Source organism: Pinus tabuliformis, chromosome X, assembly GCF_031772625.1.
Source record: "Pinus tabuliformis cultivar Carrire ecotype Pingquan chromosome X, CPIR1, whole genome shotgun sequence".
In the NCBI taxonomy this organism is placed as follows: domain Eukaryota; kingdom Viridiplantae; phylum Streptophyta; class Pinopsida; order Pinales; family Pinaceae; genus Pinus; species Pinus tabuliformis.
The window spans coordinates 1,605,010,533-1,605,298,890 of NC_142308.1; the positions used below are offsets into that span (position 1 = coordinate 1,605,010,533).

At 39.9% G+C, this 288,358-nt stretch overlaps 2 protein-coding genes across 2 annotated transcripts; one reads left to right on the top strand and one right to left on the bottom strand.

The window, feature by feature from the left end:
* Nucleotides 1–27,504: 27,504 nt before the first annotated feature.
* On the bottom strand, nucleotides 27,505–177,900 carry NIC1 (nicotinamidase 1). Its single transcript, XM_089446939.1, has 5 exons — nucleotides 177,667–177,900; nucleotides 177,189–177,372; nucleotides 112,305–112,438; nucleotides 111,620–111,805; nucleotides 27,505–27,809 (listed from the first exon to the last, which is right to left on the bottom strand). The coding sequence occupies exons 1-5, from the start codon at nucleotides 177,814–177,816 to the stop codon at nucleotides 27,732–27,734; spliced, it is 732 nt and encodes a 243-aa protein (XP_089303065.1). The 5' UTR covers nucleotides 177,817–177,900; the 3' UTR covers nucleotides 27,505–27,731.
* A 39,050-nt stretch (nucleotides 177,901–216,950) lies between these two features.
* On the top strand, nucleotides 216,951–252,471 carry LOC149146179 (Peptidyl-tRNA hydrolase II (PTH2) family protein). Its single transcript, XM_089453131.1, has 2 exons — nucleotides 216,951–217,382; nucleotides 251,984–252,471. The coding sequence occupies exons 1-2, from the start codon at nucleotides 217,047–217,049 to the stop codon at nucleotides 252,164–252,166; spliced, it is 519 nt and encodes a 172-aa protein (XP_089309257.1). The 5' UTR covers nucleotides 216,951–217,046; the 3' UTR covers nucleotides 252,167–252,471.
* The last annotated feature ends 35,887 nt before the right edge of the window (nucleotides 252,472–288,358 follow it).

Consider the following 288,358-nt stretch of genomic DNA (forward strand, 5'->3'; position numbering starts at 1 on the left):
GAATTCCACTGAAACAAGGGCTGAGATCTCTGCTCGGGACACTCATGTGCTAAACAACACTTGTAGACTTGGCTTCAGCTCAAGCATGCAATTGTCATAGACAATTTTACAAAGGAGTGTTCCCTCCTCCTTTCGTCAAGATTCCTCCAAAATGCCCATGTGGGCCCAGCGCGAACTTCCCACACCAAATCCGCTCCAATGAGAGCACACTTCCCATGTGAGCCGAAAATCTCATGTGGTGGCCCCCACGCTCCACCAAAGTCGCAATTTTTCCCTCTAGCTCTATTGTTGGAGTGCATTCTAAACCAAAAATCAAGTGTGGGTCCTCTAAGCCCACCTTTCCTAAGTGCATCTATGCAATAAACCAAAAATGAACAAAATTGATATTTTACTTAGTAAAATACTAAGTAGGAATATCACAGTCCTTCTCGCCAAAACGTTGCTTGTCCTAAAGCAACTGCAATGAAGCATGTTGAATTATATGCTCCCCCTCCAAGGTGGAATCCTCATTTGGCAGATTCCCCCATCTGATCAAAAACTCCTTGATGACCTGGTTTCTCAAATTCCTCTCCCAGGTATCCAAAATGGCCTTTGGTTCCAACACTAAATGCCACTCATCGTCCATAGGAGGTAGTTCTATAGCTGTTGTAAACAGCTATCTCAGTGCCTTTTTCAGGCAAGACACTTGAAATATGTTGTGCACCCAGCTCCCCTAGGGTAGTTCCAGCTCATATGCTACCTCCCCCACCCTCTAAGTGACAAGATACAGTCCATAGAAGTGGGGTTTGACCTTCTCGGCCCCCTTCTGTTTGAGTGAAGATTGTCAATTTAGTTGAAGCCTCAAGAAGACCAAGTACCCTACTACGAATTGCCTCTCAAATCTACCCCTGTCCGCATAAAGCTTCTGCTGGTTTTGGGCCATCCACATGTTGTCTTTAAGAGCCCTCAAAATTTCTTGGCTCTCCTGTATCCAATCCTTGGCCCTTGGGGCCTTGCTGTCTCCAAACATAACGTCAATGAAATATAATGCATCATAATCATAAAAAGCTCGGAATGGTGACATACCTATGGAAATGTGGTATTTAGTGTTGTAGTAGTATTCACCCAAGTGCAGCCACCATATCCATGCTCTTTGCTAACCTATCAGATAGAAAGTAGCCCTCTAGCCACTTGTTAACTATCTCTGTCTGCTCGTCTGTATGAGGGTGATAACTAGTACTCAGAGTGAGCTCAGTACCCTCCAACCGAAATAGCTCCCACCAGAATCCACTCATGAACCTGTTGTCCTTGTCACTCACATTGGTCTTTGGCAAACCATGTAGCGGAAACATCTCCCTAAATAACAATTCACTCACTTGTGAGGTTAAGTATTGAGCTAAGATGGCAAAGAAATGAGAAAACTTTGTCACACGATCGGCCACTACGTAAATGCAGTCTTTGCCCTGTATTGTGTGCAGCCCAGTGATTAAGTCCATCGATATGCTCTCCCATTTCCCCTCTATAATGGGAAGCGGTTGCAATAGGCCTGCAGGGTATGACTGCTCATCTTTGTTCTGTTAGCATGTATCACACTCCCTGATATGCCTCATAACACCATCCTTGAGTCCCCTCCATGAAAAGTGCTATCTAATGGCCCTATATGCCTTCGTGAACCCCTAGTGCCCTGCTAGTGGTGAGTCATGGGCAGCTTGTAGAATATTCTCCCTCAGTTGGGAGTTGGGTACCAAATAAATCTAGTCTCAAAAGTAGATCACCTTGTTCATCACCCTGTATCGGTCCTCTGTCACCAACCCATCAAAGACCTCACACGCGAATCGATCCTTGGAGTACTCCATGAGCAGTTGTGCCCTCCAATCTGGGGAAATACTCATCAAAGAGAGAGCGCATGGCCTCCTGGACAACGCATCAGCCACCACGTTGTGCTTTCCCTTGAAATACTCAATGTCAAAGTCATATGCTTAGAGCTTGCTCCCCACTTTTTTTGCCTCTCTTGCAATTGTTTCTGCTCCCAGAAGAACCTGAGGTTGTTGTGATCTGTCTTGACTTTGAACCTGTTCTACACCAAATATTGTCTGAACTTAGCCAGTGCATGCATGATGGCTAGCATACTCCTTGTCATATATGGAGTATAATAGCTCATGGGGTAGTAGCTTTTGACTCTCAAAAGCTATGGGGTGCCCTCCCTGCATCAACATGGTCCCCGCACCCACTCCTAATGAATCGCATTCCAGCACAAAGGGTTGAGTGATGTCGGGAACTTCCAACACCATACATCTACTCATGACCTGTTTGAGGCGCTTAAAAGCCTCCTGCACTGTAGTGGTCCACTCAAATGCCCCTTTCTTCATTAAGCCAATGAGGGGGGTTGTTAACTATGAGAATCCCTTCACAAACTTCCTGTAATAAGTGCATATGCCCATGAATCCCCTCATCTCGGTCACATTTCGGGGCTCTGGACAATCCCAGATAGCTCGGATCTTCTCCTCGTGTACTCCCACACCATCCACCCCAATGATATGCCCTAGGTAGATCATCTCAGTCAGCTCAAACTCGCACTTGGACAGTTTAGCATAAATTGTTGCTCCTCTAGAATGCGCAGCACTATCTCAATGTGCTACAAGTGCTCCTCCCAAGTCCGGTTATAAATTAGTATGTCATAGAAGAACACTAGCACAAACTTCCTTAACTACCCATGAAACACATGGTTCATGCATGACTGGAAGGTATCTGTCACATTGGTGAACCTGAAGGGCATAACCAAGAACTCGAAGTGCCCATAATGGCGTCAGAGCGCTGTCTTTGGGACATCTTGTCCCCTCACATAGATCTGATGGTACCCTGACCGCAAATCAATCTTCGAAAAGAACTTATCCCCCCTCAACGCATCCATCATCTCTTCTATCTGTGGGATGGGGTAGCGATTCTTCAATGTCTTCTTGTTGAGGGCCCAGTAATCTATGCACATGCGTAAGGACCCATCCTTCTTCTTCGCCAGTACAACTGATGAAGCAAAAGGGCTAGAATTGGGCTTGATGTGCCCAAGTTCCAATATCTCATGGATGACCCTCTCAATATTATCATGATATGCCTTGGGATGTCGACAAAGAGGGGTGATGATGTCCTACACTCCCAGCTCCAGCTCAATAGTGTGCTCAAACCATTGGTCAAGAGGTTGACCTGGTGGTATGTCTCCAAACGCAATTGGGTACTTGTCCAAAATATCCTGTATCTTTGGATGGGGTGGCTTGGGCTTGCCAACAACCTTTGAGATCCTCAACTCCACAACCCACTCAATGTCCCCATGTCTCAAATCAGCCTCCATCCTGTGGGCTGAAACATTCTGTGGCGGGTATGAGTACATTCCCTGTAGCAACATTGGCTTGACATCTTGCTCTACAAACTCCATCTCCAACTTCCTCCAATCAATCGTGACTCTGCCAAGTGAATAGAGCCACTGGACCCCCAACACCATGTTGGTGTCTGATATGTCTACCACAAAGAAGTGATATGTCATGGAGTAATTCCCCATGGTCACTATCAAAACTGGAACATAGCGAGTGCACTGCATGGTCCTGCCTCTAGGCACAAGAACTAAGAATCCCTTACACTCCTCATTTGTGATGCTTATCCTCTGAACCAACTAGTCATCAATGAAATTGTGTGTAGCTCCATTGTCCACCAAAACTGATACACACTACCCCTAAATAGTGCCTCTGATCCTCAGGGTCAAAAGCTTGTGTACCCCACGCAATGATGCAAGGACCCCTCCAGAAGATGTAAAGGAAACTCCCCCTATTGGTGGTGGTGGTGGTGGTGGTCCTCCTTCCTGAGGTGTTGTGATGTCATCTCCACCCATCTCAAAATATGTCTCATCCTTTGTATCGATGTTAGAGAAGACCTCAATGTAATGGGCCTTGCCCGCTGCACATATGTGGCCTGGTGCTCACAGCTCCTGAGAGGTGAAACACAATTTTCTTTACTTGAGGTCTCTCTGAGTCTCCTCATCCCATTGCCCACGCCCTTGATTGGCCCTCGATGGTGGAGCCCTGGTGTCTTTTCCCCTCTGTTGGAAACCCTGTCTAGGGGTTTGACTTTGTGGTGCTTAAGCCCTAGGTAGGGCATTCTGTAAGTCTTGGGCTCTCCCTACTACGTCCTGTAACGTAGTGGGCCTATTGGACCTCATTAACCCGTGTAATGGCTCTGCTAGCCCATCCATACACATGTATATCCTCCTAGACTTTGACAAATCTAGCACCATCATAGACAACCTCAGAAACTCTGAAATGTATGCCTCCACACTCCCGGTCTGCTTGAGCCTTGTCATATCCCCAAAGTACTCCTCAAGATCTTTCCTCTCGAACTGCTCCAACACCCTCCTGGTGAAATCATCATAAGCAGTTACTCCTGCATGTCCCAACATGGTCAGTTCATGGAACCACCAGTCATGGGCTTCCCCCTCCAGATGCAATGTGGCAATATTGATTGCCTCTCCCTCCGTCATCTGATTAAGCTAGAAATAGACATCCATCTTTTCGACCCATGCCTTGGCCGAGCTCTTGGAGGAGCCATTGAAATTTGGGAGAAACAACCTCCCCACAGTGTGTTGTAAATTTTTCCCCTGCATGTAGCCTCCTCCACTCTGTCCCTTGGGCCTATTGTTTCCCTTGAACTGGCAGAAATCCTTGAAAGTAATGGCCTTCTGAAAATCAGGTCCATAGGACTGATACTCCAAGAAATGGTCCCCATAAGGCGCATCCTCCTGCTTTGGTTGCCCACAAGCTCCAAATGTTAGGAATGTAGGAATGGTGGACCAAGGGGGTGTGTTTGGAATTAGTGGCATGTTGGGATTAAGGGATGTGTGGTGTTGCGAAGTGCCAAACCCTTCTCCAAATTGGAAATCCCCTTGGACTCCCTTACCCTTGTTGTCATTTCCATTTCACTGGCCCATTCCTTCGATATTTCGGGACAAGTCCTGCACTGCCTTCAACAAAAGATATGCAAACTCCTTTTCCTCACTCCTTTTGTCTCCCTCATTGTCCCCCATGTTTGCTTCTTCGACCTTAGGCTCTGTTGTCACACGGTCAGGATTAATCTACAACTACCTCTCTCTGCTACTATACCTTTGCCTTCAGTATGTCACGTTTTTCCTATCCTCTGATGTCATAGATTGCGCTTCTCCCACAGGATGTGCCAATTCTAAGAGCTCTGATACCACTGTAATATCCCTAAGGAAAATTAACAGTAAATATGCAAAGAAAACATAGACAAAAACACCATAAATAGTGAACACACAATCAAACCATAAAATTGCACCAAAAACTGTGTTGTTGAGCTCTTTTTATTAATAAAGATGGGTGTACAATAAGGTGTTGGAAGGAATGCACCTAGGCTTGCTCAAGGTAAGCTAGAAAAGCCCCAAATGACAAATAAGACACCCTCCACTAATTTGTTGCTATGTTGCTCAAGCTCTGTGCTAAAGATGCCCAAAAATACGCTACTAGATGAATAGATCTATTGCTAGGGCCCTCTTCGGTGCTTAGAAAATTCTAGGAAATTAATTCTGGTCTCTCCACCAAATACCCAGAATAACCCATGAAGGATTTGGCCAATGTTTGACTTCGGAAATTCCGCCCTATTTCCCCTCAATGGCTCAACTGCTGGGTGATTCGACCCACTTGTAAATCTTGTTGCAAAAGGCCTCCAAAATGGCTACAATACTCCTCAAAATGATTCCATGGCCATCACTCTTAGTTTTAGCCCCAATCACAACTCACTCCACCTCCCAGAGTTCTCCCACAGAGAACTACATAATCCCTATGATGTTGTAGTTGTTCCTCTCCCAGGAAACCGACCCTCCTCCTAGTATGATGATATAATTGAGAGTGAGGGGCTTGCTTATATACCAAGCAGGTATCCCTTTATGAATGGCCATGTCTCCTTAGACATGCCCCTTTATTTAACTAATTATTACTTATTTACATATTATTATGTTTATTATTTATTATCTATTATTATTACTTTTTACATAATTATATTCATAACATTGTCTTCCTCATTAAAAAAAATTGTCCTTAAATATTGTTGATGAAAGGACTTCATCTCTTTTTTCTTCTACGAATGTCTTCTCGTCTCGGGTTAGTCATCTTTGTCAATACAAGTTGATATGGTCCTTGGAGTGATATAAAATTGCCACATAGAGGAAGGATCTGACCATCTTAAATTAATCTTTTGTGAAATCTTTTGATCACTGGAAACTTGTGATGAATTGTTATCACTGGACTGATTTGTGTGCACTTCAGTATTCTTTGGAACATAACTTTGTTGTTTATGTTCTGAGTGACACAGATTTTTAGATTGATTGAGATGTTTGTTCTTGTGATTCGGATGTAGATAAAGAGTTCTTTTGGTTTCCCTTCTCATGTGTGTGGCTAGATTCTGATTTACTTCAGGTTCCGATGTCTTTGAGTTAGTTACAAAATATTCACTTGGAATTTCCTTCGTCTCAACATCTGAGTGTGTTTTTAATTTAACTGACGTTTCTTCCTCTTGAATTGTGATATTCACTGGATTGGTATTCATTCCATTTTCTTCAACTTAGACTAAAACGACTGGAGACTTTGATACTACTTCTTGAAGTTGTTCTAACTTGTCATTTAGTGACTTCTTGTCACGTTTAAGCTTCTTTATTTGTGTAAGGAGGTTTTGGTTATGATTCCTTAGATGTAAAACCTCTTCACTTTCTAGATTGTTGATTTTATTCTTAGTAGCCTCATCATCTTTTAAACTTTTGATTTGTTCTAATAATGTTTGATTAAGGTTCTTTAAATGTAAATTTTCTTCTTCTTGTTCCAACAAGTGCTTCTTGAGTTCCTTCTTTATGGCCTTAACTTTCTTAACTTGTTCGAGTAATTTTTCATTGTGTTCTCTGAGGCGCGAATTTTCTGTCTTTACTGGAGATGACTTCTTCAAGCTCTTTCTGCTTCTTTGGTATAGTTTTTTTATTACCTTGAAACATTAATTCTGAAATATCCTTAAAGTCTTCTGATGAAGGCTTTATTGGTTTTGACTTCATTGTCACATCCTGGAAGGTGGTCATATTCCTCTTGTAAGGAAACATCAAGAATTTGTTTTCTGTGTTTAGAATGAACGTACCTAATTCCTTGAACCAAGGTCGACCGAGAATTATGTCAACCTCTTTGTCAAGCATAGTTACAACACGAAATTGAGATATGTACTCATAATGATCAATTGTCACTTGTAAATCATTAATTTCATATTCTTTTTTGCCAAAAATATATGTTCTTTCTCCTATGTTTGACTCTGGAATTAATAGTTGATTTTCCAAATTAACATTGATGTAATTTTCCTCGCGACTTGTGTTGATAGTGATATTAATCTCCTTCCCTTGGGTATTCCCTTTTAATGTAATTAATCTACAATCTACAATTGGAATACTTTTATAGGAAAATTTTCCTTCATTTCCTTTTGAATTAGACTCCATTTGCCTTTTTGGAGATGAAATTAGGGTTTTTGAAGATAACCCCTTCTTAATATCTATAATAAAATATTATTATTTTCCTTATATAACCTTTTATATCTCTTATAAAAATATTCTTCTTTATATATATATATATATATATATATATATATATATATATATTCCCCACTTTAAAAAAAGTTAATATAGCTCCACTATTTAAATAAAATGCTCCTTATATTTATTATAATGCTTTTAAAAAGTACCCTTCCTTTGTTATAACTTGTTATCCTTATGCCTCTTTATACTTCTAGCTTTAACCCTTTATATAATTTAATATATGGATATTTTAAGTAACTGTCTCTAATAATAGATGCTTTGTACTAGTATATTTTTCAATAACTGTATGACTTGAAATTTTCTTTAAAATACCCCTTTATAATACCTCGATCGGGGTGCGAGCCGATAGTTAAGCATTCAGCGAAGGGAGTAATGGTTTCTACAACAGCATACAGTACCACCGCCCTCCACACGCTCAAGGCGATGGGTACGGTGGCCCTTTGCATGATGGCATGCAGTGTACAAGGGAAAGGTGGCAGAGGGAGTAAAGACAGTGTTGGTTTTAGTAATAAGGAAGGGGTGAAGGTTGGTGTTGATCAGAACATCTGCGAGCATGGAGACTGGTGCAACGGGTGGGGTCTGTGGCACCACCAACTGCAACAAGCCTACCGATTGTGCATGAAGGGTAACGGTATGTACTCAAACATATTTCTGCTCTCGTAATGTTGACCTTCTCTGGTTTTAGTATGGGGGAGAGGGGAGGAAGTATGGGGGAGAATTGCAAAATTGAGAAGCGTTGGGGGCGTAGGTTGGTGGCATATGTTTGGTTTTGTGTCTATCTCTCGCACCCATTTGGCATGCTATCTATTTCACTTTGCTTTGAAGTTTTCCTTTCCCGTATGGGAATTCTGTTGGCACTGGACAGAGGGCCAAGTTTTACAGTTTGTAGGAGTCTTGTTGGTAAAGCTAGGGAGATGAGCCTTGAGGGTAGAGTTGGCTGGCCCATCTGCATGTTGGGTGGTAGCCTCTACTTTAGGTCCATGCGTAGCCGCAGAGAGGTAGGTTGTAACCCTGGCATGAGGGATAAGGTTTAGAATTACGGGTGGGAATTCTAGCAAGGGAATGGCATTGGCTATGGCAGGAAGATTAGCGATAACGACGTCATGGGGCTCAGGGATGGGTGGAAGATTGGGTCGGGTCCTCCTCTCACGTCCTGGGCAAAGGGTAAAGGGTATGCTATCCAAGGTTGGCGGAGAGTTGGTAAGAGAGGGTGTTTAGCAACCTAGAACCAAGGGGAAGAAACTCATCGAATCGAGGCTCAGAAGAGGTGTCTTAGGCGAAGTGTATTCCCTGGTGTTGGTTGTGGGTTGGCCCCCTCCGGGGAACTGGCCTGTGACCCCGAAAGGTCGAGCATTAAAACTGGCAGGGGTGGGTCTGAGAAAGGCGAGTTGGTGTGAAATCTCCCTATCATATTTTGTTGAATTGTAATTAGCTTATGGTTTGTTTCAATGAACAGGGTGGGGTCAGAAAAACCATGGCTCATCCTGCAAAAACCCGTGGTCATGGAAGGAGAGCCCAAGCGACCAGGAAGGACACAAAACCAGGCACGTCTGAGGGACACAGAGGCAGAAAATATGTTGAAAGGCTTATAAGTGAAGTGGTAGTTTCCTACCGTGAAGGCACCAATGAGGAAATTTGTAAACTGTTAGAGGATTGGGAAGAAGAAGTAAAACAAGAGAGTGAGATAGACATAGAAATGGAGGATTGGAGAACCCTTGTCCCGAACCCTGGAAACACGAGGGGTAGAATCACTCAATACAAGAAAACCCTCTACCTGTACTAGTTGATGAAAAGTCTGTTGGGTAAAGCTATGGAACAGATTTCGGTGGGCATGGTTGTCATTGTCCAAGGCATGTCGAATTACAAATAGGAATTCCAAAAGGTGCAGTTCCAACTACACAAACAAGATGTTAGACTTGGTCGAATTGAGAGGCACCTGCCTTGTATCCTGGTCCATACTAAGATGCCAGGGATGAATGTCAAAGATCCAGCGCCTATGGAATCCGCTTTTGCTGAGCAGCATGAATAGATAGTCTACTTTTATGGTTTTGTTTATATATGTGAATAGATTTTACATTTCCTTATGCAAATATATATGTATGTAGATCTCTAGAGAATGGACAAGAATCTGAGACTTATATAGCTTGGATAGAAAGACTGAATTTTTTTTTGTTTCTAGATGGCATACAATGTGGATAGGTGGCCAACAGACTTGGTTTCCCACCAGGCAAGTTGAGGCCACCTAGCCAATCTATGTGGTGTAAATTTGCTTTATAATTAATGAAAAAAGGAGGATCTACCAAGCTTACAAAAAAAAACCTTTATAATATAAAACTTCTCTTTATATATCTTTTTTTATAATCTTTTTTTTCTTTTCTTTTTGAAAAGTTACAACTATAGTGAAATGTGGTTATTCACCTCTTTGGGGTATAATATAAAATATATGTCCACTTATGTGCCTTTGGCTCGGTTAATTTTCTCTGTGTAATAGTAAAACTTACCATTCACATAAAGAGATTTTGCATTTCTTTTGTTCTTCTTTTATCTTGAAAATACCATGGGCAATTACCATGGGTTGCTAACACCACAAGCTTGTAAACCAATTAATGAAGAATCAACATAATATTATTTCCTCTTCTTACGTATGGTTTTAAAGATATTTGGAAAGACTCCTTTTGACTTTATCATGCACTTTTTATCAATAATGTAGAACCTTTTTTTTTATAAATATGAATGTTCTCTTTCAAAATTTACATGGGATTATTTTTTTTTTTTACTAGAATAATTGAAATGTCAATGGCCAAAGGCCTTTTTTATTTTTTAATTAACTAATTCTTTCTTTTTTTTTAACTCTTTTCTTTTATAATTTGTGTTTTTCCAAATCTTTTATTTAATTTTTTTTTGTATTTTTTGTTTGTGTCTATGGCCAAAGGCTTGATAACAAAATGGAGAATCGCCATAGACGATACAGCGAAACACTTCAATCACAACGACAACAAGGTTGACAAATTTCAAACATCAAAGACCTGGATCAGAGAACAAATCTCTTTGTGCAGCGGTTGAGCAGCCAAAGGACGAACGACTCCGATAGTAATAATGGTATAGGATGTTACCTTGAAGCTACATTCAGTGATGCCTGAAGACATATAAGAAATTTCAAAAGGCATTCTTCAATAAAGTAAAAAAACAATACAAATTATGCAAAAGGAAATTGACAAAATCACTGATGAAAAGAATGAAGAAGTTACTCGCCTCTGATACCAAATAGAATGAACAAAGTTCGTTCTTCATGTTAAATACTCCAAAAGACTTGGAATGTGTAGATCTCCATTGAGATACAAGAATATATATTAAAATGTATGAGTAATAATGATGATACAATTCAGAGTGAAGGGCTTGTTTATATACCAAGTAGGTATCCCTTTATGAATGGTCATGTCTCCTTTGACATGCCCCTTTGTTTAACTAATTATTACTTATTTACATATTATTATGTTTATTATTTATTACCTTTTACATAATTATATTCATAACATAGTAGTGTGAAAAAAATAAGGTGAAACTCCTTGGGCTGGCACTTGAAGTCCATCGAAGCAAGGGTTGAGATCTATGCTCGAAGACTCGTGTGTTAAACAACATTGCAGACTTGGCTTTAGCTCAAGCGTGCTCTTATCATAGACAATTTTGCAAACGATTAATGAATGAGCAAATGAGTGTTCCCTCATCCTTTTGTCAATATGCCTCCAAAATGCCCATTTGGGCCCAACTCGAACTTCCCACACCAAATCTGTTCCAATGAGAGTGTACTTCCTATGTGGCCCAAAAATCTCTTGTGGTGGCCCCCACACTCCACCAAAGCCGCAATTTTTCCCTCTAGCTCTAATGTTGGAGTGTATTCTAAACCAAAAGTCAAGTGTGGTCCCTCTAAGCCCACCTTTCCTAAGTGCATCTGTGCAATAAACCAAAAATGAACAAAATTGATATTTTACTTAGTAAAATACTAAGTAGGAATATCACAACTTCACATCGCTAGTTGACATTCATGTCGGTCAATAGTGGTTATAAGATGGATCAATTGGTTTAGTTATTGGAACTACCAATGTTTAAGTTTGCTATTGGATATGTTTGTTCTACCCTAAACTTGCAATGGAAATTGCTACCTTATGTAACAATCGACTCTATTAATTTCAATATAATATAGACTTTGGAAATGGGAGAATTAAAGTATCTTATATAGCTATTGACACCCAATAATTATGAATATAATTATGTAAAAAGTAATAAATACAAATAATAAATAATAAACATAATAATATGTAAATTAGTAATAGTTAGCTAAACAAAGAGGCATGTCTCTACAAACATGACTATTCGTGAAAGGGTACTTACATGGCTATATATAAAGGACCTTCACTTTCAATTGTATCATCATATCATTCTCATTCATACTTATTAATATATATTCTTGTATTTCAATGGAGATCTTTATATTCCAAGTCTTCTAGATTATTTAAATTTGAAGAACGAACTTTGTTCGTTCCATTTGGTATTAGTGCAACTCGATCCTCTGACCGCTCCACCGTTGCACAGAGTCACGCCCTCCGATCTAGGCCCTTGGCCATCAAGGTTCTGTCAACATTGTTGCCATCAAGATTGAAGTGTTTCCTACACTTTTGGAGTTTCTCCATTGTTGAGTTCGTCAAAGGCCTTTAGCAATTTAATAAATAAAAGAGATTGAAAAAAAATAAAAAATAAAAAACAAAAAATAAACCTAAAAAATTATAATAAAAAAATAATTAAAGAAAATATATATATGTTGCAGGCCACAGTCGTACGACGACTGCAACACATAAGCCCACATTGTTATTATGTTAAATGTCCAAAGCCACCAAAGATTTTACAATTGCCACCTAACATTGCAGCTACCAACATTGAGTCCATTGGTTAAGGCTATTTGTTCACGATGTGCATGTCATCCCGCTCCATTGTGCCATTGGCTCACATAATCATCGTCTGACCCCGACCGTTGCTTCCATCCCACAATCAGTTGTTCATCCGCCAACCAACTATCGAGGGCCACACAACCATCGTCATAACACTGCCACCACTCTGTGGTCGACTATCCAACTGCCACTGCAGCCCTCTTCTGGTCGCATCCCATACAACGTCTACAGCGCCTTCCTCTGTCACGTTGTTCGCTCCACCGATCCCCATTTCGACATACACCGAAACTCCTCGTCTGTATTTTAGTTGTCATCGTTGTTCGCTCGGTTCCAACACCACTCCAGTCCTTGTCTGTTGTTCTCGTGTTTTCCAACCCTGCCTTTCGTCTGTTGTGTGATACCCAGCGAACCGTTGACGTCGTTTTCTCTGAATCCGACCCACACACCTTCCTTGACCACCATTGTATCCCTCGTCGTGTCCTTTCAATTAGCGTTTTGATACCCAATTCGTTGGTCAACCATTACTACATATTTTATTTAATTAATTACATAAATAAATTAACTTAAAAATTTAATTATATTTATATAGTTATTTAAAATCGTATTTATTAAAGAATTGGTTTGACATAGGGTAAAAGTGAAAATATTAAAAGAAAATAATAATAAATAATAAAAAAATTAAGTGTTGATATTTAAAAAAAAAAAAATCGAAAGGTTATTTAAAAGAGAAGAGAAGTATAAAAGAAGAAAAAGAAGGAGAGTATATATATATATATATATATATATATATATATATATATATATATATAGATATATATATTGTTGACACCTAATCATCAGGATTGGGTGAATATAATGTAAATAAATAAATAAGTAATATGAACAGTCATCGGGAGATGAAGTGAACAGTCTCTCCCTCATGTATATAATAAAGGCCAACCTGAAGGAATAATACACGAATCAATTTTGCTTTGAGGAGTTACTACCTGGCTTGACATGGTATCAGAGCCAGCTCCCAAAATAGTTGTAACTCCCTTCTGCCTACTGCTCTCTGTCCACTGCCTACTGCTCTCTGTCCACTGTCTACTGCACTCTCTGTCCCCTCCACAGTCGCTGCCACTCTGTAGTCACTGCCACTGTCTAACGCAGAACCATCTGTTGAACAAAACCAGAAGGTTGAAGAACCATGCATGAATCAGGTTCCTTTGTTGGGATCTGCGTGCGTGAATCAATTGTGTATTAACGCTGCTATTAACACTGGTATCAACGTTGGTATCAACGCGTGAATCAACTGTGTATTAACGTTGGTATCAAATTTTTTTGAAGGGATGCTATGTATTAACGCTTGAATCAGTTATACGCTAGCCCGTTGGTTGAACGCTGCTCTGTTGGTTGTACACTGGTCCGCTAGTTGAACGTTGCTCCGTTGGTGGAACGTTGGTCCGTTATTGAGTTGATATATCCGTTGAAGAAAATTGGTGTTGCAGATTGGTGTTGGCATATGCGTTGATGCCTGACTGTGAGAGTTTTTAAAAATTTAGTTTTAATCATGATACCAGAAGTGTGAGGGAGTGTTGCGTGAATTCGCTCGCTGTTGGTATATACCTCTGCTATAGGCGTTTTAAAGTTTGTGTCCAATGTTGTACAGTTTTTTTTGTATATATTTAGGTTGCCATATATGTACACAGTCATTCACCACATATTTAGGCTTCCTCACCCATATATATTCTATACTTTAACGTTGTCTAGATGAATGCCAATTGACATTTGATTTTGCTGCCCCGTCATATCAGAATTATTTTTTCCCATTAAGAGTAGCAGTTTTGCAGCAGAAGTTTTTTTTACAGTATGCATTCAATCATATCCATCGTGGGAATAGTTCTCACTGGGAAAGAGAACTATCCTGAGTGGTCCCGGATGATAAAACACGTGCTTATTTTCAATGAGTTGTGGAAAGGAGTGTTTGTTGGAGACAGAGACAAAGAACCAGAACAACCTACCTCAAAAAAAGAGCTCGTCATTTGGGAAAACAAGAACAGCAAAGCTTATGCATTAATCGCAAAATCTGTAAATGAAGAGGTGAGTCGCCATATTTTGCCATTTTCAACTGTTTTTGAAGCCTTACAAAAGTTGAAAGAACTCTATGACTCACATTCTGCACTTGAATTTGTTCAACCTTATGATTAAACTTTTCACTCTTGAACTGCAAAATAATGATCATCTTGCTCTTGCATCTAAAGTAAATTCTATAATGCATGATATCAAATCCACTAAGGTTGAATTGGATATTCCTCTTATCGCTTTTCTCAATGCACTTTATCCTACTTACTCCAATTATATTGAGTCATTGCAAGCAAATGGAAATCTCAAAGATATCACCTTTGACTCTCTTGTGAAAAAGTTTGCTGAAAGAGAGAAAGCTTTTGGAAAGAAGACAGCCCCTGAATCTTCTGAAGAGGTTGTGTGCCTTGCTCATAAAGAAAAGCATCCTGCTCAAGATTCTTCAAGAGGAAGAGGTGGTCGAAGAGGAAGAGGAAGATATTTCAGAGGCAGGGGGGGCAGACACTCTCAAGGAGAAAAGGCAGATTTGCACTGCATACGCTGCAAAAGAAATGGATCACATGATGCCTCTACATGCAAGTTACCATGGGACAAAATTGAGCAACAAAGAAACCAACAGAAAGGTAAAATTGATGATACAGACAAAGGTAAAGCACCTGAATCCGCTCACTATGTTGTGGCACAATGTAATATTGGAGTAAATGAAGATTTATTTAATGCTTCACTTGCTTCTTGGAAAAATGATTGGTTGCTTGATTCAGGAGCAACCTGCCACATGACTCATAGAAAAGATTTTTTTGAAGAATTTACTGACAATGTTGATGGAGCAGTATACTTTGCAAACCAATCAAAAATCAAGCCATTAGGGCTTGGCACAATCAGGCTTAAACTGCCTGGTCTTCCAGACTTTCTTCTACATCATGTTCTATATCTCCCACAGCTCAAGAGAAACTTCTTGTCCTTGGTCCACATCTGCCAGCAAGGTCACTCCATTCATATGTTTGATGGCAAGCTTGAGGTAAGAAAAGCATCTGACCACTCACTTGTCATGAGGGAATAGAAGAAGAAATACTTCTCACGCTGCAAGGTACCTCTGCTAGTGCACAACATTTCTCAAACAATTCCCATCATGAAGAAGGTAACTTCCATCAAGTTTATTATGGCATGCTAGACTTGGACATTTGAACTATGACAGCGTCCGCTTGTTGAAGAAAAATGGTGTTGCTGGTTTGCCTACAATTCCTAAGAAATTTAAGCAATGTGATGCTTGCATTCTAGGAAAGCATATCAAACAGTGTTTTCATGATTCACATTCAAGAGCACATAGAAAACTTGAACTCATTCATTTATATTTATGTGGTCCTATGCCTGTCCCTTATGTAATAGAAATAAATATATGATGACATTTATTGATGACTACACCAGAATGTGTTGAGTTTATTTATTGAAAAACAAATCTGATGCTTTTCAAGCATTCAAGAACTTTCATAAATGGATTGAAAATGATGCACAATCTCATATTGGGTCTATTCGCACTGATAATGGAAAAGAATACACATCAAATGAATTTGAAAACTATCTTCACCAACATGGGATCAAACATCAAACAACTGTGCCTTATAATCCCCAACAGAATGGTCTAGCTGAAAGAATGAATAGGAAAATCTTAAATATGGTACGATCCATGCTCTTCTTCAAAAATGTAAAGATAATGTTTTGGATTGATGTTGTTCTATGTGCTGCATATATAAAGAATAGATTTCCATCTAATGCTATTAGAAAGAAGACTCCATATGAAATGTGGTATGGACATGTTCCTTCGGTAAAGCATCTCAGGGTCTTTGGTTCCACCTGTTATGCCTTGATACCAAAGGTACATAGAAACAAACTTGGTGCTAGAAGTCGTAAATGTATCTTCCTCGGGTATTCAAACACCTCCAAAGCATATCGCCTCTATGATGAAGTAAATAAAAAGTTTGTTGTATCTAGAGATGTAATTTTCCTTGAATCATCCAAAACTGACAATGTTGTTGAGTGGCAACTTGATCACTTGAATAGATTCGCAAAAGCAAAATCATTTCAAGAATTTGATAGTCAGATTCCACATCTTGAAGGGGGGATTCATATACTAGATCAACATGTAGAATCTTCTTCTGAAGAACACTCTCCCCTGCATGAAACTCCAACAACAGATGATGCTTTAAGTGATGTGATTGACAGAATTGGGAAACTCAACCTTGATTCAGTCCCAACTCAATCAGCAGAGCAGCCTGGACCATCTAAGAAAGGTCCCCAAAGTGGCTGATAAAGACACTTGAAAGTGTTCATCCTGATGAGGTTGGAAAGACATGAACTAGAAATTCAAACCGGAAAAATGGAGGTGATGTAGATGACTCTAATTCACCTGTTGATATGGATGTTTCTTATGATTGTGAATTGAACTTGTCTATATATTTTGAACCAACTTCCTTCAAAGAAGTTGCTTCTCATGATGAATAGAAAGAAGCGATGCAAAAGGAGTATGATACCCTCATAAAGAATGGCACTTGGAAGCTGGTTGATCCTCCATTAGGAACCAAACCAATTCGCTGCGAGTGGGTCTACAAGAACAAGTATAACACTGATGGCTCAGTTGACAAGCACAAAGCTAGGCTTGTGGCAAAAGGTTTTGCACAGAAGGAAAGGGTCGATTATGAGGAGACTTTTGCCCCCACAGCAAAATGGGCTACCATCCGGACACTCTTTGCCCTAGCAGCTCAGAACGGTTGGACGGTCCATCAAATGGATGTAAAAACTGTCTTCTTGAATGGAGATCTAAAAGAGAATGTTTTTATGTCCCAGCCTGAAGGATTTGCTATGAAAGGACATGAACATAAATTATTCAAACTTGTGAAGTCCTTGTATGGCCTCAAACAAGCACCGCGAGCCTGGTATGAAAAACTAACTAAGCATCTTCTGAAACTCAATTTCAAACATTATGATCTTGATGATGCAACTTTATTTGTCAAGAAAGTTGGCAAAACAGTTGTATATCTTGTGGTATATGTAGATGATCTTTTAATGACAGGAAACAATGAAAGCTACATTGCATTCATAAAGAAGGAATTGGGGAAAAGTTTTGAAATGACTAATTTGGGCTATGTTCATTACTATCTTGGTATTGAAGTAACCCAACATCCGAAGTCCATATCTCTTTCTCAAAAGAAATACATTGGAGATCTGTTGAACAGGTTTGGCATGACATAATGCAATCCTCTTACTACTCCAATGGAACAAAACTTAAAGCTCATATCTATTGAAGGAAAAAAATTTGAGAATGCAACAAAGTATAGACAGCTTGTAGGAAATCTAAACTACCTAACTACTACAGACCAGACATTTCATTCGCTGTTGGAATCCTCTCCAGGTTTATGCAAAAGCCTTGTGAGGGACATTGGTCTGCTGCAAAAAGAGTTCTAAGAAGGGAACTCAAAACTTTGGAATCAAGTATACACAGGTGGACGACTTCAGCTTGACTGGATACTCTGATTCAGACTTCGATGGAGACAAAGAAACTGGGGTATCTACTTCAGGATATGCTATGAGTCTTGGATCAGGAGCTGTCTCCTGGAGATCATGCAAACAATCAGTTCTAGCAGATTCCACAACGTAAGCAGAATACGTGGTAGCAGCGAAAGCAACAAAAGAAATTGTGTGGCTCAGCAAAATTCTTGAATATTTGCAGGTAAAACAAGTACAATCAACTCCACTCATGATTGACAATACCTCTGCAATAAAGTTGGCCAACAACCCAACGTTCCATGATTGAACGAAGCACATTAATACTAAATATCATCTGATTCGACATCATGTTGAGGCCAAAACAATCCATCTCCGTCATTGTTCCACTAATGAGAAAATTGCAGACATCTTCACCAAAGTGCTCAAAAGAGAAAAGCTTGAACAATTCAAAATGATGTTTGTACTCACCAACATCCCTTCAGATTAAGGTGGGGGAATGTTGACACCTATCATCAAGATTGGGTGAATATAATGTAAATAAATAAATAAATAATATGAACATTCATCAGGAGATGAAGTGAACAGTCATCGGAAGATGAAGCGAACAGTCTCTCCCTCGTGTATAATAAAGGCCAACCTGAAGGAATAATACACGAATCAATTTTGCTTTGAGAAGTTACTACCTGGCCTGCCATATTTTAAAAAATGAGTAATTAGTAATTATTTTCATAAAGGGTAAGGTGAAATATTATAAGACAAAAAAAAAATTAAGAGGTTACGTTTAAAAACCTTAAGCTCATCCCAAGAAGAAAAGATTAAGTCTAATTCAGAAACAAAGGAAGAAAGATTTTCCTATAAAAGTATTTCAATTGTATATTTTAGATTATTTACATTAAAGGAGTGTACCAAAAGGAAGGAAATTATTATCGCTATTAATACAAACGCCGAGAATAATTACATCAATATTAATTTGGCAAATCAACTATTAATTCTAGAGCCAAATACAGGTGAACGAGAATGTATTTTGTGGAAAAGAATATGAAATTAATGACAATTAATGAAATTAAGTGACAATTGATCATTATAAGTATATATCTCAATTTTGTGTCGTAACTATGTTTGACAAAAATGTTGAAATAATTCTCAGTAGACCTTGGTTCAAGGAATTAGATGCATTCATTCTAAACAAAGAAAACAAATTCTTGACGTTCCCTTACAAGAAGAAGATGGACACGTTCCAAGACATGACAACAAAATCAAAATCGATAATGCCTTCCACAAAATATCTTAAGGATATTTCGAAACTAATGTTTCAAGAGAATCCAGAAACAATGTCAAAGAAGCAAAACAAGCTTGAAGAATTCATATCCAACAAAAATAAGGAAAATTCATGTTTGAAGAAGCATAATCAGAAGCTACTTACACAAGTAAGAAAATGTAAAGCTAAGAAACACCAGTTAGAACAAGAAAATGAAATTTCTGAAAAGAAACTCAACAAAAGTCTATCAGGAAAAGAAGAGGAAAGTTTATGCTTAAATAACCTTAACCAAAGGTTATTAGAACAAATTAAGTGTTTAAAAGTTGAGAAGCTTGAATACCAAAATAAAGTTGACTCAAAAAATGAGGAACTTTTACGTCTCAGAAACCATAATCGAAGTCTACTCACTCAAATTAAGAAACTTAAGAATGATCGGAAATCATTGGAACACAAGTTAGAATAACTTATCACAAAAGAAGTGTCGAAGTCGTCAGTGCAAATTGAAGATAAAGGAATAAATATCGATCCATTTAATATCAAAACTCAAAGAGGATGAGAAACCAAAAGAAGTTAAAACATATTCAGAAGTTCCAGTTCAAATGATGAACATTCCAAATGATGATGCCAACCCAACAATAACAACACCTAAAGGAAATCAGAGAACTGACACTAACATGATAAGGGAAAGTCCAACCAAAAGAACTTTTTATTGTCATCTGAATCACAAGAATAGATATCTCAATCAATCTACGAATCCATATCACTCAGAACATAAACAACAAACTTATGTTCCAAATAACACTGAAGTGCGCACAACTCAGTCCGGTGATAACAGTTCATCACAAGTTTCCAGTAATCAAAAGATTTCACAAAAGATTAATTTAGGGTGGTCAGATCCTTCCTTCATGCGACAATTTTATGTTTCACTCCAAGGATCATATCAACTTGTATCAACAAAAATGATTGTCCTGAGACGAGAATATGTTCGTAGCATAAAAAAGAGGTCAAGTCCTTTCATCAACAAGCTTTGAGGACAAAGCTTTTTGAAGGGGAAGGCAATGTTATGAATATAATTATGTAAAAAGTAATAAATACAAATAATAAATAATAAACATAATAATATGTAAATTAGTAATAGTTAGTTAAATAAAGAAGCATGTATCTACAAACATGATTTTTCATGAAAGGGTACTTACTTGGATATATATAGCGGACCCTCGCTTTCAATTGTATCATCATATCATTCTCATTCATACTTATTAATATATATTCTTGTATCTCAATGGAGATCTTTATATTCCAAATTTTCTGGGGTATTTACACTTGAAGAACAAACTTTGTTCGTTCTAATGCCTCCAAAATGCCCATGTGGGCCCAGCTCAAATTTCCCACACTAAATCCGCTCCAATGAGAGCATACTTCCCATGTGGGCCGAAAACTTCATGTGGTGACCCCCACACTCCACCAAAGCCGCAATTTTCCCTTTAGCTCTAATGTTGGAATGTTGTTGATTTAGGGTAGCATCGGATGTGCTCTAGATACGAAATTTGGTGGAGAAGTTGGAGCACATGAGATCTTCAAAACCCAAAAAGGGTTTGGGCAAATTCTAAACAGATCGGGAGATATTAAAATAATTAATATTTTTAATGGAGTTCCTAAATCTAAACTTAGGGAAAATAAAATATTAATGTGTATTAATATGAATCTGTGTTACAGTGGTCCAAAAAACATGGATCAAGCTAAATCTAATCTTAGCCGTTGATTAGGGACTTAATCTTGGCCATTGATATGTCAACGGGAAAAGTATAAGAGGAGGTTTGAGGGTCACTTGGAGAATACACCAGATGATCAGTGATTCTATTCTCTAGAGTGGGGTTTGCTAAGAGAAATGGAATCAGTGATCAGAAGAGCAGTTGAGGGGCAATGAATACAAAGAAACAGAAAAGGCAGAGATTGTGTCGGGAGAGCAGCGCAACAGCCAAGGAGGGTGACGCAAAGCCAGCAAAGGCTCACACAGGGCCACATAGAAGTAGCGAAGTTCTGCACAAAGCACCAGAGGGGCCAGCGCAGCTGACGTAGAGGCTCCCAAGGCTGACGCAAGCCTAGAAAGGCTGAAGCAAGCCTAGAAAGGCTGACGCAGGGCCAACATGAGACGGAGAGGGGCTGACGCAGTCCAAATTGGGCAGACGCTAGGGTTGCAAGAGCAGTTTTGTGTTGAGGAGTTGCCGGAAGGGTTTTCCGGGGTTTCAGCGAGGACATTTCTCTCAAACTGTGAGGTATAGTTGCTAAGGAAATTCTCTGTTGGGTAGGCCAGTTATGGCACTCAGATTGTACTCTGATATTGCTCAGTAAAAAAACCCTCAGATAGTTGCACCGATTTTCCCGCATTGGTTTTTCCGGGGACACTGGTCCAAAAATAATGGTGGCATGTGGTGTGTTTGTTCTTGTTTCTTTTAGTTGTTGATCTGTAATATGTTGAGCATGCACTGGTGTTTATTTCCAGTGTTTACTCTGTAAATAACTTGTTAAAGAAAAATTAACAAGTAGGTCAGAATAAATCAAAAAAAGTGCATGAAGGGTTTCTAAACTAAGTAAACTTAGAAACTTCAACATGGTATCAGAGCATGATTGCAGATCACAGGAGGACTAAGTGACATCAGTCGAGCGGAGCAATAGCAGCGGAAAACAATTGTCCCGAGGTGACAGAAGTTGTTTCTAGTAGCGCAGAGGCCAAGAAGTCTGACGCAGAGCCACGCAGAAGAAGTCGGGAGCTTCGCAGAGCCTCAGAGAGGCCAGCGTTGCTGACGTAGAGGGCCAGAGGGCTAACGCAGGGCATCCCAGTGCTAACGGAGAGCCAGCGTGAGGGGTTGACGCAATTCACAGAGAGGCAGTTGTTGGAGTCTATAAGGCTGCAAAAATATTGCAGAGTGGAGCTGGTGAGAGGTACTATAGTCAGAACAGTACCTAATAGAGCAAGGCCAGAGGAGTTGTTACCAAGGGTTTCTAGCCGTGGAACCTGGATCAGCAGTACAGTTGCACAAGACGATCAGAGTAGGGGGCATCTCGACAAGCGACAGAAGGATTTCTAGGAGGGAAATCAGGACTCAGAGGGAGTCCATAAGAGAACTTCCAGACGGGAAGTAGAGACTTAAAGGAGTTGAACAGAGAACTTCCAAGAGGGAAGTAGAGGAGCGTCATGGCACTTCACGAGGTAAGAGACTAGGATAGACTAGACGGAGCATCGAACTTCGCAGTCTGGAAGGCTAGAATCTTATCAATGCTTGACTGGAATCGTGTCAAGAACTTCGCCTTGAAGGTTATAGCTATCCCATTCGACCCCAATGATAACGACAAGTACGAAGAGGCAATGGCGAGGGCCAAGTGCATTATCCTTGACAGGGTCAGGGATCATGTAGTACCACATATAGCTGAGAAGGAAAAGACAGTTGAGATGTGGAAGGCTCTCAAGAACCTGTACCAGCATACTTCTGTGCAGAGAAGAATGATGCTCGAGAACCAGAAGAGGTCGTATCAGATGAAGAAGGGTCAATCGATTGACACCTTCCTCGGAGGACTGTATGAGATCCAAGACCAATTGACTGTTATAGGAGCGACACCGAATCAGGATCTTATGGTGAGGAGAGCCCTAAATGCTGTCTCAGAAGATTGGGAAGTGTTTGTCTAGAGTATCATGGCCATAGGGACTCTCCTACCTTGGGACGAGATGTAGGCAGCTTTTCGCCAGGAAGAGATCAGACGGCAGTCGAAGACAGGTAGCAGCAGCAAAGGGATCAAGGTCAAGAAGGAAAAGGAGGATGTGGCCCTAGCATCTGAGGGAAAGCAGGAGAAGCGGAAGAAGAAAGATCTCTCCAAGATCAAGTGCTTCCAATGTGGGGAGATGGGTCATTATGCGACCCAGTGCCCAAAGAAGAAGAGTAAGGAAGAGTCTTCCGAAACTAAGGCAGCGCTAGCACAGGTAGAGAAGGAAGTTTTGACAGATGATGACTATGCCATGAGTGCACACACGCCACTTGAGCGAAAGTGGGGAGACATCGAATTGTAGTCAGATGGACTACAGGCAATGAGGGGCAGGATCCTTGAGGTACCCAGCGTCTTGCATTAGACCTTTGCTACGGGAGCCCCGACGAGGAGTAGCAGGATTGGCTATGTGGGTAGAGATGGATGCTGGTGGAGCGGCATAGACAATTACAGTGCAGGAGTCCCAAGACAACGCAGAGCTAGCAAGCTGCAGCAGTGCGAGAGGCACAGGGGTGTTGCACCAGTGCAGGACGACACAGAGATGTGCACAACGATGCGAGATGCAGGAGAGTTGTTGCAGCGGCGCAGAGGTCAGAGAGGGAGCACTTGTCAGCGGCAAAGGGAGCTTCAGCATCAATGGGTGTCTCTAGCCCAACAGGGAGGTCAGTTGGAGGATCAGTTACTTACTTCTCAGTAACTAAGTTGTAGTGCAGCAGTGGGCAGCGCGATGCAACATGATGAGAGGAGGTGCAGTGCAGATGCAATGTTGGGAGAAAGGACCAGCAGTAGCACGAATGCAGAGGGAGTTGTCGTACATATGCAGCAGTGGCAATGGAAGAACCATGGGCAGCAGTACAGGGGGCAGCAGTGCAGAGGATGGTGGGAAGAAGGCCTAGCATCAACACAGGTACCGATGCCGGATGATCAGAGTAATGCTTAGTGAGGAGTATTGCTAGAGCACAATCCTCACTAAGAGGGAGTGTTGATTTGGGGTAGCATCGGATGTGCTCTAACCACGAAATTTGATAGAGAGGTTGGGGCACATGAGATCTCCAATACCCAGAAAGGGTTTGGGAAGATTCTAAACAGATTAAGAGATATTAAAATAATTAATATTTTAATGGAGTCCCTAAGTCTAAACTTAGGGAAAATAAAATATTAATGTGTATTAATATGAATCTGTGTTAGAGTGGTCCAAAAGACATGGATCAAGCCAGATCTAATCTTAGTCGTTGATTAGAGACTTAATCTCGGTCGTTGATATGTCAACAGGAAAAGTATAAGAAGAGGCTTGAGTGTCACTTGGAGAATACACCAGATGATCAGTCATTCTATTCTCTAGAGCGGGGTTTGCCAAGAGAGATAGAATCAGTGATCAGGAGAGTAGATGAGGGGCATTGAGTACAGAGAAACAGAGAAGGCAGAGATTGTGCCAAGAGGGCAGCGCAGCAACCAAGGAGGGTGACGTAAAGGCTCCCAGAGATGACGCAGGGCTTCCTGGGGCTGACGCAGGCCTAAAAAGGCTGACCCAGGGCCAGCGTGAGACAGAGAGGGGCTCACGCTTGCTAGATTGGGCAGACGCTGGGGTTGCAAGAGCAGTTTTGTGCTAAGGAACTGCCAGAAGGATTTTCCGAGGTTTCAGCGAGGAGATTTCTCTCAAACTGTTAAGGAAAATCTACGTTGGGTAGGCCAGTTACGACACTCATATTGTACTCTGATATTGCTTAATAAGAAAACCCTCAGATAGCTGCACCAGTTTTCCCGCATTGGGTTTTTCTAAGGACATTGATCCAAAAATAATGATGTCATGTGGTGTGTTTGTTCTTGTTTCTTTTAGTTGCTGATCTGTAATATGTTGAGCATGCACTGGTGTTTATTTTCAGTATTTACTTTTTAAATAACTTGTTAAAGAAAAATTAACAAGTAGGTAGGAACAAATTAGAAAAAGTGCATGAAGGGTTTATAAACTAAGTAAACTTAGAAACTTCAACAAGTGTATTCTAAACCAAAAGTCAAGTGCGGTTCCTCTAAGCCCACCTCTCCTAAGTGCATCCATGCAATAAACCAAAAATAAACAACATTGATATTTTACTTAGCAAAATACTAAGTAGGAATATCACAACTTCACATTGCTTGTTGACATTCATGTTGGTCAATAGTGGTTATAAGATGGATCAATTGGTTTAGTTATTGGAACTACCAATGTTTAAGTCGGCTATTGGATATGTTTGTTCTACCCTAACTTGCAATGGAAATTGCTACCTTATGTAACAATCCACTCTATTAATTTCAATATAATATAGACTTTGCGAATGGGAGAATTAAAGTATCTCATATAGCTATTGACACCGAAAAAAAGAATAACCGCTACACAACTTAATAAGTAGTCATTTACCTTCATCTTTGAGATGCTAGTCATTAATATGAATGAGAGTGGCAAGTCATCATAGAGGACATCTAGTCTATCATGGAAGTAGGTTACCAAGTGCGTGATTATAGGGGTATGGGTAATGGAACACTTTTCTCTTCACTTTTCATCTATCACTTTGATGAGAAGCTACAAAGAACTTGTGAAGGACCACCCACAATTTCATTCCCCAATTTCATCCTCCATTCACATTATTGAAATTGTGGACGAACATCATGAAAGGTTCTTCCATTATCAAACCTAATCTTGCTCCTTAATCCAAGACACATCCATGTATTTCATTGCCATCTATTGATGTTAGTAGCTCGGGCAGCTACTGCATAGGGCTAAATGTCTAGGCATGTGTAAGTCACCTAATTGACCCTTAACCTTAGTAATTACTTTAATTATTAAAATAATTGACATTAATAAGATAAAGTGAGTTAATCTAATGAAATGCAAAGATTATTTGCATTAGTCAATTAGATGAATCTCAACCTCAACCTTTGATCTCAAGTAATGTTGAGATCTACTCTCAACCATCATTTTGGAGATTAGGGTTATGGTTTCAGTCAATAACTCAAACATAAAAAGGAATGTTGGGATAAGGGAGAGGACACATCTTGAGCACAAGACATAGTGGGAGTGAGATCTTCGTTATTGGGTGGAGAAGGAATTCCATTCAAGTGTGCAAGGTTTGAGAATTAGTGCAAGGGGCAGCAAGGGAAGGATCCAGATCAGCCAACGGATTGAAGGATAGATCAAGGGTTTGTTCAGCTGGATCAAATTCCAGGTTTATTGTTATATTTGTGTTTACCCTCAGAGGGTCATTCTCCCAAGAAGGGAGCCCTTGTATGCTGTAGATGATCTTTAATGAGACAGCAGAATTTTGAAGGGCAGAAATCTTTGTGTGCATGTGATTGAGATTGGCATGATTAATTTGCTTCCAATGTTATATTTGTTTTTACAAGTTAAAATCTCAGTTGTGTATTTTAGTCTGTATATCTGTATAATAATTATATGTTACTGCAAGGAATCTACTAGGTAGTAATTGGCCAGGTTGCTGGGGTTTAGGAAAATTAACACCATCATTGGTAATCAAGTTCTTGTACACATGAGCATAAAATCAGAGACAGTTTCTCCCATAAATGAAGGCTGCATGGGACTGACTTCTTGTGTTTTTGGCCCCTATTAAATGAATCGATTAGAGGGACCCTTCTTTATCCATCTATTGAACCAACCAATAGGGCAGGTTCTTGGCTCTTGCCTTATTCATTATCTTCCATGGCAGGCCCCGTCCATTCATTCCCCACCTTGCAAACACACTTTTGGTGCCCCCTTTATAATTCATTTAGGGGACTGATATCTGCAGTCTCTATAGTTTATATTCAATTAGCATTCCACCCTCCCACCAAAGGAGATTTTAGGCTCATAGACATCATCATTGCTGCCAAACCCATCATGGAGCAAGGAGAATAGAGAGAAAAACTCTTTTTCACATCAGCATGTAAGGCACACAAGCTTCCCACAAATTGATTTCACTCTTGTAATTTTCATATTCATTGTCTTCCATGGTCCCTTCTATTTGATTTTCACTTTATCAGGGTCCTTGTTTTCCTTATTGTCATATGATCTAACCTTAGATTGCATTACTTTTAGCAATGGAAGTGTCATTCATAATGCATTCTATTTATTATGTGCAGTGTTCAAGAAGCGACAGTCTCTCTTTTACAAACTCAAGAAAGATGCCCAAAACAATAATTTATGGTCAAAAGTGTGGGGAACCATCCTGTTAATTTTCTTACTACATTTTATATGTTGATGTTAATGTACATATACCATTATAAAGAGTCTCTAGAAGATTTAGTAGTTGTCTTCAGATTGTAAACATTATTTTACAAGCAAACAACGAAAAAGAAATTGACATGCATGACCAATAACTGGCATCTGTGAATGACTCATTGGAACACCAAACATCTTCAATAAAGTCCAGTATTACACATAACATTATGAAAGTCTGAAATTGCATGTATGGCTTCAACATATGTAACCTATATAAAAATATCTATTAGAGATATGTACAATGTGATTGTCTTGGCAACTTCATTTAAAAACCTTTACTCACTATGGTAAATGATGTAGTTCTGTTTTAGAGCAATCTGGCCAAGGATACCTAAATGATGACTACATTTGAAGTTCTATTTTTCAATCAAATGAGACCTTGTTCACAATTTGGGCTCCTCTAGCCCTGGCAAAATATAGGCCCATGTGGTGAGTTTCTTCCTGCAAAAGTGGCGATAAAATGTTAGAAACAGTGCATCAAAAAATAATCTCCACTTCATAAATTTACTTACATGAGTCTGTCCATATAAAAAATGCAGCAGCAGATGACTCTTCTAGGTAAAAGTTGGAGACATCATATTTCTCTTATCTTAAAAAAGTATATCTGTGGACTTCAAACTATGAGGTTCCTAACTTCCTACAACTCTCTTTCAACCAACACTGATTCAGAGCTTTAAACTTTAGCCTCCCAATCTCAAAGTAATTTTCCCCATGCTAATTTTTACGAAATATATGAAATCTGTTATATATTTTGTTAAGACTCTGTTTTCTCAGGAATAAATGTATGAAATCATTTATCTTTAGTGGATATATCTTCACAGGAAGAAAGGTTAACTTCAAATAGCATGCATGTAACAGTTCTGCTTCTATGTAAAATACGTATTCCATCAACTCCATTTTTCTTTCTCTTGACTACAGCCCAATATGAATGGAGAACTGCAGCAATTTTCCATCTAAAACTACTGCAAGCAATTATTTTTCAGCATCCAACTCAAGTAGTGAAGTTGCTATTCTCTGAGTATGTTGTCTAAACCAATCAACCTGATTTTAACTTCATTTGTTGGAGCCTTGGTAATTACCTCAAAATGACTATCAATAAGATTAGAAAAGACATTATCCTAGAGTATGAGTAAACTCAGTTGGATTTGAGTAATTCCATGTTCTTTTCACACACAGACCTGTCACTCACATGGGATAACCTTTTTGTCAATTTCACCAACTATTAAACATAAATCCAAAGAGGGTAACATAGGGTATGGAAACAAGCCTATTGTTAGCACCATAGGCTTATCCTACAGCAAGCCTCAATATATCTGACAAAAAGAGTTTTTTTATCCCCATTTTAAATGGCAAGCACATTGATATGAAATAATAATAGTTACAAGGAATAAAATGATAGAGAGAAAAAATCCACGCTAACAATTTCTGCCCTTCCGGTGAAAAACATAAGAATGACCCTGAACCATTGTTCTTTTTTTCTCCATTTTTTAATAGGCCCTTCCTTGTTATAGTGAATGTGTATACCTTCTTTGTTGACAAAGATTATGTCCTCTTCTATTTTCTTGTTCTTGTGATCTTGTATTGATGTTCATCAAGAATATGGTCTATGGTAAATTGGTCCCATTGTATCCGAGAACGATTGCAGTCTCTCTAACTCATCCCAAACACAATAGTCAGGAAAATCTGTTTAGAAGAAACTACTAAAATAGGGAGGAACGAAGTCTCTGTTAACATTAAACAATAGGAATGACCAATAGTTGGAATTGTTGCCTCAAAATCTAGCAGGCCTTGTGAGGGGACTCACAAGGCGAGGGCCAAACCCTATGGCAACAATGAGGAAGGATTGCCATTGTCACCTCAGCAATCTTCCTCCTGCTGTTTAGTGGAATTTCACCACAAGGGAGGCTTCCCTATATTCACCTATAAGGATATTCTAATTAGAGGGCTCAAGGTGATATAAATAGGCTAGGGAAAGATACCTTGACGATGGAATAGGATCAAGTCTTTCTTGTGAAGGAGCAAGTACTCTAACTCTAGACTAGACAAGGACTTCTACAAGCTAGGGCTTATTGATATGCAATGATAAAGGAGTACCTATACATATAGAAGTTAAAGAAAGGGTTTACTTAATGATAAGATCAACAAAGCAATAGGGTAAACCCTCAAATAGGCTTCAAGTTGAAGCTTGGCTAGGGATTAGGGTTTCTAAGGCACAAAATAGTTTGGGAAGGATGACATCAGCCTTATTTGGGGAGGATTCACCACAACAAATGCTAGATTTTGCATTTAAAAGGTTTATGGAGGCAAACCCTAGGATTCCATCCACAAACATCCACCCAAAATTATACTATAGCAAATTGGCGCTAGAAAAAGCCCCAACGGTGCGCCTTTAAAAGCCTAGGAGAGGTAAAAGAAAAGAAAATATTTTAGTTTTAATGATTTTTGATAAACACAACCTTGGTCAGTGCCTATTCTAACTTGCGCCTATGGAGTTTTAGGGTAGATTCTTAGAGGAAGATGAAAAGTGTTTGGAGTAAGTGGGGAAAGATAATTTTCGATTTGTAAAACCCTAACTATTTTTGTGAGGGGAGAAATTAATATAGAAGATGCACCCTAGGGGTTCTTCTATAGGTTTCATGGAAGAATAATTTTAACATGCAAAAAATTACCAAGATCTCCAATAAACAATAAGCATTTAGTCATGGAACATTTAGAAACCTTAGCAATAATTCATTCACATGCAAAATATAGAAAAATCAGCAATAAACTTACAACTTCTTCCAAGAAAATCCTTCTTTCAATCCCAAAAAGATATCTCCAAAGCAAAAATCAATCTCCAATAGTAAGATGCTCCACAAAATTCACATTTTTACCAAGTATAGTAGACAAGGCAATTCACACTCTCTAAGGAGGTTGAATTCACATGTGTGATGATGTCTAAATGAAGTGGAGGGATCCTCTATTTATATGAGGTCTATCCCTTCACTTTCAGAAAAATGAAAAATTAATTAATTAATTAAAAATTTAACAAAAAAAATTTAAAAATTAGCCTACAAGCCCTAAAATAAGTTTGACTTTGAGTGTTTGACAAGACAAGGGGTTACAAGCCAACCCCATAGCTCAAAACAATAAAATAATGCCATAAATTCCCACACGTGTGGATCAATGTCCTCCAAAAGCATGATGCCATCCACTTTTTGGGCCATAAATGCTACAAAAAGGTGTGGGATGGGCTAATGAGATGTCCCATCATCATAATCAACTCCAAGTCTTGAGGGGAGACCTCAAGAAGTGCCTCAAAGTGCCTCCATGTCCAAGAACCATGCTCTAGGTGCCTTACATCACCCTCTCAAGGGTTAGATGGGTGACATGGAACTATCTCTCTCCAACGTTGGGGCTCCAAGAGTGAGTACAAGTCCTCCCTAGTCATCTTGGGGATGACCATCATCATCTGAACTTCGGATCAAACAACACCCATCAAATAGTGTCAAGGCTATCATGGGGGCGTCCTGGGTCCACTAGATACCACATCATGTATATCCAATACAAAGCAAGATGAGCTCAACGTTTGAGCATCTAGGATTGCTCTAGGGTATCAATCATCATCTAGAATCATCAAAGTGCCCAAAGCTCTTATCTGGAGAGGCAACATTGAATTTGCAAGGTCATCACTTCTCTCTAGAAGATGCAAAATGGATTGGGCATGTTGTGTAGTGGAGTGATGTAATGTGCCCTCAAAGGCCTCTACTATTGTGTGAAGAACAACCTAGCAAAGCCCTATCAAGATCAAGTAAAGTCACCAATCATTAGGGACAATGACCACAAATGCATCATAGTGGACCATACTGAATTGTTAAGGGCATAATAACGCCTCAAACTGAGATCACCTTCAAATATCTAATTAGACAAAGTCCTGTAAAATTGTTCCCTACTTGTCTTAGGGATGGCTAAATGGTCACCCCTATTAGGTGCTTCCATCCCCTAAGGGGAATGTCCTAGGCCAACCCCTCAATCGATAGGTGTTTGTTATAATACTGGCAATTGAGGTGAAGGAATTCAAGGCAAGAGCCATGGGACTAGTTGATGGAGATCCATCATCCTGAGTGTATAGATGTAAGGAGGGGGCAACCATGGAGGCATGAGTTACCCCTTTCCTTAACCTGCTTTTCCACCCCTCTGGTGCATCTTTTAATTCCTTTTTATAATGCTTTGAATAGGAGCATAGCTTAAGAGCCCAAGCTTGCTTTTGATGATTTAGCATCTATTTACCCCTTAATGTGTCATGTCACCAATAAATAATTTTGCTAAATAAAATCCTCATTTTTGAAATTTTGGTGGTGGAGAAATATTTCGGCAAAGGAAAAAGTGGGTTGAGGAGTCACATAAATTTTGGGAAAAGGAAGGAAATAAACATTAGAGAAAAGAGAATTATTTTGTAAGTGGAATGTGGGGGCCACTCAAAAAGGAATTCAACCCCCCTTGAGAAATTCGCACTAAGAGAAAGAAAAGGGAGAGAAGGGAGTTTGAATTTGTGGAGATGGGGACCCACCAAGGAGAAAGGGACTGGTATCTATAAATAGCAATGTTGCAAAAATCACGATATTACCGCGATAACATGAAAAAATCGCAAGTTTTTCAAATTTCCGATAAACTTGCCCCATTACTATGCGGTTTTTTTTTCTAAAAAATCAGTGAAATTATCGCGCTAACTTCAAAAAAGCGCGATAATTTCGAAGTTATCGCGATTCGATGGGAAGTTATCGCGGGGGTGGCAGACAGCACGTTTTATAAGGGAAAACATGATTTTTTTTGTCATTTTGAATAGACAGCGGCGTGGATTGAGAGCTGAGGAGGAGAGGAACCCTGGAAGGCGTCTACTAGGGCAGAGGAGGAGGAAGCTTGGAGATTTTAGCATCCCAAGCAAGAGAACTTCGTCTTTGGATCAAATTTCTCCGACAAACCGTGGTTTCCAGGTATGGGCACCAAATTTGGCCATTTTGTTTTGGTTTTTTCTTGTTTTTGCTTGGGTTTCTATAATCCATTGTTTATCAAAGATTTTTTAGTGGATTTGACGATACTTTTTTTTTTTCATTTTTGTTGCATAGAGTGGTCAGAGTTCATTTTGGATTGAATTGAGGTTTTTTTGTTTGTTTGTCAAAAATTCAATGTGTTGTGTCATGTATGTAATTTTTTTTTTTTTTTATCACTTGCAATTCTTATTGTGCCATAGATTCAACTTCAAAGTTCAAACTTCATCTTACATTAAAACTCAAGAGTTCAACCAAGTTACAAACATGCCAAGGAAATTGGACCCTTTGTGGGAATATGGTGAACCTGATGGAAGGTTTGATAGATTGAATTTGTCTTGCAAGTTGTGTGGGCAGCATATGTCAGAGGGGGTTTATAGATTGAAGTATCACCTTGCACAAATCCCTGGACATGATGTAGGGCCTTGCAACAATACAAATGCGGAAATCATCCGAAGAGCCATGAGATCATTGGAAGAATTAGAGCAAGAGAGAGTGCTCAAAGCAGAACTGAAGAAGCAACTAGCAGGGAAGGTGTTAGGAGGTGAATATGGAAGTGGCACTGGTTCTACTTCAGCATCAATGTCTACAACCAACCATGTAGTTGCCTCATCATTTTTTGTTCCTAGAAACACGCCTAGTTCACAACCATTTATCACTTCAATGCTTAAAAAAAATGAGAAAGAACAAGCTGACAAGTTGTTGGACAAGTTTCTCCTTTGGAGTGATATTCCTTTCAGCGTTGCAAGGAATAATCCATTTTTCCAGCCTGTTGTTGATGCTATTGCAACTGTTGGCCCAGGGTACAAAATCCCTTCAAATGATGACTTTAGAGGTCGCATTCTTCAAGAGGAAAAGGTTGACTGCACCAAAAGATTGGAGGAGTTTAGGGCATCATGGGCACAAACAGGATGCACTGTGAATTTAGATGGTTGGACCAACTAAAAGGGGAGAACCCTTATAAACTTCTTGGTTAGTTGTCCCATGGAGACAATGTTTATGAAATCTGTTGATGCATCTTCACATATCAAAGCTGCAAAATTATTATGTGATTTGTTGGATGTGTTTATTTTGGAGGTGGGTGCAGAGCATGTTGTTCAAGTCATAACAGACAATGCTGCAAATTATGTTGCTGCTGGCAGGATGCTTATGGAGAGGCATCCTACTTTATTTTGGACACCTTCTGCTTCACATTGTATTGCTTTGATGTTGGAGGACATAGGAAAAATTTCCTTTGTCAAAGATATTGTTCACTCATCAAAAAGCATTACAAAATTTATATATAATCATGCATCTGTGCTTAGCTTTATGAGAAAATTCACCAACAACAAGGAGTTGGTGCGCCCCACCATTACACGGTTTGCCACCAGTTTCATATCTCTTCAATCCCTCTTGAATTTTATGTGGGATGTGAAGAGAGTGTTTCTTTCAAAGGAGTGGCGTGCTTTGACAATGAGCTGCAAACTAGAAGGAGAGGCCATATGCAGATTAGTTTCATACCAGGAAGACTTCTGGACGGGAGTGCAGGAGGTGTGCACCATTATTGAACCTTTGGTAAAGGTTCTTCGATTAGTTGATGGTGAGAAGCCCGCAATGGGCTATTTGTATGAGGCCATGGACAAGGCCAAAGAATCCATTCGGGCCTACTATGATGATAAGGGAGATGAGGGGTTTCAGAAACAACTCCTCCTATGAGAAGTGATTGATGAACGATGGAACAACACACTCCATCGTCCCATTCATGCTGCAGGGATCTACTTGAACCCACATTTTCTTACTCATGTGGATTCTTATTTGATGTTGAGATCATGGATGGATTCTTAACCTGTATTCAGAGGATGGTGCGATCTCCCGCAGAACATGCAGAAATCTCCAAAGAAATGGAGATATACAAGATGGCAAGTGGCACATTTGGCTTTGAGATCGTTGTAACTGATGGAAACACTACAATGCCAGGTATTTTCAAATTTCATTGTCTCTTCAAGTTCATAACTTCATACTTTGCTTCAAATTTCAAATTTCATTTTTTTCCTTATGTTTATCTTATTTGTATTTTTGTTGTAGATGCATGGTGGACTCGCTATGGTGTCAAAGTACCCCATCTGCGAGAGCTTGCCCTTCGAATCCTCATCCAAACATGTAGCTCCTCAAGATGTGAGCGCAACTGGAGTGTATTTGAAAAAATACACAACAAGAAGCGCAACAGGTTAAACTTAAAACATAAAATATTCCAAATTTCCAATTAATTTTTTGAATTCATTAAATAATTTTTTTTATAATTATTATTTTATGATCTTTGTACAAGTTGGAGACCCAGCGACTTAATGACATGGTCTACATCTACTACAATCTTAGATTGTGGGTGAAGCAACTTGAGAGGATACCTGATATGGAGGCCATCTCATTGGATGGGATTGACACCACTGTTGCGTGAAGGGTTGAGGCCGAGAGGCCTCTCATAGAGTCTGCCAATAATTGGTTAGAGCATGAGGTAGTGGAAGGTGTAGAGGGGGAGGAGGAGGAGGAGCAACAGGAGGAGGAGGTGGCACCACCTAGCCAGGCTACCCCTGCCACCAGTAGAGGACGTGGTCCACCTCCTGTAGCTCCTAGTTCTTCAGCTTCTAGAGCACAGCGGAGTCCACTGCCAACTCCACCAGCATCTACATCTAGAGGGAAAGGGAAAGCTATTGCATTTTCTCGCAAGAGGGGCAGAGGAAATCAGTAGTATTAGTTATTTGGTTCATTTCATTGTATATGACATTATGACTCATGATATGATATACATTATTATATTTTTTGTTGATATTTTGAGGTTGAGTTCGGACTCAGGAGTCAGGACTTACTATTCAGGACATGATTCATTGTTATGTGTGATGTAGCACTAGAAATGATATTACACATCTTAAATATTAGTTCTTTTATCATATTTATGTGTCAATGTATTTATTTTATGTTGTAGATGCTTTAGATATTAAAAAAATTGAAAAAAAATGAATACTTTTTGTATTTTCCGATTATTTCCCGATTTTCATGATTTTTTCCGATTTTTCCCCCTCGCTGATTTACTCTCGATAACGATTTTCACAGCATTGATAAATAGCACATGGAGGCTCCATTTTTGCATTGTTTGTCCATCTAATTCTGGAGATCGAACTCTCTCTTGGAAGTTGTTGAGCACAAGAGGAGCAGAGTTGTTTAGCTCAAGAGTTTCATGCAAAACTCTTCCTCATTTAAGAGAACTTCGAGTGTCTCCCTAGTGAGGCTTGGGGAAGTCTACTTTAGGACTTCCATTGAGTCAATTGTAGGTGTTTCCATCAGTTCATGCGCACTTACTAGGCGCAGAAGACAAATTTCAGGGATTAATTGGCGCAACTTCCCTTGATTGGAGTTTCCAGGCTTTTGCAAGGATTTTTCCTTTGGAGGAAGACAGAGATTGGGACCAGTTTGCAGCGCTGAAACAAGGGGATTCTTCTAGGCCGAATTCTACATTTCTTGGGCTTGCGCAAGGGGTGAATAGCAGAGGCTATTGGAAATCAGGAGGTTTTCAACTTATTATTTGATTTCCATTACATGATAATTACTTGAGAGACTGTTAACATTGTTTTATTATTATTATGTTTTCTTTCTTCATCAAGCAATTACCATAAAACACGATGATCATAGAAGACAATAGAACACAAGATATAGGCTCCAAGCCAGGGAAAAACCCCTCCAAGGGGAAAACCCAAAAAATTCTCTTCTTATAGAATCAAATCAAATGAGATATCCAAGACCCATAACCACATAAACTTCCACCTCTAGATGCCAAGTCAAACCTTCCTTTCTTCTAGCAAATTCATCAACAACAAGAGAGGAACCAAGACATATCTTCCTCAAATTCTAGTTCAAGAAAATATCCTCCCTTTCAGACTTCATCTCTCCACTTCTTCTCTGCCCTTTCTGCGACATTTCAAATCAAAAACCATCCAAGTGTGTGTGTAAATGAGCTCCATCTTCCCTCTATTTATAAAATTTAGAGGGGTGCGAATACACATGTCCTTTGGGGCAAGTCCGACTTGACAAGTAGGCAAACTTGGCATCTAGAGGGGTTTTTGTCCCAAAACTACATAATTAAAAATTCTTTTTATTTTTCTTTTACATTCGATCCAAATAAGACTTTGGCTCAAAAACCTGAAGGCATGAAGAACATGCTTGTCTATGAAAATAATAATAATTTTTCTTTTTCTTTTCTTTTTCTTTTTACATGAAATACATAATGATACAAATTATGAAGATCGAAACTAGTTACATTCTCCAACTAAGGTTGTGCAGCGATTTGGAGCTAGTGATTTGGATGGAGTTTTCAACTGAGCAAGTCGCTATTTCCGAAGGATATTTTGCAGAGAATTTCTCAGTCATTTTGCAGGTGGATTGAGTCATTTCACAGCAGATATTTCTCTTGTTGGGTGCAGAGCTGGCTAGTTGGGAAATTCACACCCTTAAGGGCCTTTTGGGTCAGCTAGAATTGGCCCAAGATATTTCTAGGTTTTGTTGGTTTGGGTGTGAGGAGCCTTCAACTAGTTTTTCAGAATTTTTGGAGCAGAATTGAGACCAAAAACTACAATTCGCTTTAAGCAACAACAACAGAATTTTCTAGGCAGAGCGAATTGCTAGATTGAGCCATTTTCAGTTGGATTTTTCACATTATTTCACCTGAGTGTTTGCATGCTTGTAGTAGCAAGCCCAAGTTCCATTTTCTATCACTAATGTACTCACATTTGCAGATTAATACCATGGCTCAGATTTTTGGCTCTATTTTATGTATGTATTGATTGTGGTTGTGTATTCAAAAATTTTAATTTTGTTGTAGCTATTGCATGTATTTGATATTCACTGTAAATTCCTAATTAGGAACATTACAGTGGTATCAGAGCATGTTCTTCGCCAACTGTGGGAAAAATTAGTAGGTGATGCCACCCAAGTATCAAGGAGTAGTGTTCCATAGAGGTAAAGGAAGTGGTTGTGGGAAGGAAGTGTTAGTTTTTGTAGCATCGAATGTGTTCTAGGCACAAAACTTGGTGGAGAGACTAAAATACATGAGATCTCCATAACCCATAATCGTTTTTGGAAATTCCACCTAGAAATGGCTTAATTAGATTATTAGTCCATTTTGATTATTTCCTAACTCTAGACTTAGGGAAAGGGGTTAATTAATCAAAATTAATTAAGTCAAGGTGAGAATAGTCTAGAAACTCACACGAATCGACTTAGAGATAATCTCAACCATTGATTAAGTTTTAATCATAGTCGTTGAAGTCTCAACTAGAGATTATAAGGAGTCGATGGGTAGATGGAGAACAGATTTTGCAGATACTCAGTGATCTAGACAGTTTGAGAGATCAAGTCAAAAATCGAGTAGCAAGTCTCAGAGGGGCAGAGACAATGATCTGGAGGAGGATTTCTAAATTTGCAAGAGGAAGAAAAAAGTCACTGAAGTATTCCACGTCGTAGCTACACAGATCAGCCGCAAGGGTCGCACGGATTTTTCTGATGTCGCAGATTAGGCCCGCGCGGGTTTTTCCAGAACAGACGCGCAGATCACGAGGGAGTTCCCAACATAGCCATGCAGGTCGTCAGAAGCAGATTCAGGCTGCACAGAGGTTGATGGCCAGATTTCAGAGGTCGCGAGTTTGCTTGTGGAGGGAGAGAATTATTCTCTCTAAGTATTTTTTATCAAATCTTACCATTTGGACAGCTAGTTGGGCATCTAAAGCTTGTACTCAGAATTCACTGTTGCATAATTAAATAAACCCTCAGTACTACATCAGTTTTCCCAAGTTGGGTTTTTCCAGGGACTTTTGTCGAAAAATAATTGTGTTAATTTTTTGTGTGCGTGTTAGCATTTCTCAGTTCCTCTTTTGCTTCCGCAATATTTATTTTTGGTGAAGAAATTGCAGTGTGTTTAATTTGATATTAATCTGAAAATTAATAAATTGTTAATCAGTTAGGAGAATTAATTCTGGTTGTTGTGTTTCAAGGAATTTTCACATGGTATCGGAGCATATTTGACAGACAAAAGGCTCGCAAGCGAAGAAGAGAAATTCGCAGCTCAGAGGGAGCCATAGGATGAATTTTTCGAACCACTACACGGGTTCGCTTAGAACACACACAGAGTTTCACAAGATTTTCCTGTACAGACACACGGATCGCGCGAGTTCATATAGAACAAACGTGCGAGTACAAAAACGTTGCGACTATAGCACAACCAAGAGCAGTAGCGACTCAGATTTTCACAAAGAAAATTCTTGTCTGGACACAAAGGGTTTCACAAGAGCAGAATTAGCATCGAGTGGAAGAGAAATTGCACACACAGAGGGAGATTTCTCTCAGAGGGTTTCTAGCCAAGAAATCTGATTTTCCCAGTTGCAGATTAGCAGTAGCAACTAGCATATCTACACATTCCAAGAGGGAGTGTGAGTAGCCGAGCAGAGGAAGAGGGAGTTTCTAGATCAAATCCATATATGGCCACAGCAGGGCTTAGAGATCAGGATAGGTTAGATGGAGCTTCCAACTATGTCATCTGGAAGGCTAGGATGTCCTTCCTTCTAGATGAATATGGCCTGAAGGCCTACATAGATAATGTGGTGGCAGCTCCCGAGGATGTAGATCAGCTCAAAGAATACAGTAAGAAGATGGCAAGGGCAAAGCAATTGATCTTGGATGGAGTCCGAGACCATATAGTCTCACATCTGGCAGATAAAGGTACAGCCAGAGAGATGTGGGTAGCTCTCTCCAAGGTACTTCCAAGCAACGAAAGATGTTCCTGGAAGAAAAATTGAGATGTATGAGGATGCTGAAGGGAGAAGGCATAGATCCCTTCCTCACCAGGATTTAGAAGGTATGAGATCAGCTTGCAGCTGTTGGGGCAGTGCCTCAACCATCAAAGCTAGTGTGATTGGCACTAAACAGTGTCTCGGAGGATTGGCAAGTGTTTGTCCAAAGTATATTGAGCAGAGACACTTTGCCAGGATGGGACACGATGTGGGTCAATTTGCAACAGGAAGAGTTGAGGCAAGCTCTGATAAAGAGCTCCATCAGTGTCAGCAGTAGCAGTGGATTGAAGAGTGTGAAGGAGGAGGAGAATGTGTCCCTTGCATCGAAAGGTCTTAGTCAACGGCAAGGGGAGCAAAAGAAGAAGAAGGACCTGTCAAAGGTCAAGTGCTTCAGATGTAGTGAGTTTGGTCACTACAGTACCCAGTGTCCTCTTAGGAAGAAGGAAAAGCAGGAGAAGCATGACCAGCGAGTAGCATTCATGGAAATAGACAAACTTTCCACTAGGCTAGCGGAAGAGTTTGCTATGTTCATAGATATACCTCTAGGAGTGAGGTGGGGTGATTTGGTGTTGTAGCCCTAGAGAGCTACTAAGAGTGGGAAGGGTCCTTGAGGAGTCCACCTCATGGATCATTACTTGGCTACGGGGGCCCACTGTATTCTGTAGCAGGATGGATCAGTGGCAGTTGATGAAGTTAGTACCAGAGTGACAGTTGCAGACTAGTAGCAGTCAAATGTTGAGGAGCGCAGTGTAGAGTTGGCAGCAGTGCAAAGTGGAACAATGCAGAGTCAACAGCAGCACAGATTCTTCAGCGACAGTGCAGAGGCTAGTACCAATAAGGACTCGGGAGACAGATGCACATACTGAACAAAGATGATTCAGTATTTTGGATGCTTCTCAGTTGTAGTAGTTCCAGTTGCAGCAGCAACAGATGAGAGGGAGTTGCAGTGCAGTTGTAGTGTTGGCAGTGTCAACAGCAGCACACATGCAACATCAGAGTTGCGCAGTGGTTGGTGGGCAGTGGTGGCCAGACATCAGCAGCGTGACAGAGGATAATAGAAAAACAAGGTGTTGTGGCAGAGTGTGCAACACTAGAATACAATCCTCGCTAAGAGAGAGTGTTTAGTTTTTGTAACATCGGATGTGTTCTAGTCACAAAACTTGGTGGAGAGGCTAGAATACATGAGATCTCCATAAATCAGATATCGTTTCTGGAAATTCCACCTAGAAATGGCTTAATTAGATTATTAGCCTATTTTAATTATTTCTTAAGTCTAAACTTAGGGAAAAGGGTTAATTAATCAGAATTAATTAAGTCAAGGTGAGAATAGTCTAGAAACTCACACGGATCGACTTAGAAATAATCTCAACCATTGATTAAGTTTTAATCATGGTCATTGAAGTCTCAACTAAAGATTATAAGGAGTCGATGGGTAGATGGAGAACAAATTTTGCAGACACTCGGTGATCCATACAGTTCGAGAGATCGAGTAGAAAGTCTCAGAGGGGCCGAGATAGTGATCCAGAGGAGGATTTCCAGATCTAGAGGAGGCAGAAGTGTTAAGGTTGGGTATGTTCTATGCTAGAGCAATTTATTTAAATTTTCATAGTTAGCAATCACATCAGCATTAAGATAAACTGCAGATAGAACATAACTATAAATCGTAGAAAACAAGCCAAGGCAAGAGGACACAAGATATGGCGCAAGCCAAGGACAAACCCCACAATGTGTGGGGAAACCCTTTGATCAAATCTTCTTTTATCTTCAAAATTCAGCAGAGAGAGAGAGAGAGTACATTTACAACAGAAGTCAACACTTTGACTTTATCTAGATCTAAGCATAGATCATCTCCTATAATGATGAGATCAGTTGAAGACATTTTGCTTCAACTGATACCTATCATCATGCTGCATCTGGTTCTCTAGTTGCACCACTGCATACTACATCATGCGGCTGTCCATGTCCATGATCTTGCTCAAACTAATGTGCATCATCATCATGTTGTTGCCCCTACTAATGTATCATTGTGCTGCCCATGCTATTGTATCATTGTGCTGCCCATGCACATGATCTCATAGTGCTGCTGCCCATGCTAATGTATCATTGTGCTGCTCATGCACATGATTTCATAGTGCTTCCCATCATGCTGCTACTGCCCATGCTCCATGTATTCGTATCACAGCCCATCTACAATATATCATGTTGCTGCCCAAGACTGTATTATATATATAACTGTCTACTACAACATATGTCTATGACTGTGTACAACAGCATATGTATATTTCCATGACTGTGTATATCCATGACAGTGCTTTGATGTCTCCATGACCTGCATCGTAAGGAGTCTCCATAGACTGCTAACTGTCTCCATGAATAAGTCTTCATGAAACTGTGTGACTAGATTCTCTATTCCTGGATCCATGTTGTCAGATCCACATACATCGAGAGTGTCAACAATTTGCTACGTGCCATGACTGCACCATACCCTTCTACGCTGCGAAATCCGCATACATTGAGAGTGTCAGTGATTTCTGCGTGCCATGACTGCACCATGCCCTACTGTGGATTCCTTTACCTTGACAGCAGCTTTGTTACTTACTACGGCTTCATTATCATGACCCTGTGCTTTGAACAAAGTAACCAGTGTCTGGTGTACCGTCCAGATTTAGAGTTGGGGCCAAGGCAATGGTAAACTTATCTCCCACAGAAACAGAATATACCTCAATATTCACATCTAGAATCATGTGCATGTCAAACTGCTCGCTATGAGCTTCGATTCGAGAGACTTTATCAAATTTCTTCCCGTTTGGGTCAATCGTTGTCACTGTGAAAATATCCTCGAACAAAACCTCAACCATCTTGGACAAATCGCTGAAAACCCCTGCGAGAGAAAAAAAACCGTTCACAAACAAGATTTCCAGAGAACAGAACCTAATCCGTCGCATGCAACTTCATATATGGTCGTTAATTTCACCGAGACTTCTGGCACCTTCTACCGTATTGTCGTCGATATCGGCGAGACGTCTGGCACCTCCGGACGTGCTAAATAACAACATTAATAATATTATTTAGAGAAGGGTGTCGTTATCTTTTGAAACAACATATATGAACTGCGTAGATAGTGTCACATCGTATTAGGTTGTATGTACTGCGGCTATCTATATATGAATCCCTTTGAATGTTGTGCGATATATCTCCATTGTTGTGCATGAGTTTCCATGTCTGCGTGGAATCCTTATTATAGTGAAACCATCCGAATATTTTCACTTGTAAATATCTTGTTGCGTTGTAACATTGCCTGCGAATAGATGATTTCATAGACACGAATTTTGGGCATCACTTTGAGGGTAACTCGTTGACTGTGATTAGAGCTTCATCTGCAGCTAGGGCTTCTTCTAGGCCAGCACATTCTTTTGGTTTTCTCCTCTTCCAAAAACCCAAGACGTGGAGAGGAGATCACCTCAAGAATGTGTACAAATGATATCAAATCCTCATCTATTTATACCAAAATGGGGATGATGAATAGACACGTCGGTTGGGCTTCTAGAGCCTACATAATAGTTGGTCGGCTTGATAATAATTTCATAAACAAAATAAATTCATATCTCCATAAATACTTATCGGAATCGGATGATCTTTGGATCAATCCTACACCTCTCGACGAGAGGGATTCAATAAAAATATCAGCTACAATAAATAAGCTGACCCATATGGAGTTTGGCCCTAGTTGCCAATTTAACACCCCCTCTCAACTAGGGGGAACTCCATCTGCTGATCCATATGTCCGACTGTACTATCTCTGCCATCAGTGCCCTGCACTGCTCTGCCCATCTTTGCTCAGCTCTGCTGGCTCTACTGTACTCTGCTCAACTCTGTTGGCTTTGCTTTGCTCTGCTCAGCTCTGCTGGCTCTGTTAGCTCTGCTTTGCTCAGCGCTGCTGGCTCTGCTCTGCGCAGCTCTGCTGGCTCTGCTAGCTCTGCTCTGCTCAGCGCTGCTAGTTCTGCTAGCTCTACTCTGCTCAGCTCTGCTGAACTATGAAGAAGAAGAATTGATCGAGAATGTCTCATACCATTCTCCACTGACTCGAAGTCAGACTCAGAGTGCGTACCACTAGTCCCAGACCAGTCTCAGCGGACCCGAAGTCAGCGTCATAGTATGTACCACTCTCACTGGTCCTAGACCAGTCCTGCACTGACAGGAAGTCAGTCTCGGAGTATGTACCACTGGTCCCAGACCAGTCTCAGCCGACCCGAAGTCAGCGTCATAGTATGTACAACTCCTACCACTGGTCCCAGACCAGTATCATTGATCCCAGATCAATGGAGGTCATCCTAGCGTAGGGAGTACGGTAGTTACAACGATGCGTCCATCGGTACTACTATGGTCCCTAACTTCATTTCCCTGCTCATTGATCAGATGAGAGGTACTTCCCATGAGTCCCAGACTGCATGGGTAGGATGCCTCGACAGGAGAACTAATCAATCCTGTCCTCACAGGAGAACACATCAATCCTGCTACAATTGCCATGGAGAACACATCAATCCAGGCCTCACAGGAGAACACATCAATCCTGCTACAATCTCCATGGAGAACACATCAATCCAGGCCTCACAGGAGAACTAATCATCCTGCTACACAGGAGAGCGAATCATCCTGTTCCACAAGAGAGCAAATCATCTTGTCCCACAAGAGAGCGAATCATCTTGTTCCAGTGTGCACCACCAGGGGAGGGTGAGTCACCCTGTGGTCGTATGTTGCTCCAGTAATAACCGCAAGCCCTCAGAGCTCCCAGAGCTCAATGTATGCAACATGTAGGACCCTTGTACAAGGGTTTCTTGACGACTCCAAGTCGTTTGGGAAAATCACAGATTAGATCTTTCCTCGGGGCTTTGACAAGGTGTATCGACCTGTACATCATCTTAATGCGATGGAGCCTCCTTGCTCATCGACTTACCATATCCCAGATGATGTCTATCTGCTGGAGCAATTGACGAATACTGGATTCCTCAATAATCGAATCCCACCTCTGGTTGTTACAGAGAATCACAGTGGTATCCAATGTAAATCCAAACAGCTCATTGAAGAGCTTTCGCAACCAGACTGCCTCACACGAGGTCATGCTAGCAACAATATATTCTGCTTCGGCGGTGCTCAAAGCCACTGACTTCTGCTTCCTGCTCATCCAGAATATCGAAGCAGATCCCAAGGTGAAACAGCACCCGAAAGTGCTCTTACAGTCCACCACACTGCCTGCCCAATCAGCATCAGTATATCCAAGTAGTCTCACATCTTCGGCAACGTATCTCAATTCATGAGAAATTGTGCCCTGAAGATATCTCAGAAGATTCTTGGCACCAATCCAGTGAGGCTCAACCAAATATGAGCTCACCATGCTAACTGCAACACAGATGTCCGGACGGAGGTTCTCCAAGAACATCAACGCGAATGAGTTTATGAAACTCAGAGGCATTTCCCAAATCAGGTCCGACATCACTACCATATAACTTCTGAAAGTTAAGATCCTTAAGGTAGTCACAGGCTTGCAGCTTATCTTTCCACATTCATAATCCAACTCCCTCTGTCTCCTATAAATGAGAGGGTCTGCACCTGTCAGACATAGGTGCCGGTACGAGAGGTTTATCATCCACAACCTTCGAGTAATGGTTTGGATCGGTTTCACTCCTAGTGAATCTCAGCTGCATTAGACAGCTATCAATCCTCTCATACTACGCCCGAGGTGTTTTGCTTCAAGCCATAGAGGGCTTTCTTCCACCTGTATACATGAGATTCCTGATCATGAGTCTCAAACTCCTCGGGTTGTTCCAAGCCTGTGGACCTGCTGCATGAGGGGGAATGGTCCCCTTATAATATTTTCCTTCGGTACATTTCAGACATGTACCTTCATGCTCCTTTTTGAATTCAGGCATCCTAGTCACCATCTGACTCACAGACCTCTGGTGCTGAGTCAAAGGACATGGTCCCCAGTGGACTTCCTGCAACTTGATACAACCCTGAACTCAAAACATCTTTGCAAGATCTATTTTCAAACACGTACCTTTCCATCGATAAGTGCTGATCAGGTACATAAAAGAGATTCTAGGGTTCCTTGCTTTCGTGGAAGAGTCGACCATTTCCTTGATGACCTAAATTACCATTCATTCCTTTGATCATTGAAGATGTCCCAGGAATGATTGTTATCTTCATCAAGAGATGTGTCTCTTCCATGCACAACGGCCGAACTTATTTCAACAAGGCATCCGCCTTTCCTTCCACCCTTAGATCCGAACTTCCCAATGAAGTGATCATTAGATGGGCCATCAGAAACTTCCGCTGCGCCATTCTGATAACATTCTCTGGTTCGACTTCACCCTAGGTGAATTATGAGAAACCCATTGATCCTTTTGTCTTGTCCCAACTGTCTTCGGTGATTGCTCTTTCACTCTTGCTTGGGCATTGTCTTCACCTCAGCTCTGATACCATGTTAAGATTGGGTATGTTCTATGCTAGAGCAATTTATTTAAATTTTCATAGTTAGCAATCACATCAGCATTAAGATAAACTGCAAATAGAACATAACTATAAATCGTAGAAAACAAGCCAAGGCAAGAGGACACAAGATATGGCGCAAGCCAGGGACAAACCCCACAATGTGTGGGGAAACCCTTTGATCAAATCTTCTTTTATCTTCAAAATTCAGCAGAGAGAGAGAGAGAGTACATTTACAACAGAAGTCAACACTTTGACTTTATCTAGATCTAAGCATAGATCATCTCCTATAATGATGAGATCAGTTGAAGACATTTTGCTTCAACTGATACCTATCATCATGCTGCATCTGGTTCTCTAGTTGCACCACTGCATACTACATCATGCGGCTGTCCATGTCCATGATCTTGCTCAAACTAATGTGCATCATCATCATGTTGTTGCCCCTGCTAACGTATCATTGTGCTGCCCATGCTAATGTATCATTGTGCTGCCCATGCACATGATCTCATAGTGCTGCTGCCCATGCTAATGTATCATTGTGCTGCTCATGCACATGATTTCATAGTGCTTCCCATCATGCTGCTGCTGCCCATGCTCCATGTATTCGTATCACAGCCCATCTACAATATATCATGTTGCTGCCCAAGACTGTATTATATATATAACTGTCTACTACAACATATGTCTATGACTGTGTACAACAGCATATGTATATTTCCATGACTGTGTATATCCATGATAGTGCTTTGATGTCTCCATGACCTGCATCGTAAGGAGTCTCCATAGACTGCTAACTGTCTCCATGAATAAGTCTTCATGAAACTATGTGACTAGATTCTCTATTCCTGGATCCATGTTGTCGGATCCACATACATCGAGGGTGTCAACAATTTGCTACGTGCCATGATTGCACCATACCCTTCTACGCTACGAAATCCGCATACATTGAGAGTGTCAGTGATTTCTGCGTGCCATGACTGCACCATGCCCTACTGTGGATTCCTTTACCTTGACAGCAGCTTTGTTACTTACTGCGGCTTCATTATCATGACCCTGTGCTTTGAACAAAGTAACCAGTGTCTGGTGTACCATCCACATTTAGAGTTGGGGCCAAGGCAATGGTAAACTTATCTCCCACAGAAACAGAATATACCTCAATATTCACATCTAGAATCATGTGCATGTCAAACTGCTCGCTATGAGCTTCGATTCGAGAGACTTTATCAAATTTCTTCCCGTTTGGGTCAATCGTTGTCACTGTGAAAATATCCTCGAACAAAACCTCAACCATCTTGGACAAATCGCTGAAAACCCCTACGAGAGAAAAAAAACCGTTCACAAACAAGATTTCCAGAGAACAGAACCTAATCCGTCGCATGCAACTTCATATATGGTCGTTAATTTCACCGAGACTTCTGGCACCTTCTACCGTATTGTCGTCGATATCGGCGAGACGTCTGGCACCTCCGGACGTGCTAAACAACAACATTAATAATATTATTTAAAGAATGGTGCCGTTATCTTTTGAAACAACATATATGAACTGCGTAGATAGTGTCACATTGTATTAGGTTGTATGTACTGCGGCTATCTATATATGTATCCCTTTGAATGTTGTGTGATATATCTCCATTGTTGTGCATGAGTTTCCATGTCTGCGTGGAATCCTTATTATAGTGAAACCATCCGAATATTTTCACTTGTAAATATCTTGTTGCATTGTAACATTGCCTGCGAATAGATGATTTCATAGACACGAATTTTGGGCATCACTTTGAGGGTAACTCGTTGACTGTGATTAGAGCTTCATCTGCAGCTAGGGCTTCTTCTAGGCCAGCACATTCTTTTGGTTTTCTCCTCTTCCAAAAACCCAAGACGTGGAGAGGAGATCACCTCAAGAATGTGTACAAATGATATCAAATCCTCATCTATTTATACCAAAATGAGGATGATGAATAGACACGTCGGTTGGGCTTCTAGAGCCTACATAATAGTTGGTCGGCTTGATAATAATTTCATAAACAAAATAAATTCATATCTCCATAAATACTTATCGGAATCGGATGATCTTTGGATCAATCCTACACCTCTCGACGAGAGGGATTCAATAAAAATATCAGCTACAATAAATAAGCTGACCCATATGGAGTTTGGCCCTAGTTGCCAATTTAACTGATTAAGTTTTAATCATGGTCGTTGAAGTCTCAACTAAAGATTATAAGGAGTCGATGGGTAGATGGAGAACAAATTTTGCAGACACTCGGTGATCTATACAGTTCGAGAGATCGAGTAGAAAGTCTTAGAGGGGCAGAGATAGTGATCCAGAGGAGGATTTCCAGATCTAGAGGAGGCAGAAGCGAGTGACTGAAGTATTCCACGTCACAGCTACCCAAATCAGCCGCAAGGGTCGCGCGAATTTTTTCGACATCGCAGATTAGAGTCGAGCGAGTTTTCCCAAAAAAGATGCGTGGATCGCGCTAAAGTTCCCAGCATAGCCGCGTGGATCATCAAAAGCATATTTGGCCTACGCAAAGGTTAACGACCAGATTTCAGAGGCTACGGGTTTGCTTGTGGAGGGAGAGAATTATTCTCTCTTAGTATTTTCTATCGGATCTTGTCGTTTGGACAACCAGTTGGGCGTCCAAAGATTGTACTCATAATTCACTACTGCATAATTAAATAAACACTCAGCTGCTGCACCGGTTTTCCCAAGTTGGGTTTTTTCGGGGACTTTTGTCTAAAAATAACTGTGTTAGTTTTGTGTGTGCATGTTAGCATTTCTCAATTCCTATTTTGCTTCCGCAATATTTATTTTTGGTGAAGAAATTGCAGTGTGATTAATTCAATATTAATCTGAAAATTAATAAACTGTTAATCAATTAGGAGAATTAATTCCAGTTGTTGTTTTTCAAGGAATTTTCACAACAAGAAGAGCTTGACCATTTTTCAGACACTGAGCTTGATAACGCTAGAGAATGCATGGAGAATCAGGGAGGTAATGAGCAGCCTGTTATCGCTCAAACTAGAAGGGGTTCTAGGAGGGGATCCTAAAAGGGCAACTACTAGGTCAAGGGCAACAATGGAGCGATTGCCCACTATCACCTCAGCTAAGGCTCCCTGCTCTTTACCGATGGAAGGAGACCCGGTATGAAGGGAATGACTAGATGAATGAGTCAGCAAAAAGATAAGGAGTGATTCCTAAGGCCTATTCACAAGAGACACTCAACTGTATGGTTTGCTCGCTTGAGAAGCAAGGTGTAAGGCTCTCTAGGAAGGGCGAAGGGGATTTCAAGGGCTAGGGTTTGCGAATAACCCTTGTAAAGGAGATACCTAGTCCTAGAAATCCTTGTGAAAACTTGGTTTTCAAGTGGTCTTTGTGAAATTAGCTTCAATAAGTTGTGGGACCACACGGGACCAAGTGGACCCAAAATTAGGTCAAGTAAGTGGAATTGGTCACTCAAGGAGGGGCTTGACCTAATTATGGAAGAGAAAAGAATCAATGGGCAAATCTTCTTGGAATAGAATGCAATGATCCAAATGAGGTCACCAACCAAGGGAAATCTGGGGCAAGAAACGATCCTTGAGCTAGGGCTTGCTATATCTCAAGATCCTACCGTTGGATTTGATTCAAATTTGGAGGGACTCCAGAGCAAACTTCAGCGCAGTTGTGGACCAAAAATCGAAATGTTTGGATGGCAGATTGTGAGATAAGTGATGCCCTATGTGACCTATGTAAGCTAGGCCTAGAAAAAGACGGAGATGAAAAGAATAAGCGTTGAAAATGATCACCAATGGAGGATTAGGGCCTTGTCCTTTGGGACAGATGGAATCAAGGAGAATTTGTAGTTTGGAATAGATTCACTTGGTCAAGGAGGCCTTGAAAACAACTTCGCATGGCATTAGGGCATGAGAGAAGCAATTTCAAGGTCTTTACACTTCGATTGCAATATTTGAGACTTATCAAGATAATTTTTTTACGCAAATGATCTCTAGGAACATTCATACATGGCCCATGACATGATGCAACACTATAAAAGATAAAAGTCCGATAATTTCGCATAAGAAAAGCAGTAACTTTTCAGCCTAGTATAGCGAAAATGCCAACAACATGCATGTGACAAAAGTAAATAACAAGAAAAGCATTAAAAGAACACTTACATGTAAGAAAGAGTATATCCAATCATCAAGATATGTGAATAGAGAAGCTCCAAGACAAAATGAAAGAGATCCAAACATCAAAATTCATCCATTCATCCATTCATCCAAAGTAGTCCTCCAAGAAGGATAGCGAAATTCTCACAAGAGAGAGAGACCCAATCCAAGTGATGATGATCCAAATGAATCATCTCACTTTTATTTATACACTCTCTAATAAATTCGATTTAGCTAAATTGGCCTAATTGAGCCCCTAAAATAAAATAATGTGCATAATAACAATACTTTTGGTGACAAACCCACCAAATAGCTCAATAATACATGAATAAGCCTCTCAAGAGGGCCAAATGATCAATAAAGTGAATCGTTGGGCCTTTGAGGAGGCCTAATGAAGTCCAAGGGGTGCCATGATGTAGAAATGGACTCCCAACATAGTGGACAAGGGATTGGCCCCTTGTTTACCAAGCAGGAACCTGTGGTGTTCCCAAGTGGGTGTGGGGGCACAAGAACATCCTCATGGGTCTCCAAGTGGATCGAAAATACCTGTAGACCATCTATAAGGGTTAGGATGGTGATGTAAGTCCTCCCTCTGTAGTGAGAGACATCCTCTAGACCCTGGAACATCTGCCAAGTGTATGGTACAAGTGTGGACCTAGTTGGGCATGGTGGGCCAGATGCATCACCCTCATGCAAAAGGTGGAACACGAGCAATCAATGAACGTTGTTGGGAATCCATGAATTAGTATCTACTATGGCGGAGGCCCATGGCTCTCAACGTTCACCCTACAATTGCCAATGTGGCCCTCTGGAGGGCTAGGACCCCATATAGGGAGATAAAGCCCCAAATGGAGGCCCATCTACAATCCTGCATAAGGTCAAATGCATCCCCTTGCCCTCCAATACAACTAGTCATTAGAATAATCAAGTAATAAATCTTACAAGTCATGGGATCAATGGGGCACTTCATGGTGGCATGCCCTTCCATAGTGGGCTTTGGCATGTACAAGTGTCTCCAAGCTCAATAGGGGGTTAACCAAGGACCCTATTAGGTGGTTTCAACCTCTAAAGGGGTTGGCATGTCCATGGTACATCCTTTAAGTGGTAGGTGGCAAATGATATAATAACGAAATGGAGTGGGGATCCAGGGAATCATCCAAACCACATGTCAAGGTATAAGGGTAGTTATAATCAGGGAAGGCCACCTCTAGGTATGTGAGTGTAAGAGGTAGCAAATCATGGTACATGAGTTACCCCGGACTTTGTTTTTCAACCCTTCTTCATATGCCTTTTGCCTTTGATTGATTTTTCTTCATAACTACTCGAGGCTCCAGGGGATGAGAGCATGATGTGTAATATGTAGCAGTGGATACCCCTTTAAGGTCGGGCGGTTCATTGCCCAACAGGGTTTGGGATAATCATGGGTTCCTTAATGATTGAGGGGGCTCATTTAGGGCCCATAGGAACTAGGGTGATGGCCATGGGTAAGGGGTATAGCTCATGTTTGGCTTTTGCCCATGTGCTAAATTTGTATGTCCCAGCCATCTTTTGCATTTTGTGGTACATTTCCTATTGATAGTGGCCAAATTATGCTTTTTAGCTGCATCAACCTCTGGGGCATCATTCCAGGCCTGACCCAAGGTGTGGACAAGGGGGGGGGCTAACCCTATGTGGACCCGATGGACACATGTGGATCTGGATGGTAAAATAGATGAATGGGGCTAAAATGAGTAGAATGGAAATGATGTAGGTGGTATCAAAAAGCAGGACCACACAACCAAAACCGGGATTTCCCATGTAGTACCAACCCAAAACCCAAATGGTCAGTAAAGGAGACAAGACTACAAACCTAACCCACTCTTTCAGCCAAATCCCCCCACCAATTCATGCCCAAAAGTGCCCATGACAAGTACGGAAAATTACTCAAGTATACCAAAGAGAAGTCATACCTTTGGGATCGGGAGGCCCACCTTCAAACATACATTCATAACAAATGGGTGAGGGACCACATGGTTGGCTCAGGTGGCAGAGAAAGTGCCACATCGAGCTATCTGGGGGTTGCAAGGGGCTGCTGGTTGCCAGCTGAGGACCATCTAGGAGAAAAAAATTCTCCTATGCATACTACCCATGGGTGGTGGGTAACACAGCCTAGGCAGAATAGGCGAGATCCATTGTTGGAGAAGTTAGTGATGTCGAACTCGCAGATGATGGCGCAGAATCAGTAGGTTATAGACATGATGCGATAGATGTTTGGGCTACAATTGTAGAGCATACAAGAAAGGCCAGAAGTAGGGGCCAATGATGGTGAAGGAGGGTCCCGAACAGGAGAGGGGAGTCATGTGCATGCACGCACAAACCAACAGTCGAGCACCCATACTTACGGTCAGACTATTATACCCACAATGCCTCACTTCCTAGAGGAGCCAAAGAGCGAGGGGGAGCCAAATGCATTCATTGAGCTAATAAGATCCTTCACTAATGGAGTTGATGGGTACGAGGCATTGAGTGCCAGGGTCCAAAGAGTTTTGTCCTTTGGGGATTATTGCCACCTAAAGGAGAAGTATAGATCCTAAGCAGGAGCACCTTTCAAAGGAGGACAACGCCAGCAAAAAAAAGACACTCAAAAGATGGTAGGAAAAGTATTGTTGCTTTTCCATGATACTACACTCTAGGTTAGAATCTTACAATCACTAACGCTACCAATCCAAGTATCACAACAAACTAATTTGCACAACGCAACAATAAATAGTAGTAAATCAACACGTGGACAATATAGAAAACTTTTTACAATTTTTAACTGCCCAACTTTGTAATATTAACAAACTAGTAATACAACTATCTAGGGCTCCCGTACCAGGGATAATGATTCATTGTGTTTTCATTTATAAGTTTAGATGAATATGCAATTATAAATAAGCATTCAATTGAGAAAGAACTTATTGAAACTAAAAACCCTTACATTGAGTCAAGAGAAATATACATGGTATTAGAGCATTGATATTGAAAGGGTAAACCAATCAAGAAAAGATAAAGATCTTTCTAGGTTTTCTAGAAAAGATTGAGATCTTTCTGTCTTTTCAAGAAAACGCTGAGAGCTTTCTGGGTTTTCTAGAAAAAGTTGAGATCTTTCTGGGTTTTCAAGAAAAAAGGATTATTTTTTGTGTTCTCAAGGAAAGGTCTAAATTTTCCTGAGTTCTCAAGTAAAGGTCTAAATTTTTCTGGGTTCTCAACGAAAGGTCAAAAATTTTTTGGGTTCTCAACGAAAGGTCAAAATTTTTCTGGGTTTGCAAGAGAGTTACAAATTGTTCACCAGAAAAAGGGTTGGACCTTGTTATTAGTTGAGTAGGTCATATGGCTACAGGTTTGAGGTTTGGGGATAGAGTGGAGGGGGAAGGAATTTCAGCCCATGGAAAGCAAGGATAGTATTGATTCTAGAGAAATGAGTTGTGGGACATAATTGAGAAGCCTCTCACAATTCCTATGGATGCAATACTGAAGCAACAAAACTTAAGAGCGTTTGTGCTTTTAATATAAAATACACAAAGGTATTTATAACTAATATTTTATTAATAATGTAAACGTTTACAAGATGTTGAATGTTATAGTGAGGCCCTACTTATATACCTAAGCAGGTGTTCTTTCATGATTAGGTATGTTTTTTAGACACGCCTTTTCACTTAACTAATGACTATTTAAGATAATCATTATTTTGATTATTTATTATTTATATTTATTTATATTCATTTTATTTTATATAATTTATATTCATAACATTGCCTCTTCCTTCAAAAGCTTTGTCCTCAAAACTATATTGCTAACAATTTTCTTCATCTTGCGTTTGTCATCTCGGCATTGTAACTCGACATCTTTAGTACCTCAGCTTGTATAATTTGTTGGTAATACCGCCCCCTTTTTTTCATTTTTTTTGTAAATATATGATTATAATTATATAATAATATTATATAATTATTGACTATCTATATTAATTATATAACTATACAATTATTTTAAGGTTATATAATTATTATATAGTAACTTAATTCACATAAGGTTTATGTAATATAACATGGAATGAACGTGACGCTTGACCGTAAATTATAACAGGCCACAAAACTACTGACGTTAATGGTGAAAAATGGACGTGAGGGTTGTCAGTGCATGATATGAGCAGCAGCGACAACGCATCAGACAGTGGTCGGTCGATGTTTGAGACGATGATGTGGTGGCATTTGGAAACAAGGGAGACAGTAGTCCGTCGACATTTGAGAAGGCAATGTAGTGGTGTTTGGTAGCAAGGGAGCATGGCAGGGAGTCGGGTGACAATTCGACAAAGAGTGGATAGACGCGAGATGACAGCAGGACAGGAAAGAGAGGCAAATTCGTTTTGCAAATTTTGAATTTCTTTTCGAAGAGCATCATTTTGGTTTGTCAAAATTGTTGCTGAGTTACAACATGGTAAGTGTCTAGCTTGCACGTTCATTGTAGCATCACTAAAACCGTTGCTTTCCTTTTCCGTCAAAATCTCTTCGTTACTGTGGAAGGTCGGACTGTTTGGAGATATTAATGCCAAGTTATCAATTTTATTCAAACCCGGCTATAGGGGTTCCTCTAGTTTATCATTGCCTATTGTGGTGTAGAAAGTGTCATCCAACTGCATGACTTAAGAAACCCACAACAATTCCTACGATGTAATCTTATTAGTAGACTGGGGATCCGCTCTACCTTTGTCTGACATATTATCCTCCTTAGAGACTGTGAAGAAGTTACATTAATTTGAAAGATTTGGGGATTAATATGAATCTCCTCGACTCAGCTAGTCAAGTAAATGTCTTGATCATTATGTTGGACTTGCAGTGTGCACGCAGAGGTATTGGCATCAATTTCAAGGATAAACGTAGAAGTAGGAGCTTCACCCAATGTCATGTTGAATTAAACATCCTCAGGGTTGTCAGCTTGAATTAGCATTAACTGCACTTTTGGATTATATGTAGGAGAGCAACCATTATTTGTTTCCTTCAATGCATTTAATAACCTGACATTCTCGGAAACAACTCCAGTAGGTTCCAAAGTATCTAAAGTATGATCCACAGGCAAGTCTCCCTGTTCCCGCTGGCCTAGAAGTGATCCATGATTGTCAATTACAGTTGTTTGTTCAAAAACTTTGATTTCCTCCGGGTTGTTAGCTTGGATTCACATTAACTGCAATTTTGGATTACAATTAGGAGAGCAACTTTTATTTGTTTCCTTCAACGTATTTAATAACTCGACATTCTCGGAAACACCTCCAACAAGTTCTAAACTATCTGGAGTATGATCCAAAGGCAAGTATCCATGTTCCTGTTGGCCTGTGGTGATCCATGCTTGTCAATTACAGTGGTTTGATCAAAAGCTTTGGTTTCCTCCGGGTTGTCAACTTAGATTCGCATGAATTGCACTTTTGGATTACAATTAGGAGAGCAACCCTTATTTCATTCCTTCAATGCATTTAATAATCTGACATTCTCGGAAACACCTTCAATAGGTTCTAAATTATCTAAAGTATGATCCAAAGGCAAGTATCCCTGTTCACGCTGGCCCGGTGGTGATCCATCATGAATAATCTATGTAGTTTCAGTTTTTTCATATCCTTCAATAGTCTTATCTATGTCACCTTGAGGCATTCCTAACCCAGCATGTTCAAAATATTTTTCCATGTTAGAACATTCTTCATTGTTAGTTCATTTCATCTTAATGTATTCTTCCTGTAGACATGTTGAATATTCTGCAAATGCTTTTTTTAATTGCTGAAACGATTCTCGAATTTCACTTAACTCCTTAGAGGGTTGACACTGCACAGTGCGCAGTTCAATTGGGGCTTGGTGAAGCTATGTTGCTCGGTCGGGAAGATTTTCAATTGCAAATCATTTTTTTAATTGCTGAAACGATTCTCGAATTTCACTTAACTGCTCAATGAATTCAGGATGTAAACTTAATGGCATATTGTGCAGCGGATAACGTCCAAAGGCTCACATGGCTCTGATACCACTGAAGCAACAAAACTTAAAGAGTGTTTGTGCTTTTAATATAAAATACACAAAGGTATTTATAAATAATATTTTATTAATAATATAAAGATGTACAAGATGTTGAATGTTACAATGAGGCCCTGCTTATATACCTAGGCAGGTGTCCTTTCATGATTGGGCATGTCTTTTAGACATGCCTTTTCACTTAACTAATGACTATTTAAGATAATCATTATTTTGATTATTTATTATTTATATTCATTTTATTTTATATAATTTATATTCGTAACAAACACTTTTGGCCGAATATAATAAAAAGAATGTTAAAGCCAAAAGGATTATCCTTGATGCCATTAAAGACCATGTGATTCCTCATGTTACAGGTAAGAATAATGCATATGAGATGTGGGATTCTTTATGCAAGTTATACCAAAGCTCAAACCAAAACAGAAAGATGGTGTTAAAAGAGAAGTTAAGGAACACCAAGATGACTAAATCTGATACAACTACATCATACCTTACCAGAGTGTCACAGGTGCATGATGAGTTGGGTGTTGTTGGTGAGAAGGTGGAGGAATCAGAGTTGGTTACAACAACCTTAAATGGTTTTTCTAAACCATGGGATAACTTTGTGTGTGGGATTGTTGCCAGGGAGAACATGCCCAATTGGGAGAGACTTTGGGACAATTTCGTGCAAGAGGAGCTTAGACTTGGTTCAGGTCATACAGGTCATAACAAGGGGATGATGAGGAAAATGTTGCTCTTTTAGCAAAGGGCAAGAAAAGGTCCAAGAAAGGTCCTAAAGGTGGGGCCAAGTCAAAGGGTGAATAAAAAAAGGACATGAGAAAAGTCAAGTGCTTTGCATGTCATAAGTTTGGGCACTATGTAGGTCAATGTCCTAACAAGAAGAAGAAGAAACAAGTTGCAGCTTCAGTGGAAGTGGATGAGTTTTCCACTTAGTTTGAAACAGCGTTTTCTTTGTTGATTTCCAAGAGTGTAATATCTACCAGTGTTTGGTATATAGATAGTTGGGCGTCTAGCCATATGACAGGTCTATTGAATTTCCATACCTTGGGTCTAGGTTAGAGTCTTAAAATCACTAACGCTACCAAACCAAGAATCTCAACCATAAACTACTTTGCATAGCAGAATAAAATAGCAGTAAATCACATATGCACAGAATATAGACAACCTTTTAATTTTTCAACCCAACTTTGTTATATTAACAACATATAATACAACAATCTAGGGCTCTCGTACCAGGGATAATAGCCCTTAGTACAAGATACAAAACTAGGGCTTAGTGTCAGTACATCGACAGCTAATCTTCCCTCAACAAGATACTCTGACTGTCTAACTGATGTAGAGCTCCTCATAGCTGCCTTGGTCGTACCCTGTACCTACCCGGTCCTGCGGCTCCCGATCTACAGCTCCTACCTCTATCAATACTCCAAGTCCATCTGGCCACCGAATCTCGACTATCCAATCTGCTTTCTAGTTGTGCCTTCGTCCATTAAGGCCATAACACATCGAGACTCCTGTCGAGTTGTTCACAGCTCCACTTGTGAACAACTCTCGATCTGCCCACTGTTGCTCCTCAGCTACTCAGGGACTTCAGCCCACTATGGTCTTCCTGCGTTGCTCCGATGAAGACCAACATAGGGCACGAAGGGTTGCCACCTATCACTGCAAGATGTCCATCTCCCACAATGAACATGGGCTAGGAGGACTGCCCATCATCTGTTGTAGAATTCCTTCTCCACACACAAGTCTCAGGCTCCACAACTGCTCCTCTGGTTCATCAACCCTTGAGCTCAACAACTACCTCTCTCACAACTACCTTTGTCCATCAAGGTGTTTCTCACTAGGCTCCAACTTGGACACTATCACGCTGTCCTCCAGCAGCCCATAAGTGCCCAATCTCGTCCACACTTGGTCTTCTCTCACGCTGCCCTCCAACAGTCCACGAGAGACCAAGTCCACGTTGTAGCATCTGCACCTAGTTAGGGCATCCCCACACTTGGGAGACCCTTACACATGGCTGCCCACAGACTTCTCCAATCTGCCCTTTGCTTCTGCAATAGAGGAGCTATTGCACAAATCTGGGCACATCAATGTGTCCTCGCCTAGGACACCATCAATCCATCATACACGGGTCCATCTGCAACACACCTTGTTGTTGTCCTCTTGCCTTTCGATCTGATGTGCCTGTTGTCACCTTGGCTGCTTGGTAGGCTTCCCTACAGTCCATGTGGGCACCTCCAAACAACTCCTAAGGTTTCTTCACGTTGCCCATCATCTGATCCAACCCATGGATTTCCAAGTGTGCCCACCTTCTGCTATACAAGCTCCATTATGACAACATGTCTAGGGCACCTTCTCATCTTAACAGCTCACAAAGATGACAAGCACATCTGTCCAACCTAGCACTAATCCTCTAGCATCAAATTCAACACTATCTCATCAACATCCCTCTGACTGTTGTAGTTCCTCACTAGTTAGGGCACCCATAGAATTTTGTCACAACCCTAAAACACTCCAACGGACACCTAGAAGACTACGACTTCCTCTCCACAAGATCCTCCTCCCTTCGCTGCTATAGATGGCACATTGTTCAGCTTGTTAAGGACAACAATCCTCACAAAACTCTTCTACAAGACTGTGGCCAAATAAGCAAACACATAATAGGACTGTGGAATCATACCATAAGGAAGACCGTCCTAAAAAATCCACGCACAGGTATCAGATTCTCCTCAAGGTATGCGGCCTCCCTTCCAACTCAACTCGAACCCAAAACAGAGAAAAACAACACCACAAATCATGCCCAAAATTGCCTCTAGACCTGCAACCTACTTCCTGTAGCTTCTCGGCCTCATCACAGGTGTATGTGTGCAAAAACCAGACTTTTATCTCATCTTTGTCCTCCTTGAGCTCAGAGTATTTCAAAGTGAATTCTATGAAATGATGCACTCTTGGATACTTAAACAATGAGCCTTCGTCCTCCTTTTATAAACATAAATAGGGGTTGAACGTCTCATTTGAAGTGACACTTATTTTGGACTGTCTTTACATCAAGTCGGCTTACTTGACAACCAAATTAATTTGTCATCTTCAAAAATCAATATCTCTCTAACGACAACTCGGATTCGGGTGATTTTCGTTGCGTTGAATCGTCTTTCCAAGCACTACCATCCTCATCCATCACATGTCATAAAATCATCAATGTTTTGTCCCAAATCTCGATGGGTGCGAAAACCCCATAATTGGGTTCCAAGCCCACAAGCTACCCTTGTGGCATTTTTCTTTCCAAACCTTGAACCCTAGGGCTTGGAGTACCTCCCAAGCTACACAAAAATCAACACTCACTCTTTGCGAGGGAGGTACTTCCAAGACTAGGAAGTAACCACCATCATCCAGCAACAACACTAGCCCCTCTGGCATCCATCACTGCAACATACCCTGTCGATCAATCTGGAAATCTCGGTAGTGCCTCTGCCTCATCATATCCGAACCTGAAGATCCCAAACCTCCATAGGGTTGCTCCCTCTAAGGCTAGACTCCCTCTAAGCCTGCATGATCTCCATTGGCTCAGTCATGCAAGCACTCATCCTCCTGGATCAAATACCACTCGTGCAAATCCCACCAATCTCAGATATGCAACATCACGATCCGATGAAGACTCTAGCCTGCCAACCTGTAGTCCATCACATGAAGCCATCTCGATCAACCTGATCTCGTCCATGCCAAGGAAACCCTCGAGTTGTCCCAACCATCCATGACAAGACATAGGAAGTCCATGATCTACAAACCGCCACACAACATACTGAAGTGCACCAAGTTCACCACCGATCTATTGATCTAGATTGTCATTGATCTAGATTGTCATTAATGGCAATGTGAAGCCGAGGAGCTATTAGAGCAGAGCTATCAAAGCAGAGAAGAGAAGCAAGTGTAAGAGCAGAAGATTGAGGAGGAGCCATATCGGGAGTATCGCGTGTAATGTATGCCCAAGAAGAACCGAGAGGAAGAATTCATCAAAAGAAGCAAAGAGGAACATATCAGAGCAGAGAATATTGGAAGTTGTCAGACCAGGAGCGTTATATTGGATCTAGGCATGTAGAAATCGGGATTTCCGTGTGAATGGATGGAAGGATCAGCTAGAAGCAGGCGCAATTGAGTTTTACAACGGAACAGAGGAAGACCGAGAATATCTTACTATAATGGAGAATGCAAACTTTTCCTAAAATTCCTAAGGAAAGGCCAAGAAACCAATGAAGGGCAATGGACGGTGAAGATTAAATCATATTGTTGAAACTGGAGGATGGACGGCCCAGATTAATCACCAATAGCATAGCTTCCATAAGCGGTAAGTGGGTTCATCGGGTGAACTCAAGGCTGTAAGTGGTATTTAGGGCTGATCACCCAATACCATTCATCGACCGATGCGTGGCAAGAGACTTGACAGAGAAAACCGCTTTATCGGGCGGGTATTCCTCTCGCAAGTTATCCACCCGAAATCAATATCAACCGTCACATCAAGCGGGGTTGATTGCTCAACGAAGATCTTTTGATCAGTTCTGTTGCTCGGGTGTAATATCAATCGTCGGATGGAATGGTAAAATCTACGGTGGAGGATTGATCTGAAAAAGGCAAACATCAGAAAATGTGCAAAGGCAGTGAAAAGGCGGAAAAGGTAAGTTACACATGATTATTGTGTATTTCTATTATATAAACATTATAATAGAAATAGCGCGGATATAAGGATTTCATGTGGTTAAATTCTATATAACCAATGTTATAGAGTGGGAAGGTTAGATATATATGTGGACCCACTGCACCATTATAAACTGCCCTATTGTTATATCGCATCTGCCTATTGGAACTCTCATAGCGCAAGGTATAAAGGGTTGTCACCCCTGAACCACCGATTGCAATATGTATGCAGACCCGCTGCAACATTATAATACGACCTATTTAAATATTGCATTCGTTGAATAGCAATGTTCAAAAGAATTAAAACCACCGAACTGTCGATTGCGATATAATTGCGGACCCGACTAACACCATTATAGCATGGCTTAATCAAGTGTCGCATTTGTGATAATCGCAGTGTACAAAGGAATGTCAAACCGATGATTGCGATAAGGGTGTGGACCCGACAAACTTATTAATAACCGTTTAATACCATATCGCATTCACTCCGTCGGCAGTTGGGAATCGGCTATGTTATGTGCAAACCTCTGGAAGCAGCGATTGCGATAAAAGGATGATGTGGCATGTGGGACCTCTATATGGGTATAGCCTATTCTATATGATTTTCGTGAATATGGAAGACTCTTCACTATGTTTTTAATATTCAAGTCGGTCGGCCTTCTATTGACCTAGGTTGTCATTGATGTCAATATGGCAATATTCTAGATACTAAATGATGATATGAAGCCAAGGGGAAGCAAAGCAGATCAATGAAGAGACAGAAGCAAGACCATCAGGATAGCCAAGCCATAAGCAAGAATCTGTTAACGGAGGAGTCAACAAGAGAGGCATACTACAGAATATCAGAGCAAGAGAGGCATATCGGAAAAGGCAGAAGCCATCAAGGTATGAAGGTATCAGAGGAGGACTTTGAAAGACATTGCCAAGCCAGAGGAGCCACATTGGAGCAAGAGGAGCCGCAATCGGAGCTACAGGAGGAGCCATATATATATGCCATAGAAGAATATATCGGAGGAGCAAATGGTATACAAGGAAGCAAACAGAGCTATCGGAGCTATCAGAGCAATGGAGGAAGCAAACAGATCTACCGGGAGCTATCGGAGCAAGAATGCCAAAACTCACACATATATATATATATACATTAACACTATCGAGCAGCAAAAACCTATACATATATGCAAATACACTATCGGGGCGGAAAGGCAGAGTATATATATATGTGCACAATATACACTATCGGAGGCGAAAGACTGGGTTGTATTGCATATACACTATCGGAGGCGGAAATCACAGGTGTATTGGTCCGTAGAACACATATAGCATCACCCTTGTGTATTTTCTTATTTATCATCGAATGCCTTTTACACAGAGAAATCACGCTAAACACTTAGTGGATTCGGGAAAGCGGACTTGAAATTTTATGAACAGGAGTGTTGAGTCTTATCGGGTCCGGCACATATTATCGCATCGCTATAAGTGAGTGGTCTACATTAAGGTCTAGACCTGAACCTTTGCGATTTGCGATTGCCGACGTATATTGCATCGGCACTTCGGGAGCGGGAGTTATAAAGTGTTAAGCGGCCCATTGCAATCGCCGATAGCGACTAGCGATATCGCATCGGACCTCCGCCAAGTGCAAGCGCCGATTGCGATGAATGTTGCAGACCTGATGCAACATTACAATTGACTTAATGCTATATCGCGTCCGCCATGTCGGAAGTGACTATTGCCAGTTATAAAGCGATGGCGCGATATGCTGCGGCTGCCAATTGCGATTTCACTGCGAACCCGATGCAGGTATAGATGAGGGTGGAATAAATTTGAAGTCCGCCCTTTAACGTTTTCGCCAGTTTTTCTCGTATTTCCTGTGTATTTGAATGTTTACCTTGCGCGGGGTTTTGAAGGCAAAAATGCATTAAAAAATGCTCCCGATAGTTCAGGACGCTGAACTAAAGCCGATTGCGATTGCGATTGGGACATGGCATGTCCGTTAAACAAAACTATCTCTGTGTATGCCTATTATCATTAAAAAAAACAGGGCTCTGTTACAAGTTTAACAGGCAGCAGTTTTGCTCTGTGTATTTTTGGTCCTCTCTTATGAATGAATGTGTCCTGTGAGCACGAAGAGACAGAGGAAGCTACAGCGATCGAGAAGCCAAGAAGCCGAAGGGTAAGCCAGCGCAGAGGGAGCTGAAGCGAGCGTTGAGGAAGCCAAAGAGCCAGCGAAAAGAGGAAACCGACAGTCGGAGGTATCAGGAGTGCATACAACAACAAAAACAAAGAACAAGGTGTGTTGAATGTTGCTGGTGTGTTGTTGACAACAGTTGGAGTAAACAGAGGTAGTTGTAGGGTCCAGCAGAACAAAAAAGGGCCGAAGGACCAACAGGACAGAAGGCATTCGAAGGGTGAGCTTCTCAGCTAATTGTGTTACCCTGTGAAAGAATTAATCAGGTAAACAATGCAGCCTGAAGAATAATTCTGTGATGTAATGAATAAAGTTTTATCTAACATTGTTTGAAGGGAGAGTACCCAGCAGAGAAGCAGTTATGCTGAAGCATTTACTGTGACAGTAAGAACAAATGCTTGAACAGAAAGTTGGTTCTTATGCAGAGCTTAGTGCAGCTAATAGTAGACTCACTAAAGCTGTGTGGAGACATTATCAGAGGTCATCTATTGGAGACTCTGTGTGGACAGTATGAAGAGTTGCAAAGACTCCTTCATAGGAAGATTGGTTGTCATTGATGTTGTAGCATGGAGACTACAGTGAAGCTGTATACAAACAGAACTCAGTAATGAAGAGTTCTGATTGCAGAACGCTACTACCAAATGTGCCTTGACAAGATTGGGTCGGAACCCTTGGGGCAAGTGCCTCAAAAGTAAGAAGGATTGGAGTCCTTTGGATTGGTGCCTTAGAAGTAAGAAGAATTGGTGTCCTTGGGACTGGTGTCTCAGGAACTGGAAGGATTGAAGTCCTTAGGAGTTGGTGCTCCTAAGTCCAAGATTGTTGCCTTGGCGAAATGGAGTTGGAGCTCTGGAGGTTGGAGCCTCACAAAATTCCAAGTTGGTGCTTGGCAACTGATTGTAACCACTTATATATTGTATATATTTTACTACAAAGATTATATTAATAAAAGCATTTATTCTTGTTGTTCATCTTGTGTTGAATATAAATGTTTTAACTGGTAAAACAATAGTCGGAAAAAGAAATATTGATTCACCCCCCCAGTGTTTCCAACAATTGGTATCAAAGCCAGTACCTTTATTCAAAGCCTAACAGCTTGAAGGGTGATCTTTAGAACACAAATGGCGAAGTCAAGGAAGAAAGTCCCCAATCCTCCTAAGGATGTGTCTCCCTCTACTACTAAAATAGAAGACAATCAATTTGAGGAGGCTCCAAGGCTCAATGGGAGCTTTAATATATGGGAAGCAAGAATGAGGAATTTCTTACAGACTCAAGGCATTGAAATCTGGAAATCAGTGATTGATGATAGCAGGATGGATGAAGAATCCAAGGAGTACAATGCAAAGGCAATGAAGGCAATCTTGAATGGGCTACCTGATTCTGTAAAGAACAATCTAGGAAAATGTTCATCAGCAAAGGGTATATGGAGCATTGACCTTCACTCAAAAGGAGCATTGACCATGACCATCAGTCAAGAAGATGATGGAAATCTAGAAGGAAATCCAGAACCCATCATAGAAGTTGAACATGAGAATGATGACATCAAGGCTAAAGAAAATCTAGAAGATGAAGAGAATGAAAAAGATTTTGTAGAAGAACTCCTCGCTCAACTTATGACTGCCATGGAAGAGATTAACAATTTGAAAAAGGAAAATGAGGAACTTAAGAAGATAGCACTAGTTGGTGACCAAGATCAAACAAGGAAGAAAGTTGATCTCATCAAGCTTCAAGTACAAGAAAGGGATGAAGAGCTTGCCAAGCTTAAGAAGGAATTTCATCAAAGCAAAAGAAAGCATCATGAAGAAGTCATATCCATGACAAATCAATTGGATAAAGCAAAGAAACGGGAAGATACCTTGTCAAGTCAACTTGAACAAAGGCACAAGAGCTTGAACAAACTTGAAGAAGAGATTGGTCAATACAAGGTAGAGGTCTCCTCTCTCAAGTCTCAACTACAAGAAGCAAAGAAACAAGCACAAGGAGTTGAAAAGACCATGGAAGCATTGGAAGTCATAAAAGGACGGGTTGATGAAGCAAGAAAGAAAAGAAACACCATGATCTGTCAACTAAAAGCAAAGGATGAAGAAATCTTCAAATTAAAATCTAACATCAAGCTTCTCAAGGCTGAAACATGTAAAGCTACAAGGATCAAGGAAGAAATGGAGAGCAGTCAAGCAAAGAATGAAGAAATCTTCAAAATGAAGTTAGATATCATCTCCCTTAAAATAGAAGCAAATGAAGCTACTCGTATCAAGGAAGAAACTGAGAAACAACTTGCTAAGAAGAATAATGAGTGTGAAAGATTGGAAGAAGAGATTGTCTTCCTCAAAACAAAGGTTGAAGGGATGAACAAAATCTTGAAGAGCTCTCAGGCCTTGGATGACATGCTCAGCTATCACAGATGTCCATTTGATAAATCAAGTCTCGGGTATGCAGGTGAATCCTCAAACAAGAATGATAATGCTTCAAACAAAAGGGATGTGAAGAAGCCAGAAAGAAATGGTGATGCTCCCAGTTCCAGCAAAGGCAAGGAGAAAAATCAAGGCTACAATGGAAGAAATCCTGTTCCAAGAAGAAATTTTGCTCCAAGAAGAAATCCTGCTACAAGAAGAAATCCTGCTCCAAGAAGAAATGTAGATGATGTCAAAGATGCGAGAGGCAATGGTTATCATCAAAGGATCTCAAGGTAGAAAGGCTTCAAAAGTACATCAAGGAAATCTCCATCTCCCAGGTACCAAAGTTCATTTTTTGGTTATTGTTATTCTTGTACAAACTTTGGTCACATGGCAAAATACTGTAATCATATCATAGAGATAGATATTATGGTCCCCAACAATCTCCAAGAAACAATTTTGCAAGAAGAAATCATGAATTCTTATTCATGAACAATGCAAAATGCTTCAAGTGTCATAACATTGGTCATATGGCATGTGATTGTAACTTAACTTGGGCTCTTACACAAGCTAGAACCATGCAAAAGAAGAAAGTTACACAAGTATGGAGAAGGAAGCAAATACAATCTGAAAGTCCCTTGAGCTCTCCAGCCAACAACATATGTCATTGGCCTGAATTTTGACAATCTAAGCATTTGATGGGAAGACTCTGCCAAAAGAGATGATGCATACAGTTAGGGGGAGCCTGTGATTCTTGATCATTATTGCAGAAGCTATTAGTGAAAAGGGTCCTGATGAAATCCTTGTTGAGCTATATTAACAATCATTCTTTGATGAAGATCATTTCTCAGGAGTACTCCATTGAAGAACATGATCCTGTAACCATTCTTTGGACTGTTGTTAAAGATGCTTTCCACTTAATCTCTAAGTAGTATTTGGAACAACAGAGAATGTCATCTAATACTAAAGAAATAGGGCAAACAACTATGGTGTTGTTATCACAGAAGTTTATGTCTTGACTCAGGGATTTAATGTGAGAACAGATAAATTCTGGACACTAATAGAGGCAATCTTCAAACAAACAGATACATCTGGAATGGAGTTTGAAGTAAGAGCAGCTGGCAGCGTATAACATACTTCATCCAAATGCAGTGATGTTGAATACTGGATGGCAGTGACTTAAGGAGAAGAACAGAGACACAAAGGAACTCGGATCTGAAGAAGGATAAAAAGAAATAAAATTTCAGTGGCATTTTCTCTTGATTCGGACTATGAAGGCCTCTCAATTCTGACTATGGAGATAAGAATCTGGATTGAAGCATAAAAACCTAGACTTGGACACTTGGTGTATGGCTATTTGTAATCTGATTGAAAGCATTGAAGTAGAGCATCTTTAAGCATTGTTGAAGCCATGATAAAGTAGTTCTGAGACATGAAGAGGGAATAATGTGCTAATTGATGATAAAGCATCAATCCTTCTATCTTGAGTAAAAAGAAGAAGAGCACTATGACAGGGGGAGTCCTAGACCCATGAAGACCTACCATTTATGAAGAACAGAAGTAGTTTGATAGGGGGAGTCCCAGAGCACTCCTTTGCCATTGATGTCAAAGGGGGAGAGAAGAAGAATATTGCCATCAATAACAAAGGGGGAGATTGTTGACCTAGGTTGTCATTGATGTCAATATGGCAATATTCTAGATACTAGATGATGATATGAAGCCAAGGGGAAGCAGAGCAGATCCATGAAGAGACAGGAGCAAGGCCATCAGGATAGCCAAGCCATAAGCAAGAGTTTGTTAACGGAGGAGTCAACAAGAGAGGCATACTGCAAAATATCAGAGCAAGAGAGGCATATCAGAAAAGGCAGAAGCCATCAAGGTATGAAGGTATCAGAGGAGGACTTTGAAAGACATTGCCAAGCCAGAGGAGCCACATTGGAGCAAGAGGAGCCACAATCAAAGCTACAGGAGGAGCCATATATATATGTCATATATATATGCCATAGAAGAATATATCGGAGGAGCAAATGGTATACAGGGAAGCAAACAAAGGCATTGGAGGAAGCAAACAGAGCTATCAGAGCAATGGAGGAAGAAAACAGAGCTATCAAAGCAATGGAGGAAGCAAATAGAGCTATCGGAGCTATCAGCGCAATGGAGGAAGCAGACAGAGCTATCGGGAGCTATCGGAGCAAGAATCCCAAAACTCATATATATATACATTAACACTATCGAGCGGCAAAAACCTATACATATATGCAAATACACTATCGGCGCAGAAAGGCAGAGTTTATATATATGTGCGCAATATACACTATCGGAGGCCAAAACTCGTATCAGAGGCGGAAGACTGAGTTGTATTGCAAATACACTATCGGAGGCCAAAACTCGTATCAGAGGCGGAAGACTGAGTTGTATTGCAAATACACTATCGGAGGCGGAAATCATAGGTGTATTGGCCCGTAGAACCCATATAGCATCACACTTGTGTATTTACTTGTTTATCGCCGAATGCCTTTTCCACAGAGAAATCACGCTAAACACTTAGTGGATTCGGGAAAGCGGACTTGAAATTTTATGCACGGGAGTGTTGAGTCTTATCAGGTCCGGCACATATTATTGCATCGCTATAAGTGAGTGGTCTACGTTAAGGTCTAGACCTGAACCTTTGCGATTTGCGATTGTCGACGTATATCGCATTGGCACTTCGAGAGCGGGAGTTATAAAGTGTTAAGCGGCCCATTGCAATCGCCAATAGCAATTAGCGATATCGCATCGGACCTCCGCCAAGGGCAAGCGCCGATTGCGATGAATGTTGCAGACCCGATGCAACATTACAATTGACTTAATGCTATATCGTGTCCGCCATGTCGGAAGTGACCATTGCAAGTTATAAAGGGATGGCGCGATATGCTGCGACTGCCGATTGCGATTTCACTGCGGACCCGATGCAGGTATAGATGAGGGTGCAATAAATTTGAAGTCCGCCCTTTAACGTTTTCGTCGGTTTTTCTCATATTTCTTGTGTATTTGAATGTTTTCCTTGACAGGTTTTTGAAGGCAAAAATGCATTAAGAAATGCTCCCGATAGTTCAAGAGGCTGAACTAAAGCCGATTGCAATTGCGATTGGGACGTGGCATGTCCGTTAAACAAAATTGTCTCTGTGTATGCCTATTATCATTAAAAAAAATGGGGCTCTGTTACAGTTTTAACAGGCAGCAGTTTTGCTCTGTGTATTTGGTCCTCTCTTATGAATGAACGTGTCCTGTGAGCACGAAGAGACAGAGGAAGCTACAGCGACCGAGAAGCCAGGAAGCCGAAGGGTAAGCCAGCGCAGAGGGAGCTGAAGCGAGCATTGAGGAAGCCAAAGAGCCAGCGAAAAGAGGAAACTGACAGTCGGAGGTATCAGGAGTGTATACAACAACAAAAATAGAGAACAAGGTGTGTTGAATGTTGCTGGTGTGTTGTTGAAAACAGTTGGAGGAAACAGAGGCAGTTGTAGGGTCCAGCAGAACAAAAAAGGGCCGAAGGACCAACAGGATAGAAGGCATTCGAAGGGTGAGCTTCTCAGCTAATTGTGTTACCCTGTGAAAGAATTAATCAGGTAAACAATGCAGCCTGAAGAATAATTTTGTGATGTAATGAATAAAGTTTTATCTAACATTGTTTGAAGGGAGAAGTACCCAGTAGAGAAGCAGTTATGCTAAAGCATTTACTGTGACAGTAAGAACAGATGCTTGAACAGAAAGTTGGTTCTTATGCAGAGCTTAGTGCAGCTAATAGTAGACTCACTAAAGCTGTGTGGAGACATTATCAGAGGTCATCTATTGGAGACTTTGTGTGGACAGTATGAAGAGTTGCAAAGACTCCTTCATAGGAAGATTGGTTGTCATTGATGTTGTAGCATGGAGACTACAATGAAGCTGTATACAAACAGAACTCAGTAATGAAGAGTTCTGAGAGCAGAACATTACTATCAAATGTGCCTTGACAAGATTGGGTCGGAACCCTTGGGGCTCGTGCCTCAGAAGTAAGAAGGATTGAAGTCCTTTGGATTGGTGCCTTAGAAATAAGAAGGATTGGTGTCCTTGGGACTGCTGTCTCAAGAGATGGAAGGATTGAAGTCCTTGGGAGTTGGTGCTCCTAAGTCCAAGATTGTTACCTTGGCGAAATAGAGTTGGAGCTCTGGAGGTTGGAGCCTCACAAAAGTCCAAGTTGGTGCTTAGCAACCGAGTGCAACCACTTATATATTGTATCTATTTTACTAAAAAGATTATATTAATAAAAGCATTTATTCTTGTTGTTCATCTTGTGTTTTGAATATAAATGTTTTAATTGGTAAAACAATAGTCGGAAAAAGAAATACTAATTCACCCCCCCTCTCAGTATTTCCAACACCTTCTTCCACTAAACACGTCTTTCCATTGATGAATTCGAAGAGACAGAGGAAGCTGAAGAGTGAGCGCAGAGGAAGCTGAAAGATCAAGCGAGTATTGAGGAAGCCGAAACTCGAGCGAGCAAGGAGGAAGCCAAAGGTCAGGCGTATCAGGCATATAAAACAGAGAACAAGGAAAGTTTAAAGTTGTTGGCGAACTGTAAGAAAAAAAGAGAGCCGAAGTTCTGGCAGAAGTGGAAGGAACAGGAGGACAGAAGTAAGTCATAGGCCCAGCAAGGTTGGGAGCAGAGAATTACAACCAAACAGATCTAGACAGTTATAGCAGAGGGTTGGAGCCCTTGAGGTTGGTGCCTCAGAACTGAAAGGATTGGTGTCATGGGAGTTGGTGCTCCTAAATTCAAGGTTGGTGCATTGACAAGACAGAGTTGGTGCTCCGAAGGTTGGAGCCTCACAAAGAGTCCAAGTTGGTGCTTGGCAACTGATTGAAACCATATATATATATATATACAGAACTGAAAGGATTGGTGTCATGGGAGTTGGTGCTCCTAAATTCAAGGTTGGTGCCTTGACAAGACAGAGTTGGTGCTCTGAAGGTTGGAGCCTCACAAAGAGTCCAAGTTGGTGCTTGGCAAGTGATTGAAATTATCAGTTAAATACATTTATAATTGGAACACAAAAATAGATAACAGAAATAGATGCTTTTATTAGTGTGATCTTTGCAAAGATATAGATATAGATATATATATATATATATAGATATAGATATATATATATATAGATATACATATAGATATAGATATAAATATATAGATATAGATATAAATATATATAGATATAGATATAGATATTGTACTTGATTTATTGCAAAGATCACACTAATAAAAGCATCTATTTCTGTTATCTATTTTTGTGTTCCAATTATAAATGTATTTAACTGATAAAAAAAATAATTGCAAAAAAACACTGATTCACACCCCTCTCAGTATTTCCAACAATTGGTATCAGAGCGGGCTTCTTCATATCAGCCTAACAGCTTGAAGAAGGATTCTTAGCCATGATGAGAAATCAAGAAGTGTCAGGAAGACCTCCTCTATTCAATGGCACAAATTTTGGTTTCTGGAAAAAGAGAATGTCCTACTACTTAATGTCCCTTGGACCTGAAGTTTGGCATTCGGTCTTAAATGAGTACATAGCTCCTTCCACTCTTCCAACAGATCAAGACGAGAGGAAAGTCTACATTGCAAATGCAAAAGCCTTAAACTCCATCACTAGTGGAATCACTGATTCTGAATTTACAAAAGTCATGAATTGTAACTCTGCCAAAGGAGTATGGGATAAGCTAATTAGCTTATACGACGGGGACTCCAAAGTCAAGAAGGCAAAGCTTCAAACTCATAGAAGGAAATTTGAAAGTCTGAAAATGGATGATGAAGAAGATATTGCATCATACTTTCTCCGAGTCGCTGAAGTGGTCAACTCTCTTAAAGGATTGGAAGAAAACATTGAAGAAAGCACCATTGTTCAAAAGGTCTTAAGATCTCTCCCAGACAGATTTGACTCCAAAGTAAGTGCCATAGAAGAAATGAAGGATCTAGATACTCTCAAGATGGATGAACTCCATGGAATCCTCATTGCCTATGAGATGAGAAAAGGTTGCCCAAGTTCCAAAGATGCAGCATTCAAGGCCTCAAAATCAAAAAAGGGGAAAGAAAGGAATGTCAATAGTGATGACTCCGATGTTGAATTCGAATTGGCGCAATTTGTACGAAGGCTGAAAAAAGAATCTGAGCCAAAAGGTAAATACCCTCTTATCTGTTTTAAGTGTGGAAAAATAGGTCATTATGCTACAAAATGTCCTCATAAGCATGATAGTGATGATGAAGAAAATTCTAAAAGGATGGTATACAAAAAGAAAGGGTTCATTAAAAAGAATTTCCTCTCTAAGCAAGATGAGTCTGATGAAGATGAATTTGTAGTCATCAAAAAGAAATCAACTAACCAGTTCCCTCACCGCAGAGGAGGTAATGAAAAATCAGATGAAGAAAATGACCATCCTGGAAGCCAAGAAGTATTATTCATGGCATTCACAAATGATGATGACTCAGAGCTAGATGGAAATGTAGATGAATTGTTAATAAGTGCCATTGAAGAAAATGAGAAATTACGAAATAAAATCATTTCTCTCAAGGTAGAAAATGAGGAAACAAAAGAAGGGAAGATCTCTTGAAAAATGAGCTAAAAGAAAAAGAAGAAGCTTGCAAAGAATGTGAAGATGAAATAGTATCTCTGAGGAAGGAATTGAAGCAAGTTAAAAAGGGTTGGAAAAGCTCTCAAATACTTGACACTATCCTAAATAATCAAAAACCTCAAAATGACAAACCTCGAATAGGTTTTAAAGGAGAATCATCAAGTACTAAGAATAATGCGGAAAGCTATGCCGACGTACTTTCCAGCAACCCAGAAGAAGAAAGATTATTTCATCAAAGGCTCATCCCAGATCCAAAGAATGAAGAGAGAGTAACTCCAAGGAAGAATGTTGATTCGAATTATGGATCTTACAACAGAGACAAAACAGTGTTTCATCAAAGGCCCATCTCAAATCCAAAGAATGAAGCGGGAGTAACTTCAAGGAAGAATGTTGATTCAAATCATGGCTATTACAACAGGTACAAAACTATCTTTTTTGGGCATTGTTTCCATTGTAAAAAATTTGGTCATCAAGCTAGACATTACATGGCTCGTAAGAATGACACACCAAAACTTTAGGATCAAATTTACAAACCATATGGCCCCAAAGGGCAAGGACAAATCAAGACCTACAATTCTTTTGATCCCTTGGCCAAATTTCATCTGATTTGCTCATTATGTAATAATAATGGACACAATGAACAAAATTGCCCACTCAAAAGAGGAAAAGCAAGAAGTGAGAGTCCCAACACGGATAAATGTGGCCTAGCTCTATGTGCTCAAAATAACGAAAATCATTGGTTTGTGGATAGTGGGTGCTCCAGACACATGACAGGGGACAAAGGGAAGTTTGTCTCATTGAACAAAAAGGAAGGAAATGTATCCTTTGGAGGTGGATCTGCCAAAATTGTTGGAAAAGGAACTGTTACTCTTATTAATGGAAAAGGAAAAGCTCAACATGCTTTGCTAGTAAACAGGCTCAAACACAACCTCCTGAGTGTTAGCCAAATCTGTGATCAAGGACATAATGTTGTCTTTAGCACCAAACGCTGTGAAATAAGGAACTCTTCCTCAGGGGAACTTGTGGTGAAAGGGGTTAGAACACCAGACAACATCTATATTTTGAACAAGATTCAAGAAGATAAATGCTACTTAAGTCAAACAGATGAAAGTTGGTTGTGGCACAAGCGACTTGGACATACAAGCTTCGATAACTTGATCAATATCAGCAAGATTAAAGCAGTATGAGACATTCCAAAGTTATTCAAACCAAATCAAGGAGTATGTGGCCCATGTCAACATGGAAAGCAAACTAGAACAAGTCACAAGACCAAGGAGTTCTCTACATCAAAGCCTTTGGAGATCATTCATGCTGATTTATGTGGACCAACTAGAACTTTGACACTCTAAGGAGAAAGGTACTTTGCTTTATTTGTTGATGACTATACTAGAATGATGTGGGTATATTTTATAAAATATAAATCCGAAGCATTTGAGTGTTTTAAGAATCTTAAAGCTCTTGTGGAAAATGAAAAGGACTCTAAGATTAAGTGTCTCAGAACAGATAGAGGGGGAGAATTCACATCAAAAGAATTTGATGAATTCTGTAAAATACATGGAATTAAAAGAGAACTCTCTGCTGCCAGAACACCAAAGCAAAATGGGGTAGTTGAAAGAAGAAACCGAACAGTTCAAGAAATGGCAAGAACAATGTTAATAGCAGCTAACTTGTAGACAAAATTCTGGAAAGAAGCAGTCGGGACAGCTGTCTATACATTGAATCGAACTCAATTGAGACCAAATAATGAAAAGACTCCTTATGAATTATGGAAAGGAAGACCTGCGTCAGTAAAATACTTCAAGATTTTTGGAAGCAAGTGCTTCATAAAAATCAATGATGACTCACCAGGAAAATTTGATTCACGGGTTGACGAAGGGATCTTTCTTGGATATTCTATAAGAAGCAAAGCCTACAAGTGCTACAATAACCGACTACGGAAAATAGTGGAAAGCATTGATGTAAAAATTGATGAAGACCTTCCAGAAAAAGAAATTGAAGAACATGAAGTTGATCCTCTCATTGAAGAAGAAGAACCTGAAAAAGAAGAAAAAGACCAAGGAAAAACCAAGGAAAAAAAAACCATCTCAAACCCCTTCAAAGATGAACTTTCTCCAAAAATATCACCCAGAAGCGCAGATTATTGGCAATATGGATGAAGGGATGCAAACTCGAAGAAGGATGACTAGTACACCAAAGAAGAATGATGTTGCTCTTCTATCCATGATAGAACCAGAAACATTTACTCAAGCAAGGATCCTCATTGGGTAAAAGCCATGGAAGAAGAAATGTCTCAAATTGAGAAGAATGAGACATGGGAACTGGTACCTCGTCCAAAGGACAAAAACATAATAGGAACCAAGTGGGTGTTTAAAAACAAAATGAATGAAGATGGACAAATCATCAGAAACAAGGCAAGGCTTGTTTGTAAAGACTATTCACAAATTGAAGGAATTGACTTTGAAGAAACATTTGCACCAGTAGCTCGTGTGGAATCTATCAGGGTGTTCTTGGCATTTGCTTGCTCAAAAGGATTCAAAATCTATCAAATGGACGTAAAATCAGCATTTCTGAATGGGGAACTCAAGGAAGAAGTCTACATGGAGCAACCAAAAGGGTTTAATCTAACAGAAGGAAAAGACTTTGTTTGTAAGTTGAAAAAGGCATTATATGGGTTGAAACAAGCTCCTAGAGCTTGGTACGCAAGATTGGATCACTATCTACAACAACAAGGCTTCAAGAAGGGGGTGGCATGAAGTAATCTCTACATAAAGACGGATGAGGATAAGTTACTAGTCACACTTGTTTATGTTGATGATCTGATTTTTGCTAGTAATAATGATGAGATGAGCCATGAGTTTTCTCAAAATATGTCAAAAGAGTTCGAGATGTCAATGATAGGAGAGTTATCTCACTTCCTTGGACTACAAGTATCTCAAACCACGGCAGGCATGTTTATATCTCAAGCCAAATATCTTAAAGACATGCTTAAAAGATATGGAATGGAAGACTGTGCACCCATGAGCACACCTATGACCACAAGTTGCAAATTGAGCAAAAATGATGACTCCCCTCCAGTAGATGCAACTCATTACAAGTCAATAATTGGAGCCCTTTTGTACTTAACTGCTACGAGACCCGACATTATGCAAGCAGTAGGAATGGTGGGAAGATTTCAATCAACTCCTAAACAATCCCATTTGTTGGCTGTAAAAAGAATTCTCAGATACCTGAAAGGAACTCCTGATTTCGGTCTCTAGTACCCTAAGAGCTCAACTCTTACTTTGACTGCATACACCAATGTTGATTGGGCCGGAAGTGTCGATGATCGGAAAAGTACTAGTGGAAATGCATTCTTCCTGGGAGACTGTTTAGTATCTTGGCTCAGCAAAAAACAGACATCCATATCACTATCTACAGCTAAAGCCGAGTATATAGCTGTCGTAGATTGCTATACCCAAATACTATGGATAAAGGAAGCTCTAAAAGATGTCAACATAAGTACGAATCAACCAATTACCATCTATTGTGATAACACAAGTGCGATCAGCCTCAGCAAAAATCTAGTGATGCACTCAAAGACCAAACATATACCAATCAAGTATCATTTCCTTCGTGAACAAGTAGCTGAACAAAACATCATCTTGGAATATATCAATACTAAGGAGCAAATAGCTGATATTTTCACAAAACCTCTTCCTCGAGAAGCATTTGAACATCTTCGTCAAAAGATGGGGGTTATCTCTTTAGCATCACTTAAGTTGATTCATAAAGATGTTGCAGGACAAGGGGAGCAGTTCGACAGGGGGAGTCCTCATGCACTCCTTTGCCACTGATGTCAAAGGGGGAGAGAAGAAGAATATTGCCATCAATGACAAAGGGGGAGATTGTTGATCTAGATTGTCATTAATGGCAATATGAAGCCGAGGAGCTATCAGAGCAGAGCTATCAAAGCAGAGAAGAGAAGCAAGTGTAAGAGCGGAAGATTGAGGAGGAGCCACATCGGAGGAGCCATATCGGGAGTATCGCGTGTAATGTATGCCCAAGAAGAACCGAGAGGAAGAATTCATCAAAAGAAGCAAAGAGGAACATATCAGAGCAGAGAATATTGGAAGTTGTCAGACCAGGAGCGTTATATTGGATCTAGGCATGTAGAAATCGGGATTTCCGTGTGAATGGATGGAAGGATCAGCCGGAAGCAGGCACAATTGAGTTTTACAGCGGAACAGAGGAAGACCGAGAATATCTGACTATAACGGAGAATGCAAACTTTTCCTAAAATTCCTAAGGAAAGGCCAAGAAACCAATGAAGGGCAATGGACGATGAAGATTAAATCATATCGTTGAAACTGGAGGATGGACGGCCCAGATTAACTGTCGATAGCATAGTTTCCATAAGCGGTAAGTGGGTTCATCGGGTGAACTCAAGGTTGTAAGTGGTATTTAGGGCTAATCACCCGATACCATTCATCGACCGACGCGTGGCAGGAGACTGGAGGGAGAAAACCGCTTTATTGGGCAGGTATTCCTCTCGCAAGTTATCCACCCGAAATCAATATCAACCGTCACATCAAGCGGGGTTGATTGAATGGCGGAGATCTTTTGATCAATTCTGTTGGTCGGGTGTAATATCAATTGTCGGATGGGATGGTAAGATCTACGGTGGAGGATTGATCCGAAAAAGGCAAACATCAGAAAATGTGCAAAGGCTGTAAAAAGGCGAAAAAGGTAAGTTACGCATGATTATTGTGTATTTCTATTATATAAACATTATAATAGAAATAGTGCGGATATAAGGATTTCATGTGGTTAAATTCTATATAACCTAAGTCACAGGACACGTCCCTCAAGGTCTCGTGTCCCATATTTCACGTGTCGGACACGAAAACTGCCCTAAAACGTGTCGAAAACGTTTTTCTTCGTGTCCTCCAATCGAGACACGTGTTTTGGACGTGTCGAAAACGTGCCCTAACGTTTTTGGTTCTTAGGACACGTGTCCCATGAAAAGTGACATTTAAAACCTGCAACATGGTTTATTTTTGGGTTTTTTTTGTCATTGTTCACCACCGAAGTTGAGTTTGCTCGTCGCTAGAATCCAATTTGTTGTGCAGTGTGAAGAATTCCATTAGATTCGAGCACAATGCCCACAACTTCACGTCGACCTGGCCCTGGAGATGTAGGAGACGAGCGTTCGCATGCTTTACTGGGAGTTTGGAGCACTTAAATTTCTTGTAAGTTGTGTTATAGCCTACGAAACTTAACTTAATTATACACGAGTCACCACATATAGATTGTATGCTGAAATAAAAATCCCAGCTCCCCATCATGTGCTCATTGCTCACTACACCTTCGAGGTCTAAAGGGAGGGAAAGCTCGATTAACGCTCTGGTCAACAATGAAGTTTGAACACATATAAATTTATAGCTCATAAACTACCTTATGTGAAGTTTGAACATGATCAAACTTGTTTGAAGTTAATAACAAAAATTATAACATGAACAATGAACATTGAACTGTGAACATCATTGATGTAGTAAATTAATAAACTAACTAGTAAATTACTAAATAGTAAATAGTGTATACTAAATACTAAATAGATATCATCATGATTCATATCTATATGGATCAAGCACTATATTTCAGTATTTTTTTATATATATAACGTGTCCCACATGTCCTGTTTTCGGGGTCGCTGCGTTTTGTGTCGAATACTCGTATTTACGTGTCATCCGTGTCTCGTGTCCTCGTGTCATGTGACTTAGTATATAACCAATGTTATAGAGTGGGAAGGTTAGATATATATGCGGACCCGTTGCACCATTATAAACTGCCCTATTGTTATATCGCATCCGCCTATTGGAACTCTCATTACGCAAGTTATAAAGCGTTGTCACCCCTGAACCACCGATTGCGATATGTATGCGGACCCGCTGCAACATTTTAATACGACCTATTGAGATATCACATCTGTTGAATCACAATGTTCAAAAGAATTGACACCACCGGACTGCCAAATGCGATATAATTGCAGACCCGACTACACCATTATAGCATGGCTTAATCAAATGTCGCATCCACGGTAATCGCAATGTACAAAGGAATGTCAAACCGGTGATTGCGATAAGGGTGTGGACCCGACGAACTTATTAATAACTGTTTAATACCATATCACATCCGCTCCGTTGGCAGTTGGGAATCGGCTATGTTATGTGCGAACCTCCAGAAGCTGCGATTGCGATAAAAGGATGACGTGGCATGTGGGACCTCTATATGGGTATAGCCTATTCTATATGATTTCCGTGAATATGGAAGACTCTTCACTATGTTTTTAATATTCAAGTCGGCCGGCCTTCTTCCACTAAACGCATCTTTCCATTGATGAATTCAAAGAGATAGAGGAAGCCGAAGAGTGAGCGCAGAGGAAGCTGAAAGATCAAGCGAGCGTTGAGGAAGCCGAAGCTCAAGCAAGCAAGGAGGAAGCCAAAGGTCAAGCGTATTAGGCATATAAAACAGAGAACAAGGAAAGTTTAAAGTTGCTGGCGAACTGTACGAAAAAAGGGAGCCGAAGTTGTGGCAGAAGTGGAAGGAACAGAGGAGAGAAGTAAGTCATAGGTCCAGCAGGGTTGGGAGCAAAGAATTACAACCAAACAGATCCAGACAGTTACTGCAGAGGGTTAGAGCCCTTGAGGTTGGTGCCTCAGAACTGAAAGGATTGGTGTCCTGGGAGTTGGTGCTCCTAAATTCAAGGTTGGTGCCTTGACAAGACAAAGTTGGTGCTCTGGAGGTTGGAGCCTCACAAAGAGTCCAAGTTGGTGCTTGGCAACTGATTGAAACCATATATATATATATATATATATATTGTACTTGATTTATTGCAAAGATCACATTAATAAAAGCATCTATTCCTGTTATCTATTTCTGTGTTCCAATTATAAATGTATTTAACTGATAAAAATAATAATTGAAAAAAAATACTGATTCACCCCCCCTCTCAGTATTTCCAACAACGATCCACTAGAAATCCCAGCCTATCTCATCATGTAGTCTATCGAGACCACATCTCCATGTCTCCAGTTGAACCTTTTGCTCCATGATCTAGACACTGGCAACTCCCTCTAAGTTGCTTCGTTGTGCACACTCTGATTCACTGTCTCTCAAAGTAGCTCAGACACCCTCTGATACCATGTTGAATTTCCACAAGCTTGGGACTAGGTTAGAGTCTTAAAATCATTGGCGCTACCAAACCAAGAATCTCAACCATAAACTACTTTGCACAGCAGAATAAAATATCAATGAATCACACATGCACAGAATATAGACAACTTTTTAATTTTTCAACCCAACTTCGTTATACTAACAACATATAATACAATAGTCTAGGGCTCCTATACTAGGGATAATAGCCCTTAGTACAAGATAAAAAATTGGGGCTTGGTGTCATTACATCAACAACCAATCTTGGCTCAACAAGATACTCTGACCGTCTAGCTGATGTAGAGCTCCTCACAGTTGCCTTGGTCGTACCCTGTACCTACCCGGTCCTGCGGCTCCCGATCTGCAATGCCTGCCACTATCAATACTCCAAGTCCATCTGGCCACTGAATCTCGACTATCCAATCTGCTCTCTAATTGTGCCTTCATCCATTAAGGCCACAACACATCGAGACTTTTGTCGAGTTGCTGACAGCTCCACTTGTGAACAACTCTTGATCTGCCCACTGTTGCTCCTAAGCTACTCAAGGACTTCAGCCTATTATGGTCTTCCTGCGCTGCTCTAATGAAGGCCAACATAGGGCACGGAGGGTTGCCACCTATCACTGCAAGATAACCATCTCGCACAATGAACATGGGCTAGGAGGACTGCTCATCATCTGCTGTAGAAGTCCTTCTCCACACACAAGTCTCAGGCTCCACAACTGCTCCTCTGGTTCGTCAACCCTTGAGCTCAACAATTGTCTCTCTCGCAACTACCTTTGTCCATCAAGGTGTTTCTCACTGGGCTCTAACTTGGACACTATCACGCTGTCCTCCAGCAGCCCATAAGTGCCCAATCTCGTCCACACTTGGTCTTCTCTCACGCTGCCCTCCAACAATGCACGAGAGACCACGTCCACGTTGTAGCATCTACACCTAGTTAGGGCATCCCCACACTTGGGAGACCCTTACACATGGTTGCCCACAGACTTCTCCAATCCACCCTTTGCTTCTGCAATAGAGGAGCTATTGCACAAATCTAGGCACATCAATGTGTCCTCGCCTAGGACACCATCAATCCATCATACATGGGTCCATCTACAAAACACCTTGTTGTTGTCCTCTTGTCTTCCGATCTAATGTGTCTGCTATCACCTTGGCTGCTTGGTAGGCTTCCCAACAGTCCACGTGGGCACCTCCAAACAACTCCTAAGGTTTCTTCACGTTGCCCATCATCTGATCCAACCAATGATCCAACACATGGATTGCCAAGTGTGCCCACCTTCTGCTATACAAGGTCCTTTATGACAGCATGTCTAGGGCACCTTGTCATCTTAACAGCTCACAAAGATGACAAGCACATCTGTCCAACCTAGGATTGATCCTCTAGCATCAAATTCAACACTATCTCATCAACATACCTCTGACTGTGCATACTGTTGTAGTTCCTCACTGGTTAGGGCACCCACAAAATTTTGTCACAGCCCTAAAACACTCCAACAGGCACCTAGAAGACTGCGGCTTCCTCTCCACAAGATCCTCCTCCCTTCGTTGCTATAGATGGTGTTAGAGTAGGTTAGTTTGTCAGTCGAAAAGTATTTCGAGTTAATTTTTTGTTGTTTTAAAGGAGGTCAAATTCATAAATTTGCTCGCTGTCATGATTTGACCTGTCACTGCTCAAAGGAGTCATCATTAGTCAGGTCATCACTCTAGTCATCAAGGTCAGTCATTGGGAAGGGGTGTCTATTGTATGGGAAAGTTTTGTAATAAATTGTTGAGTCTAGGTATTAGGTAATGATAGGTTGGTAATATGGTCAAAGTGTCTGTTGTTGAAGGAAGGATCTCGAAAGGATCCTAATCATTAATATTTTGATCTATGCCCTTGCTAGACATTATATGAATCCCTCTACCTATCTCTTTTTTCCCTCATTACATTACTTCCCCTCATTCCCTAATGTTTACATTATTCCTATCGATCATTTTAGGCCTAAACCCTCATCCTTATTTTGACCTAACTACATATCCCTAGGCCTAAAATACCCCCTTCCCTAAGCATCATTACGCACCATGATTGACCCATCGTCCTTTTCACCCCCGAAAAACTTTGGTTACCAAATTCATCATATCTAAATCCTCCGCCACCCTACAATACTTAAACAACGCTATCTCAAGCATGTGAATTTCATGAGGAACGCGGGTTACATGTCAAACTTGTTACATCAGTAAAATAATTTGAAATCATTGTAAAGGCCGCCAATTTCCTGTATGATTGATCGCAGGTGATGGACTCGTCCCTCATGCAGAGAATGAGATGAGTGGTCCTATTCCGAAGCAAAGATCGCAAAGAAGTTCAGAAAATGCAGAGAAGCTCAGAAATCGTAGGGGAGTTTACAGGTTGCAGAACAGTTCGAGCATGGCACTGCATTTTTCTACACAGAGGGGTTGCATCTCAGGCTAGCCATCAACACACAGTTTGAATGCAAGGATTGGAGAGGTAGGAAGTCAGTCACCTTTCCTGAAATTCTCATTGCTATTTATCCTGGTTATTGTGTCAAAATCGTGTTTGTTCCAACTAGAAAATTTGTGCTACACACACTGTTCTGTTTGACAAACACAGTTTTGCCTCTGAATGTGCTATCACATTGCTATGGACATGAAATTTTGACGATGAATGTTTCCTAAAGGTTTCATGTTAGGTGTCTTTTAAATTTTCAAAGTCTCCTGCTTGTATTCGACCCCATAAACTACGCTATCACCATCTTGTTGTCACAATTGTTTAAGTAAAGTTGTGTTGTCACTCGTGGCCATATTCATTCCTTTGGGTCTGTACACGTAGCCATAACCTAAAGTCAAATTCAATATGCTAGGTGTTGAGATAGGATGGCCCCTACTACTAGCAAAAAGGGAGGAGACCTTGTACGCACCGAACCCAGCACTTTGAGCCTGCTCAATTCATCCCCTGCCATTAGAGTGGCTTTTGAGAACACAGGGTGCATTCCTTTCTGTCAGAAGATTCAGAAAGTAGGTCACAATGCTAAACTTGCTAGTTTATTTGCTCTTAATTTTCAAGACAGCAGAGTGAAACTAGGGGACTTGGAGATTGTATTAGCAGGGGAGAAATGGTTCAAGGGGGATGAATTAGACATTTTGGCTTACAAACAGTTTGTGAAACCGGAGTATCTTGACAAGTTTGCTTCCACCTTCCCCAACATTTATCTTCAAGAACAGTATGTCGACCTTCTGAAGGTTATCCAAAGATACTTCACCTATGAGGGCAGGTTTAGTAGAATATACCAATACCATCTCAGGTTACTATGGCATTTCACTGAAAGCAAGCCAATGAACCTCCCTTATTTCTTGCTCAAGAGTTTAGAAAGAATGGCCACCAAAGTACAAATTCAAAAAGATAACCATGCTTCAAGTTTGTTCCATTTTTCTTTAATCAAAATCTTAGTTAAGCATGTTGTTGAAAGGAAGAAAATGCTTTGGTTTGATTTTCTTGCAAGTATTGATCTCTTGCCACAAACTAGGTCACCATCAATGAAGACAAATAAGGAAGAGCCCAAGCAAGAAAATCCAAAAAGGGAGAACATCCATTCAATCATGAAGATGAAACCCATAAAGAAGGAAGGTGACAAGCCAAGCAAGAAACTAGTGGGCAAATTGAGCAAGAAAGCTAAATTGCAAAGCATGAAGGATGACAAGGCAGACAAAGAAACAGAAGAGCAGGTGACATCAGCTCAACAAGCCAAACTTAAAGTCAAAATTGAGGACACAGTGCAAGATGAGTTTGTGATGAGACCCAGAACGAGGTCTAGAGTTAAAAAGACCCAGGAAGAGGCAACCCCTCAAGCAATTGTGGAAATTTCTGAAGACAAGCAGACAGATGTACAGGTTGATGATAAAGTGGATGAAGTCAAGGGCCCAGAAATGGTGCAACCAGACTATGAGGAGGACATAGCACCACTTGAAATAGGTGTTGTGCAGTACAAAGAAGAGGACCCTAAGATAACAAAGATGAAAGAGGCATTGTTCAAAAACCAGATGAGAATAACATTTCTAGAGAAAAAGAACAGAGATATAAAACAAGCTATTGAACCAGCAGAGGACAAAACAGAGTCACCTGCAGCAATTGCCAAAGGAAAGAAAAAACATGTTGCTTTTGCTGAACAAGCCAAGAATGTTGTAGTGGGGCCTAGTGAGCCAGCAGTCAAGGTGTTCAAATCAAAGTTTAAATATGTGTAGCAAATGAAACAAATAGCTAAAGCTCTTGGAAGACCCCCATTCAGTCAATGGAAAGAGTATCAGAGGTGCCTAGAGGAGTTAGAGGAAAGTAAAGACCAGGTCAATCAATTCAGGAAACAAAATCTGGAGTATAAAATTCCATTCAACATATTCTTGAAAATTGTGACCATGAAGTCAGAGAAGCATCCAAAGCCCTTGACAGGAGTAAGCATTTTGTCAAATGGTCTCAGCCAGTAAGGAGACAATGCAAAAGTTTGTATGTTAGAAACTTGGTCTTGAATGCTCAGTTGAGAAGTATGAGGCAAGATTTGGAGGAGGCACATAGATTGCTGAAGAGATATGAGGGAGCAGTTGTGATACCTCCGCTCATGAAGATGCCTAAATTTGATCCTAAGTTCATGACTAAGGCCACACCTACTTTATCACCACTTGTTGAGCAACATGACTTCACTACTCCAGATTCCAAGACCAAGACTCCCAGCACCAAGGCTTCTAGCAGTAAAGTGTCAAGCAAGAGGAAAAGGAAGTGACCAGGCCTCCTTTCTTATTTTCAAGTTTTGTCTTAAATTCTTGATATTTTAATATGTTGAAGTTGATATGTTGATCGGCATATAGTGTCATGATAGCATTCAGGAGGACTGGAAGGCATTCGGAGAACAGTTGCAACAATTTTTCTATGCAAGCGCTGCGCAGACGTTGCGCACTCGCTATGCAGGTCGTGCCTAGACTATCTCACGTACACTGGATGATGGCCACCTATCAGGTTTTGAAGATGTTGGCGTGGGGTACATGTGGTGTCCATCTCACCTCCTTAAAAGCTTGCCACGTGTCTTTTCTAGAAGGATGAAGTTTCCAGTGTTGCGCAGCTGCTACGTAGGCTTTTGAACAGTCAAAAAAGCAGCTTTTTGGTGTTTTTGCTATTTCAATTATGATGATCAGTCCGAAGACTTTTTAAGTTAATTTGTATTAAAATAGTTTGTTTTTTCTTTCAAAGGGACAAAAGATGCTTTATGTTTTATGTTTGGAGGAAAAGCATTTAAAAAACAACAGTTTACTATGTTTGTTTCAGTTTTGGACTGATCCTCTGTTGGATCGAAGATACAATGAACCTAAACATGTTTTGATCATATGTATCGATTATATATTCTGATGAATGAATACATAAATGGTTGTTGCTAGTTGAGTGATGTGTTAGTGCTAATTTTCAGAGATTCATGCTTGTGTGATCAATCAATGATGCATGTTGCTTATGTATTGAGGGTCATCGATCTTACTATCCAAGGATTCTTACGATATGGTGCATGGGATTTGTTTTGTTTACTGTCAATTGTTTTATTTATTCTCTGTGTTATGAGTATTTGATGTTAGTTGATTCAGAATTCAGTGTATCTGCTCTTTTTCAACTATTTTCACATTTCAAACTCAAATGAAATGATATATACTCATACATGTTATCTTCTATGTTCAGTTTTTCTTTCTTCGAGGAAGAATTTGTTTGTTTCAGTTTACCTTATTTATACTACAACCAACCTTTGTATCCCAGAGTCATGCTTACAAGCCCTTGAAATAGTTATCGATTTACTTGCATAAGTAAATGAGTTAAAGGCTAAATTGATCATGTATTACCACCTATCAGGCCATTCACACTTTGACCAAAGATTTTCAAAATTCCTTAGTTAGAACTGGTCTCTATTTTAAATTTGTGCTTCAAGTCTTTATATTTAAGAGTGAGGGAGCCCCCTCCAGCTAGAAAAGACCAGTTTCTAGCCCAAACAGGTTTGTGGTTACCTTTGTAGCCCTTTCCTCATCCTGAAGGGTTTTTACAAAGTGATAACAGATGGCACATTGTTCAGCTTGTTAAGGACAACAGTCCTCACAAAACTCTTCTACAAGACTGCGACCAAATAAGCAAACACAGAATAGGACTACGGCATCATACCATAGGGAAGACAGTCCTCAAAAATCCACGCACAAGTATCAGATTCTCCTCAAGGAATGCGGCCTCCCTTCCAGCTCAACTCGAACCCAAAACAGAGATAAACAACACCACAAATCATGCCCGAAATTGCCTCTAGGCCTGCGGCCTACTTCTTGTAGCTTCTCGGCCTCATCATAGGTGTATGTATGCCCAAAAACCATACTTTTATCTCACCTTCGTCCTCCTCCTTGAGCTCAGCCTATTTCAAAGAGAATTCTATGAAATGATGCACTCTTGGATACTTAAACAATGAGCCTTCGTCCTCCTTTTATAGGCATAAAGAGGGGCTCAACGTCTCATCTGAAGTGACACTTCTTTTGGACTGTGTTTATATCAAGTCGGCCTACTTGACAACCAAATTAATTTGTCAACTTCAGAAATCAATATCTCTCTAACGACAACTCGGATTCGGATGATTTTCGTTGCGTTGGAATCGTCTTTCCAAGCACTATCATCCTCATTCATCACATGTCGTAAAATCATCAATGTTTTGTCCCAAATCTCGATCCATACTTGGGTTCCAAGCCCACAAGCTACCCTTGTGGCGCTTTTCTCTCCAAACCCTAAACCCTAGGGCTTAGAGTACCTCCCAAGCTACACAAAAATCAACAAGGTCTGTATGAGCACTTAACAAATCTTGCAGAGGGTGGTGTGGATCTTGAGGTAGTGCTTGGAGGAAACACCAAGGTCAAGGCAGTTGGGCATAGGACAATTTTCTTTCAGCGGGAATTCTAGCCACCCATGGTAGTGAGGGATGTATTGTATGTTCCTGAGTTGATGAAGAACCTGATATCAATTTCTACCATAGAGGATAGGGGGTATGAGGTGGTGTTTTGAGATGGATAGGTACTCATCCATCCTAAGGGATCCAGTGTCACAACAACAAAAGTGATTGGGATCAGACAAGGGAAACTATACAGGTTCATGTTTCAACCAACTCATGCCTTGATATATAGTAGTAGTAGCAGTGATTTGTGTCAGTTATGGCATAAGAGATGGCTCATTCGCACCATGGAGCTTTGAGAGTACTGAGAGAGATTGTTATAGGAGTACCAAAGTTCAGTACAAAGCATCAGGATGTGTGCAAAGGGTGTGCACTTGGAAAGAACACCAAGACTACTTTTCCAAGCAGTGACAATAGAGTAGCAGGGATTCTTGATTTGGTACACTCTGATGTTTGTGGTTTGATGTCATCAGTCTCTTTGAGTGGGTATGAGTATTATGTTACCTTTATAGATGACTTCTCCAAGAAGACTTGGATTTACTTCATGAGGACCAAGAGTCAGGTCTTCGGCTGGTTCTAAGAGTTCAAAGCCAAACAAGGAGGAAAATTCAGGTGGTGAGGTCACACAATGGGGTTGAGTATACCTCCAATGACTTCAAAAATTTCTATGTACAGAAAGGCATTAAAAGAGAGTTGACAATTCCATACAACCTGCAGCAAAATGGGGTTGCTGAGAGAAAGAACAGGGCCATTGTTGGGGCAGAAAGAGCCATGTTACATGATCAGGGTCTACCATTTTTCCTTTGGGTTGATGCATGCAGCACAGTTGTTTATATCTAGAACAGGATTCCTCATAAGGTGTTGGGAAGTAAAACTCCTGAAAATGCCTTTATAGGGAAGAAGCTCGAGGTTGGGTGCTTGACTTACTCATATGTCCCTTCAGAGAAGAGGACAAAGCTAGAGCCCATAGCAAAAAAGGGAATTTTTGTTGGGTATCGTGAGACTTCAAAGGCTTACTGCATATACCTTCCTTCTTTGAGGAAAACAGTGGTTAGGTAGTGTTGCCGCAAAATCTAGTTGGCCTTGGAGAGGGAAACATTACAAAGCATAAGCTAGACCAAGAAACAACAATGGGATAGTGTCCCACCGTTACCACAGTGAAAGCCCCCTGCTCTTTACAGACTTCTACTGAAGGGAGGAGTCCAAGTAAGAGGGAGATCACTTATAATAGATATTCTATGGTTAAGGTGTGAAATGATCTTGTTAGGAATTCTTCAAGAAAGACACAATTTATGCTCAAGGCTTCACAAGGAAGCAATTCACTTTCTATAAAAATGCCTAGAAATAAGAGCACAAGACCTAGGGTTTGGTAAATTTGGCGAGTATTGGAGTAACTCAAGGTCATGGCTAAGAGATAAGGTTTCTTACAGTATATATTAGCAAAGCCAAGGCTCATGAAACCTTCAATGAAGTCCTTAAGTTGAGGGAAGAAACACTAGGGTTTCCCTCTTAAGGCAAACACCTAGGGCAAGATAATTTATGGATGATATTGAAGTGGATGCCCACCAAATTGATAGGTTTTCTGGCAACCCCTATGCTCTTGATGTTTAGGTTCTCCAACCACCAAAATACCTCTTCCCTAGAATTTTTCCCTAAACCCCAATTCTCTACCCTAGCCTTGAAAGGACCAAATTTTAGAGGGAAGAAAAATGGATAAAAGTAAGAGATGATCACAAAACAAGTTGACCAGTGCCTTGTCCCCTAGGAGAATGGAGTCAAGGATTATTTAGGACAGTAAAATGTTTCCCTAAGGAGGAGGCCGAAATTTGATGTGCTAGCAAGCAAATTTCAAACATTTACCCACTCAATGGAAAAATGGATTTTTATGGGAGAGCTATAATGAGTTCACCACTAGGACCATTCAATACATATTAGACTTGAGTAATGCATGCAATATTCATCTAGATAGCAACATTAATTAATTTTCAACAAATTAGGCCACACTTTTGCATGACCTAGAATCAATATTCCATACATTAGACATAGAAAAATAAATCTTCAACAAATTAGGGCACTTACAAGACAACATGCAAGAGTTCCTTTGTAATGTTCCCAATGGAAAAATATAGTAGATAACAGAAGCAAAGAACTAGCTACAACTATAAAATTCAAGCATGCCTAGCCATACACCATTAAACACTAAAATGTGGGCAACAACTCTAAGCCATTGTATTAATATGACAAATTATGAGTACAATAATTATGTAAGAGAAACCTGGGTTGCTACAAGCAGCAAGGCCCAAAAAGCTCCCAGAAGAAACTGTGCCATGCCTGGTGTAAACTATTGCCGCAAATTGGAAATGGCCCTGTATTTGACCCCTCAAAAGTGCCCAGAAATTTCTGTAATTTTTGTTGGAGTCTCCCCACATAAAACCCAGAAAGGGTTTGGGCAAATATTACCGACCACCAGGGACCCCAAATTTAGGCTTACTCCACCCAATTGGCTGCCAACTAACTACAGAAAATTCTTTGTTGTAATAGAGCTGAAATTCCTCTGAAAATGCAGTTGATGACTCCGCTAAATATTCACCACAAGACCCAAAAAGGAATTGGTCCCTAACCCCACCACTGGAGAACCCACAAAAAGTGTGAATTTCCAGTCTCACTGGCTGAACGAACTGCCTGGAAATGAGTTGTGACTACTCAAATCTTCCAGAAAAGGGCTCCCAAAATTCTTGCAATTTCCCCACAAATTCTCCCTTAATTCCTCCAGCCACCAAGCCCACAAATTATGTTACTCCTATGCCCCCACGTGTGCCTCTGCCAGAAGACTGCGCAGGCCCTAGAATGCAATTATTTGGCCCTAAAATCTCCGTCATTGGCTATCCTCCAAACCACCCAAAATCTCCTGAAAATATAGCTCCAATTCAACCCTGAAAATTCCAGTAATTAAGCGAAACAACAGCTAGCTCCCCCAAGAAGTGTGAATTCTCCTCCAGCGTCCCTATGTTGCATAGAAGTTGGAAGCAAGCTCCTTGTCCCATCGCCAGAATAGCTCCAAAGGTATCAACTGACTCCCCTAGTGTGGCAATCTAAGTACACTAAAGAGAGAGCTAAGATCTCTGCCCAAAAATCTCCTTGTGCTAAGCAACACTGGTAGGCTTGGCTAAGTAGCTCAAGAGTACTTTAATTCAGAAATTCAGTTTGTCAAAAAGCCCCCAAAATGATGCCTCTTCCTTCTATTTATCTTTGCTACCCCCTTTTCTCTCCTTGTGGGCTCCACCAATTCAACCTCCTTCTCCCTAGCTCGATTTTCCTAAGGGGCTCGAATTCCCCCTTTGGGTGGCCCCACATCCCACTACCAATTTAATTTTTCCTTTTCCCTAATGTTGGTGGCCTCGATTTCTCCAAAAATTAAGTGGGGACTCCCTCCACCCACTTTTCCTAAGTTTACATGCCAAACTATTTCCCAACACCCAAATTGCAAAAAAATGGAAATTCTTCTTAACAAAATTAATTTAATTGGGGATATTAGAGTCCTCCCCACCAAAATATGTTTGTCCTCAAGCAATGCTTGAACAAGCACCCTCTTGATTAGCTGACCCAAATAGTGACTACACACAATACCGGGATCCCAAGCCATCCTAATCAGCATGAGACATCCCTTGCTTTGCTCACTGTCTAGCTCAGCATAGGCGCCAAACGCCCTCTGCATAACACCACTAAGTAGAGCATATGGGTAGTATAAAATCCTGGTCATCTCCTCGGGAAACTGCTCTACTGAATAATCCCTCTCATGCACTTAGGAGTAGACTCCTTAAGTTGCAATCCAATCACTATGGAGTTGAATCCTCGTCTGCATGAGCTTTCCCTGATCTCCTCATGTTGATCACCCTGACACTGTGTGTAAGTCCCCCACGCCATCAATGAATCATTAAAACCCGATGGATGATCTGGATGACCCTCTCTTGTAGAAACTTGCTCACCCCTACAGGTAGTTGAACTGCTAAGTACTGTGACACTAGGGTCCCAAGCCCATCATAACAAGAAGTTGTCCTGTTGACCCTGCGACACTTTGGTCAAGACTGACTACCTAGCATGCTCGTACCAGAGCCTCCTCTCCCATAACTCTCGGCCATAATATATGTGATGATTGAGGCTAGGCCCAACCTGCCAAAGCAACTCAACAGTGCCATCACCTAACAGTCCATGGCTGGCCCCAATCCTATGCAACAATCTGCCTCGCCATATGGTGAGGGTTTCGGTGATCCCCCATGTGTCGGCTTGAGAATGGATCAGATCGCCTGTTATCCTGACCATGCTCATTGAGAAGTGGAGTGTCCCACCAACCCACTAGATCCCTGGATCCCCTAACCATACTGGAGGTCCACAACTCCCAATCCTCACTGCCTGTTGTTGTGATATGTTGCTAGTTGTTGGGACCCCTCTGTGCCTCATCTCTAACTCCTATATGTATCCAATAGATAGGCACTGAGCATTAAGAATCTGTCCAGTGAATGACCAACTGCCCTACACCTACCACATCACACAGCAAGATCCGCTATTCCATCTCCTGATGATGTGCCCAGGTACTATCGGAAGCCTAGGCATCCTCCTACCAACAAGGACTACCATCCCCTGTACCTCATTCTCACCTAACGCCTCGAGCTATCCTGCTAGAATTGCACCATGCAGCTCCTTCCCGGTCACCTCCCTAAGTGTGAACTCAAGGATGGAGCATACACTACCTCTGCAATAACCCACGCATTCCCCAAGCCCGTATCTGTCAGTTCTTGCCCTAACCAAATGCCACTGCTAAAAAGCCTCTCTCTGGATACTTTGTCTCTCAACTAACTGCCTCAAGTGAGCCTCCTGCGTCATGTTGCTTGCAATGAAGGCAACAAGGGACAACATCCAACTCCCCTGTGCCTGCAAACAATGTGGAAGTGAGGCATGAGTGCAGTACCCCATGGATGTCGTAAAATGATGCTCATTTGCCTCCTCATCGATCCTAGTTGGACTATACCCAATGGCATACATGTCGTCCCCATCAGGGGGTCTCCCTGGAGGTAACGCTCCAAAATCCCCATGGGCAGTGTCACCCCCGACTACATAGGGCCAAGCACCCGTGCGCTCTCTGCATACAAGCATATACCTCCATGTCCCTCAGCACATGATTGCACCTAGTTGCACCCATTTGTGCCCTACTGGATACCACTACCGGTTACCATATCATCCTAAATCAGTTGGCATCCCTCTTATGTCGAAGCAAACGTCACTCCATGCGGAAACACCAGGGAGTGTGAATCGCCCCTCTTACTCCACAGGGCAAGCCCACACATCATAGTACACCACCATACACCTCTATGCTCCCACTAGATAACATTTAAAAAGCAACTGCACTCTGATATATAAGACATAGCTTCAAAGAACCATGGAACCTAGAGCTAGAAAACTCATGCAACGTACCAAATCAACGAAAAGCATCCAATCTAAATGCAAAGAGAGGAGTATTACCATAGGCGTATGAGAGTGATGGAGGGAAACAGCGCGTAGGAGAACTGCCACAATGTGTGAACGTTGCTAGGGAGAGCCAACTGCTGCGTATTGGGAGAGCCCACTGTTGGCTGCGTATATGTGTGGGGATAGCAACGTATATTGGGAGGTATGAGTGACCAGAGTTCTGGTAAGGGAGGGAGGGAGCGCTTAATGGAGCAGCACATGTAACTATTGGTTGCGTATATGGAGCAGCGTAATATGCAGCGTGGAGAGGTATGGGAAAGCAGCGCTTTGATACCTAGAGGAAATGTTGGGCAGGGTGGAGGAGCAGCGCTTATAGACCACACCAATGCAATATTCAGATTGCATTTACTGGGATTTCGACACGAGCGGTGAGAACATTAAAGCAAAACCGATCATTGCCACCAGGGAAAAAACGCGGCAGAGCATGAAAGTGGAGGAGCGTGGGAGACAAGTCGTTCAGTCAGGAATAGAAACGCATATGACAGTGCACTATTCAGGCCTCTGGAGCATGACAAAGGTGTCAGTTCTGCAAAATAGGCAGAACATAGGCCAGGAGGGAGTTACAAGGGCAAACTGTAATGCCAAAAATAGAGCTGACTCTGATACCATGTCAGGCCAGGAGGTAACTCCTCAAATGAAATTGTGTTATTCATTTAGGTAGTTCATTATTATATACAAGTGGGAGTGACTGTTCAGTTTCATCTCCCGATGACTCTTCATTTCCTCTATTATTTATTTACACTAATTACAGTTGTCCACCAAATCCCTATGATTAGGTGTCAACAATTGCTTACTGTCATCCTACCCTGCACCATAAGGCACCCACGCGTGCCAATGTATCTACCACTCTACTAGTGGACCCATCATGATGCGTGACATATCTCCACACTTGTCCTGGTAGACCTGAGCGGCCTAACTCCATACATGCTAGGAAAAATATCATTATTGTGTCAATCATCTGTGGCTCCCATGCCCAATACATCAATGGGAGAGCATCATCTCCATACAAGGCCCTATCCAGTGGCCTGTCAATGCCACCTCCTCTGAAAAGTCCCTACCAAAATGTGCTAGTCATCCCGCAAATCCATGCATGACCAGCATCCCCAATCAACTCACGGAGTTTGCCTGCTCCCTTGTCAAACCAATCCGTCACTAATGTTGATGGTTATCCGAAAGTGTGGATGCTCAATCACTGAGACCATCTCACTGCAAATACCCTCACTGGCCAAATCCATGAGGTGGTGGGGACTTCCACTTGGATCCCAATGCCCACCTGGGCCTCCCGTATCCCCAATGTCTGGGAACTCCTACTGGGCTTCACTCCCGACTACGACCATCCCCGCAAATCTAGTCCACTCCACCGAGTACCAACTCAGAATCTCTCGCCATCCAACCCCAAGGGCAAGATCGAATGCACGTGTACCAACACGCACAACAACCTCATCATGTGAATGTTGCGCCCTGCACCACTCATGTCGCCTCGTCTCACTATCCTGGTCAACACATGAGATTTGACTAGGTAATTCTACCTCTCCCTCTCCAATGTGCAAAGGCAGTCCACTAGCACTACGAGCCCCATCTATATATGTCTGAAAAGGGTTGCTCTGACACTCCAATGTGGGCTCTAGTTGTACCATTAGGGAATCCAACCTCTCCCCAACGCGAGTTAGTTTGGCTACTGACTTGGCACAAACCGCTTTCACGCCCTCCAACTCCTCATTCTGCTGCAGAATGGTTTCCCAAACTATCTTGGCCTTCTTTCCCAATGCTAGAAGGTTAGCACTAAGCTATCAGTTTTGTTGAGGATGAATATCATCTGGAAACTCGATCATGATCCTGGACATCTCATCAACGGATGCCTCATCAATGGATGGCACCTCATCAAGGGATTGCACCTCATCAACAGTGGATACCCAAGTGTCTCCTAACACCTCATCAATCTGTTGTGGCCAGCCATCATTTGGAAACTCAGTCATGGCCCTCGTTACCCCATCACTTGACGGCGCCTCATCCATGGGTGGCACATCATCAACAGGTGACTCCCTAAGTGTATGCCCTACTCTCTCCACTAAGGTGTCAACCGGAGCTAGCAAAGGGATCTCCAACAAGGGTGACACCTGCGTCACACTGGGTATGTCTACATGCTCCTCGCACTCTTGTGTGCCCTCAACCTCCTACTCAATCTCCTCCTTAGGCTCCTGATATCTAAAGCCAGGTCCCCACCAGCAAAAGTGCCTCCTGGTGCCATCCTCTAAGTGTCCTCCTCTATATGATGATCTAGTCCCTCATCCATACTCCTCAAACGAGAAAGCCCTCCTGATCCTAGGGTCCAATGCCTCACACTCATCAATCCTATCCACAAAGGACCTCATCAAATCTGCAAAGGTGTCTGGTTCCCTCTCCTTCTCTGGTTCATCCAAAAAATGAGGCATGGTAGGTCGATTGGGTTGGCCATGGGTTTTGTTCCGCTGAATTACGTGTGCATGTATGTGGCTTCTTTGCTGGTTATGTCTCAACGTCCCCATCATTTGTTGCATCCTCTCTAGGACCTGTTGGTTTTACCTCCTCAATTGTCGATTCTGCCTTATCAACTCCTCCATGATCCCCTATGTACTCTTCCCTTCCTGTGTCATTGGAGTGCCCATAAATTCACCACTCACTATACATGCATGGCGAAAACCTCCATGATCTTGCTAGCTCCCCCAGAGTTGGCCAAGATCATGCTCTGCTACCACTGTAATGTTCCCAATGGAAAAATACAATAGATAATAGAAGCAAAGAACTAGCTAAAATTATAAAATTCAAGCATGCACAACCATACACCATTAAACACTGAAATGTGGGCAAAAACTTTGAGCCATTGTATTAATATGATAAATTATGAGTACAATAATTATGATAAGAGAAACCTCGGCTTGCTACAGCAAGCAAAGCCAAATCTAGGTGTCAAATCAATGGCTCCAAGAACCAGAAAGCTCCCAGAAGAAACTACGGCCTACCTGGTGTGAACTACTGTTGCAAACTGGAAACAGCGTTGTATTTGACCCCTCAAAAGTGCCCAGAAATTTCTGCAATGATTGCTAGAGTCTCCCCAAATAAAACTCGCAAAAAACCAAAAAGGGTTTGAGCAAATATTACCGACCACCCGGGACCCCAAATTTAAGCTTATTCCTCCCAACTGGCTGCCAAATAACTACATAAAATTCTCTGTTGTAATAGAGCTGAAATTCCTATGAAAATGCAGCTAATGCCTCCACAAAAAATTTACCACAAGACCCAGAAAGGAATTGGTCCCACAAAAAGTGTGAATTTCCAATCTCACTGGCTGAACGCACTTCCTAGAAATGAGTTGCGGCTACTCCTCAAATCTTCCAGAAAAGGGCTCCCCAAAATTCCTACAATTTCCCCACGAATTCTCCCTTAATTCCTCCAGCCACCAATCCCACAAATTATGTTGCCCCTATCCCCCCACGTGTGCCTCTTCCAGAAGATTGCGCAGGCCCTAGAATGCAATTATTTTGCCCTGAAATCTCCCTCATTGGCTAACCTCCAAACAACCCAAAATCTCATGAAAATATAGCTCCAATTCAGCCCTGAAAATTCCAATAATTAAGCAGCTCCACAGCTGGCTCCCCCAAGAAGTGTGAATTCTCCTCCAACATCCTTGTGTTGCACAAAAGTGGAAGCAAGCTCCTTGTCCCAGCCCCGGCATAGCTCCAAAGGTATCAAGTGACTCCCCTAGGGTGGCACTCTAAGTCCACTGAAGAGAGAGTTGAGATCTCAGCTTGGAAATCTCCTTTTGCTAAGCAACACTATTAGTCATGGCTAAGCAACTCAAGAGTACTTTAATTTAGAAATTCAGTTTCTCAAAAAGCCCCCAAAATGATGCCTCTTCCTTCTATTTATCTTTGTTTCCCCCTTTTTCCTCCTTGTGGGCTCCACCAATTCAACCTCCTTCTCCCTAGCTCGATTTTCCTAACGGGTTCAAATTCCCCCCTTTGGGTGACCCCACATCCCACTACCAATTTAATTTTCCTTTTTCTCTAATGTTTGCGACCTCCATTTCTCCAAAAATTAAGAAGGGACTCCCTCCACCCACTTTTCCCAAGTTTACATGCCAAAATATTTCCCAACACCCAAATTGCAAATAATGGAAATTCTTCTTAACAAAATTAATTTAATTGGGGATATTACATCCTTCCATTAAGCCAAAAAGTAGCTCCAAAGAATATCCAAGATTAACTCCAAATATCAAAATGCATCCAAAGATTCTAGTTCATCCACAAGAGAGAAGTGTGAGTTCCTCTATGAGGTTGAAATTCCAAGTGTGATGATGATGAGAGATCAAATGAGATCTGTCTAATATATATGTGTTCTAACATAACCTATTTTAGCCGACAAGCCCCTCTAATCATAAAATAATGTGCAAGTAATGGCCTAGGTCACAAGTTGGCCTAGTAGCTTTTGCAATTTTAATTTTATCTCCACAAATGCTAGCCAAAATGTTGACGTCATGCTTGTGTGGGCTTCTAGAGGGCTGATGTTAAGGCCTTTTGGTGCCATGACAAGTTTAGAAGGCCACTAAAATTAAGATCTAGGGGTTAGCCCTTGTATCTCGATGTAAATAATCATGTAGCCCCCGAATGTGGGTTTCGGGCACAAAATTGGGTCTCATGAGTCTCCAAGAGGTAAAATATTTGTCTCTACTCCAACGCTGAGGGCACTGAAGATGGTGCTAGCCCTCCCATGTCTCAAGGCATGAGACAAGCCTCATTTGGGCCTTGGATCAACTGCCACACCATGTATATACTACTAAGGCGATTGGGGGCAAACTGGTCCAGGTGCATCATCTCATGAATAATAGGGAAAATGCAGGAACGCAGTGTGTGTCGAAAGTGCCCATGGCTATGAATGATGCTCTACTATTGTCCAGAGTCTCATGGCTCTCGAGTCTCAACGCATCACCTATGGGTGTCGATATGTCCCTGTAAAGGACCTAGACCCCGATTAAGTTCCCAGACATATAGAAGGAACCACCTACTAATTACCATAATATTTCTAATCGAAATTTACAGCAAATATGGAGACATGTACAAGGAAGCAACAACAATAAACAAATTCCAAGCATGCACATCAAAATACACAAGAAATTGTGCCAAACAACTGAGCCATTTTATTAATATAGAAATATGAGTACATAAATGGCAAGGAATGATAGAACTAGGGTCTGCTATGCAAGCTAGGAAAAACACAAGGGATTCAACTCGGCTCTAGAATAGATATAGGCTCCCAAACTGAACTACGAACTATCCCAGTAATTTTGTTGTTGGTTGTTGAATGGAACTGGTGATTCTGCTCTGAAAAAGTGCTCGGAATGAGCTAAGACTTCGAAGATGGCCTCCTCACAAGAAACCCGAAAAAGCCAAAAATGGTTTGACTTATCTCCAAGCCAAGTTCGAGCCCACCGAGTGATGCGAATTACCAATTGACTAATAAAATGCATTGTTGAAGGAAAGTGGGTTTCTGGCCCAAATATTGCCTGAAAAATTCTGTAAAATTAACTGAGTCTCCTCTCACCAAACCCACAAAAACCCAGAAATCATTTGGGCTAAATACAACATCACTCGGAGCCCCCAAGAAGTGTGAAATACCCAGACTGGCCAATTCTACACCCCACATAAACAAATTGTTGAAAGAAGCACAAATTCACCACTGAAATGCCACTAGAGAACACTGCAAATTCCTCCCCCAGGAATGGCTCTTCTTCTCTGGCCTTATCTCTCCCCAACTCCCTTGTCCTTCCACCCTTGTGTAGGTCCTGCTAGTGACCCCCTGCACAACGCTAAAATATGGAAATGGCTCCTCAAATCCCCAACACTACAGCCCAGCAAAATCACCAAAATCCCTCGAGCTAAAATGACAAGAAACTCATGTAAATCCTCTGGTGCTAGAACCCTTTATAGTTGGCCTCCCAATAAGTAGTTCAATCTGCCTCTGCGCCCAGGAAGAAGCACGCTACAACTGCAAGATGATACGATGTGTCTCCACAAAGTTTTTGAAAGGGTCTCCTTTAAATCTCTCCTAGGATGACACTAGAAGTTCGCCAAAGGTAGAAAAGGAATTCCCACTTGGGAATTCCCTCGTGCTAAACAGCACTAGTTGTCTTCGTTAACCAACTCAAGAGAACTATGCTAAGATGTAAAAATGGCCAAAAGCCCCCTGAAAAGTGAGGCCCTCAAGCTCTATTTATAATTTGTCGGCCTCTTCTCTCTCTTGTGGCCCCCACGCTCCACTAGAGCTGCAATTTTTCCTTTTATCTCCGAAGTCTCAATGCCAAAAATGTCTCCAGCTCCAAAATTACAAAATTGGCTACACTAGCAATTCATAAAAATGGGGAAATCACAATTACACAATATCTAGTGCTGCAACTTTCATCATCTAGTACATTAATCATTATTATTAATCATTATTGCATCTAAGTGAACCAAGCTTGAAAGAAATGGGCATAATAACACTGTTGAAGTTTCTAAGTTTACTTATAGTTAGAAACCCTCCATGCACTTTATTTGATTTATTCGTACCTACTTGTTATTTTACTTAACAAGTTATTTACAATGTAAATACTGAAAATAAACACTAGTGCATGCTCAACATATTACAAATCAACAACTAAAGAAAACAGAAACAATCACGCCATATGATACCATTATTTTTGGACTAATGTCCCCGGAAAAACCCAATGTGGGAAAACCGGTGCAGCTATCTGAGGGTTTTCTTATTAAGCAATATCAGAGTACAATCTGGGTGTTGAAACTGGCTTACCCAACAGAGAATTTCCTTGGTTGTAATACCTCTTTGTTTCTGACAAATCTCCTGGTTGAAACCCCGGATAAACCTTCTGGCAGCTACTTAGCACAAATCTGCTCCAGAAACCCCAGCATCAGCCTCTCTCTGGACTGCGTCAGCCCCTCTCTGTCCCACGTGGGCCCTGCATCACCCCAGATGGGTCTGCATCAGCCTTAGGAGGCCCTGCATCAACCTTAGGAGGCCCTGCATCAACCCCCTGGACCTCTGCGTCAACAACGCTGGCCTCTCTGAGGCTCTGCGCAGCTCCCGACTGCCTCTGTGTGGCCCTGCATGAGCCCTGGCTGGCTCTGCGTCACTTTCCCCGACTACTGCACTGCTCTCCCAGCACTATTGCCTCTCTGTCTCTCTATACTCAAATGCCCCTCAGCTACATCTCCCGATCACTAATTCTATCTCTCTTAGCAAACCCTGCTCTAGAGAATAGAATGACTGATCACTCTGGTGTATTCTCCAAGTGACCCTCAAGCCTCCTCTTATACTTTTCCTGTTGACATTTCAACGGCCGAGATTAAGTCCCTAATCAACGGCTAACATTAGATCTGACTTGATCCATGTCTTTTTGGACCTCTCTAGCACAGATTCATATTAATACACATTAATATTTTATTTTCCCTAAGTTTAGACTTAGAAAAACTCCATTAAAAATATTAATTATTTTAATATCTCCTGATCTGTTTAGAATTTGCCCAAACCATTTCTGGGTATTGGAGATCTCATGTGCCCCAACCTCTCCACTAAATTTTGTGGCTAGAGCACATCCGATGTTACCCCAAATCAACAAACACTTCATATGTGGCTTCTCTTCCAAAATTGGGGCCTTAGTCACATAATGGTGTTATCTCCCTAGGTAGACCATAGAAGTGATTAATAGACGACCCTATTAGGTGTTCCCAACCCCCAAATGGAAGTGACATGTCCACAATCCACCTTTCAATCAATAGGTGCCATGTGAATAGTGATGGAATGGAGGGGGAAAGAACTCCATGGCCAAGTGTCATGGTCAAAGGGACCAGCTATGATGGGATACCTCATCCTGGGTGTATAGATGTGAGGATGGAGCAATCGTGGATGCATGAGTTACCTCGGAGTTTTTTTTTCCACCCCTTTATATTGCCTTTTACCTTTTCTTGATTTTTCCTTGTATTACTTTTCATAGCTCGAGGAATGCGAGCTTGCTTTGTATGATGTATAGCAATTATTACCCCCTCTAAGATGGGACAGTTCATCACCTATTAGGGGTTGGGACATGCAAGGGTTACTTGTCTTCTGTGAGATAGGGAAACATTGGCCCAGGAACCGAGTGATGGCCATATGATAGAGGTAGAGCTTATGCTTGGCTTTTGCCCACGTGCTAATTTGTAAGCCACATCGCTCTTTTGCTTTTTAATTTTTCTTTTCTTTTTCTTATGGCCGGGCGCATTTTCTCTTTCTTTTCCTTTTAGCTGCATCAACCTCCTAGGGTGCATTTATAGGCCCTACACAAGGTATGAGGATGTGTGGATGCCAAATCCCAATGAACCAATGGTCAGTTGACCCAAAGAAGGGAGGTGGAATAGGGGCTCATAATATAAGATGGAAAGTGGTAAGTATGGAATAGGGATAGATGGGGCTATGTTATCTCAATCATGGCTTCCCAAGTAGTGCCCCTTCCTAAAGCCATGGGCCATTAGGGGAGGTCCCACTAGACTAGGATTGAAAATTAACCCCCCATTTAAGGCGAGGGAACAAGACTACAACCAAGACCCTTCTTTCTTCCAAGTTACCCCATAATTCATGCAACAATGCCCAAATACAAACAAGCGTAAGTGCTTGATTGCATAATGAATAAAGTACATTTTGATCAGAATCCCACCTTCCAACATGTGCTCTTGACAAATGGGCGAGGAAACATATGATTGATGCAAATGGCGGAGATAAATGGCACATCACATTGGCTACAAAGTGCCTCTCAGGGGTTGTTGGCTACCTAATGGAAGAGATTAATAGGAGAAAAGCTTCTCTTAGGGGTCACCCACTTTTGGTGGGTAACAGACGAGATGTGAGATTTGATGAGGATCAAGCCTTTAGGAAGTCATATGAGTCAGAAAAGGGGGAGCAACAAGGTTCTAAGTCTTAGGTGGATATACCACAAGTTACAAGATCACAGAGTACAAGTTCACAGGTTTCAGTAGTTATAGGTTCCTAGGTAGTAGGTTTCAATAGTTACAAGTTCCTAGGTAGTAGGTTCACAGACCACTGGTGCACAGTCTTCGAGTACACAGTCTTCAAATGAGAGGGATGAGAAGAAGGATTCCACTTCATAGGAGGTTACATCAGGGAAGAAGAAGCCTAGATGGCTTCAACAAACTTTGAAGGAAGCCCACGAATCTGTGGGGAGTACTAGTAGAGTTGTTAGGGAGAGTAAGGCACCCGAGAGGTTTTGCAGCTATATGGCTTTGGTGAACAACATCACTCACTCTGAGCCTTCTACTTTTGAGGAGGCAATAGAATAGCAGATCTGGAGGGATGCCATGGGGGAAGAATAAAATTCCATCATGAAGAATGATGTGGGGGAGGTTGTACCAAGACCTAAGGGGAAGTCAGTGGTGACTTCCAAGTGGCTCTACAAAATCAAGTATGTTGCAGATGGCAGTAGTGAGAAGCATAAAGCACGATTTCTGGCACGGGGATACTCGCTAGAGGGAGTTGGCTATGAGGAGACCTTCGCATCAATTGTGAGATACACTTCAATCAAAGCAATAATTTCCATTATAGCATAGATGGGCTAGAAGATACATCAGATGGATGTAAAGACAACTTTTCTAAATGGAATTATATAAGAGGAAGTGTATATCGAGTAGCCATAGGGCTTTGAGGTGCATGGAAGAGAGTCTCATGTGTGCAAGATAAAAAGGGCCTTATATGGACTAAAGCAAGCTCCCAGAGCTTTGGTACTCAAGGATTGATACCTACTTGCAAGTTGCAGCAGATGGGTTTTGAGAAGAGTGAGGTGGAACCCAACCTATACCACATAGTGGTTGGTGGAGATCCTCTTATTCTCGTACTATATGTGGATGATCTCTTTATTAAAGGTCAGAGAGGTTCATAGTTAGTTGCAAGCAAGATCTTGCTTCAAAATTTGAGATGAAAGATATTGGGCTAATGCATTATCTTTTTGGGATGGGAGGTTTAGATTAGATTAGAATAGATATATTTTAATGATGTCCACGAGACCCAACGGTCTAAGGGACCCAAACTCCACATCAGACAAGACATCACACTCTCAAGTTTCCCTCTAGAACAACCCTTTTGCCATGAATTTTGATCAAGAAATTTGCAGTTTTGTGAAGCCTTGCTTCCTCAAACAGCGTGCTCAAACTGTCCACCTTTAGACCACTTTCAAACTAATTACAAATGTCCTCATAAGCCGGACATTCCATGATGAAGTGCCACTCGGTTTCAACCACTCCTGTCCTACAAAAGATACAAATTATTTCTTCCCACTCTTCCTTGGGGGTTATCCATCTATCTGTTTCACAACTAAGATGGTGAGATCTGGTCCTTGACTGCGCTATTAAAATTTTAGCCTTTCCCTTGATTGCGACACTCAAATAAGTCTTTTCTTCATGCGATTGTGATGGGTTGAAGTTTTTGACATATATCGCTTTTTTTCTGCCAACCTATTTTTCCCACATGGCAGTCCTGAATTTTTCAAACACCCAATTTTTTATCTCCTCTTTAGAATTAGGACAATCTTGCCAATTAATTCCCCATTTGCTCATCCATTTGTCATTTTGCTTCCTCCAAGTTTTCTTCCTACGCTTTAGCTCCTCTGCGGCAATCATCTTGGGCCAACGATGTGCCTCCATGCTTTCCACCTTTTTTAGATAACTTAACAAACGAATGATTGTTGAAGCCTCCATCAGGAACATTCCAGCCTTAGCTAGCAGGATCTCATATGGGACCGTTGACTTGACTTTGAGGTTACTAATGATTAAGTGCTTTTGAATTCTTTCTAGTTGTCTCCACTTGTGATTTGACATGTTGCTTCCCCAAACTTCACATCCATATAGGACAAACCAACAACACTCCAAAAAGAGTTTTCTTGGTTCTCCAATCCTATAATTCTGCTTTCTTTCATTTGTTCTGAAGAAGGTAAGAATCTCTCCAACCCCCATAATTTGTGTTTTGTTGTCAACACTCTCAGTCAGTATATGGTTGAGCCGAGGAGAGTGCACTAGATGGCAAAAAAACATGTGCTCAGGTACCTACGAGGTACATTGGATTTTGGATTGGACTACAGGCGAGGGGATGGAGTTAGTTTGACTGGTTACACAAACTCAAACTGGACAGGAAAAGCACTTCAGGGTGTTGTTTCAACTTGGGCTCGACAGTTGTGTCATAGCTCAGCAGGAAACAAAAGTCAATGGCACTGAGTTCTACAGAAGCAGAGTATATGGCAACTAGTCAAGCAAGTTGTGAGGCCATATGGCTTCGCAAGTTACTGGTTGGGTTATTTGGTCAGCAGTTGCAGCCTACAGTGATTTACTGCGACAATCAAAGTTTTATTAAACTCTCAGAAAATCTTGTTGAAATATGAAACTAGGTTCATTCTTCATAATGATAGATGTAATCATGATTTTATGTATTTGATGTAATGAGAAAAATAAATTTATTATTGTTGATCTTGAAGCATGGGTTTCATGCTAAAGGAAATTTATTTTTTTAGGTCAAGCTCCCATTGTGAGCTCCTAGGGCTTGTCATTAAGTCTACAAGTCATTAAAGTCATTGTCATGTATGAAAGACCCATTTGGGGCATGTTATATATTGTAAAGAAATTTAATCAAGTTAATGTTAGAGTCAAAAGACCTCGTCACAAATGCTACATCAAGTCGGCCTTCAAAAGAAGCAATCACCCTATCTAGAAGGACAATTCAGCCCAGGTGTTATGTCAATTCAGCCTACAAGCATCGGTAAGGAAGCCTATATATAGAGGCATTCGGCCTCATTCCAAAGGGCATCAATCAAGCATAAAAGGAGTTCAAACTGAAGTAGAAAATTACTAAAAGATCCAGCGAAGAAGGTAGAAGAAAGGTCGAAGAAAGAGGAAGATTCCTTGAGGATTGTTTTGGAAAAATCTCTCACACGTGTAGGCTGAGACTAGGGCATCAACAAGACTAGATTACAGTCATCATCACTAGCTGAGTTTTGGGATGAACAGAAGTCTCCTTCTCAAGCCGAGTTGTCAAGGAAGTAAGGTGAAGACAAGCAAAGAAAATAAAGATGAAGTTACCCATGTCTTATTCCAACATGTTGTTCTAGGGTTTCTGAAGGAATGAATGAAAAGTTGCAAAAGAGACCGAAGATTATAGTCAAGGTGTAGGTCCGAACTCATGACGTAAGGAAAAGACCTCGGTTGACTTTGATAGATGTCAAGTTCTTCAAGAAGGATTGTGACTTGGTCTTGGAGGGTCATTTGGTCAAGGGTCTAGGTCTTGGAATTCGTCAATTGAAGATTCTATAAGAAGAAGAATTCTTGTGGGTTTTCCTCTCATATTGGAGAGGTTTTGGCCCTAGCTAATCACCTACATCTTGTGTCCTTTGTCTTATTATTCTTTATGGTTTGGCAGTTGTTTGATGAAGAAAAACTCTAATAATAAACAACTGAAAGAGGAAACTAATTAAGTAAAGTAAAAATATACCACAAACAGTTATCAAAGTAAGAGAAATCATCCCATATTGTTGCCCCTAGATTTCTCAACAAATATGGTATTTCATGCCAGGTCAAAACATATTGGGATCAGATATACTTCATCCAAAAATTATATTCAGAGAGGGGTAGTTGAGCTTCAGTATATATCCACAAATGAGCAAGTTGTGGACATTCTCACAAAGTCGTGATGAAAGGCAAGTTTTTAGAGATAAGTTGGGAGTGGTGAAGAACACCTTCCTCACTAAGAGGAAGAGTTGAAATTTTTAGCTCGAACAAGTGTCTTCCACATTGGCTTGGTGTTTAACATGTGGGAGAATGTCCAAAAGTGGTCTCTAGAACATTAACTTTATTTTGTAAAATTAAAGTGACTTTTGTGCATTATTATTGAATAAAGTGACTTAAGTGATTTAAGTTGTGATAATGAGATAATTGTTAGTTTATGGATTTGGAGTAGCATCAGATAGGTGTTCTAGTCTCAAATGATGCCAAGAGGCTAAGGAACAATGGATCTCCAAAACCTAGAAAAGGCTTCCCGAGATAAGCTTGGGAAACACCTTAATTAAATGAATTTGCTATCCTTAAAATATTTCCTAAGTTTAACTAAGGAAAAGTGGTAAATTAAAGTGAATTAGTTAAGGATGTTTGAGATTGCTCTAGAGACTTCTATTAATGAACTCTAATTGATCTTAGCCTCCTAACCTGCGCTAGATCCACTTGGTCCCGTGTGGTCCCATTCCTTTGAAAAGACAATTCTTCAAGAACCATCCGGGATACCAATTTCAACAAGGATTTTAGGGATTGGGAAACTCCTTCACAAGTCATATCCCATATACCTAACCCTCAAATCCTCCCTTCCTTCTCCTAGAAGACATTGTACCTTGCTAAGAAAGCAAGCAAGCTCTATCCTTCAACCTCTTCTGGAAAGGGATCATTTGGGTCACTGCACATCCACTTATTGATTTATCCTTCATTAGTGACTCCATAATATATCAGGTCTCCTCCCATCGGTAAAAGTCTATAAATATTAGGGAGCCTTAGCTAAGGTGACAGTGGGATAAGTTTCCATTTATTGTCCTTGGCCTAGCATTTTCCCTTTGGGAATCCCCTTTAGGTCCCCTGCTAGTTTGAGCGGTAAGAGAGTATATAAGCAAGACCCTTATAATGTCCTAGAAATGAAGTCCTTGGTCTGTGTGTGTTTGTCCGATCGAAACCCTAGTTTGATCAAGTTTGTTATATGTCTAACTCCTATTGATATTTGTATAGTTGGGTTTGACTAACACATATGCTTGTGCATGATGATGGAAACCTAGATATATGTGTTGACCTAATTGTTGATGGTCATGAGTCCTAGGGTTTGGAACTAAGCCCTAGTCGAAGTTTGATTCTCTAGGATGATAGTATTTGTGAATTCTAGGTTTTTGTAGTTAAACCTTAGTAGAAGTCCAAATCTTTGATATATGATGCAATGTGATAATTTGATATTTGTGTAAGATTGTTGAAATCTGAATTCTAGTTATGATTAATGTTTGTTGAGAATAAGTAAAATCTAGGGTTTACAACAAATCCTAGTGGAAGCTAGTCATGTTGTTAATTGAGATGTGATTGGTTTTGATTGTTGAATATCATGTATGAAATCTAGGGTTTGCATGAAATCCTAGTAGGATGTCTAACACATAAATTCTAAAAATTGTTAGATACATTGTAGATTTATATTTGTTTGAATTGTTTCTAGGGTTTGCAATATGATGTAGTAGAGTATGTCGTAGCTCTGGAAGAAACATTGAAACCATAGACGTAATGAAAGTTGTTATGAAATGCTCAAAGTTTTGATGAAGTAGTCTAGGGTTTATGACAAAACCCGAGCAAGAAAGTTGAAGTGTATGTGTCTCTTGTGTGTAACTAAGTTTGAGTATTTTGTTGAATGCTTCCATGATTTTGATATGGTTAACTTCATGCTTCTATAGAATTGGTTGTACTTGCTATCTAAGTTGTACAGGTACATAATCTTCAAAATGGTGAAGATGTTCGTAAAGGAAAGTCGATATGATAAGCATGATGTGAATGATGATGGTCATGATAACTTTGAAAAGAAGGATAGAAGCCATGAAAGATTCTTTGATGTTGTAGAAAAGCGAGCCTGGATAAAATCTCCTTAGGTTAAGAGGGAGAGCTTGAATGAAAGAAATTTCCCTAAATTGAGAGGGAGCTTGGATGAGAGGAATCTCCCTAGTTGAGAGGGAGGTCATATCATAGTCATGATGGACACCTTGAAGTTGGAGAATGTATGAAGGGTTGCTGAGATAAGAAGAGGCCGGATCTATATGTTGTTTGAAAAGTAGGAAAGGAAGTTGTATGGTTGAGGAATCTTCTAGAAAGCTCTAAGTCCTACTATGAAAAGTTGAGAAGCAACATCAAGTTTTCTAGAAGACCCCGAAGGTTTGTATCTATTTATGAACATTTCAAATTTTGTTACTGATTGGGGTTGTGTTTGTATAGGTAAAGCTCTCAAAGATTTGATAGCATGTTTTACATGCTTAGGGTTGTTGATCAATTTGGTCGAGAGAGATTTGTTGCCGACTTGTGTGATCGGGGAGGATTTGTTACCGATTAGAATAATCGGGAAGTTGAGGCTTTGTGTGTGAGACATTGCCTGGGAGGACATCTAACTGGCACTTTGTGTTGATGTCTAGTCCCTGAAGCAGGGAGGGTGGCATTGGTCGTAGAGCTCTGACCTTGGATACGCACCTAGATCCCTAGGTTGATGGTTAGTAAGTAAGGCTAATGGTACCTAAAGAGGTTGAAAGCTTTAGTCCATCTTAGTCCCACTTGCATAGATTGCCCTGGTCAGGAATCTAGCCCATGGCAGCCTAAATTGTTGAAGGACCATGGATAGATTTCCTTGGTCAGGAATCTAGTCCATGGCATTGCGGTGCCTAAAATTCTTCATGGTTCATGTGTTCTGAGATCTTCCTCATACTTGTTCTGATTGACACCTCCCTAGTTAAGAGGGAGTGTTGAAATTTGTAACTGGGTTCGGTCTTCATAAATACATTTGAAATGTACTTATCAAAAGAATGAAGAAAATATTTTTATTATGACTTATTAAAGCATGGGTTTCATGCTTGGGTCATCATGTTTTAGGTCAAAGTCCCCATTGAAGACTTCTAAGATTTATTCTGAATCATTAGAGTCATTGTACATTAAAAGAGACTCTTCTTGGGCTTTCAAATCATGTAAAAAGAATTATTTTTGAGTCAAAAATGAATTTAGTCTCCTCCACACCAAGTCGGCCTCAAGAAGAGTAATTCGACCTCCTTGGAAGGCTATATATACAAGGCAGTTCGAATTCATTTGGAGCATCTCACTCACTCACACATAGTTCAATTTCTGAAGCTAGAAGTTGGGAAGTGCGAAGTTGAGAAAGGGCTTAAAAAAGAGTTGGAAAGAAGTGTGCGTTTCTGGAAGGAGATATAAGACCTCAAGATCGAAATTTTGGGACAACTCTCACTCAGTTTCGAGGTGTATAAAGGGAGATTGAACTTTTTCTAGTTTGGTCGAAACTGCTGCTGTTACTGCTACTAGGTCGAAGCTACTACTGATGTTGCAAGGTCGAAGCTGCTTTGGAAGAGTTATCATCAACAAGAAGAATTGAGGGCTAACTTGGTGTGGAGGAAGTATTTGTATAGGTCTAGAGTCTTAGATTATCTCAAGAAACTATTGAAGGACGAATTGTTGATTGGGTTTTCCCCTAGATAGGGGTTTTTCCCTGGTTGTTTGCCTACATTTGTTGTCCTTGTATCATTGTTTTGGTAATTGCTTGATGAACTAAAAGATAAAAGAAGAAACATAAAGATAAATGAATCACAAGTAATTATCTATATAAGAAAGTCTTTATGCCTTTTTATTTTCCAACACAATGCTCACCTCAAGAGATCCTGCCCAAATCTTTGCACAACTCTGGGACTAAAGCTCCATATCGCCCCACCTCACTCCTGGATGTATAGCTACAAACATGGCAAAATATTCCTCCAACCCTAAGGACAACCCGTCTATCTCTGCGGGTGTTGCTGCCTGATCTTGCTTGGCCTTCTTCCTCTGAGGACATTGGGTATTGTAGTGGCCAAACTCTCCATACCTTAAGCATTTGACCTTAGATAGATCCTTCTTTTTCTTTTTCTCCCCCTACAAACCTTGTCTCTAACTTGGACCCTTTGATTCAAGGGCCACATTATCTTCCTCCTTCACACCTTTCGATCCCTTTTGCTGTTACCGTTGATGGAGATTTTCACTAGTGTTCGCCTCATCTCCTCCTGTTGTAGATATGACCACATCCTGTCCCACCTTGGTAATGTATCTCATCCCATAATACCTTCGACAAAGATTTTCCAATCCTCTGAGACACTGTTCAGGGCCAAATGCACAAGCTCTGTATCTTGAGGCGCTTCTCCTACGACTGCAAGTTGATCCCGAATTTACTAAATTCTGGTGAGAAAGGGATCAATGTCTTCACCCTTATGCATCATGATGTTCCTCAGCTTCTCTTTCAAGAACATCTTTCGTTGCTCAGAAGGATTCTGGCATAGCCTTGCAAGAGCATCCCACATCTCCTTGGCCATATTCTTGGCCGATATGTGTGAGACTATATGGTCTTGAACTCCATCCAAGATCATCCGCTTCATCTTGGCCATCTCCTTCTTGAATTCTTTCAGTTGATCTGCATCAGTGGGGATTTTGCCACAACGTTCTCTGCATAGAGATTCAGGCCATGCTCATCAAAAAGAAAGGACATCCTAGCCTTCCAAATGACATAGTTGGATGCACTATCCAATCTGTCTTGATCTCTTAAGCCCGACTGTGGCCATCTCTGCAAAAGCTCAAAATTGTAATCTCCTATTTTCCTGCTTAGCTACCTGTTTTGAAACTCGCACTCCCTCTTGGAATGCGCAGAACTGCTCTGTCTACCTCGCTCTGCCTTCAGTTGCTTCCTAGAACTACTCGCTCAACCTTTTCGAATGTCCTTTTCCGGAAAACTGGCATTCGAACTGTAACCCCAGCTACTCAAACTGGCTAGTCTAGCAAACTCACACAACCTTCTGCAATTGGAAAATTATGGATCTCCTCTAGAAAACTAGAACTGGAAGCCCTCTAGGAAAATCTGGAAATTCCTCCGTGTGTGCACTTTATCTTCCACCCAGCACTGATTCTGCTCTAGCAGATTGCTGCAAAACCCTCTATGCCCAAACAAGGAATTTGCTCAGTGAAAATACTAAGTTGTTGCTCCACCTACTTACTAAAATCACTATTCTGGACAAGTCAAATATTCCTGCCACATGCAACTTGAAATCAAACCCTTACCCACCAATTCACACTGCCTGGCTAGGCACTGTGCAGCCCCTGAAAATTTCGGCCTACTGCTCCCTCTGAACAGCAAAATTTTCCTCTTCCGCTTCTGAGCTTCCCATCCGTCAAAGATGCTCTGATACCACGTGAAAATTTCTACGAAATTTCTATTGCAACATCTGGAATTAATTCTTCTAACTGTAAAATTAATTATGCAGTTTATTGCTACGGAAACAAGGAATTAATCACACAGCAATCTTCACAAATAAAATACTGTGGAAAATAAAAGCACTGAAAACTGAGAAATGCTAGCACACATAAAATTAACATCGTTATTTTTGGACAAAAGTCCCTGAAAAAGCCCAATGTGGGAAAACCAGTTGCAGCAGTTGAGGGTTTATATTATTATTCATAACAGAAATTCTAAGTACAATAGAAATTTCGCCAAACTGGCAATTCTACCCGAGAGAAACACTGGCAAAAATATACTAAGGGACTTTACCCTCTCTCCGAACAATCCCGCACTTGACTACCTCTGAAAAGCAAGTGATCCTCCTACTCTGCGTCACCCTAGCGCAGACACTATCATGCTTGGCCTAGAACTATTGCCAATATAGCCATCTTGCTTGCTGCTGACTGGGAAAATGCTTCTCTGACCTTCTAGAAAATCTTCTCAACATCCGAAACTGAAAACGTCCTCCCCTTCAGCGAAATCGAATTTCTCTACTGAAGCAACTGCGGAGTCCCTACGTTACTTCCTAGAGAAAATTTCAGGCTCCTCTTTCTAACTCTTCGAAAATGGAAAACTTCCTTCGGATCACTATTGACCTCTCCTACCACCTACTACTCACCCCCTGGCTTGATCTCCACTGTTGAATCACTCCTGCAACTAGGTATTCAAATTGCCTAGGCAACTGAGTATCAGCACTTGTGTGTTCTCCATCTACCCATCGATCTCCTCTTATAATCTCCAGTTGGGACTCCAACGGCCATGATTAAAACTTAATCAATGGTTGAGATCATCTCCAAATCAAACTGTGATTTTCTAGAGAATTCTCACCTTTCTCAATTAATTGTTATTAATTAACCATTTTTCCTAAGTTAGACCTAAGAAATTTTTATTTATGGTCAATTAATTTAATTGAGTCATCTCTAGGTGGAATTTCTAGAAATGATTTCTAGGTTTTGGAGAACTCCTATGTTTTAGCCTCTCCACAAAGTTTCGAGACTAGAACACCATCCGATTTTACAAAAACTAACACTGGCTTTGCTGGGAATTGGCGTAGATGGAGTTGAGGTTTGACTGACAGTTGCTCAACTCGAAACTTGCCCCCAAGGCCACATCAAGTGGAGTTAAAGATTTTCTCCATGTTAACCCAGATGTGGATTTAGGGAGCAACACTGGTCACTTCCTTGATGAAAGGTGCAGTCTAAGGCAGAAATCTAAAGTTGAGGGAACATATATTCGGGGGGGGGGCCAAAAGATCTGACTACAATTTTCCAGCAGATATCCTTTGAGCATAACATGAGAAATACAACCTGACTGCAGACAATCTATCCTATAAGGCTGTTGATCTTCGAGAAGGCACTGTTAAGATGGTCAGATCCATAAAAGGTGAATCTCAATATTATCCTCCAAGGACAGTTTTCCAGCACCTGTTTTATTCTTTTTCCAATTTTATGTAAGAGTTATATATAGGTATATGCTAATGAATGATTTCTAATTTTTGCAGTTTTTAAAGCTCTGAGGGTCAGACCACGGGAAACATTATAGCTTTTAGTGTTTTCACTAGTGCGATCATCAGTTTAGGTGATGGCAGGAAATATGTACTGGCAGATTATATTGATACTGTGGTTTTATGCCTCACAGGCATCTATATGAAACGCACCTTTTAGCTTTTATCAAACAAAAAGGATAGAGATTTTTTTCAGCAAAAAATTACAAAAATAGTTTATGCATGTATTAAGGTCAGCTCAATAAAATAAAAAACCAGTATAGATCCATCTTAATGAAGGATATATTAAGCACACCTTGAGCTTTTTAATTCTTCTTGGCACTTAATAGATCTGAGGTTAAGATGGATCTACGCTAGTGTAGCACAATCAAATTCCTCTACTGGGTTCCCCTCTTTTTCATTTCAAAGATTTAACAGAACACTCATTGTCTTAATTTGTGCATGGTCTTTTCTCTAGGCATTATTGCCCTTTCTTCTGACAGACTTAATATGCAGATAAGAGATGACAACGATCTTTAAAAAGTAGGTAGCTTTACCTGTGGATGAGGAAACGCCTCAGGTATGTTTTTAGCAACATTGACAGGAAGATCATAAGTCGCACATCCTTCAGAGTACACCACAACTTCTTCCAAACAGGGAATCAGACCATGGTTCCTTGCTGACAAAACAGTCACAACAAAGTCTAGAACACAAACGTCGGTGCATATGCCCACTACCAAAACCTGCAGCCTCAAATGTCATTACATGAAATAAGGAAATAGATGTTGTTTATATGATGAATAACTGAAAAGATTTATGAAATTATAAATAAGAGAAGAAATTAAGAATATGTCAGAATTCATATACCACCATAATTTTTTTCTTTCAAAACCACACATTTTCAATTAGATGATAAAATGTCATAGGGAACATCATCTATTACCATTTCGGCATCATTCCAAGTTATTAAATTATTCCAAGCATTATTGCTGTGGAAATTAAATTAAATCATTAACCTATGCTTAATCTGTCTTGTCCAACCTCCCATATATTACCATTTCCACAAAAAATAACAAAAAAAGAGTATTCAATCACAAGACTGATACTGTTAACTAGTTTTTTGCAAACAATCAAGAACAAAAGAAAACATATGATAAAAAAATCAGCCTGTCATGTAACAATGAACTGTAATCCAGATTTTGATGTGAGTGAGTACTAAGATATTAAGGTCCTGAAACCAACCACATGAATTCCATTGGCTTGCACCCAATTAATAAATGAATTTGAGCCATCCTTTTGTATACATCCAATGAAGCCATTGATGCAATCTTTACGCTGAATAGTTGCATGTGGATCTTTCTCCAACCACTCAAGAGCTGTCAAAGATAAAATAAGAACTCAGATGAAATTACTTGAATTATGAAATGAATGCATTCACAGAACTAAACAAGCAGATCCATTGGATCTCCAAACATAACTGACTAATTAATGAAGTTGTGCCTGTATTATTGCAGTGGTGTATAATAAACCTGTTGCAATTTCAATAAAAAATGATGCATTTGATGATGATCTCTTGTATTACAATATTCATAAAAGCTTAGAGAAAATGGCCTCCAAGACATGCAAATAATTGAAACAAGAGATATCAAATTTGGAAAAATGTGCCAATTACCAACATATTGGAAAAGCCATAAAAGTAGCTCCATCACATATGCAAGAAGGGACTACTAAGCCAAGTATCTATTATTGTTGAAAATCACCAAATACTAGTGTTACAATTCGATACTCTGCTATGTGCCATACATTTTTTCACAAGATGTGATCATGTTGATGAGCCCAAAGTGTGATGATTTCTATGTATGTGGCCTTGAGGGATGACTTGATTTACAAGTGTTGGCTTGTTGGTAGATCCCCTATGGTGTATGTCATGGCAGATCCTTTTAGTCCCTGTTACCCACCAAAACTGGGTAACCTATAGGAGAAAAATGTTTTCCTCATTTCTTAGCCAACCAGCTATTAAAATTTCTAAGTATTATCCGTTAGGAATTTATCTGTATTCTCTAGTTTATTTCGCCTACTTGTTTAATTACTAACAAGTTATTTAACCATATAAACACTGAAATAAACACAATACAGTCTCAACCATCTACGTATCAACAGCTGAAAGAAATAGACAAACACACAAGGGGCACCGTTATTTTTGGACAATCGTCCCCGGAAAAACCCAACTTGGGAAAACCGTTGCAGCAGTTCTGAGGGTTTTATTATTATGCAGCTTTTCTGAGTACAACTAGGTGCCAAACTGGCTCACCCGACAGAGATAAAAAAATTCTGGCAGTAATACCTCTCTTTGAAAGCAGATATTCTAAAAGTCTACCCCACGAAACCCTCTCCGGCACAATCTGAAGCACTGCGTCAGCCTGAAACCCTCTACATCAACCTGAAACCCTCTGCGTTAGCCTAAAACCCTCTGCGTCAGCCCTGTGAGGCTCTATGCAGCCTCTCTGGCCCTCTGCGTCACTTCTGCAGCCTCTGCGTGGATGACGCAAACCCTTTTGGCCTCTACGCAATCACTGTTGGCCTCTGCGTGGCTCCCTTTGGCTCTGTGTCTGCCTCTCTGCCTCTGCGTTGGTCTTCTGGCACTATCTCTGCCTCTTTGCCTCGTACTCACTGCACCTCACTACAACTCTGATCACTAGTTCAATTTCTCTTAGAAAACCCTGCTCTAGAAAATCGAACTGACTGATCACTCTGGTGTTTCTCCAAATGACCCTCAAGCCTCCTCTTATACTTTTTCTGTTGAGTCTTCAACGGCCGAGATTAAATCTCTAATCAACGGCTAAGATTAGATTTGGCTTGATCCATGCCATTTAGAACCTTCTAACCTAGTTTTATATTAATATTTTTATTTTCCTAAGTTTGGACTTAGGAACCCATTAAAAATATTAATTATTTTAATGTCTCCTTCACCAGGCAGAATTTCCCCAAACCATTTATGGGTCTTGGAGATCTCATGTGCTTTAACCTCTCCACCAATTTTCATGGCTAGAGCACATCTGATGCTACCGCAAATCAACTCTCCCTCTTAGCGAGGAATGTGCTCTAGTAATACTCCAACACTGAGCATCACCCTAATTATACGGCACCGATACCTTGTGTTGATGCTAGGCCTCCCCACCCAACATCCTCTGCACTGCTGCATCCTGTATTGTTGCCCATGGCTCTGCCACTGCCACTACTACATCCGTACGGCAACTCCCTCTGCATTCATGTTGTTGTTGGTCCTTTCTCCCAACACTGCATCTGCACTGCAGTTCTCTCTCATCATGTTGCATCATGCTGCCCATAGCACTACCACTGCTACTCCTACATTGCAACTCAGTGACTGAAAAATAAGTAACTGATCCACCCAACTACTGACATTCTTGTCAGGCTAGAAACCCTCCTAATGTTGAAGCTCTCTCTGTTGCTATCATGTGCTCCCTCTGTTGCCTCTGCGCTACCGCAACAACTTTGTGCCTCTCGCACTGCTGCAAACCTCTTTGTGCCATCCTGCACTGCTGCAACCTCCTTTGTGCCTCTTGCACTGCTACAACCCTCTCTGCGCTGCCTGGGACTGTTGCACTCTAGCACTCTCTGCCTGCTTCATCCGCTTCTATCAACATCCGCCATCCTGCTACTGTCACTTCGGGGCTCCCGTAGCTAGGTATGATCCAAGAGTTTGGGTACCTCAAGGATCCTGCCCCTCATCGCCAGTAGTCTTCCTGACTACAACTCGATGTCTCCCCACCTCTTCACTAGAGGTACATGAGCACTCATGGCATAATCAGTCATCATCCTCTACCTCCTTTTCCGCCTTTGTTGGCGCCACCTTGGAGTCAAACGCCTCTCCCTTATTCTTCTTCCTTGGACACTAGTTTGCATAATGGCCCATTTCCCCATAGTTAAAGCACTTTATCTTGGAGAGGTCCTTTTTCTTCCTCTTCCCCTTCTCCCCCGCAGATGTCGGAGCTGCATCCTCTTCCTCTTCTTTCTTGACCCGAGCTCCTTTGCTGCTACTTCCCATCTTGGTCAGCAATCTGATCTCTTCTTGGCAAAAAGCTGCCCACAATTCTTCCCAATCTGGAAGATTCGCTCTGCCCAAAATGCTTTGGACGAATGTCTCCCACTCCTCGGAGACTGCGTTCAGGGCGGTCCTCACCATTAATTCTTGATTTGGCGTGGCCCCTATGGAAGTCAATTGGTCCCAGATCTCCCGCAACCTGTCGAGGAAGTGATCTATATGCTCCCCCTTCTGCATCTGGTACAATTGCAGTTGATTCTCCAGTAGCATCTTCCTCTGCATGGAAGTAACTTGATACAATGTCTTCAAGGTATCCCACAATTCCTTTGTCGTCTCCTTCAACAATATGCTAGACCACATGATCCTTGACCCCATCAAGGATTATGCATTTCGCCTTGGCCATCGCATCCTCATACTTTTCGTTATCAGCTGGGTCAACTGGGATAGCCACGGTTCTAAAGGTGAAGGCCTTGATGCGATGTTTATCTAGAACAGACAGGATCCTAGCCTTCCAGATGACAAAGTTGGATGCCCCGTCCAGCCTGTCCTGATCCCTCAGTCTTCTTTTCGACTCCTCTGAGTCTCTACTTCCCTCTGGAAGTTCTCTACTAGACTCCCTTTGAGTCTCGATTTCCCTCCTGGAAATCCTCCTGCCAACCATCGAATCGTACCTCTCTGATCTCCTATGCACCTGCAACATTGATCTGGATTTCTTGGCTAGAAATCCGCCTAGGTAGCGACTCCCTCTACCTTGGTTTTGCCCCGTTAGGTACTGTTATGTCTCGATAGCAACAGCACCCCACCAGCTTCACTCCCCGCAATCTGCCCACAACTTCCTATGCCCCAGCAACTGAAGAACTGAGCCTCTAGGCTTTGCGCAATCCCGAGAAGGCTGATTTGCTCCCTTGGCCAACTGCGTCAACCCTCCTGGTCTCTGTGTGGCTCTTCGTGAGCCTCTTCTACCTTCTTCTGCCTCTGTGTTAACCTCTCTCTGGCTCGAACTAATGACGCAGGCCCTCTGCGTCAACCCTTCTCTGCTACTTTTTGCTTAGGAACAGCTTTTGTCACTCGGGACAGCTGTTTCTGCTGCAAATTCTCTGATTCAGCTGGTGCCTTCAGCTCTCTTGTGATCTGCAACGCTTTGATACCATGTTGAAATTTCAAAGTATTACCCGTTAGAAATTTATCTGTATTCTCTAGTTTCTTTCGCCTACTTTTTTAATTACTAACAAGTTATTTAACCAGATAAACACTGAAATAAACACAATACAGTCCCAACCATCTACAGATCAACAGCTGAAAGAAATAGACAAACACGCAAGGGACACCGTTATTTTTGGACAATCATCCTCGGAAAAACCCAACTTGGGAAAACCGGTGCAGCAGTTCTGAGGGTTTTATTATTATGCAACTTTTCTGAGTACAACTAGGTGCCAAACTGGCTAACCCAACAGAGATAACAATTAAAAAAAAAAAATCTCGCAACAATACCTCCCTTCAGAAGCAGATATTCCCCCTCCAGCACAATCTGAAGCACTACGTCAACCCTCCTGGCCTCTGCGTCAACCTGAAACCCTTTGTGTCAGCCCTTTGAGGCTCTGCGCAGCCTCTCTGGCCCTCTGCATCACTTTTGCATCATCTTCGTGGATGACACAAGCTCTTTTGGCCTCTGCAGTCACTGTTGGCCTCTACGTGGCTCCCTCTGGCTCTGTGTCTACCTCTCTGCCTCGTACTCACTACCCCTCGCTGTAACTCTAATCACTGGTTTGATTTCTCTTAGCAAACCCTGCTCTAGAAAATCAAATTGACTAATCACTCTAGTGTTTCTCCAACTGACCCTCAAGCCTCCTCTTATACTTTTTCTGTTGAGTCTTCAATGGCCGAGATTAAATCTCTAATCAACGGCTCAACTTAGATTTGGCTTGATCTATGTCATTTAGAACCTTCTAGTTTTATATTAATACCCATTAATATTTTTATTTTCCTAAGTTTGGACTTAGGAACCCATTAAAAATATTAATTATTTTAATATCTCCTTCACCTGGCAGAATTTCCCCAAACCATTTCTGGGTCTTGGAGATCTCATGTGCTTTAGCGTCTCCACCAATTTTCATGGCTAGGGCACACCCGATGCTACCCCAAATCAACACCAGCCAGCAATCATATGATAGCCTGCAAATACCATTATGCAATAGTTCTCCACATATTGCTCTGGTCAATGCTCTCACCCATCTGTCATACTTCTTGAGGGAAGGTGGTTCATCTCTCTACAAGTACTTTAGCCATTCTAGTAATCATTTGCTTTATGTTATGAGCATATTAATATGGATCATGGGGCAAATTGGATGATTGACCAGTCTTGATTGTATCCTTGTTTCCACACTTCACTTCGGAGATTAGTCTTTGATTCTAGTCCAGTGGGATCTCCTCTAAGGCCTTAGAGTTTAAAGAAGGGCATTACTGGGGAGGTATTGATTGATATAGCATGTCCATGGTAATTCGTACTTACCACTTTCCATGCTTCATTGTTATTCATCTCCATCATTTGGGTTGATAGTCATTGGTCATTGGGATTGGCACCCTATATCCACATCATTGAGTCAAGACCCAAAAACTTGGCCCCATAGGTTGATGCAACTAAAAGAACGATGAATGCATATAAAGCCGCAATCAAAGAAAATGTAAAATGCAAAAGATGGTTGGGACATATTTAGTGCGTGGGCAAACGCCTAGCATGAATTCTACCCTCGTCAATAGCCATCACCTAACGCCTCAAGCATTTAATGCTTCATCTAAATAAAGGAACCAATGAGAGAAACTATACACTTTAAAGGGGTATTGTTAAAGCATAAGCAAGCTTGCGCTCCTAAGCTATACACCAAATAAAAACAAATCATTAAAGTAAAATGTGTACCAAATGGGTGGAAAAAGGAGGTCGAGGAAAGGGGTAACTCATGTCACCACGATTGCTCCCTCCTTACATCGTTACACTCTAAATGTTGGACCCCCATTAGCTAGTCTCATGTCTATTGCATCTTCCTTGAAGTCTCTCTCCACTCCATGACCACCATTTCACACACAACCATGGATTGATGGGTCAACCTAGGGCATTTTTGTTAGTTTTTGTAGCATTGGATGGTGTTCTAGTCCCAAAACTTTGTGAAGAGGCTAAAACACAAGAGTTCTCCAAAACCCAGAAATCGTTTTCTGGAAATTCGACCTAGAGATAGCTCAATTAAATTAATTGACCATCATTTAAATTTTTCCTAAGTCAACTTAGGAATTAATTGAGAAAGATGAGAATTCTCTAGAAACTCACACGGGTCAACTTGGAGATGATCTCAGCGATCGATTAAGTTTTAATCTTGGTCATTGGAGTCTCAACTTGAGATTATTGTGAAAATTTCAATCTATCACAGCAACTAGAAATTATTTTCCTAATTGTTAATTTATTTAACAATTTATTTGTAGTTTGCTACGGAAAATACCAAATAATTCACACTGTGATATCACAAATAAACTGCGGAAGAAAATAGTGCTAGAAATTGAGAGAAATATAGAGCACACACATAAAAATATGACACCGTTATTTTTGGACAAATGTCCCCGAAAAAACCCAACTTGGGAAAATAGGTCCAGCAGCTGAGGGTTTTATTATTATGCAGCAACGAAATTTGAGTACAATCTATGGATGCCCAACTAGCAATCCAAACAGTAAGAAAATCTAGCCAAAATTATTTAAGGGAATTTCCCTTCTTCCACAAACAACCCCAGCGCAACTTCCCTTCAGAAAATTCTTCCTCTTGGACCCTCTATGTCAGCCTCTACGCAATGCTTCTGCGTCAGCCTCTGCGCAGTGCTTACGTAGACCCTTGGACTCCTAAACCCGAAACTGCCTCTGATGAAGTCGTTATGCCTGTCTCTGTTGAGGAAACTGATTCTCTAGCCCTCTGGAAGTTGAATCGATTTTTCCTCCAACCAAATTGAATTGCTTTTAAGAAGCAACTGCATAGTCCTCTACGTTGCTTCACTGGGAATAACTTGGCCTCCTTGTTGTTGCCTCTCCGGATCTGGAAAACTTCCTCCGAATCATTGTCTCTGCCCCTCACTATCTTTGCTTCCTCACTGAAGCTCGAACTCTCCGGCAACTGATTGTTGCTACTTCGGAAAATCGAATTCTCCAAGTGACTCTGGTGTATTCTCCAAGTGATCTCATCTACCCTAAGAAAGAAACTTGTGATACTTTCATCATTGTGCATTCTGAGAGTTTCATATTGAATTCTAAGAGGTTGAAGTTTGCCACTTTTTACCTTGGTGTGAATCTGTGTTTAAAACTCACTTAAACTTTTCTTTTCTTACTCATATTTCTATACGCGACTTTACTAAAAGAAACCAGCGTATGTACGCGACTTTAATGCAAACGATTAGCGTATATCCAGTCAACTTAGTTTTTAATCAATTATCTTGAACTAGTATGTTAGTACTTCATCAGCATTAGATATAAAGTAACCATGTGCAGTAAAAACAGAATAAAGCATCACACATAAGCAGCGCATATGAACACCATGATTTTTAGGTGGAAACCCAATGTGGGAGAAAACCACTGTTGATGTCGTCTTTGTCTCAAACTCCTTGTTGTTGCCTCTCCAGATCTGGAAAACTTCCTCCAGATCACTATCTCTGCCCCTCACTGTCTCTGCTTCCTCACTGAAGCTCAAACTCTCCGGCAACTAAGTGTTGCTACTCTAGAAAATTGAATTCTCCAAGTGACTCTGGTGTATTTTCCAAGTGATCTCATCTACCCTAAGAAAGAAACTTGTGATACTTTCATCATTGTGCATTCTAAGAGTTTCATATTGAAGTTTGACACTTTTTACCTTGGTGTCACCTTCATAGCTTTGGATGATCTTGTCCCATATAGCCTTTGCCGTATTCAACTGCATGACTTTGATAAATTCTAATTATGTCAAGCTTCCTAACAAAGCATTGACAACCTTTGCATTGGTCTCATATTTCTTCTTTTTTGCTTCATCTGTGGGAATGGAGGATGGACATTGATAGTCTCCTTCAACGATTCCTCATAAATCTCCAAGTGACTGTAAGTAAGCTCTTGTTCTTACCTTCCAGAAAACTAGATTGGTTCCGTTGAACAATGGTGGCCTGATAGATGTTGTCCCCTCTTGATTGCTCATCTTGATGAATCTTCCTTCAAGCGATCAAGCTTCTTCCAAAGGACCTGCTCTGATACCAATTGTTGGGAAAAATACTGAAGGGGGGGGTGAATCAGTATTTAAAACTCACTTAAACTTTTCTTTTCTTACTCATATTTTTGTATGCAACTTTACTGAAAGAAACCTGCGTATGTACGCGACTTTAATGCAAACAACTAGCGTATATCCAGTCAACTTAGTTTTTAATCAATTTTATCTTGAACTAGTATGTTAGTACTTCATCAGCATTAGATATACAGTAACCATGTGTAGTAAGAACAAAATAAAGCATCACACATAAGCAACACATATGAACACCATGATTTTTAGGTGGAAACCCAATGTGGGAAAAAACCACCGTTGATGTCGTCTCTGTCTTCTTTTATTATTAAGAAAAACTTCTTACAATCTTGTATTGGCGCAGACTCATACCAGCACGCAGGCACCCACCTGCAGAAGGCTACAACCTTCTCTCGTTCTCCAACTCCCACGAGCACCCACTAGAATGGAGCTCCAACCCCCTGATCTCGTTTACCGACACCCACCGGAAGGGAGCTCCTACCCCCTAATCTCGTTTACCAGCACCCACCAGAAGGGAGCGCCTACCCCCTGATTTGATTTACGAACTACCACTGGAAGGAAACTTTGACTCCCTCACTGAAGGCTCCAACCTTCAACACCTCTGTGGATCACGTTTCATAAATTTTCACACTGTATCCACCTGATTGCAGGCCACTTTTCATGAAATTTTCAGACTGGACCCACTACCATCATTTAAGCCCAATACCAAATATCAAAACTGCAACTGATCACTGCAACAAATCATTCAATCATTGAGCCAACTAAATCAACCAATCACTGAACCAACTAAGACCCACATCAATCAACTTATTCTCAAACAGCGAAAGCAGTTAGATCATTGTAACCAAAATACCAATACTGAACGCAAACACTGCATCAACTTACTGAACCAACTGAAAACCTTGATCAATAAAATGTCAAAATACATGCGCTCCTACCCCCTGATCTGATTTACCAGCTACCACTGGAAGGAAACTTCTACTCCCTCACTGAAGGCTCCAACCCTCAACACCTCCGTGGACCACGTTTCATAAATTTTCACACTGTATCCACCTGATTGTAGGCCACTTTTCATGAAATTTTCAGACTGGACCCACTACCATCATTTAAGCCCAATACCAAATATCAAAACTGCAACTGATCACTGCAACAAATCATTCAATCATTGAAACAATTGAATCAACCAATCACTGAACCAACTGAGACCCAAATAAATCAACTTATTCTCAAACAGCCAAAGCAGTTAGATCACTGTAACTAGAATACCAATATTGAACACAAACATTGCATCAACTTACTGAACCAACTGAAAACCTTGATCAATAAAATGTCAGAATATATGTGCTACTTTACAATAGCAAACCCTCGTGTATACGCAACTTCCTTGAAGCATACCCGCATACAGATCTCAAAACATTGAACCCTGAAACTGAATCACTGTCATTCTGAAACACACACTAAGTTAAACCCTGAACCACTGAATCATTCTGAAATAATCACAGAACCATCACAGATCTTCAATCACATATATAGCTAGCAACATCATCATTCTTCAATCAATCAATTCAACTTTAATCATTATTGTTAAACTCAGATCATCAAGTAAGACTTCATTGACAGACAGAAGAAACACAGGAACACTGATTAGACTGATCAGACATCTTATTCAGCAAAACCCTACCTTATATACGCAGTTTCTACAAAACACTTCCGCGTGTATACGCGCTTTTCAGGAATCAAACCCACGTACAGATCGGAATAGATATGCGACTTACCAGCATTAAACTCGCGTATGTATGCGCCTTTCAAGTTATAAAACCCGCGTACAAATCTGCAGTTACTGACTTATAGCTTTGTTGCATATCAAATCTTCAGAACAAAACCCATATCTCTGCATGCATAATAAAACATGTGTCAGACATAAATCTTACATCTCAATTGATAAAGTCATTTCAGATCTATTCGATCTGATCCATCATCAAATTCCAAGGTGCATACTTAGTTTCAAATCAAACAATTCATTAATAGCCCATTACATGCACACTTGCTTCAAATCTAATTATTCATGAAATATTCATCATTTGCACACACAAATGCTTTGATCTTCATCTCCTTATATAGCTTAGCCCTTGTCCAATACCACAGGTCAAAACCACACTATTGTTGATGGTATTCTTTGATGGGATCAAATATTCGTTGTTGGGTTCAATACCATGGGTCAATACTATGGTAAAATCCCTTGGTATTTAGAATACCATGATGCGGAAATTGTACACGCCTTTTCTTCCTCATACCCACGTATGTACGCGGCTTTGCTTCACAGAACCAGCGTATACTTCTTCAAACTTCATCTTTATCATTCCTTTGTCTCTGAACTGATATTCCTTTGTCATATGAAGACACATCTCGTTGTCATCTTCATTAAGTAGGTTGTCATCAAAAGACAACTCATCAAGTAGATTGCCATCAAGGACAACTATTAAAATTGGAAACTAGGGCCAACTTCCACCTTAGGACAGCTCACATGATGGAAATGATTATTGCATTGGATTCCTCTTTTCAAGAGGTACCATTTTGATATAAATATCATCTCATTCTAACAAGCAGAAATGGAATTTTGAATTTATTCTTTCTCATGGACAAATTGTCAAGGTTGGCCTCAATCAAATGTAGGCTCAAGAAGCCCGATGGATGTGTCCCCTCACCCTCAACGAAGTGTATAAATAGAAGTGACCCTTCTCTCATTTGGACATCACTCATCTCATCACATCTTAATCTCTATCCTCTCTTGATTGGTTCATACAACTTGGAGGCCCTCTCTCCTTCTTCGCACATGTGGAAGAAGGCAAATTTCTAGACTAGTTTTGGAGGCCGAAAATTTTAGGGATTAGGGCATGTGTTGACCATCGTTGACTTGGAGTATTTGACCAATGTCGACTTCTGTTTTGTGGGCAGAATTTCAATCTCTGCAAACCACATTCTTTAGCATGGATTTCGAGGTGATTGGAAACTGTTTGACTTAGTTGATTGTTGCATTGACTTTTTGGTTTGACCGAAGAATTACAGTAGACTTTGACTGTGTTGACCGAGCAGGCTTTGGGTTGACTTTGACTCCCTTGGCAGGCCGCATTCTTTTGTTGTTGACCAAGCTGCTTGGAGGATGTTTTAGGGCAACTTTGACCACCGTTGACTTTCTGGTTAGGGCCGCATTGACTGTTGATTTGACTGTTGATTTAGTAGAACTGTTTTGAGCTTGTATTTCTAATATTTGTACTCTCTCCCTCTCTGATGAACTATTGAATAATTATGAGAAGATTTGATCAAAGGGTTTCCCGACATTGGGGTTTGTCCCTAGCATCTGCCACATCTTGTGTCCTCTTGTCTTGTTTATGTCCTGTCTGCATTTACAGTCAATGTGTATAAGTTAATGTGATTACTACTGAAGATAATTGGAAATTGTCATTAGGCTGATAAGGAACATTGAAGTAAATTGTGCTAAAGCATAGAACAAGCCATTGTTATCTAAAATTAACATGGAATCAGAGCTTAGGTGAAGACAAAGCCCAAGCAAGAGTGAAGCAAAGCAATCATTAAGGGAAGTTGTTGGAGAAGGACTTGGAACTAGTCCCAATGACGACTACATCTTTCTTCAAATCCAAGAACAAGCTTAAGGACAAATCTGACTATCATGCATGGAAGATGACTTTGGATTTGACATTAGAAGAAAATGATGCCATGGATTATGTCGAAGGAAGAATAGCAGAGCCTCCTTCAAATGCATCCGCTACTACAAAAACGAAGTACAAGAAAGGTGAGGTTAAATCTAAGAAGATTATTGTTGATTCTATTCATAAGCCTTTGATTGCTTATATTTCTGATTTGGAAACATCTAGGGACATGTATGAAAAGTTGGTTGGGATATTCAAAGTAAATAATGCAAATCAAATTCTCTTTCTCAAGAACAAGTTGAAAGATATCAAGATGGATAGAGGAGAATCCATCAAATCCTACTTCATGAGGATTACCAAGGTCAAGAATGATCTCCTATCTATTAGTGAAGTCACTGGTGACAGAGAGCTCTCTCTTATTGCACTTGGAGGCCTTACAAGAGACTGTGATGTGTTTAATACTACCATCCTCAATAATCACAGGATTCTAGGATTTGATGAATTATTGGCCAAATGCACTCAAGAAGAAATAAGGATGATGGAAAGAGACAAGCCCTCAAATGGAAACAATCCTACTACCTTCTTCGCTCATTCTAAGAGAAGGAACAATGCTAGTCCAAGGAATCAAGGACAAGGGTTCAAGTCGGGATTCAAAGAAGGAAGAAAAGGAAGATGCTTCAATTGTAATAGGTTTGGCCACTTCGCTAGAGAGTGTCCTCACAAGAAGGATACTCTAAGAGATGATAACAACAATAACAACAACTTCAAGGGCAATGGCAATCAAAGGAACAATAAGTTCAACAACAAAGGAAAAAGGAATGCACTCACTGCTCGAAACGGAAATGGTTTTCCTCCCAAGAAGTTGAGAAACTCCAGGTATGAAGAAGTTACTGTCGTAGAGCAAAAAGAATTTTATCTTATTTTTGTCCTCTCTACTGTCTCTCCTCCAGATACATTGGACCATTGGTTGATTAATAGTGGTGCCTCAAGGCACTTCACTGGGTACAAAGAAGCTCTCTCAAACTTGGTTGAAAAGAAGACAAATATGGATATTATACTTGGGGATAATGCCACTTATCCCGTGAAAGGAATTGGGATTGTTACCCTTCACTTAAATCAAGGTCAAACCCTCCACTTACAAGAAGTGTTATATGTACCTGATCTGAAAAAGAACTTGGCTTCTATTTATGCATGGAAGATAAAGGTTTCAAGGTGACATTCATTGATGGGAAGGTTCGTGTTCGGCAAAGGTGTTGGAAAATGTAACTATGTTCGGTCTTCAATAATGTACTTGAGTCATCATGTAATGTACTTGTCAAAAGAATAAAGAGAAGAATTTTTATTATTATTATTGTGACTTATTAAAGTATGCTTGGGTCACCATGTTTTAGGTCAAAGTCCCCATTGAGGACGTCCAGGATTTATTCTGAGTCTACAGAATTATTGTACATTTAAAGAGACCCTTCTTGGGCTTTTGAATCATGTAAAAAGGTTTAGTATTGAGTCAAATATGAATTATGGAACCTCCACACCATGTCGGCCTAAGGGAAGATCAAGTCGACCTAAGACCCTATTCAACCCCACAAGAAGCCTATAAAAGGAAGGACATCGAATTCATTTGGAGCATCACTTCTCATCAAGTTCAAATTCTCTCTACTGGGCAGAAGTGCGAAAATCTTGTTGCTGGGCAAAAGTGTGAAGTGGGTAGTTGGGAAAGTCTATTGTCGGGAAGCCAAAGTGAATGTGAGTTTGGGTGAGTCTAAGGAGTCAAAGAAAATTGAAATTTTGGTGGTGGTCTCTCTTTGTTTCGTGCTCTGGATTGCGAGATCGAAGTCTTCCATCTTCCAAGTTGGATAGCTCAAAAGTTGTTAACAGTTGCAAGTTACTACATAGTCGAAGTTGCTGGGAAGAGGCCAATCTTATAGAGGTTGGCTTCGTGTGGAGGGAAGGTCTGGCCTTGGTCTAGGGTGAAAAGTCTCAAAGAATACTATTGAAAGGAAGAATTACTTTGACTGAGTTTTCCCCTCGAAGGGGGTTTTGCCCTGGCATGTGCCTACATCTTGTGTTCATTGTTTTATGTATTGCTGCATTTGGTAATTGCTTGATGAACTAAAGAAAGAAGATATAAAGAATCGTAATAATAAGAAACATCACAAGTAATTATCAAGATCAAGAAAATCTTTACTGCCTTTCTGATTTTCCAACATGGTATCAGAGCTTTGGTGAAGAAGAAAAAGGCAGATCCATTCATAGGCACTATCTCAGGGAAGGAGTCTATCATATTCAAGGAAGATGTCTAACTCTATCAAGGGTGAGAACAAGCTTGAAGGAGCATCTAACTTCAGATCCTGGAAGAAGAGGATTGACCTAATCTTCAAGAAGGAATGTAAAGAAGCCTACAGAAGAAGCCAGTGATGTCGACAAAGCGAAGTTTAAGGATTTAGAATTGGTGGCTATGACTCTGATGGTAGAAGGGATAAAAGACAATCTTGTCCCATTCATAACTAACATCGATCATGCTCAGGAGATGTATGAAGCCTTGTCGAAGCTTTTCACTATTAAAAACATGGTCAAGTAGCAAGTTTAAAGAATGAGTTGAGGAATACGAAAATGACTAAAGAAGATAGTGTGGCAACCTTCTTTGTGAGGAATCGGGATAGCTAGACTCGGGGATGATCTTTTGGCCATCAATGAGATTGTTTTGGACAAAGAATTGGTGATCACTGCTATATTAGGATTGCCACCCTCTTGGGGTGCATTAGCTTCAGGTCTCAACAGTTGGAAGGTAGCTCCCACCTTTGAAGAATGTAGTCAAGAAGAATTAAGGATCTCAATGGTTGCCAATCCTAAAGGAGTGTGAAATGCCTATGTTGCTTGTCATAAAGGAAAGAGATCGAAGGGACCAAAGAAGAAAGTTGACATGTCTAAGATAGAGTGCTATCAATGTCATAAGAAAGGTCATTACAAAAGTGACTGTCCCAAGAATCCAAGGAATAAGAAGAGAGGAAGAGATCAAGCCAACTTTGCTGAAGAAGGAGACTCAAAAAAAGTCAAGCCTGAAGAATCCGACATTAGGGACTTACACTATTAAGTCATTTGCTTTACATAAATGTTTTATATGTTTTAGAATTTATAGGTTTTTAACATATCTTTGGAAAAGACATTTTTTGTATTGCTTTAAGTCTGTAGGTTTCCCTCATGCTTTGGAGAGAGCTCCCAACAACTCTTAAAGATAAGTATCTCATGTCTTTTCAATTTTGGGTTCATGTACTCATTTAGTTTTGATTATATTAAATACTAATCACCTTTCTCCCTCTATTGTCTTGATCAGGAAAACATTCAAAAGGAGGACCTCTTAAGACAAGGTTAGTCAAGATTCAAAGGTATGCTTTGAATACATTGATTGAAAGGATTATTCATTTGATGATCTATTACTAACTTTGTTATGACTAGTTGTATTGAATCTTAGTGATTCTTGTTTGGGTGATCCATCTCTTGATAAATCTACCCACCCCTCTCATATTCTTGATTAACTATGTAGAACCCTAGACAGTTCTAGAAAACCCGAACCGAAAGGTATGCTAATGTAAATGTCTGAAATCCTAAGCTGCTTAGGGTGATTGTGAAATACTAGTTGAAGTTTTATTGATGATGCCTTGTTTGGGATTTTGGTGTGAACTGGAAATCCTAACTTGTTAGGGTTGAATGATGAGGTCTAAAATCCCAAACCTTTGAAATTTTGGTAATATAGGGTTTGTTGTGTTCTACATTGGAACCCTAGCACACTAGGGTTTCGTGGAATGTGTGTTCTACACTAGAGCCCTGGCTTATTAGGGTTTGGTGGAATGTGTGAGCAAGTCCCTTATATTGCCTTAGAATTGATTTACCTGGTATGTGTGTGTTTGTTGATTTGGGGTAGCATCGGATGTGCTCTAGGCCTCAAATTTTGCAGGGAGGCTTAAACAATTTTATTAAAATAATTAATATTTTTTAATAGGACCCTAAGTCTAAACTTAGGAAATTAATGGGTATTAATCTAATTGTGGGTGTAACTTCTAGAAGAAGACGAGGATAAAGCTAAAATGATCTTATCCATTGATTAGCTTTTAATCTGGGCCGTTGAATGTCAACGAGAAGATTATTTAAGGGAGCTTGAGGGTCATTTGCAAAACACACTAAGAGATCAAGAGATTGGATTTCTGAAGTGAGAAGTTCTCAGGAGGAAATTTTGATCAAGAAGATTTCTTGCAATTGAGGGGCAGGGATAGTTGGGTTGGAGTATCCTCTTTAGAGCCCAAGATATGTAGCAGAGAGAGGCAGAAAGGCATTAGAGGGGTTGACGTTGAGCCAGAAGGGCCCACGCAGAGCTTGACACTGAGCCAGTAGGGCTCACAGAGGCAGCTCAGTCACCCATGTAGAAGTCTGAGTTTTGCAGAGGAGCTGACATTTCTGAGCCGGGAGGGCTAGAAACTGCTCCAAAAGGCAAGACGTTTCCCAGTTGAGCTGACGCAAAGCCTCAGAGAGCTACATGCAGACCCAAACAGTTATTGCGCAAGGGCAGCGTAGCTGTAGCCAGGGACAATTGATCCAGCTGCCAGAACAGCCGGGATTTTCCGAGTAGAGTGAGGTAATCTCACAATTCTTCTCTGCCAGTTGTATTTCTCTGTAACTGGATTGCCGAGAGGGCATCCAGAGTTGTATTCAGAAACTACTGCTTAATAATATGAAACCTTCAGAGTTGTTGCACCGATTTTCCCGCATTGGGTTTTTCTGGGGACATTTGTCCTAAAATAACGGTGTCAATTGTGTTGTATTTTCTTTCTTGCTCGGTCTCTTGTTTCCGCATAATATTTAATAAGTGAACACTGCAGTGTATGTATTACAATATTTGTTGTAGGAGACTGCAAGTAATGTGTTTAAAGGAATTTAACAAATAGGAGGAATATCATCAGTTGCTGCATCAGGGATTCCGGTTGAGGAATTTTCACATGGTATCAGAGCTGCAGGTGAAGCAAGAAGAGCAGACTCAATAGATCGAACACTAAGTAGAAAAGGGAAATCGAAAAGTTGCAAGAGGCAACAGTTCAAAACCCCAGAAGGTTTGTGCAATTCTTAGCCGAAGGGCTGAAATTTCGAAGCAATCTCTCTCCGAGTGAGTCGACGGAGAGAAGGGCTTCCAGTTTGAAATTTGTCAAGGCAGAGGGAGCAGCGCTGAAGCCTCAGCGTGAGGAGAAGCTGGTGGGACGCAGATTTTTCTGCAGGTAGTTTGCTAGGCAGAAAATTGTCAAAAGAAAGAGGAGAAGCACGACTGAGGGAATTTCTTCCTCAAAGAATTCCTAGCCAAGGAATTCGAATTCTCTAGAGCTGAGCAACAGCAAGGGGCAGCAGTTTTACTAGCTCCAGCAGGGAGTGCGTAGGCTAGCCCAGCAGCAGCGCAGAGGAGAGAGGAGGTCATTCGACATTTGTGGCAGAAATGGCAACCAATGGCTTGAGGGATCAGGACAGGTTGGATGGAGCATCCAACTATGTCATCTGGAAGGTAAGGATGTCATTCCTTCTAGATGAGCATGCCCTCAAGACATATGTCAACAACGTGGTGGTTGTCCCTGCAGATGCAGATCCATTGAAGACGTACTGATCAAAGATGGCGAAGGCTAAGAGGATGATCCTTGATGGAGTAAAGGATCACATGGTGTGTCATGTCGCTAGCAGAGGAACTACTAAGGAGATGTGGTATGCCTTGGCTACATTATATCAGGGATCTTCCGAGTAGCGGAAGATGTACTTGGAGCAGAAGCTGCGATTTGCTCAGATGCAGAAGGGGGAGCGTGTGGATCCATTCCTCACAAAGCTGAAGGAAACCCGTGATGAGTTGTCTCCTGCGGGGCATACACCTCAGGATTCAGAGTTGGTTAGGCTGACCCTCAATTCTGTCTCAGATGAGTGGCTAGTCTTTGCCCAGAGTATCTTGGGCAGAGCAACATTGTCGAATTGGGATGAGATGTGGGCAGCTCTAAAACAAGAGGAGTTGAGGAGAGACTTAGTCAAGGTCAAACTTGATGGAAGCAGTAGCAGCAGTGGGTCGAAGCCCAAGGAGGAGGAGGATAATGCAGCCCTTGCATCGAAGGGACCGCAGCAGCAGCGGAGACGTAAGGACGTCTCGAAGATAAAGTGTTTTAGGTGTGGTGAGATGGGTCACTACGCTACTCAGTGTCCTCTCAAGAAGAAGGACAACAATGAGAAACATGATCTTAAGGTTGTGCCCACGAAGATCGAGGAGAAGGAGTTCGCCATGACAACCGAGATACCTCCAGGAGGGAGGTGGGCTGATTTGGAGCTGTAGTTCAAAAGAGCTATAGATGGGCAGGATCCTTGAGGAGTCCACCTCTTGGATCAATACCTTGCTACAGGAGCCTAGTTTTGCAGTAGTAGGATGGGCTAGTGTCGGATGGTGCCGAGGAGTGTCGAAGAGACAATTGCAGTGGCTAGGAGCGCCAGAGACTGAACAGCGCAGAGCAGAGTTGGTAGCAGTGCAGATGGCACAAAGCAGAGGTCAGCAGCAACGCGGTAGATTTAGAAGGTCAGCACAGAGACTAGAAGCAGTCAGGCTTCAGCATTCACGTGGTATTATATTGAACACAGTTAGTCAGTGATCTTGGATGTTTTTTCGTTGTTGTTGGAGTAGCAACAACAGTTTGCAGTGCAGTAGCACTTGGCAGTGGCAGTGCTAGCAGCAACACAGATGCAGCACCTGAGAGGTTGTTGTAGTACGAATGCAGTGTTGACAGTGGCAGTGTCAGTAGCAGTACAGAACAGCAGCAACGCAGTAGTTGGTGGACAGCGTGTCAGACATCAGCAATGCAAAGGACGATGCTTCAAAGTCAGAGTAGTATGCAGTAGCGTATATTGCTAGAGCACATTCCTTGCTAAGAGGGAGCGTTGGTTTGGGGTAGCATCGGATGTGCTCTAGGCCTCAAATTCTGCAGGGAGGCTTGGGCACATGTATTCCAAAGAACCAAGAAAGCATTTTGGAAATTCCACCCATAAACAATTTTATTAAAATAATTAATATTTTTTAATGGGACCCTAAGTCTAAACTTAGGAAATTAAAAATACTAATGGATATTAATCTAATTGTGGGTGTAACTTCTAGAAGAAGACGAAGATCAAGCTAAAATGATCTTAGCCATTGATTAGCTTTTAATATGGGTCGTTGAATGTCAACGAGAAGATTATTTAAGGGAGCTTAAGGGTCATTTGGAAAAAATTGAATTTCTGAAGTGAGAAGTTCTCAGGAGGAAATTCCGATCGAGTAGATTTCTTGCAGTTGAGGGGCAGGGATAGTTGGGTTGGAGTATCTTCTCCAAAGCCCAGGATACGCAATAGAGAGAGGCAAAGAGACACCATAGGGGTTGACATTGAGCCAAAAGGGCCCACGCAGAGCTTGACACTGAGCCAGAAGGGTTCACGCAGAGGCAGGTCAGTCACCCACACAAAATTCTAAGTTTTGCAGAGGAGCTGACATTTCTGAGTTGGGACTGCTGGAAACTGCTCTAGAAGGCAAGACGTTTCCTAGTTGAGCTTATGCATAGCCTTAGAGAGCTCCACGCAGGCCCACGCAGTTATTGCCCAGAGGCAAAGTAGTTGTAGTCGGGGACAGTTGATTCAGCTGCCGGAACAGCCGGGATTTGCAAGGTAGAGTGAGGTAATCTGAAATCTCAAAATTCTTCTCTGCCAGTTGTATTTCTTTGTAACTAGTTTGTCGGGAGGGCATCCAGAGTTGTATTCAGAAACTACTACTTAATATATAAAACCCTCAGAGTTGTTGCATTGGTTTTCCCACATTGGGTTTTTCCCGGGACATTTGTCCAAAAATAACGGTGTCAATTGTGTTGTATTTTCTTTCTTGTTTGGTCTCTTGTTTCCGCATAATATTTAATTAAGTGAAGATTGCAATGTATGTATTACAATATTTGTCGTAGGACACTGCAAGTAATTTGTTTAAAGGAATTTAACAAATAGGAGTAATATCATTAGTTGTTGCAGTAGGGATTCCGATTGAGGAATTTTCACAATGTTGACTGATCAAACCCTAGTGTAATCAATATGGTTGTGTCTAACTCTTTTTGATATTTGTGAAGTTAAGTTTGACTAACACATGAGATGTAATGTCTTTGCATGATGATGAAATCTATGCATGTATAGATATGTCCTTTTGGTTGAAATCCTAGGTTGGTCTAGGTCAAGATGTATTAATGTTGTTGGACATATGATATGCTTATGTATGGTTATGAATTCCTAGATATTTCTTGACCTAGTCATTGATGGTCATGAGTTTTAGGATTTAATGGAAGTCCTTGTCTGAGATTCTAGGATGATGATATTTTTAAGATCTAGGGTTTAGGAGTTAAATCCTAGTAGTAACATTGTCTAGTGTGAAATATAACAATCTGAGATCTATATATGTAATGATTGTTGAGATTATGAAAATGGAATTCTAAGGTTTTGGAATTAAACCTTAGTCAAAGTAAAATCTCTGGAATATGATGATTTGAGATTTGTATAAAGTTTGGTGAATTTATGAATTCTAGGGTTTTGGAGTTGAACCTTAGTTGAAGTAGAAATATCTGATGAATGTTAACTATATGATAACTTGAGATGTGTGAGAGATTTGTTGAAATTTGAATTTCTGGTTGAGTCTGATGATTGCTTGGAAATCTAGGGTTTGCGAACTAACTCTAGTGGTAGTTGATCATGTTAGTGATTGTTTGATGGTTGATTGGAATATCTAGGGGTTTGGAACTAACCCTAGTGGAAGATGGTCAGGTTATTGACTAAGTTGTGACTGACTTTGATTATTTTGTATGAAATCTAGATTTTGTATGAATCCCTAGTGAGAAGTCTAACACATGTATTTTGAAAAGTTGTTAGATACTTTGTAGATCTATATTTGTGTGAATTGTTTCTAGGGTTTGCTATATGTTGTAGTATGGTATGTCATATCTTTGGAAGACAAATTAAAACCCTAAATGGAATGAATGTTGTTATGAAGTAGTATACGGTGTATAACAAAATCCCTAGCAAGATGTTAAAGAGTATATGTCTCTTGTTTATAATTAAGTCTAGGTATCTGATATGAATAAAGTTGAAATGCTTTCGTGATTTTGATATGGCTAACATCATACTTCTATAGATTTGGTTGTACTTGCTATTGAAGTTGTACAGTACACAATCTTCAACTTGATGAAGATGCTCATTGATGTGATAAAGCATGATGGGGATTGATGATAACTCTAATGAAATAGTTGGAAGCCACGAAAGATTCTTCGATGTCGAAAAGAAGAAGTTGATCTCTTGGAGGAAGCATGAATTGAAGAGATCTCCCTAAAGATTAAGATGGAGTTTGGATGAATAGGTGCTTCCTGGTTGAGAGGGAGGGCATAGCTTGGTATTATAAGAAGAATGAATTTCGGAGGATATGTTGTTGCATGAGAAGTAGGAAGGAAAACATATGATTGAGGAATCTTTTGTCAAAGATTTGGTTGATAGTCCTACTATGGAAAGTTGAGAAGCAACATCAAGTTGCCTAAAAAACCCTGGAGGTTTGTATTTGATTATGTACATCTGAAAGTATACTATTGATTGGGGTTGTGTTTGTTCAAGTGAATCTCTCGAAGGATTTGATAGCATGTTGGTTACCAATCAGTTTGATTGGGAGAGATTGGACACTATTGATCCGCTGGATCAAGGAGCATTGAGGCTTTGCAAGTGAAGCATTGCCTGGGCAAACATCTGGCTAGCACTTTGTGCTGATGTCTGGGTCCCGGAGTTGGAAAGGTGGTGTTGATTATTGAGCTCTATTTTGGATATACACCTGGATTTTTGGGTTGATGGTTAGCAAATAAACCTGGTGGTACCTAGAGAGGTTGAAAGCTTGAGTCCATCTTAGTCCCACTTGGAAAGATTGCCTTGGTCGGGAATTTAGTCCATGGCATTGTGGTGCCTAAACTATTAAGTGATTGTTCGGATAGATTGCCCTGGTCAAGAATCTAGGCCATGGCATTGCAATGCCTAAAGTTCTTCATGGTTCCTATAGTTTGAGATCTTCCATTGTATATGCACATTATGAGTACCTCCCTAGTTAAGAGGGAGTGTTGGAAAATGTAACTATGTTCGGTCTTCAATAATGTACTTGAGTCATCATGTAATGTACTTGTCAAAAGAATAAAGAAAAGAATTTTTATTATTATTATTGTGACTTATTAAAGCATGGGTTTCATGCTTGGGTCACCATGTTTTAGGTCAAAGTCCCCATTGAGGACTTCTAGGATTTATTCTAAGTCTACAGATTATTGTACATTTAAAGAGACCCTTCTTGGGCTTTTGAATCATGTAAAAAGGTTTAGTATTGAGTCAAATATGAATTATGGAACCTCCACACCATGTCGGCCTAAGGGAAGATCAAGTCGGCCTAAGACCCTATTCAACCCCACAAGAAGCCTATAAAAGAAAGGACATCAAATTCATTTGGAGCGTCACTTCTCATCAAGTTTGAATTCTCTCTGCTGGGCAAAAGTGCGAAAATCTAGTTGTTGGGCAAAAGTGCGAAGTGGGTAGCTGGGAAAATCCGTTGTCAAGAAGGCGAAGTGAATGCGAATTTGGGTGAGCCTAAGGAGTCAAGGAAAATCGAAATTTTGGTGGTGGTCTCTCTCTGTTTCGTGCTCTGGATTTGGAGATCGAAGTCTTCCATCTTCCAAGTTGGACTGTTGCCGGAAGCTATTAGCTGCTAAAAGTTGTTGCATAGTCAAAGTTGTTGGGAAGAGGACAATCTTTTGGAGGCTGACTTGGTGTGGAGGGAAGGTCTGGTCTTGATCTAGGGTGAAGAGTTTCAAAGAATACTATTGAAAGGAAGAATTACTTTGACTAGGTTTTCCCCTCGAAGGGGGTTTTTCCCTAGCATGTGCCTACATCTTGTGTTCATTGTTTTATGTGTTGTTGCTTTTGGTAATTGCTTGATGAACTAAAGAAAGGAGATATAAAGAATTGTAATAATAAGAAACATCACAAGTAATTATCAAGATCAAGAAAAACTTTACTGCCTTTCTGATTTTCCAACAAAACGAACCCAAGAGATGCATTCACTCTTGGATTCAGGGTTGAAGGTCTCTATCAGGTTGGAGGAAGTCCATTGGGAGCAATGACTTGTTCACTCTTGGATTCAGGGTTGAAGGTCTCTATCAGGTTGGAGGAAGTCCATTAGGAGCAATGACTTGTTCACGCTTGGATTCAGGGTTGAAGGTCTCTATCAGGTTGGAGGAAGTCCATTGGGAGCAATGACTTGTGACACCTCTCTTCAATCTGGATTATGGCACCGAAGATTTGCTCACCTTCATTTCAAAGCCTTACCTGATGTAAGGAAGATGATCACGATTCATAGGTATGTCTGAATTCAACTTAAATCATGAAGGCGTTTGTCAAGGATGTGAACCTGGAAAACATACAAGGGGACCATTCCCCTCAAGTAAGACTCAAACCACCGATATTCTTCAATTGGTCCATTCTGATCTATCAGGTATGTTGCCCGTGACATCTTTGGGTGGATATTTGTACTATGTTATTTTTGTGGATGACTTCTCTCGCAGAACATGGATCTATTTCTTAAAGAAGAATGAAGTATTCAAGTGGTTCCGCTCTTTCAAAGCCTTGGTCAATAATCAAACAGGAAGAAGATCAAAATATTGAGGACCGATAATGGTACCAGATATGAGTCAAATGAATTCAAAGACTATTGTAGAGAAGTTGGCATTAAGAGAGAGACCACTACTGCATATACTCCTGAACAAAATGGTGTTGCCAAAAGAAAGAATCGTATTATCATATAAGCCACTCGTGTTATGCTTCATGATCAAGGTCTTCCAAAGTTCTTATAGGGAGAAGCTGCTAACACCGCTATGTATGTCCAAAGCTGATGCCCACATCAAGCTTTGGACTTCAAGACTCCCAAAGAAGTTTTCATCGGTAAGAAACCTGATGTTTCTCATTTTAGAATTTTTCGTTGTCCCGTATATTTTCATGTACCGAAAGAGAAAAGAAACAAACTACATGCATCTGGGAAAAAAGTAACATTTATGGGCTACAATGAAACTTCGAAGGCATATAGAATCTATGTGCCTAGTCAAAGGGAAGTTGAATTAAGTCATGATGTCACTTTCGATGCAGATTATGCTCTTAGAAAGATCCGAGATCTTCCTATTCCAAGGAAGGACAATAATAATGTTGATACAGATAAGCAGGATGAACCTTTCTCTGATAAACCGATGTCCGATGTTGAAGGTTCGATGGATCCCATTGATCCACCTCCTAGTGAGCCCTCTACTTCAAGGAAAAGGTCGTTGTGGCTCAAAGATACTCTTCAAGATGTTGAGAAACATATTGCACCGAGGGGGACATTTCATGAAAGAAAGAAGTCGAATAGGTACTTAGCTGCGATGAGTACCATCGTTCAATCTAAGCCTTGTACATTCAAAGATGTCGTGAAACAACAAGCTTGGAAGGATGCGATGAACGAGGAGTATGAGTCGATCATGAAACATGGAGTTGATGTGAGTGCTAAGAAATTCAAGGCCAGATTTGTAGCTCGAGACTTCTCTCAAAAGGAAGGAGTAGACTACGATGAGATATTTGCCCCAATTGCCCAATATACCACCATCCGTTCAATTATAACCCTTGTTGCCTCGCAAGGATGGAACCTACACCAGATGGATGTCAAAACTGCCTTCTTGCATGATTCACTTGAGGAGGAAGTGTATGTGGAACAACCCGAGGGGTTCGAGGTTCAAGATTGTGAGACACACGTATGCAGGTTGAAGAAAGCCCTCTATGGGTTGAAGCAAGCCCCTAGGGCTTGGTATGAAAGGATCGATAGCTATACTATGAAGTTGGGATTTACAAGGAGCGATGCTGACCTAAACCTATACTTCAAGGTTGAAAAGGACAGACCTCTCATTCTGGTCCTTTATGTGGATGATCTCTTTCTGACAGGTGATGACCATCTCATTCATTAATGCAAGAGGGAGTTGGCTTCCGAATTCGAGATGAAGGACTTAGGACTGATGCATTATTTCCTAGGGTTGGAGGTCTGGCAAAAACCAAGTGAGATTTTCCTTTCTCAAGGAAAATACATTGTGAAGCTACTTGAGAGATGCGGGATGGTGGACTGCAAGTCCGTGACTACTCCGATGGAACTCAACTTTCAGAAGCTATGTGGAAGTGCTACTAAGCCCGACTTAGCGAACCCTTTCGAGTATCGCCAACTTGTGGGGGCCCGGTTGTTTTTGGTCAACTCTCGTCCTGACATATGCTTCGTTGTGAATACGTTGAGTCAATATATGGTCGAGCCTCATCACATTCATTGGATTGCTGCCAAGAATCTCTTGAGATATCTTCGAGGCACAATCCACTATGGACTGAGATACACTGCCGAGAATTTGAGGCTACATGGATATACAAATGCTGACTGGGTTGGCAGTGTGGTGGATCGTAAGAGCACGTCTGGGTGTTGCTTCTCTTTGGGGTTTGCTTCAATATCTTGGATGAGCAAAAAGCAGAAATCGATTGCACTAAGCACCACCAAGGCCAAATACATTGCCACGAGTATGGCTTGTTGTGAAGCTATTTGGTTGAGGAAGCTCTTCAGTGAGCTATTTGAACACGTGCTAGATACCACCATGATATTCTGTGGCAACCAGAGTGGGATTCGCCTATCAAAGAATCCCATGTTCCATGACCGCTCCAAGCACATTTATATTAGGTACCACTTTATCCAGGATATGGTACAACGGGGAGTAATAAAGCTCCAACACATTAGAACAGATGCGCATGTCGCAAACATTCTTACGAAGCCTTTGGGGAAGGTCAAATTCTTAACCTTCCGAGAGAAACTTGGAGTCGTGGAATGACCCTCCTATGAGGGTCCCATATGAGATGGACACAGAGCTCTGGGAGCTCCTGGGGGCTTGGGGTTTCTTGGAGCTATGAGCGACCATAGGGTGAGTGGTTCACCTTCTCATGTGGGTGAGTGGTTCACCTTCCCCTACTCGGACACATGCATGTAGGGTGAGTGTTTCACCTTCACTTACGATTGACATATGCATAAGATGAGTGGTTCACCTTCTCCTATGGCATATGAGCAAGATCACTGGTTCACCTTCTCCTGTTGATGCCTTGGCACACATCCTACCCATAGAGTCCGGGACTCATAGGAAGTACCTCTGATCTTGCCAATGAGTTGGGAAAAGATGGTTAGGGACCATAGCACTACTGATGGACGCATCGTGTACTACTGTACTCCCTATGACTAGGATGCCTGGTGTTCAATAACTTAATTTAGGATCAAGCACTGACTTTTGTCAGTGGAGAGTGGTATGATCTTATGACTCACTCTCGATCACTTCTTCTTCATTATTACTTCATGGTTCAGCAAAGCAGGGCAGTGATGACAGGGATGGTACAGGATGACAGGATGGCATGATGACAGATGGATTGGCAAGTGGAATTCTCCCTAGTTCAGAGGGAGTGATAAAAATGGCAACTAGGGCCAACTTCCACCTTATGACAATTGGTTCGTACAAGTTGGAGGCCCTCTCTCCTTCACATGTGTGGAAGAAGGCAAATTTCTGGACTGGTTTTGGAGGCCGAAAGTTTCAGGGATTAGGGTATGCATTGACCAGCGTTGACTTGGAGTATTTGACCAGTGTTGGCTTCTGTTTTGTGGGCAGAATTTCGATCTCTGCAAGCCGCATTATTTGGCACAAATTTTGAGGTGATTGGGGACTATTTGACCAAGTTGACTTTTGCATTGACTTTTTGGTTTGACCGTAGAATTACAACAGACTTTGACTAGGTTGATGAGCAGGTTTTGGGTTGACTTTGACTCCCTTGGCAGGCCGCATTCTTCTGCTGTTGACCGAGCTGCTTGGAGGACGTTTTGGGGCAGCTTTGACCACCGTTGACTTTCTAGTTAGGGCTGCATTGATTGTTGATTTCACTGTTGATTTGGCAGAACTGTTTTGGGCTTGTATTTCTGATATTTGTACTCTCTCTCTCTGCTAAACTATTGAAGAATAATAAGAAGATTTGATCAAAGGGTTCCCCACATTGGGGTTTGTCCCTGGCATCCGCCACATCTTGTGTCCTCTTGTCTTGGCTTGTCTTTTGCATATGTTTTTATGTTCTATCTGCATTTACTGTCAATGTGTATAAGTTAATGTGATTGCTACTGAAGATAATTGGAAATTGTCATTGGGCTGATAAGGAACATTGAAGTAAATTGTGCTAAAGCATAGAACATACCATTGTTATCTAAAATTAACAACAACACATTAGTCATAATGCCAACAAGGATACCAACTCATAATCTCCCGCCAATCTAATGTATGGACACCCATGCAACGAATAAGTCTACTAGGTTGATACTGGTCCATGCTCAACCCCTAATGCTCTGCCTGGTCAACCAAAAAAAATTGTCCAAGAAATCTTGCCCCTCTCCCTATAATGGGCAAAAGTGGGCAAGTTGTGCTGCAAGCCCTGTCTATGTACTCCTGGAGAGGGTTGTTGCCTGAAAATGTTGCAGCTTTGTTGGTTGCCACTACATCTGTTTGCACCTCATCAATGGGTAGACCCAAAGATGGATGCACTACCATCTCCCTCGTCTGATAGGAAACTCCACACTCCTCCAGTCCACCAATCTCCTGCAAAATTGTCCTGTCAGACTCCAGCACCTCCTGAGGACAAGTGTCTGCAAATACTGCCACCCTGCTAGTTGTCTATACATCTATCTGCTCCTCATCAATGGTTGACCCCAAGGGTGGTTGCTCATCCTCCTCCATCACGGGCTCAATATGAACCTCCAACTGGCTCTCCCCAAAAGGCTCATCATGCATACTGTGCACATCATCCTCCTCAGTTGACTCATGCTCCACCATATGCTGCTCATGCTGAATCATCACTAGTGACTCATCATCCTGAATGTCTCCCATAGGGTCCACTGACTGCTCATCATACACACTGGAATATAAATTTGGCCTGCTGTCAACAACTCCACATGACTCATGCTCCTCAGAGGCATCCTCGTATGAACCCATGGACTCGTCCAAAGAAGAATCCTCACCCTGAAAGTCAGAAGGAATCTCCTCCTGCTCTACCTCTGCCATCTCCTTAGTGTCACTCAAGCATGAGTGGTCAGGTCCCCAAGGTCCCTTGCAAATGAAGCAAAGTCCCTTCCTCCTCAGCTCATTCTTGCTGCATGATCCACCAAACCTGAGCAACTCCTCCCTGGTCAACTGTCTTCTGAACAACCCAATGTTCTGCTCAACCAACCTTTCAGCTAGTTCATAAGCAGCAGGTGAGACCAGTTGTTCTCTCCTCCAAATGGTCAACAATCTAGTCCGCAATCTTCTACAAATGGCATCATGGCTTCCCATACATGAGGACAAAATGGACTGCATGTGTGCTATGACTGTGTCAGGATGATGTTTCCTAATGCTGAAGAAGCATTGGAACATCTGCAAGATCAGGTCATCACACTCCAAATCAAGCATGATGTCATAAGATCTAACCAAGGCCATGGCTTCTAGAATCTCAAGCTTCTTTCCAAAAGTAGGACCCTCACTGTTATCCAAATCCTGAAAGGTCTCTACTATCAATCTGAAGACTCTCCTCATTATGTCATCACTGTAAGGAGGTATAGGTGTGGTTAGCCTTATGATACTGCTAAGACAGGAGGCAAATGGAAGTGTGACCCCTTCACAAGGGTACTCCAAGAACTTGTTTTGTATTAGGGCTAGCATAGTTGGTTTTAGGGCCCAAATTAGTTTCTTCCCCTCTAACTAGTGTACTTTGGAAAGAAGTGCATCCAGTTCTTCTAGTTTGAAAAGAGCTTTCATCGTGACCCTCATTTGTTTCAAATCTGTCCCAAGTTTAAAAATTGTCTCCCAATTCATGCTCTTCTTGTGGATGCTCTTGTTGTAGCATAGTGAGTATCTCTTTAAAAAGGGTTATGTTGATTTCTGCTACTAGTATATTAATGGAGCTTATGAAGGTATTATCCATGTTTTAGCTGAATGAGTACATCAAAATGTTTATGTGTGACTTTGACTGTCAAACTTTCCAATCCCAACACTCAGCAATATTTACAAGAGCCTACAATGATGATGGATAAGCTTGGCAGCTCAAGACTCTGACCAAGCCTCTCAAATTAGCAATGATTACATAGCCCAATTGACTTAATATGTAGATTTCTCACATCAATGACATAAATATGATATCATAGACAAGATTTCAACAATACATGACGCAACAAGACATCTCACGCAGATTCATCACACAGGATACTAGCAACATGCCACTCTCTGCAACATAAGCTCTCACTTCAAATGAATTCAATACAGGACATACTCATCATCGAGTTTAAACCCTAGTGACACACAAAAACCTAACTGACCAATTCAATCCTAGGGACAGTACTACTGTAAGATTCCCATGTAATACTCAAAAAATGATGAGGTTCACTAATAAATGTTATGATTTTGACAAACTGAAAGTGGCATGGTCATCATATTGGGCTTAGTTAAAGAAATACATGACTGGGACTTACTCGCGAATCTAGTGAAGCTCCAGTTCAGGGCTCAATCTATTGCTACAAAACTTGACATACAAACAACATGATCTGTAAATATTCCTTTGGCAACCTTTTGTAGCAGCATATAGTTAACGATGACTCTGTCAAGCTTACACCACAAGAAATGTAGCGCACTGGGTATAGCAGTCAATTGCACAACCCAAAACACTTCATTTTACACCTTCTGCGTCAAATCAAAGCCCCTTCGCACTCAGCACATAGCCACTTAGCAACACTCCATCACAACTGCGTACCTCAGAAGGAAATTTCGCAACCACAGTTGTGGTCGACGATGGTTCAAACACTACGGACTCTAGTTGAACTCGTACCTTGCAACGTAAATTGGCTTCTTACTTCCGCCAATTGTAGCAACGCATGGCCTATTCAACTTCCACTCAACACTTCTTGATTCGCATGCAGGTCACCGTTCACGTTCACGTCATGTTCATGTCAATTCCAGGTGCGTTCCAAATGCCCTGCACCGGATTAGTCAACGCATTGTTCAACTTCAGTTTACAATACCGCGATCATGCTCAATTACCTCATAGGTGTAAATGATGGCCTCTAATGCATACTCAACCCAACATAATCAAGCCTTTGTTCCACAAGCATTTCCTGTCTCCACACAACAACTATTACTCACAGTGAATTCCCCAATTGCACAATACACACTGCATTATTGATCCGCCTGCTTAACAAGATGTGGCAAGACTATCAATTAAAGAGATTGATTGCAGTATGTAACATCTTGGTCAAGAGTCGCTTCGGTAGTTGACTGGGAGATTCAGCACAACTTTAATTGTCGTGTTTGTTTATTCAAAGACTGCAACATCACTAAATGCTAAATGCAGCAATTGCGCACCAAGATTCTTCATTTGGATCAGTTGATTAATTTAACAACTTAGAATGCGACACAAATAACTTGGCCCAGGAACACGATGTCAACAAGTAATTCACACAGCGCCTCGATCCTGATTACAGTGACTGCCCCGACCCTCTCCATGACACGATCCTCGACGGTGTTAATAACATTGGCCCTTATTGTAGAAAGCAATGTTTGGAATACCGCCCCACAATGTTTTCAAACACAGTACGTGGGTTCTGCACAGGCTCGTTATGTTGCACTCACAAATTTTGCATTCGGGAATCTAAATATTCTTCCCTAGTAATTCGTCTTACAGTGTTGCGCTGACAATAATATTCTTGGCCCATAAATTGTTTAATTACGTGGTAGGCGTCCAGCGTCCCTTGAAACAACAGATCTTAGTTTTGAGTTGTTCGCGATGATGTAGTCCACTAATTTCCCCTTTGTTGTGGCTTCATCCAGACTGGAATCAACTCTCGAGGATCAGAAGCTCAGCGGCTCGCCCCCATAAATAATTTTGCTATGAATTCAACCCCGTAGTCATTGGTTTCTACCTTCACAATCCGCTGATTCGGCTACAGACTTGGGTAATTCGATTCCAGGTAACCATGAATTAATCAACTGCTCCAAAATATAATGTACCTCTTCTAAGAAATCTTGGATGGCCTCAATGACTAAATTGTCGAATAATTATCATGCATGCGAAAATAGGGCATGGCTTCTGTAGAATGCCAAAGCCAATTTGTTGAAAATCTAACAACCTTTTCTTCTGCAAGAACTTGATTTATGGTTTCCCCGGTAAATAGAATTTGGCTCCCTCGAATAATCTGCAATTAAGTTACTCAGGCTAGCAGGAACACCAACTCTGATACCACTGTAATATCCCAAACAAAAAAAATTGCCAATTTCCAGAACCACAATTCTTCATATAAAAATTTCGCCCATTTAAGAGAAAATCACCAGAAAATTCAACATCACAAGAAACAACCAATAATGTTGCAACAAGGAACTCAACTTTATTTTATTATAATATGGGAGAAAGGTTACATGCCAAAACAATAGTTGAGAAGACCTCCAAATATTCTGCTACAATGCTAATCAGGTCTCCAAACTGTAACTGAAAACATCGCCCAAATGGGAGCTCTATGTGACTCCCGCTCCAATGCACAAGCTCCTACTGCAAAATTGCTCTCTCCAAAACTCCAACGAAGCATTGTGAGATTTCTGAGTGAAATCTCCTCAAGAGTGTTGGGATTTTTGTGAAAATTTCATCTATTGCAACAAATGGAAATTATTCTCCTAACTGTAAATTAAATTATGTAGTTTATTTGCTACGGAAAGCAATGAATAAAATCACAATTGCAATTTTCACCATAAAAATACTGCGGAAAATAAAACACTGGAAATTGAGAAATTCTAGCACACAAGAATTTTGATACAATTATTTTTGGACAATTGTCCCCAAAAAAACCCAATGTGGGAAAACCAGTGCAGCAGGGTTTTATTATTATTCTTCAACAACAATTCTGAGTACAATAATTTAGATGCTCTACTGACAATCTAATCTGAGGAAAATACTGGCAAAATTATTGTGAGAATTTTCTCTCACCCCATAGCTAATTTTTGCCACCAAAATTGCCTCCCTAGCCACATGCTGACCTTTTGCGTAGTACTTGAGCAGAACCTCTAGGGATTTTGGCCTTCCTCTCACTGACTCGTACTGAGACTGAAATATTTCCTCCTGGAATGCTACTAACCTCCTCTACCACCTGCTACTCACCCTCTGGCTCTATCTTCTCTGTTGAATCTCTGCCACTAAGAAAATCGAACTGCCTAGGCAACTGAGTATCTGCACTGGTGTATTCTCCATCACCACATCGATCCCTTCTTATATCTTCTTGTTGGGACTCCAACGGCCAAGATTAAATCTTAATCAATGACTCGGATCATTTATGGATCGATCCATGTGACTTTCTAGATGATTCTTACCTTATCTCAATTAATATTGATTAATTAACCATATTCCCTAAGTTTAGACTTCGGAAATATTTAAAAAAAACAGCTAATAATCTAATTGAGACACTTCTAGATTGAATTTCTAGAAATGATTTTTGAGTTTTGGAGATCTCATGTATTCTAGCCTCTCCACCAAATTTTGTGGCTAGAACACATTCGATGCTACAAAAACTAACACTCCCTCTTAGCGAGGAATGTGTTCTAGCGCTGCACACCCTACCACAACACTCTATCTCTGTATCATCTCATGTGACACTATTGATGTCTCGATACTGCTACCCACCAACTACTGCATAACCTGATGTTGCATTTGTGTTGCTGCTGACACTACCATACTGCTGCCAACACTGCATCTGCACTGCAACTCCCTCTCATCTATTGTCACTACATCTACACTGCAACTCCCTCTCATCTATTGTCACTGCAACTGCAAAATCTGTAACTAAAAATTTGTCCCTGCTACTAGAACGTGTTCTCCACCATACCCATATGTTCTCTGAAATAGACGAACTTAGCTCTTCGTAGAGCTTTTGTGAGTATGTCTGCAACCTGCTCTTGTGGGAACATACTGTAGTTGGACCGCCCCACGCTGTACACAATCTCTGATGAAATGACACCGAATATATGTGTTTCGACCTGTCATGAAACACTGGATTCTCAGAGAGCTTGATGCAACTCTGATTATCACAATAGACTCTCGTCGCCTCCACTCTCTGCCTGAACAAGCTTACTAACAGCTTCCAAAGCCATATAGCTTCGCACATAGTTGTACTTGTTGCCATGTACTTTGCTTCTGCACAGCTTAGAGCTACCGACTTCTACTTCCTACTGCACCACGAAACCATCCCTGATCCAACGCTGAAACAATACCTGGAGATACTTTTCCTGTCTACTGAATTGCCTACTCAATCTGCATTTGTGAACCCACATAGTCTAACATCATCCCCTCGGGTATATCTCAACCCATACTCAACTGTGTCGCGCATATACCTCAAAATATGCCGCTACTGCCCAATGTACCCTCTTCGGCTCTACCATGAACTGACTGAGAGTATTGGTTGTTGTTGACACCTAATCATTGGGATTGGGTGAACATTTATAAATAATGTAAATAGTAAATAATGGAGAGTAAGAAAATGAAGAGACACTAGGAGGTGAAGCCCAAGAGTCTCTCCCTGCTCGTATATAACCATGAGCAGCGTTAATGAAGAAACGCAATTCGATTTGAGGAGTTACCTCCTGGCCTAACATGGTATCAGAGCATAGGTCCCAGCCTCTATTTTTGGCTCTCTTCCTGCCCTTGTAACTCCCTCTCTGCCTCTGTCTTGCCTATATTTTGCAGACTGACACCTCTGTTTTGCCATTCAAATCTCTCTGCTCCCCTCTACACAATCGATTTTTGATAACAATCGATTTTAAAAACCCCTCCATAACAATGCACCCCTCTCTCTTTCCTGTGCCACTGTGTTATTCGCGCAACATAAGGAAAAGATTCATCTCTGTAGTGGCATGGTACAGTAAAGATGGTGCGTTGGAGCAACAGTTGTGAGCTGGTGCGTCTGCTGAGAGCGCTATGACCGTGAACCCGAAGTTGTTGTGACTATGTTATTGGGTATGTATTCGTAATGGCACCAATGGTATATACATCAAATACTGTGACTGTGTTATTTTTTTAACACTGTAACTATGAATACTGTGACTATGTCCTGTAAACCCGAGGTTGCGTTGAGTAACGCCATACTAGTTTTAATATCGTGTAACCCCGCCCCCGTTTTAATATCATGTAACCTTCTCGGCAATGCACCGCACTGTAATACCTGGGCCCTCCGCACTACATATTTGACTCCCTCTCGGCGTAATCACTCCATACTCCGGTTACCATCCTCCTAAGTTGGTATCACCGACTCCTCCTACGCTGGTATCACGGACTACACCACGCAGGTATCACCGACTCCTCCTACGTTGGCCATTGTCCATATTTTACAGTGTGGCCGATACCGGTTGCTCCATACCTATCCGCTCCTGCTCCCACTCACGGTTTGTTTACATTGTGTTTTTTTATTGAACTCCCATACCACTGCATTTAATGAACGTTGTTCTGTTCATAATACCACGTTGATAATATCGCTCATCTCCCCATACCATTACTCCACTGCAAACACATACCATTATACTCAATACCGCTGGTCCGACCTGCCCATTATGTTAATAATACCGCTGGTCCAACCTGCCCATTACATTAATTAACATTGTATGTTGCACCAGTTAATAACTTCCTAGTTAATACTTTCCCCAAATACTCCCTCCTCTATATTCTCCCTCCTCCATATACACCTTTCCCAAATATCCCCTCCACCACATAACCCCTCCCTCATATATACATCAGAATTGCAATTTCTTACAGCATATTGGCAGCAAAAGTACATTTTTTTACAGTACACAAATTTTAAAATGCATTCATTGATATCTATTGTGGGAGTGGTTCTCACCGGCAAGGAGAACTATCCTGAGTGGTCTCGGAAGATCAAACACACTCTCATTTTCAATGAGTTGTGGAAAGGAGTCTATGAAGGTGTAGGAGACAATGCACCTAAAAAGCCCAATTCAGATAAGGAGTTCGCCATTTGGGAAAACAAGAACAACAAGGCCTATGCCTTGATTGCAGCATCTGTAAATGAAGAGGTGAGTCGCCATATTTCACCATTTTCAAATGATTTTGAAGCCTTACAGAAGTTGAAGGAACTCTATGACTCACACTCTGAGCTTGAAGTTGTCCAATTGATGATTAAATTGTTCAGTCTTGAATTACAAAATGATGATCCTCTTGCTTTAGCATCAAAAGTAAGATCTATTATGCATGATATCAAAGTCACTAATGTTGAACTAGACATTCCTTTGATAACTTTTTTCAAGGCACTTTATCCCACTTATTCAAATTATCTTGAGTCATTGCAAGAAAATGGAAACCTCAAAGAGATTACCTTTGACTCCCTTGTGAAGAAATTTGTTGAGAGAGAGAAAGCTTTTGGGAAGAAGACAGCTCCTCAGTCTTCTAAAGAAGTTGTGTGTCTTGCACATAGAGAGAAGAATCATGCTCAAGATTCTTCCAAAGGAAGAGGTGGTCGAAGAGGAAGAGGAAGAAGAAATTTCAGAGGCAGGGGGGGCAGACACTCTCAAGGAGAAAAATCTTATCTTCATTGCATACGTTGCAATAGAGATGGATCACATGATGCATCCACATGCAAGTTGCCTTGGGACAAAATTGAGCAGGAAAGAAATCAAGGCAAAGGTAAAACCAATGACAAAGAGAAAGGTAAAGCACCTGAATCCGCTCGCTATGTTGTGGCACATTGTAATATTGGAGTAATTAAAGACTTGTTTAATGCTTCACTTGCTTCTTGGAAAAATGGTTGGTTGCTTGATTCAGGAGCAACTTGCCACATGACTTTTAGAAGAGATTTTTTTGAAAAATTTACGGACAATGTTGATGGAGCAGTATACTTTGCAAACAAATCAAAACACAAGCCATCAGGGCTTGGCACAATCAGCTCAAATTGCCTGGTCTTCCAGACTTTCTTCTGCATGATGCTTTATATCTCCCATAGTTGAGGAGAAATTTGTTGTCCTTAGTCCACATCCGCCAGCAAGGACACTCCATTCATATGTTTGATGGCAAGGTTGAGGTGAGAAAAGCATCAGATCACTCACTTGTCATGACAGGGATAGAAGAAGAAAGACCTATGAAGCTACAAGGTACCTTTGCTCATGCACAAAATTTCTCATACAGTTCTCATTATGATGAAGGTACATTTCCATCAAGTCTTTTATGGCATGCTAGATTTGGACACTTGAACTATGATAGCCTTCGCTTGTTGAAAAAAAATGGTGTTACTGGTTTGCCTACAATTCCTAGGAAACTTAAGCAATGCGATGCTTGTATTCTAGGAAAGCATAGCAAACAATTTTTTCATGATTCACATTCCAAAGCACATAGAAAACTTTAATTCATTCATTCAGATTTATGCGGTCTAATGCATATTCCTTCTGCAAATGGAAATAAATATATGATGACATTTATTGATGACTACACCAGAATGTGTTGGGTTTATTTATTGAAGAACAATTCTAATGCTTTTCAAACATTCAAGAACTTTCAAAAATGATGCACAATCTCATATTGGCTCTATTCGCACTGGTAATGGAAAAGAATACACTGCAAATGAATTTGAAAACTATCTTCGCTAGCATGGGATCAAACATCAAACAATTGTCCCTTATAATCCCCAACAGAACGGAGTAGTTGAAAGAATGCATAGGACAATCTTAAATATGGTACATTCCACGATGTTTTTCAAGAATGTAAAATTGATGTTTTGGGCTGATGCAGTTCTATGTGTTGTATATGTAAAAAATAGATGTCCATCTAATGCTATTAGAAACAAGACTCCTTATGAAATGTGGTATGGCCACATTCCTTCGGTAAAGCATCTCAGGGTCTTTGGTGTTGATTTGGGGTAGTATCGGATGTGCTCTAGCCATGAAAATTGGTGGAGAGGCTAAAGCACATAAGATCACCAAGACCCAGAAATGGTTTAGGGAAATTCCACCCAGTTAGAGAGATATTAAAATAATTAATATTTTTAATGGAGTTCCTAAGTCTAAAACTCAGGAAAATTAATATATTAATGGGTATTAATATAAAACTGGGTGAGAATGTTCTAAATGACATGGATCAAGCCAAATCTAATCTTAGTCGTTGATTAGAGATTTAATCTCAGCCGTGGAAGACTCAAAAGAAAAAGTATAAGAGGAGACTTGAGGGTCAATTGGAGATACACCAAGATTGATCAGTCAGTTCGATTTTCTGAAGCGGGGTTTGCTGAGAAAATTCGAACAAGTGATCTGAGTTGCAGCAAGGGGCAGTGAGAGCATAGCAGAAAGAGATAGTGCCAAAGGGATAGCGCAGTGATTGAGGAGGCTACGCAGAGCCAGCAGGAGCCACGCAGAAGGCCAGAGAGACTGCGTAGAGGCTAGCAGGGCCTGCGTGGGTGACGCAGAAGGCCAAAGAGCTATCACAAAGTAGCAGAGGGTTGACACAGGGAGTTCCAGAGCTACACAAAGGCCAGCAGGGCTGACGCAGAGCCTCAGAGAAGCGTTGGAAGGATTTTCGTGGGGCAGACTTGCTGAATATCTGCTTCCGAAGAGAGGTATTACTGCCAGATAGAAATCTTTGTTGGGTGAGCCAATTTGGCACCCTAGTTGTACTCAAGAAATTTGTTTAATAATAAAACCCTCAAAACTGCTGCACCGGTTTTCCCAAGTTGGGTTTTTCCGGGGACAATTGTCCAAAAATAACGGTGTCCCTTGTGTGTTTGTCTATTATTTTAGTTCATGATCTGTAGATGAGTTGAGATTGCATTTGTGTTTATTTTCAGTATTTATATGGTTAAATAACTTGTTAAGGAATAAACAAGTAGGTGAAATAAACCAGATAAAGCAGGATGAATTTCTTAAGTGTTAGACTTAGAAATTTCAACATTCGGTTCCACCTGTTATGCCTTGATACCAAAGGTACAAAGAGACAAACTTGGTGCAAGGAGTCGTAAGTGTATCTTCTTGGGGTATTCAAATACCTCCAAAGCATACCGTCTCTATGATGAAGTTAATAAGAAGTTTGTTGTATCTAGAGATGTAATCTTTTTTAATCTTCCAAAGCTAACAATGTTGTTGAGCGACAGCATGATCGCTTGGATAGATTCAGACATGCAAAATCATTTCAAGAATTTGATAACCAGATTCCACATCTTAAAGGGGGGATTCCTATACTGGATCAATCTATGGAATCTTCTTCTGAAACACTCTCTCCCCCACATGAAACTCCAACCACTAATGATACTTTGAGTGATGTGATTGACAAAATTGGGAGACTCAATCTTGATTCAGTCCTAACTCAGTCAACTGAGAAGCCTAGACCATCTCAGAAAGGTCCCCCAAAATGGTTGACAAAGACACTTGAAAGTGTTCATCCTTATTAGGTTGGAAAGACAGGAACAAAAAATTCAACCAGGCAAAATGGAGGTGATGTAGATGATTCTGATTCACCTGTTGATATGGATGTTTCTTATGATTGTGAATTGAATTTGTCTACACATTTTGAACTAACTTCCTTCAAAGAAGCCGCTTCTCATGATGAATGGAAAAAAGCGATGCAAAAGGAGTATGATGCCTTGATAAAGAATGGCACTTGGAAGTTGGTTGATCCTCCATTGGGAACTAAACCAATTGGCTGCAAGTGGGTCTACAAGAACAAATATAAAGTTGATGGCTCACTTGACAAGCACAAAGCCAGGCTTGTGGCAAAAGGTTTTGCACATAAGGAAGGGGTCGATTATGAGGAGACTTTTTCCCCCACAGCAAAATGGGCTACCATCCGGACACTCTTTGCCTTGGCAGCTTAGAACGATTGGAAAGTCCATCAAATGGATGTAAAAACTGCTTTCTTGAATGGAGATCTGAAAGAAAATGTTTTTATGTCCCAGCCAGAAGGATTTGTTGTGAAGGGACATGAACATAAAGTATGCAAACTTGTGAAATCCTTGTATGGCCTCAAGCAAGCACCGCGAGCCTGGTATGAAAAGTTAACTGAACATCTTTTGAAACTCAACTTCAAACATTATGATCTTGATGATGCAACTTTGTTTGTCAAGAATGTTGGCAAAACAATTGTATATCTTGTGGTATATGTAGATGATCTTTTGATGACAGGGAACAATGAGAGCTACATTGCATCCATAAAGAAGGAATTGAGGAAAGGTTTTGAAATGACTGACTTGGGCTATGTTCACTACTATCTTGGTATTGAAGTAACTCAACATCCGAAGTATATATTCCTCTCTCAAAAGAAGTACATTGGAGATCTGTTAAACAAGTTTGGCATGGCTGAGTGCAATCCTTTGACTACTCTAATGGAACAGAACTTAAAGCTCACATCCATTGAAGGAAAAGAATTTGAGGATGCAACCAGACCAATATTTCATTTGTTGTTGGAATCCTCTCCAAGTTTATGCAAAAGCCTTGTGAGGGACATTGGTTTACTGCAAAAAGAGTTCTAAAGTACTTGAAGGGAACCCAAGACTTTGGACTCAAGTATACACAGGTGGGCGACTTCAGCTTGATTGGATACTCTGATTCAGACTTCGATGGAGACAAAGAAACTGGGGTATCTACTTCAGGTTATGCTATGAGTCTTGGATCGGGAGTTGTCTCCTAGAGATCACGCAAACAATCAATTCCAGCAGATTCCACAACAGAGGCAGAATATGTGGCAGCTATTGAGGCAACAAAAGAAATTGTGTGGCTCAGGAAAATTCTGGAAGATTTGTGGGTAAAACAAGTACATTCAACTCCACTCATGATTGACAACACCTCTGCAATAAAGTTGGCCAAGAACCCAAAGTTCCATAATCAAACGAAGCACATCAATAAATAATACCATCTAATTCGACATCATGTTGAGGCTAAGACAATCCATCTACGCCATTGTTCCACTAATGAGCAGATTGCAAACATCTTCACAAAAGCGCTTGGAAGATAAAAGTTCGAAAGATTCAGAACGAAGCTTGGACTCGCCAAAATCCCTTCAGATTAAGGGGGGGAATGTTGACAATAAATCATTAGCATTGGGTGAACATTTGTAAATAATGTAAATAGTAAATAATGGAGAATAAGAAAATGAAGAGACACTGGGAGGTGAAGCCCAAGAGTCTCTCCCTGCTTGTATATAACCATGAGCAGCCTTAATGAAGAAACGCAATTCGATTTGAGGAGTTACCTCCTGGCCTGACAACTGTGAAGCAAATATCTGGCCTAGTGTTGACCAGATACATGAGAGACCCAATAAGTTGTCTAGACTCTATATAAGGTGGGACCGACAGCCTTGGGATCTGATGCATCTATCTTCTTCTAGTTGGTGATCATGGGCATAGACATGGGTCTACAATCCTGCATTCTGAACCTCTTCAAAATATCTATAGCGTATCTTCCTTACCCAAGGAAGAATCTCCCCATCCTTCTACCACACTTCCAATCCTAGGCAATAGTGCATCAACCCCAAATCCTTCATATCAAACTCTATTGTCAGGTTCCTCTTGCAGTCCTCTATGAGCCTTGATGATCCTATCAAAAAAAGATCATCCACATACAAAACTAGGATGAGTGGCTCACCCTCTACCATCAAATAGTAAAGGTTGGGATCTACACACTCTTGACAAATCCCGTCTGCTGCAAGTATTTGTCAATCTAACCATATCATGCCCTGGTAGCTTGCTTGAGTCTGTATAGAGTTTTCTTCGGTCTGCACACATGAGTACACCTCTCATGAACCTTGAAGCCCTCTGGTTGTTCTATGTACACCTCTTCCTCTATCACCCCGTTCAAGAAAGTTGTCTTGACATCCATCTGGTGAATCTGCCATCCCATTTGAGCTGTTAGGGATATAACTGGCCGGATAGAGGTGTATCTGGCAACTGGGCGAAGGTCTCCTCATAATCTATCCCTTATATTTGTGCATACCCCTTTACCACGAACCTAGCCTTGTGTTAGAAATGTAGCTATGTTCGGTCTTCACTAATGTGCTTGAGTCATTATGCAATGTACTTGTCAAAAGAATAAAGAAAAGAATTTTTATTATTGTAACAATGATTAAAGCATGGGTTTCATGCTTGGGTCATCATTATATTAGTCAAAGTCCCCATTGTGGACTCCTAGGATTAATCTTGAGTTTATAGAGTCATTGTACATTCAAAGAGACCCTTCTTGGGCTTTTGAATCATGTAAAAAGATTTTGTATTGAGTCAAATATGAATTATGTACCCTCCACATCAAGTCGGCCTAAAGACCCTAATTCGACCCACAAGAAGCCTATATATACAAGGAGGTTGAATTCATTTGGATCATCAACTCTAAAGCAAGTTCGATATCTCAAGAAGAGCTCCGAAAGTGTGAAGTATGTTGTCGAGAGGTCGAAAGAAGTGCAAGTTTGGGGAGTCTATAGAGAGGAAGAAAAACGAACTTTTGGTGCCTCTCTCTCTCTGTTTCGCGGTTAGATTGGGAGATCGAAGTCTCCTAAGATTTCGTTGTTGCCAGAAGCTGCTGCCTAGTCGAAGTTGCTAGAAGGGGTCGAAGCTCTAAGAGGTTGACTTGGTGTGGAGGGAAAGTCTGGTCTTTGTCTATGGTGAAGAGTCTCAAAGAATACTATTGAAAGGAAGAACTATCTTGACTGGGTTTTCCCCTCAAGGGGGGTTTTGCCCTGGCATAGTGCCTATATCTTGTGTCTATTGTTTTGTGATCTTCATACAAACATAATATGGTAATTGCTTGATGAAAGATTAGATAATAAAGAAGTAAAAGAAGCCAACACACTCACAAGTAATTATCAAGAAAGGAGAATAAAACCCAAATATAATTACTTTGATTTTCCAACATGGTATCAGAGCTAAGGTCAAGAAGAGTCGAAGATCACTTTGTTGGCATAGATTCTCCCTCTATGGTGAACTACATAAGAATGGGTTGCAACATTGCTGGAAGCTGGATCAAGAAGGTCATCTACTACTTGTTCAACAAGGTCAAGAGTCAAGGATTCTTGGCTACCCTTACAGGTTCTCTTACTGATGACAATGCATGGATCATTGATAGTGGAGCATTGAGACACATGACAGGTGAAAGTAAGCAACTTCATACACTATCAAAGGAGCCATCCTCTCATGCAATGGAATTGGGTGACAACAAAAGCTATGTTGCTAGAGGCCTACGATCAACATCGTTGAAGCTGGATAACAGATGGAAGCAGCATCTCAACAACATTCTCTATGTTCCAGGTTTGAAAAAGAATTTGCTTTCTATTTCTTGTTTAGAAGATAAAGGGGAAAGAGTTGCTTTTGTTGATGGAAAAGTATTGGTTTGGGGAAAAGACTCTAGCATTGATAAAGCTAGGGTTATTGGAGTTCGTGAAGGAAGTCTTTATCGGGTCATTACACCACCTCCTCAAGCTTTGGTTCATATGGAAATAAGTCCCATTGAGCTATGGCATAGGAGGTATGGTCATCTACATTACAAGGTCATCCCTACTCTTAGTCAACTAGTTCATGGTATTCCTAATATGAAGTTAGATCATGAAGGTGTGTGCAAGGGATGCTCTTTGGGGAACATACTAGAAAGCCATTTCATAATAGTGAAACTAGGTCTAAAGAGATATTAGACCTCATCCATTCTGATGTGTGTGGGCCCATGTCTGACAAATCACTTGGAGGTCATCTTTACTATGTGACATTCATTGATGACCATTCTAGGAAGACATGGCTCTACCTCCTCAAAACTAAAGATGAAGTATTTGATAAGTTCAAGGAGTTTAGGGCTGAAGTGGAAACCCTAACCAAAAGAAAGATAAAAACTCTGAGGTCTGACAATGGTGGGGAATACACTTCTAAAGAGTTGATTGCATATTGTAAGGAAGCAGGTATTAAGAGGGAGCTCATTGTTCCCTACTATCCCGAACAAAATGGATTGGCCGAAAGGAAGAATAGGTCAATTGAAGAAGGCATTCAAACTATGCTCCTTGATCAAGATCTACCAAAGTTCTTATGGGGAGAAGCAGCGATGACTACTATATACATTCAAAATAGAAGTCCTCATAAGAGTCTTGATAATACTACACCCGAAGAAGTATTCACAGGGAAGAAGCCGAGTGTGGATCACCTCTGAATCTTTGGAAGTCCAGCATATATCCATGTTCCGAAAGACAAGCGAAAGAAGTTGGACTCGACAAGTATCAAGGGAATATTCGTTGGTTATAGTCTTTCCTCAAAAGCATATAGAATCTACATAAAGGAAGGAAGACATATTGAAGTAAGCAGGGATGTCATATTCGATGAAAATCAAGCATACAAGAAATCAAAGGATATTCCTATTGATTCTGATGATGAAGAAGTTCCCATATTTGAAGAAGAAGAAGTTCATCATGAAAACTCTACTACAAATATCAAAGAAGAAGGACCAAGTGAACCTATTCAATCGATGGTTGTCCCAACCACAAGGAAGAGGCCAAATTGGTTGAAAGCTACATTAGAAGATGTTGGAGGACATGAAGTTGTGAAACGTTCCCTCAAGGAAAGTAAGAAACCAAAGAGATAATCTGACTATGCTGCATATACGACAAAGTTAATTGAAGTCGGACCATCTACATTCAAGGAAGTTGAGCATGAAGAGGTTTGGAAGAAAGTTATGCAGGAAGAATATCTATCCATCATGAAGAATGGGGTTTGGGAGATCGTTCCTAGACCTAGTGACAAATCGGTTGTCACATCAAAGTGGATCTATAAGATCAAACATGTTGTTGATGGAAGTATAGACAAGTACAAAGCAAGATTCTTTGCAAGGGGTTTCTCTCAAAAGGAAGGCATTGATTATATAGAAACCTTCGCACCTACAACAAGATACACTACCATTAGATCATTGGTTTCATTGGTTGCTACAATGGGGTGGAATATCCATCAAATGGATGTTAAGACCGCATTTCTGAATGGGACCATTGATGAGGAAGTGTACATCGAACAACCCAAGGGCTTTGAAGTAAATAGCAAGGGACTCTCATGTTTGCAGACTTAAGAAGGCCCTATATGGCTTGAAGCAAGCACCTAGGGCATGGTATGCAAGGATGGATGCATATCTACTTAGAATTGGGTTCGTGAAGAGTTTTGTTGATCTGAATCTCTACATCAAGGTCGTGAATAATGAGCCCATCATTATTCTACTATATGTGGATGATCTATTCATCACAGGTGTAGAGCGAAGAATTCAAGAATGAAAGAAGATGTTGGCAGCTGAATTTGAAATGAAGGATCTAGGACTGATGCACTATTACCTAGGTCTAGAAGTATGGCAGAGACCTGGGGAGATATATTTGGGGCAAGGAAAGTACATCATCAAGTTATTGCAGAAATTTGGGATGATGGATTCCAAGTTGATGACTACTCCTATGATCACCAACCTCAAGAAGTTGAGGGGCTCTAACTCTAGTCTCATGGATCCTACCTCATATCAACAGTTGGTGGGTTCCCTAATGTATCTAGTAAATACTAGGCCAAATATATGTTTTGCAGTGAACATTCTTAGTCAGTTTTAGTTGGAGCCTCGTCATGATCACTGGATAGCTGCCAAACATATATTGAGGTATCTTCGTGGCACTATACATCATTGCCTAAAGTATGATAGTAAGGAAGTCAAGCTAATTGGCTTCACAGACTCTGATTGGGGTGGCAGTGAGACCGATGGAAGGAGCACTACTGGAGGATGCTTTAGTCTGGGAGCTACTATGATCTCATGGATGAGTAGGAAGCAAGATCTCGTTGCATTGAGTAGTGCCGAGGCAGAATATGTGGTTGCATGTGAAGTAGGAAAAGAGGTTGTTTGGTTAAGGAATCTTCTGACAGATTTGTTCGAGAAGTCTCTGGGTCCTACTGTGATTAATTGTGACAATCAAAGTTGTATCAAGATGTCTGGAGATCCTGTGTTTCATTTGAGGATGAAACATATCAATAATAAGTTCCACTTTATTAGGAACTTGGTGCAGGATGGGATCGTGAAGTTGGAGTATGTTTCGACAGATGAACAGGTAGCAGACATACTGACAAAGGCTCTTCCTAATAAGAAGTTTGAATATCTAAGGAACCTGCTTAGTTTGGTAGATTTTATTGATTATATTGATGATAAGAAAGTGGAAGAGATTTGTTGAGGCTTTGCAAATGAAGCATTGCCTGGGGAGACATATCGCTGGCACTTTGTGTTGATGTCTAGGTCCCGAAGTTGAAAAGGTGGTGTTGGTTATTGAGCTCTGTTTTGGATACACACCTGTATGTTTAGGTTGGTGGTTAACAAGTATGCCTGATGGTACCTAGAGGGGCTGAAAGCTTGAGTCCACTTGGATAGATTGCCTTGGTCAGGAATCTAGCCTATGGCAATGCGTGCCTAAATTGTTGAGTGACTGGTTGGATAGATTGCCCTGGTCAGGAATCTAATCCATGAAATTGTGTTGCCGAATGTCTTCATGGTTCATATAGTTTGAGATCTTCCATTATATTTGTACATTATGAATACCTCCCTAGTTAAGAGGGAGTGTTAGAAAATGTAACTATGTTCGGTCTTCATTAATGTACTTGAGTCATTATGTAATGTACTTGTCAAAAGAATAAAGAAAAGAATTTTTATTATTGTAACAATGACTTATTAAAGCATGGGTTTCATGCTTGGGTCATCATTATATTAGTCAAAGTCCCCATTGTGGACTCCTAGGATTAATATTGAGTTTATAGAGTCATTGTACATTCAAAGAGACCCTTCTTGGGCTTTTGAATCATGTAAAAAGGTTTTGTATTGAGTCAAATATGAATTATGTACCCTCCACATCAAGTCGGCCTAAGAGAGATCAAGTCGGCCTAAGGACCCTAATTCGACCCACAAGAAGCCTATATATACAAGGAGGTCGAAGTCATTTGGAGCATCAACTCTCAAGCAAGTTCGATATCTCAAGAAGAGTTGGAGAAGTGCGAAGTTTGTTGTCGGGAGGTCAAAAGAAGTGCGAGTTTGGGGAAGTCTAAAGAGAGGAAGAAAATCGAACTTTTGGTGCCTCTCTCTCTCTGTTTCGTTATCTAGATTGGGAGATCGAAGTCTCCTAAGATTTCGTTGTTGCCGAAAGCTACTGTTGCCGAAAGTTGTTTCCTATTCGAAGATCTGGGAGGATAACTTGGTGTGGAGGGAAAGTTTGTTCTTGGTCTAGGGTGAAGAGTCTCAACGAATACTATTGAAAGGAAGAATTATCTTGACTGGGTTTTCCCCTCGAGGGGGGTTTTTCCCTGGCATAGTGCCTATATCTTGTGTCTATTGTTTTGTGATCTTCGTACACACATAATATGGTAATTTCTTGATGAAAGATAAGATAATAAAGAAGTAAAAGAAGACAACACACTCACAAGTAATTATCAAGAAAGGAGAATCAAACCCTAATATATTTAATTTGATTTTTCAACACCTTATACTTTGCCACACTGCCATCTGCAGCATACTTGATCTTGTAGATCCATTTAGAACCTACAACTAACATGTCTTCTCGCCTTGGCACCACCTCCCAAACATCATTCGTCATGATAGAGCTATACTCTTCTACTAGGCGTCTACTCACACCTGATGTTGTGCGGCCTCTTGAAAGCTGGAAGGTTCTGCAACCTGAGCCACCAATGCTTGGTTCTTGTCAAGTTGTTTGTGTTGTCTTTTGTTCATTCTAGGAGTTCCAATAAACTCCTCTGCATCTCTCAATGTCTGACAAACCTCTTTGTTGGCTCGACCACTAGTGGTGGGAGGTTCAACCAACTCCTCCTCATCCTGCCTCTGCTGCTCCATCTACTGAGAACTCCCCGGATCTCCTGCACCTGAGGAAATACTGGTACTAGTCACTGTACTCGATCCTTGTGACTATCCTCCTGTCGATCCCACTAGCTGCCCCCACTACAAGACCAAAGGAACTTCTACTAACTAATTCTGATCACCTGCAGGCATCTCACGAGATCTCCTAAAACTCGGTCCTCCATGAACTTCACTTCTCGTTTCACCACAATCTTCCTACTACTAGGAATGTAGATCATGTATGCCTTTGAGGTTTGGATACCCAACGAGAAACCCCTTTTCTGCACTCGGGTCCAATTTGGTATGCTTTTCATCTAGCACATGGCAATAAGAAACGCTACCAAAGATTCTGAAGTGGCTAACTTCTGGCTTCTTCCCTGTGAAGACCCCTTCTGGCGTTTTCTTCCCCAATGCTCTATGAGGAGTCCTGTTCTGAATATACATTGTTGTGTTACATGCCTCTTCCCATAGAAACCTGGGCAAATCCTGGTCATATAACATGGACTTTACACCCCCAACTATGGTTATGCTTTTCCACTCCGCTACCCCATTTTGCTGTGGATTATACGGGGTTGTCCATTCTCTTCTGATGCCTTCCTTCGCACAAAAATTTGTGAAGTCTTTATCAATATATTCTCCACCATTATCTGAGTGAAGCACCTTGATCTTCTTCCCTGTCGCATTCTCCATGAGAGCCTTAAACTCTTTAAAATGATCGAAGACCTCATCTTTGGTCTTCAAGAAGTAGATCCAGGTTTTCCTGGAATGGTCATCAATAAAGGTGACGAAGTATTCGGCACCACTAAGAGCTCTAGTGGACATCGGGCCACAAATATCTGAATGTATAAGTCCTAACACGCCATCTGCTCTATTGTCACTTCTTGGGAATGTTGCCTTAGCATACTTCCCAAGTACGCATCCTTTGCACACATCATCGTGTTTCGTGCCAAGTTCTGGAACCCCTGTTACTGTTTCCTTGAGCATCTTGAGTGCTCCATGGTGTAGATGTCCCATTCTCCTATGCCATAACTCATTTAGATCCTTCCAACCGCTATTGTCACTGCCTATTAGTGCCATTGGAGAGTCGAGTTGCAACCTGTACAATCTGTTGCTTCGAACTCCAATCTGTCTTACCTTCTTCCAACTTGAGTGTTTAATAAACACTCTCTTCCCTACGAAGTGGATATCATATCCCTTATCCTATAACTGGATTCTGAAATCAGGTTCATACCCAATCCTGGCACATGTAGTACATTTCTTATGCTGGTGCTTGCCCCTGACTCCCTCTGAAAATTGATGGTACCTCTCCCTACTAGAGTACACTTTGTTCTGTTTCCCATCGTAATCTGGAAGTCCATCTGCTCCTCCTTGTAGCTAGAGAAATATTCTCTAACCCCTGTCATATGAGCTGACGCTCCACTGTCTATATACCAGACACCCTGTGAAGTTGAGCCTGATAAGCAAGCAAATTCATCCTCCAATCTGGAAGACAACTCTGAAGCTCCTTGAATATCAAATCGATCCATGGCCATACTGTGTGTTATTCCTCTTCCCCTTGGCACTGATTCTGCTACTGCAAACTGCTGCAAAACCCTTTGTGCCACAGATCAGTAATCTGCTCTCGAAAATAACTCTGTTGTTGCTCCCTCTGCCTGTTGGAATTACTAATCTCTGGAAATCAATCTTTTTCTGCCACCTGCAACTGAAAATCGAATTTCCCAAGCAATTCATACTGACTGGCTAGGTAATTTGTGCAACCTCTGCGAATTTTCTACTGCTGCTCCCTCTGAACAACGAAATTCCTGCTTCTTCGATCTGAGCTACCAATTTGCTAAACTAGCTCTGATACCATGTGAAAATTTCATCTATTGCAACAACTGAAAATTATTCTCCTAACTATAAATTAAATTATGCAATTTATTTGCTACGGCAAATAATGAATAAAATCACAACTGCAATTTTCACCATAAAAATACTCTGGAAAATAAAATATTGGAAACTAAGAAATTCTAGCACACACATAAGAATTTTGATACAATAGTAGAGTTTAGGCTTCTGTGATCCATATCAAGTTTACAAAAGATTTTCGGCGAAGATCACATGAGACATCATTTGTCGATGCGTTTCGAATATTGGAACCACACTGGTTGGTTCGAAACGCGTCGACAAATGATGTCTCATGTGATCTTCGCCGAAAAATCTTTTGTAAATTTTGATACAATTATATTTGGACAATTGTCCCTGAAAAAACCCAATGTGGGAAAACCGGTGCAGCAGATGAGGGTTTTATTATTATTCTTCAGCAACAATTCTGAGTACAATAATTTAGATGCTCTACTGGCAATCTAATCTGAGGAAAATACTGGAAAAATTATTGTGAGAATTTTCTCTCACCCCACAGCTAATTTCTACCACCGAAATTGCCTCCCTAGCCACACGCTGAGCCTTCTGCGTCACCTCTGCGCAGTGCTTGCGCAGAACCTCTGGGGATTTCGGCCTTCCTCTCACTGCCTCTTCCCGGGACTGGAATATTTCCTCTCTGGAATGCTGCTAACCTCCTCTACCACCTACTCCAACAAAGGGATAGCGAGAACTCGAGCGCGCGCTCCTCTCTGCGATTAGGTCAAGCTGCGTGCTATGCCGACGCCGCCATGGGAGCTCCAGGGGGCGGAGAGTCCTCTCCCTCCCCGCCAAACTCATCAACAGCCGCATTTCGGAACCTGCTGTCTCAGAAAGGGAGAAAACGACCTCCTCCTGAAGTACCGACATTCATTAAAAAACTCGAAGAAATACCAGAGATTGCTCTGCCTGAAGAACAGCCGATCAAAATAGCTCTTGCCTTGGCTGACAGAGGGCTGGTCGGGCAATTTATGGGTAGATGGCCTTCAACAAAATCGACAGATGAATGGGTCCAACGAAATTGGAGGCCTTTACTGTCGAACAGCGTGATTTGTTATGCTGTCGGTAGAGGATTCTTCATTTTCGAATTCACTACCAAGGATGATCGTGACCTGGTGTTCAGAAACGGACCGTATTTCATGGGAAACCAAGGCCTCTTCCTGAACAAATGGACCCCTGACTTCGACCCTTCAGTCGATGTACCAAAAGAGGTTCCTGTTTGGGTCTGGCTCCCCAACTTGCCAATCCACTGCTGGAGTTATCAATCCCTTCAAAAGATTGGAAACGGGCTGGGTCGATTCATAGACAAAGCTGACAATAGAGGCCAATACACCTGCGCAAGAATCTGCGTGGAAGTCGACTTGGAAGCTGGTCTACCGGAAGCCGTTAAACTCTCAGTTGGAGATTGGCATCACTACCAGAAACTGGACTACGAGCAACTGCCCTTTAAGTGCAGAATCTGTCATGAGCATGGTCATTTCCAACGAAACTGTCCTAAAGCCCCATCAAAGGACAAGGTGGAAGAAGAAGGATGGAAAGAGATAAAAAAAGGCAAGGTAGTCTCAAAGCCTACTGTTCAGACAAAAACTGGAACAATGGGGAAATCCCAGCCCATCTCTCAGACCAAACCAATCACAAAAGAAGGCCCCCCATCAGTTGAAAAGGTGATTGTAACAGAGAGTCACGAAGAAACTGAAGACCAATCGAATAAGCTGAAAGAAACCGAAGAAAATCCAACCGATCCTCTAGCTGCTGCTGATCAAAGGGGAAACGAAGGTACTGAGGAGCATATTAGCCTAGCCTCTGACTCGGGTGAAGAGTCAGAAGAGAGAGACACCGAATCAGATGGCTCTCAAATCACCCCTATCAAGTCGGCTAGGGGTCGGAAATCTAAGAAGAAACAGAGAGAGGAGAAAACTTATCTGGACGTCCTGCAAGGATCCCAGAAAACCCTCAAAGGAATGATGAACACCAGATCCGGACGAAAGCAGAGCAGAGCTCCAAAAGGAGCCACCACCTCCCAAATCAGTAAATAATGAAGTACGTCTCCTGGAACTGCAGAGGGTTAGGCAGCAAACTGAAAGAAGAAGCCCTGAAAGATATTGTCAGGATCCATTCGCCTGAAATCCTGCTCATCCAGGAGACAAAGATGGAGGATAATCTGCTCCTCCAAACTAGTAAGACATTCTGGCGCAAAGGTCCCGGAAGTGCTGTCAGTGCTAAGGGCGCCTCTGGCGGGCTTGCCTCCTTCTGGGACAGCTCCAAATATGAATTGATTCAAGAAGAAAACTGCTCTCATTGGATCTTCACCCAGCTCCTTCACAAAGACTCTGGTCAACAAGTAAGTATGTTCAATATTTATGCTCCGGTCCTTCCAACGAAGAAAAAATTTTGCTGGAACTCGATTCAGTCCTTTCTATTATTGCACAATCTAGAAAATATTATTATTGCAGGTGATCTGAATGTCACTTTAGCCATTGATGAGAAAAAGGGGGGTTCCCCAGTAAGGGACCCAGCTAGAGAATGGGTGGAAGACATTATGCTAGACTGGGATCTTGAGGATATCAAGCCCACTGCAGGGAAATATACCTGGACTAACAAAAGATTAGGGCCTAACCACATAGCTGCTTGCCTGGACAGATTCCTTGTCCAATCCTCTTTCCTTACTTGTGGTCTTTCAGCCTCTTCTAAAATCCTCCCAAACTGCACCTCTGATCATAAACCTATTAGCCTCGAGCTCTCCCTGGATGGAAACCTTGGCCCAATACCTTTTAGATTCAGTCCTATGTGGATCCAGCAAGATGGGTTTCATGAAGTGGTTTCAGAAGCTTGGAATCGGCAGATCTTGGGATCCCCATTCTACGTATGGGAAGAAAAATTGAGGGGCCTTAAAAGAAGACTCAAGGAGTGGGCCAAAACTCTGAAAACACCCGCTGCCAAGAGAAAAGAATCCTTAGAAAACCTTGCTGCCCACCAATCTGCAATGGAGAACTCTGTTGTTTCTCAAAGTCTGATTCAAAGAGAAGTTGAGTTGCAAAAAACTCTCCATAGAGCCAGCAGGGATGAAGAGGAATACTGGAGACAAAAATCCAGAAACTTATGGTTACAAGCCAGCGACAAGAATACCAGTTTTTTCCATAAGCAAGCCGAAGCTCGCAAGCAATTCAAATCTATTTCAGAAATTCGGTCCCACGATGCCATGGTCAAAGATCCTGAAGGCATCAAAAGAGCTGCCTTCACCTTCTTCAAAGAGCTTTATACGGCTCCTGATAATCCTCCTTTAGACTCCCAAGCCTATCCCTTCGATCTAATTCCTCATTGTGTTCAAGACTCTGTTAACTCTATGCTTACCGCTCCGATCAGCATGGATGAGCTCAAGAAGGCTTTGGACTGCATGGAGCCGGATAAAGCTCCTGGGCCTGATGGGTTCAATGCCAGATTTTTTCAGACCTGCTGGCCTATAATTAATAAAGATCTTTTGAGAATGGTCAGGAAGTCGCAATCATGTTCCAAGATTGGAGGCAGCACCAACTCGGCCTTCCTTGCCCTGATACCGAAGGAGAAAGGAGCTTCTGAATTTGGTAGATTCCGGCCCATTTCACTGTGTAATACAAGTTATAAGCTGATCACCAAAACAATCGCCAATCGTCTCAAGAATGTTTTGCCGGACATCATTCCGGAAAATCAAGGTGGCTTCATCAAAGGGCGAAAGATTCTGGACAATATTGTGCTGGTGCAAGAAGCAGTTCATTCAAGTTGCCAACGAAAAGAGAAAGGAATGGTGATAAAGCTCGATCTGGCAAACGCCTTTGACAGGGTGAAACATGATTTCCTCTATGCTGTTATGAAGAAACTGGGCTTCTCTATAATCTTCATTAATTGGGTGAAAGCCTGCATTGCCTCCCCTTGGATTGCGCCGCTGGTTAATGGCCGATCAACAAAGTTCTTCAATGCCTCAAGGGGCTTAAGACAAGGTTGCCCACTCTCCCCGCTCCTCTACGCTATTCAAGCCTCGGTGCTCAGCTTCCAACTTGACTGCTGTCAACAAATCCAATCTCTGCCAGGACTCAGAATGGTTCCCAATGTTAAAGACATTAACCATGCCCAATTCGCCGATGATACTCTTCTGCTTGGAGGAGCGAGCATAAATTCTGCAAGATCTTTTAAGAAGGAGTTGGACATCTACAAGGAGGTCTCGGGCAGCAAGATAAACTATCTAAAAAGCACTATCTACAGCTGGAACTGCTCGGTCAAGGAACTTGCTGATATTGCCAGGCTTCTAGAGATGAAAGGAATTCAGACCTGGGAGTTTTTTAAATATCTGGGGATTCCAATCTTCAAAACCATTCCTAAAGTGGCCCACTGGATGCCTATGCTTGACAAAATAAAACTCAGAATTCAAGCTTGGGGAGCCACTTGGCTGAATAATGCGGGGAAGGTTATCCTGATGAAATCTGTCCTCACAAGTATGCCTCTTTATCAACATTCCATTCTGCTTGCTCCCAAAACCTTCCTCAGTAAATTGGACAGTCTGCTGAGAAGATTCCTCTGGGAAGGGGGGAAAAACAATGAAAAAAGACTTCATTTAGTTAGATGGTGTTATGCTCTTAACCTGCAAAGCAATACCCAAACATAGAATTTGCGAAGAAAAGATACCGAGAACACAGAATATGCGAAGAAAATATACCCAGAACACAGAATAGCAATGATTTTATTATTCAGAGAGAAATGTTCACAGGCCTCTTCGAGTGGGCAACCTCCAATAGAGCAGAGCTCGATTACAAAACAAGACACGATGCTCCTCGCAGGGAGTCTCTATCCTTTATATATGACTCATACATGCAATACCACGGGCCAATATCGTTGGTTTTATTAATACCATCTATCTAATACTACCGCCCATTTACCATCTATCTAATACTACCGCCCATTTGCAACTAACTGTGGTCCCGTCATTAATTGCGGGTTAACCACTTACAAATATTAATATGGGCTTTATTGACTCTTGACTATGACGTGATCCCATGACATAAATAAGGGGGTTAGGGTGGGACCCTAACATGCCCTCCCCCTTAAGACTAGCCTTGTCCTCAAGGCTGAAGCTGCGGAAACTGCTGAAGAATAGTGGCTGGTTCCCAAGTTGCATCTTCCGGAGAGGTGTCTTTCCATTTGACGAGGACCTCCTTAAGCATGCGGCCGCGCAGGTGCTTGTCTCGTGTGTCTAGAACCTGTTCAGGTTGAAGCCAGATTGACCCTTCTTCGTCCAATTCAGGTAGACTGGTTTGAACTCGGCAATTGTTCCCAATCACTTTCTTGAGGCACGATACATGGAAAACTGGGTGGATTTTTGCTGTAGGTGGCAAAGCCAACTTGTAAGCCACTTCTCCAATGCGCTGAAGTACTTGGTATGGTCCGTAGAATTTTGGAGAGAGCTTTTGACAACCCTTGTCTTTGAGTGATGTTTGCTTATATGGTTGCAGCCTCAAAAAGACCTGATCCCCTTCTTGAAATTGGCGCTCTGAGCGCTGTTGGTCAGCCTGTTGCTTCATACGGTTCTGAGCTTGATGAAGATTCTCGCGCAGATGGGCAAGCATGGTTGCGCGGTGTTGTAGGATTTGATCCACGGCTTGTACTTTGGAGCACCCCGTGAGATAAGAAGTAGGGGAAGGCGGAAGTTGTCCATAGACTGCTTCATAGGGAGTCATTTTGGTGGTGGCATGATAGTTGGTGTTATACCACCATTCTGCCAGAGGTAACCACTGTACCCAAAGGTGTTGTTTTTCTAAAGTGAAACACCTAAGGTAGGTTTCTAGACATTTGTTGACGGCTTCGGTTTGACCATCTGTTTGCGAATGATATGAAGTACTGAGTTTGAGTTGAGTGCCTTGTAGTCTGAAGAGCTCCTGCCAAAAATTACTGGTGAAGATTGGGTCGCGGTCGGACACAATAGAAGTGGGCATGCCATGCAATTTGAAGATCTGATCCATGAAAGTTTGAGCAACCAAAGTGGGTGTGAATGGTTGGGGTAGGGCGCAGAAATGAGCATACTTCGATAGTCGGTCCACAACCACCATGATGACTGACTTGTTCCCAGACTTTGGAAGACCTGTAATGAAATCCATGGAGACCTCCGTCCAAATTGACGCCGGAATGGGCAATGGTTGTAATGTGCCTGGTGTGTTGACGGTTTCCCCTTTGTGGCGTTGACAGACGTCACATTCTGCTACGAAAGTAAGGATGTCCTGTTTCATGCCGGCCCAAAAAAATGATCTTCTGGTGCGAGCATATGTCTTCTAAAAGCCCGAATGTCCTGCAATGGGAGATGAGTGCAATTCTGCCAAAATGCGACTTTTGAGGGTGGATGTTGGTGATATTACGACTCTGTCCTTGTAGCGAAGAATATCATTCTGCCACGAGTAGCCCTTGCTGGAATTAGGATCTACCTGCAATTGAGAAATGAGTTGGGAGAGCCCGGGATGTGAAAACCATTCCCTGCGAGCCTCTTCAATCCAGTCTGGAATGGGGAGGGAAATTGCGAGCAGAGTACTTTCCTCCTCAAATTGGCGCGACAATGCATCTGCTACCCTGTTGTCTTTCCCTTTCTTGTAAATGATCTCATAATCATATCCCAGCATTTTGGCTAACCATTTATTTTGTTGTGGGGAAGATAGGCGTTGCTCCAAAAAATATTTAAGACTGTGATGATCTGTGCGGATTTGGAAACGTCGCCCCAACAAGTAAGGTCGCCAGGTCTCGACTGCATGTAAGATGGCCATCATTTCCTTCTCGTAGGTAGATTGGCCCAGATTCCTCCCACTTAGTTGTTGGCTGGTGAAGGCCAATGGTCGCCCTTCCTGCATTAAGACTGCTCCAATACCTGTTCCCGAAGCATCAGATTCAATGACAAATGATTTGGTGAAGTCCGGTAGTGCTAAGACAGGAGTGGAACACATGGCGGTTTTGAAAGCGGTAAATGCCTGTTGTGCTTCTTCGTTCTAGAAGAAGGAATTTTTCTTTAGGAGTTGCGTTAGGGGCTTCGCTATGCGGACATAGTTGCGAACAAATTTACGATAATAGCCTGTGAGACCCAAAAATCCTCTCAAGCTTTTCAAGGTCTTAGGTTGAGGCCATTCTTGCATTGCCTGGATCTTTTCTGGGTCCACCTTGACACCTTCACGCCCCACAATGTGGCCCAAATACTCAACTTCTTCCATGCCAAACGAACACTTAGACATCTTGACAAATAATTTATGCGTGCGGAGCAGTTGCAAGAGTAGATCTACATGCTGAAGATGTGACGCCCAAGTGCCACTATAGATGAGGATGTCATCGAAGAAGACAAGGACAAATTTTCTGAGATATGGTTTGAGAAGGTGATTCATAAGGCTCTGAAAAGTAGAGGGGGCATTACAAAGCCCAAATGGCATGACCAGGAACTCATAATGGCCTTCATGAGTTCTGAAAGCTGTCTTGGGAATGTCGACTTCCTTCATGCGAATTTGATGGTAGCCTGAGCGAAGATCCAACTTAGTGAAGCATTGAGCCCCATTGAGTTCGTCCAGCAAATCGTCAACCACTGGGATGGGAAATTTATCTTTGACTGTTAACTTATTGAGGGCCCTGAAGTCTGGACACATCCGCCACTCCCCATCTTTCTTGAGGACCATGACTACTGAAGATGAATAAGGACTAATGTTGGGACAAATGACACCTGCTTCCAACAATTCCTTGATGATTTTTTCTATTTCATTCTTTTGGGTGAACGGATATCTGTATGGCCACACATTTGGGGGTTGGGCCCCTGGAACCAATGTGATGCTATGATCATGTTCCCCTCGCGAGGGTGGAAGCTCATGAGGCTTGTCAAAGACCGTCCGATGTTTATTTAAAATCTGTTGCATCTCAGGATGAATTGGCGGAGACATGGTGTCTACTACCTGGATGGCATTAAATTGAGCTACCACTCCATGATGGCCCTTTTTTAACAATTTTTCCATCCTATGCGAGCTGATGATAGAGGGGGCTCCCGCCTGTAGTCCACGGAGGGTATGTGTGGAGTTGTTCTGCTTAAAACTCATATATAACTCCTGGAAATCCATTGTGATTGGCCCAAGAGTGCAGAGCCATTCCGCGCCGAGGACAATGTCGCAACCCCCCATGTGTATTGCAAACATGTGGGTTTTCAATTGATAATCCCCCATTTGAATTTTAACATTTTCACAGCGACCTTCACATTTCATTGTGCCCCCATCTGCAATCTGGACTTGGAAGTTAGAAACTGCCCGGACGAAACAATGTATTGCTTCAGCGATCTTTTGGTGGATGAAATTATGGGTACTTCCACTATCAATCAAGACTACTACTGGGCGATGTTTAAGAAAACCCCTGATTTTGAGAGTTTGAGGGGAAGAAATTCCTGCCAATGCATTTAGCGAAATAATTGGTTCATCAGATACAATCTCCTGTTGGTTATCTTCTTCGATCGCCTCCGGTTCCTCAAGTGGTGGATCTTCCTCGGTGGAGCTGTAGTCAGTGGCATCTATTTGAAAAAACTTGTGCTCTTTGCATTTATGACCCGGGGAATATTTTTCATCACAGTAGTAACATAGTCCTTGCTTCCTTCTTTCGGCCATTTCCGCAGGTGACACCTTTTGAATCTTAAGTGTCTGAGTCATATTGGGAGCTTGTGAGGGACGACCTTTAGCGGGGAAGTTGGGGCGGCTGGATTGGGCTGTTAATGCACGTTCCACCTTACGGGCTACCTGGCAAGCCTCTGTCCATGTGGGAGGGTGGTGGAGTAGAACCTGAGCTTTGATGGCTTCTTTAAGACCGCTGATAAAGCATTCCATGTAGAACTCATCTGTGAGACCCTTAGTGCGGAAGGCTAAGGCTTCAAAAGCAGTAATATATTCCTCCACTGTACCCGTCTGTCGGAGCTTAGTGAGACGCCCCAAAAAAGAGTCTTCCTGTTCAAAGCGACTGCGAAGAGTTTTGGCAAATTGGGCCCAATTCTGAAAATGTCCATTGCAACGCTGATGCCATTCCTTCCATTGCCATCGTTCATTGTCCAAGTACATGGTGCCCACCATAAGCTTAGTCCCCTCATCTGTGATATGATTCAATTGGAAATACTGCTCCATTTGTGCTAGCCATGCGGACGTGTGAGAACCGTCAAATTTCTGCATATCCAACTTGGGAGGTCGCTGACTGGGTGGTGGATGGGAGTGCCAAACGTGAGGAGAGTGGCTAGACTCACCCTCATGGTATTCATGGCCATTATACGCCTCCTCGTGGGCTGGCTCCTTGCCCTTTAGGAGTGCCTCCTGTATCTGGTTACCTATTCATTTAAGCTCAAGTTGTATGTGGTTACTCATTCCTTGAAGCTCAAGTTCGATCTTGTTCACCGCAGTTTGGAGGGAGTGCACATGGTTTTCAATTTTGTCGATCCTTTCATTGGCCATCGCTTGAGCGCGAGTTTCTACCATACACCAACCTGATGAAAAATTGGGACCGCCTAAAAAAATTTTACTAAGAAATTGAATGGTACCACCTTGCTCAGCTCGTCGTCCTGATACTGATGGGCTAGGTCACCAATAAGCGCCCCGGAAGATCTCAGACTTTTTTTTTTTTTTTTTTTTTTTTTTTTGTTGGAAAACTCCTAACGGAGTTTTACTCCTTCCTGATCAATACTGCAGTCGCCAAATCCTCAAAATGTCAATGCCGCCAAAAGTCCTACGAAAATTATATCCAGGTACAGGAACCGTTCACAACTACTCCGATCTGGTGGGTCTGAGAGATCTGAATGGTGGAACAACTGCTGCTGCTGATCTGGAATATCCGATCTAGTGGATCTGAGAGATCTGAATGGTGGAACAACTGCTGCTGCTAATCTGGAATAGATGATGTGTGATCCCCCGATAGAAAGGGAACTATGGTCTTGGGGAGTGTCAGGTGCTACAGATCGCAATATACATAAGGGTCTGACAGTAGTACTCGGCCCAATGTTTCAGGGCTCTAACTAAGGAGGATCGACCGTACCCTTAGCCGTACAACCCGACTACCCTATCGTACGGGCGAGTAATCTCTCCGAGTGCTGTTCTCGGTGTACTGTAGCCACAAGACGGCCGAAGGTTTATCTATGGCGAGGTTTCAAGGGAGCTAGGGGGCTTCCTATATACCCAGAGGGTACGTGGAAGACAGTCCGTGCGCGGTTCTGTCTAATGCGCTACTACTCGAAGGGGTACCCACAGGGGTTACAAGGGAGTCCAACAGACGTGACCACCTCTTGTATTTCCTGCGTGCATGCCTCCCCAAATCCGCAGGTTTATGCGCTTAACGACAGATCCCGTGGTTTAAAGACGCCGGAACACGTCTCTAGCCAAAAAAAAAATTGCTAAAATTTGGAGATCCCACCGAGCCCTGGAAAGTGCTCTGATACCACTTGTTATGCTCTTAACCTGCAAAGCAATACCCAAACATAGAATTTGCGAAGAAAAGATACCGAGAACACAGAATATGCGAAGAAAATATACCCAGAACACAGAATATGCGAAGAAAATATACCCAGAACACAGAATAGCAATGATTTTATTATTCAGAGAGAAATGTTCACAGGCCTCTTCGAGGGGGCAACCTCCAATAGAGCAGAGCTCGATTACAAAACAAGACACGATGCTCCTCGCAGGGAGTCTCTATCCTTTATATATGACTCATACATGCAATACCATGGGCCAATATCGTTGGTTTTATTAATACCATCTATCTAATACTACCGCCCATTTACCATCTATCTAATACTACCGCCCATTTGCAACTAACTGTGGTTCCGTCATTAATTGCGGGTTAACCACTTACAAATATTAATATGGGCTTTATTGACTCTTGACTATGACGTGATCCCATGACATAAATAAGGGGGTTAGGGTGGGACCCTAACAGATGGGACACTATTAAAAAGCCAACTCTGGAAGGAGGTCTTCATTTAAGAGATCTGGGTGCCCAGAATCTCTCCCTGGGCTCCAAAATTCTATGGAGTATTGTTGCTGGGAAGGCTAGCTGGAGTAAGAAAGTGCTGTGGAAGAAATACTTCAATGGACAGCGGCTGAGATGCTTGGACCAGCCCCCAAAAACCAGTAAAGGCTCTCCGATTTTCAAACTCTGTCTCTCAGCTATGGAGCATTTCAGTCACAATCTATACTGGATACCAGGTAATGGGAAAAAAATCAGAATTTGGGATGACCCAATCCTTGGTGAACAGCCACTGAACCATGTTGAAGGTCTGACAAACATTAAAATCTGGCTACAGTCCAACAATCTGAATACCCTGTGGGACATCTCAACCTGGACGGAAGATACTGGAAGACGTTGGGCTAGTTGGAATCTGGGAGAGGTTCCCCAACAGCTGCAGGTTGAAGCTTCGCTTCTGTTAGATAAGCTTCAAGGAAAATCTCCAATCAAAGCAACAGCCAAGGACAAAAGAGGGTGGGGCTCCCTCTCTGGCAATTTCACAGTTTCTGAAGGTTACAAAAGCAGGACAGCGATTCCTAATGTTCCCCCTGATCCTACTCAATGGAGATTTATCTGGGCTTTTCCTTCGCTGCCCAAAATTGACTTCTTCTGCTGGACATTAGCTCATAACAGCATTCTCACTAGAGATAACCTGAGAAAACGTGGAATGGAAGGACCTTCCAGATGTCCTCTGTGTGTGTCAGAGGAAGAGTCCGCTAATCATCTGTTATTGCTCTGCCCTTTTGCCCGTGATGTCTGGAGGGGGGTCCTGAGATCAGGGGCTGACAAAGTCGAGATTCCTGGTAATATTCCTACCCTGCTTCACAACTGGGCCTCATTATCTCCGTTCGATCTCTCTAAAAAATGCCTCCTCAAGACAGCCTGGATGTGGATCCCTAAATTCACCTGCTGGAAGCTGTGGTTGGAGAGGAACAATAGAATTTTCAGGGATGAAAAATGTACTCCTGGCAAAATTATAACTAAAATCCAAGCTTTATTGGGAGAAACTCTGGATACCAAACATGCAATAAAAAATGAAGCAGCTTTGGACAGCGAGGAGGAGCTATGGCTCAAAGAACTGGTTCCAAACTACGATTCCAAGCCCTTGTCCCTTGCAGTCCCCCATGCGAATTGGGAAATCCGCCTGGAAGAACAGATGTTTATCAAATGGTGTTCTGCCTTGGAGGAACACTGCCTCTTCTTCGACGGGGCCTCTAAGGGTAACCCCGGAGCTGCGGGTGGAGGTGGGGTTCTACTGAATCCGGATGGATCTACTGAGTTTCGATATCAATGGGGGCTGGGCATCGAATCTAATAACAGAGCTGAGGCTTTGGCTCTGTGGCAAGGGCTTAATCTGGCCATCAAAAGGAACATTCTAACTCTGTCAGTCTTTGGAGACTCCAGGCTGATCATCCAGGCGCTGAATCTCAACACAAACCCCTCTCAGATCCACTTAGCTTCCATTTTCAAGAAAATCAGGCTTACTCTGGTCCTGTTCCGGAAAATATCATTTTTCCATATTCTGAGGCATCTGAACGATCAAGCTGACCTTGAAGCCAATCTGGGCTCTACCCGTAGCAGAAGATCCCTGTTAGTCAACTCTGATGAGGATTGCTGCACCATTCCTTAATCCCCTGTTGGTCGATATGCTCTCAATTTGACTTCAAAACCAAACCTGTTCCCCCTCTTGCAGTCAATGTTCCCGGTCTCTATATGGTCAATAAGCCATCATCTATCTAGAAAAGGGAAGTCCGATTCACAGAGAATTAAAATGGCTGAAGCAGATCAATCAGATTCCCAAAGTCTGCCTCTCTGCAAAGAACAAGAGGATGAAGGCACTATTTTTCAGAACAGCCTGTTGGATCCATGCTCCTGAATGCGCTCTATCCGCCGATACTCTGCCTTCTGCTCGGATGTTAAAGCGCCGACCATAGATTTTAAAAGCAAGGGTTCCTTTCTCTGAGGATTCCTTGTTTTGCGCTTCCACCTCATGAAATCTGTATGAATCTATCTCGTTCCATTCCTCTCAAATTCGTTGTGTTGAATCTTGGACGGGGAAGCTGAAGGACCTGTACAGCCTCTCTTTTGATGGAAGGAGGTTCTGTGAAAGTTTAAGGCGGACTTTGGTTTAAAGGAGGTTTGCCACCAATTCATGCCAGAGCAAGGAACGCAAAGGTTAAGCTAGGTGTTTTGCAACTCTGACATCAGACAGTCCGGGGCTTGATCTCAGCTGGAAATGTTTCAAAAGCGAGATCCGCTTCTATGTAATAGGAATTTCAATCTCAGAGCTTGTTGTAATGCTCAAGCACGCGGCAGCTGGTTTGCCGCCTTTAATTCCAATAACCGTTATAGTCTAAAAAAAAAAAAACCTACTCTACCACCTGCTACTCACCCTCTGGGTCTATCTTCTCTTCTGAATCTCTGCCACTGAGAAAATTGAACTGCCTAGGCAATTGAGTATCTACACTGATGTATTATCCATCACCACATCGATCTCTTCTTATATCTTCCTGTTGGGGCTCCAACGACCAAGATTAAATCTTAATCGATGGCTCAGATCATTTCTGGATCAATCCATGTGAGTTTCTAGATGATTCTCACCTTATCTCAATTAACATTGATTAATTAACCCCTAAGTTTAGACTTAGGAAATATTTAAAAAAAAGGCTAATAATCTAATTGAGACACTTCTAGGTGGAATTTCAATAAAACAATTTCTAGGTTTTGGAGATCTCGTGTATTCTAGCCTCTCCACCAAACTTCATCCCACACCCACTAGCACACCCGAGGGTTTCCGTCCTAGGGCTTAGAAGTTGGGAACTAGGTTCTCAAACCTCATCAATAGAAAATAGCAACAGTGCAATATGTCCTCCAATGGCCTCCTCTTTTTATAGATCTGATGGACCCCTCTAAAAGTTCCTATTTTATTATTATTTTAATCATTGAGCACATTTCCTTTAATTAAATATCCTTTGTAATGTGGGACAAAGGTAAATTGGTCACCGTGCCTTCTCAAGCCACTAAAAATCACTTCTAACCATCCCATCCTATAGATTTTCTCATTTCGGTTCCAATGATCTATTACACTAAGGTGTTTTGCCAAGTATTCCTCCTAAAATGCCACCTTAAGCGTAATTAATTGAATTAGGCCCATTAAGAACCCTGTTTTTTGAAAGTTGTCAGAATGAAACGGAACGAAAGGCAAACTGTGCGGATGAAAGAATATACCAAGCAAATGTCATCGGACCTCATAAAAACTCCTCAAAGCCCCTCCAAAATCCCTTGGACCCACTGATAACGCCAACCTGCACCTATGACTTGTCTGCCCCCAACTCTGAAAGGCCATCCTAACCATGCCATAAGGAACACCAGAAAAAAGAACATCACATCTACTGTTATATTTGAAGTGTTAAAATCTCAGTCACATCTTTTATTCGGTAGATCCAATCTGCTAGGAAGTAATTAACCAGGTCACTGGGGTTAGAAAATTAACAAGTGAATTTCCAAGCATATTCCTTCTGATTTTGTTATGTAGGAGTGAGCAGAGTGTGCACCTCAGTCGTGCTTTTTCCTTCCTTTTCCTGTGGATGTTCTGAGCTTAGAAAGGCAGAGGTTCAGCCTCAACAAATCCTCCACTCAGCGCTGCACTGGCACCTACATGTATACATGGTAACCCCTTCCTTTCCTTACTATTTTTAGTCTGCTGTGCAACAATTCACTGCCTTGCTACAGAGCATGGCCAAGGGATAGTTTAAATTTCTCAGACCTTAACAAGCAGATGCAACTGCAGTGTCATCATTATATTGCCCTACATTCTCTCTGGATCTGTCCCACAAATCGCTGCATTTAGTTATGGATTCTAGGTGTTATGGCCAATTTCTGATTCATATGGGTCACAAAGTCGTGGAATCCTCAACTGCTGGAGGTCGAAATAGTCCTCAGATGCCCCTTCTTCAGATGTGCCAAAACAACCATTCATATGCATTTTACAATGCTGATATGGCCCAGTCATTCATCATAACAGTTTGCATGTTATCTCAGCAGGTTATTGTGAAGCTTCAAACTCATTATTTGAGACAAATGGTACAGGATGTTGTTTTTTCTCTTATCTATTGCACGATAGATGATCAGATTGTTAATATCTTTATGAAGCCTTCAACAAAAACTAAGTTGGTGAAACTTCAAGCTATGCTTGGGCTTCAAGAAGCTACAATTATGGGGTTGTATAAAGGAAACTAATTCCACCTCTTGGATCTCTAGGGTGTTGTGTTAATAAGAAGGTATCGGAACAATAGGATAAGTAGGTTCATCCCACCTCTACATCTTTTGGAGACAGTTAGTCGATAACTGACCAGGAGAGTCGACTGAGTAGTAAACTAAGTGGTCAACTGAACATTCAACTCGTTGGCCGAAGCTAAAATTCAAGGAGTTTATTATGTGACCTGGGAAATCGAAGTGGAGCATGTCTTCCTTGCTTCAAGGGAATTAATTACACTTTGGTACCACATATAGATGGTCTTATGGATTGATCAATTATGGAAGTTTTTTGGTTCCTTGTGTTTCCTATCATATCTTGAGCTATGCTCACTTGTGCTTATGTGCTGTAACAGTTTTTTGACACTGCCTCTTCTTGGAATGTATAGCTCCTTGATCTACAAATTCCACAGTTCTCCAACACCAAATGAGGATTGCTGTTATTGCAAAACAGTTCTCCGACACTAAATAAGGATTGCAGTTCTTGCAAAAAGTGAGAGTATAGAGGATGTTGGACATGACTTTGGAGGTGCTTGTTCCCTAATTACATTTGAGAGTAGATTGAAGTCCTTTTACAGGTATGTTCACATCCAGGCTCTACTGGCAAGCTATTCTCCTAAGGAATCTTAGTGCCTCTCAGGTTGTCGGGTTGGTCACTCTCAACTTCTTGTGGCAAAAGAGAAACGCTAGACAATTCAAGATTCTACAGCGACACAATCTTCAACTCATTTGATTGGCTTAATAGAAGTTGTGAAAAGCAGATGTAGGATCTACATCTCGTGCACTTGCCGTACTTGCACGGATCAGTAAAGGAAGAGCTATTTTGATGTAAGTTGTCCTCGTATGCAAAATTTAAAATCATGGCAGTTGCATCCCTTCAAGTAGATATCAAATTCTCAAACAAAAAGCTAAACAGTCAACACAAGGAGCAATACCTGGAATAAGATTTTCTTCACCAGATCCCACAATGCAATGAGGAGGGTAAGGAGGCTCTGGCTTGTCTGGATAATGAGTGTCAAGAAATGCCAGCATTGGCCATTTCCGTGCACTGAACTCTTTAGCTAGTCTCACACCCTCCTCCACCATGCTACTTATCTGTTGATTGGGAACCTGGGGAGCCTGCCAGGGGAGGATTATAATATCAACAAGAGCTTTGATTTTGAGTTATTTCTTCGGATAACCCAAAATAATAAATATAACATAGACAAAAAAAACAGAAACCCATGCAGCAATCTGATCACTGAGGCCCTGGAGATAATAACCGCATTAATGTTGATTTTTCCAAAAAAAACACTAACAGTCTCCTTGAATTTGCATGAAATCAAACATGAATATAATTAAATCAATGCGCCCATTTAAACCCAACAGGAGACCTTTCCTAAATAAACCAAATTCCAGAGCAAATATAAGTACCAGATTGCCTGCGCCAACTGTACAGAAGCCGTTGACAATGTCTACAAGCACCAAGCCTATTTTCTTATCTTCTATGGGAAGAACCAGAGGACCCTCATCGAGGGGTAAATTGGCATGCAAGTGCTCCAAAATTTGGGTTCCCATCATCATACAAGTAGATTTAAATTTAGATTTAGGGCTGTGCAGAGGCGCTTTTAGTGATCATATAGGCCATCTTTACGTTGACCTTGGATAAAATTGTTCTTTCTTCAAAGTCCATTGAATCAAGTTGGACTGTAGCACATTGACTAAGTTAAGATTGGGCCAATCACGTACCGATAAAAGTTAGCGGGCCACCCTATCCAACAAAGTGATCTACCCGACATGTTTTGTTTTGTGGTGAAAATAGTCTGCTCTAAGAATATGGGGCAAAGTGTCTCATCACTGTCATTCGAGAATAAATGAAAAGTGGAGTGTGAAATCCGGATCATATTCTTTTGTGGTGAAAAGGGTCTGCTCTAAGAATATGGGGCAAAGTGTCTCATCACTATCATTCGAGAATAAATGAAAAATGGAGTGTGAAATCCGCATCATATTACTTTTGGTCATTGTATTCGTTATTTTGGAGAAATAAAGTCCAGTGTGAGTAAAATAATGGAGAATAAGAATGTAAGTTTGTGTAGTTTTTAGGAATCAAATTGCTGGTTCTTTGAGTTAGTTGTGATTTTAAAATTATATTATTATCATTATTCTTTAATATAAAATAATTAAAAATATATATATTTGTTTTTATATTATTTGTTTTATATTAAAATTATTTATAATTGTTATTTTGTTTTTTATTTTAAATGTGTAATTAATTAGAATTTAAAATTATTGCTATTTTGTTTTTATTTTAAATGTGTAATTAATTAGAATTTAAAATTATTGCTATTTTGTTTTTTATTTTAAATGTGTAATTAATTAGAATTTAAAATTAGTCTCATCTATATTTATTTGAGAGATTTTAAATTTAAAAGTTCAATAACACTATTATATTATAGTCAATTATTTTTAGGTTTTTAGATTTGGAGAATGGCGAGCATTGTTATAATTATAATTTAAATAAAAAAATATATTATTATTTTTAATTATGAATTATATTTAAAATTTAATTATGAATTATGAATTATAATTGAAATTTGTTTTATTGAAGATATTGAAATAAATAGTGAACATGATGAGGATTAGGGGTAAAAGTATTAGATTTTATTTGGATGAAATCCATGTGTTTATAGAGGACATGTTTAGATGATAAGGTTGAGAAAATGGCATATGTTATATCATTTTGATATGATGTGGAATTCATAATTGTCTTAAAAAACAATAAAAATTATAAATTCTAAGAAAATAATATTCATATAAATAGAATATAATATTTTGTGTGGATGATAACACTATTATTGTTGTATTCATTTTTTTTTGGATCTCATGTTTGGAGGGTGACAAACATCTTAATCATTACAAGATATTGTTGTAATGGCACTTTAAATAAAAATATATTAGCATCCTCAAATATGAATTATATGTGAAACTTGATTTAGCAAGGATATCCAAAAAAATAGGACATTTTTAGATGACAAGGTCCGAAAAATGACATGCATTGTACCATGTTGATGTGACAAGGAATCCATAAGTCTCTACAAAAAACAATAATGTTTATAAATATGAAAAAATATTCATATAAATAGAATATTAAAAGTTGACCTCAATGTAAGTTTTACACCACCAACTAATGCTCTTAGACTCTCTTGCATTTAAGGCTTCGCTTGAGATTATGCAATGCATTTTAGAGAGGATGAAACTTATAGGTATGGTTGTGCAACCTAATTAAATAATGAGTAGGTAAACCAATTTAAGTGGAAGAGGTATGAACATTGTGTTCCAACCTAAGAGGCCAACTAACCTTAAGAGAGCGGTAGGAAATGAGTAAGGACAACCCTTGGACAAAAAGCCAACTCGCTATTAAAGAATGCAAGTTTAGAAAGAATGGCTATAAGTCTAGGTAAAAGCATAGTTGTTGACCAATTTTGGAGCAAGCTGGAAAAAATGGGAGGGTAAGAATGGAAAGATTCACTGACTAAATTAGGGTTTAACTTAGTTAATGATCATATGTTGGATCAAATATGTTAATTAACAACATCTAGGATGGTAAGTGCAGGAAGGATCAACATGGATACCAATGGAACATTGAGAACATATTTTGCTTAGGGACTAGGTAATGTAACCAACAATAGGGCAAAAGCATACATCCTATGGCAAGGACTTAAAATAACAAAGGGAATGGGGTGATTTCTCTTTCAATTCTGGGAGACTCTAAACTCATTATCAAACATATGATTTATAATTTCGCATTGGGCAATTATTCCCTGACGTCCATCTTGGAGATAAGCCAACTAGAAGCAAAGTCACTTCCCTCCATATCATCCATACATGTTTTGTGTGTGCTCAATGGTGAGGAAAATCATTGGACCATTTATGGAGCTAAACTAAAAATGGAGGAATTAATGGTTAATGGAACATTAGACCATCAACCCATTTCATAAACCAATGGCTCATTGGGTGTGTGGCAAGTCACATGGCCAAGTCAATGGTCAATATAATTTGTTGCAAGGTGCAGCAATGAGCATTCACCTCACTTACGAATTTTCATGGTGGGATGGGTGCTTAACTATTACATGTTCCATCCTTTATTTTTTCAACCTTTTATATTCTCGACACTTGCTCTACAAAATCCTTGTGGGATAATGGTTGATATGTGTGCTTGTCTTCTCTCAAAGCTTTTTAGTCTATTTTTCTATTCCTAAGAAATATGTGCTCTATATTCTAGCCTACTAAAGGCAAGAGAATTTCCAAGGGAACCTCCTCCTTGGCATATTTACATATTGTACCTTTTTTGGCAACCCTTGGATGTCTTTGTAGGGGAAGACAACAAGATTATTGGGTCTAATATCCTATAGGTGTAGAAGCATACTAATGGGTGGTTACTATAGAAAAGTTTTGTAAATAGTCTCTACATTGTCAACACAAATTTAATGGATCCTTGGGATCTCCAAGAAATTTGTCGGACTTTAAGAATCCATGAAGAGTAAGTGCATTATAATCACTCCTCCATTGTCAAATTGGCTTCCAAGTTACATGAACTAGAGCATCAAATCAATTGAGCAATAGAATGTACTCACAAGCATAGGTGTTATGTTCTAAACATCAAAATACCATAAGAAACAAGAAGTACATACCATATACATCGATGTGAGCATGAAGCACATCTCCAAGATAAATAAGAGAGATAAGTTACTCAATAACTCCTTACAAAATGGGAGAAACTCCTCCAAATACCCAAATATATTCATACATCCAAATCATGTGTCCTCAATAATGACTGTATGATCTCTATATATACCTAATCACACATTACACATGTGGCCACTTCATTATTAGGCTAAACCTATTACATATACATTTACACATTGCGTGCACATTTAACCTCATATATGTTCCTCCTTAAGGTCATATCATATACATTTAACCCATATATGTTCCTCTTGGGTCATAACATAGTACCCTCCTTCGAAAGGCTTTGTCCTCAAGCTTTGCAATTAAAGGTGTTACATGTGATGAAACCAAATAATAGGATTTCCTTATATTCCTACATTCTTCTTGCTATTAATGATGATCCATCCATCCAAACTCAATTATTTTCAATATTAATCCTTGATGGTTGGTTGTTGCATAATTTTCTTTCTTTTGACTCCATGTAGTGTTATTTTGATTTCTCCAATTTGTGGTTTTTGTTGTCTTTGATAATATATTGTTGAATAATGATTTGGTACTCTCTTCCACGAATATTGATGAGATTCCATCTTCTTCCTTGGTAATGTTGATATCAATCTTCTTGTCTTCCTTGATAATGCTAATATTGAAATTCTTATCTTCCTTAAAATATTTCTTGGTAATGAGGGTGTCAATATGGTTTCACATTTGATGGTTTTTCTTCACTCTACTCGCTCATTTCATTTATTTATTTCAAGACAATGGCCTCCTCAATCCTCTTTCCCTGGGATTTAATTACTCTAGCCTTGGAGATAATACTGTCGTATTTGGCATGCACATCCTCTAGACGGATTTCAACTTCTTCAAGTATCTTCTAGTGACCTTCATGAATCTTATTGATGAGCCCCAATTTTGGTACAATTTGGGCTCATTTTGGCCTATTCTACTTGCTCAAACCATTCATTTTTTTATTGCTTATGCATGCATTTCTTAGTTTATTCATGTTGTTTGTAGGAAGAAGGGTAGGCACTCTATCTACGTGACTAATGCATTATGATTCCAGGTTTTGGCATTAAAAGGGAGCAAAAGACAACGAAAAAGGAGACAAGGAGACAACGAGGTGGCACTGCTGGTTTTTAGGAGAGGATGTCCACGGTCTTGGGGACATTCCTCGTGATTCCCACCAAGAACTCTGAGCTCCAATCCATCTCCCCTCCGAGCTTAGAAGCAGCCAGCTGTTCTACAGGAACAGCAGTTACAACTGTTCTACAGGAACAGCACTTATGACTGTCCTACAGGATCAGCAGTTAAACTCTAGTTGGACAGCCGAGCTCCTAAAATCAAGGACACTTGTTGGATCACTGTTTTGCATAAGTATAGAGGCCGTAGCCTTTGATAGGTTGTTGAAACTTTCGCATTACTATTGTAATTTTGGAGCACAGCTCGGTGTTAGTTCTTGTTGTAAGCCAGTTTTGGCATGACATACGATTATGAATAAAGAAGGCAGATTCTGATCTAGTTCTGAGTTTTCTTAAGGAGACTATAGCTCTCAGGTTAGGGCCCAACCTGAGAGCCATAGATCCCCTCTGCTGTAGTGTTGTTTCCATTTCGTTTCAGCACTTCGAGTTTTCATTTTCACGTGCAATTTGAATTACAGGTTGTTGAATTAGTCTTTTTCATGAGCATAGATAGGACTAGTTTATGGTTGAATTGCTTTCGGTTGTTTAGTTAGATTAGCAGGTTGATAATACATTGGAGCTCCAGCAAAAAAGGTTGAGGAAGTCTCCACTGCCATCTCCGTTTGGAGATTGGAGTGCAGCCTATACCAGCCACAAAAATACGCATTTCTTTATTTCATGATTGCTGCAAACATAGTCTCGTTATGATAGATCTTTCCACATGATTCACACCTGCACACACACCTTCATCACAGCTTCATGCACATTCTCCTTCGCGTTTTGGATTGCTGTTCATTGAATTTATACGCACAGGTTGTTTAGGTTGATGCATTTTCGGTTTGGTGACAGTCATAAGCATTTGTTTCACTTACACTGCTCTCTCTCGTTCCAGTACCTCATTCTCCATCTTGATCACGCATGCAAACACATCTTTGACCTCTGTCCCGCTCTGTTATCTCCCAAAGTCTTCCACTCCTCACGTAACTTCATTCCCTAGCCCTTTCGTTGACCTAGTCCTCTATCTTCCAACCTACTCCCTACACTCATTCCCTAACCTATTCTTCCACTTCTGAGCCATCACCAGCCTTATTCCTACCTTACACATCTCCCCCTACCATTCCATCACTCCTCCATCACTTCAAACACTCATGGTAGGTCATCCTGTAGCAATTTGTAGACATCCTGTAGAAATCTCTGCGTATCCTGTAGGATCCCCTGCAGACATCCTGTAGGAGGCCACTCACTCGGTTGCTGAGCTTCTGAATGTGAGGAACCTCTGTGGATGGATGCTAAGGATCCCTAGGGACCTCTCCTAGCCTCCCCAACCTGTCCCACGCTTTCCTTCCTTCTCCATCCCATCTGCACAACCAAACCCTAATTAGAACACAATCACAATCATTCCATACACTTAAAGGAAAAATACAAAAACATGTCTTTTATGATGCAAGCAGCTTAGATCCATGCATTTTCACTTATTAGAGGTAACAGCAGCATTGGTAGAGGTTTCATTCACATTCTTTGCATTATAGAGGTTAGACTAGTTAAATTAGGGTTTCCTAGGTTTACATGCTTTGATTTGCTTTCAGTCCATTTTGTCAAGTAGAGTAGTTTTCCTTTGAGAATAGCTTTCGTCCATCAATTAGCAAGCTTCTTCTGAGAGCCTATAGAAGTTGGCTTGAGCCCTAGCGGACTTGTGCCAGCTGACCAAGTGACAGCTGCGACAAGAGCTAGTACCTGTGCATATAGCACCGTCGCTTCCAAGTTTGTACGAACTACCGAGTTGATAAAATGAGAGACAGGAAGCCCCAGGAGTTGTAGCATTATTGCTACAATACTGGAGCTCACCACTTATCATATTTCTCCTTTCGAAGTTGTAATATTACCCTATATATTAAATCATGACATTCTTCTTCAATTATAGAATGCTTTTCTTATTTTACCTCATATATGTCTAAGGCTTCTTCAATATTCTTATAAATTTCCTCTTCAGGTCTTTTGGTAGTCTCTTCATCTAAGATCCTTGGTTCTGCTTGACTTTGACAATGTTTTTTTTCTTCTTTCAATCTCTTCACCTCACCCAATATTTTTTTTATTATGGTTTCATATCTACATATTTCTTTATCTCTTATCTTCAATTCTTCCCTTGACCATTATTTTCCAACTTTCTTTTGATATTATTTTATTATTTAATTTCTTAACATCCTTGATGAGTGATTCTAAGTGATTGCAATTTACAAAACTAATCACCCTTGTTCTTAATATCTCCTTTTAATTCCTCCATATATCTCCATAATTTGAAATTTTCTTCTTTAGATTCATTTATACACAAATCTTCTATTTTTGCATTGTTGATACGTTTTTTTTGTTCGAACAAACTTTCAAATACTTTTGATGTGGCATTTACACAATAACTTCACAATTATTTATATTTAACTTTCAAATAAATACTTACCCCAAAAGGAGTCATACTAGATTCCTTTACCATCATGAACCATTTCTTTGGTATCTTCATCTCTTAAGAATTTAGGTATTTCCATCGATTCTCAATTGAGGTCTAACCCAAACCCTCAAGTTACAACCTTAATATATTGATAATAATGATTCCAGATAGTTATGATCCTTTTTGAATTTTTTCTCTTTCCAAGTGCAATTATATCACCTCAAATAGACATCCCAATCAAAATTTATGATAGTTTGAAGTTAACATACTTTTTGAAACCCCATTTGGGTGTATGTCCTTTTGGCCAACCTTTAATTGGGTGTACCTCTATAATTTCAACCCTTTTTTGTCTGAAATTTTGACCGGCTATAGTAATATGATATGTATTATTTGTAGTACTTCAATATGTCTCCTCATACCCCTAAAACATTTATAGTCCGAAATTTATATGGAAAAAAAATAAAAGCAAACCTACCAAGGTTACTCATTTAGAACTAATTTTAGGACTACTCACAAACCCTAAGTTCCATATAATATATCTCCAAAATTTGGATCACCTATACCATGTTATTTCCTCTTAGTCTCCATAAAACTTCACGCACTAAAACTTCACAAAAATAAAAAATAAAAATTATAGAAAAAATAAAAAGATGACTCACTTGAGACTAATTTCAAGATTAGCCACAAACCCTAACTTCATAGGTTGTATCTTTGGAAGTATAGAGAAAAAAAACTTGAAATTTTGGCCACTTTTACCTTACTATTTCTCCTCAATCTCCTCAAGAAATTGTGGTTTGAAACTTCCCAGAAATAAATTTATAGTCAAAACACAAAGATGACTTGTTTGAGACTAATTTCAAGATTAGTCACAAACCCTAAATTCCATGAGCTATATCTATGAAAATATAGCAGAACAAAACCTAAAATTTTGATCACTTTTACTTCTCTTTTGCTTCTCAATATTCTTAAAGTTTCATGATCTAAAACTACCCAAAAAATAAATTATAGCAAAAATTCCAAGATGACTTCTTTAAAATAGTAAAATCCTAGGATCATAACTCTCTATACCAAATGTCATTTTCCAAATAATCAAAGCATCATAAGAAACTAGAAGTGCACACTATATACACCAATGTGAGCATGGAGCATAGCTCCAAGCTAGATACGAGAGATAAGTTACACAATAACTCCTTCAAGAGTAGGAGAAACTCCTCTAAATACCCACTACATTCATACATCCAAATCACTTGTCCTCAACAATGACCATATGATTTCTATTTATACCTATATACATTTAACCCCATATATGTCCCTCCTTGGGGTCATATCATATATTAGTTATCATATATGATTTCTATTTATACCTATATACATTTAACCCCATATATGTCCCTCCTTGTGGTCATATCATATATTAGTTATCATGTATTTCTACATATTTAGAACTTTAGGCATTTATTACAAGGCTTATAGTACTAGGATAGTTTGGGTTGTTTTATTTAAAAGCCAATCCATTTTTGTGTTGCTAGCTAGTTATAGGCTTAGTTAAGGACTACACTATAGTTAACTTCAATCTATCTAAACATAGTGTAGATGTAATACCAACTATAGTTTTCGATGTATTATTTCTATAATACAATTTGCTCAGTTATTATTATTATTATTATATATGCCTCGATGGGGGTGGATGATCGTGGTCATGTGGGGGATGGCGGTAGGGCTTATCTCCATCTTGAAAGTGAGTCATCATACATTTATCATATGGGAAGCATGCATACACCACATAGAAGATTCGAGATGGGGTGCGACAAGCTTATATGTGAGCAGGTCAGTGCATTACTGGTGTTTGTAAGTTTGGGTATGGGTAGTCCTGAAGGTGGCGAAGTCAATGAAGCATTTATGCAGGTCACCTACCTTGGAAATCTTCTTCATTTATGGCACTAAGTGATAATGGATTTTTGTTTGCAAGTGGGGACTTCCTTGGAGTATTGTTGGAGGCCACTTGCACTAGGTCTGGGACCTTGTGAGGCAATAAGTTGGTGGTTGCGATACGGTTGGGACAGGTTAAAGGGAGAGAAGCGCTCTCAGAATTGGTTAACAGGACCAAAGGTATTGAGCTAGTGCTTGGCTTCAGTCATTCTGGTAAGTTCTCATGGAGGTTTCTTTAGCTTTATAGTGTATTTTTTTCTTATAGATGGGATGAGAAGTTTATTAGCAGTGTTTATTCCTTGGTGTTCCAATTTCATGTTGAGGGTAGCTTAGGCTCTAGAGACTACCAGGTCCATTGTGATTGTATTTGTGGGTTTATTTCATTTGATTGGATTTCGAGGTTTGAGATGGTGTTTTGGGTTTTTGGCCTAAGATTTCATGGCCCTCTAGCTGAAAACAGAGATAGAGGATGGAGGGATAACCAATGTGGTGAATTCAATGTTTTTCTGAGGGTGCATTTTTGTTCAAGGGATTACGTCGTGAGTGGGTCTTCCCAAAACTAGGTTGGTGGAAGTAGTCTCCTTCTCTAGTCTTGGTGAATTGGGTCTTTATATGTGTCTTTAGAGCTTTTAGAATCACAATTTTGTCTCGGGGGGTGTCGAGCCATTCAGGTTCGTGTCAAAATTGTTGGGGGGAGCAACCGTTTCCTTTCTGTGGAAGCACCTTGAAAATTATAGGAGGTCACTCTTGTTGGGGGTGGCCTCCCTCGATCGAGGTTTGGATTTCATAGTGTTGGAATTATCCTATTGGGTACTAGGGTTTGGTGGCTTCACCGGCTTGTGGTGTACTACGGGAAGGTAGGCGATGGGTTCAATGGGATGGGGTTGATGAGAAGATGTTTAGGCAACATGGCAGAGTGAAAAGAGGGATAAGACTGAGAGGGCAGGGGGCGGAACACAAAAGTGAAGCCAAGGTGATGGAGGGAGAAGTTGGTATGGAAGAAAAGGTAGAAGAGGCGGTGGCCCATAACCCAGATCATTCTCTTGGTCATGTAGTTATTCCTCGCCCTTTTGATACCTTGGAAGCATAGTTGCAGCAAGTCACCACTCTCATGGAACAATTGGGACAAAACCATCATGATGATCAAAGTGAAACCATAAATTTCATGAATGATCTATAACGCGATCAATGGAATACGCAGGATTGTTTGGCTTCACTTCAATGAGGCCAAAAAAGACTAGCTAAGCATATGGAACAAATGGAGGGGCATTTATCTCGTGTAGAATTTCATGTTCATGGTGAACTTGGGCTTCCAGATCCACCGAGCAATGAACCAGACAATCCTCCTGCTTATTGATGTTTATGGGTTGTGTCTTTATCTTAGGGTTATTTTGGGAATACTAGTCTTTTCGTTTCTCAGTTCTAAGCAAATTCTGGCATTTTGTAATTAGCATTTTTTCTTCTCTTCTGGCCAACAAATCTAGTAGGAGTGAGGCTGGAAGAACAATGGACACTTGTCAAGGATGTTGTAATCCTTTGAAGAATTAATAGAAGTTTTTTTTTTTTTATCGAAAATAAATAAATAAAATAAAATAAATATACATATACATATACATATATATAAATATATTTATATATATTTATAAAATATACATTATATCTCTATATATATATGTATATATACATACATATATATATATATATAGATATATATATATATATATGTATATATATATGTATGTATATATACATGTATATACATGTATATATACATACATATATATATATATATATACATTATATATATATATAAACAACACCAAATAAACTAAGAGTATTGATTAACAACATCAAATAAATTACATTAAAAACTATTGAAGCAAAAAAAAAGGGCATGTTACCTTTATTTCGTTTGTTTCTCTTCTTAATCTACTTTATTGCAAAGTAAATCTAGAAATGAAACATACAATGAAGGAAATGAACCATTATTTTTCCCTTAAAATTCAATTGCAAGAAGAAAGAATTAGGTTTAATTCCCACTTTCTTTTACTATACAAGTAATCAAGGGGTGTGTTATCTTCCTAGGTGGGAAAAACCCCTTACATAGGTTGAATCCCAATTAATAAGACCCTTGAACTTTGAAAGATGAGTAATGAAATAGTAAGAAACAAAATCAAAGAGGGTTGGCTCTCCTTGGCTCACCCATTCCGAAAGATCATCACGGGAGAACTCAACAAGTTTCCCCAATCTACACAAGTTTATATAACAAAAGGAAGTAAACAAGAAATACGAAAAGTGAACCTACACTATAATCAAGGAAATAAAAGATATATGACACTTGTGTTCTCATAGTAGAATAAATCCACCTACCTCTTAATTTTATTGTTGAATTTTCCCCATTGATTGAACTAGGGGAAGATTGATGATCCAAACTACTTTGAGATGCAATATCTAAGCTCAAAATCAAAAGTCAAGCCATAACTAACAAGAGAAGACCATGGATATAAGCTACAACATGTACTGAGGAAAGAAGGATGGTAGAGATAGAGAATTAATGGAGATCCAAGAGCATATGAGAGATATAGTACACTAACCTACAGGAGCATAGTGTAAATTAATGAAAATTAAGAGGTATCATTCAAAGAAATCAAATGAAAACTAGGTTATTTTACACATTTATCAGTTGGGGTGTGATGCCAATGCAATCCATGATTCTACGATACAATTTTGTCCTTGTAATAATAAAATTATAGATATTGACAGCCTAATTGTAGGGAAAATGAATTCAACTACACGTGCCAAGTCAAAAACAATTATTCTATACTACAAGAAAAATGGGTAGTTAACATTAACACTAGAGATAAATGTGGTAAGTTCAAAACTTATCATGGTAAACATAACATAGAAGGATCAAGGAAAAAGGACCAAAGTTGATTTTTTTTTACTTATAAGTTAAAGTGTGCCTACAACAAATGGGGGTGCCCTTGGTCCTAAATTTCCTTCCTAACTAAATTGAGAAATATTTGTGTCTGAAGGGACCCAAAACTTCCCAAACAAGGTAGATAGAGACCTCAATGGAGCCTTGTATGACTAAAATGATAAATCAAGATATTATGGAAAGGAATAGACCTTGGCGGGAAACATCCCAATGACCTAAGAGTAAACATAATAATCCTTTTGAATTATAGAGGGGAAACTCAAGAGTAAGGACTTTAGCTTGTGAGTTTCCATAAAAGTATGTATAAGTTAGATGGCCATCCCAAGGAAATCATTTGTGTAGCTAATGTGTAATGCAAATTCCATCTGCTACATTTTTCCTCACAGCGAGAGCAAGGATCCAAGAAAAGCATGTGGGTTGTGACTTGACATGAAGTATGATCGAAACCCTGTAGGAAGATAAGCCTTAAAACATGAAAAACAAAGATAAAATAAGTCAATAATAGTGACCATCAAAATATCCATGCTACTTTAAGGAGAGATAAAACACAAACAATGTGAAAAGGGGAATAAGGAGAATGAGTTGATTAAGATGTCAACCATATGGCTAGCTAGGGTTCTACAATGCCTTAATAAAAGAAGGGAATCACCATGTGAAGAGATAACTATATTATGTAACATGACAACCCACTTGCCCCTATGGAAAAGCATGATCAAATCTTCTATATGACATCTAGGCATATGCAATCATTACGTAATTGACATAGTGAAGACAAAATGAAAAGTAAGTGTCTAATGATCACATAACAACAATAAGAGAAATCAAGATTCTTGGAAAGATGGTGGATATGATAGATGTATAGATAAAACTCTTAGAATATTCAAAATACCCTTTTTACGGTGTAGTCTTTACCCATGGAGGTCTTAGCTACATTACTCCTATCAAAGTAGGTAGAAAAATCATTATAAAGGGGAGCATGTTTTACCAAATACTCTTAGGTTAATGTTTGCCCCAAAATCCAAAGACAAGGGTTATAATGAGAATGCCACATTGACATGTTTGAAACCAAATATCATTCTTAGTGCAATCAAACTCACCAGTCAAGATATTAATGAATTGAGGGAGGTGTGCCTTGGACTATTAAGGAGGGATAGTATGGTGGGATTTTCTCACTAGTTGAGCTTTTTTTATGCAGAAGAAGGATAGGGAAGAGGAAATGGGGAGTTAGATGAAAATAATGCTCAAAGTGTTTCATCTCATTTAATTCCAAACAAGAAAATTAGTTATTGCAAGGAACCTAAAATTCTTCAAAATATAAAATAGGGCTTTTAGTGCGAAGGATGAGAGGGGGTTTATAGGTTATAAACTAGAAATAAATGAACTGCGTGATTTTAGTAATTCTAAGACTATTTCTAGAACAAATTTTGGGAGGTATTTTGCTTGAAAGAAGAGGAATAAATGTGTTAAGATGAGGGAGAATGAAGGAAAAATGATGGTGGGTGAGGATGTTCTTATAAGTGAAGTCGTAAACATTCAGAGGGAAACTTTGATAGGTATGTTCTATGGTCACCAAACCTTGGTCTCTACACTAAAATAATGGATTGAGAGGATATATAGACCAATATGAGGGTGTTCCCCTTTGTTTCATTTACTTGTGAGGGAATGGATTCATTTTCATTCAAAAATGAAGTCGATGTTGCAAAGATTTTAAGTTCCAGGTGGTTTTGGGGCTTTATGTTGATAATTTTTAAATGTTTGTCTTTGCATTTTGATCCAAGATAAGAGTTTAGTGTAACACAACACATGTGGGTCAATCTCTTTATTTTGTGACTATAAGTGTGGTCATATAAGACCCTAAAGAGATTGGCAATATCTTGGATTACTTCATTGATTTGGATGGCAATTTTAAAAGGAGCCAATCAAGCTCTATAACATTCATATTAATATAATTCAATCTTTAGGAAGGAATACCAAATGTCGTAGATATTGAAATAAGGAAGTGGAACTATACACAAACCCTGAATTATGTTTAGATTCCCTTTAAATGTATCCACTATCACGCATATGGACATGCCGCAAAAGAGTGTTCTTCGAGGTTCACAAAAAGGAAATGGAGGTTGGAAATATCATTACACCCAAGATTAAAGGAGAATGAAGGGATGAATCATATAGAGGTAAAAGACGATGAAGATCAACAAGAGGGGTTGGTATTAATTTGAATAGAGATCACCATTGATAATTATGCAATATAGAACTCATCAAAAGCACAACTAGGAAAAAAAATCAAATAAATTTTATGTTTAAGAGGAAATGATGGTAGTATGCCCCTATGAGGGTTCCTGAATATCCATTAGCAACTATACAAGTCAAAGTTGTTGATGCCAAATGTGGAACTTGGACAAAAAAACGTCATTGTAGAGTTCTCATGGGGAAAACGAGGATGGGAGCCCAACTATACTTAAAGCACTAAATTATTTGGTTGTGTTGTTAGGTTGATTAGTCTACTAGATTAGTGGAGTTGTTCCCCTTGAGGGTGCTAGTATTCTAGTTATGTGTGTGAGTTAATTTTATGATATACCTTAGGTTAGTGGTTGATTTCTATTAGGTGAGCTATCATCATGCAAATATGATCCTTAAAAAATTATACTCAATTATTTTTAATATTAACCTAAGCTAATAAATGCAAGGAAAAACCTACTAAGACAATTGTTAAGTATTGTAAATTTGATCTAAAAAGTGGTTAAAATCTATATAATAACAACTGTAAATGAAAAGAAGCTAACACTTTCTATGATATAAATCAATTAAAATTAAATCATCATAGTTAATTTATCTGCATATTAATAACATAACACGACAACAACAACAAAATGTTGTATAGCCATTATAAAATCATATGAGCCATGCATATATGGAATAGTCAAAGAGAGGAAAAAAGAAGAAAAATCATGCTTGCAACTAACAAACTTGAGATTAAATAATGCACAATAGAGAGAGATGCATCCAAAAAACCAAAATTGTATTGATGAAATGTATGTTCAACCTAAGTCACTTGGTTCATATTCGTGTTTGAGTTTGATGACTTTAAAGTTCGACAAAAATTTGACAATTAAAATTTTGAAAATAAAATTCGGCATTAAGTTTGCCATGCTAATATATATTAATTTTATTGTCATATATGTGTGTGTGTGTGTGTGTGTGTGTTGGCACACAACTTGAGTGGGCCTAATGGTTAAGAGCATGCATTTTTTCCTAAGAGGTCAGAAGTTCAAAACCAGAGGGGGGTAGAGTATGTATGCCTTTGTAGACTTCGCAGTCAAATCGCTACGCTGAGGTGGGTCCCTTGTCCCACAAACAATGGGGTCTCATACACTCGCTATGCGAAGGTGGGTCCCTTGTCCCACAAACAAGGGGGTCTCATACACTTGCTACGTGGAGGTGGGTCCCTTCTTCCACAAACAAGGGGGTTTCATACACCAATTTGGTGTCTGGCTTGGCCATGATATTAAAAATGGATAGTAGTAATAATAATCTAAAAACACATTTATATCTTTATATTATTGCGCCAAGAGGCGCTCTCAAACCCAGTATGGGAGAGATGTTGTCACATAATGTTACATTTAAAAATATTAAATTAATAATCTAAATTAACAAATTAAAAATAGTAATAACAAGATAAATTAATGTCCGCCATAATTAAAATACATCAATTTGCACCTTAATTTTAAGTAATTTCATATAGAAATATAAAGTAATCGAAAGTTAAAAAAAAATATAATTTACCTTTTAGTATGAAGAAGAAATGTAATTTCTTCACTACTTAATATGGAGATGAGTAAAAAAAATAATTTACTTTTACTAAGATGAAGAAATGTAATTTCTTCACTACTTAATATGGAGACGATAGATAATAGTATTATTGATATTACATGACATGTAATTCATTCTACATTTAGTTTACATGTGATATTTAAAACAAAAATATATTAATAACAAAAAATATTTTGTAAAATATTTCAATGTCCATATTAAATAACATAATTTTATATCTACTTTATATAGAGAAAAATAAAGTAATTTAAATTAAAAAATTCTTATATTTTCACTTTCTAGGGAGATGTGTAATTTATTTTATTTTTTATATGGAGTTGATTTATAAGGTTTTCAAAATATCAATAATAACAAAGTAAAGTTTAACATAGGTTATAAATAAAATATTTCAATGCTCAAATTAAGTAAATGATTTTAACATGGAACATATATAGAGAGAAAGAATGAGAGAATTTTTATTCCAGTAATAGTTGTTTTCTAATGCAATGTATGAGGAATGTTTGTAATTCTCTCAATGCTTAATATTGATTTGATATGTAGTATTTAGAAAATATTAATAATAAAAACAATTAAATGTAATGTAGAGTATGTGAATTATAAATAAAATATTTCAATGTCAATTACATACATATTATACGAGCGTGGATCCATCTTAACTCTTGATTTACCAAGTGTCGAGAGGGATAAAAATTCTTTTCGCTCTAAACGATGTTTGCATCTCAAGAAATTTGATCCATCTAAGCGCTTGGTAGATCCGGAGTTAAGAATTTAGGCTGGTATATAAAAATAATGTAAATATAAAAATGTGTTTTTATTTAACTTTTATGCATTCTTGAAATATTATACCTATATTATAACTATTTATAAATTAATATAATTTAAGTGTGTATGGTATAAATAAAAAATTAATTCCCCAATGGGGTGAGAAGCGCGAAAGGACATAGTGTTGGGGGGGGAGCCCACCATCCCACTACCTCGAGCGACCTTTAAGATGAGGGTGGTGTTGCTTCCCCCACATGTATTTCCATGCAATTGAATTTAACGTAATGGAGGTGAAAGTTTCTATAAATGTGTTGCCTTTTGATACCAGGTAGCTATAGTGGAGGGTTCGCAGTGAGGAGTTCTTCCCATCTTTGTCATATGTGGGTCTGTGGCCAATTCGTCTTAGATTTATACTGAAAATTCAATGACATACAACTCTAGTGCTTTTTTCTTACTCCAATCCCGAGTCTAGATTGATGTTAAGATTTATGTGGAGATTTGGTTTTGGTTGGTCTTCTATTCCCTAAGATGTCATGGACTTGGTCCTTCTGAGACAAAGTATTCTTGAAATAGGGAAAACCAAGGACTCAGAAGCACGGTTGGTCTTCTGCATACAGGGGGATTGGTTGGGAATTGGCTCCTTATTTCCATAGATTCTGTGGAGATTTCAGAGGTTCACTTCATTCTAGTCCGTGGGCCAAGTTGAGTGTATCTACTAGTGGTATTTTCAGTCTTCTCTGTCAAAACTATCCTTAATTTTGGAGATTCAATTGTGGGTTTTTCATGGTTATATGTGTTGTTGTTTTTTCATTTTATGGACAAGGAGGGTGGTATTAATTTTATTTCTTGAAGCTTTGGTTGGTATTTTTCCTCTTTCTTGTTGGTTCCATTCATTGTTCACCCTCCATATGTAAACTTGCTCTCTATTTCTGGAATCTAGTTTATTCTTGTTTTTGGTCCTCCTCTGTTAATTCTCCTATAGTCAGATCGCTCTCTTTGTGTCTACTCAATATACACACCCAATTTCGACAATGCATGTGTAGTCACAGAGGTGGGAAAAGTAGTTGCGGAGGTAAGGGTGGCCAAGTTCTTCATATTCAATCCTGTGAGCCTAGAGATCCGCCTACAATGCGATCCTAAAACTTCATATCCACTAAGTTCTAGCGCTAAAAACCCTGCACCTGTGACCTCCTCAAACTCTTGAAGTTTTATGTTCTTCAAAAATATTTTCTTTTATAGTTTTCTAGTTGAGAAACTTGCCGAATTTTAGTTAATTTTGTACTTTTATGACTTTTTTCTTAGAAGGTGGTCAATATATCTAGTTTCCCTAGTAGAAGATTGAGATCGCCTTCGATGAAATTAGAAAACTATGGACAAATGGTATATATATAATGTTTTTGTTAGTTAAAGTTTGTATTGCCTAAGAAATTCAGAAATGTCAACATACATATACCATTTGTCCATGGTTTTCTAATTTCATCGAAGGCGATCTCAATCTTCTACTAGGGAAACTATATATATATATATATATATATATATATATATTCATAAAGAATAAATGAAAACAAAATTTAAAGATTTTTTTATATATAAATATGTTCATTTTATATTTTTTACTTTTATATGGAGGGTTTGTTTATGCAATCCAAAGCCATGATGGAATTAGTTAGAGAACAAGAACATATAGGTAATGGGATCGAATCTTGCAAATCGAAGATCAGGTACCTTGAAGAAAATGAAAGATAGCTTGAAACCAAGTGCATTATAGCACAATCCTCCATGATCAATTCTTTCAAGGCATGTGGATTGGTTGGCCTTAGGATCGACAAGGAAGACTTGAGGAAAATATTAATCATTCCAGAATATCTGAGAATTTCCATAGTGGAATTTGTGAGGAACAAAGAATTTGTTTACAATGAAGATCGATATCACTGGGACATCACTAGCATTGTGTCGGAAGCTATCATTATTATATTTTCTAATTCGAAGAGTAGAGGACGTCAAGGCCCTACGCTGAAGGATTAACTTCAAGAACTTATCGACAAAGAGCATGTTAACAAATAGGAAAAGAGGGTTATCCACATAAGAAGAGGTATCACTCAGTCGCCTCCCATTTCACCGACCATGCAAAATTACTTAGGCATCTCCGAGTTACCTCACACCAAGGTAATTTAGCAGATATGGAAGTATATGAAGGGAAACAATGTGTATCAAACCCTAATCTTAAATCTGAGTGGCAAGCTCTCAACCATGGCAGAGGAGATAGGTTTTCATGCTTATTGACAAAGAGAAGGTTAACAAATAGGAAAAGAGGGGCACCCACTAAAAAAGAGGTATCACTCAATCGCGTCCCATTTTACTGACCAGGAAAAATTACTTAGGCATCTCCGAGCTACCTCACACCAAGGCCATTTAGCAGATATGGGAGTATATCAAAGGAAACAACTTGTTTCAAACCCTAATATTAAATATGAGTGGCAAGCTCTCAACCATGGCATGCCTGAATGACTAATCCAAGTAGATATTGGTGGCCACCCACCAATTCCACTTGGACCCCCACCATTGTTTCTTTCAATTTTTCAGTTTCCTTAATTGTAGCACAGTTTACTATTTTTAGCAATTTTTCGAGTCCTGAACTTCCAGAGCCGTTTTGAGGCCCTAAATGACGTTTCTGGGAAAATTGGGAGCAACATGGGTCCTTGAATCAATGTTGCTCATCCAAAAGTTTTAGTCCTCAGATAGATCTTTCTAATGAGGTATTGTGCGCGTCAAACGGAGATCGTATGCCGAAGTTATGACCTCGGGAAGTCGATGTACCAATTTACCCAAATGGGGCCCATAGTTTGGCACTTCATCTCCTAGGGTTAGGTTTTTGGATGTTTAGGGTTTTCCATTGTTTCTCAACAATAAATAGGCCTTCGAGCCTCATTATAAGACAGTTCAGAGGCATGTAGTGCCACATCTCTCCTAAGAGATAAGCTACCATCGCCAAGCTAGTTTATTTCCATTTCTGTTTGTATGCATATTTCAGTATTTTACATTAATGAAATGAAGTATTATTTCTGTTGCATCTCTGTATTTATGTTTATCTCTGTAATTTGTTGCATTCCTGTTTAAATCCGGATTAGTGGTATCAGAGCAGTCTGCTCTTTCTCTGTTTTTCTTTGCATGTCCCATTAGGTCGAGATATAAGGAGTTAGGGCTTGAACTGGTCGAAACTTTGCAAGACCAGCCTCGCAAATCCTGACGGCCTCCCATGGCAGATGAAAAGAAAGACGAGGGGGCAGGAGATCCTATCAAAATCTTCTCGAAGAGGCCCTTGAGCGACAAAGGAATGCGATGATGGACAACTTTTCCCAAATCCTTCAGCGACTGCCCACAGGCGACACATCTACTTCCAGCAGCTACTCTGGAAGCGCCACACCCTTTAAGGTACAAGTTAACTTTGATATTCCCATATTTGAGGGTCAGATAGATGCAGATGCTGTAGATAAATGGTTAAATATACTAGAAGGGTATTTTTTTGTTCATGATTTTTCCAGCGGGGACAAGATTACTTTCGCTCTTCTCAAGCCGCCCCCCACATCAAGGACTGATGGGAAACCTACTGCGAGCAGAAGGATGAAAGTACAGCCTCATTGTTTTCAGCCGCACCCACTTGGAATTCATTCCGGAATTCCATCAAGGAACAATACTACCTTGTTATAAGCTACGAGGATAAATACATAAATTGGACCACGCTACGGCAGGGAAGGGACCAACATGTGTCAGAGTTTACCAATATTTTTCACACCCTTCGCACAAAGTTGGGTATTAAGGATTTTGAGCTACATTTGGTACTCAAATACCGTGGTTGCCTACATAGGTACATCTAAGACGAGATGGAGTTCCTGGACATCTCCTCGCTCGGCACGGCATATCGATACACTATCAAGATCGAGCAAAAGTTTAAACAGAAGAAGCGAGACTTTGGATCTGTAAATCCAAAGCAAGGGAAAGATGCCCCCAAACCACTGAACAAAGGACAGAGCCAAAGCAGGATGGCCTAGGACAACCCACCAAAGTTGCAAGCAAAGAAAAACACCGTGAAGTCGAAGAAGGACACAGGGAAGCGGTGTGAGTTCCATAAGAGCTCCAGTCTATTTGAAGTCAGGATATTACCAGGTACCAATCGAACCCTCCGATGTGTGGAAGACTTCCTTCTAAGCCGAGGAGGGCCTTTTCGAATGGCTAGTTATGCCTTTCAGGTTGACGAATGCTCCTGCAAACCTACATGAGGCTAATGGATAACATCTTGCGGCCATTCACCAACTCATTTGTAGTGGTATACTTGGATGACATCTTGATCTTTAGCTAGAGTTGGGAAGAGCACCTCCACCACATCCGACAGGTTCTCCAAACACTGTGACAACACAAGTTATGTGCCAATTTGGAGAAATGCACTTTTGGCATGACCCAAGTTCAGTATCTGGGATACATTATTGATGAATGGGGGGTGCATGTGGATCCATCCAAGATCCAAGTCAATCGAGATTGGCCATCTCCAACCACTCTGATAGAGCTCCGCAGCTTTCTTGGTCTTGCCAACTTCTACCACAAGTTCGTGTTGGGATTTTCTCATATCACTTGGCCCTTGAGTGAGGTCACCAAGGGAGTAGTGAAAGCATAATTCTTTTATTCTAAATCTCAACAGAAGGCATTCATAGAGTTGAAACATCGCCTCTGCTCGGCACCAGTTCTTGCATTACCAGACTTGCAACAACCATTTGAAATTGAGACAAATGCCTCTGACTATGCTATTGAGGCAATCCTTACTCAACACGAGCATCCAGTGGCATATCACAGTGAGAAACTTTCAAACACAGTCCAGAAGTATCGCACATGACAAAGAGATGTATTCCATTATGCAGGCCTGCTGATAATGGAAGCATTACATTTTGGGGAAGGAAACGGTCATCCACACAGACCACCGACCCCTGTAGTTCATACAGACCCAAGGGAAGTTGCAGAATGATTGCCATCAGAAGTGGTCCACATACCTGCAACAGTTCCATTTGAATATCAAGTATAAGAAGGGCAACACCAGTAATGTTGCAAATTGCCTCAGTCAACCACCGATCATGGCGTTAACCACCGTGCTCAACTCTTGTGGGCACGAGACTTCTGATAGGCCACTTCTCTACAAAAGCGACCCAGAATTCGGCCACACATACCAAGCACTCTTGGAGGGTTAGCATGTTGCATATTTTCACCTCCAGGATGCCCTGTTATGCCACCTGGGTCACCTTTGTGTTCCTTCAAGCGAGCGTGCCAAGATGATTTGGGAAGCACACTACAGTCGAGCTGTTGGGCATTTTGGGGTCGAGAAAACGGTGGCAGTACTGCAGAAGTATTTCTATTGGCCAAATCTTCGACAGGACGTTGGGAAATACATCAGATCTTGCACTGTCGGTGCCATTGCCAAACCGACCATCAAGAAGCGAGGCCTCTATACTCCGTTGCCTACTCCTAGTCGACCTTGGGAATCTATCTCCACGGATTACATATCGGGCCTTCCTTCTATTAAGCATGGAAACGACTGTGTTTTTGTGGTCGTCGACAGGTTCTCGAAGATGGCCATTATGGCGGCCTGCAAGAAGAATATCACAGCAGAAGCAATTGCTAAAATCTTCTTTGAACGAGTGTGGGTACACTTTGGGATCCCACAATCTATCATATCATATCGGGACAGCAAGTTCCTCAGTACAGTTTGGTCCAATCTCTGGTCAATGCTGGACTCCAAACTCACTAAGTCCACAGCCTTCCATCCCTAAACTGATGGCTAGACATAGGTTCTCAGCAGGATGATCGTACACATTCTGCGCATGTATAACTCAAAGCATCCACGCACATGGGATGAGAGCCTCCCCTATGTTCAGCATAGTTATAACCGGGCTCTCCACAGCTCGACTGGCCACAACCCTTTTCAGGTGGGCTTGGGATGCCAACCACTATGTCCCATTGATGTGGCCATGTCATTTGCAGATACTCAGGTAGATTCGGCTCATGTCCAGTCTGAAACAGATAAGGCAAATAGCTTCATTGAGCACATCCAACATATCTACCAGCATGTCCACAACATTCTAGAGAAATCAAATGCTAAGTACAAGCAGCGACATGATCAACATCGGGTGCCACACAAGTTTCAAGTGGGCGACAAAGTCTGGTTGCATTTGCAAAAGGAATGCCTTACCGGAGCCTATCGGAAACTCAGAACACTCCGATATGGTCCTTACACCATTACCAAGGTTGTGGGAGGCAATGAATTTGAGCTCAACATTCCCCCATTCCTTGGCCTGCACCCAGTGTTCAATGTGGACCGCCTTTGGCCATACTTTCCACCATTACTAGACACATCTGACATTGCAGAACAAATCACACCAACAGAGTTAAATCCAGATTGCATGGAACAAGCTGCAACTGATCAGATCATGGACACGCAAATCAAGCACACTCGCCAGCAGAAGATCTAACTGTATCGACTTGTCAAAGCAGGCCCATTCCTTCACCAGGGAAAGTGGCTCACCAGGGACCAAGTTCAGCAGAAATTTCCTCATCTCATGGAGGAACTCAACGCAATGGGGATCATTACTTCCAAAGGGGGGAGTAATGATCCAAGTGGATATTGGTGGCCACCCGCCAATTCCACTTGGACCCCCACCATTGTTTCTTTTAGTTTTTCAGTTTCCTTAATTGTAGCACAGTTTACTATTTTTAGCAGTTTTTCAGGTCCTCAACTTCTAGAGCCGTTTTCAGGTCCTCAACTTCCAGAGCCGTTTTGAGGCCCTAAACAACGTTTTTTTGGGAAAATTGGAAGCAACATGGGTCCATGGGCCAATGTTTCTCATCCAAAAGTTGTAGTCCTTGAATAGATCTTTCTAATGAGGTATTGTGCACGTCAAACGGAGATCGTATGCCAAAGTTACGACCCCAGGAAGTTGATGTACCAATTTACCCAAACGGGGCCCATAGTTTGGCGCTTCATCTCCTAGGGTTAGGTTTTTGGATGTTTAGGGTTTTCCATTGTTTCTCAACAATAAATAGGCCTTTGAGCCTCATTGTAAGACAGTTCAGAGGCATGTATCCGCCACATCTCTCCTCAGAGATAAGCTACCATCGCCCGAGCTAGTTTATTTCCATTTCTGTTTGTAAGCATATTTAAGTATTTTACTAAGTATTATTGTTGTTGCATCTTTGTATTTATGGTTATCTCTGTCATTTGTTGTGTTCCTGTTTAAATCTGGATCAATGACAAAGGGTCTGAATGAGAAGCCAATAGAGGGGTTTCAGTGCGATGGATCTACACCTTTAATGTGCATTAGTTTGCTTTTTCATGAGGGTCTGGAGAAATCTATTGAGCTTCAAGATTTGGCCAATCAAAGGAGTTCTTATTCTCTTCAAAATCTTTCCTGCTACTTGGATGACGGTTTCATCCCAGATATTGTGAATTTTCCAATATTTGTACAAACATTTTCAAAGGGTTCCTTCTGAATGTTTGTCCAAGCCTTGGATCTTGTCCCTTCACTCGCTGCCTGAATCAAGGATCAACTACAAATTTCCTTTGGTTGTTTCCAACTCGTATTTGGCAAAAGGTAGCTTCAGGACCTAAAAATCCCTTAGAGAATATGGCATAGCCAAGGATGCCTCTATTTCTTTGATCGCCAAATTGAGAGATGGAGCTAAAGTATGGGTAGCACCTTCCTCCTCCCAACCCAATACTTTTAAGGAAGTCCTAAAGCTAGGACATTCATCTTCAAACCCCAAATATCTATCAGGGCCAACATTCGTTGTGGATCAGACAATAAATGCCCCATCTCTTGAAGTGGAAAATGTTTTTACCAACTTCATGGTTGTAGATTATGAGGGGCGAGTAATTATTTTCCATTTTAATGGATTTTGGCCCTCAACATCTACTCTGCAGGAATGGGTACACTAGAACTAGTCACAAAATACAAAGTTTTTATTTAGATCAAAATGATTATTTGTGGTGTTCCTAAAAAAATTAGAGGATTGACAAAAGGTTTTTGACTAGGCACCCTAGTTTTGGGGTTGTTTTGTCCTTTCAATGCAACCATGGTTTCCTCACTTTAATATTTTTTCCATGACGTCTTTGGTAACTCCAGTATGGGTAAGGCTTCCTAACTTTTCCATCCATTTAACACTTCCATATATCTTAGAAGATGTGGGAAATTTAATAGGCCACTTCATCAAAATAGCCACTGAAAGGATTTCAAAAGGAATTCTCACAATTGTTCGCATTTGTGTCGAAGTGGACCTTAGTAAAGGGTTGCCAGATAAACTCCTACTCAAGTGGAGGGGTAAGGTTTTTATGCAACCATTGGATTATGAAAATAATGCTTCCTGTTATAGGGATTATCAACAACATGGTCATCTTCAAAATGTAGGCCCCTTTTTGCAAGGGGCATTTTTCACCTGGGATCTAAAGAAAATGTGGATGCAAGATCTGAAGGGAGCAAAAAGGTCCAAGAATACTTCAAGTAAAAAGTAGGACAACCCTCAACAATAGAAGACATATGCCACCAAATCAAATCCTTGAGACTCAACTTAGCCACCAGAGGTTGGAGAGTGCCTTTTAGTACAATAAAAAATATAATTTTAAGCACATAACCATTTTAGATTTCCATTCTTCTTACAATATTTTTATTCTCCCAACTCTGTTAACTTCCTATTAATTACAACCCAAACCCAAATCTTATTTTAAACATTTATTGATTTCCTTTCCATTCTTTTTACAATATCCATCCCCCTATCATGGAAGCAGATGGGGTTTCTTGTACCCTTGTTTTGTTTTTTGGTATTATGTTTTTCGATTATGCTCAACATAGAGAATGTATCTAGTTCATCAAGATTCAAAGATAAGATCATGTAAACTCCTTTTTTAACTAAAGAAGTTTGTTTATTTCTCTTGAAAAAGAAATCATTTCTTTAACTCTGTCAAATTCTTATTAATTACAACTCAAACTCAAATTTGCATAACCAATCAAATAATTCTTGAGTTAATTTGGATACAACAATCTTATATGTAATTTTTATGAGAGCATAACTCTTTCAAATTTTTGTTAATTATAACTCAAACTCAAATTTATATAACTAGTTGAATAATTTTTTAGTTAATCTATCCGCAACAATTTTATATGTAATTCGTATGAAAACATACTCTTTTAGCTTGAATGACAAAGATTAAATTATCTTAATTTTAACTCTAATTTAAATTTACAAAATCAATTAAATTATTTTTAAATTAATTTAAATACAATAATTTTATACGTAATTTTTATAAAAACAATTTTTTAACTCGAATTTAAATTTACAAAATCAATTAAATTAATTTAAATACAATAATTTTAAAAGTAATTTTTATAAAAACATAATTTGTAGCCTGAATAGTAAAAATTAAACCATCTTACCATACTTATTTTTATAACCTTCTATCTTATTATTAAAAGAATGTTCAAAATTCAAATATATGTGATTTTTGTTTATTTAACTTTCTATCCGGCTATTATTGGAAGAATATCCAAAACTCAAATATACGTGAACTTTATTTATTACGATGATATCTAAAATAATAAAATTCTTTATTTGATGTAATTATATACTAATAATAATATTAAGATTTAGTCTAAATGGTTGGGGACATAGTTTATTATTTTCGATGTATGTTTCAACTTTTATAAAAAATATATATTAAATCGTTATAATAAAATTTAAAAACTAAATGCTTAATAAATTAGAGTTACCTTTTACTAAAATTTAAGTATTTCAAGTCTGGTAATTATAATAAATTTATCTTGTAAAGTGTTGAATATGATTGTAGTGTGTTTTATCAAGGATAATTAAGAAAGTTCCATATTAGAGCTTAATTTTAAGAGTGTTAAGGAAAACTAATTCATGACTTTTTAATAACAAAGTATTTTAGTAACCAAAATTCAATCAATTAAATTAATTGAAAGACTTGATCATAATATTATAATATAATTAAAAATAAAAATTAATTATAATCTTCATCCAAATTATTCTTATAAAGTCAATCTAATTGATTAAAAAAATGTTAATAAACATCTTTAACTTAATGTTGATAGGCAGTCTAGGGGAGAGTCACCAGTACTTGACCACCTCCACGTCGGATCGCACAAACGCCATGCTAGCACCCTCGCCCATCGTACAACACGTGATCCTTGCATGCGTCCACCTGTTGCTCGTACATGCCCACCAGTTTAGCAGTTTAACAGGGCTTTTAGGGTTTGTAACGGCATAGTCTTTGCGGGTTGTTTTGTGCACTGTGCATTTCTGTTCGGGTCTTATTGTTGTACCTTTCCGCTGCCGAGTAGTTGTGCGTCACTTCTCCAATGGCGGTCACTGCCATAACAGTCATCGACGATACGAGTAGTGGTTTATGGAGCAGAAGAGATGGTCATGTTGGAGGTTGTTCGATTGTGTTCATTCATTTTGCCGTGTTTTTTCGACTGGTTTTTCTTCCTCGTCTAGTGGTATGGGCTCGTTATTCGTCTGCGTTCCTCCCTATGGCGGATTTAGCTCGGCTCAGTGTTGGACATGGCCGTTTCGCGCTCCGAATGGGATTTTTCTAGTTTGTAGGTAATTTTTTAAGCTTTTGGGTTGAATTTCACATGTTTTCTACAAGTTTGGGGATATATAACAATGTTTCATGCTGCTTGCAGGTTGTTGCAATCTGTTTTTGGAGCATCTGGGTTCCTGTGGCTTGCTGGCATGGAGATAGTCAATGAAACGACAACTAGAAGGTAGGAAATTGTCCTACCAGCCTGAATACCTGTGCTTTTGAACACATTTAGCTGAATTGGATTATTATCCCTTTGTTTGCATGTTTATGTGTTTTTAAACACCTTCACCTGTGTGGGTTTTGTGGGTTTTAGCTAATTTTTTGAAATTTAGCTTCAGTTGTGTGGGTTTTGGGTTGTGGGTTTTCAACGAGTTTTGTGGGTAGGGCTTGGTATAAAAAGATGGATCATTTTTTTTATCTCTTCAGGGTTCAGTCGCTACCAATCAGATCCCACTGTTTACACTCAGAGACAAGGAACACATATTTTTATTCCAGTTTTATACGTGGATGATTTTATTCTCATAGGCAATTCCTCATGTATGAGTAGTATCCATACTTGGCAGCTTAGGGGAGAGTCACCAGTACTTGACCACCTCCACGTCGGACCGCACTAACGCCATGCTAGCACCCTCGCCCATCGTACGACACGTGGTCCTCGCATGCGTCCACCTGTTGCTCGTACATGCCCACCAGTTTAGCAGGTTAACAAGGCGTTTAGGGTTTGTAACGACATAGTCTTTGCGGGTTGTTTTGTGCACTGTGCATTTCTGTTCGGGTCTTGTTGTTGTTCATTTGCGCTGTCGAGTAGTTGTGCGTCACTGCTCCAATGGCGGTCACTGCCATAACAATCATCGACGATGCGAGTAGTGGTTTATGGAGCAGAAGAGATGGTCATGTTGGAGGTTGTTCGGTTGTGTTCATCCATTTTGTCTTGTTTTTTCGACTGGTTTTTCTTCCTCGTCTAGTGGTATGGGCTCGTTATTCGTCTGCGTTCCTCCCTGTGGCGGATTTAGCTCGGCTCAGTGTTGGACATGGCCGTTTCGCGCTCCGAAGGGATTTTTCTAGTTTGTAGGTAATTTTTTAAGCTTTTGGGTTGAATTTCACATGTTTTCTACAAGTTTGGGGATATATAACAATGTTTCATGCTGCTTGCAGGTTGTTGCAATATGTTTTTGGAGCATCTGGGTTCCTGTGGCTTGCTGGCATGGAGATAGTCAATGAAACGACAACTAGAAGGTAGGAAATTGTCCTACCAACCTAAATACCTGTGCTTTTGAACACATTTAGCTGAATTGGATTATTATCCCTTTGTTTGCATGTTTATGTGTTTTTAAACACCTTCACCTGTGTGGGTTTTGTGGGTTTTAGCTAATTTTTTGAAATTTAGCTTCAGTTGTGTGGGTTTTGGGTTGTGGGTTTTCAATGAGTTTTGTGGGTAGGGCTTGGTATAAAAAGATGGATCATTTTTTTTATCTCTTCAGGGTTCAGTCGCTACCAATCAGATCCCACTGTTTACACTCAGAGACAAGGAACATATATTTTTATTCTAGTTTTATACGTGGATGATTTTATTCTCATAGGCAATTCCTCATCCATGAGTAGTCTCCATACTTGGCCTATTTCTCTTTGGAGTCCATTGCCTTAGCCAACCCTTTGAGTTGTACTTGTTGCTGGGGGGTCTTTTCTCTTTTGGAGTTTGTAGGCATTGCGATAGACTGGCTTCCTCCATTTAGATACTCTCTTGATGTGCCTAGCCACCTCCTACCTCAAATGAAAAAAAAAACTTTGAAAAATTGGTTATATATATATATATATATATATATATATATATAACCTATGTTTATAAGGGTTCGTAGGCATAATTGTCCACAGGGTCTTGAACTTCTTGCATTTTGATTTAGTAAACTCGATGATTGAATACATGTAAGGGGAAAATCTTTTATTCCAAGATTGTCTCGCTGTTGTATTTCCTAAATCCAAGCAGTTCCAACAATCCCACCCACTCCACTAAATATTATTGGCTTAAGCCCATGGACTAGTGGGTTTTGGGTACATCATTATCATTGTCATTGTTTCTTGAGTAGATATTGTTTGTTGAGTAGATGTTGGTGGATCGACTACTTTGACTAACTAAATCCTTTGCAATGTTGTTTCATCTCTAAATCATTGGCTTGCTCGAGATTGCTTTGAAAGCTCTGTACATAGTGTAGGCAGTCACAAACAACCATCCTTTGGACCTATTCAGCCATATGCCTCAACTCCCAACACCACTACAGCCATCCCCTGTGTTCTGTACAAGTCAAAAACAACATCAATATGCCATGTACCTACAACCATTGCTTATCAGCTTGTGAATTATATGTTAATTGTTTCTTGGTTGCAGTGATCATAATAAGAATGAGAAGTGCTTCATATCCTTTAACTTTTGAATAGTAGAGTGTGTTCTACAATTTTACGTTTTGTTAATTCATTATAGCCACCTAAGAAAACATATATATATTATATGGGTCATTCAACTGGGAAAACAATGACAAAGAAGAAAACATGATACTCATGTTAATTGCTCAAATGAGTGATGTACCACTGGTATACTGTTCACAAGAGTGCTGGAACATATGCATGTATTCAAATCTTCTAAAGGTATAGGAATGGTTAAGTTGAGTGTTGGGTTTGACATTAGACGAACAATTTGTCTAATTAGGATATAGTGTTATAGTGCATTGGTATCCGTAGTTGGCATTGGTCTTAACTTTCCACAACAATCAATATATAACCTCTCCTATACATTTGTTATATTTATAGTTACTAGATACATGATTCCATTTATAAAGATCGTATCTACCGAGTCCAAACTTCATTTAGTTCTATTTCCTTTGCAATGTTGTTTCAAACTGGATTCGATTGATCTTTACTTTGTGTAGACCACATTATACAACCCCTTTATTGATTGGTGGAATCACTAGTATACAAACACAACACTATTCATAATCTCTAAATCATTGGCTTGCTTGAGATTGCTTTGAATGCTCTGTATAGAGTGTAGACAGTCACAAATAGCCTTCCTTTGGACCTGTTCTGCCATATGCCTAAACTACCAGCACCACTACAACCATCTCTTGTGTTCTGTAAAAGTAAAAAACAACATCAATATGCCATGTGCCTACAACCATTGCTTATCAACCTATGAATTATATGTTAATTGTTTCTTGGCTGCAGTGATCATAATAAGAATGAGAAGTGCTTCATATCCTTTAACTTTTGAATAGTAGAGTGTGTTCTACAATTTTATGTTGTGTTAATTCAATATAGCCACCTAAGAAAACATATATATATTATATGGGTCATTCAACTTGGAAAACAATGACAGAGAAGAAAACATGATACCCATGTTAATTTCTCAAATGAGTCATGTACCAATGGTGCACTGTTCACAAGAGTGCTGGAACATATGCATGTATTCAAATCTTCAAAAGGTAGAGAATGGTTAATTTGGGTGTTGGGTTTGGCATTAGACGAATAATTTGTCTAATTGGGATATATTGTTATAGTGCATTGGTATCCATAGCTGGCATTGGTCTTGACCTTCCGTAGAAATCAATATATAACCTCTCTTATACATTTGTTAGATTTATAGTTAGATACATGAGTCAATTTATAAAGATTGCATCTACCCAGTCCAAACTTCATTTAGTTATATTTCCTTTGCAATGTTGTTTCAAACTGGATTCAATTGATCTTTACTTTATATTATTTTCTCTTGAATTTCCTTTAGTGAGAACAAAGGGATTATTTTGTTTACTCCCTCTGCGAGCAGACAGAGGGTTGGTTTCCATTGCACTTCTCAACCACATGCTCCTGGGCAGATCCTTCCTTTGAAAATGAAAATGGTCCATAATGTTGAGGGTCCCCATGGTGGAAAGAGCTACAATGAAGCTTCTACCTATTATTCAATAGTGAATATGTTTGTAATGATCCTAATTACAGTGTGATAATTTTTTATCTTTATATGTGCAATATATAACCTCTCTTGAAATATGAACTGTCAATATATAACCTCTCTTGAAATAGGAACAAATATCTTCCACTGGATAGATATTACAGATCTCTTTGTCTCTTGTTGAATCCCCTCATGCTCAGTTTCTCGCTAGTTATTAGTATCTTCTATTGGTAACTACTTGTGATTTATGTTCACTTCTTTTCCTTCTTTATTATGTTGCCTTTCATCAAGTAATTACCAAATTAAATGATTATCTTGGTCATACTTGTTGTAGTTGGATCTTCACACCGAAATAAAAATAATTTTCAGATCATAATTCCAATTCAAATTCAATATAGTTCAAAATCTTGAATTCAGTTGATCTAACTTTGATTAAATTATTCAAACAGAGTTCAATTATCTACACATCATAACAAACATTCTCAAATCAAGTAAAACTGGATGTAATTGTGTAGAAGAGAATGGTATTTTTATCATTTGCAATCCTCAATCTGATGAACTGGATAATCCTTAATTGTGTAGAAGTTTAGCTTCTACTATGAAACCAATCAACATATTGCATCCTTACAAAATTCACATTGCGATGTGGTTACAAAAATTAATTCATGCCACCCCTATGCTTGATGGCCTCCATTTCTTGCATTGCCCAAAATTGTTGAGTCTCCTGCCTGACCCAAGTATGGTGGACTACCCAAGATTGGCTTATTAGGATGTGCTTGAATGTTACCATATCCTTGACTCCAATTTTCTCCTTGTAGCCATGGAGGGACTGAGTAGCCCAAGTGTCCACTTGTGTTACTAACCCCAACACTGAGTGTAGGTGTCATATAAACATAGTTAGGATTTAAACATGCATTGGTAGGGGTATATGAGGTGGGCACAACCCTTGGCTGATAGCGGGGGACTTGGATGTTAATCAGGTCTTGGTATGATGGTGTGTGCTCTGCAATGTGGTCTAATGTGTTGGACATCATCCTATTTGCCTCCAACTAGCTTGGACCATAGATTTCCCTACTTGTCACCCCTCCTCCTCTTTCCAACACTTCTTGAACCTTTCTTGCCTTCCTCTCTTGCCTTGCCAATTTTTTTTTTTTTCCCTTGCTTTTTGTCTTTCCAACCTTTCCTTTGATCGAGCTTCTGCTATCGCAATCCTTGCAGCACTCTTGTCCTTAGCCAACTCCTTCTTTCTCTTTTTAGTTTCCTGAATTGCATTTTTTACATTCATACTCAAACAATAATTTCATATAATCTTCAGATGTGAGCAACTGTGAACTCCTCCCTAAATGAAGACAATCTGCAGTTGAGTGCCTTGATGAGGCCTTCACTCTCTCTACTGGTAGCTTTAGGAATGCACCAAGTATTCTCTGATTTGTTGTCCCATGCTCCCCAAGATCTGACACTTGGCTTTCAACCTCTGGTACAACTGATTGGCCCCCATTATTGGCTTCTTTAGGTACTTCATGCTGAACAGGCTCCTCTTCCAATGAACCATTGTCCACAAAATAATGAACAAGTTCAGTGTTTAACTCTGATTGTTGTGAAGGCATGTGCATGCTTTCCTCATTGGTGGTAGACACATTATGTGTGTTGATATTCATCATGGCCTCTGTCAACCATGATGGTAGGCTTACCTGGGTTGACATGCTCAATTGCTCATTGTTTAATCCTGTTTCATTATCATTTGAAATCAAGTTTGCATTTTCATTCGCTTCAACAACTGCCTCATATGGAATATCACATGCATAATTGGCAAGTGGTTAAGTGGGTGTGATAGCCTCCATGACATTGACAATTCGTTCATGACTAAATTGTGTCTCACTCACATGTTCATCATCATTACCACATAAGTGCCCTTCATAAAAGACATTATACCTTCAGTAGCAACATATTATTAGGCATCAACATGGTCTTGTAAGTTATCTGCTTCTTGACCTTCCACATAAAATGCTTGGCTACAACCAGTATCATGCATAAGAGCATCAACATTAAGTGGCCATATACCAATCCTCCTAAATTCAGCCTTGATATTAGAAGGTGTGAGAGCCCTTTTAAATTCTTTACTTGCAAGCTCAACTAGCTCAAACCTCTTTACTTCCACCCCTGGATTCTTTGCCATCCATGAAGCTCACTCAACCCTGAAATAATTCTTGAAAGGCCCGAACATGATGAAATCAAGGGGTTTCAATTTGTGAGTGGTATGAGCCGACAATGTTAACAGGTCAATGCCAAAATTGTTGGCCTCCTCAATTGTCTGCACAACCATGTGGCTTCCATGGCCATCTAAAATCAGTAGGTGTTTGTTTTTAGGTGAGACACCACCTGGTACAGATGCAACAAAGTGACAAAGCCAATTCAGGAATAGTTCCTTTGTCATCCATGCATGGGGATGTGCTGCCATGCATGCACTTGGTTCACAGTTACGTATATATAATTTTTAGTTGTGTTTTACCTTTGAATAGATAAAATCCTGGGATTGAAGAACCAATTGCATTGACACAAGAAAGAATAATGATCCACTCCCTGCTCTTAGGAAAAATATTAGGCACATTTTTGCTCCCTCTCTTGGAAATTACCCGCATACCACAATTCCTTCCTGCCTGTAAGCCTGTTTCATCACAGTTCCATATATGGTCTGGGGCATATGAGTGTTGCTCATATGCAACAAAAAGAGTGTTATAGAACTTGGAAACAATTGCAAGGTGTAGATTTAAAGCCTTGTCTCTGTCAAGGCCCTCAATTGTACGTAGCACAAGGTCTAGATGCCTTTTTTTAAATCCACTCCACCATGATTTACCAGGAAACCCATCTTTGAAGGGGTTTGGCCTCCCCTGACAGATTTGAGCTATTGTGGATTTAAGTTGTATAAGATCTAACCCATGTCCCAATTGGGCCATCTCCTTACACCACTCAACCACCTCGACCTCCTCCTCTTCAGTCATAACTGTAACAGGCCCTCTATGCTTTGTATTAGTCAACCCATTTATCCAATAATGTATGTTAGAGGTAGAAATACCATGTTTTTTTGCAGAGGCACGGATTGAATGTCCCTTAAACTCGATGTCATCAATTGCAGCTAGCATGTCTTGCTTTGTCCAGCCTTTGATGGCACTGATTTTCTTTGTTGAACTTGCACCTTGCACTGTGGTTGAAGGCAACTCTATGGTTGATGGTGGGATAACATGATCTGCCACCACAATGTCCTTTTCAACGACATTACTAGGTGCATTGGGAACATTCACATCACCCCCCATCCTCATTTGATGAACTGGATCGCAGTTGGGCCCCCATCGCCCCTCGCCTCCTCGTGTTCCTTGTACGATTTGCAATAGAAACTCTTGGCATAACTGCAACAACCTGCATAGTTACCACAAAATTCTGATTTTAAAAAACTGTATTAGAAAACAAGGTAATTCATTGGCATTTGCAATCAATGAGAAACAACAATCAATGCTTTATCTATATATTGTAACTGAATACATCTCAGATATGAAACTCATCATTGGAAAGGTTTTAAATTCTTTATTGATTCTTAGATGGTTTTTATGAGTTATCAGGAAGAGCTATTCCTTTTTAATTTTGTAACAGGTTTGACATAACACAGTTTCTTCAACCCAACTATTTTTTTGTGTCCTCAAATGATTGTTCTTGGCATTCATTTTATTCCTAGTTGGTAAAAATATGGGTTATCAGGAAGAGCTATTCCTTTTTCTTTTTGTAACAGCTTTGACATAACACAATTTCTTCAACCCAACTAGCTTTCTGTGTCCTCAAATCATTGTTCTTGTCATTCATTTTATTCCTAGTTGGTAAAAATATGAGTTATTAGGAAGAGCTATTCCTTTTTCTTTTTGTAACAGCTTTGACATAACACAGTTTCTTCAACCCAACTAACTTTTTGTGTCCTCAAATCATTGTTCTTGGCACTCATTTTGTTCTTGCCATTCATTTTATTCCTAGTAAGGGTTAGCATGTTTTTATGTAAGGGTTCTTAGTTGTAGTCTCTTTATGTAGTTATTCCCTTTCAAATTCTAAAAGTCTAAGGTGGAGGCGTTCATGTACTGGTGTCTCTCCCCTATGTAGTTATTCCCTTTCAAATTCTTAGTTCCAGTTCTTTTTGTTCTTGCAAGTCAAAGCCTAAGTCAAATACAGGTAAGAGGTTTCTTTCCTTCTTGTTCTTGTTCCTACTCTATCCTAATTATTATAACTAAACTATCACAACTATTACAATTTGGGTTTTCCACACCTAATGGTGCACTATATGCCTTCAATGTTGCCCCCACTGTGGTGTAATTCAACCTCAAATAATATTTGGTTTGGTTCTATTATGCCTTATCTCTGGTTCTTAGAATCTATTGGCTCAATAGTTGTTAGATGTGTTGTGATGTTTGGTTTGCTTGATACTTATTTTGATTTCAAATTCACCTAAGGCACATATCTTTTCAGTTTTGTCCTTCTTCACTCATTGTTATACTGTTGGAGGCATCTGATCTCAACGATCATTAATATAGGTAAGAATTTATCCTTGTTGTTGACTGCTTAAGGGCAAAAGCTCACACTGAGTTTTTTGTGTGCCAATCAACTTTGATTCTTTACATACTTATTGGTTTGTTGGCAACATACAACACCTAGGGGATCCCCTTGACACTGAAAAATTACTAGTCCAAACAAAGAGGCATAGTTGTGGTAAGGCTAGATGGCCTATAATTATTAGGCAGGTCCACTAATGCAGATTTGCACGATAGCACTCTGAAACCTTCACTTTAAGTTTATGCAGGACCTTGACAAACCTTAACGAAGATAATATAACATGTTCTCATAGCTATTACAGTTTGGGTTTTCCACACCTAATGGTGTACTATATGCCTTCAATGTTTCCCCCACTGTGGTGTAATTCAACCTCAAATAATATTTGGTTTGGTTCTATTATGCCTTATCTATTGTTCTTAGAATCTATTGGCTTAATAGTTGTTAGATGTGTTGCAATGTTTGGTTTGCTTGATACTTATTTAGATTTTAGATTCACCTCAGACACATATCTTTTTAGTTTTATCATTCTTCACTCATTGATATACTGTTGGAGGCATCTGCTCTCAACAATCATTAATATAGGTAAGAAATTATCCTTGTTGTTGACTGCTTAGGGGCAACAACTCACATTGAGTTTTCTGTTTGCCAATCAACTTTTATTCTTTACATATTTATGGGTTTGTTGGCAGCATACAACACCTAGGGGACCCCCTTGAGACTGGAAAATTACCATTCCAAATAGAGAGGCGTAGTCATGGTAAGGCTAGATGGCCTATAATTATTAGGCAGGTCCACTGATGCATATTTGCATGATAGCACTCTGAAACCTTCACTTTAAGTTTATGAAAGACCTTAACAGAGATAATATAACATGTTCTCACAACTATTACAGTTTGGATTTTCCCTGCCTAATGGTGCACTATATGCCTTCAATGTTGTCCCCACTGTGGTGTAATTCAACCTCAAATAATATTTGGTTTGGTTCTATTATGCCTTATCTCTGGTTCTTAGAATCTATTGGCTCAATAGTTGTTAGATGTGTTGCGATGTTTGGTTTGCTTGATACTTATTTTGATTTCAGATTCACCTAAGGCACATATCTTTTCAGTTTTGTCATTCTTCACTCATTGTTATATTGTTGGAGGCATATGATCTCAATGATCATTAATATAGGTAAGAAATTATCCTTGTTGTTGACTGCTTAGGGGAAACAACTCACACTGAGTTTTCTATGTGCCAATCAACTTTGATTCTTTACATATTTATGGGTTTGTTGGCAACATACAACACCTAGGGGACCCCCTTGAGACTGGAAAATTACCAGTCCAAACAAAGAGGCATAGTCGTGGTAAGGCTAGATGGCCTATAATTATTAGGCAGGTCCACTGATGCAGATTTGCATGATAGCACTCTAAAACCTTCACTTTAAGTTTATGCAAGACCTTGACAGACCTTAATGGAGATAATATAGCATGTTCTCACAACTATTACAGTTTGGGTTTTCCACACCTAATGGTGCACTATATGCCTTCAATGTTGCCCCCACTATGGTGTAATTCAACCTCAAATAATATTTAGTTTGGTTCTATTATGCCTTATCTTTGGTTCTTAGAATCTATTGGTTCAATAGTTGTTAGATGTGTCGCGATGTTTGGTTTACTTGATACTTATTTTAATTTCAGATTCACCCAAGGCACATATATTTTCAGTTTTGTCCTTCTTCACTCATTGTTATACTGTTGGAGGTATCTGCTCTCAACGATCAATAATATATGTAAGAATTTATCCTTGTTGTTGACTGCTTAGGGGCAACAACTCACATTGAGTTTGTTGTGTGCCAATCAACTTTGATTCTTTACAGACTTATTGGTTTGTTAGCAACATGCAACACCAAGGGCACCCCCTTGAGATTGGAAAATTACCAGTCCAAACAAAGATGCATAGTCGTGGTAAGGCTAGATGGCCTATAATTATTAGGCAGGTCCACTGATGCAGATTTGCATGATAACACTCTGAAACCTTCACTTTAAGTTTATGCAGGACCTTGACAGACCTTAATAGAAACAAAGATAATATAGCATGTTCTCACAACTATTACAGTTTGGGTTTTCCACACCTAGTGGTGCACTATATGCCTTCAATGTTGCCCCCTTATATGCAGAAGCTCAACATGGTCCATAAATCAATTGAACGGAAGTGTGATCTGTTAGTTTCTGGTCCAAAATATCCAACTTATCCAGTTTCAGTTCTTCTCTAATTGGAATAGCTAGTCCTCTAATTCCTTGTAGTTATGCTCCTGCAATCTTGTAGTTATCTCATCTTAATTTGATATTGTAATAATTAAAAGAGAATTTCTAAACCAGTGGGTTTGTTATTCATTTAGAAATGCTTCTCTAACCAAACAGTGAATCTACCTGACATCAGAATTTGCTCTTTGAAAGGATATTCTTTGCTATTATAGTAGTTTGATATTGAATTGCAGGGGTCAGATTTGAGGTTACAGTGGCATTGAAATTGGTTTCTAAATCAGTGGGTCTGTTATTCATATAGAAATGCTTCTTGATCTTGTGATCTATTTAACAAGTGATATTGGCTATAATGGCTTTAATTTACCCTTGTTTCTCAACAAAAATAACATTATTCAACAAAAATGGTAACATTATTCAACAAAAACATACCTGTATGTCTCCAACAACTGATGAATAGAATGAATGTAACACTGTGCACACACTCTGTTTGTATGTCTCCAACAACTGATGAATATAATGAATGTAACAATGTGCACACACTCTGTTTGTATGTCTCCAACAACTTATGAATAGAATGAATGTAACAATGTCTGAACACTCTGATTGTATGTCTCCAATAACTGATGAGTAGAATGAATGTTTGAAATGAAAATCAGTAAGAGTTGATGTTTTATAGTTTTTTGATATATAATTTAATTGGTAGGGAAGATTGGTATGAATTGCCATCTCCCAAATTCAAATGTGTGGCTTGGATTGATTTGTACATGATCAAATGGTTGATAATCTTTCATGGTTGATCCTTGTGCTTTCATGTTTTTAATTCCTGAATTGAAAAGGCTGGTGTGTTTAATACTTGAATTTAAATGGTTGGTGTCATTTATTGTATCAACTGAACTAATTCCTGAATTGAATGTTGTCATTTATTATCTTCAATAGGTTGAATGGTTAAACACACATGTACATATGGTTGACACACATTTCCTATTATTGTGCAGGTATTATTGAGCAATTGGATGTGTTGCTCGGGTGACTATTTGATGGGATAGGTGTACTCCTGAATAGAATTCAATGGAATGTTTTGTAGTGCATTTTGACTTATTAGGTAATTCAGTGTTGGAGATACTTGGGACATTATGTTTTGTCAATCTGTGATGTTAAAGTTTGGTATTTGACACTTGTAAGCCCAATCAATATGTAACCGATTTTAGACTAAATTATATAATTTAATATAAACTATTTATGTACATCTTTTTGATAATTTATAAATATTTTTTGATAAATGTATAATGTATTATATGAAAACTCTCCCCTCAATGATTGAAGCGTAAAATCTTTAACACAAGTGATAACGCGGTCCATCAGATTAGGCGTTGCAAATTGGTCACCCTGGTGTAAGGCCCAAGGCCCGGCCAGGAATTATTCCATCTAAATAAACACCACTTCGGGCAAAAAAATAAAATCTTTGCCTTAAATTATGGCACTCCACCATACACTCAACCACGAACCGAACACGTGTGAGAGATTTTGTGGCTTCTGTTGTGAAGTATACACATGATGATGCCCACTGCTTAAGCGGAATAAGTAACCTTTACAGTCACAATGCTTCATTCTATTCCGCCTTTCCACTGCACAAAACACATATGCACTTCAGTCTTCCACCCCACAACCTCTACAGCCAAGATAATATCATCCAGATCAAAGCCTCTGAAACAGTACGGTAATTTCATAGGTGCCCGCATGGCATCTGACGTGGGCAATTCTGAGGATATCCTTGTGCAGTATGTGGTGATGAGAAGAGACCTAATTGAGAGCTGGCCAATGGGCAGCATCATCGCTCAGGGCTGTCATGCTGCTGTTGCTGCTGTTTGGATGCACAGGGAGGATCCTCATACCTCCAAGTACTGTGGGGACGATAATCTGGACAAAATGCACAAGGTAAACAAAATGCAGCAGCCTTGTTTAACTCTAAACTCTCTTTTATATATACACGCACTCAAAACTGCCTTAATGTGAAATTTATCAGCGTATTTGATATTTTCCCAGAGACATGCAAAATGCGCATCCATTATTGGGTTTTTGCCAAACGCATATTCATTATTGTGTGTAACCCAAAATTCCTGCAAGTTTTCATTCCTTATTGGGTGCTTTACCAGATGCCTGCAAAAAGCACAGACCTTAAATAGTGATTTTTCCAATCCTGCAAGTATTTTTGTTAGGCGTTTTCTTGGTTGACAGCGAAATACAGATAGCCCTATTAGGTTTTCAGGGCTCCCAACCCACGGTGAGAACATGGATGCATAATAAGCCCGGACTTACTTTTGAACCCCAGCTTTAGCAGGTCAAAATCAAAAATAGAATTTAGGTGTTTTCCTTTTATAGTTCAACCTATAACTTCTCCCACCTCATTCTCGCAGCGAGGTTGCCTCTGCTGACTTACACATGTGACTGAGGACAGTGAGCTGTTAGATGATAAGGAATTTACCTGCCGGTATTTGATAACTACGAGGAGCCAAATCTAAAGGGTAGTGCTGGACAAACTGTAGGTTGGGGATGACAGGGTCACAAATGTGAAAATTAGGCTTTAAGAATCAATCATATCGAGCAATGAAGCCACTCTGGTATTATTCTAACTTTATTCCACAAGCAAAATGCAAAGATGCCCTGAAACTGATAATTATAGCATAATAACGTATCCGCCCAGTTTTTTCTCTATTTTCTTAACGTCTATCACCTGTGTGGTTACAAGCAGTTACGGTCTAAGGTGTCGATACCAAATTGGAAAGCGTAAGGATTTTGTGTATGGATAGAAGTGTAATATTGCCATTGGCAAGAGCTTTGTGTGTCCTGTAACTAAGGTTTAATCGCATGACCATCATTGGGTATGTGACAGAGATGTAAGGATCTGAAGATGCATTTGATGGCAAAAACATGCTTATTTTAAGGTCCATCAGAATGCCAATAGTAATGGAAGGTGAAAGGGGAACAATCATGGAGGCGTTTAGTTGATCTTGTGCACGTCTTGATCTGCTCTTTAGTAAGTGAATGGATGTTGCAATGTTTTCTCATGGAATGGCGTCCATATGTAATTCCAAGTTGTCACACTTATAAAGCGGCAGAAATGATTTTCTGAGTCTGCCCCTAATTTAAGTACTTAAAATTTAAATTTGTTGGTCTTAGGTGTTTGTTAAACAAGAAAGAAATATAGAGAAACTGAATAGGAAACTGAAAATAAACATGCACGAGTAAACACAATGTATTTACGTGGTAAAACCTTGACAATGTGTCAAGGAAACCTCCATGGGGCAAGGGATTGGAAATCTATTAATCAAAGATGATTCTCCATGATACAAGCCTCTCGGGCCATCCCAATTAATATGGGCAATTTATTACATAACTCCTTCTCGTTATGAATCCTGTTATAAAACTAACTGACAGTAATTTACAAATTTTACCCATAATTACATTTTGTTGTCATATTTCAACAAACTCCACCTTGACAACAATTTTCCTAATCCCTTGCCCATGCCCATTCATCATCTCTTTTGCAAGCCAAGAGAAGCCAAACACCATTGCAGCTTCTCTACTGTAACTGGCTTCGTGAATATGTCTGCACAATTCTCCCATGTATGGACCTTCTTGAGAGCTACTTTTCCGCCATCGATCACATGTCTCAGAAAATGATACCTTACATCAATGTGCTTGGTCTTGCTGTGATAAGCTGGATTTGTAGCCAAATGAATAACACTCTGACTGTCACAAAATACATTCACTTTCTCCCGCGTCCTTCCAATCTCATCAAGTAGACCTTTCAACCAGATTGCTTCTTTACTGGCATCTGAAGCAACTATATACTCTGCTTCGGTGGTGGACAAAGCAACTGTTTCTTGAAGCTTTGACATCCAACTAATTGCTCCACCTGCAAGAGTAAAGACATAACCTGTAGTAGATCTCATTTTGTCCAAATCACCTGCATAATCAACATCCACATATCCGCAGATTGATCCTTCACTACCATTAAAGATGATGCAATGGTCACTTGTGCCTCTTAAATACCAAAGCACCCATTTCACTGCTCGCCAATGTTCTTCACCTGGATTTGCCATGAACCTGCTGACAACTCCAACTGCATGTGAAATGTCAGGTCTTGTAGATACCATCGCATACATTAAGTTGCCTACAACATTTGCATATGGTACATGAGACATATACTGCTTTTCTTCATCAGTTCTAGGACTCAAAACCAAAGAAAGCTTAAAATGGGAAGCTAATGGAACATTAATAGGTTTCACACTGTTCATACCGAACTTTTCAAGTACTCTTTCCACATACTTCTGCTGTGATAACCAAAGCTTTCCATTTTTTCTGTCTCTATGTATCTCCATGCCCAAGATATGTTTTGCTGCTCCAAGATCCTTCATATCAAACGTCCTAGAGAGCTGAGCCTTTAACCTGTTGATCTCTTCCATGCTTTTGCTTGCAATAAGCATATCGTCAACATACAAAACTAAGATAATGAATATGCCACTGAAACTCTTGAAGTATACACAATGATCATACTCACTTCTAATAAAGTTTTGGCTCACCATGAAGGAGTCAAACTTCTTGTACCATTGCCTGGGAGACTGCCTCAGGCCATACAATGATTTCCTGAGCTTGCAAACTAATCTTCTGCTGCGACCTTGTACAAAACCTTTTGGCTGTTCCATATATATCTCTTCATCCAAATCACCATGTAGAAAAGCTGTTTTAACATCTAACTGTTCTAACTCAAGGTCAAGTAATGCAGTTAGTGCCAACACAGTACGAATAGAAACAAGTTTTACGACTGGTGAAAAAATCTCATGGAAGTCAATACCTTCAACCTGAGAATACCCTTTTGCTACCAACCTCGCCTTATACCTTTCGATACTTCCATCAACTTTCCGTTTCAATTTGAAGACCCATTTGCATCCAACAACACTTCTCCCTTCAGGAAGTTCTACAAGATCCCAGGTATTGTTCTTGGCTAAGGAATCCATTTCTTCTTCCATAGCCTTTTTCCATTTTTCACTATCCGTATCATCCACTGCTTCCTGATAACAAGAAGGTTCCCCATCTTTAGTAATCAATGCAAAAGATGAAGCAGAATCTTCATACCTTTTGGGTGTTTTTCTTTCCCTTGTAGACCTTCTTAGAGTGACTGGTTGTTGAACTGGTTCTGAAACTTCAACAATTTCCTTTGCATCTTCTTCACCTTTTCCTCCAAAAGTCTCTCCTTCCTTTCGACTTTCTGAAAAAGGTCTAGCCTCCAACTGAATTTGCTGATTTGGCGATACCTGTTCCTGTTCAATTTTTTCAACATCTGATTTTAAAAGAGAAGATTCATCAAATGTTACATCTCTACTAATGACTATCTTCCGTGAAGTAGGATCCCACAACTTGTATCCTTTCACCGCATAGTCATACTCAACAAAGACATAATATTTCGATTTTGCATCTAATTTTGAACGTTGATTTTTAGGAATAAGAGAATAGGCATCACAACCAAAAATCCTTAAATGTGAATAATCACAAGATTGACCCGACCAAACTTCTTCAGGAATTTTACAATTAATTGCAACTGAAGGTGATCTGTTAACTAAATAACAAGCAGTGGATATTGCTTCTACCCACAAGTCCTTTTGCAGGTTAGCATTGCTGATCATGCTTCTGGCTCTTTCCATAAGAGTTCGATTCCATACGTTCAACAATGCCATTTTACTGAGGAGTATAAACAACAATTTTATGTCTAACAATTCCTTCATCCTTACAGAATTGTTCAAATTCGAGAGAAGTAAATTCACCACCATTGTCAGTTCTCAAACATTTAATTGATTTGCATGTTTTATTTTCCACCATTGCTTTAAATTGTTTAAAAACATTAAATACATCAGCTTTCCTTTTCAACATATAGACCCAAACGAAATGATAAAAATAGCTAGGATGCACTTCGACCGGTGAACGGTGACTGAGAGCGAATACGATGGCGGCAGAGAGGATTTTTGCAGGTGTTCCTCATGCATTTTGCCAGTCCAGCATCCAGGGAAACATCAAAGATCTCAGCCCCGGATCTGCAGGACTTCACAACATTTTTGCAATTGCTAATTTGGTCTCGGCTAGACAGCCCCTTGCGCATCCTTACCATGAATAAGAAATTTCTGCATTTGCATGGTCTATGTGTGGATTTGGGCTGATCCTCCCCTCCACGAAACCCAACATTATCTCCAGATCTGTCAAAGATCCAACATATTTAGCCATCCAAAAGACTGATCGGATAACACTCCGGCCAGATCCAGAGGTCTGTGCATGTCTTCGCGCTGCTTTACTCTGGATTACAACCCCAAATTGCAGGGAAGGGTATGTAAGGAAAGCACTATCAGGAGCCTGGAAAACACAAATTCATTTGCCATCCCTACCAGATGAAATACAAACAATCATATTCCAATCGAATCGAGGGTTTACAAATAAGGCCCTTCCTATGGAAAATCGCATGCTCAGCCCTCCAGGGAACATCAAGCTTGTTCCAACATTTATTTACAAAGATCTTGGCTCCTCTGTGGAGCTTTGGCACCTGCAGTGGACAGAACTGGAGTGTGACCCAAGGAAAAGCTTCCATGGCCCAGATCCGGCGAATCAAGGAATAGATAGGGTACCGCTCTGCCTAGATCTATCAGATCCAGAACTATTGGCAACAGATCGACCCCTTTCTCAGACAGATCCACTCACTATTGATCTGGATCTGATTCAAATCTTCATCAAAACACTGCAAGGAAGGAATATTTGCAAGCATATTTGGAAGGGGAGGCAGAATTTAGAATTAAAGTTCGAAATCTAGACTCACCTAGGCATATCAACATGCATGCAAAACTTGATTTACTCAGGACAAATTTTACAGGATAATTGCACACTACAGGATTATGGTATTGTCTCAGATTCGACCATCATCCTCAATCTGAGATTGTGAGGTGGATGCTCTGGAACCAACTCAAAGGGCACAAGCTCTTTTAAAGACACCAAAGGGAAGGATAAAGCCCAAACCAAACCAACATCACCTCCAAAACTACCTGGGCCCTATATCGTGGAACAAAAATCTCAGATTCCAACCTTAACAGTCTCACTGCCTGAGGTAAATGAGCTATATTCAGATTTCTATACCAAAGCAGTCATATGTAGATTTAATGGATTTTGGCCTAAATCAGACGCTCTACACCAATGGATATTTTCTACATGGACACCAAATTGTCAAATTCATTTATGCTCCAAGGGGTTTTTTATTGTCAGATTCAGCACAGTTAAAGATAAGGAATATGCCCTCAATGAGGGACCATGGTTCTGGGGCAATGCAGGACTCTTCATGATCCCTTGGTTCCCAGATTTTGATGCCACTACTATGGTGGTATCTAAAATACCTGTATGGGTCAGGTTACACAACCTTCCACTACACTTCTGGCATCATAAAGTATTAGAAGGAATAGGGAACTCCCTGGGTAAATTTCTCAAGATTGATGCTGATAGACTTACAAGAGGCATATTTACTTTCGCTAGAATATGCGTCAAAGTAGATCTTAGCCAAGGTTTACCGGATTGTATTATACTGATCCACAATAATATACAGTGGACTCAACCATTAGATTACGAAAATACGGCTTTTCGATGCCGTGGATGTCTACAAACAGGTCACCTTCACAGTGCCTGCCCACAAGCTAAAAAAGACCCCAAAAGAAATAAGAAACAATTCAAAAAGCCAAAAGGTTGGCAATGCATAGAGCCCCTGGAAGAAGAAGCAGATGAAGAAGAGACAACAGAAAATAATGCAGAAAAGGATGTACAAAACGTTCATAACAACTCACAAAAGGATGAGATAGATCACACCTCTGCCTGCATTATGAGGCCCAACAACCCTTCGCAGCAACATGAGACGCACACATTAGGAATGGAAGTAAGTGGCAGCAAACAAACTCATGGATCAGAGGGATCTGATTCTGACAAAGAATATCCAACAAATTCAAAAGAGAATCAAATGTCCATTGTAACATCCACTCCCAACATTGGTGGTTGGCGAAAAGTGGAAAAGAAGAAAGGTAGAAAAGAATAGGTCAGCTGTATTTTTTAGTTTTTTTATGGATTCTATGAAAATAGGATCAGATAATATGCATATGCTTTTCAACATCTACAACATGTAATTTTGCTCATTATGAATAAAATTACGAGTTTTCCATGGGAAAAAACATATAGATCCAAACTTTCCGGGAGAAATCATCAATAAACGTTAAGAAATATAAAGCACCTCCATAAGATACAATAGGAGATGGTCCCCACAGATCAGAATGAACATAGTCCAAAATTTCTTTACTATTATGACTTCTAGTTTTAAACCTCTGTTTACATTGTTTTCCATAGACACAATGTTTACAAAAATCCAACTTCAAGGATTTCAAATCAGGAAGCAATTTGTGGGTCATCAGTACGTGAAGACCTTTCTCGCTCATGTGACCCAATCGCTGATGCCATAGGCAAATACCTTCTTCTTCTTTCTTTGACACAGTCGTTGCCTCACTGACCCAAGTACTTCCTTTGAGTCTATAAAGATTTCCGACCTTTTCTGCCTTCATAACAACTAGGGCGCCTTTTGAGACTTTCAGCACTCCATTCTGACTTGTAAACTTATAACCATTTGAGTCCAACACTCCCAAAGAAATCAATTTATTCCTTAATTTAGGTACATGTCTAACATCAATTAATGTTCTAATTGTATTATCATACATTTTAATTTTGATATTTCCCATCCCAACAGTCTGACAGGATACATTATTACTCATAAACACAAAACTACCATTTACAGCTTCATATGAAGTAAACCAATTTCTGTGCGGACTCATGTGATGAGAAGCACCAGAGTCTAACAACCAATTTTCAACATTTTGAGAGACATTACATACAGGTAAAGTTTCATCTACCATACATAATTCTTCAGCAGATAAAACTTCATCAATCATACCTGAATCAACTTGATTTGCTTCCTTCTTTGGGTTTTCAGACTCTTTCTGTTTCCAACAGTATTTCTTGAGGTGTCCAATTTTATTGTAGTACTAGCATTTTGCCTTACACTTCTTGCCCTTTGATTTTGATTTGGAAGAACCCCTTGCTTTCTCCCCTCTTTCCTTTGACTGTTCTCTGGCTATCATGGCTTCTGGTGCAAATGTTTCAATACTAGATTTCCTCCGTACTTCTTCAGATAACAAAGCTCCCACAACTGATTCAAATTTCAAAGAATCAACAATGCTCAAACTGTTAATTTTAGGATAATAATGGTATGTTCTATGCTTAGAGCAATTTTGCTTCAATTTTCTTTATTAGCCCAATATCGTATCCTGTATAGCAATCACATCAACATGATAGTAAAATGCAGATAGAACATAAAAAATAACAGTAGAAGACAAGCCAAGACAAGAGGACACAAGATATGGCACTAGCGAAGGACAAACCCCAATGTGGGGAAACCCTTGATCAATTCTTCTTATAATTCTTCAAAAGTTCAGCAGAGAGAGAGTACAATTTACAATATTCACTTGCCCAAACTGATCATTCAAAACAACAGAAACAGAAAGCCCTAACCAGAAAGTCAACGTTGGTCAACAGGACTGAAATTGACCTCCAAAACAGCTTGGTCAACCTTGGTCAACTCGGCCTCCAATAGCAAGATAATGCAACGCAAAATAGTCCAAAAATAACCAGTCAAATTTGGTCAACAAAAGTCAATGTAGCAACTTGAATTAGGGCAGTCAACGCTCGTAAACGCAGGGGTCAAACTCCTCGTTTTTGTGACTAGAACAGCGGCCTGCCCCAACAGAAGTCTCCCTCATAAAACTGAAGTCAAACAGGGTCAACGGTGGTCAAAGTCAGCCTCCTGAAATTTTGGTCTCCTGAAATTCGGCCTCTTGAAATTTCGGTCAAATCTGGTCAACATAGCAACTAGAAAAGACAGTTTTCCTTTCACACGTGTGGAGAGAGAGAGGCCCAAAAATCCGTACCCAATCAAGATGAGAGAGAAAGATGAATTAGATGAGATGCCAAAATGAGGAGGAGGCACCTTGTATTTATATGCAACGTTTAAAGCTGGAGGAGGCTAATTTGGTGGCTGACCGACCTTGATAATTTGTCCATAATCAAAATAAATTCATAACTACATTTGTACATGTCAGAATGGGATGATCTTTAGATCAATCCTACACCTCTTGGAAAGAGGAATCCAGGAAAAATATTAGTTGCCTCATAAGAGCTGTCCAAAGTGATGTTTGGCCCTAGTTGCCAAATTTAACACTCCCTCTCAACTAGGGAGAACATCACTTGCTAAACTGTCTGACAATCTGTACCATCCCTGTCACTGCACTGCTCTGTTGAACCATGAAGAAAGAAGAAATGATCGAGAATGTATCATACCATTCTCCACTGACTTGAAGTCAGTCTCCAACAACAGAGAGTGTGTCATACCACTCTTAATTGACCTGTAGTCAGTTTCCATTCATCCCATATCAAAATCAACATCCTAGCATGGGGAGTATAGTAGACGATGCGTCCATCGGTAGTACTATGGTCCCTATCCTCATTTCCCTACTCATTGGCCAGATGAGAGGTACTTCCCATGAGTCTCGGATTGCATGGGTAGGATGTGCCGGCAGGAGAAGGTGAACCATTCATCTTGCTCATATGCCATAGGGGAGGGTGAACCACTCAGCCTATGCATATGCCACCATGGGGTATCACAGGGGAAGGTGAACCATTCACCCTATACACAACACACTGCTAGGGGAGGGTGAGTCACCCTATGGTTGCTCATCACTCCAAGAAGTACCCCAAGCCCCTTGGAGCTCCCAGAGCTCACTATCCATCTCATATAGGACCCTCATAAGAGGGTCTCTCCACGACTCCAAGTCGTTCACGGAAGGTTAAGAATTTGACCTTCCCGAGGGGCTTCATAAGAATATCGGCGACCTGCTCATCGGTCCCAATATGATGGAGCCTTATTGCTCCTCGCTATACCATATCCCGGATAAAGTGGTACCTGATATCAATATGCTTGGAGCGATCATGAAACACGGGATTCTCAGAAAGACGAATCCCACTCTGGTTGTCACAGAAGATCACGGTGGTATCCAACACATGTCCAAACAACTCACTAAAGAGCTTCCTCAACCAGACAGCTTCACAGGAGGCCAAACTAGCAACAATGTATTCAGCCTCAGCGGTGCTCAAAGCAACTGACTTCTGCTTCCTGCTCATCCATGATATCGAAGTAGAACCTAGAGAGAAGCAACATCCAGATGTGCTTTTGCGATCCACCACACTGCCAGCCCAGTCTGCATCAGAGTAACCATGGAGCCTCACATTCCCGACAGTGTATCTCAGTCCATAAGTGATTGTGCCCCGAAGATATCTCAAGAGATTCTTGGCAGCAATCCAATGTATATGATGAGGCTTGACCATAAACTGACTCAATGTGTTCACTGCAAAACATATGTTCGAACAGGAGTTCATCAAGAACATTAGGGCCCCTATGAGTTGACGATACTCAGAAGGATTTCCCAAATCAGGGCTGGCAACACTTCCGCATAACTTCTTGAAGTTAAGTTCCATTGGAGTAGTCACGGACTTGCAGTCCACCATCCAAAATCTTTCAAGTAGCTTCACAACATATTTTCCTTGAGAAAGGAAAATCTCACCTCCAACCCTAGGAAGTAATGCATCATTCCTAGGTCCTTCATGTCAAATTTGGAAGCCAACTCCCTCTTACATTGATGAATAAGAGAGTATGCACCTGTCAGAAAAAGGTCATCCACATAGAGTACCAAGATGAGAGGTCTATCATTCTCAACCTTAAAGTAAAGGTTTGGATCAGCTTCACTTCTTGTAAATCCCAACTTCATTAGATAGCTATCAATCCTCTCATACCAAGCCCGGGGTGCTTGCTTCAACCCATAGAGGGCTTTCTTCAATCTGCATACATGTGTTTGATGATCTTGAACTTCCTCCTTAAGTAAACCATGCAAGAAGGCAGTCTTGACATCCATCTGGTGTAGATTCCATCTTTGTGAGGCAACAAGGGCTATAATCGAACAGATGGTGGTGTAGCGAGCAATGGGTGCAAATATCTCATCATAATCTACACCTTCCTTTTGAGAGAAGCCTCGAGCAACAAATCTAGCCTTGAACTTCTCAGCTCTTCCATCAACACCATGCTTGATCTTGTAGATCCATTTCGAGGTGACAACAAATTTGTCCTGGGGTCTAGGGACCACATCCCAGACATCATTCTTCATAATTGACTCGTACTCTTCGTTCATAGCATCCTTCCATACTTGTTGCTTCACAACTTCTTCGAATGAGCAAGGTTCAAACTGAATAATGGTGCTCATAGTAGTTAAGTACCCTTGGTACCTATTAGGCTTCTTGCTTTCACGAAATGTCCCCCTTGGTTCAACACGTCTCTCGGCATCTTCGAGAGTTTCCCTCAATCATGAGGGTCTCCTTTTGGAGGAGGAGGGCTCATGAGGAGGAGGATCAATGGGATCCATCGGTTCTTTAACAATGAGCATCGACTCATCTTGTGAATCTCCCTGATTTATTGCATCTGCTTCTTTGTCCTTCCTTGGAATAGGAGGGTTGCTAATCTTTCTTAGGGCAGCATCCTCATCGAAGGTGACACCATGACTCACCTCTACTTCCTTTTGACCAGGCACATAGATTCTATATGCCTTAGAAGTTTCACTATAGCCCACAAAAGTTCCTTTCTTCCAAGATGCCTCCAATTTACTTCTCTTTTCTTTCAGCACATGAAAGTATACGGGACTACCAAAAATTCTAAAATGAGAAACATCAGGTTTCTTACCGGTGAAAACTTCTTCGGGAGTTTTGGAGTCCAATGCTTGATGAGGGCATCGATTTTGAACGTACACAACAATGTTGGCAGCTTCTCCCATAGGAACTTTGGAAGTCCTTGATCATGAAGCATGGTACAAATGGCTTCTATAATGGAACGATTCTTCCTTTCAGCAACACCATTTTGCTCAAGAGTATATGTAGTAGTAGTCTCCCTCTTAATGCTAGCTTCCCTGTAATAGTCATTAAATTCATTTGACTCATACTCGGTTCCATTATTGGTCCTCAATATCTTGATCTTCTTCCCTGTTTGATTTTCCACCGAGGCTTTGAAGGCACGGAACCATGAGAATATTTCGTCCTTCTTCTTCAAGAAATATATCCAAGTTTTGCGAGAGAAGTCATCCACAAAGACAACATAATATAAATATCCTCCTAATGATGTCACAGGCAACATACCAGATAGATCAGAATGAACCAATTGCAAAATGTCTGTGGTCTTCCTATCACTTGAGGGGAATGGTCCCCTTGTATGTTTTCCCTCGACACATCGCTGACATACACCTTCATGCTCTGTTTTGAATTCGGGCATACCTATAACCATGTTCCTTGTATCGGGTAGAGCCTTATATTGAAGATGAGCAAACCTCCGGTGCCATAGTTCGGATTGAAGAGATGTGTCGCAAGACATGGCTCCCAATGGACTTCCTCCAACTTGATATAAACTGTCAACCCTGAATCCAAGAGTAAATGCTTCTTTGAAATTTCTTTTCCACACACGTACCTTTCCATCAATGAATGCCACCTTGAATTCTTTGTCTTCCATTGCTGAGATAGACACTAGATTCTTCTTTAGATCAGGTACATATAGTACTTCTTGAAGATGAACGGTGTTACCTTGATTCAATTGAAGGGTAACATTCCCAACTCCCTTCACGGGATAGGTGGCATTGTCTCCAAGGATAATTTCCAAATTTGTATCCTTCTCTATCAAATTTGAAAGAGCTTCCTTGTACCCTATGAAGTGCCTTGAGGCACCACTATCAATCAACCAATTTCCCAAAGAATCCGGAGGAGAGGTAGTAGAGAGGGCAAATATAAGATAAAATTCCTTTTGCTTAGAATTTACAACATTAGACTCATCATACCTGGAGTTTGTTGTTCTTTAGAAACTCGATCATTTCCAAGTTGAGTAGCAGAAGCATTCCTTTTCCCTTTGTTGTTGAACTTGCCATTCCTTTGATTGTTGTTGTTGCCTCTGGAATGATTGTGATCATCTTCATGAGATCTGTCCCTTCTATTTGGACACTCCCTGACATAGTGACCAAACTTGTTGCAAATGAAGCATCTTCCCTTCCTTCCATTTTTTAATCCCGGTCTTCCTTGACTTTTCTTCTTTGAACCTGCATTGTTCTTCCTCTTGGCATGAGCGGAGAATGCGGTAGGATTATTCCTATTCGAAGGCATCCCTAATTCCATCATCCTTGTTTCTTCTTGAGAACATCTAGTCAACAATTCTTCAAAACATGGAATTCTGTCGTTATTGAGAATAGTAGTGTTGAACACATGCCATTCGGGAGGAAGACCTCCAAGGGCAATGAGAGTGAGCTCCCTATCAACAATAGCTTCACCAATCGAAAGAAGATCATTTTTGATCTCGGTAATCCTCATGAAGTAGGATTGAATATCCTCACCTTTTCCCTTCTTTATATCCTTTAGCTTGTTCTTGAGGAAAATAATTTGATTTGCATTGCTAGATTTGAACATGCCAACCAACCTGTCATATATCTCCTTTGATGTATTCAAATCGGAGATGTAAGCAACTAAGTGCTTATGAATAGAATCCCTGATGATCTTCTTGGCTTTGACTTCACCCTTCTTGTACTTTGTCTTAGCAGCAGCCGGTGCATTTGAAGGAGGTTCCGAAATCTTTCCCTGCACATAATCCATGACATCTTGCTCTTCTAAAGTCAAATCAAGAGACATCTTCCATGCATGATAATTAGACTTATCATGAAGCTTATCATCAGACTTGAAGTAGGATGTGGAGGCCATTGAGACTTGTTCTTGATCAGTGATTGCTCTTCACTCTTGCTTGGGCTTTGTCTTCATCTCAACTCCGATACCATTATAACTTTAGGATAACAATGGTATGTTCTATGCTTAGAGCATTTTTACTTCAATTTTCTTTATTAGCCCAATATCATATCCAGTATAGCAATCACATCAACATGATAGTAAAATGCAAATAGAACATAAACAATAACAGTAGAAGACAAGCCAACACAAGAGGACACAAGATATGGCACCAACCAAGGACAAACCCCAATGTGGGGAAACCCTTGATCAATTCTTCTTATAATTCTTCAAAAGTTCAGCACAGAGAGAGTACAATTTACAATATTCACTTGCTCAAATTGATCAATCAAAACAACAGAAACTGAAAGCCCTAACTATAAAGTCAACGCTGGTCAACAGGGCTGAAATTGACCTCCAAAACGGCTTGGTCAACCTTGGTCAACTCTGCCTCCAACAGCAAGTTAATGCAGCCCAAAACAGTCCAAAAATAACCAGTCAAATCTGGTGAACAAAAGTCAACGTAGCAACTTGAAGTAGGGCAGTCAACGCTGGTCAACGCAGAGGTCAAATTGCCTCAGTTTTTGTGCCCAGAACAATGGCCTACCCCAACAGAAGTTTCCCTCACAAAACCGAAGTCAAACATGGTCAACGCTGGTCAAAGTCAGCCTCTTGAATTTTGGTCAAATCTGGTCAACGCAGCAGCTAAAAAAGACAGTCTTGTTTTTGCACGTGTGGAGAGAGAGAGGCCCAGAAATCTGTACCCAATCAAGATGAGAGAGAGAAAGATGAATGAGATGAGATGCCAAAATGAGGAGGAGGCACCTTGTATACATGCAACGTTGAAGGCTAGAGGAGGCTAATTTGATGGCTGGTTGACCTTGATAATTTGTCCAAAATCAAAATAAATTCATAACTTCATTTGTACATGTTACAATGGGATGATCTTTAGGTCAATCCTACACCTCTCGGAAAGAGGAATCCAAGAAAAATATTAGCTGCCTCATAAGAGCTATCCAAAGTGATGTTTGGCCCTAGTTGCCAAATTTAACTGATTGAAGTTACAAAGTGGTCCCATGACTCGAGCAAAGAACACAACAAGGTTATAGCTTTGTCTTCTTCTTGAATTTTAACTTCTATATATGATAATTGGCAAATAAGTGTATTAAAAACATTTAAATGTTCTGCAACTTTTGTACCCTCCTTCATCCGAAGACTGTACAATTGTCTTTTCAAATAAATTCTGTTGGTTAACAATTTTGTCATATACAATTTTTCCAGTTTTTCCCATAAACCTGCAGTTGTACTCTCTTCAACGATGTTGAAGTGAATTTCATCCGCCAGGGATAATATGATGTTACTGAGAGCTCGGGCATCCAAGTTCTCCCAGTCCGCATCTGTCATGCTAGCAAGTTGTTTTTCCACCCCGTTTAATGCTTTGTACAACCCTTGTTGCACAAGCAAATCCCTAACTTTCAGTTTCCATAAAGCAAAGTTGTTATTGCCGGTGAACGTCACCACCTCGAACTTTGCATTCGTCATTTTAACCATTTCTCTCCTACAAATCCTTCTTCCTAGGGTTTCTGTTTTTCAACTAGGGTTTCTTTTAATAAAAAATATTATGGTTTCCCTTCTTCCAGCTAGGGTTTTCAAATTTCTTTTTGATTTTCCCTCTTCTAGCTAGGGTTTTAAAAAACAAGAGTTTCCATTCTCTTTAAAAGCTTCACCCTTCTTTATTTAAAAAAAAACAAAATTTCTTTCAATCCTTATGCAGCTTCTTCATTACAATTTGTCTCTCCTTTAAAAAAAATAATTCAAACCCTACTCTTCTTCCATCAATTTAATAGTTTTCTGAAAAAATTTTCGCTGGTTTTTGAGCCCAAAAATTTTTGGAAAAATTTGCTTTCAAAAAAAAATTATTTTTGCTGTGAAAAACACAAAAAATTACCCTGATCCTTTCTCTTTAATAGTGGCTCTCCTTCTAACTTTCTGAACTCACAGGATCAGTTGAAATGAATTTCAACTGGCTGTAGAAGCGACTCTCACAGTCGAGTGGCTCTCCTCCTGACTTTCTGAACTCACAGGATCAGTTGAATTGAATTTCAACTGGCTGTAGAAGAGACTCTCACAGTGACAGTCGAGTGGCTCTCCTTGGACTTCAATAAAAAAATGATGGTTCTGCTTCAGAAAAGAAAACCGACAACCGGTCTTTGGTCAGGCACGGCAATCCCTTGCTCCTTTGCGGCACTCTGCCGTTTTCTAGACAGGCGACAGTCCCCTTGCTCCTCTGCCGCTGCCGTTTTCCAGACAGGCTCAAAAACAAATTTCTATTTTTAGCGGTGGTTGCTCCTTGACGTCAACAACATTTCTCTCTGCGCGGCTCTGATGCACGGCTTTTTATTTGATGGTGGAGGGGCTTTTTACTTGACGGCGACAACTCTTCAGCAATCGACAGATGTGTTTGACTGGACTCAAACTCCAGAGTGCGATTCTGAAAAAAAAGAAACAAATTTACTTTGCTACCTGCACGGCTCCGATGGCAGGTTTCTCTCACCAATTTGCTCTGATACCATTTGTTGGTCTCAAGAGTTTGTTAAACAAGAAAGAAATATAGAGAAACTGAATAGGAAACTGAAAATAAACATGCACAAGTAAACACAATGTATTTACGTGGTAAAACCTTGACAATGTGTCAAGGGATTGGAAATCTATTAATCAAAGATGATTCTCCATGATAGAAGCCTCTCGGGCCATCCCAATTAGTATGGGCAATTCGTTACATAACTCCTTCTCGTTATGAATCCCGTTACAAAACTAATTGACAGTAATTTACAAATTTTACCCATAATTACATTTTGTTGTCATATTTCAACAAAATAAGCTGGGCAGGTTACGGAGAACTTTCTTGTATAACTGTGCTTGTAGCATTAGATGGAACCAGAGTATTGGTGATTTATATTCCAATGTTGTTGAGTTCACAGCAATAGTATAAACACGGAAGGTAGCCGAATGAGTTGATTGGGCTTGGGCCTAGACTCTGTTGTAGGCTTGTAGCATGCTTTGATTGCTGTGTGGTTGATTGAATGTTGTGTTTATGTAGCTATTCTGATCAGACATACAAATATGGAATCAAGAAATGGCAAAATGAATGAAAAGTTTTGTTTTGGACCTTGGTAATATCTATGAAATGGTTATCTTAACAATTTCAGTTTAGATTGTAAGCTCACTTGGAAGTTCCATGTTGGATCACCTTTCCAGTATTAAATATTTGAAAATTTGGATTTTTGTTTTAAGACATTCTTTATAACATGAAGGCCTGTATCAAATTTTGTCAACTTGCAATCTGGTAGCTTCATACACTGGAATTTCAGGACCGATGAATTGATTCCATAGCATAAAATCGATAAGAAGCATCCCTACAGGCCCTTCAATGGGAGACATCAATCAGTATGGAGATTAAATAAACCATGCTAATCATGGTGATGATAAGTATGCTATGATTTGCATAAAAATTACTTATTCCATAATCATCAAGGCTGCTTTATTTTTGAAATCCCAATGCAATTCCCCATGAATCATATGGATGAGCACGCTGTGATGATTCAATAATCTATATTGTAATCACCATAGGCTTACATTCAAACTTTTACAGCCCACCAAGTAAAGAAAAAAATATGAATTTTGTAAATATTCCCATCTTGATTTACATCATATTGGACTAATCATCATCCTTACCTTTACAAATTTACATGTAATAATCTTTCAAAATATATAATTCAGGTCTTCTTTTAGTTGTATTTCTAAAGCTTAGTACAACATTGACAACGGACTAGTTTGTGGCCAGGCATATTTTGGATATAATTTGACTTTAATATAGCTTGAAGTAACCTGCTATAATGATCGATTATTGAGTGGTCAATCAACCAGTAATTTTTGTTGGGTCCACATTTGCTTGTAGGCCATATGGTAATTTATACTTTGGAATATTGGACTAAGGTCTGTCCTACACGATATTCTTTTGCATCATCCTGTTTTTTGAAAAGATGCTTCCTTTGACTATTAATATAACAATATCTACTTTTCTTTTTACAAAAAAGAGGTGGTTCACAAAAACTTGAAATTGGGCTGGGTAGTTACCAAAACGTCCATAAGTCCAACATACCGTTATAAGTCCTTGACCCACCTTATTACAAATGAGATAGCCCAAGGCTTCTTCAGCCAACACATAGAGGGCAAGGTCAAAGGGTTAATCTTGTTTGATGGATTGTAATAACCTAAATTCCTTTTAATTGCACATGTTGATGGACATGCATGCAGAGGCCTAAAAAAAAGAAGCAATGTTCCACCAAGTTTTTGGGACGGGGGCATTTGTGTGTGTATGTATATATATATATAATAAACATGATTCAAATTCAAATTCAATAAAGAAATACATTGATTCATACATCATAGATGATTCAATGAAATATAAATAGTAAAATATTGTATACATTGATTTAAATTTATCATTCATTATTCTAGAATTTGATTAAGCCCCAAGGGTTAGCTCAATTGGTCGAGTTCCCTTCGTTAAAGCATCTTTGCTATTGAGACGTCACCGGTTCAATTGACTCGACACTCTTGGGTCAAGCTCCGTGGTTGAGCCAACAGGAAGTGATCCTTTTGGGTAGATTTGCCTGATATAATTATTCCGTGGACGTAGCGGTCACCGATCTCTGGGGACCGTGAACCACAGAAAAAGAAGATCGGCCACTGATCTCTGGGAACCGTGAACCACAAAAAAAGAAGAAGAAACGAATGTGATTAGTACTAAGCAAAATAGTAGATATTAAAGTATGAAGATTGGAATAGCCAATTGAAATTACCCAAACTCAAAAAAAGTGACAGAGTCAAAGGCTTGGTCTAAGTTTATTAGTATCTAGAGTCAAAACTCAAAACTAAAAATGAACAATCGGCAATGAACCAATGTTATCAAAATTGGATTGGTTATCGAATTAGTCAATCCCAAAACTGGGAATTGGAAAAAAAGACTAGACCAAAAAAACAATAAACCAAAACATGCATAAATATTCAAATTTTGAAAAAATAAGTAAATATTCATGTGCATCCATATGAATCTAAACTGTTATACAAAAATATGCAAAGCTTTACTATTATATATAGCAAGGATGCATATAACCAAAATAACACCGAGTACGATCCATATTCTGATTAGTACTAAGCAAAATAGTAGATATTAAAGTCTGAAGATTGGAATAGTAAATTGAAATTACTCAAACTAAAAAATAGTAAAAAATGATAGAGTCAAAGACCTGGTCTAAGTTTATTAGTATCTAGAGTCAAGGCTCAAAACTAAAAATGAAAAATGGGCAATGAACCAATGTTATCAGAATTGGATTGGTTATTGAATCAGTTAACCCCAAAACTGGGAACTGGAAAAAAAAACTAGACCAGAAAACCAATCGACCAAAACATACATAAATATTCAAAGTTTGAAAAGAATAAGTAAATATTCATGTTCATCCATATGAATCCCATTATACAAAAATATGCAAAGTTTTTTTATATATATAGCAAGGGTGCATGTAACCAAAATAACACAGAGTGCAATCCATATTTGAACAAAAAAATACATCAACAAAGAGGCTCTAGATGGCCTCTATAGCCCGGAAAATTTCATGCTACAACAAATACCTACATATCATCAAAATAATTGCATATATTAGGATCCTCATCATCAATATCACCCTCTATGCATTAAAATAAGATAGGAAAAGCTTAACATATGAAGTCGAGATTTTGTTTGAGAGATAGGTACAAATTTACAAGGGTCATGATAGAGGACAATAATCAATGGCACCAACATCGAGGTACAAAGATGGCTTGGTGCTCTTGATTAAATGCTAGTTCTATAGCCTTATACATGATAGAATCCAATGGAAATGTTGCAATCCCCCAAATCCTGAAATCACGGAAATGTTAAGTCTACTAGATTTTGAGTGGGGTTTATGTTCTACTTTTTCCATATGAAATCCAATGAGGTAAGAACCACTCTCAAACATCCCGAGTCAATTAATGGTAATGTTAAAAATTTAAGTAAAATGATGAAAATGAAAAATAAAGGACAATGCCACTTTTACTTTAAGAATTTAACGTTGCCATCAATTACATAGCATTAGTAGGGCCCTAGGGTTGAAGATTAGGCTTCCCCACTTATAAATCAATGTTTTTAAACAAAATTCAGGGGGGACGCCCACAAGCATCCCTTTTGGCGAAATGCGTCCCCCACATCGAGGACATGTTTCCTCTTGTGTCTCCTCGAGTTTCCCCAAAAGGGGGATGTGGGGAAACCTTTCCCCAGGCGTTCCCCTATCCTTGGTGCGTGGGAAATGTGGGGAAACATTTCCTCAGGGATCCCCCTGTCCCAGGTGCGTGGGAAACGTGGGGTGTGTGCACCCTACCTTGGGAGATGCGTCCCTATGGAACATTGAAAAAAAGGCTTCAATCACTCTGACAGACGAGGTGGATCCCAAATATTTCGACATAGCAAAAATGAAAGGTTGAATTGTACTTACACTATCTTATATTCTTTTACTAGATTGTTACCACGTTGCTTGGAACTCCATTGCTCAAGGGATCTTATTCCCAAGTAGAGTAGGATCCAAAGTTACATATTGAGGGAGAAGTTGACCATGTAGGTTTGAGGCCCATTCCTAGATTGACTTGGCACAATGTTAAAACTAGAACAAATGTTTGATAATTTTGTATATGTGATAGAAAGGGTAGTTATCTCGTGACACTCCCAAATATTTTAGGCATCGACAAAGAAGAAGACCACCAAACTGCAAGGACCAAGTAAAGAAAACCTTTTTAGGCTGAATAGAGTATTGCCAAATTAAATGAAGTTGAAACAATGAAGCTCTACATTTGCTCAGTTTATGATGATATGCCACATTCTTCTGCCATTTGCACTAGTCAGAAACTTCTCACCATTCGACATTCCTCCTGAATGAAGGTGGGTCACCACTCAGTAACTACTTTAACCATTCTGTTTTACTTAATGTTTTGGGCATTCTAACATGGATTAAGGGGTGATCTGGATGATTGATTGATCTTGACTGTAAACTTGTTCTCTCACCTTATCGGGGAGTCTTTGACCCTAGTGTAGTGGGACCTCCTTTGAGGCCATAATGAAAGAAAAAGAAAATTTAAAATGCAAAAGATGGTTGGCACATTAGTTAGCATGTGGGCAAAATCCTAGCATGAGCTCCATCCCCTCATTAGCCATCACTCGGTTCCTCAGTACTTGATGTTTCATCGCATTATAAGGAACCCTTGCATGCCCCAACCCCGATGAGCGAGAAGTTGACTTATCGTTAAGGGATAAATCAATGCCATACCATAAAAACAAGCTTAGACACCTGAGCCATGTTCCTCATTTAAAGCATTATCAAAAATAAGTAAAAGGCACACCAAAGGGGTGGAAATGCAGGTCGAGGAGAGGGGTAACTCATGCCTCCAAGAGTGTTATCTCCACACTTCTGTACACTCAGGATGATTGTTAAATTTGGACAACTAGGTCCAAACTCCATGTTCTGATGCTCAGATTAAGAGGCTAATATTTTTGTTGGATTCCTCTTTCTGAGAGGTGTAAAATCCATATAAAAATAGTCTTAATCCGATGAGCAGAACTTATATTGTGAATTTATTATTCTTAATAAATTATATGTGCAAGGTCAACCAGTTTTGTAATGTAGGCTCACATGCCCAACAGATGTGTCACACACCCTCATTGATGGATATATATACAGGAAAAGTTGGAGAGAATTTCATCACAACTCAACTCACATCTTCCTCTCTCATCTTAGAGAGTACGCTACCTGGAGGACGAATTTCAGCCACACGTGGGAAGGACGAAGAGGACAGACCGTACGGATTTTCTGCTGCTAGGGTTTCGCAGAAAGTTTGACCAGCGTTGACTTTGGTCAACGCTTGGTCCAATCAAGCTGAAAATTGGTGGAAAGTTCGATTTTTGAAGGCCGTACTATCTGGCACAAAAATCGAGGTCAAAGGGTTGACCGTTTTGCTGCTGCGTTGACTTTTAGCTTGCTGCCCCTGCATTGACTTTTCAGGACAGCGTTGACTTTTGTAGAATTGACTTGGGTTGACTCATCTACTAGTTGGAGGGATCTTGTGACACATCTGGGCTGGCTGACCAAAGGAGACTTTGCTGGTTGAAGCATCCTGTTGACCGCCGAAACGAACACACACATTTTTCCTGTTTCTGATTTGTCTTCTGTAAGATCTGCTTATATGTTCTATCTGCATTTTGCTTAACTACTTGTATGATTGCTGTGAGAAAAGTGAAATTGCTCTTAGCATAGAACATCTACAAAACTTAACATGGTATCAGAGCTGAGGTGAAGACAAACTCTATCTATAGCAATCATCATCGATGTCAATGGATGCCTTTGTGTCGCTGTACATAAAGGATTATATACGCTATCAATGATATACACGTTGTAACGGAAAGATATACAGCGCAGCTGTAGAGGATATGTTTAGGCAGTAAAGGAAGCCGCAGTCATAAGGACATGAGGCTGCAGTCATGAAGAGTCAAGTATCCGCAGGCTTAAGAGCTCTGGCCAAAGTGCGAAGAGGAGTATTTCTGTGTCTTTTGTTTATGATCTGATTGGCCGAGTAAGGAAGGAGGCTAGCCGAGCTTGTAAAGAGGAGTTCTGGGCATAAAGACAAGGGTTATTCTCTATGCACAGGCCGCTGAGTGATTTTGAGTTTTACAATGGGACAAAAGTCTGTTTTGAGAGGGCCGAGAGGCCCAACAAGGAGCAGGAAGAAGGCCGCAGTACCCTTGACCATCAACGCAGTAATTAAAGAAGTTTGAAGGCTGTATAGTAGGGCTGTTGTAGCAGCCACAGAAAGCCCTAACCAGGGCCGAAATTTCAGGGTCTGTGCATTGGTCGAAATGTATTTGTGGACAGAAATATGACGTCTATCACAGGTATGTGCTTGTCTTTTGTAATGATGAATTTGCCAGATATTATGGTCCAGATTAGACAGTTTGCAATTCTGGTATAATGGGCTGTAAGAAGATGCTTGGTAAAGCTCCAAGTATAGTCCCTTGAGAGGGACAACAAGGGCTGTTACAAGGCAGATGCTTTGGAGTCTTAAAAATGGATATATGGAAGAGCTTAAGGGTAGTCAAGTGGGCTTATTATCAGACCCCATCTTCTGTAGTGAAACATGACAATATGACATAGTTTTCTGACAGTGATCTTCTGCACTTATTGTAGTATCACTTACTCTCATGACAGTTATGCCTAGCAGTGATATTTCAATTTTCACAAGTCCTCCATCTACAAGATGTACTCTATGTACCCAAATTGAAGAAGAACCTTGTGTCTGTATCTGCCATGGAAGACAAAGGATTCAATGTAACTTTCTCTGATGGAAAGGTACTCATGTGGAAGAAGAGCTTCAAGGAAGCTATCTCAATTGGTTTTAGAGTTGGTACACTCTACCAGGTTGGAGGGAGTCCGTTGGGAGCTATGACTTGTGATACTATCCGTCAAACCAAACTATGGCACCGAAGATTTGGACACCCTCATTACAAGGCTCTTCCCGAAGCAAGGAAGGTGGTGACAGGGATGCCTGATTTTGGAAATAATCATGAAGGTGTATGTAAGGGCTGTGCTGAAGGAAAACTTTCAAGGGGACCTTTCCCCTCAATTGTCACAAAGACATCTGAGATATTGCAACTGGTCCATTCTGATCTTTCCGGTATGTTGCCTGTAACATCCCTAGGGGGATGTTCTTACTATATGACATTTACTAATGTCTTCTCTCGCAAAACCTGGATATACTTCTTGAAGAAGAAGGATGAGGCTTTCATGTGGTTCCGTACCTTCAAAGCCTTGGTGGAAAATATGACCGGAAAGAAGATCAAGATTTTGAGGACTGACAATGGCACTGAATATGAGTCAAATGAGTTCAAAGACTTTTGCAGAGAAGCTGGCATTAAGAGGGAGACTACCACTGCATATACTCCTGAGCAGAATGGTGTTGCTGAACGCAAGAATAGGACTATTGTGGAAGCTGCCCGTGCCATGCTATGTGACCAGGGTCTTCCAAAGTTTCTGTGGGGAGAAGCTGCAAATACTGCTGTGTACATTCAAAACCGATGCCCTCATTCCGCTTTGGACTCCAAAACTCCCGAAGAGTTTTTCTCTGGTAAGAAACCTGATGTCTCACATTTTAGAATTTTTGGATGTCCTGTCTATTTTCATGTGCCGAAAGAAAAGAGAAGTAAGCTGGATGCTACTGGAAAGAAAGGAATGTTTGTGGGCTACAGTGAGACTTCTAAGGCATATAGAGTCTATGTACCTGGTCAAAGGGAAGTAGAGATAAGCCATGATGTCACTTTTGACGAAGATGCTTCCCTGAAGAAAGTAGTAGATCTTCCTAGATCTGAAGAAAATCATGAAGAAAGACCTGGAAATCTGGAAGAACCCCAGGATGAGACTATGCCTGATGTTGAAGGGCCTATGGACCCTATTGATCCTTCCCCTTCTCTAGGAAAGAGGCCATCATGGCTCAGGGACACCCTCGAAGATGCTAAGGGTCATGCTGCCCCAAGGGGGACATTCCGAGAAAGCAAGAAGCCGTGTAGATACCAAGGGTATCTAGCTGCCATGAGTTCTATTATACAATCTGAACCTGGATTTTTTTGAGGAAGCCATCAAGCATCAAGTCTGGAAGGATGCTATGCATGAAGAATATGAGGCTATTATGAAGAATGATGTCTGGGATGTGGTCCCGAGACCGAAGGACAAATCTGTTGTCACCTCTAAATGGCTCTACAAGATTAAACATGGACCTGATGGGAGTGCTGAAAAGTTTAAGGCAAGATTTGTTGCCTGTGGCTTCTCTCAAAAGGAAGGAATTGACTATGACGATATATTTGCACCTGTGGCACGATATACCACCATCCGATCCATCATAGCCCTTGCTGCTACGCAAGGATGGAGTCTTCATCAGATGGATGTCAAGACCGCTTTTCTGCATGGTGCAATAAAGGAAGAGGTGTATGTAGAACAACCTTTGGGATTTGAAGTTCAAGATCGAGACACTTATGTCTGCAGGTTGAAGAAAGCCCTCTATGGGTTAAAGCAAGCACCCAGAGCTTGGTATGAGAGGATGGATAGTTACTTGATGAAGCTGGGCTTCACTCGAAGCAATGCTGATCCAAACCTTTACTTTAAGGTTGTGGAAGGAAAGCCTCTCATTCTAGTGGTGTATGTGGACGACCTCTTCCTGACAGGTGATGACCCTCTCATTCATCAATGTAAGAGGGAGCTTGCTGCTGAGTTCGAGATGAAAGACCTAGGACTGATGCACTATTTCCTAGGCCTGGAGGTCTGGCAGAGACCTAGAGAGATTTTCCTTTCTCAAGGAAAATATATTGTGAAGCTTCTGGAAAGATTTGGGATGGTGGACTGTAAGTCCGTGTCGACACCAATGGAACTCAACTTTAAGAAGTTGAGTGGCAGCGCTGCAGGGCCTATCTTGGCCAATCCTACTGAGTATCGTCAACTCATAGGAGCTTTGATGTTCTTAGTGAACACCCGTCCGGACATATGTTTTGCAGTGAATACTTTGAGTCAACAGATGGTTGAGCCTCATCATTTTCACTGGGTTGGTGCCAAGAATCTTTTGAGATATCTTCGGGGCACGATAAACCATGGGCTGAGATACACTGCCAGGAGTGTGATACTCCGTGGATATACTGATGCCGATTGGGCTGGCAGTGTGGTGGATCGTAAGAGCACATCTGGATGCTGTTTCAATCTTGGTTCTGCTTCGATCTCATGGATGAGCAGGAAGCAGAAGTCGGTGGCTTTGAGCACCGCGGAGGCCGAATACATTGCTGCTAGTATGGCCTGTTGTGAAGCAGTTTGGTTGAGGAAGCTCTTTAGTGAGCTGTTCCAACATGTGCTAGATACCACTGTGATACTCTGTGATAATCAGAGTGGGATTCGTATGACTGAGAATCCTGTGTTCCACGACCGATCCAAGCATATTGATATCAGGTACCACTTTATCCGGGATATGGTACAGCGAGGCGCCGTAAGGCTCGATCATATAGGAACTGATGAGCAGGTCGCGGATATTCTCACTAAGCCCCTGGGGAAGGTCAAGTTCCTAACCTTCCGTGAGAGTCTTGGTGTCGTGGAAAGACCCTATGATGTGGGTCCTGTTGGACGATGAGCTCTGGAGCTCTGGGGGGCTTTGGGGATAGCTTCTCGGAGCTATAAGCACTCATAATGCTTTTGCCCCACCCTTGTGATTATTGAGCTGGTTCGCCACTCATTTATCTGTGCCCCGTATGCATCCTACCCATTGAGTTCAGGGCTCATGGGAAGTACCTCTCATTTGGCCAATGAGGTGTGGAAAAGTTAGAGACTATTAGCAAAGACTGATGGACGCATCAGAGATTGCCGTACTCTCTATCTAGGATGGCATGGTCCAACCACTTGATCTGGGATCAAGATTTGTGAGGTCTGGGACCTCTGGACTGACTATGTCAGTCGGGGAATGATGTCTTTGTGACTGACCCACTTCTGTTCTGAAATAAAGAAGCCAGCAAAGCAAGTTTCGGCGGGATGACTCACGATGTTGATTGCACTAATAAATGGAGTTCTCCCTAGTTGAGAGGGAGTGTTAAATTTGGACAACTAGGTCCAAACTCCATGTTCTGATGCTCAGATTAAGAGGCTAATATTTTTGTTGGATTCCTCTTTCTGAGAGGTGTAAAATCCATATAAAAATAGTCTTAATCCGATGAGCAGAACTTATATTGTGAATTTATTATTCTTAATAAATTATATGTGCAAGGTCAGCCAGTTTTGTAATGTAGGCTCACATGCCCAACAGATATGTCACACACCCTCATTGATGGATATATATACAGGAAAAGTTGGAGAGAATTTCATCACAACTCAACTCACATCTTCCTCTCTCATCTTAGAGAGTACGCTACCTGGAGGACGAATTTCAGCCACACGTGGGAAGGACGAAGAGGACAGACCGTACGGATTTTCTGCTGCTAGGGTTTCGCAGAAAGTTTGACCAGCGTTGACTTTGGTCAACGCTTGGTCCAATCAAGCTGAAAATTGGTGGAAAGTTCGATTTTTGAAGGCCGTACTATCTGGCACAAAAATCGAGGTCAAAGGGTTGACCGTTTTGCTGCTGCGTTGACTTTTAGCTTGCTGCCCCTGCGTTGACTTTTCAGGATAGCGTTGACTTTTGTAGAATTGACTTGGGTTGACTCATCTACTAGTTGGAGGGATCTTGTGACACATCTGGGCTGGCTGACCAAAGGAGACTTTGCTGGTTGAAGCATCCTGTTGACCGCCGAAACGAACACACACATTTTTCCTGTTTCTGATTTGTCTTCTGTAAGATCTGCTTATATGTTCTATCTGCATTTTGCTTAACTACTTGTATGATTGCTGTGAGAAAAGTGAAATTGCTCTTAGCATAGAACATCTACAAAACTTAACAATGATGGACCTCCATCCACTAGTTCCATGACCATGGCAACTAGCCATGAGGCATTTCCCCTTCATTGCCACCATTATCACAAGTACCTATGACTTGAAGGGTTGACCTTGGACATCTGACCTCCACTTAGAGGCTTGAAGCACCTAATAGGGTTGACCATCTAGCGTTCTAACAAGGTAGGGAACACTTTTACGGGACTTGGTCTAGTTAGATATTTGAAGGTGATCCTAGTTTGAAGCTTTATTATGCCCTTAACAATTAAATTGGTCCACTATGATGCATTTATGGTCATTGTATCTAATGAATGGTAATTTTCATTTGAGTTTGAGATGGTTTTGCCATGTGGTCCTTCATAGAGCAGTAGAGGCCTTGAGGATGCCCAGGTCATACCACACTTCTAAAGAGCAATGTTGACCTTGCAGATGCAGTGTTGCCCCCTATAGTAGAGCATTGGGCGCTTTGATGATCTCAACAGTTTATTGACACCTCAGAGCAACCCTAGATGCTGAAACACTGAGCTCACTTTGCTTGGTGTTGGAGATTTTTGACGATGTACCCAACAAATCTAGCATGTCCCTAGGTTGGCCTTGACACTATTTTATGGTCATGACCCGCATGCCAAAGAGGTCTCCATGTTGGCTAATGGAAATTAAAATTAAAATTTATTTTATGAGGCGCCAAGTCAACCCGGCTCGTGAAAGGGTGTGTCCCTTGGGTTAATTTACCCCCATTTGACTAATATATAAAGATGATGTGACGTCTCATTTTCTCCACCAAAAAAAGTGAGTTTCTTCTTCATCTTTCATAAATCTCTTGGATAGTTGCAAGTGGAGAAAATGGGGACACCCTGACTGTTTAACTGAGTCGTTTCTCTCTTTGTTTGACCAAGTTTGACTCAAGTTGATTGAACTGTTTTGGGCTGAGTTTGACTAGAGTTGACTGAGCTACAAGAGGGTTGCACGTGCACCAAAATTTGACTGTAGTTGACCACAGGAGCCGTAGAACCAAAATTTGATTGCAGGCTGATTGTTTGACCAATGTTGATTTTTGAGCATTTTGGTTGGTTTGACCAACGTTGACTTGCTGCTACTTTGACCAGGTTTTGACTAGTATTTGGATTTGTACTTGGCACATATTTCTAGACAAATTGGATTTGTAAACCTTGCTGAAGAATAATTCTCCTAAAAGAAAAGTTGTTGGGTTTTCTCCCAAGGTTGGGTTTTCCAAGGTAAAAATATTGTCTCTATTGTGCATGGTTGTCTTTCTATGATCCTTATTGTTTCTGCTGCATTTACTGTTGATATTTTTTGTGTGTAATTGCTCAACTATATTCGTGGCATGAGATAAATTGATTGAAGATCATTAGGTAGTAATTATCAGATCAGAAAATTCTTTTCCTGCTCACCTTGTAGAAAATTTAACATTTGGCACATGTTAACCCTAATGCAAATGTGCTTTTGAGCGAGGTTTTAAAAATTGTTGGGGCTTATGGCAAATGAATTTCCCAAGGGGAGTCGAGATGCTCTTGAGAAAGTCCTAGTATTGCAATGGGGAGTTGTGATTCAATGTAGATGGGACAAATATAATTTAGTAGACTTGTCAGTCGAGTTATTCTATACCACTTGGACAATACAACTAGGGTATTGTGACACATCCAAGGACCATGCATGACCACCTTCGTAGCTTGCTTTTCCTCTTTGAAAGCAAATTAGAAAAAAACCCTTGTCAAGTTCCCAGTGGCCATGCATATATAGTTGTATAACTCTCCACCCTCTTTAACATAGACGCTAATAACGAAATTTGGGGGGAACTCTACATACACAATAACCTAACAGGGCTTAATGCCACAAACCATCACAAGCAACATCATATCATTGGTAAAAATTTCAACCAAAATTTCATCAATGAGAATCTCGGTACTTTGTGGTAGACATTAAAAAAAAAACTCATGAGAGACCTTCTTTGGCATCATTATTGACATTGTTATGAGTTTCAATAGGAAATTCTTGTAATGATTGTAGATTAATATTAGGTAGTAGGGAAGCCATTTGCACCCCCTCCCCCAAAGCCTTATAGCAATTGAAGTAGGCTTGTAAACAAGATCACAGTGGTGAAAGTTGTAAGCTTAAACTCTAATGCCGATTAGATGGAAAATGATTGTGGCCAAGAGAGTTAATCTTGCCGATGGTTGAGCACTTGTTTCTCTTAGTCCTTCTACAAGTGCAAGACCAACGACTTTTTGCATGGTTGTCTGGTTCCATTGTTTATATGAAATTTTATAAGCAATATTTTAGTCATTGATAAATTGGATTATAATGTTTTAGGTTGGTGTCTCTCCACTAGTGAGAGACCTCGATTTTATCATTTTCCGATGAAAGTATTTCAATCATAGTTGTTCTAAACTCATTCTAGCTGTTGAGGGGATTTACTGTTTCCTTAATACTCCACCACTCGTATGTTTTTCCCTTCAGGTGTGGGACTACTATGGGTAACTTGTCCTTGTATGGTGTCAAGTAATCAAAAGTAGGGTTCTATTAATTTTGGCTAGCCTTTGAAAATTGATTCTACTTTATTTCCATTAAATTCAAAGAAGGTTATATTTTTGGAGATTTTATATTCTTGTTCTTTACATTTGATAGGGTTTTCGCCTCCTTGGGTATAGAAAGCAGAATTTTGGCCTTACCCTTAATTGGCATTTTGTTTTTCTACTAAGGCGTTGGATATTTGAATCAAACTTTGAGATTTGAATTGCATAAATTTTACTAGTTGTTCTAGGATGATCTATGACCAAGTTGAAATCAACAATGAAAAGATGTCTTGACACTCAATTCAACCTTGACTCAACTAGGTGACTCCACAATTGGACTAAATATCAATTGGAAAAAGCAACTTCACCTAACACACTAACTTTTTTGAGATAGCCTTTCGCCATGAGCCTAGAGGAACCAATTATGCGAACATCGCGATTAAATAGTGATTATTTTTGCAAAAACGATTTAATCGTCGATTTTTTCGGTGATTTTTTTTATTTTCAAAAAATCGCGATTTTTGGACGCGATCCGATCGCAAAAAAATTGTGGGGCCGCAGAACAATGAGTTCTAAAAGCGATTTATGGTTTTTTTTGCTCATTTTTTTTAGACAGAGGGTAAGAGTGAGAGTTAAGGAGGAGGAGAACACATCTACAAGGGGAAAATAGGAGAAAAGTGAAGGAATCTAGCATCCCAAGCAAAAGAATTTCAAGTTTGGACCAAATTTCTTCAGCAAAGCATGGTTTTTAGGTGTGGGCTTCAAATTTGGCCATTTTTTTTTGGTTTTTTTCTTGTTTTTCCTTGGGTTTCTATCACCCATTTATTTTCCATGATTTTTGTTTGGATTTGATTGTGTTTTTTTTTCATTTTTGTTGCATTTAGTGGAGAGGGTTTATTTTTGTCAAAAATGCAAAAACTTGATTGTTAGATTTATCTGTTTAATTTCTTCTTATGCCCTAGTTTTTTTCCATCATTTTTGCTTGGGTTTGATTGTGTATTTTTTGCCATTATTGTTGCATTGAGTTGAGGGTTTTTGTTGTTGTTGTCAAGAATTCAAAACGTTGTATGTAAAATTTTAAATTTAAATTTTATTTTTTAACTTGCAATTCTTCTTGTGCTGTAGGGTCAAACTTCAAACTTCATCTTACATTAAAACTCGAGTTCAACAAAGTTACAAACATGTGAAGGAAATTAGACCCTCAATGGGAATTTGGTGAACTTGATGGAGGGTTTGATAGATCAAATTTGACTTGCAAGTTATGTGGGCATCATATGACAGGGGGATATACATATTGAAGTATCACCTTGCACAAGTTCCTGGACATGAGGTAGGGCCTTGCACAAATACAAATCCAGAAATCATTTGAAGAGCCCTCAGATTATTGGAAGAAATAGAGCAAACCAAATTGTCCAAGTCAGCTCTGAAGAGTCAACTAGCAAGGAGTAGAGTGTCAAGATTGGGAGGTGAACATGAGAGGTACTGATTCTACTTCACCATCAACATCTATAGGAAACCTTGTAGCTACTTCATCATTTTTTGTTCCTAGAACCACACCTGGTTCACAACCATCTATCTCTTCAGTTATTAAAAAAAAGGAAAAAGAAGAAGCTGACAAGTTGGGCAACTTTCTTCTTTGGAGTGATATTCCTTTCAGTGTTGCAAAGAACAATCCATTTTTCCAGCTCGCGGTTGATGCTATTGCTATTGTTGGCCCAGGCTACAAAGTTCCTTCTTATGATGACTTTAGAGGGCACATTCTTCAAAATGAAAAGGTTGACTGCACTAAGAGATTGGAGGAGTTTAGGGCATCATGGGCACACATAGGATGCATTGTGATGTCAGATGGTTGGACCGATCAAAATAGTAGAAGCCTTATTAACTTCTTGGTTAATTGTCCCAAGGGGACAATGTTTATGAAATCTGTTGATGCATCTGCACATATCAAAGATGCACAGTTATTATGTGATTTGTTGGATGTGTTCATTCAGGAGGTGGGTCCACAACATGTTGTCCAAGTCATAACGGACAATGCTGCAAATTATGTTGCTACTGGCAAGATGCTTATGGAGAGACATCCTACCTTATTTTGGACACCTTGTGTTGCACACTGCATTGATTTGATGTTGGAGGACATAGGGAAATTCCTCTTGTCAAGGATATTGTTGAGTTATCAAAAATCATTACAAAATTTATATATAATCATGCATCTATGCTTCATTTGATGAGAACATTCACTAATAACAAGGAGTTGGTGCGCCCTGCCATTACACGGTTTGCCACCAGTTTCATATTACTTCAATCCCTCTTGAGTTCTATGTGGGATGTTAAGAGGATGTTTCTTTCAGAGGAGTGGCGTTTTGGAATTTAGCTACAAACTAAGGGGAGAGGCCATATGTAGGTTAGTTTCATACCAGGAAAGGTTCTGGGCGAGAGTGCAGGAGGTGTGTAGCATTACTGAACCTTTGGTAAAGGTTCTTCGATTAGTTGATGGAGACAACACCGTAATCGACTACTTGTATGAGGCCATGGATAGGGCCAAAGTATCCATTCGGACTTACTATGATGATAAGGGGGATGAGGGGTTTGAAAAACAACAATTCCTATGGGAAGTGATTGATGAGCGATGGAACAATACACTTCATCGTCCCATTCATGTTGCAGGGATCTACTTGAACCCCGCATTCACTTACACCTGTGGTTTCTTATTTTGGACGTTGAGGTCATGGATGGATTCTTCACTTGTGTTCAGAGGATGGTGCCATCTCTAGCAGAACGTGCAAAAATCTCCAAAGAAATGGAGATATACAGGATGGCAGGTGGCACATTTAGCTTTGACATGGCTGTTGTGGATAGGAAGACTAAAATGCCAGGTAAGCTTTAGTTTGTTTCAAATTCCATTGTCTCTTCAAGTTCATACTTTGCTTCAACTTTCAACTTTTATTTTTTTCGTATGTTTATCTTATTTGTTGTAGATGCATGGTGGAGAAGCTATGGTGGTAGAGTACCCAATCTCCGAAGGCTTGCCATTCGAGTGCTCAGCCAAACATGTAGCTCCTTGGGATGCGAGCGCAACTGGAGTGTATTTGAAAAAATACACACCAAGAAGCTCAAAAAGTTAAAATATTTCAAATTTCAAATTAATTTTCTGAATTCATTAAATAATATTTTTTATAATTATTATTTTATTTATGACTCTTGTACAGGTTGGAGTCTCAACGACTTTAATGACATGGTCTACGTCTACTACAATCTTCGATTGTGGGTGAGGTAACTTGAGAGGACACCTGATGTGGAGACCATCTCATGGGATGGGATTGACACCACTGCTGCATGGAGGGTTGAGGCTGAGAGGCCTATCATGGAGTCAGCCCCTGATTGGTTAGAGCAAGAGGTAGTGGAGGGGTTAGAGGAGGAGGAGGAGGAGGAGGTGACACCACCTACCACTGTCACTAGTAGAGAACGTGGTCTACCTCCTATAGCTCCTAGTTCTTCAGCTTCTAGAGCACAACAAAGTCCACTGCCATCTCCATCGTCATCTACATCTAGAGGGAACGCTGTTGCATTTTCTCGCAAGAGGGGCAGAGGAAATCAATAGTATTAGTTATTTGGTTCATTTCATTGTATATGACATTGTGACTCATGATATGAGATACATTATTATATTTTTTGTTGATATTTTGAGGCTGAGTTGGGACTCAAGACTTAGTATTCAGGACATGATTCACTGTTATGTGTGATGTAGCACTAGAAATGATATTACACATCTTATGTATTAGTTCTTCTATCATATTTATGTGTCAATGCATTTATTTTATGTCGTGGATGCGTTAGATATTAAAAAAATTGAAAAAAATGGATATTTTTGTATTTGCCGATTTTTACCGATTTTTTTCCCGATTTTCCCGATTTTTTCTGATTTCGGACCCTTGTCGATTTAATCCCGATCGCGATGTTTGCAACACTGAGAGGAACCCAATTATCATCTTCGTGAAAGGTTTTAGTTACAAAGGTGGCTACAAATTTTGTTATTTATAATTGAAGTGGGTTGCTTGTCATTGAAATGTGTTATAACTATTTAACAACCTTGTATAAATGTAACTGTCGACTTCCAAGGGAAGGGTTTAAAGGATTTGGATTTCTATTTCAGAAACAGAGATAGGTAGGAGGACCATAGAATTCAAATAGGTCATATTTGGGATTGTACATTCCTACCCTATAAGTTTGATTCCTCTAACAAGCTTGTATAGCTAAGGGGACTCTAGCTTTATACATACTTCATGTTATATACCATTAGTATGGTACTTCCAAAAGATAGAGAGCAAGTATAGCGAGATGCCAAAATGAATTATATGAGCCCGCATATAACAAGGTGATTCAATTGAGCATGATGATCAACAAGTAGAAGTAAATCTCCCCAAAGCACCAAATCATTCAAAAACTAGCCTCATCTCCAAGAATAGGGGTCTAAGAAAACAAAGCAACTCTGTGAAGGTATACAGCACTCACTCATCAAAAACCCATATGTATCACGCTGCAAACACATCATTGTGATGAAAATCACAAGTGGAACCTTATGCCATATGAGGTTTTACAGGACCAAATTCTGCTATTTTATTAGGCTGCAAAGATTAGAATTTAGAACCAAGTACTTGGTGGGATGAAAAATGATAAATTTAGCCCATGTGACCCTGGTTATTGCAGTTGAATATACAAGATAGATGGACAGAGATAATGATGCAATTTTTCTTTTCCCTCGTACACATCAGTGGCTTACTGAATTGCATGGCTTATTTAGGAAAACAAGAAAGATTAAATATTTCAAAGCAACATGGGGTTTACTTTAGGGTTACTATCTTTCAAAACAATGCATTTTATTTTTCTGTAGTTCAGTTCAGTTGATTTTGGCACTCTAAAGTGAGGGTTTCCATAATGAGTTTATTTTAATTGTAAAAAACAGGTCCAAAAATGTCGGTGTCAAAAACATGCATCTCAGTTAGAATCAATGTTGCAAGCATCGGCATTGGGATAAAATCGGCAAGGGTTTGGAAAATGAAAATATTGTAAAAATTGGTAAATTTTTGGTAAAAGTTGGCAAAATTTGGCAAAATTAAGATATCATTAAAATATTGGTAAAAATCGACAAACATCGGCTAGGCCAAAAAATTGTGATTTTGTGATTTTATCGCGATAAAAGCGGGTTGTTTGCAACAGTGGTTAGAATACAGTGACAATTGATGACAATTTCTGCTTTTATTAAGTGGAAAACACCTCAGAACCTGGTACTTGTTCAAATGACCAATCTAGTCCCATGTAACCCTTGCGATTAAGTCATTTACAATCTATACAGAGAGAACCACATGAATGATGTGACTGATATTCCTTTCGCTTCTACTCATGAGTAGTCATTATAGAATTGCCTGGACTACTTAATTCATCTTAATGACATATCTTACAGGTTACTTTGGAAGTGAAAGGAGAAGCTCAACTTATCAACCTGTCAGACAAGCTTAAAGGAAGTGAAATTGCTCATAAACTATGGATCGAACAACCTGAAAATATACCTACTTGTTTGGCGACAAAACCTTACCCAAAAACTCTGGTTGCTCCTTTCTTCAAGAAGTTGAAGCTTTGTAAGTGAGTTGATTAGCCCTTTATCTGTATCATTTGACTCGATCTTCAAAAAATGAGCCGAGTCTAGAATGTTGAAATAGTTTAAACTTTAAACGTTATTGTCTTTGATGAGTTGGCTGCCACTTACTAATCTGGGAGTGGTTTTTCTCTTATATATTTACTTTCTATTTGTCACAAATCTGTTTTGAGGGGAAGCTGTGATGGGCCGATTAAACCTGCTTTAGGAATGGATCATATGAACTGGACATTTTTTGTTTGGTCTATTTCAGCTAGTATTAATTTTTTGGTTCCATAGCCAAATTTTTGCAAAAATTGCATCTCCTTTTAATTGAACTCGATTGTTTCTAATGGGTTGAACAGTATATTGGTTGCTTTCTTCCAACTATCATACATCAAAGCGGGAACTTGTGAATGAAATTAACCCGTGCAGTTCATAAGAAGTTTACCCCTCTCATTGGCCAGTGAATGTGCTTCTGCTCACGGTAATGAAATCATCATGACGGTGAATGTGGTCCTGCTACCGGTAGTGAAATCATCATGATAGTTATGGTTGTATTTGCATTGCACAACTATTTACATGTAAGAGATGTCACTCCCAAAGTTGAAGTAATCATTCCATCAATATGAAAAATCTCACGGGTAATCAGATCATCAGGATAATTATGGTGGTATTTGCATCACACAACTATTTACATGCAAGAGATGTCACTGCCAATGTTGAAGTAATCATTTCAACCATGTAAAAAATTCTCACGTGTGATTCTGTTAATTGGAATTTAACATGGAAAGACGATGATGGAAATGTTGATAGTAAAATTTCTAAATACAGAGTTGCATATTGATGTTACCTTGTTTAGAGTTATGATAGTTGTGTTCATTCAACCTTTGTTACATCTATAAGCCAAAAGTTGTCAATGTTGATAGTAAAATTTCTAAATACAGAGTTGCATATCGGCGTTACCTTGTTTAGAGTTATGATAGTCGTGTTCACCGGTAGTGAAATCATCATGATAGTTATGGTTGTATTTGCATTGCACAACTATTTACATGTAGGAGATGTCACTCCCAAAGTTGAAGTAATCGTTCCATCAATATGAAAAATCTCACGGGTAATCAAATCATCAGGATAATTATGGTGGTATTTACATCACACAACTATTTACATGCAAGAGATGTCACTGCCAATGTTGAAGTAATCATTTCAACCATGTAAAAAAATTCTCACGTGTGATTCTGTTAATTGGAATTTAACATGGAAAGACGATGATGGAAATGTTGATAGTAAAATTTCTAAATACAGAGTTGCATATTGATGTTACCTTGTTTGGAGCTATGATAGTTATGTTCATTCAACCTTTGTTACATCTATAAGCCAAAAGTTGTCAATGTTGATAGTAAAATTTCTAAATACAGAGTTGCATATTGGCGTTACCTTGTTTAGAGTTATTTTAGTCGTGTTCATTCAACCCTTGTTACATCTATAAGCCAAAAGTTGTCAAGATGGGAGCACACAAAGATATGATATGTTAGCATGTGGCTCCATATACAATCGTCAAGTCTTCTATGACCTCTTTGTATCTTTCACATTATAAGATATAACTTTCATCTAAGTGTGTATTGGATCTTATTTTGCAGCCTTCTAGCCTTACCTCATGATGAGGTGTTGGTATTAGAGCAAATCTGACCTATGAGTTGGTTACACCAATTATATAGTATTTGTTGGAAATACTGAGAGGGGGGTGAATCAGTGTTCCTTTTCAATTGTTACTTTTACCAGTTAGATAACTTATATTTAGAACACAAAATGAACAATAAGAATAAATGCTTTTATTAATTTCTTCAATAAATCAAGTACAATATATGTAGGGCTCCAACCCTAGATGAAGACACTGATCTTCAATCTCCCAGGCTCCAACCTGTATTTTCCAAGCACCGACTTGGACTTCCAAGGCTCCAACCTTGTCAATTTTGAGGCACCAACCCTATATCTGGTTCAGGCTTTGACCTGGTTTCTTGAGGACTCTGATCCTCTAGGGCTCCAACCTATCCTTCAAGGCACCAACCTTGTCTTTTCGAGGCTTCAACCTCTTGGGCTCCAACCCTTCCTTTACTTTGTTAAGATATATTTGGTTATACTTCACGGCTCCCAATGTCTTCTTCAATGAGCCCTGTCAATCTTCAGCTATGCCTTCACTTAGTCTCCACGTCACATCATCAATGACAACCTTGTTCTTCACATGAAGGTGTCACCACTGCTCTTCATGTTACCTAAACAAAACTTCGTCAAGGTCACTTCCTGATGGATTCAATGCATCATGGTCTTCAATGATCTCCACAAATCTTCAATATGCTGCTTCACAAAGTTCTCCAACTCTGTTGTATTCCGTTCTCAAGAGAAGACTTCAACAAGTTCTATTTGTTCAATCCCAATAAATCAACACTTCGACCACGGTAACTACGACAACTTCGACCACGACAACTGTGACAACTTTGACCATGACAACTTCAACCACAACAACTACGACAACTTCAACCACGACAATTATGATAGCTTCGACCACGACAACTATGACAACTTCGATCATGGCAACCACGACAACTTCGACCACGGTAGCTTCAACCACGACAACTATGACAACTGCGACAACTTCGACCACAACAACTACGACAACTTCAACCACGACAACTACGACAGCTACGACCACGACAACTACAACCACGACAACTATGACAACTTCGACCACGACAACTTCTTTGCTCCTAGCTTGAACCTGTGGAAGACTATTTAAGCCAACAACAATTCCACAAACTTGTCTTCCTTTCTTTTCTCGGTTGCGCCTTCTTCTCTACCTCTTATCTTGTCTCCATCAAAAAATCTGAGCTTGAATGGACAAATTTAGGTTTATATTTATAGTGATTTTGTTTATAATTGAAGGGACACGTCTATTTGAAGTGAGGCCAACTTGTATGATTGAGTGTAGGTCGGCTCACTGCTAGGAATAATTTCCTTAACTTAAAAATTCAATATCTCACAAACTATTGGGAGTTTCGGGGCAAATAAAGGCTCGTTAGAAAGAGGAAAAAATCCTCTTTAAGATGGTCTAGGATCCATTTTGAAAGGATGCCTCCAAGGTGTCCAAAATAAATTTTCTTTGTGACTATCCTTAAATTTTATGCATAAAAAGTTTGGGACAACAAGAGGAATGTTTGGGACAACATGCCTTCTTCATTATTATCAATGTCATCATAGGATCATAGAGTCATTATGTAGTAGTGCAACATCCATGTAGCATGACGCATCAACACTGTCATCCTATACTAGTGCATTCATAGTGCAACATCATTAGGAGAACTCCAAAATAGTCTTCCAACCACTAAATGATCTCCAACCATGTTATCAAGACTTCATCAAGTGCCATCATCAATTGTGGTCATTCATCAAGAGTATGCCATCATCAAATGTAGTCCTCCATATGTCATCGAGGGCTTCTAAATACTTGGCACTTGGCACTTCTTAAGACTTCTTCATTAGTGACTTGACATATTAATTGATGACATTCTTATCAAACAAGAGTTATGACATCATCATCTGGAACCAGGCATCTATTGTCTTCAACCTTATCATCTCATTCTAGGGTTTCATGATATTCATTAGGCATCTCAAGAATATTTGTCATCTCGGCAAATGCCATATTGACATCAGTGACAACATTGATTAACAATATTTTCATAGCTTTGTTGTGAATAAACGAGTAGAATTTGATGATGTTTTTCCCACTATTTTTAAAAGTCACATTGCTTATCATTTTGTTGTTTATATTCTTTCAATTGGTGTTAGAGCCCCATTAGGTCTTAAGGACCTGCAACTGGCCCTATTGATGTGATCCATGGAAAGTTTAATCAATGGCGATGATGCTGCAATGACAATAATGGACATATGAAGTTGTAATCATTCAATGGCCTATTGAAGAAGAGAAACCAACATATACTTGAACCTACGATGAAGAAAGAACCAGTGCTAGAAATTAAGAAATTTAAGGAAAAGACATTATCAGAGAGGGATTTTTGTTGGTTTTGGAGTTACAATTGGTAAAATCAATATTTATTTTTTATTATTTATATTTTTTTCAGTGATTCATAGTTCTTCAAGATTCTATCATAAATTAATAATAATTATTTTATTTTAAATATATAAAAATTCAATATTTACAGTAAACTTTGGAGAGTGCTCGCGATGGAAACCTAAATGCCTTCAACCGCTGCCCTGTTCTTGAGAGAATTTTTGGTTCAGGACTATGCCATTTGCTAGAAATCCCTTCATATTGTTGCTTTTGGCTGCAGATCTGGTAAACAAGAGGATTTTTTTTGCAACAGGGTTTTTCCTGCATCCAATTTGAAGCTATTGCTTCAGATCCTTTGAACTTTTCAATCTTCATGAAACCAATTTCAAGGGGCACTTTCTGTATTCAGGTGAAAGCCACTGATCTTGTCTCTATGCTTGCTGCCAAAATTCAAGATCAGACAAGAATTCCCACCATTTTTATGTGGCTTCTTCATGGAGGTAGGAAACTTCAAGAAAGGAATTCACTTAGATATTATGGCATAGTCAAGGATGCTTCAATATTTTTAGTTTCAAGTTTAAACGGTGGAGCTAAAGGTTGGGGTGCGTCCTCTGCCTCTTAGTCAAAATCCTTCAAGGATACCCTCAAGCCAAGGCCTGCACCACTGATTGCCAAAGAGATCTCAGGGTCAGCCTTCATTGTGGATCAGGTGGAAAATATCCCAATTATTAAAGTGGATCATCTTCAATCTGAGGATGCTTACATGGATTGTTTGACACATGCCATTATTTGCTGATTTAATGGGTTATGGCCTACGACGTCTGTACTTCGGGATGTTGAAATATGTAACTAGGTTTGGTCTTCATAATGACAGGTGTAATCATGATTTTATGTATATAATGTAATGAGAAAAATAAATTTATTATTATGGATCTTGAGACATGGGTTTCATGCTCAAGGAAAATTATTTTTTAGGTCAAGCTCCCATTATGAGCTCTTAGGATTGGTCATTAAGTCATAAAGTCAATTGAGTCATTGTCATGTATTAAAGACCCATTTGGGCATGTTACATACTGTAAGAAAAAATGATTTGAGTCAATGTCTAGTCAAAGAACTCTCCGAAACCAAGTCACAAAGCAAAACTCAAGTCGGCCTTATCAAAGATCAAGTCGGCCTAGGGACAACTTGAAGTTGGCCTCAAATCATGGATAAGGATGTCTATATATTGGAGGACTCGACCTCATTCTAGTGACATTGACAAAGCATTGCAGAAGTTCGACAAAGAGACAAGAAAGATCCTCATACCATAGTGAAGAAGGAAGATTCATAGAAGAAGGAGAAACAAAATTATTTGGGTCTGTTTTTGGTTCTTCTCTTTCACATGTGCAGACTGCTGTTAGGACACACTTTTAGTTACAGAAGGAAGAAATCACACTCAAATTTAGAAGAAGTTTCAAGGCTCAAAAAGATTGGAATCACAATCCGAGTTGGTATAGAAGAAGCCTTTATTCAAGCGAAGAGAAAAAGAGAAGGTCTTGTCCATTTGCTAAGTTACACAAGTAATCTAGGGTTTCCGCAGTAAGGTCACATCAGATCTTGAAGGAAGCCAAGATAAGGGTCAAGAAGCAAGTATTATTCCAGCGGAATATACTAGAGAAGCGTGCAGGTATAGTAGAGGAAAACTCGTGACTCTGTGCCATTGAGCACACATATGTGACATCTTGACAGCTACAACTAAGCCGAAAAATTGCAGGTCTGTGATAGAAGGTCAAAAGCCGAGGATAGTGGAATAGAAGTCAGTTTGACCATCGTTGACTTAAAGAAGAAGAAGGGTTGTTGCAACTTGGTTTTGGAGACGTTCTTGATCAAGGGTCTAGGTCTTGGAATTCATCAATTGAAGATTCTATAAGAAGATTTCGTTTGGGTTTTTCCTCAAGCTTGGAGAGGTTTTGGCCCTCGCTGATAGCCTACATATTATGTCATTTGTCTCATTGTTCTTTATGGTTTGGTAGTTGTTTGATGAAGAAGAACACATAATAATAATGAAAGTCAAAGAAGAACTAATTAAGAAAAAGTAAAAAGTATTCACAAGCAGTTATCATTGCTAGAGAAATCATCCCAACTCTCTGCCCTAAAGATCTCATCATGGTATCAGAGCTAAGGTGACAAATCAAGGAAGGGCAACTCAATAAGGGACACTCAAGCACTCAAGGGCATCAACGAATCAAGAAGATCTTCTCATCTCCAAGGCATTTTGAAGACAAGGGCTACATCATCATCTTGAAGGAAGTATCAAAACCCTAGATCGATCAAAGAAGAAGTCCACAATTCAAGCGTTCTTGGGATCCTCACTCAAATCATCATCACAAGGAAGGAGACCTCGAAGACCCTAGCTCTACTCAAATTGAAGAAACCGACAAATCAAAGCATCTTGAAGTATACTCATCCAAGGGAAGCAAGAAGAAAGGAGTTGCTAGCATCATCAAAGGATTCAAGGTGATCTCCCTCTCTTTGGAATCAAGGATCATTTTTGAAGGAAACAATCTTCATCAAGAAGAAGTTTTCTACTATCTATATCATCATCAAATTCAAGAAGGCAAAAGGTTGAAGGAGTATCTTCACAAGTAAGTATATTTATGTCTACATCTTAATCTGTCAAAGTGTCTTTTTGCAAGGAAAACAACAAGTTGGTTGGGGCTTCAAACTTCAGTGCATAGAAGAAAATGACAGATATGAACCTCATAGAAAATGAAGTCATGGAACATGTTAAGGGCTTAATCACCAAACCTCCAAAGGAAGATGCTCAAGCATTTGCAAGGTATATGAAAAGGGAAGTAAGGGCTCAAATGATTCTCATAGAATCTATCAAGATGTCAAGATGATACTCATGTGGTAGGATGAAAGATCCTGAAGGAAACATGATGCGAAGAAGGTAGCAAGGTATGAAGGAAAGGCCATAAATGGACTATTGGATCACTTTCCAAGGAAAGAAAGGATGACATGATTGGCATGAATGAAAGTGATGGATAATCGATGCCCTACGAAGAAGTCCCAAAAAGATGAAGACTCCTAAATGATGGAAAAGAAGTTTACGACATCGAAAGGAGGAGTTCTTCAAGCAACTGTTTGTCCAATTATCTCCACCTAAAGAGCCGCTAGAAACAAGTCCCTAGACAAAAGGGAGCTTGGTCAAGCCCTTGGTTAAGAGGCAGCTTGGGTACATTCCTTTTATAGGAATGGGTGCATTCCTTCACTAGAATGGGCATATCCTCCCTAATTGAGAGGGAGAGATAGACACATCATTCTTGTCTTCACTTGGGAAGAACAAATGGAGGATTGGGTAAGCATATGGCATTTGATACCCTTTGAGGATGTCGTAGGGCATCCAAGATAAGAGTAGTCGTAGAGGACCAATATTCTTTGAGCACTGGGAATCCAAGATAAGAATATTCTTGGTGGAACATACTCTGAGAGAACCCGGGTGGGGTATGTTCCGAGAGAGATAATGATGAGGGTGTCTATAAATCATTGGTCTCGCCAACATTGTGCTCTGATCTTGTGGAGAGATAGATTTGTTAGTCAAGGCCTTGCTATGTAACAATGTTGGATGATACGATCCTAAACGGGTTACCGATCAGACTCTTCTTGTGAGAATTCTTTAGATTGAGATTGAGAATGTCCAAGTACTTTGTATGGATTGTGAATACCTCCCTAGTTAAGAGGGAGCGTTGAAATATGTAACTAGGTTCGGTCTTCATAATGACATGTGTAATCATGATTTTATGTATTTAATGTAATGAGAAAAATAAATTTATTATTATTGATCTAGAGACATGGGTTTCATGCTCAAGGAAAATTTATTTTTTAGGTCAAGCTCCCATTGTGAGCTCTTAGGATTGGTCATTAAGTCATAAAGTGAATTGAGTCATTGTCATGAATTAAAGACCCATTTGGCCATGTTACATACTATAAGAAAAATTTATTTGAGTCAATGTCTAGTCAGAACTCTCTGAAACCAAGTCACAAAACAAAACTCAAGTCAACCTTATCAAAGATCAAATCGGCCTAGGGGCAACTTGAAGTTGGCCTCAAATCATGGATAAGGATGTCTATATATTGGAGGACTGAGCCTCATTCTAGGCACATCGATAAAGCATTGCAAAAGTTCGACAAAGAGACAAGAAAGAGCCTCATACCATAGCGTAGAAGGAAGATTCATAAAAGAAGGAGAAACCAAATTATTTGGGTTTGTTTTTGGGTCTTCTCTCTCACACGTGCACACTATTGTGAAGACACACTTTCAGCTACAGAAGGAAGAAATCACAGTGAGATTTAGAAGTTTCAAGGCTAAAAAAGATTGGAATCACAATCCGAGTTGGTATAGAAGAAGCCTCTATTCAAGTGAAGAGAAGAAGAGAAGGTCTTGTCCATTTTCTAGGTTGCACAAGTAATTTAGGGTTTCTGCGGTAAGGTCACATCAGATATTGAAGGAAGCCAAGATAAGGGTCAAGAAGCAAGTATTATTCCAGCTAAATATACTAGAGAAGTGTGTAAGTATAGCAAAGGAGGAAAACTCATGAATCTGCCCCATTGAGCACACATATGTGACATCTTAACTGCTACAAGTAAGCCAACAAATTGCAGGTTTGTGATAGAAGGTCAGAGGCCAAGGGCAGTGGAATAGAAGTCAGTTTGACCATCGTTGACTTAAAGAAGAAGGGGGGTTGTTGTGAATTGGTTTTGGAGAAGTTCTTGATTAAGGGTCTAGGTCTTGGAATTTATCAATTGAAGATTCTATAAGAAGAAGAATTCATTTGGGTTTTTCCTCTCAAGCTTGGAGAGGTTTTGGCCTTGGCTGATAGCCTACATCTTGTGTCCTTTGTCTCATTGTGCTTTATGGTTTGGTAGTTGTTTGAAGAAGAAGAACACATAATAATAATCAAAGTCAAAGAAGAACTAATTAAGAAAAAGTAAAAAGTCTTCACAAGCAATTATCATTGATAGAGAAATCATCACCTCTCTGCCCTAGATTTCTCATCACGGGAATGGGTGCATCAGACCCGGTCTCCAAATACAAATCTGTTTTCTTTGCTCGAAAGGGTTTTTTGTGTGTATTTTAAAGATCTTAAGGATTATCAAAAGGTTTTTGAAGGAGGGCCTTGGTTTTGGGGCCGTGCTGGACTTTTATTTATTTATTTAAATTAGAACTTGGTTTGCTGGTTTCAGAAAGGTATCATGACCTTTGCTCAAATATGTGTTGAAATCGTCTTAGCAAAGGGTTGTTGGACACTATTATGCTCGAGTGGAATGACTTTATCTTTTCGCACTTAATGGACTATGAACATACAACATTCCATTGTAGGATATGTCAACAACCCCATCATCTCCAAAATGTTTGCCCCTCTTCTCAAGGGCACTCTCCTCCTCTAGATTATAAGTCACAAGATGGCAAGATCCAAAAGTTCCAAAAGGAGCTAAGACTTCTTCAGCTCACAAGCCAAAAAATATTCAACAACAAAAATTTTCTACAACAAAAACGTGTCCTTCAATCTCATCTCAACCACATGCAGGGACATCTCATTGGGGTAGACACTGAGACCCATCCCTCGAATGGAGACACACAAGACACAACTATGGTTTTGGCTTCGTCAATGAGCGGCCACAAGCACCTCCATGAATCAAATCATTCACATAGTTACAAGGAAACAACTAAAGTAACAAAACCTCCGGGTTTGGAATTGGACCAAGGAAATGCGGTCATTGTCTCTTCTACATATGTTCTTGGTAACTCTTTGGAATGGATTGATGTACGGAAGAAAAAAAAAGGAAAAAAGGACCTTCGGTAAAATCCATGATCATTCCTGGGTTCTTTTACCAGGAAAGTAGTAAATGTATTGGTATTGTCAATTGTATATAAATTAGTTTTCATGTAAATTCAAGTTAGCTTGTCTCTTGATATTGGATTTGGTTGGTATTCCCCTGGAAATGACCAAGCCAAATTTATTTGTGAACATGTCATGGATTGATCAGAAAATAATACAATTTTTTAATTCACAAAAAAAGAAAGATTCACCATAAATTGAGTTATTAATCCGTTATTAATCCCACAAGAATTCGATTGCATGTAAAAATTGGGATATGCAATAACTAAATTGCATGTTGTAGCCATCATACACAAACGAATTGAGCAAATAATATGACATTGGAAGGCTCTTTCAAAGGGAGGATAAAAGCCCGCCGAAGATAAATATTGTCAAAACACTGCCTACAATCGAAAGTAATTGCTGGCAGAGAAAACTGTGTTTTTCTCATTGGATATACTATATTATTTCGAAATAACACTTCTATATAGGATGCCCAAGTCTTCATTCAAATGGGTATCCAGTGATTTTTAAATCACTGCTTGAATAGTCAACGTTTTGTAGTTAAAGATCGATGTTTTTTCGTCGAGGCTAAGGTTTTCTCTTTGTTTTGCTTACTGTACAAGTCACATCTAATGCATTTAAATGAATGTGGCACATAGATAATATCACACAAAGTCTAGGGTCTTTGTTGGTTTTCCATTTATGCCCAAATTTGTACGTGAATCATCAAAGTTCAAAGAAAGGATTTGTTATGAGAGCTACATGTTGAAGGCCCATTATTTGTTTTCTAATTCACCATTGTATCTCATAGTGACTAGATATATATATGGTTTGTTTTTATATGAAAAATGACTAATTTTTATATGAAAATTTTGCTTCATTCTTATAATAATATTGGGAAAGATTAACAGTTTGGTTTATGAGAATGTTGTGTTGAGAGCTTATGAAGTGTTGACCATAATTTGATAAATTTTTTAATGTTGCATTTTTTTTTAGAAGAATGAGGGTAAAGCAAAATTAGTAACATGAATACATTGTTAAGCAAAATTTACAACATTGCATTTTTACAAAAAAGACAAAAAGCAAAATTGGTAATATAAATAGATTGTTAAGCAAAATTTACAACATTCCATCTTTATAAAAGAGACAAGTAGAGGAGGGTGTTTGTAAAATGGTTAATGTCAAACTCTTTACAAAAAAGTTGCATTAATTTTTGTAAATATCTATATCACTTTGCACATACTAGACATGGACATGGAGGCCTAAAGGCAAATGGTTGGAGAATCTCATATAAATAAATTTAAATTGTAGTTGTGTTACTGGCTTGTCCAAAAAGTAGAATAAGAGGGTCAAATAGATGTTGCATGCTTGTGTGCGATGGTGAATGATTTAGATGCTCATAAAGTTATTTGCCTTTAGTGCTTTGGCACTTATCTTCACAATGACAACTTTTCAAACTAATCATTGTGCTCGCAATTGCAATTTGTCATTAAACGAAAATGCACAAGGATTAAAAAGCTGTACAAGTCTTGACAGTTCAACAAGCAAGGTGGTGTACGTTGCATTTTTATAAAAGAGATAAATAGGGGAGGGTGCTTTAAAATGGTTAATGTCAAACTCTTTACAAAAAAGTTGCATTAAATTTTGTAAATATCTATATCACTTTGCATATACAAGACATGGACATGGAGGCCTAAAGGCAAATGGTTGGAGAATCTCAATCATAAATAAAGTTGAATTGTAGTTGTGTCATTGACTTGTCCAAAAAGTGGAATAAGAGGGTCAAATAGATGTTGCATGCTTGTGTGTGGTGGTGAATGATTTAGATGCTCATAAAGTTATTTTGCCTTTAGTGCTTTGACACTTTCCTTCACAATGACAACTTTTCAAACTAATCATTGTGCTCACAATTACAACTTGTCATTAAACGAAATGCACATGGATTAAAAAGGTGTACGAGTCTTGACAGTTCAACAAGCAAGGTGGTGTATAGGGGTCTCAACATGTTGTCCGTCTAACGCTTCTTGGATTGGAGTTTCTTTTGTCAATGAGTTTTCTTCTTCGTGTTTTGTAATAACAGAGGAAACTCCTGGATTTACTATCATCCCCAACCAAAAGTGTTCTTTATTACATCCAACGGGGGAGATATAATAAGTGGGAAAAATGGGTGCTTCAACTTGTTGCGTCACTTTATTATTTGGATTTGCGTTAATTTGTATGGGTAGTTGGGGTCACAAAGGAGGGTTACTTGATGGCATATTGGAAGGAAGTTGCAGCTATTGCCACTGTATGAGTAATTGTGCAGGGAATTGTCTTGGAAAAGAGGTTATGTGCCATCCTTGAGGCCATGGAAATGTTTGATTTAGAGGAGAAGGCCACTGGGGCCAAAGTGCAGGATAGTCAATTAGACGAGGGTTAGGAAATTGCCAACTGATTTTAGGATACTACAATTGCTAAGGAACTTGTTGAGGATTATACATATTAGCCAAGGTGTGAAAGAAGATGGTGGGTCTTGAGCCATACCTAGTGATTGAGTCTGCCATGGCTTCTTAGAGCCAATAAAATATGCCAAGGGGGTTTGTCTTCCTACAGTTGGGGAAGAATATTTAAAGTGATTTCTCGGCTTCAACCTGCTTTTTTTCACTTGTAATATATCTAATTGACAAGACAAATAACTAATAATATTAGTGTTGTAGCTCTGATACCAATTGTTGTAGATATAACCCAAAATATTATAGATCAGATATGAAAATATAAGACAATGCAAATAAACCCAGAAATAATATGAAATGATTCTTTATTATCAAACCCTTATGGTAGGGCAACACCATACATTCACTCCTTAAGGAAGGAGAATACTCCACAAGCCATATGCCTGTTTATACAATAATTCTTCTCTTCATATCCTCCATGTGGAGTCTCTAGCCTCTATATAGGCCTCATACATACAATACCATGGGTCATTACCACGGTTCCCTCATACCATCAACTAATACCATGGGCCCATTACATTATTATTAACTACTTGTGGTCCCTTACATGACATGGGTTAACCACCTTATTTATTACTATGGCCCATCCCATTATTACATTATTACCTTGAGTACCTCCCTTGGTACCCCATATTATCCCCCCTAGGTATATAACATTCCACCCCCCTAAGCATGTTTCGTCCCCGAAACATGGGAAGAACACAAATAATAAGATCTACTCAAAAGAGTAGTCCACTGATACCATGCACATGCATCTAGCCATCCAAGAGAAAGGTGAACCCTCGATCTCGCTGGTGCCTCGCTCGTTTGAGATGGAAGTTGACCATGGCAGCTCTTCTGTGTTGATGTGTAGTGGGTGGATCTTCTCTCTTCGCTATCCGTCATGTGACTACTTGGTTTCCATCTTGATGGTTGTCTTGCGGGGTGATGTGGGTGATGATATGTTGAAGTTTTAACCCACGATGTCTTTTTCTTTAATTCACCCTGTTGTGGTGCCTGTTGTGGTGTCTTCTTTTCCAATATGACTTCAACCACTGAACCCTCATCAGATGTGTCAGCACCTGTTACCTTTTCTGCTTCCGCCTCTGTTTGTGTTTGATTGTCGATCATCACTGGCTCATCATCAGATGTGTAAGTGTCATTAGAGCTTTGTGCTTCTGCCTCCATAGTCTCTGCTTGGGTCTTAATGGAAATATCATGCACTGTAATTTTCTTCTTTTTATACCAGAGCTTCAGGAATTTCTTCTGCACATTAATATTAATAGTACCCACTAATTCCATCCAAGGGTATCCCAAAACAACATCCATGTTATCCATATCTGAAGCATAAAAATCACCATGAAACACATACTTATCCATAGAAAGCTTCAGATCCTTATAGATTTGAACATCCTTATCATCAACCTGTGTATGTTCAATTTGTTTTGCTAGAATTTGCAATCTTTTTGCCAAATTAACACTGATAAGATTTTGCTTGCAACTAGGATTTATAGACACAACGATTTTCTCCTTCTGAATCAATCCATGAACCTGCAATAAGGAGATACCAGCAGAAAATAACCCTTTATGTGTCTTCTTATCTTGTTTTCGAGTATGAGACCATCGGTCTAAAAGGAATTTTTCAAATTCTTTATCCGACAAGGCGCCGAACTGTTTGATGCCAAGTGATCTCCACCATCTGTCAGCCTCGTCTGTCAAATTAAGCCGTGCTTTACCTTTCCAACATATCCCAAAATTGGACTTTGTTCTTTGTATGAATTCTTCAATAGTAGGACCATCATCTTTCCCTGTAAAATATAGTTCCTCCATGAGAAAAATTCACTTACTTGTCGAAAATTTGTAATTGTCACAGTTTCGTCAATATTGCTCAGAATCCTTATTATGACCTGTTTTTAGAAATGGAACAATCATTCTGCATCTGCCCATGTAATAGAAATCCTGATCCAGATACTGGAATTTCATATCTGCGCTGCTACTCTCCCGCCGTCACCCAGAATTTCTGAAAAAAGAGCTGATTTTAAATCAGCGATATCTCCCTCATCCGGACTCCGATTCGACTGATTTTTTTTTTGAAATTGGGTAATTTTTCTCAAACAATTCAGATCTACAATTAGATTTTGTAGATCTTGCACCAGGACGTCTAGATCTGCGCCGCAAAGTCGCTGCCCTGAAAATTGTCTGCAACCCCATTGATTTTTAGATCAGTGATATCTCCTTCATCCGGACTCCGATTCAACTGATTTTTTTTTTTGAATTCGACTATTTTTGCACAAAGAATCCAGATCTGTAATTATATTTTACAGATCTTGCACCAAAATGTACAAATCTGACCTACAAAGTCGCCGCCCCTGAAACCCTACAAAAAAATAAAATAAAAATTCCACTTTTGTGCCCAAGAAAGTGCTCTGATACCAATTGTTGTAGCTCTGATACCAATTGTTGTAGATATAACCCAAAATATTATAGATCAGATATGAAAATATAAGACAATGCAAATAAACCCAGAAATAATATGAAATGATTCTTTATTATCAAACCCTTATGGTAGGGCAACACCATACATTCACTCCTTAAGGAAGGAGAACACTCCACAAGCCATATGCCTGTTCATACAATAATTCTTCTCTTCATATCCTCCATGTGGAGTCTCTAGCCTCTATATAGGCCTCATACATACAATACCATGGGTTATTACCATGGTTCCCTCATACCATCAACTAATACCATGGCTCCATTACATTATTATTAACTACTTGTGGTCCCTTACATGACATGGGTTAACCACCTTATTTATTACTATGGCCCATCCCATTATTACATTATTACCTTGGGTACCTCCCTTGGTACCCCATATTATCCCCCCTAGGTATATAACAATTAGTTTAAAATTTTTCAAATAAATTACCGATTTTTTCCCTCCCTACCTCACCATTAGTTGATTTCTATATTCTAGCAGAATCATTTTGCTAAAGTTTTGTTCCTTGATGACCCTCTTGAGCTCCTCAAACAGTGTGACTTCTGTCATCATAGAGATCCTTTGATATGTCCCCTTTCCTCATGAGGTTCAACATGTACAAACAATCATCCTTCATTCCCTGGATCAAAATTGTCTTTAAGATATCATTATCCAAATCAATATGCTTAGACCTATGTAAATTGTATTGGAGGCACTTGATATAATCTTCCAAGCTCTCATCTTCCTTCTTGGACATTATAAAAAGTTCCTCCCTATGCTCTGTGGTCCTATAGTAATCTTGATATTTTTTTAGAAAGGTTTTCTTCATGTCATCCCAAGAAGAAATGGATGCACCACCAAGTCCCATGAACCATCTTAATGCAACTCCCTTAAGAGTAACAGGGAACAACTTAAGTTTCTGGGCATTTGAGGTGTAGTTATAAATCTGACACAAAACATCAAATTCAATGAAGAAAGTATCCAAATCTTCACTGGTTGTGCTTTGAAAGTTTGGGAGGGTTGACAAAGAAATGTTTTTCATTAGAGCTTGTTCTGGGAGGTTTTCGATAGGGAATTGAAGGGTGGTGACTGTGTCACTTGCATTTTCATTTTCCATCTGATTATTCCACAAAATTTTGGGGTTCTGCAAAACTCTTTTAGGTACTCGTCGCCCACCGAGTTGTGAAGGGCCTTCTAAGTGCTACTCAGGTTGCTTTACAACACTCCTTGAGTTTGGGATAGAGTTATCAAGGGGTTGCTTGTTTTCTGGACTTAGTTCTTGGTGTTCCCAATTCTATCTATCTGTATCTTCCTGTCCTTCCGACAAGTCCTCGTATTCACCTTATGTTGATGTAGATGATTCATAGATTTTTGGACTTACTTATGAGGGGTTGATGAGATTTTGTCTCCCAAATATTTTCTCCCAATATAGATGACCCTTGAGATTTCATTCTTTGAGGGATTGTTCCAAAAGTGGGTAATTTATGGGATCTTATTTTCCAAGAATTTACTCTTGGGACAAGTGATTCTACCTTTTCTTTTGAGATAAGTTCCTTAATAAATGTCACTCATCGTCAATCTTGATTTTTCCTTCCTCCACGTCCTCCAATCATTGTAAAGCATATATATGCATGCTTGAGTCAAAGGAAAATAATTTTTGAATCAAAGTCCCATTGCGACTTTTAAAGATGTAAATTTGAATTTTTGAAATGTAAATTTTGGCTCCAAAAGTGACAAGTCAACTTTCCTCCAAGTCAAGTTAGCCTTGGCCAAGAGACATCTATTCACCCTATTCAGACTACCATATAAAGGCAACTCGAGCTCCTCATCTGGTACATTCACATTCTCTCACACAAGCTAGTTTTTGGGCAAGCGAGCGAAGGACAAGAAGGATGAAAAGAAGGTCGAGTTTTCTCTCTTCTCTCTCTTTAGCATCTCACACGTGTGGAGTAGACTCTCTCTTTGTGGTTCACATCTTTTATGGGGCAACTGTTGCAGAAGGGTAGAATTTTTTGGGTTACCAGGGAAACTGTTGCAGGGCCAAAATTTTGGGGTGGCTGACTAGTGCAGAAAGGCCCAAATTCTAAAGTGCAGGATCAATTTGGGTGATTTGACTATGAGGAGAAGCCCATGTTTGACCATAGGTCTAGGTGTGTCTCTCATTGAACAAGAAGAATTTCTCTATTGGAAAAGGTTGTTGGGTTTTTCCCCATAGTGGGTTTTCCCAGGGTAAATCTTGTCTTCTCTCGTGTGGTGTGATCTCTACTGTTTTTGACAGTTCTTTATGGTTTAATTTCTGAAGTATAATTGTTGAATGATATAATTGGAATAAGCTAAAGAAGATCTACATCAAAAGTAATTATCATAATTCCAGAAATATTGTGCTAACCTTAATTGCACTAGAAAATCAACATGGTAACAGAGCTTCGGTGAAGGAAGAAGGGTACATTGAGATCACATTGACAAAACCCAAAGAACATTTTATTCAATTCGTTCTTGTAGATTGGCTTCTATGGATTCCTCCATGAAATCCAAAAACAAACTAGAGGGAGCATCTAATTTCAGAGCTTGGAAAGTGAGAATAGATATTCTTCTTGCCAAGAACAAGGTTTTGGATATCGTTATCGAGAAAATAACCAAACCAGAGGATGATGAAGGTAAAGCGGATTTCAAGGAAGATGACATCAATGATATGAGCATTATAGTAGACTCCATTAGGGATCATTCGATTCCCTACGTTGCAAAACTTCATACTTCAAAGAAGATGTACGAGGACCTAATGAATCTCTACACTATCAAGAGTGTTGGTCAATCGTGAGCATGAAGAATGAAATACGAAATACAAAGATGATTAATGACGATACCATGGTTTCTTACTTCGTAAAATTTTCTCAAATAAGAGATCGGATCCAAGCAATTGGAGAATTCATTCCTAATCAAGAACTAGTAATTACAACACTCAATGGTCTTCCTAGATCATGGGATGATTTTGCAGTGGGTATAAGAAGTTGGAAGAAAGCTCATATATTTGAACAACTATGGACATCGTGTGCTCAAGAAGAAGCAAAATTGATGACCAGAGATCGTCAAGATGAAGTCCAAGCCCTTGCAGCTCGCTTCAAGAACAAGGGAAAGAAGAAGTTTGGACCTCAATAGAAGAAGTCAGGAAAGGGATCTTCTTCCTTTAAGAAGAAGTTTGGACCTCAACAGAAGAAGTCAGGAAAGGGATCTTCTTCCTTTAAGAAGAATAAAGAATTATCAAAGATACAATGTTATGGCTGTCAAGAATATAGACATTTCAAGAGGAAGATGAAAAACTAAAGAAGACCAAAGGTGAAAAGGATTTCTTCTATTATTCCGCTTTGACAGGGTCCCTTGCAAATGATGATGACATGTGGCTGACATATAGTGGAGCATCAAGACACATGACCGAAGATCGTGTGAATCTTTCAAGTATGACAAAAAGGAAGGTCTCAAAGGGTTGAATTGGGATACAATAATAACTATGCAGTCAAAGGAGTTGGAAAGACATCCATAGAGTTGTAATTTGGTAACAATGTGCATCTTAACAATGTCCTTTATGTACTAGGTTTGAAAAATAATATTGTCTCTATTCCTTGTTTAGAAGATAAAGGAGATAGAGTTGCTTTTATGGATGGAAAAGTACTTGTTTGGTCAAAGGGCTCTAGTATAGATAATGCTAGGGTGATTGAGATTTGTGATGGAAGACTGTATCGACTTGTGAGTCAACTAGATCAAGCACTAGTACGTGATGAGATAAATACAAGTGAGCTATGACACAAAAGGTATGGACATATTCATTTTAGAGCATTGCTTGAATTGAGTCAAATAGTGTCAGGGGTTCCTGAACCACAAATCAAGACTAATGTTTTGTGCAAAGACTGTGCTCTTGGTAATAACATCAAGAAACCATTTCCAAGCAATGACAATAGGTCGAAGGAAGCTTTGGACTTGATTCATTTTGATGTGTGTTGTTCGATTCTTGTGAAGCACTTGGTGGTTCATTGTACTATGTGAGATTTATTGATGACTTCTCTCGTAAGACATGGATATATCTCTTGAAGACAAAATATGAGGTATTTGAAAAGTTCAAGGAATTCAAAGTTGAAGTGGAAAACTTGACAGGTAAAAAGATCAAAATACTGAGATCATTCATTAAAATATTGCCCCAAAATTATCGAAAAAGTTTTAAATAAAAGAATTGTCAATTTACTATAAACTGTTTTGAAACAAGATATATTGAATTCAAAGAATTTTCATGTGGTTACAAGGTCAGCCGCTAGAAAAGATAATATTCAGCAAGTCCTTTGACCAACCAAAAATGCAACTAGATATCTGGATATATAGGCAAAAAATGGCGTAATGGCAAGAGCAATTGATTTCTTCTCCAGAGAAGCCAAATCACAAAAAATGGCAAAGGATGTGATATTAGAAGAATTTTTAGAACTTTTAAAAGAAGAGCATTTAGTCGGTCGTTTAGTAGAATTTTTGAACATGTTAAAAGATTGTAATGAAAGCATAGAAAAATGTAAAAATGTCCGACAAATATCACAAGGAAAGCAATTTGAAGACCATAGTCCACAATTCGACCTTGAAATAAATGGATATACAGTAAAACAAGTTATTGTCGACTTTGGATCTCATGTCAATATACTTCCACAAGAGACATGGATAAGTGGAGAGACATGGATAAGCATGGGCATATCGAATCTACATAAGACGACTAACTATCTTAAACTTGTCGATCAAAGATTCATAGAACCCATCAGAACATTAAGGCAAGTGAAAATTTCAATAATGGGCATCCCAACGACAGTTGATTTTGAAGTCATTGATTTAATTGATGGAATACTTGCATATCCTACGCTAGTCGAAAGACTGTGGGGTTGGAGGATGAAAGCAATTATATCATTAGAGAAAGAAATAATCAAGCTTAAAGGAAATGACAAGAAATTATTATTCCTCTGGACCCACGTGAAGGAAAGCCATGGATCGAAGCTTGTGAAGAAGAAACAAAAATGAGACAGTAGTACCAAGCACTGCATGAAGTTCGCAACAACGTCGAACCAAGTGATTTTGGTGAAATTTTGACAAGATTTCCTCTCTCTATTGGCCAAAATTCTTATACGAAGCTCTACGAGTGGAAAGTCAAGAACTACGAATCAAAAGCCAAAGGGTTGTAGATGATTGAGGCAACCCCAACGAAAAAAATATAACCTTGTTATTTTATCAAAGCAGTGCCTATTTTACAAGAGAATAATTGTAGAGGAACTCCGCCACTACTCCCGACAGATTTAATGCAAGATACCAACAATATGATTTTCTTTAATTAACATACATCACCTATAAATCATGTTGAACAAGTAACGAAGTCATTGGTGAACAAGGAAAGATGCAGGTTCTCATGTAGATCTTTACGAGTTAGGAATTAAGATGGTTGGATACCCACTCATATCGACTTCAAACATGGAAAACAAAGAAAAATATTTCATGGAACGATTTGAAGGTCGGAAGCTTTCTAAACAAGTAGACATACCCATCTTTAGCCCTGGACAGGACCTCGTTCGTCACATACAAAACTCCGAGTCAGAGTGGTGGAGGACCGGATACAATAACGAAATAGTCTGGCCTTATATGTTCCTGAACACTTTAGACGACTTACACAATAAATGGTATAAAATAGAGGAAGATCGGGGAAATCCTTGCAATGGAAAGGATTGAGAGAGAATTTCATCAAAGGCATTGAATTCAAACTGGAGGAACGAGAATTGAATGACGTGGTTAAAAAAATAAAGGAATTTATAAAAGAAAAACCAACCGACAACCAAACAATAGTAGTCGATACCTCATCAACATGTAGTTTTGTGTCACGAACATCAGAACCAAAGTTGGTCATCTGATTATAATTAGAAGAACTTATCCCTGGCCCAAGTTTTTGCTGGAAGAAAGATCATCTGGAGAAACACAAAAGAATCAAATCAATGTACAAACTCGACAAACAAGAAATTGAGAAACCAGAAAAACAAGATTTTCCACCTGCAGTAAAATTTGGGGATCACCAACTCGATGAGTCGAAGGCACTCGACTGGATGGATGTGGAAGTGAAAATACGAGAATTTGACATATCTGATGACATATTTGACTGGATAGCTTACACATTTCTCAAAGGTCATATACAATGGCTAAGATTAATGTTGGAAAGGTGTAGACAAATTCATCTATCATTGAACATTAAAAAAATGTATCTTTGCAACACTGATTGGAATATTGCTAGGCCATGTGGTTTCAAAGGATGGAATCAAAGTTGATATGGCAAAGATTAAAGTGATTCTAGACTTGAAACCCTTGTAAACCAGAAGCAAATTAAAATATTTTTGGGACACACTAGTTATTACAAATGGTTCATGAGGCATTACTTAGATATAACATTCCCCATAGATAAAATTTAAAGAAAAGGGTGCCATTCATTTGGTCAAAAGAGTGTGACGAGTCATTCCAATTACTAAAAAAGAAGTTAGTCGTAGCACCTATCCTTAAGTTTCTCAACTGGTCAAAACAGTTCCATGTGCATGTTTACTCATCGAATGTAGCAGTTAGAGCAGTTTTGGCACAACCTGACGATGAAGCAATCGACCGCCCGAATGCCTATGCCAATTGAAAACTCAATAAAGCTAAGAGAAATTACTCAACGATTGAAAGGGAAGCTCTTGCCATGATCTTCGCTCTGTAGAAGTTCCGCCATTACCTTATGGAAAACCCATATATATTTTATATTGATAATTAGGCATTAAAACATCTCGTGAATAAACCAATTCATCAAGGGCACATCTATTGTTGGTTATTATTATTTCAATAATTTGAATTCAAAGTAATTGTTCCACCAAGAAAGAAGAATGTCAATCTTGATCTTTTATCTCGACTAGAATTTGGAGAAGAGTTGGCAGATATTGAGGATGATTTCTCGGATGCGCACCTTCTTAGAATCGAAGCAGTCCCTGCAGTGTTAGCCAAAATAGTGGAATTTTTTCATGTGGGAAGAGCACCAGAGGGACTATCTTAAAAGAAGAAAATACTATTGCACTCAAAGCAATTCCATTTACTTTGATAAATGGCCAATTATACAAACTGGGTATTGATGAGGTACTACATAGATGTGCCTGGGAACATGAAAGGAATGATATCATCGATGAGGCACATAAAAGGGGAGCAGGAGGTCATTACCAGGGTGACATAACCGCGAGGAAGATACTGCAAGAAAGATTGTGGTGGCCAACAATATTCTGAGACTATCGACTGCATGTACAAAAATGTGATATATGCCAAAGATTTGGGCGTCCATTACCCAAACACTAGATGCCATTACATTTAATTGTCTCGTCGCTACCCTTCGAGATTTGGGCAATCAACTTCGTCAAACCATTTCCTAAAATAGCTAGACAAGTGGGATAAAAATACATTATAGAAATAGTTGAATATCCTAAGAAGTGGGCAGAGGAAAAACCAGTCGAATCATGTACCAAAGAAGTAGCAACAAAATTCATATATGAGAACATAGTAACACGGTTCGGTTGTCCTTTGGTCATCATTAGTGATAGAGGAACTCACTTCGTGAATGCTATGATCCAAACACTAATGAAGAAATTTATGATTGAACACAGAAATACCACTGCCAATCACCCACAAGAAAATGACGTCGTCGAATCTTTCAATAAAACATTGCACAAAGGATTAACAAAAATTTGTAACTTAGATAGAGACGACTAGGACGGCAAGGTTCCAACTATGCTTTGGGCATATCGCACAAACTTGTCTATGGTAAGGAAGTAGTCGTTCCATTCTAGTGCTCGACGAATTCAGTAAGTGTGTCAACCATACTGAAATATAATACAAAGTTGCAGAATGAACGACTCCAACAGTTACAACAACTTGAGGAAGACTGACTGCATGCACTCTATCACTAGCAAATTAACAAAGATCAACAAAAGCCATGACACGATAGAATTTTAAAGTCCGTGATCTAGTTCTAATATACAACAACCGAGTCAAGGGTAAACCAAGTGTTGTCGCACAAATTGTCACGACAACACTCAGACCGTGCGTTGTCACCCTGATCCCCGATCTCTCCGTTTAACCCTGTCTCCCGCGGCTAAGGGGGGTAGACCCTATGGGACAATGGATGACGAACTGTGGACCAGTTGGGTTGGGAGACATGAGGGAAAACAAGCACTTATTTGATTTTATTAAGTTAATAGACCAGTGCCTTATGGAGTTAATGACTGAATGATTATTTATCAAATGCTTGTAGAAATATGAGCTCATTAACAATCATTTACCATCGGATAACTCAAACAAAGATTGACCTTTACCAAATGCGGGATAATCGATAAATGTTCAATGGCTTAACGATATTCCGGCAATTAAAATTCGAAAGATTAAGTGCTTTAAATAACCACGTAATTTTAAAAGCTAACCAGAGATCGCATTCATATAGCTAATCTTTAAATGATCATTCAAGCATATTTAACCACATGAAAATGATCAAAATTTTAGCCTCAGGAGAAAAATATATATTGCAAACATGACAAATCCCTGAGCCAAGACTAAAACTGGTAAAAATTTTCATTTTTTTTTTTTCTTAAATAAAACAAAACTGAGCTAACTAAAGACTAAGTAAATGAAACTTTAAATCTAAAATAATACTAAAATCTAAACTAAATTAAAAGAAACCTTTATTTATTTTTTTAATTATTATTATTATCATTTTTTTTTTTTTAATTTCTGTAAAATTAAATCTAAAAACCTAAATCTAATCTAAACTAACCTACATCTAATATATATGAAACAAAATATGAATGCTGGACATTTAGAAATTCTTTAAAGTTTAGTTTTAAGATTACATAATTTTAATGTTAGTTTTATCATATGTAAATTTTAAAGGTTGGGATTTTGATTCTCTTTTTCTTTTTCTTTTTCTTTTTTTCTTCTTCTTCTTCTGCTTCTTTTTTTTTTCTCAATCTAAACAAAATTAAATAAATCTAAAATAAAACTAAAATTTAAAATCTAAATTTCAAACAAAAAAAAAAAAGAAGAAAAAGAAGAAAAAAAGAAAAAGAAAAAGAAAAAGAGAATCAAAATCCTAAACTTTAAAATTTACATATGATAAAACTAACATTAAAATTATGTAATCCTAAAACTAAACTTTAAAGAATTTCTAAATGTCCAACACTAAAAAAATATCAAACGCACATTTCATGAAAATATATACGCGAACTAAAAAAAATCAAAATCATTCTAACTATATTTACATTAACCCTACGCATGTAATCAAAACTTAAAAAAAAAAAGTTTGAAACACTTTGAGTCCCTGTTTGCTGTGTATACAGGTTCTGGACGGCAGAAGAAAAACACACAGGGAGAAACTCACGAAGGCAGCGGATCAAGCATATGACAGTTCGATAGTAGAAGGGTATGCGGTTTGCAAGTGAAAGGGAATCCGACAGCGGAAAAGAGCAAGGAGATCGATGAACTATGGAGAGGCAGCAATGGAGCAACCAAGAGTCGCATGAGGAAAGAAGGAAGTTGCGGGTGCAGAGATTTGGCAAGGTTTTGGACGATGGCGTAAGGACGGAGATGGGCAGATGGAGAGGAGGGTTTTTGCTGCAGTTTTATGGGCTGGATGACGTGGAATTGATGATGCGAGGAGATATGCAAGCAGCAGAAGATTGTTTTGTAGACAACGCAAAGAAATCGAAGTAGGAAGGGGAGGAAGGGTTTGGAAGTGTGATGAGTAAAGGAATCGATGAGCAGAAGACTGCGTGATATGGACAACGAATGAAGAGATAGCGTGGAGGAATAATGGTTGCGGGTTAGACGCAGGTTTAGGAGCTGCGTGAATGTGAAACTCAGATCTGGCAGCACGCAGGTGGGCAAGAGTGAAAGGTGAGGGATGGCACGCGGAGCTGGTAAGGTGAGGATGCTAGTTCGAACAGCAATAAAGGGAAACGTAACTATGAATGGAAGCCGTGGAGTGAAGCAGCAACCTGCTCTAAAAAAAATTCGAAAATTTCTTCCTGCAAATAAAAATAAACCCCGAGCAGCAAAACAACATTGATAAACCATCAAATTCCCTCAGAAAATTTGAAAATCCGCTGAAGACTATCTTTGCAAAAATGAAACCCCGGACTGCAGACTGCTTGAGATTGCCTGATGAAACCCTGAAAAATTCTCAAAGCCTGTAATTGCAGCCTGCAGTGGCAAAAACAGAAAACCCTGAAATAATGTGCGGAAAACAAAACTAAAACCCTAAATCAGCTAAATAATTACAACATTTACAACTTTTCGACTCTTAAGCAGCCAGATTTGTCAATAATCAAGTAATATTATCATAATTTAATTTTAATGTGAGATACTTCAAAAAACCCTGCATGCATTCATAAAAAAAAATTCAGATGATAAGCCTGGGATTAAAACTGGTTGGGCTCTTTCAGAAAACGCAATCCGGGAGTTGGCTGGTTTAGCCGAGAACTTCCCCTAACGCCCGGTAAACTCAAAACTAAGATTTCCTTCACAGCTTAAAATCAACCATTAACATAGAGGGAAAAAATAATAGTGAAATCCAAATCAAATGGAGATACTTGCCATTATATTTCAGAATCTAAACTATCATTCAAACCCCAGAGATCAAACAAGATACCTGTGCCTAGATCAATCTTTATAAAGCTATTATCAATCGCTGAAAATAAAATTATGTAGAAAAAATAAAACATCTTACAGTATTTTCAGAAGAGTAACACCAGCAAGATTTTCAACCCCAAAATCTTTCTTTATTGCACAAAAATGACTACAAGAGAGCTTTCTTTAGCACCAGACTCTTAGATCCAATCTCATCTCAAATGACCCCTAGCACCCTATTTAAAGGAAAAATTCCCAATGGCTAGTTCGAGTGATCCATGTCAAAATGATCTCGACCATCGATAAGGATCAAGATTTATTTTAATCTCATCCATCGAATTTTTAAATGCATTTTAAACAATTAAAATTCTGCATCTATTTACTCAAAAATTTGACTTATTATTATTTTATTTTATTTTTCAATTTTCTTTTATTTATTTTTTATTTTTTTAATTTATTAATTTATTTTTTAGTTATTTTTAATTTTTTATTTTTTGGATCCTCGAACTTAGCCTTTGGAAAAATCATCTAGGACCTAGGACTTAGGACTTATGAGGGGATTAAAACATTTTCTAACCCTCAAGACACTTTACATCATTGCTTTTACAATTTTACATCTCAAGGGGGAAAACCCATTTGACATAGACCCTCATAGACCACCCAGTCTTGCGACACAGATATAATCTAGCAGATCAACGCACTAGGATTCCCCTAAGATTCTAATGACAAAATTCATTCCGGCTTTGGGGTTAGGCTGAAGGAAAACTCTGTCGATCATGGATCGGTGAGACAAAAAACCTTCCGGAACGTAGATTATCACTAGAAAATTAGGTCCACCTAGGCAATTTTACATACATGACTCAGCTCTGCTAAGATTATTTACAATTCACACATGCAGACTGGGTTTACAACATAATATGATCAAGTCGACGATGACTGTCGAATGGCACGGACACGTCAATCAAGCGCTATCCCTTTTGCAAAGAAAAGGGGGTGTACTTGCTATGGGAAGTTGACACGTAGTGGTCAACACCAAGGAAATTAGAAATTATGTGGTTGGGACCCCTTGTGATTGAAGACATATGACCTTTAGGAACAATTCAGTTGAAGACACTACAGGGGCATTTGTTCAAGTCACTCATTGGCAGTGCCCGACTCAACAAGTATGTCTCCTAATAACAATGGCGTGTTCCTAGTGAAAACCTGTCTGAAGCATTAGGAACATGGTTAGCTTGAAAACCACTTTGTGGCAGGCTAACCGACCAAAATTTGTAAAATTAGTAATTTTCTTTCTTAAGTAGAATTTAGCAATTTATTACAAGAAGCAGTTAAAAAATAGGATTAAAGTAATGGACAGAGCAGTTGGAGATCCAATAAAAAGAGAAAAGAACAATCAAGCAAACAAAAGCGATAGAAATATGGAGCAAGAAAAGGATCTGCGCAATCTCTTAAATAGCAGGATCAAACAAAACATGGATCAATGCCATTCCAAGCACGATAGATGACATGGACGTAGACTAAAATTTAGAGAACATGATAAAGAATCAAAATTAGCAGGCAAATCAAGAAACGACTCAAAGAAGAAGAGAACCCTTTGACAAATCGTGGACATAAAGAACAGTTCGACATGACAGGTAAGAAGGGTAAAGCCTTCGACCACATGTTAGATGGAAGTCTCATAAATCAATGCCAAGCACACGAGTCTGACAGTGTAGTACATAAGAGACAAAAACTAGAATTAAAACATCAAAATATTCGAGCACATCAGTTTAATCATGACACATCACATACTCCACAAGTTGCATCACCGTCAGACGTATGCCATAAATCATTTCAAATCATTCCAAAATCATCTACCACTCCACGAAGAAGTGTTGAAATATGTAACTAGGTTTGGTCTTCATAATGACAGATGTAAGTATTATTTTATGTATTTAATGGAAAGAGAAAAATAAATTTATTATTGTAAGTCTTGAGGCATGGGTTTCATGCTCTAGATAATTTATTTATAGGTTAAAGCACCCATTGAGTGCTTCTAGGTTTGTTATAAAGTCATTGAGTCAATTTCATGTATGAATGGCCCATTTGGGCATGTTACATATTGTAAAGAAATTTTTATTGAGTCATAATCAAGTCAAAACACCTTCCAAGACCTCGTCATGGCACAAAGTTCAATTCGAACTAAGGAAACTTGTAGTTGGCCTAAAGAGAGCAATTCGTACCCCTCACGAGCCTATAAATAAGAAGGATCTCAACCTCATTTGGACTCACTCAAGCAAGTTCGATCTTCTGAAGAGAGAAGCTCAAGAAGGACGAAGAAGGAGAAGAGGAACTAGATCGAAGTTTTTGGGCCTCTCTCTCTCTCTCATATTAGGGTTTCTACATTTGTTGGGCAAAAGAATTTGTTGGGTCGATCGAAGTTGCATAAGAATGTGCTAGGCAGGTTGAAGTGGCTGAAGAATATGTTGGGCAGGTCAAAGTTGCAGAAGAATGTGTTCGGTAGGTCGAAGTTGTAGAAGGTCGAAAATGCAGAATTTGCTGGAATCAAGGTTTGAATTGGTCATGGAGGGTCTTGGTCAAGGGTTATAGATCTTGGAATTCATCAATTGAAGTTCTGTAAGAAGATAATAATTCTTGTGGGTTTTCCTCTCAGTTGGAGAGGTTTTGGCCCTGGTTGATTGCCTACATCTTGTGTCCTATTGGCTCATTGATTTTATTGTTTGGTAGTTATTTGATTATTAAGAACACTAATAATAATCAAGTGTAAGAAGAAGCTAATCAAGTTAATAAAAAATACATCACAAGTAGTTATTAAAGTAAGAGAAATCACCTAATCTAGTTGCCCTAGATTTCTCAACATGGTATCAGAGCTAAGGTGTCAAGAAAAGGAAAGTCAGCTTAAAGAAGGACACTCAAGGGTCGAAGCACTAGAAAAGCATCTAAGAAGCATCAAGAAGAGTTCAATCAAGAAAGAGAAAGAAACCTTTTACCCAGCAGGAAGAATAAAGAAGGGCGAAGCATTTCCTGCTATGTTTTGGGCTAATTCTCCTCCACACGTTCAAAGGTTAGGGCATCATCCTTCAACAATAGAAGTCGAAAATTGCAATCACTTAAAGGAGCCAAAGTTTGGGCTAAGGAAAGACTATTTAACAAGCCGAATTTTCAAGAAAAGGATTCAAGGTAAAGCAAAGTCCAAAGTTGGAATCCCATCCGAAAATATGAAGTTGTAAGAAGACCTCAAAACCCTAGCTCATCCATAGAAGAAATACACATTGAAGCATCTACAAGTCTCTACATTCTAGAGAAGCATGAAGAAGTGCAATCATCATCATCAAGGAATCAAGGTGATCTCCCTCTCATTGAAGGATCACTTTTGAAGGAAGACATCTTCATCAAGAAGACATATTCTATCATCATGAAATTCAAGAAGGCATCAAGTTGAAGATATTAACATCAAGGAGCATCTTCACTTGACAAGTAAGTATCTTTATATCTATATTTGAATCTATCAAAATGACTTCATTTTGCATGGAGAACAACAAATTGGTTGGGTTGTCAAAATTTCTTGCATGGGAGGATGGATTTGATCCTCATAGAAAATGAAGTCGTTAAGAAAGTTAATGGTTCTATCACTAAACCTCCAAAGGAAGAAGCTCAAGCTCTAGCTGAATACATGAAAAAGGAAATAAGGGTTCAAAGAATCCATATGTAGAAAAATTGGAAAAGTGAAAATACATCTAAGACAAACTGGTGGAACTATTCTCCGTAAGTTCTGCAGGAGAAGTGATATCATTGAGAACCAATCTCTACAAGATGATGATATAAAAGGAATAAAGAATGATACTTTATGAGGGTATATGGAATAAGGGACTAACTACAAGAGTTGGGAGAGATAGCGTCTGACAAGGAAACAACTGTTGAATTGAGGCTTCTTTGATCCATAATATTAATACGTAGAGCTTCGGCGTAAATCACATAAAGAGAGACATTTGTCGACGCGTTTCGAACCAACCAGTGTGGTTCATCGTCAGGACAAGTTGAAGAAACAGATCCAGCTTAGCATGTTAAATAGTCTGAGCAGAGACTCCAACGGCTAAATCGACCAACGGCTAATTTTGACCTACGGACCCAGGAAACAACTACTATAGTACTCAATGCACTACCAGAGCAATGGGGTAACTTTACATCAAGCATTTATGGGATGATGGAAGCCACTCCATTCAATGAGCTATGGTCACTATGCAAAATTGAAGAAACCAGGTTGAAGGCGAAAAGTGATGCAGGATCAAACGAGCAAACTCAAGCATATGTTGCCATGGCGAAGAGGAAAGGAAAGTTTTGGAAATTGGATCCTTAGAAAAGGAAGAATAATATGGTGAAGGTTCAGTACTATGGATATGGGAACTATATGAGAGATAATCCTAAGCTCAAGAAGGACGAAATCAAAATAGGAAGGGAAAATGTATTAAATTATGGTATGTTCTATGCTTAAGAGAAATTTACTTCAAATCTTCTTATTAGCCCAATATCAATTTCCAGTATTGCAATCACATCAATATGATAGTAAAATGCAGATAGAACACAAATGTAAACAACAGAAGAAAAGCCAAGACAAGAGACACAAGATGTGGCACCATCCAGGGACAAACCCCAATGCGGGGAAACCCTTTGATCAATTCTTCCATATTCTTCAATAATTTAGCACAAAGAGAGAGAGATAGTACAATATCACAAATTTCTGGTTTTACAACAGCAACAATACAATCCTAATCAACAAGGTCAAATCTAGTCAAACAACTCCCAAATGACCTCAAGTCAACCTAGGAGAACTCGACCTCCAACAACAATAGTAAGCAGCCCAAAACAGTCCACAAAATATGGTCAAATAATAGTCAATCTAATTGCAGCTCTATGGTCAGCCCTAACCAGTCAACATTGGTCAAATACATGGTCAAATAGACTAGCGTTTGGTTGGCCAGCAATGCGACTAGCCTAGGAGAGGCTGCCCAACCCAAGAACGTAGTTGAACCTCCTCTTCGCTGGTGCACACATGCATAATATAGCCCTGCTGCTCCACAATCAACCCTAGGTCAACGCTGCCCTAAAACAGACCTGCGTCCTTCCTTCTCCCATGTGTGAGTTTCTTCCTCCTTCTACACATACCCAAGAGACTAGGAGAGAGAGGAATGAGAGGAATGAGATGGATAGATGAGTGTCATAATGCCTCAAGGTCTCCTCTTCTTATATACCACGTTGAGGATAAGTTGGGGGTGTAAAACACTATTTTACTTGTTGGTCGACCTTGACAAATTGTCAAGAAATACAAATATATTCATATCTCCATGAATACATGTCAAAATCGGATGATCGTTAGATCAATCCTACACCTCTCGATGAGAGGAATCTAAGAAAAATATCAGTTGCCATAAATGAGGTGACCCACATGGAGTTTGGCCATAGTTGCCAATTTTAACACTCCCTCTCAAGTAGGGATAACTCTATCTGCTAATCCATTTGTCTGTCGGTACTATCTCTACCATCAAATGCACTGCCCTGCAATGCTCTGCTCTGCTGAACTATGAAGAAGAAAAAATGATTGAGAATGTATCATACCATCCTCTACTGACTTGAAGTCGGTCCCAATAAAGAGAGTGTGTCATACCACTCTTATTGATCCGAAATCAGTTCCAAAAGAGAGTGAGTTATATCACTCTTAGTAACCCAAAGTCAGTTCCGAATAAATAGAGTGTCTCACACCACTCTTACTGACCCGAAGTTAGTTCCAATTGATCCACGATCAATGTCATCCTAGCATAGGGAGTATGGTAGATACACGATGCATCCATCGGTACTACTATGGCCCCTATTCTCATTTCCCTACTCATTGGCTAGATGAGGTACTTCCCATGAGTCCCAGACTACATGGGTAGGATGTCTTGGCAGGAGAAGGATGAACCACTCATCCTGCCTACATGTCGCCATAAGGTATCACAAGGGAAGGTTGAATCATTTACCCTATACATAGCGCACCACTAGGGGAGGGTGAGTCACCCTATGGTCGCTCGTCACTCCAAGAAGTACCCCAAGCCCCCTGGAGCTCCCAAAGCTCAATGTATGCATCATACAAGACCCTCATAAGAGGGTCTCTCCACGACTCCTAGTCGATCTCGGAAATTCAGGAATTTGATCTTTCCCAGGGGCTTCGATCTCGAAAATTTAGGAATTTGATCTTTCCCTGGGGCTTCGATCTCGAAAATTCAGGAATTTGATCTTTCCCAGGAGCTTCGTCAGAATATCAGTGACCTTCTCATCATCCCAATATGATGGAGCCTTATTTCTCCTCATTGTACCATATCCCAGATAAAGTGGTATCTAATATCGATGTGCTTGGATCGATCATGAAATACGAGATTCTCTGATAAACGAATCCCACTCTGGTTGGCGCAGAGGATCACGGTAGTATCCAGCGTATGTCCAAACAACTCACTGAATAGCTTCCTCAACCAGACAAGCTCACAGGAGGCCATACTCATAGCAATGTACTTTGCCTCAACGGTGCTCAAAGCCACTGACTTTTGCTTCTTTCTCATCCAGGATATCGAAGCGGAACCCAAAGGAATCAACACCTGGAAGTGCTCTTTCGGTCCACCACACTGCTTGCCCAATCAACGTCAGAATATCCATGTAGCCTCACATCTCCAACAGTGTATCTCAACCCATGAGTGATTGTGCCCTGAAGATATCTCAGAATATTCTTAGCACTAATCCAATGTGAGTGATGAGGCTCAACCATATATTGGCTCAACGTGTTGACTGCAAAACATATATCCAGATGGGAGTTCACCAAGAACATCAATGCTCCTATGAGTTGACGATTCTCAGAATCATTTCCCAAAACAGGTCCGACAACACTACCACATAACTTCTTGAAGTTAAGCTCCGTCGGGGTAGTCACGGGCTTGCAGTCCACCATACCAACTCTCTCCAATATCTTCACCACGTATTTTCCTTGTGATAGGAAAATTTCTCACGGCTTTTTCCAAACTTCCAGCCCTAGGAAATAGTGCATCAATCCTAGGTCCTTCATCTCAAATTCGAAAGCCAACTCCCTCTTACATTTGTGAATGAGAGGGTCTGCACCTGTTAGAAAGAGGTCGTCAACATACAACAACATTATGAGAGGCTTATCATCTTCAACCTTAAAGGTTTGGATCGACTTCACTCCTATTGAATCCCAGCTTCATCAAGTAGTTATCAATCCTCTCATACCAAGCTCAAGGTGATTGCTTCAACCCATAGAGGGCTTTCTTCAACCTGCATACATGAGATTCCCGATTATGAATCTCAAAACCCTCGGGTTGTTCCACATAGAATTATTCTTTAATCGAACCATGCAAGAACGCGGTCTTGACATCCATCTGATGTAGGTTCCATCCCTGTGAAGTGGCAAGGGCTATGATCGAGCGAATGGTGGTGTATTGGGCAACAGGTTGAAATATCTCATCATAATCCAGACCTTCCTTTTGAAAGAAGCCTCGAGCAACAAAGCGAGCCTTGTACTTTTCAATACTCCCATCAGCTCCATGCTTGATTTTGTAAAGCCATTTCGAGGTGACAATTGTTTTGTCCTAGGGTCTGGGAACCACATCCCAGACATCGTTCTTCATGATGGACTCGTATTCTTCATTCATAGCATCCTTCCATACTTGATGCTTCACAGCTTCTTCGAACGATGAAGGCTCATTTTGAGTGATGGTGCTCATAATAGTCAACTATCCCTGATACCTAGTCGGCTTCTTACTTTCACGGAAAGTTCCTCTGGGTGCAATATGTCTCTCGGCATCTTCAAGAGTCCCCCTAAGCCATGAGGGCCTCTTCCTAGAAGAGGAAGGCTCTTGCAGAGGGGGATCAATAGGATCCATAGGTTCTTCCACATCGGGCATCGTCTCATCTTCCTTCTCATATGGCTTCCTGGTGTCAACTTCTTTATCTTTTCTAAGAATAGGAAGATTGTCAACCTTGCTAATAACCATATCTTCGTCAAAGGTGACATCATGACTTATCTCGACTTCCCTTTGACCAGCCACATAGATTCTATATCCCTTAGAATTTTCGCTATAGCCCACAAAGATTCCCTTCTTTCCAGATGCACCCAATTTTCTTATTTTCTCTTTCGGCACATGAAAATATACGAGACTTCCAAAAATTCTAAAATTAGAGACATCAGGTTTCTTAGTGAACATCTCTTCGAGAGTCTTGGAATCCAATGCTTGATGAGGGCATCGGTTTTGAACATATACGGCGGTATTCGCAGCTTCGGCCCATGGAAACTTCGGAAGCCTTTGATCATGGAGCATGGCATGAATGACTTCCACAATCGTACGATTCTTCCTTTCCGCCACACCATTCTGATCAGGGGTGTATGGTGTTTTGGTCTCCCTTTTAATGTCAGCATATTTGCAAAAGTCAAGAAACTCATTGGATCCATACTCAGTCCCGTCATCAGTCCTTAAAATCTTGGTCCTCTTCTCGGTTTGATTCTCGATCAAGGCTTTGAAGTGACGGAACGAGGAGAACACTTCATCCTTCTTTTTCAAGAAGTATATCCAAGTCTTGTGAGAATAATCATTTGTAAAAGTGAGATAATATAGATATCCTCCCAAAGAGTTCACGGGCATCATACCAGATATGTTGGAGTGAACCAACTGCAAAATGTTAGAGGCCTTGCTATGGCTAGGGGGAATGGTCCCCTGTTGAGCTTTTCTTCAGCACATCCCGAACATAAACCTTCATGATCTACTTTGAACTTGGGCATCCCTGTCACCATCTGTCTCACATCAGGTAGAGCCTTATAATGAAGGTGGGAAAACCTTTGGTGCCATAGTTCAGACTGAAGAGATGTGTTGCAAGACATGACTCCCAACAGACTTCCTCCAACTTGATATAAAGAGTCAACCCGGAACCCAAGAGTGAAAGCATCTTTAAAATTCTTTTTCCACACACTTACCTTGCCATCGATGAAGGCCACCTTGTAGCCTTTGTCTTCCATTGCCAAAATGGACACCAAGTTCTTCTTGAGATCAGGTACATATAAGACTTCTTGCAATTGAATTGTGTTACCTTGATTTAATTGAAGAGTAACATTCCCTACACCCTTTACGGGATAGGTGGAATTGTCTCCAAGAATAATCTCCAAGTTTGTATCTTTCTCTATCATATTAGAGAGAACTTCCTTGTAACTAGTGAAGTGCTTTGAAGCACCACTATCAATAAGCCAATTTCCCAACGAGTCTGGAGGAGAGGTATTGGAGAGGGTCGGTATCAAATAATACTCATCTTGTTTATTGTTAACAACATTTGATTCATACCTGGAGTTCCTTTCTTTCTTGGAGGGTTGACCACTTCCTTGATTTCCCGCATTCCTCTTTCCTTTGCCATTGAACCTACCATTCTTTTGATTGTGGTTGGAGTTGCCCCTGGAGTGATTTTGATCATCATCATGTGACGTGTCCTTTCTATTTGGACACTCCCTCTCATAGTGGCCAAATTTATTGCAAACGAAGACTCTTCCCTTCCTTCCACCCTTCGATCCGATCTTTCCTTTGAAGTGGCCTTTAGACCCAGAATTATATCTCCTTTTAACATGAGGGGAGAAAGCAGTGGGGTTGCCTTTGCTTGAATGAATTTCTTGCTCCACCATCCTTGTCTCTTCTTGAATGCATCTCGCCATCAATTCATCAAATCCTGGAATTCGATCATTGTTGAGAAGAGTGGTTCTAAATACATACCATTCAGATGGGAGCCCTCCAAGGGTAGTGATAGTTAGTTCCCTGTCAGAAATTACTTCTCCAATTGATAGGAGATCATTCTTGATCCCGGTGATCCTTAAGAAGTAGGATTGAATATCCTTGTCCTTGCCCTTATTAATATCCTTCAGCTTATCTTTGAGGAACAAAACTTGGTTTGCATCACTAACTTTAAACAATCTTACCAGTCTATCATAGATCTTCTTGGAGGTGTTCAACTCGGAAATGTATGCTACCAGACGTTTGTCAATAGAGTCTCGAATGATCTTCTTCTCTTTTACTTCACCCTTAGTGTACTTGTTCCTTCTAGCAACCGGTCCAACACATAGTCCAACACTTCCTGCCCTTCCAATGTCAAATCAAGAGACATCTTCCATCCGTGATAGTCAAACTTCTCACGGAGCTTGTCTTTGGCTAGGAAGTGTGATGAGGAACCCATGAAGCCTTTTTTATTTTTCCAATTGTTTTCAATGATTGCTCTTTCACTCTTGCTTAGGCATTGTCTTCATCTCAGCTCTGATACCATGTTAAATTATGGTATGTTCTATGCTTAAGAGAAATTTACTTCAAATCTTCTTATTAGCCCAATATCAATTTCCATTATTCCAATCACATCAACATGATAGTAAAATGTAGATAGGACATAAATGTAAACAATAGAAGACAAGCCAAGACAAGAGGCATAAGATGTGGCACCAATCAGGGACAAACCCCAGTGCGGGGAAACCCTTTGATCAATTCTTCTATATTCTTCAATAATTTAGCACAGAGAGAGAGATAGTACAATATCACAAATCTGTGATTTTATAACAACAACAATACAATCCTA

Coding starts and splice junctions, on each gene's coding strand:
- LOC149146179 (XM_089453131.1), top strand. CDS start 217,047: ATGCTTCATTCTATTCCGCCTTTCCACTGCACAAAACACATATGCACT. Junction 217,383..251,983: donor ATCTGGACAAAATGCACAAG/GTAAACAAAATG, acceptor CATATCTTACAG/GTTACTTTGGAAGTGAAAGG.
- NIC1 (XM_089446939.1), bottom strand. CDS start 177,816: ATGATGATGGGAACCCAAATTTTGGAGCACTTGCATGCCAATTTACCC. Junction 177,373..177,666: donor CAGTTGGCGCAGGCAATCTG/GTACTTATATTT, acceptor CTCCCCTGGCAG/GCTCCCCAGGTTCCCAATCA. Junction 112,439..177,188: donor TGAAGAAAATCTTATTCCAG/GTATTGCTCCTT, acceptor TATCTTTGACAG/CTCTTGAGTGGTTGGAGAAA.